Raw genomic sequence first — 283,056 nt, forward strand, 5'->3', positions numbered from 1 at the left:
GAAACCACCCAGAAAAAGCAAGGCTGGAGTTAACCAGCCAGAATAGTGGCCCGGGCTCACAGGAGGGCATCCCCAAACACAAGGCACTGGACAGGCAAGCCTGGCTCCCTGGGCTTAAGGCTGGGATCAGGGAGGTTCTACACCTCCACATGTGAAATCAGTTGGAAAAAGTGAGGCTGGGGTTAACCAGCTGGAAGAGTGGCCCAGGCCCATAGGAAGGCGTCTCCAAACATGAGGCACTGGACAGGTGAGCCTGGCTCACCGGGGCTAGGCATGGATCATTGGAATTTTGAAAATATGGAGAGGGGCTATATATGACTGCTTAAGAGCCCTAAACAGGGAGGAAGAGGGAAAGAGGAATTGAAGTAGGGAAACAGAAAGAGAAGTTTAAAAGGTTTAGAAAGGGGTTCTCAGACTGCCCTGAGCTCTGTGGAGCTGCTGCTGCTGCCCTGGGTCCTTATGCCAAGGCTGGTGTCATAGCAAGGCCTCCTGGGCTCCTGGCCTTGTCACTGTGCACCCCAACCCCACACCTCCAACTGAGAGCTTCTTCCCAGTGGCCCCCATGTTGGTTTTTCTTTTTAATCTAGAAATCACCACTAATGCAAGTAGTCTCAGGTAACTTTAATGAAACTGTCAGCAGTCCTCCCCCCTTGGTGGTACATGGACGGCTGAGCTCAACAGCAGCTAAGAGCCTGGCCACCCACCACTGGAAGGTGGGGCTGCCTCCAAGCAGAGACCACAGCTTGCTGCTTAAACCAGGGCCCCCGGCAGGAAAGCATCACTTCTAGTTGCACAATCCGGCAGCCAAACCTCTTGGGAGCTCACACCGGGTGCTAGGCTCTTGCCTGCTTTGCAGAGGGACAGCAGAGTCCCCCTCATAGAGGACAGTGCGTTCTCCTGCCCTGAGCTGGCTTTGCCAACCCACGGGCCCGTGAGGTGGGAGATGGGGTGACGGCAGCCCCAGATCCAGAGCAGCCACCATCACTGTGGCCTGGTGGCAGAGGGGCACTTTTACAACTACGCAGAGAAGAGCGGTCATTCCATCATTACACAAGACACATCCTACATAAATTAAAAGCGAAAGGGGGAAGGCAGCAAGGGAGGGAAGGAAAATTGGCACAGACATAATATATTGCTTTTCCAGTTTCAAGGCTACCGATGCAAATCGTGAGACACTGGAGGAGGCAGAAACAAGGAGAGGATTGGGCTTTCCTAAGCAAAATGGGTCCCCCTTGCTGGGCAGGAGGACTGCTGAGATGGACAGAGAAGGGAAGCCAGGCCAGAGCAGCCCACTGGGCCCAGACACATGCAGAGCTCTCATCTGCCCGCCCTCACCACCAGGGAGGGTGGCATTACTTTAAAATGGTGCCTCTGCTCTCATACAACCAAACTGATATCACGTACAGTTGTAAAACCTTCATGTGCCTTTGATTTCTGCTCCCCAGCTCAGTAGGTCCACGAGCAGAGGGGAAGAGTGGGGGGCATGTGGCCCTTAGCTGTCAGACTGTCCTGTGTGCCACGGGCTCACTGGAGCTGCCTCCAGACACATGCATGAACCCTCAACACCTCCAACAAGGGATACCGGGTACTGGTGCCATCACCAGAAAACCCGGGCATGTCTTCCTGAGTCTAGCAATGCTTCCCTTCTCTGGTCAGCGGCGTGCTCTCTTCCTGCAAGGCCAGCGTGGAAACTCTATTTCCTTTCTCCCTGCCCTCCCCTCCTTTTTAAAAAGGGATGCAAATGTTCCTAGGCTTGTTTCTTCAAAATACTGTACTTGGCAGCCTCCCTGGTTCTTTGATAGAAGCTGGGTGATCAGGAGGGTGTGCAGAGAGTGAGGGTGGCAGCAGGCCTGTTGGGGATGAGAGCGCCTGAAGCCCTGTGCCTGGCCTGTTCTATACCCACCCCCTCGCATTCCCGATGCTCCAGAGACTTCAGAAACAACAACTGAAGAAAACAGAGCTGGCCCGCACAGGAGGACACAATGCTACCGGACATGGGCTGTCCACTGAGTACATTCTAATATCTTATTAGGTATCTGAATCTGTTAGGAAAAAAATTAGAAACTATGTATATAAAACTTAAAAATATTCAAGTATCAAAAGGCTATTTCAGATCAAATTTCTTTAAAACAAGCCGTCAGCAAGCTGCCGCTGCCAAAAGAGGAAACTTTTTACAAAAGTGACGTTGAGTCTGTTCATAGGAGAGTGAGGGAATGGAGGACTGTGTGGGGCTCGCCTAGGGGCCTGGCAGAGAGAAACCAGAAAAATCAGGGCCTTTTTAAGCCAAAAAGGAGAGTGCGGGCCGGCGGGCAAATGGGTCAGTCGACACCATCACTCTCCCTGGAGAAAATACCATAAAGTGCGCAGCCCAGGCCTCCCTGACCCCTGGTGTCCGGGCTCTGGACAATTCCCGGCTCCCCAGGAGCATACACACAGCAGAAACAAAGCAATAGCAAAGAGCTAGAAGCAGACCCATTTCTGCACAGAAATCCTTCTGGACAGACAAAGGAGAAAGCAGTGAATGGAGTCAAAACGCTACCGTGTTGACTTAGCGTCTCAAGCCCTGTTACAAACAGCTGCTTGGGGTAGCTGTCAGATTTCTGAGTCTGGGGAGTGGCGAGGCTCCCACCCACACAAGGACAGGGCTGTGGCCGCCACGGTATGAAGCAGCAGCAGCGTTTATTCAAGACACAACAGTGCAGGAATCTGGTCGTGTTCCCTTCTCCCCGTAGAGGGTGCATCTTGACAAGTGATCCAGTAGAAATCTTTCAAACTCTGGTAAGTTCATAAAAATCACTCTTACCCCCGCGCCCAGGGGCGGGGCCGGCACGCTGAGACCCGCTGGGGCGCCCTCTGGTGGTAGTGGGGGGGGAACCACAGTCCCAGGCCAGCCCTGGCCCTGCCCAGGCCACCTGGCCTTCTGCTTGGGGTAGCTGTCTCTTGGCAGGCGCCCAGACTCTGGGGGTGGCCCAGTAACACTTCAGGAAGGTGGTTTCCAGGCCGTTGTGCCAGACTCTTGGGGACGGAGTTGGGGCCTTTAGACCTCGGTGGAGAACAAGATGCTCTGTCTCTTGCTGTCTGGGGCAGGGATGGCCTCTAGTTGCAGGAAGTACAGCAGCACCTGGACCTGCCCGGGAGGAGGACAGTGGCTCACAGGGGTGTTCACAGCTGCAGGTGCATGGGTCTTTCTGGTCCAAGTGCCTAAGTCCAGCTCAGGGTGCAGAGGGTCCCTGCTGGTGACCTGACCCCGGCAAGAGAGCCTGGAGAGGTTGCTGGGGTGGGGTCCCGATAAGGCAGGACTCGAGCTGTTTTACGCCTCAGGCTGGGGGCACCAGCAGGACCAGCTGGTGGCTTGGGTCCTCCCTGCCCCCACCAGCCATATGGGTCTAGGAAAGTCCCTGTCTCTGAGCCTTGGCCAATGCTGTGTATAATGTGGGTGGGAAGACTGACAGGGCTCAGGGTGGGTCGGTCTGAGCCCGTCTGGGCTACATCCTATCTCCCCATACCTGGGACATGACCTCCAGGGACCAGCTGTCGGTCATGGCGATGGGCTGGTTGGGGTTGGCAGGGAGCTTGCTCTCCTTCTCCGAGGGCCGCAGCAATGTGGGGCCGAATACTGTGGCCAAATTGTGCAGGGACATCTTGTTCACCACCTCCTTTTCTGCCACCCTGCAGAGGCAGAGACAGAGGATGCTGTTTCAACACCACCTCCAGAATAAAGGCAGAGGGATCAGACCACCCTGGGTCCTCAGGGTATGTGGTAGCAGGTTACACAGCACAGCCTCCCAGGGAAGGAGGACCTTGACCCCGGTTATGTGGAAAGCAGATTGCACCCCAGGTTCTTCTGAGTCTGAGGAGCCTGGGACAAGGTATACTTGAGTTTCTTTTTGAGCCATGACATGGGCTGGGGGCAGGAGGGGAGGCCAGGTGCTCTGCTGGCCATGGTGAAGCACCCTGCTATTTGCTTAAGGCCATGGTATGTGTGTGTGTGTGTAGGTGGCAGGTCGGGGAGGGATGGGTATGGCAACGGTGCTGGTCCCCAGAGGGGGTAATTACAGATAAGGGTATGCAGATAAGGCCCTGGGTGCTGGAGCCAATGAGACCCTCTGCTGCTGGGGGTCCTGGAGCCTCAGGCCCCTGCAGAGGAACCAGGGCTACCTTTTCAGGTGGTCCAGGAGGAAGAGGAAGGTGAGCAGGTTGGCCTCTGGCAGGGACAGCAGCAGGTTGAGCATGCAGCTCTCCTTTGCAACAGGGTCTGAAAGGGCTGCAGAGGGTGGATGTATGTTACTTCCAGAGCCACAACACCAGGCTGAAGACTTCCCACAGGTGTCCAGACAGAGCTCCTGGCACCATGCCACAGGCGTCGGCCAGTCCAGGCTCGTCACTGTCCTTGCTCACACAGCAGTGCTGGCCACCCACAGGGACCCCGTGACGGGGACCGGAGTGGACTGTGAACTTCCTGAACACCTCTGCTCTCGCTCAAAGGGGTCAGTGGCACCGGAGACCAGCAGCGGGAGGGGCTGTAGGAGGGATGCTCATGGGCAGAGCTGCTCTCGGGCTGACTCAGCCACTTCCTCCTACTACCGCCTCCTCCAAAGAGCCCAAGGCAGGAGAAGGCCCATTTGGAACTCAGCAGGTGGGACGAGAAGGGTGGGTGGGCACCAGCCCCACTGCATCCCCAGATGCCCCTCATCGCCCTGTGCAACTTGGGGTACATGCCGGCTGGGGGGACAGGGTCTTCTGCTGGAGCCCTGGGAGGCAGACACGCCTCCTATGCCAGCGTGACTTGGGACATCACCCTCCAGGCCAACTTGGGGTCGGGGTGGGTGTGAACCTGCACTTGATGGGGCCAGGACCTGGAGTAAGAGTCACAGGTGTCACCCTCTTGGTTTATGTGTGGGATGGGGACAGTGGGCATCCTCTGGGGAGGATCAAGGCCTCGCGGACAGCTTTCTGGGGCTGGGTTCAAATGCAGACCATGGTGGAGGGGCATGGCTCGGGCTCCTGCACCCTGCCTTTGACAACAGCCACCAAGGGCAGCAGTGGACAGCAGAGGAGGTGGGGATGCTCACCGATGCCCTCGGCGAAGTTGGGGTAGAACTCATCTGTGAAGAGGGGCTCGGGCAGCTCTCGGAAGTAGAGCTTCAGCGTGCCGGCGATGGCGTTCACGTCCATTTCGCTCATCATCACTGACACGTCCTTGTTATCTGGGGAGAGCATGGAAGTGGATCCAGAGCCCGGGTCTCTGCATTCCCTGCCTTGGCTCTGGGTTCCTCCCCTTTGAGCAGCTCATCTGACTCCTCCCAAGCATCCCTGGGCAGTTCTGTACCTGCACAGAGCTGACAGGGAGGCCTGTACCCCTCTCCTCTGGTGGTTAGGAGCACCCTGGCAGCAAAGCTGGATGCGCTGGCCAGGGGGCGCAGGACACAGCGCTTGGCAGGGAACCAGGTGGCTCTGCCCTGTATACAGCAACTGTTCCGGTGCCAGAGTCTTCTGAGAGCAGGAAGGCACTGGGATTAGCTGATCTGTTTTAGTGATGAAACTGGTACCTTCTTTTGGGCTCAGGTGGCTACCGGACCTCTGTGCCACAGGCTGGGTCCACTCTGGTTGCCCAGAGGGAGTAAAAACTACAGCAGGGCCCATCCGGGGCCCCAAGGCATTCAGGGGTCCTGACCAGGGTGAGTGGTGTGTGCCCTGTAGAAGGGTCTGTGGGCACAAAGTTCTAGTCCTACCACCTGTCACTTTGAGGCTGATGCTGCGCAAGAACCCTCTGTTGTCTTCGAGCCTCCCCTGGCATTTGGGGCAGTTCTACCTCCTTCCTAGCACGAGGGTTACTGAGATGGAGGTAGAGATACCGTGACACTGGCAGGAGCCGGGTCACGTCGGTGCCCTTTACACACCATATTCTCAAGCTGGCCAGTAGTGAGACTGTACTGACACTTAAACCTGGCATCTCCTGTCCATTCCCAAGACAGGCAGGCCAAGGCCCCAGGAAGTCCCTGGTCCACCTGAGCAAGCGGCTCTTGTGGCTGGGATGGTGGAAGGCCTGGCTTCTGCAGAAGCTCCTCCCACAACTCTTGTCTTCTCATTTTCCCAAATAATAAAACAGCAGGGCCGGGCGTGGTGGCTCACACCTGTAGTCCCAGCACTGCAGGAGGCTGAGGCAAGAGAATCGCTTGAGCCCAAGAGTCTGAGATTGCTGTGAGCTGTGATGCCATTGCACCCTACCAAGGGTGACAAAGTGAAACTCTGTCTCAAAAAGAAAAAAAAAAAAAAAAGGCTCGACACCCGTAGCACAGTGGCTGCGGTACTGACCACATACACTGGCTGGCGGGCTTGAACCCAGCCTGAGCCTGCTCAACAACAAAGACAACTGAGACAAACAAACAAAAGAAATAGCCGGGCGTTGTGGCGGGCGCCTGTAGTCCCAGCTACTTAGGGGGCTGAGACAAAAGAATCGCTTTAGCCCACGAGTTTGAAGTTGCTGTGCGCTGTGACGCGACAGCACTCTACCGAGGGTGACGTGGTGCGACTCTGTCTCAAAAAATAAAAATTAAAAAAACAAAAGAGTACGTGTAGCAAAGATGCAGAGCAACACGTGAAAGGCCCGGGCCACGGAGGATGCTCTGAGTCTCGGCACAGACACCACCACCCACACCCCACACAGCCCCCGCTGGCACTCACTGACGTCAAAGGCTGCCTTCAACGCCTGGATGTCCGTGGCCACTCCAGACACGCGGTAGATGCCCACCTCCTCCATGCCGCGGCGCTCAATCTCCTCCACACACTGGCGCACGATGTAGGGCACTTTGGACCTCTCTCTCCTGTGGGAGGAGGGAGCATCCTCAGTGTCCGGGCAGCCCTTCCACCTGCCTGCACCTGTGTCCCGTCCCTCCTAGGAGCTCACTGTTATCACTGCGTGGAGCCCATCAGGCCCATGTGGCCAGACATCCTGTGAGCCACACGTCTTTGGGGGGAGGAGAAGGGCACTGAAAAGATCCCAGGCCTTGGGCTAACCGGCAGCCATACAGGGTCCTGGATGGCAGTCTGGTCTCTGAGTTAGGGGCTCAGTCCTGGCCCTGCACCCACTTGCTGTGCAAGGGGCAAATCCCCTGGGCACCTCTGCCCCGGGCCCCACACACACATTTGCTGAAGGCATGACGCCTCACAGCTACCTGAGCGTCAGCGCTCAGACCCCTGAGATCTAAATGCCTCCTTCTCTGAGGCTTGACAAGGAATAGGCATAGGAAAGCAAAGGGATAGGCAAAGCCCTTGGCATAGGGCCCTGGAGTACGAATACTTCAAAGATAGGAAACAGTGCTGTTTGAGGCCTCAACTGTAGTTTTGTTTTGCAACTGGACTTTCCCAAATGCCGCTAATCCTCCTGTACTCCACTGACAGTCCTCTCTGCTCGGCCGGTAACCCTCCCAGAGCACCGTGGAGGGGGCTGGGGTGCAGCTGGGGGCAGGGAGTGGTATTTAGGCATAAGCAGGTAACCGTGGAACAACTGACGTAGGCTCCACCAGCCCAGATGACCGGCAAGGTCAGGGGCCTGGCCACATTCTGTCCTGGGGAGGCGAATGAATTCTGGGAGGAAGTGGCCTGTGTCCAAGAGAACTGCCCTTAAACCAACACACAGGTTTCTCCTGGCAACTGATCTGTGTGTGACAAAGAGGCAGGGGTTACAATCCTTCAATGGGAACCCGGGACTATAAGTTCCAAGCAAGGGAAGAAAACTGCTTTTGGGCAGCTCCTGGAGTGGTACAGGAGCTGGCCCACTGTGCCCAAGGAAGGCAGCAAGGACGTGCCTGAACGGGTTTTGCAGTAAACACAAGAGTAGCTAGACACACTGATTGTCCCCCAGGCCTTCTCTCCCCATGCAGCGACCTTGCACAGAGGGGAGAACCACACCCGCTCTCCTCCAGAAACACCTGGAGGGCCAGGTGCCCAGGTGCACATGCCCAAGCCCCTCGCCACTCACTCACTTGGTGACCACAGCAATCTTGACCCCAAAGACCCCCGTCTGTTTTCGGGACGGCATTCTCTTCAAGCTGAACTCCCTGCTGGTGAACTTGACAGAGAGTTTCACTTCAATCTGCAGTGGGAAGAAGGGGCACAGCCTTTTTACCCTCTTGGTCCTCATGGCCTGAGGTCCCAGGGGCTCCCGAGGGTCTTGGCTACTTTGTCCACTACCACAGCTTGTGGGTCAAGGTCCCACAAAGAGGGAGGAGGCGCTGCCCCTCAGTAAGAACCAGGAAATGTCACGATGGTTTAAGGATTGGCCTTTGCAGAATGTCCTACAATCCCGGCTGCTTCTCTTTCTTTGTTATTAGCAATTAGAAAATGAAGTAGAGAAAAAGTACAGAGTATAACAAAAAGCTAAGAATGATCAAATGTTATTAACATCTTATCCTGGCTCGGCGCTTGTAGCTCAGTAGTTAGGGCACTGGCCATATACACCAGGGATGGCGGGTTTGAACCCAGCCCAGACCAACTAAACAACAAAGACAACAACAACAACAACAAAAAAATTCCCGGGCGTTGTGGCAGGTGCCTGTAGTCCCAGCTACTTGGGAGGCTGAGGCAAGAGAATCGCTTAAGTCCAAGAGTTTGAGGTTGCTGTGAGCTGTGATGCCATAGCACTCTACCAAGGGCAACAAAGAAAAAAAAAATCTTATCGTCTCAAAACAAACAAAAACAGGGGCGGCGCCCGTGGCTCAGTGAGTAGGGCGCCGGTCCCATATGCGGAGGGTGGCGGGTTCAAACCTGGCCCCCACCAAACTGCAACAAAAAAATAGCCGGGCGTTGTGGCGGGCGCCTGTAGTCCCAGCTGCTCGGAGGCTGAGGCAAGAGAATCACGTAAGCCCAAGAGCTGGAGGTTGCTGTGAGCCGTGTGACGCCACGGCACTCTACCCGAGGGCGGTACAGTGAGACTCTGTCTCTACAAAAAAAAAAAAAACCCTCATCTTATCATATCTGCCCAGGCCTTTTATGGTGTGTGGTGATTTTTTTTAAGAACTGCTGGAGTGTCCAACCTATTTTATTCTCTTCCACATGTTGGAAGAATCAGAGTTGTCTTGGGGTCACCCATTAAATACATAAACAGTAACAAAAGCTGCTGAGCAGAAAGAAAAAAAAAGTCCGTGCATATTTTTCACAATATTCGACACCACAGGAAAAAGAGGCCTCTAATAATCTGTGTGTGGGCCACAGGTCAGAAACCCCTGGCTCTAAACCTTTCTTGGATAGCTGAGGATGAATCAGGGGTTCTCCGTCTCTATGGGCAGTGGCAAGGGCCCTGAGTCCAGGCCCTACCCATCCTGGTGGTGCCAGGAGACCTCTGCTCAAGGAAGAATTCTCAGGGCCTGGCCGGGGACTGCACTCAAGCCACCCAACGGATGGCAAAGCAATTCTGCTGAGCAGGAAGCCCTCCTCCCGCAGCCCGGCTGCCTCTCAGAAACTTGCATAGGCTTAGCTGCCTTCTCCAACTGTTTCAGAAGAACAGGGGCCGCCCTGACCTTCTGGGGGAAGCAGAAGCCAAGAGGGCCCTGTGGGCACATACCCCATTCATAGCGATGACAGTGCGTTGCCAGTCTCTGTCCTGCAGGGCCTGGGGGTCCAGCTGGAAGTAAAGAGTTGTGATTAACAGAGGCCCTCGGCCTGTTCAGATGCCACACTGGGGCAGCAGTCAACACCTGCCACTTCTCCAGGAGAAGTCAAAAGCAAAGCCTGACTGTGGCCAGCAGCACCGTCCAAAGTCTAGGAGAGACCCAGAGTAAAGAGAGGCATGCTGGAAAGCCCTGAACCCTCAGGGCCCTGCACCCTCCTCTCTCTGTCTCTTCCAGATGGGAGCTGGAGTGCAGCTGGCAGCCTTTCTCCATCTGGCCCCTAGTCACCACAGATACTACACAAAACTCAGCAGACGGTGAGTGGTTGATTCAAGGACCCAAGTTCAGCAGCAACCTCTCAGGGGCAGAGCTGCTTTCTGGGGGATTGTGGACACAACTTTCTCTTGCCCTAAGTCATGCAGCTAGTGGGAGGGGGGGGTGTCAAGAGAAAGCCCCTCTGTGACCCTCTAACATCCATCCCACAGAGGACTGTCCTAGCAGCCGGTCTGCAGGAACTTGCTGTTTAGTGTCACCTACATGGCGTGGCCTGCTGTAAAACACCAAACACCCCTGCCATCATGGCCAAGTACGTGCCTCCAGCTGTGAAGGATCTGTCGCCCCCCCCTTTTGACAGGTAACCCCTCTACATCAGCACTGTCTGCACACGGCCACCGAGACTACTGGCTGGGCTGGGTGAATAGGCGGCACCTTGAGGGGGGTGGGGTCTTGTTAAAAATACAAGCTCCCTGGACTCCACCTGCACAGAACTAGACCTGCAGTCTGGGTGGGTTCTGAGATTTGCACAATGTCCCCGAGCGTCTGTGGCATGGAGGCAGGTCGGGGGCCGCCGTGTAACACACACGATATGGCGCTCGTGGCACAGGGCCTTGTGTTCATGTGGTTCATTTCTGCTATTACACAAGGCGCTTCAGAGCCAGAACCACACCTCATGGTTTCCGCACGTGTGTGTGTGTGTGTGTGTGTGTGTGTGTGTGTACGCGATGCTGCCAAGCATCCTGCCAGGTCTACGGAGCAGCTCAGGACAGACACCACACATTTAGCCGCTGCAGGGGGCCCAAGAGGACACAGCCACATGGGCCTTCGTCAGGCAAAGCGGCTAGAAGGAGCTTGGGTGCGAGGCCAAGAAGGTGGCTGCCATTACTGCACAGGTGTGCACCCCTGGGCCCCTCTCCCTCTGCCTGCTTGGGGCAGAGGCTCACCACAGGCACTCCTGCGGGGCCCTCCTCCTATCCCCTTCTAGGTCCTACTGGTTAGCGTCTCCCAAGCATCTGAAATGAGCAGCCAGAATGACACAAAAAAGTAAAGGGTAGCAACCGTCTCCCTCCAGAGGCTCGTGGTCTCAAGTTCTCATTCTGTGTGTGGCCCAGGAGATTCCTAGAAGCCACACTCTGGGCTGCAGGGACCCCACCCTGAGAAGCAGGGTCTGTGAGTAGGCACCAGGCGCCAAACCACTCAGAAAAGCACAATTCAAGCCGGGCATTGTGGCAGGCGCCTGTAGTCCCAGCTGCTCGGGAGGCTGAGACAAGAGAATCGCGTAAGTTCAAGAATTAGAGGTTGCTGTGAGCTGTGTGACGCCACGGCACTCTACCCAAGGGCGGTACAGTGAGACTCTGTCTCTACAAAAAAAAAAAAAAAAAGCACAATTCACCCCCAAGAGGGAGCCCTAGGCAGAGGCAGGAGAGGATGACACGGCCCCTCCTTCCGGCTCTGAGACCAGCAGAGCTCTGGGGCTCTGACCAGACCAGGCATGGAGGGAAAGATGGGAGGAGGGAAGGGCTATGCACCTGCGGCCCACCGTCCCCAACTCTCATGTCCCAGCTGCCCAAGGAACGGGATAGAGCATGCTTTCTCCTTCTCCCAAGGAAAGGGAGTGCAACACCTCTGCTGCGAACCTTAGACAATGGAAACCCAGGAGCAGGTTAAGCAAGACACATGCTTTCTTTTCCCTCCTACGAATGGCAACCACAGGGTGCCTCTACCCTTAAAACCCAGAACCAGCAAAAGCAGCCAACAAGCAGCCCTGCATGGGGTGGGTGGAGGGACAGAAAGAGAAGCCGTCAGAGTTGTCAGGTGACAGGGTCCCCCCCACCCCCGCCAGCCCCCTCTGGAAACCCACATGCTTGCCCACCCTGACCTTGCCCACCAGGGACCCCACCAGCCCCCTCTGGAAACCCATGTGCTGGCCCACCTTGACCTTGCCCACCAGGGGCCCCGCCAGCCCCCTCTGGAAACCCACGTGCTGGCCCACCCTGCCCTTGCCCACCAGGGGCCCCGCCAGCCCCCTCTGGAAACCCACGTGCTGGCCCACCCTGCCCTTGCCCACCAGGGGCCCCGCCAGCCCCCTCTGGAAACCCACGTGCTGGCCCACCCTGCCCTTGCCCACCAGGGACCCCGCCAGCCCCGTCTGGAAACCCACGTGCTGGCCCACCTTGACCTTGCCCACCAGGTTTCGGATGTGAGTCCACAGGGCAGTGCCACGAGCACACAGGTGCTTTTCGGCTGAGGCTACCCGGCTCTGGCACGCCTGGCAGGGATGGAAGTAGCGAAGCAGGCACTGCATGGCAGCCGGGGGTGACTCTCGCATGCTGGGTGAGAGGCCAGGCAGAGGCTGGATGGCAGCGCAGTGGGAGCCCCCAGCCTCGTCCGCCTTTTGACCAGGCTGTGATGGAAGCTCCGCCCCACGGTGTGGCTGGCGAAGGCCAAAGCTTCCTACCACCCCGGGTTCCAATTTCTTGTCTGTGTATGGGAAACCTCCCGCCCCCGAGCCTGTTAGTTACGGGAATTCCAACATGTCTGTTTCCTCTAAAGCCCAAAAAAGCTGAGCTTCCTTCTTGAGTGGCTGGTTTCCTGTAGCCCAAGTTTGGAGACGCTGAGTAACGTGTGACTGGTCAGTCTGCCCCATGCTGGAGCTGTTCTGGAGACTGTCTTACGGCCTGCGCCACCCCCAGCAGGTAACACTGCCTCCGATGGGCCCAGGGCAGAGAACCCCCACGTGGTCCCTGCTCTCCCAGAGCGAGCCACCCTCCTCAGGGATCCAACCGTGCTTGGCCCTGACATGCCCAGGTTGGCCTCTCAGTGACTGCACATGACCAGCGTATCAGCCACTGCACACTCAGCCCTCGTGGTGGTCCCCGCCAGTGGCTCAAGTGGGAAAGGCTGTCCTGAGGCTGGCGCCACTCCAGAGAACAGGGTGTGCTCAGCAGGGCGGAAGCAGCATGAGGAATAGTGCTGTGATGAAGCCTGGGCCTCGGCTCAGGCTGACCCCGAACATCCTTCAAGGCTGGCTGTTCCTTGTGTAGTTATTTAAAGCACCAGAGAAGTAAACAAGCAAGAGGCTGAGGGTGTGGAAAAACAGATGACTGAGGGGGAAATGGCAGTCAAAGGAAAAACTGAAGCACCCGGACACTGTCCTGCGTCCTCGGTGAGAAGCAGAGGCCTGTCTGCCTGGACCCAGCAGACTGGGGTGGGGGGTGGGGCTCTCTCTAGGGAGTGAGGGGCACGGTGGGGGCCTCAGAACAACAACTGTGGTGGACGATGGCCTGGAGGTCTGACGAGAAAACTGCCTCTATCGTCCATACCAGGGAGGTGGTGGGAGTAGGGTCTGGGGCAGGCTAAGCCCAGCTGGCACAGTCAGCCTGGACTGCCTGCGGCGTCAGCAACCGCCTTGCGCACCAGCTTTGCTGAGGACCGAGTGCTGCCCTGTTCATGCTGTAGTCAGGATGGCCAGATGAGTCACCAGCAGACGGCCACGGGAACCTTCTTGCCTACCCTTGGCAGGGTTGGAGGTGAGGTACAACTAACCTGTGCAAAGGACAGTGCTTGTTCCCTCCTCACTCTCCTCATGTCCACCCTGGATGGACCAGCAGGATGTCCCCAGCTCTTCCTGTCTCAGCTCCTTACCTCTGTACTGCAAACTACCCCCTGGGGATGGGTCTTCTCAGATACCATCAGAGGACCTCTGTGCCTCTCAAGCCTCTTTGACTCTGGTCTGGTCTACTGAGCTCAGTATTTTTTTTTCCCCAAAGACGGGGTCTAGCTATGTTGCCCAGGCTGGAGAACAGTGGCGCAACCACAGATCACTGGAGCCTTGAACTCCTGGCCCTAAGCGATCTTCCTGCCTCGGCTTCCCGAGTAGCTGGGACTACAGACACGGGCCAGACTATCGCGTCTTCGACTCATTGCTGCTCTGCTCTGACCCCAATCAGTGTTCAACATCACTTAAAGATCAAGGAACGTGGCCTCTTAGGGCAGACTGTAACCAGCCCTAGTGAGGTTGTGGAGACGCATGAGCTCTCACGCACAGCCCTGGAGATGCAAAACGGGGGCAGCCACTCTGGAAAAATGGCAGTTCCTCAAAACGTCAACTTGCTGGGCTCACGCTAGGTGCCTACCCACACAGAAGGAAAACAAGTCCACACAGACTTGCGCTGAGTTCATGTTCACGGCCGCATCAACCATTAACAACCCCAAACTGGAAACAGCCCAAGCGCCTGGCAACTGGTAAACAGAGAGAGAACAAGAGAATGTTACACGGCCACAAAAAGGAACGAATAGTTCACAATGCTACAGTGTGGGTGACCTTCAAAACCAGTGCACCGAGCCGGGCACCGTGGCTCACACAGCAACCTCTAACTCCTGGGCTTATGTGATTCTCCTGCCTCAGCCTCCCGAGCAGCTGGGACTACAGGCGGTGATACATTTCTTAAAGTGACTGAAGCCATCTATGACAAATCTACAACTAACATCATACTGAATGGAGTAAAACAAAGCTTTTCCACTTAGAACTGGACCCACACCACACAAGGTTGTTCTCTATTGCCACTACTATTCAACACGGTGCTGAAAGTTCTACTCAATATAGTCAGGCAAGAGAAGGATATAAAGGGCATCCAGGTGGTGCCTGTGGCTCAGTGAGTAAGGCGCCGGCCCCATATGCCGAGGGTGGCGGGTTCAAACGCAGCCCCGGCCAAACTGCACCAAAAAAATAGCCGGGCGTTGTGGCGGGCGCCTGTAGTCCTAGCTACTTGGGAGTCTGAGGCAAGAGAATCGTCTAAGTCCAAGAACTGGAGGTTGCTGTGAGCTGTGTCGCCACGGCACTCTACCAAGGGCAACAAAGTGAGACTCTGTCTCTAAAATAAATAAATAAATAAAAAGTAAAGGGCATCCATGGGGGCAGAGGAGGTCAAACTCTTGCTCTTTGCTGATGATATGATCTCTTACTTAGAGAACCCCAAAGACTCAATCATAAGACTCCTGGAAGTTATCAAGAAATACAGTAATGTCTCAGGATATAAAATCAATATCCACAAATCAGTAGCCTTTGTATGTGCCAGTAACAGCCAAGATGAGAGACTCATCAGAGACATGGTACCTTGTACAGTAGCTTCAAAGAAAATGGAATGCCGGGCAGCACCTGTAGCTCAAGGAGTAGGGCGTGGGTCCCATATGCCGGAGGTGGCAGGTTCAAACCCAGCCCTGGCCAAAAACCACAAAAAGAAAAAAAAAAAGAAAATGGAATGCCTAGGAATATACAGAGGTTAAAGATCTCTACAAAGAGAATTACGAAACCCTAAGGAAAGAAATAGCAGGAAAAATTAACAAATGGAAGAACATACCCTCCTCCTGGCTGGAAGAATCAACACTGTTAAAATGTCTATACTTCCCACAGCAATCTACAGATTCAATGCAATCTCTATTAAAATACCAACATCATACTTTGAAGATTTGGATAAAATAGTTCTTCATTTTGAATGGAACCGGAAAAAAACCCATATAGCCATGACAATTCTTAGTAATAAAAGCAAGGCTAGAGGCATTACCCACCCAGACTTTAGGCTATATTACAAGTCCACAGTGATCAAAACAGCATGGTATTACCTCTCAAATAGAGACATAGACATCTGGAATGGAATAGAAAACCAAGAGATGAAACCAGTCTCATATAGCCATCTGATCTTTATTTATTTATTCTTCTTGAGACAGAATCTTTCTTTGTTACCTTCGGTAGAGTGCTCTGATCTCACAGCTCACAGCAACCTCAAACTCTTGGGCTTAGGAGATTCTCTTGCCTGAGCCTTCCAAGTAGCTGGGTCTACACAGGCCCATCACAATCCCTGGCTTTTATTTTTTTTAGAGATGGGGGTCTTGCTCTGGCTCAGGCTGGTCTCGAACCCATGAGGCCAGTTAATCCACCTGCCTTGGCCTCTCAGAGTGCTAGGATTATAGGTGTGAGCCACCGCACCCGGCTCTAGCCATCTGATCTTTGATAAACCAAACAAAAGCATACACTGGGAAAATAATCCCTATTCAAGAAATGGTGCTGGGAGAATCAGATAACCACATATAAAAGATTGAAACTTGACCCACACCTTTCACCGCTTACAAAAATTGATTCAAGATGGATAAAAGATTTAAATCTGGGCGGCGCCTGTGGCTCAAGGAGTAGGGCGCCGGTCCCATATGCCGGAGGTGGTGGGTTCAAACCCAGCCCTGGCCAAAAAAAAAAAAGATCTAAATCTAAGGCAGGAAACGATTAAAATCATAGAAGAAAGTTTGGGAAAGACACTTGAAGATGTAGGCCTGGGGAAAGATTTTATGAAGAAGACTTTGGTGGGAAACGCAACAATCAAAATTAACAAATGAGTGCTCGCTTCGGCAGCGCATACACTAAAATTGGAACGATACAGAGAAGATTAGCTTGGGCCCTGTGCAAGGATGACATGCAAATTCATGAAGCGTTCCATATTTTTTTGGCTTTCATATGAAAGCTATAACCCAGTTATAACCTAAGAATTTGGGGAATGGGGAGAGGGAGGGGAGGGAGAGGGTAGGGTGGGTGGAGGGAAGGTAATTGGTGGGATTACACCTGCGGTGCATCTTACAAGGGTACATGTGAAACTTAGTAAATGTAGAATATAAATGTCTTAACACAATAACTAAGAAAATGCCAGGAAGGCTATGTTAACCAGTGTGATGAAAATGTGTCAAACTGTTTATAAAACCAATGTATGGTGCCCCATGATCGCATTAATGTACACAGCTATGATTTAAAATTAATAAAAAAAATTAACAAATGAGAATTAAACTGAAAAAGTTTCTGCACAACTAAGAAGTCACAGTCAAAACAAATGGATAGGGCGGCGCCTGTGGCTCAGTCGGTAGGGCGCCGGCCCCATATGCCGAGGGTGGCGGGTTCAAACCCAGCCCTGGCCAAACTGCAACAAAAAAAAAAATAAAAATAGCCGGGCGTTGTGGCGGGCGCCTGTAGTCCCAGCTACTCGGGAGGCTGAGGCAAGAGAATCACTTAAGCCCAGGAGTTGGAGGTTGCTCTGAGCTGTGTGAGGCCACGGCACTCTACCGAGGGCCATAAAGTGAGACTCTGTCTCTACAAAAAAAAAAAAAAAAAAAAACAAATGGATAATCTTCTGAATGGGAAAAGATACTTGCACATTATAAATCTGACAAAGGCTTGATAACTAGGATCTAGAGAGAACTCAAATTAATCAAAAAAAGAGCTAACAGTCCCATCTATCACTGGGCAAGAGACATGAACAGAACCTTCTCTGAGAAAGATAGATGAATGGCTAATAAATGTATGAAAAAACGCTCATCATCCCTAATCATCAGAGAAACGTAAATCCAAACCAGCCTGAGATATCACCTGACCCCAGTGAGGATGGCCCACATCACAAAGTCCCAGAGTTGCAGATGCTGGCGTGGATGTGGAGAGAGGGGAACCCTTAGCCAGGCGTCCTCACACTTTTTAAACAGGGGGCCAGTTCACTGTCCCTCAGACGGTTGGAGGGCCGGACTATACTTTAAAAAAAAAAAAACTATGGAGTGGCGCCTTTGGCTCAGTCGGTAGGGCGCAGGCCCCATATACTGAGGGTGGCGGGTTCAAACCCGGCCCGGCTGAGCTGCAACCAAAAAATAGCCAGGCGTTGTGGTGGGCGCCTGTAGTCCCAGCTACTCGGGAGGCTGAGGCAGGAGAATCGCTTAAGCCCAGGAGTTGGAGGTTGCTGTGAGCTGTGTGAGGCCACGGCACTCTACCGAGGGCGATAAAATGAGACTCTGTCTCTACAAAAAAAAAAAAATAAATAAATAAAAAAAATAAAAAAAAAACTATGAACACATTCCTACGCACACTGCACATGTCTTATTTTGAAGTAAAAAAAACAAAATGGGAACAAATACAACCACACCGTCTCATGTGGCCTGCGGGCCACAGTTTGAGGAACCCTGATTAGTCGGCATTGCTGGTGGGACTGCAAATACAGCATCTTTGTGGAAATGTGGAAAATCCTCAAGGAATTCATTTGACCCCACAATCCCCCTTACTAGAAATCTACCCAGAATGGGCGGTGCCTGTGGCTCAAGGAGTAGGGCGCAGGCCCCATATACCGAAGGTGGTGGGTTCAAACCCAGCCCCAGCCAAAAAACTTCAAAAAAAGAAATCTACCCAGAAGAAAAAATATCATTTTTATCATAAGGACATTTGCACTAGACTGTTTTATCGCAGCTCAAAATTTACAATCACCAAGATGTGGAAACAATCTAAGTGCCCATCAACCAGGAATAGATTAACGAACTGTGTTATGGCATAACATGCAATACTATTCAGCCATACACAAGATGAATACATTTTTTTTTTTTGAGACAGAGCCTCAAGCTGTCACCCTGGGTAGAGTGCCGTGGCCTCACAGCTCACAGCAACTTCCAACTCCTGGGCTTAAGCGATTCTCCTGCCTCTGTCTCCCAAGTAGCTGGGACTACAGGCACCTGCCACAACGCCCGGCTACTTTTGGTTGCAGCCGTCATTGTTGGGTGGGCCCAGGCTGGATTTGAACCTGCCAGCTCAGGTGTATGTGGCTGGTGCATTTAGCTGCTTGAGCCACAGGTGCCGAGCCCACAAGATGAATATATCACAGCTTCTGTATTAACCTGGATGGAGCTGAAACACATTCTTCTCAGTAAAGTATCACAAGAATGGATAAGTGATATTCAATGTATTCAATACTAATATGAAGCCGGTAGTCAATCTAATTCTTGAACTCATAGGAGAAAAACTCATTTCGATTCAAGTTGTGGGGAGGGAGGATGGAGGGGGAAGAAGCGAGGGGGGTTTTGGGTGCTCCCAGTGAATGTGTACAATGTAGGGGTGTACGGCACACCATACCCTCACATAAACCTGAAATAAAAAAATAATAATTAAAAGAACGAAATACATATTAAAAAAAAAGAAAAACTAGCTGGGTGTTATGGTCGGCACCTATAGTTCCAGCTACTTGGGAGACTGAGGCAAGAGGTGATACCTGTACAACTCTGGGAATTTACTAAAAACAAATTCATTTTATTTTACACTTAAAACAGGTGCATTTTATGTTGTGCAAGTTAAAGGAGAAAAGATAATGGCCCACAATAGAGAGAGGAGGGCTTATGTCACCATCCTCGTATGGTCCACAGTGGGGGTGGCACGCTTTTCAGGATCTAAATAAGAAGGATCTGCTCATGTTTTTTTTTTTTTTTTTTCAGTTTTTGGCCAGGGCTGGGTTTGAACCCGCCACCTCTGGCACATGGGGCTGGTGCCCTACTCCTTTGAGCCACAGGCGCCGCCGTGCTCATGTGTTTTTATATTCTTGCGGTGTTCGCAGCTTAAAATCTTTCTCAAATGTTGGCTAAAAGCAAACATCACACATTTTATGTTCCTGGTGCAAAAGACCCCCCCGGGGCCTGCCCTCTCTAAGGCTGTGTTTAAGCGACTACGTAAGTTTCTCTCCCAGCTGGGGTACCTGTAGCACAGTGGTTATGGCGCCAGCCACATACAATGTAGCTGGTAGGTTTGAACCTGGCCTGGGCCAGCTCAACAACAATGAAAACTCCAACAACAACAACAACAAAATAGCCGGGTGTTGTGGTGGGCACCTGTGTCCCGGCTACTTGGGAGGCTGAGGCAATAGAATCGCTTAAGCTCAAGAGTTTGAGGTTGCTGTGAGCTGTGACGCCAAAGTACTCTACTGAGGGCAACAACTTAACACTCTGTCTCAAAAAAAAACAAAAAACGGGGTGGCGCCTGTGGCTCAAGGGGTGGGGCGCCGGTCCCATGTGCCGGAGGTGGCGGGTTCAAACCCAGCCCCGGCCAAAAACCAAAAAAAAAAACAACAAAACAAAACAAAAACGTTTCTCTCCCACCGGTACCTCTGCAACATAAGCCACCTCTCATTCATCTCATAATTCCCCCGCAGGGCACAGGTTTGATGAGACTTCTGTGGCCTTGAGATAATCCTCATAACAGGAGTGAGCACTCTCATGCCTTTATAGCAAGCAGCATGCACCCTGCCTGACCACTGCCGACAACCATGCCTCCAACAGTGGCTTGTGCTTGTAATCCTAAAACTCTAGGAGGCCAAGGTGTGACGATCACTTGAGCCCAGAATTCAGAGACCAGCCTAGGCAAGAGCAAGACCCCATCACTACTAAAAATAGAAAAACTAATCAGGCATAGTGGGGGACACCTGTAGTCTAGCTACTCGGAAGGCTGGGGCAGGAGGACTGCTTGAGCCCCAGAGTTTGAGGTTGCTGTGCCTGTGAGTAAGGCTGATGGCAGTAATCTACCCAAGACAATAAAGTCAGACTGTCTTAAAAAAAAAAAAAAAGTAAAACATACCTCCCCCTACTTCCTGCCTGATGGGATCTTCATTTTGACGTTTGCCTTCCCTGCTAGGACATAAGCTTTGTCCATACCTCCAGTATTCAGTATATACATAAGATATATATTGGACTGGGTATGGTGGCTCATGTCTAAAATTCCAGCACTTTGGGAGACTGAAGTGGCCTTCCATTGAGGCCAAGAGTTCTAGAACAGCCTGGGCAAGAGAGTGAGACTCAGTCTCTGCAAAAAAAGAAAAAGTTTTTTTTTTTTTTTTTGAGACAGAGTCTCGCTCTGTTGCCCAAGCTAGAGTGCCACGGAGTCACAGCTCATAGCAATTTCAAACTCTTGGGTTCAAGTCATCCTCTTGTCTCAGCCTCTGGAGTAGCTAGGACTACAGGTGCCCACCAAAACGCCTGGCTACTTTTTCTATTTTTAGTAGAGATGGGCTCACACTCTTGCTTAGGCTGGTCTTGAACTCCTGAGCTCAAGCGATCCACCTGCCTGATCCTCCCAGAGTGCTAGGATTACAGGCATGAGCCACCATGCCCGGCTCTACCAGAAATTTTTAAGAATTAGCCAGGTGTTGTGGCATATACCTGTAATCCCAGCTATTTGGGAGGCGGAGTCAGGAGGATCATTTGAGCCCAGGCGTGGGAGGCTGGTGTGAGCTATGATGGCACCACTGCCCTCTAGCCTGGGCAACAGAGCGAGACCCTGTCTCTTTAAAAAAAAAAAAAAAAAAAAAAGAAGACATGCGTCTGTAAGTTATTTAATACACATAGAAAAATATATTTTGTACAAAGCAAGCATGAATCACATGCATTGGGAACTGCTCCGAGCCAGGCACCTGTCCTCTTATAGAGGAAGGTGGGGGTATTCTAAGAGTGGCTGGGGTGTTGGGGGACCCCAGATGGGACAGAGTGCGCCCTCTGGTGGTTGTGACTTTCACAGGTGTGTGTGCAAGTGCGCAGTTTTATTTTCTTTAGTATTTTAAAAAGTTGCAGAAAAATACACATAAAAATTTTACCATGAGTGCAGTTCAAGGGCATTAAGCACTGTGCAACCATCACCACCGTTCATCTTCAGAATGTTTTCATCATCCTTAAACTGATACCCTAGACCCATTAAACAATGACCCTCCATGACCCCTATGCTCAGCCACTGGTCATTGCTAATCTACTTTCTGTCACTACGAATGGACTCATATAGAATTTGTCTTTTGCGACTGGCGTATTTCACATTGCACTGTTGTATCAGAGTACTCTTCCTTTCTGAGGCTGAGTGATATTTCACGGTAGGGATCTACCACCTTGGTTGGATCCAGTCAGCAGCTGGTGGGCATCTGGGTTCTTCCCAGTCTGAGGCTGGCACTGTCGAGGCACCTGGGTGTGCCCACTCATCTGGGCGTTGCCTCTGGCTTCACAGGGCTCTTGCCAGCACTTTAGCAAGCTTTGGGGGCATAACTGCTACAGCACAGGTGGCCCAAGAGGGACAGTCCCACAAGTGGGTGGAGAGTGGCTGAAGGGCTTCCCCTGGGTGGACCTTACCTTGGGGCACGGGGTGGAGAGCGGCTGCAGGGCTTCTGTGTGGGTGAACAGCGGCTGCAGGGCTCCCCCAGGAGGGGCCCTGTCAGACCCATAGGCTTATATCTGGTCAGATTTCCATGAAAGGGGCCAGCAGAGAGGTCTGGGAAACCCTGCCTTGCCAGCCTGGCCACCAGCGTTATACACAGCTACGTTCACAACAGAGGCCCAGGGCCCAAACCCCCAAGGCTCAGGTAAAACATTAAGGACAAGAACAAAAATCACCCCTGATGCTCCTGTGGGAACTTGGCCGCGAGCCCAGCGAGACCCACAACACACAGGTCAGGAGAAACGGCGCACCCAGGAGGAATGGGAGAGGGCAAGGCTCAGGGACATAGGGTTACCCTGAGGAGAAGAAACAGGGCTAAGGAGACTTAGCCATCTAGAAAATTCACAAATGGAGAAGAGAGAAGGAAATGACTGAAGAAAGAAGTCCCTACCAGCTGCAAGGGCTCTGATTCCCCAGGATGTACTTGGCCAGCTGCACCAGGGACAGGGGGCATTCAGGTCCCTGTCCCTGTCCCAGGTGCAGCTGGCCAGGCTGCAGATGGAACTGCTCTGGCCAGCCCTCCAGCCACACCGTGCCTGCACATTTCCATGACTCCTGTGCTCCTGGCTGGTCTTGAAGCACAGGATGTTAATGTTTTCAGTTAAAAAAGTCCCTCACTGAAGGCAGACTTGGTGTTCCCTCCTCTGCCCCCTGACTTCACCCTCCAAATAAATGTGCCATCAAAGCCACTGGCAGGCCCTGAGGCGTGGCTGGCCGGGTTCTCAGCACCTCTGCAGGGTCCTAACTTTCTCATCTCCCTACTCTGGATCATGAAGCCTAGAAACAGAGATCTTTCTTATTCTTGGGGTCCCCAGGACATGGCACAAAAGAAGTCCTCCATCACTGGGGTGGCACAGGGGATCTTGGTGTCTGAGGATGGACTGCACTGGCCTTACTTGCTCAGATGGCTCACTGAGGCTCAGGGCTGGCTCAGAAAGGCCTCACCTAAGTCCTCCGCATCTGTCCACATGTGAGGGCTCAGATGCGTACCAGTGGTGACTCCTCCCTGGACAGCAGCACCCCCACGGCTGTGTCCCTACTATGTATCCATCCTCTGCCTTTCTGGCTCCTGGCTCTCAACAGATCAACTCACCCATCCCAGGTTCTGGGAGGGGAACCCCTGACCCTTACAGAGCCTCCATCATGCAAAAAAGGAATTAGAGGCCAGATACAGTGGCTCACACCTGTCATTCTAGCACTCTGGGAGGCCAAGGTAGGTGGATCACCTGAGTTCAGGAGTTTGAGGCCAGCCTGAGCAAGAGTGACATCCTGTCTCTACTAAAAATAGAAAACTCAGCCATTCATGGTAGTATGTATCTGTAGTCCCTATGACTTGGGCAGCTGAGGCAGGAGGATCCCTGGAGCTCAGGAGTTAAGAGGTTTCTGTGAGCTATCATGACACAACTATATTCTAGCTAGGGCAACAGAGCAATACTCTGCTTCAAAAAAAGAAAAGAAAAGAAATAAAAGGAAGGTAAGTGGGGAACCAACAACTCATCCAAGATGCTCACTTGAAGAGTCCAAGCTGAAATCTAAGACTCCTGGACCCAGCGTTCATCAGCACCATGCAGGAGACTGAAAACCAGACTGAGCCAAGGCCTCCACCCCAGAAAATCCTCTTGCCTACAGACAGGTGTCTGGGCAGCTTTGTTAAGAGACTCAATTGCCACCCCCGGCCCCTCCCCTGGGAGCAGACCCTCCTGGCTGGGTCTGGATGTTTTCCTGCCCCGTGACACCCCAGGGTGCTGCACCTCCCCTACAGGGACAGCCAAGTTGAGGTACATGAGGTGGGCAGGGCCCCGAGCAGCAGGATACAGAGAGCCAGCATCCCCTCCCCACGTGGTGCAGCACAGAAGACACTGAATGCTACCGGGAAAAGCCTGGGCTCAGAAAGGCTGGGCCGCAGTGAGGCATGCACACCCTTTCCTGGGTAAACTCCAATTTTCAGGAGACACAGGCCAGGCTGGGGTTGCAGGGTGCCCCTCCTCTGACTTCCTCCTGGGATCTCACAAACAAGCCCCCATGCCCCGCCAGGATCCTGGGGCTCCAGGGGCCAGGCCAGCTGCCCCTTCTTGGCACGAGTCACGGACGCTCTCCACCCAGTGCAGATTACTTCCTATTTAGTGCAGACTGGGGCTGGGTTCCCACTCACCTCTCCCACTGGGACAGTGAGCAGGGGTGGGGCAGGATCACACCTTCTCTTCTCTCCTCACTAATAACCATGACAAATAATAATAATAATAATAATAATGATGATAGGAGTGAACACAGCCTAGGTCCCTGACTGCAGCTTCACCCCACCTCACAGGTGAGGGAACAAGTATAGCGGGGCAGTGACTTGCCCAGGTCATGTGGAGTGTGGAGGGGCCGGAGGGGCCAATCAAGGGCCTTCAGCTGGGCCCGAACTGCCCACACCCCTGAGGCTTCCTCTGTCATCTCTCATCCACCACCCCCACCCTGCTCCTTGGCTATGTATATCCCTACCTGTCCACACGGTTCTCGGAATGGGGCCCAGGTCCACACTGAGGTCTCTTTTCCCCTATAGCAGTAATCTCCAATAAAATCTGTTTTTATGGGTGACACCCATAGCTCAGTGGCTAGGGCGCTGGCTACATACACTGAAGCTGGCCAGTTCGAACCTGGCCCAGGCCAGCTAAAACAACAATGACAACTGCAACAAAAAAATAGCCAGGTGTTGTGGCCGGCACCTGTAGTCCTAGCTACTTGGGAGGCAGGAGAATTGCTTGAGCCCGGGAATTTGAGGTTGCTGTGAGCTGTGATGCCATGGCATTCAACTCAGGGTGACAGCTTAAGACTCTTGTCTCAAAAAAAAAAAAAAAAAAATCTGTTTTTACCTTCTGCTCTGGTTTTCCTTTGATACTTGCTGCCCTCCTCCCCCTCAGGATACAGCAGGACACTCAGCCGGCACACCCAGAGTGCCCAAGAGTAAAGCATGGCTTGTGAACATTAAAAATAAAAAAGAAAAAAGGCTTGGTGCCTGTGGCTCAAGCAGCTAAGGCGCCAGCCACATACACCTGAGCTGGCAGGTTCGCATCCAGCCCGGGCCCGCCAAACAACAATGACGGCTGCAACCAAAAAATAGCCAGGCGTTGTGGCAGGCACCTGTGGTCCCAGCTACTTGGGAGGCCGAGGCAGGAGAATCACCTGAGCCCAGGAGTTGGAGGTTGCTGTGACCTGTGACGCCACGGCACTCTACCCAGGGCGACAGCTTGAGGCTCTGTCTCAAAAAAAAAAAAAAGAAATGAAACTTGCTAGGCATGGTTGTTCACATCTATAATCCTAGCACTCTGGGAGGCTGAGGTAGCCCTGAGCTCACAAGTTCAAGATTAGCCTGAGCAAGAGCAAGATCCCATCTCTCCTAAAATAGAAAAATTAGTAGGGTGTTGTGGTGGGCGCCTGTCGTCCCAGCTAGTTGGGAGGCTGAGGCAAGAGGATTGCTTAAGTCCAGGAGTTTGAGGTTGCTGTGAGCTAAGATGCCACAGCACTCTACCCAGGGCAACAGAGTCTGTCTGAAGAAAAAAGAAAGGCCAGGCGTGGTGGCTCACGCCTGTAGTTCTAGCGCTGTGGGAGACCGAGGCGGGTGGACTGCCTGAGCTCAGAGGTTCGAGACCAGTATGAACAGCAGTAAGCCAGAGTAAGACCCCGTCTCTACTAACATCAAAAACAGCGGGACAGAGCATCGCCAGAGGAAGAAGAAAATGAACAACAAAAAAGAGTACTTCAAACGAAGAAGAATGAACGAGCAAGCTGAAATTAAAAATAATAAAAAAAAATTAAAAAAAAAAGAAAAAAGAAAAAAATCCACAAAAAAAAACAAATAAACAACATTTGTTTATCCAGTAGCACTGTGGCAATGGCAAAGGATTTTAGAGTGCTTGAGATGATAAAAGGAGAAGAGGAAAATCATTTCTTTTCTCTTTTCCATTAAGACTTCCACAGTCAGCTGGGGCTAAGAGTCAGAGGCCACAGTTCAAACCCAGCGGCTCCTAGGATTCCAGTGGTTGAAGATTGGTGGAATAGGGTGGCACCTCTGGCTCGGTGAGTAGGGCGCCACCCCATACACGGAGTGTGGCAGGTTCAAACCCGGCCCCAGCCAAACTGCAACAAAAAAATAGCCAGGTGTTGTGGCGGACACCTGTAGTCCCAGCTACTCGGGAGGCTGAGGCAAGAGAATCGCCTAAGCCCAAGAGCTGGAGATTGCTGTGAACTGTGACGCCACGGCACTCTACCGAGGGTGACAAAGTAAGACTCTGTCTCTAAAAAAAAAGGAAACAAAAAGTTGGTGGAATAGGAATATCCTTTCAACTGGTTTGATGAGCTGAGTGAAGGAGCTGGACACCCAGCCTGGGGGGCAGGGAGGTGCACAGGGCAGGAGCTTGGGTAAGGAACGCCCTGTGCTGGGAGCTGGGAAGGGGATCACCTTGTGGTGGGCACCTGTAGTCCCACCACAGGTGCCCACCACCGGCTCTGCACTCTGCTCCCTCCACCTCCCTGGGCACCCGGGCACCTTGAGCAGGTTAGGGAAGGTCTCCTCAATGTCAAATGAGCTCTCAGAGATCTGTGAGAAGGACCCAGTGAGAACGCACATGCACCAAAGGGGCCCAGTTGTGACCGTCACCCAGACTATGGCTGTCACTGGACAGATGCTGAAGTACTTCAGTTTCTAAAAGAGACCAGCACAAGGACCTCCATGAAGAGTGAGCAACCCATCTACCTGGAACATGCTCGGGCCGTGCGGTTCTTCTTTTTTATTTTTTCTGAGACGGAGTCTTATTCTATTGTCCTGGTAGTGCCCCGGCACCATCATAGCTCATGGCAACCTCAGTTTCTTGGGCTCAAGTGATCCTCTTGCTTCAGCCTCCCAAGAAGCTGGGACTACAGGTACCCAACACCCCGCTAGCACTTCTGTTTTTAGTAGAGGGGTATCGCTCGTTCAGGCTGGTCTCCAACTCCTGAGCTCAAGGGATCCTCCTGCCTGAGCTCCCTGAGCAGCTGGGACTTCAGGTGTGCACTGAGGGGCATTTTTGCTTTTAGACCTGGTCTCAAAGGTACAGACAGTGGGACCCCAGGCAGCCCTGAGCCACGGGGTCCCTCACGTGCTCCCCATGGGGAGACCAGGCAGCAGTGTGTCACTGAGAATGTGGCCCTCCTGGCAAAGATGACAGATGACTCAAGGAAATGACCCTCTTCCTCCCCTTCCTCGGTATTTCACCACAGGAGGACTCCTGGCCTTTAGGGATGGAGGTGGGGCTTCTTGGTGAGTCCTGTGCTCTCATGGGCACCTCAAAGTCAAAACCCACCCCTCTCTGGAGACCTCAGGTGACCATGGAAGGCCCTGGGAGGGGTAGGCATTGCTTAGCTGTGTCTAATGAGACTCCCTGTAAGGATGACCCCAGGGCCCTTCCCAGTCACCTGAGGAGCTGTGTGCCCTTCTGCTACCCGCTGCTGAGCTCTCCAGGACTGGACAATCGCCGAGGACTGAGGGCCTCAGCACTTCTACTTGAGAACCAGGGGACACGTGCTGGTCCCTATGGATACGTTCTCCAGCCTACCTGGGGGCCTCTGAACCAACCCTGGGAGAAGAGCATGCCCTGTTCAGGGATACAGCCATACACTCTACAAACTGGGGCTAGACCCCAGGAAGCGGAGGTCAAGTGGGCAGGAAGAGGTGGCCCAGGACTGGCCAATTTCTACCCACACCACCACCTAGCTCATCTGCTTTGGGTTCTGCTGAGGCCCTGAAGGAACCCAGGCCCCAGCTGGAGAAACAAGCTGGGGATAGGATAGGAAGTCGCAGACAGACAGACAGATAGATGGACAGGCAGACAGACAGACAGGCAGTCTGCCTGGACTTGGGAAGGCACCGGCCCAGTCTCCCACAGTGGATGTCTTGAGTCCCAGCTGCCCACCCAGCCAGGCAGCAGGCCAGCTCCGTGTCCCTGAGGGCAGCCTCACCTGGACCTGGCCCTTCCCCATGAGCCTGTCTGTGGTCTCGCCGTCCTCCTTGGTCATCTTCGTCTTGTTGTAGCACTTCTCGTAGCACAGGAGCCTCAGGGTCTGTGAGCCTTCCAGCTCTATCTCGAACTCCTGTGCCCCAGGAAAGAAGGAAGGTTGGGTGTAAGGCAAGAGAGCTGCGGTTCCCCCACAAACAGGGGGAGCAGCCCCAGGCAGACCCTCCTTACTCAGTCCTGGGCCCTAAGGGGCCTTCCCTGTGTGTGCCGCTGTAGCCCTGCTGAGGCCCCGAATGCCTCTCAGAACTGTCCTAGCATCTCAAAGGGTGGTTCCTACCTCCCCTGCATCGTCAGAGGTGATTGTTAAAAATGCAGATATTTGGCTAAGCAAGTTGGCTCAAGCCTGTCATCCCAGCACTTTGGGAGGCTGAGGTGGGAGCACCACTTGAGCTCAGGAATTCATGAGCAGCCTGGGCTATGTAGTGAGACCCCGTTCTCTTAAAAAAAAAAATTAGCCAGGTGTGGTGGCCCTGGGCCATGTAGTGAGACCCCCCTTCTCTTGGAAAAAAAAAAAAAATTAGCCAGGTGTGGTGGCATGTTTCTGTAGTCCCACTGTGGAGGCTGAGGCAGGAGAATCACTTGAGTCCAGGAGTTTGAAGCTGCAGTGAGCTATGATGATGCCACTGCACTCTAGCCTGGGTGACAGAGCAAGACCCATCTTTAAGAAAAAAAAATTTGTTTAAATGCAGATATTCTGGCCCGGTGTGGTGGCTCCCACCTATAATCCTAGGACTCTGGGAGGCCAAGGTGGGTGGACTGCTCTGAGTCACAGGTTTGAGACCAGCCTGAGCAAGAGCGAGACCCCGTCTCTAACTTTTTTGGCCAGGGTTGAGTTTGAACCCACCACCTCCCGCATATGGGGCGGGCGCCCTAATCCTTTGAGCCACAGGCACCCCCCGAGACCCCGTCTCTAAAACAAAATAGCCGGGCATTGTCGGGCACCTGTAGTCCCAGCTACTTGGGAAGCTGAGGTAAGAGAATCCCTTGAGCCCTAGAGTTTGAGGTTGCTGTGAGCTGTGATGCCATGGTACTCTACCAAGGGTGACATAGTGAGACTCTGTCTCGAGAAAAAAACAAAACAAAACAGATACTCTAATGGATTCTAGGCAATCATGATGTATCTATGTGGGTTCATGTTTATGGCTGTGAAACTAACCTATAAGATATTACGATGGTGGATACACACCATTATTCATTTATCAAAACATCAAAACCCATAAGATGTGTATGTAACACTAAGAATGAACCGCAGTGTCAGCTCTGGGAGATAATGACGTGTCAAGGTAACAAATGTCCCAGTGTGGTGTGGGGTGACAACAGAGGGGTCGGGGAGGGGTAAATGTGAACCCTCCGTCCTTTCTGCTCAAGTTTGCTGTGAACACTAAACTGATCTAAAAAATATAAATCCTTTTTTTTAGAGACAGAGTCTCACTATGTCACCCTGGGTAGAGTGCTGTGGCATCACAGTTCACAGCAACCTCTAACTCTTGGGCTTAAGCGATTCTCTTGCCTCAGCCTCCCCAGCACCTGGGACTACAGGCTCCGGCCACAACGCCCGGCTATTTTTTGGTTGCAGTCATCATTGTTTTTTTTTTTTTTTTTTTTTTTGTAGAGACAGAGTCTCACTCTACGGCCCTCGGTAGAGTGCCGTGGCCTCACACAGCTCACAGCAACCTCCAACTCCTGGGCCCAAGCGATTCTCTTGCCTCAGCCTCCCGAGTAGCTGGGACTACAGGCGCCCACCACAACGCCCGGCTATTTTTTGGTTGCAGTTTGGCCGGGGTCGGGTTTGAACCCGCCACCCTCGGCATATGGGGCCGGCGCCTTACCGACTGAGCCACAGGCGCCGCCCTGCAGTCATCATCGTTTAGTAGGCCTGGGCCGGGCTTGAACCCACCAGCCTTGGTGTGTGTGTGGCTGGCGCCCTACTCACTGAGCTACGAGCGCCAAGCCCCAAAAAATAAATTCTATTTAAAAAGGCAAAAAAAAAAAAAAAAAAAAGATGATCTTTAGGGTTGATTCAGGAGGGGGAGAATGCTCCCCTGGACTTGCAAGCTGTCTGCTCAGGGCACGTGGTCTCAACCTGCTCCTTCACTTTGATACTGTGAACTCTCAAAAAAGGTTCTTGGTAGAAAAAGGGAGGACGGGTGAGAGGAGAAAAAGCTGCAGCTATTTCTGAACCTGAATGGGGTGGGGTGTGCGGTTAGTGCTGGAAACACGCCAGTCCCCACCCCATAGCAGTGCCAGGTGACCTGCTGCTACCAAACCCTTCCTACCTCCAGCCTTCCTGTTATGTCCTCCTGCAAACAGCCTAGAACCCCTCCCTTGATGCCTCTGCTGGGTCAGGGCCCTCTTTTTTTTTTTTTTTTTTTTAATTAAATCATAATTTTGTACATTGATGCATTTATGGGGTTCAGTGTACTGCTTTGATATACAATGTGAAATGCTTACATCAGCAGTTCTCAGCCTGTGGGTCACGACCCCTTTTTTCCATTTGTAACAACGAGGCAATTAGGAAGGTTGGGAACCACTGGCTTACAGGTGAACTAAGTAACACATCCATCACAATTGTACTCATTTCTTTTTTTTTTTTTTTTGTGGTTTTTGGCCAGGGCTAGGTTTGAACCCGCCACCTCTGGCATATGGGACCAGCGCCCTACTCCTTGAGCCACAGGTGCCGCCCAATTGTACTCATTTCTTAATAGTTTTGAAATGTACCGTTGCCTCATGCACATTAGGTGAGGTCCCCCAAATACCCTCCCTCCTCCCATGTCCCCCTCCTCCCCTCTCTCTCCTCTTCCCTTCTACTTTCTGGACTATAGTTATGTTTTGCCATTTATATGAATGTGTAGGTAGGTGATTATATATTGATTTCATAGTAGGGCTGAGTACATTGGATACTTTTTTTCCATTCTTGAGATACTTTACTAAGAAGAATATGTTACAGCTCCATCCGGGTAAACATAAAAGATGCGAAGTCGCCTGTGGCTCAAAGGGGTAGGACGCTGGTCCCATATGCCGGAGGTGGCGGGTTCAAGCTCAGCCCCGGCCAAAAAAAAAAAAAAAACCACAAAAAAAAAAAAAAAAAAAAAGATGCGAAGTCTTGGGTGGCGCCTGTGGCTCAAGGGGTGGAGTGCCGGTCCCATATGCCGGAGGTGGCGGGTTCGGACCCAGCCCCGGCCAAAAACCAAAAAAAAAAAAAAGATGCGAAGTCTCCATCTTTTTTATGGCTGTATAGTATTCCATGATGTACATATACCACAATCTGTTAGTCCATTCCTGGGATGATGGGCACTTGGGCTGTTTCCATGTCTTGGCTATTATGAATTGGGCTGCAATAAACATTCTGGTGCAAGTGTCTTTGTTGTAAAATAATTTTTGATCATCTGAGTATATACCTAGTAGAGGAATTGCAGGATCGAACAGTAGGTCTACTTTTAGTTCCTTAAGTGTTCTCCAAACTTCTTTCCAAAAAGGTCATATTAGCTTGTATTCCCACCAGCAGTGCAAAAGTGTTCCCTTCTCTCCACATCCACACCAACATCTGTAGTTTTGGGATTTTGTGATGTAGGCTAATCTTATTGGAGTTAGACGATATCTCAGAGTGGTTTTAATTTGCATTTCTCTGATGATTAAGGATGAAGAGCATTTTTTCATGTGTTTGTAGGCCATGCACCTGTCTTCATCAGAGAAGTTTCTGTTCAAGTCTCTTGCCCACATAGAAATGGGGTTATTTATTCTTTTTTTTTTTTTTGGCCGGGGCTGGGTTTGAACCCGCCACCTCTGGCATATGGGACCGGCGCCCTACCCGCTGAACCACAGGTGCCGCCCAAAATGGGGTTATTTATTCTTTTCTTTTTTTTTTTTGTAGAGACAGAGTCTCACTTTATGCCCCTTGGTAGAGTGCCATGGCATCACACAGCTCACAGCAACCTCCAGCTCCTGGGCTTAAGCGATTCTCTTGCCTCAGCCTCCCAAGTAGCTGGGACTACAGGGGCCCGCCACAGCACCCAGCTATTTTTTTGTTGCAGTTTGGCCGGGGCTGGGTTTGAACCCGCCACCCTCGGCATATGGGGCTGGCGCCCTACTCACTGAGCCACAGGTGCTGCCCAATTGATTAGTTTGAGTTCTCTGTGGATTCTAATTATTAGACCTTTGTCAGAAGCATAACCGGCAAAAATCTCCCATTCTGAAGGTTGTCTGTTTGCTTTACTTACTGTGCTCTTGGCTGTGCAAAAGCTTTTTACTTTGATCAGATCCCAGTAATGTACTTCTGGTGTTGTTTCAATTGCCCGGGGGGTCCCTCTTCATAAAATATTCTCCCAGGTCAATTTCTTCAAGTGTTTTCTCTTCTAGTATTTTTGTAGTTTCATGTCTTAAGTTTAAATCTTTTATCCAGTAAGAATCAATTTTTGTTAATGGTGAAAGGTGGGAGTTCAGTTTCAGTCTTCTACAGGTCGCTAGCCAGTTCACCCAGCACCATTTGTTAAATAGGGTGTCTTTCCCCCACTGAATATTTTTGATAGGCTTGTCAAAGATCAAATGACGATAAGTAGCTGGGTTCATCTCTTGGTTCTCTATTCTGTTCCATAAATCTACCAGTCTGTTTTTGTGCCAGTACCATGCTGTTTTGATTACTATAGATTTATAGTATAGCCTGAAGTCTGATAATGTGGTACTTCCTGATTTGTTCTTATTTCTGAATCATGTATTTGCTATTCGAGGTTTTTTCTGATTCCATATAAAATGTACTGTTTTTTCAAGTTCTTTAAAGTATGACAGTGGTGCTTTAATAGGGAGTGCATTAAATCTGTAGACTGTTTTGGGTAGTATGGACATTTTAACAATGTTGATTCTTCCCAGCCATGAACATGGTATGTTTTTCCATTTGTTAACATCTTCAGCTATTTCTTTTCTCAGAGTTTCATAGTTCTCTTTATAGAGATCTTTCACATCCTTTGTTAGGTAAATTCCCAGATATTTCATCTTCTTTGGCACTACTGTAAAAGGAATAGAGTCCTTGACTATATTTTCAGCTTGACTATTGTTGGCGTATATAAAAGCTACTGATTTGTAAGTACTGATTTTGTATCCTGAGATGCTGCTGTATTCCTTGATCACTTCTAAGAGTTTTGAAGTTGAGTCCCTGGGATTTTCCAAGTATAGGATCATATCATCAGCTAAGAGATCTCCTCTGACCCTATTTGGATACCCTTGATCACCTTCTCTTGCCTGATTGTGATGGCTAAGACTTCCATGGAGACAGTGGGCACCCTTACCTTGTTCCTGATCTGAGTGGAAATGTTTTCAATTTAACTCCATTCAATATGATGTTGGCTGTGGGTTTGCTGTAGTGGCCTCTATCAGTTTAAGAAATGTCCCTTCTATGCCTATTTTCTCAAGTGTCCAGCAAGCCCCATCACTGGCTCCACTGGCCTCATGACCCTGGTGGCTCCTGGTTTCTTGCTCTGCAGAGGGGATGCTAGAGGGCAATTCTCTGCAGCTGGGCTGCTGTCAAGAACAAAGCCCCCAGAGCCGTGGCTGCTACAGAAACTGGGAAATGGCATCTCTCACAGATCTGGGGACATGATCAATACTGGCCTCTCTGCAGTAATCGACCCACTCCTGAAGGCTCAGGGCCAAACAGCTAAGGGACTTACACGACAGCTCTCTAAGGTGGGGGAAGTCAGAGAGACAAATTATAAATCCAGCAGCCTGAGTCAAGAGACAAGTAAACAGGAACCTTCAGACTAGCAAGGCGCTGGGGGAGCCAGAGTGGGGCTGCACACCTCACCCCAGCCCCCACAGGCAGAGCCCCAGGCTTCTGGAAATCCAGAGGGTCACTGCCAGCTAATTCCAACATAGTTGGAAAAACACTCTGGCAACCCACCAAGTAAACACAGGGCACTAACAAAGGCAGAACAAAAAGCCCTTTTAAGTCTCTTTCCAAACACTTCTCCAGTAACAGGCTGCTGCTTTGTGGGGTGGGGTGGGTGGGTGAGCTTCTCAGGAGCACAGAGATAAAAATCTCTTGGATACGTCCCTCCCACAGGAGATTCCTGGAACGCTGGCAGGATTAGGGGGAAGCCCTCAGGAAGGTCCTGGGAAAACCTGTGGCCAGCAGACTTCTCACCTCATTCCAGTTGGGCTCCGTGGTGTCCCTGTAGACTCGGGTCTTTGCTTTGTTCACAAAATACCCAAAGGAGTCCACCTCCAGAGTGCAGTACAGATCTGCGGGAAGGGGACACACAGTGGTCTGAGAGCAGGTGTTGTTAAAAAAAAAAATTCTAAACTTTACTTTTTAAAAATAGAATACCAAACCAGTATCTGACATGACCCCAAAACCTCATGCCATGCTCTCTCCACACCCTATGGAGTTTCTGTACAGGTGGGAATCGGGGCCTCTCAGAACATTTGCTCACCTGGCCACTCGGCAGAGCCCAGCTCACGCCCCTGGGGCGAGAAGGGCCCTGTGCCACGTGGGATCGACAGAGAGATGAACATCCTTCATTACCGCTCAGTGGGGCACCCACACAGCAGGGTCACAGCCGAGGCCAGCTGTCCTGGGGGAATGTGGGCTGCGGGACCCTTCTACAACCTGAGCAGACCCTGTTGCAAATTTGGTCAGGCACAGGGTTTGGGCAAAGGGGACTGCAGGCCAGTATGGGGCACAGGAGGCAGCTCAATGCAGGGGTGGTGACAGGGTTGGGTATTAAGAAATACCACCTGAGGGACTTGGGGGAGGCCTGATAGCGGGATGGCGGTGAGGCCACCACCCAGGGCCTGGAGGAAGGTGGCCAGAGATGCTCAAGGAGCTCCCCTGACAGGCAGATGGGCAGGTGGTAGTTTCTGGCTCGACTTTAGGGATGGATGGTGGTGACCCTTAAGAGGCAGCACATGAGGGGGACAAGTTTCAGGGCTTCAAATAATAGGCTCCTCTTGCATATGCAAAGCTTAGAGTGTGGGGCTTTGAGGAGATAAATGGAAAGGTAAAGGAGACCAGGTGAGAAAAGCTGGAGATTGAGAGGCAGTCCTGGGTGTCACCTGGGTTGCTGACTGATGGGACGGGGAGGAAGGTCTGGGAACAGGACCTGGGGACCAAGACGCAGTCCTGGGTGTCACCTGGGTTGCTGACTGACAGGACGGGGAGGAAGGTCTGGGAACGGGACCTGGGGACTGAGAGGCAGTCCTGGGTGTCACCTGGGTTGCTGACCGACAGGACGGGGAGGAAGGTCTGGGAATGGGACCTGGGGACTGAGAGGCAGTCCTGGGTGTCACCTGGGTTGCTGACTGACAGGACGGAGAGGAAGGTCTGGGAACGGGACCTGGGGACTGAGAGGCAGTCCTGGGTGTCACCTGGGTTGCTGACTGACGGGACGGGGAGGAGGTGCCGTAGGGGAAGAAGGTCTGGATAGAATCCGGGAAACACCAACAACATTCACAGGGCAGCCAGAGAGGGGGCCCGGGGAACAGCGGAGGCATCAGCTGCCTGCCACACAACTCTCCTATATTGCAAGTGGACAGTCTGAGGATTTTTAGTAAATTTAAACACTAGTGCAGCTATCATTTGGCTGCCTCACTTCAAAGGTCCCGTTGGGTTCTTGTGCAAGCACTCCACACTCCTACCTCTAGCCCCCAACAATCACCAGTTGGCTTTCTGTCTCCCTATTGGCCTTTTCTAGAAATATCTCCTGCAGCACAACTGAAGGGTAACCAGGCTGCACTGTTCTGACAGCTTGAACAGCAGGGAGAGACTCCTCTGCCTCGGAAGGGAAGGAGTTTTACCTTTCCGGGTAATACCCATCCAGGTGGACAGAACAGCCAGATCTCCTCTGCTGATGGGGGCAAGGTAAGCCGTCCACAGCCCTCCTGGCCTGGAAGACAGGCTGCTGGGAACCCCATAGCTACCTGGACCCTGTTTTCCATTGAAGTCCAACCCCTGCAGTTACATAACCCGCCTGCAGTGGGCAGCCTGCCTGCTTGTAGGATCCCAGACTGGTGCAGGAAAGGGCAGGAGTCCCCTCTGGAAAAACCATCCACGCCAGGAGGCATCAACTTGCATCCAGCAATCCACAACCGTCAGGACTCAAAGGCACCTCTGTAGTCATCTGAACAACTTCCCTGACTCCCCACACCCAGCCTGATTAGTCCTTCTTAGGTAGGGACTCCAGACTAGCAGCCACCTCCTTCCTTCCTGACCAGCCACTTACTTGAACTCTGCTTAAATCCGGTGGCTGAATGAACGATGACATTCAGGAAGCCGTAGAGCCCAGGAGATTCGTCATCTATAGCAGAGATCAAAGAGGTAAACTTCTGTCCTTCTGGAAGAAGGAGGCAGGTGACAGGCTGGCTGTGCACTGCCATCAGCCATCGCACGGACACCAGGTGGCCACCAACTGCCCAGTGTGGGCAATGTGGTGTCTCGGAATGAAACACGCCCGTGGGGGATCTCAGTATCTATTTAGCAGGGCTCACAACCCAGGCAAACCTCTGACTAAGACCAAGTGTATTAAGGCTCCAAGGGAAGGAGAGGGGGTTGGGATGAGGAGAGATGTGCTCGGGGGGTGTGGGTATGCGGGCATATATACAGTGAATGCAAACCTCAGCCTCATCATAAGCATGGGCTGGCAAGGAGCTGGATGAGGAGGGCCGGAAGGATGGGAGTGGGGCCGGATCCACAGCACACGGGGTCTGAGGAGCATCTGTCCCAGGCTTTGTAACTGGGGACAGAAGCTATGTGCCTCCTCAACCACCCAGCAGCAGCTTCCTGGAGAGGGACAGCTCCTGCCCAACTCTGTCCACTCCTGGGAGCAGACGAGAGGCCCTGACAAGCACACATCCTCCTTCTGAACTAAAGTCTGCCGGCCCCAAGGACCGTGCTGAAGGGAGGACAGAGGCGGCCCTCGGGCCAGCGGTCACCCTCCTTCCCAGTGGCTCTGTGTGCAAAGGGCCATCCCACCTTCTTTGTTGATGGTCAGTGGAATGTTGTGAACGGTCTGAAGCTTGACACACGAGTTGGTCAACATCTGCAGCTCCACGGACGTCAGGGAGAAGCTTTTGAAACCTGTGACAGTGGAAGGGTGCCCTGACTGGCCAGTCTGCACCACTGTCCCTGAATCACCCTGGAGCAGGGGCCTGCTGGGGCCTGGTACTTGCTGGCTCAGGAGGGGGTTAACAGGCTTTCAGGTGCAGTGCTGGGCTAGCAGCAGGGCATGGAGGAATCTTAGCTTGACGCTTACAAACACAAGCCATGTGCTGTCCAAGCACAGCCTGAGGCAGGTCTACGGGTACTTCCCCATGTGGCCTCCCAGCAGCACGGCTCTGCCCCCCACTCTGGGCAGAGAGTGCGGGGCAGAGCCGTGATGCTGGTCCCTACTTCTCCACTAGGTGAGAAAAAGGATTTATTCCTGGAGACAAGGTTTCATTGAGCAGGGAATGGAGGCTGCCCACTCTGGCAGTGCCCACCACCGTGGGTAGATAAGGGTCCAAAGTTATGGGCCCCTGCTATGACAGGAAGCCCTGGGATACAAGCACTGGCAGGGCTGCGGGAGCCCCATCCCTGCAGGCCACAGCACAGATGGGAGCCAAGGTGTGGCTCTGCACAGGTGTGAGCGATGCAACCCCAGGGATGGGAGCCCAGGCCACGTCAGAGGCATGTGGAACCCCTGCTGCTTTGGCAGAAGACAGCCCATGGCTATGGGAGGCCCAGGCCACCTGGGACACAGTGCTCACCAGGCTCCCAAGCAAGAGGGACAGTGACACGCAGAGGCTACTGGGAACCAGTCCCAGCAAGGATGGCTCGTGAATCCCCTTCAATCCCTGCTGCTGGGGTGCTGAGGAGGGAACAGGGTCTGTCCTCCCACCCTGAACACTGCCAGGGCACCAGAGGAGAGAGCGCAGAGGAGGGGCTGCCCAAGGGGGAGTGGGAGACCTGTCTTGAGAGCAGGCAGTACCCACCACCTGGGGGGACGATGAAGGCCCAAAGGGATGGGCAGAAGGTATCAGAAAGGCCTGGGGGGGTTTCCCAGGGGAGATCAGAAGGGGAATGAATGATCAGGGGATTGGGGTGGACAGGTGGAGGAATAGAGGGTGTTAGGGGCCTATCAGGATAGCTCCAGTTTCTTTTCTTTTCTTTCCTTTTTTTGACAGAGTCTCACTATGTCGCCCTCGGTAGAGTGGTCTGGCATCACAGCTCACAGCAACCTCAAACTTTTGGGCTTAAGCGATTCTCTTGCCTCAGCCTCCCAAGTAGTTGGGACTACAGGCGCCCGCCACAACCCCCAGTTATTTTTTGGGTGTAGTAGTCATTGTTGTTTGGCAGGCCTGGGCTGGGTTGAAACCAACCAGTTCTGGTATATGTGGCTGGGCCCTCGCCGTTGAGCTACAGGTGCTGCAGCATTTTTTTTTTTTTTTAAGACAGTCTCACTCTGTCGCGCTGGGTAGAGTGCTGTGGCATCATAGCTCACAGCAACCTCAAACTCCTGGGCTTAGGCGATTTTCTTGCCTCAGCCTCCCGAGTAGCGGGGACTACAGGTGCACGCCACAACGTCCGGCTATTTTTTGTTGCAGTTTGGGTGGGGCCGGGTTCGAACTAGCCACTCTTGGTATATGGGGCCAGCGCCCTACTCACTGAGCCACAGGCACTGCCCAATCTTTTTATTTTTAGCAGAGTGCTCAGGCTGTCTTTTAGTAGAGCAAGGTTCACTCTTGCTCAGGCTGGTCTTGAACTCCTGAGCTCAAGGAATCCACCTGCCTCAGCCTCCCAGAGTGCTAAGATTACCGGTGTGAGCCACAGCACCCAGACCAATTTATTTTCTAAATTAGGGCTCATGTAACATGTCACTTGGATAAAGCCCCTCAAAAATATTAAAAACAGGTTTCAAACCACAGGAGATGCCTGTCCGGCCCTGATGTTCCCAAGCCCGGGTCCCTGGGGGCAGAGACCACTCACACTTCTTTTGCTGCTCCCGGATGTTCTCCCTCCACTCGGCGCGCTCGTAATCGGAGGAGATGAGGAATGTGTAGCTCTGGGGCGGGTGAGGAGAGCACAATCCAGTTATCTCTGTCCAGCTAGGAGAGTGCCTGGAGGGCTCGGGGCACCCTGGGGTACCCCACTGCTTTCAGCGGGCCAGAGCCCTGTGGCGAGGTGTGCTCACAGCTTGGCGTGTTGCGTCCAGCTCTCTGCCCTCCTTACCAGCTGGGCGTTGGGCCATAGCACCTAAGCCCCCATCCTAACTGCCCGGGTCAGGGTGTGGCACAGGCAGACTGGGCACAGAGCTCAGGGACACAGAGGAGGTTGCCAGGTGAAATTCACAGTGGTGAGCTGACGTCAACTTGACCTTCTGCATCCAAACTACAACCCCAACACTGACCCAGAGATGAGGTTATGGCAGGGCCCACCAGCTGCCTCTCTTGGCCGGGGGCCAGGGAACAAACCATTTTGCCTGTTGACAGGTGTGTCTCATGCCCGTGGAGGGAGAGGCCCAGGCTGCAGATGGCACCGGGACTTGGGAGAGAAGCTGAGTCTCTGGCCCGTGGTGCCCCCAGAGGGCACCAGTGCACCGAGGGCTGGGTCTGCACAAACCTCCGAGGCTACCCTCCCTGGAGACTCTGCCTATCCCAGCTGTGGAAGATGAGCTAGCTGCCACTCAAGCTGGGGGCTACGGCCCGAAGTGCACACACCTGGAGGCCTGAGCACCTGCCTGTGCTACAGTGGACAAGGATGGTCTCAAAAGAAAAAAGGCTGTGATCCGTCAGTCAGGCGGCCAGCCCAGGCCAGGAGCGTCTGCCTGGGAGAGCAGGAGGGGTGGTGTGGGGTGCTCACCTGGCTGGGGTGTGCCTGGGAGAGCAGGAGGGGTGTCGTGGGGTGCTCACCTGGCTGGGGTGTGCCTGGGGGAGCAGGAGGGGTGGTATGAGGTGCTCACCTGGCTGGGGTGTGCCTGGGAGAGCAGGAGGGGTGTCGTGGGGTGCTCACCTGGCTGGGGTGTGCCTGGGGGAGCAGGAGGAGTGGTGTGGGGTGCTCACCTGGCTGGGGTGTGCCTGGGGGAGCAGGAGGGGTGTCGTGGGGTGCTCACCTTGCCGTTGCGACTGTGCACCCTGAAGGCCATGCTGGGTGACATGAGCAGTAGCAGTGACTCCTGCTCCGACAGCTTCTTCTTCAGCCTCTCCGTGGCTTTGCCGCCTTTGTTTGCTCTCTGCAGGGAAAGGCCACGTTTCCACCCCAGTGCCCGGGACAACTTGCTCCCACTCCATGTGTCCCTCCGCCCCCACACCCGGCCCTCAGAGGGTGGGAATCTGTTTATCCACTCAGCACAACCCGGGGCCACAGGCAGCTGCTACCGGTGACATTTTCAGGATAGAAACAGCCTTTCCAGGCCTGGCACAAGCTGCCGAACATGCTCAGTTAAACTTTCTTTTTCTATTTTTGAGACATAGTATTATTTTGTCACCCCCGGTAGAGTGCCGTGGCATCACAGCAACCTCAAACTCCTGGGCTCAAGCATTCCTCCTGCCAGAGCCTCCCAAGTAGCTGGGACTATCTGCTCAAGCCCCAGCTACTTTTTCTTTTTGAGACACAATCTCACTTTCTTGTCCCCAGTAGGGTATCATGGAGTCATGACTCACAGCAACCTCAAACTCTTGGGCTCGAGTGATTCTCTTGCCTTAGCCTCCCAAGCAGCTGGGACTACAGGCACCTACCACAATGTTTGGCTATTTTTTTTGCTACAAATTTTTTTATTTTATAATTTTTTTTATTTTTATTTTTTTGTAGAGACAGGGTCTCACTTTATGGCCCTCGGTAGAGTGCCCTGGCCTCACACAGCTCACAGCAACCTCCAACTCCCGGGCTTAAGTGATTCTCTTGCCTCAGCCTCCCGAGTAGCTGGGACTACAGGCGCCCGCCACAACGCCTGGCTATTTTTTTGTTGTTGCAGTTTGGCCGGGGCTGGGTCTGAACCCACCACCCTCGGCATATGGGGCCAGCGCCCTACTCACTGAGCCACAGGCGCCGCCCATGTTTGGCTATTTTTTAGAGAAAGGGTCTTACTCTTGCCCAGGCTGGTCTCGAATGCCTAAGCTCAAGCAATCCACCCGCCTCCACCTCTCTGAGTGCTGGGATTATAGATGTGAGCCACCAAGCCCTGCCCTATCCTAGCTAGTTTTTCTATTTTTAATAGAGACAGGGTCTCACTCTTGCTCAAGCTGATCTCAGTTTGAGCTCAGGTGATCCTCCCAGATGGGTCTCCCAAAGTACTAGGATTATAGGTGTGAGCCACCACGACCGGTCAATAAACCTTTCTTGAAGAAATGAAAATGTTCCTCTCATAAAGGCAGAGAAGAAACCTTTACAAAGGTCCCTTCAATTTTTTTTTTGAGACAGAGTCTCACTATGCCGCCCTCGGTAGAGTGCTATGGCGTCACAATTCATAGCAACCTCAAACTTTTGGGCTTAAGCGATTCTCTTGCTCAGCCTCCCAAGTAGCTGGGACTACAGGCGCCTGCCACAACGCCCAGCTATTTTTTTATTGTACTTGTCATTATTGTATAGCGGGCCTGGTCCAGGTTCAAACCCGCCAGCCCTGGTGTATGTGGCTGGTGCCCTAACTACAGGCACCAAGCCCTTGCCTTCAATTTTGTTTCTTTTGCAGTTTTTGGCCGGGGTTGGGTTTGAACCGCCACCCCCAGTATGTGGGGCTGGCGCCCTACTCCTTGAGCCATAGGCACTGCCCCTTTGTTGGGTCTTGTTTTTTTTTTTTTTTTGCAGTTTTTGTTTGGGGTCAGGTTTGAACCCACCACCTCCAGCATATGGGACCGGTGCCCTACTCCTTTGAGCCACAGGTGCCGCCTGGCACAACCCCTTTGACTTCGATTTTTAACAAACTCACACAATGTCCAGGGGCTGTTGTGATCCCCTCCCTGATCCTACCATCAGCCCCCCTGGGAGACTCTATGGGGATCCCAAGGAAAGACCAAACTTCAGCAGGACCTGGACAGGGAAACCCTCCCCAACCCAAGCTGTGTAGACCTCTTCTGAAGCTACTACCCCAGGGAGGAGAAATCTGAGCTGCCTGTCACCAAGCAGGGCCCCACCCCCAACCCCCAGATGAAGGACGCCACGTGGAAAACACTGGGGTGCCATCAGCAAGCCAGGACTGCCCCTGAGGACGCAGCTCTGGCCCCTCTGCCTGGGAAACTCTACCACGGAGGTCGAGTCCTGCCTGGATGAACAAATAACCACCCTTTACTCTGGCCCCAGGGCTCCCTGGGGGCTCCTAAATGTGCTGGGTTTGGGCACAGATGGGTGATGGCCAAGATGGACCCCTCTCCTGCTGTGTCTATCCCAGCCAGGCATCCCTGGGCTGAAGCCCAACCTTTTAGGGACCTACGTCATCTGTGGCCATCTCATGGCACGTCCTCTGGGCTGGGTAACCCCGGACATGACAGACTCATCCTCACTACCTTCATGGTCTTTGAAATCTTTCTGGAGGGAACCACGGGCCTTAAGTCCGGAACATGTGGAGGGGCAGCACCCCCACCTGGTGCTGGCCCCTATCGGGACGGTTGGGTGCCTTCCTCAGCCCTACATCTGGGGCTGCTCTAAGCCCTCCATGGTCTGGCTGTGACTTTCCTTCCAGTGACTGAGCACTTTACCAATGTGATGGAATGACACAGCAAAGGCTGCTGCCTGCGCATAAATCACTCAAGCTAGTGGCCAGAGACGAGGATTCAGAGGCAGCTCTCCTTGCCAGCAGACGGGGCTTCCATTCAGGCACTCTCCCCAGAACTCAGAGTGACCCCCGCCGCTCCCCACACCCACTGCTGGGAGCGCTCTGCCTGAGTCTCCTCACACCTGCCCATGTGACCCGGGACTGCCCTTCTGAACACGGCACTCTGCCATCCCAGGCTCGGTAAGTGAAAACCTTGTTCCCTACTGTGCACCCTCAGGAGAGCCAGCGGCTGCCCCGGGGCAGATTTTACCCGGGACAGCAAGGAGAACAAGGTCAGGCTTGAGCAACCAGCGTGATGGTCAGTCAGGAGCCACAGGGATAGAGTCTCCCACCTGGCGGATGAACAAGTGTGATGCCAGTGTGAGTAAGTGTCCCATGTGGGGAACCTGTAGTCACGGGTCAGACACCCAGGCATCAGGCCATTGGCCAGGTATGAGACTGTACCCCGTGAAAGGGGCACAGTGAATGCCACGCCCAGCTCCCTTGACGCCAGGCGTGGAGAGTGCCCACGGGCCGTGTGCAGGCTGCCTCCCACCAGGTCACATGGAGCCCAGCCCCCGGCGCCCCCAGCCCTGCACCTTCTCTCTCTGGATATCACTCTTGATGTGGGAGATCTTGATCTTCAGAGCATCCAGCTCCTCATCTGGCACCAGGGGGATGTTGGGGGCTGCCTCTGACTCGTCCACCATCTGGAAGCTCAGATCCGTGAGAGGAATGTACCACTTGCAGTCATACTGTTGGGTTTTGCTGGTGGGGGAGAAGAAGACCACAGGCTGACTGCCTTCCCTGGGTGATGGCACTGCTTCTGAGACCGACCATGCACAGTCCACCTAACCTAAAACCCAGCCTGACACTGGTGGCCCCCAGCCTTGACAGATGGGGAAACTGAGGCTGTCTTCCGAGCTGACTGATTAAACCCACCCAGCAGGGCAACACCAGGATGTGGGAAGAGCCCAGTTCTGGTCCTTCCCAAAGTGACCTTCTTTGCTCTCATCAAACCTGGTGCGACTTGTGTGAGTCTGACCCTTGGGTGGTGGTGGGGTGTCTGCAGCCCTGTGTTGAGAGCCTCAGAAGCCACCACCAGCCTTGGGGGAGAAAGAGCAGTGACCACCCAGTAATGCCAGGCAGGGGCAGGGGACAGCTGGCCTGCATGAACTCTTTCAGCTTCTCGACCTGCTACCCACACTTCCCAGATTGGTCCCAACATAACCCTCCTACAATGGTGTGTGACCCTTCAGGTCACCACGATGCCCCACAATATCTACAGACTTTAATGGCAACTTTTTTTTTTTTTTAGACAGAGTCTTAAGCTGTTGCCCTGGGTAGTTCTGCGGCGTCATAGCTCACAGAAACCTCCAACTCTTGGGCTCAAGCGATCCTCTTGCCACAGTTTTTTTATTTTTAGTAGAGATAGGGTCTTGCTCTCCCCCTCTGACCCCCGCACATGGATGGTGTGCTGTGCGGGCTCAGGCTAGTCTCAAACTCCTGAGCTCAAGCTATCAGCCTCAGCTTCCCAGAATGCTAGGATTATAGGTGTGAGCCACTGTGCCTGGCCGTTAATAGCAACTTTTGATCTTGAACCTGGCATTGTGTCTAGGTGGGAGACACATAAAGTAAAGATAAGGCCCAGCCACATCTTCACTGACCTCTCCTGGGCAACCCCATGACCCCCCCATCCTGGAGCGTTGGGGCAGGACAGGGCCAGGTCACCACTTACCCTCCACTCTGCTTCTTGAGCTTGGTGCAGAGGAGCAAGTCCGTGAAGAGGAAGATGTGGCGCAGCTTGCGGGCGCCCTCCACCAGCTCCACCATGAAGCTGTCCTTCAGCAGCTGCCGGTGCTGCGGGCACAGAGCGGGTTGGATCAGACAGGGTGTGCGGGGGCCCTCCCAGCCCAGCAGGAGCAGGTTGCCCTGGAGACATTCTCCATCCCCTCAAGGAGAGATTTCACTCCCTCCACATCCAACTCTCAGACCACTTTCCAGAATTTCTATCTGTCTCATTGGCCTGATGACAGGAGCCTACAGGCACCCTTTTGTTCAACAGACATTTCTTTGAGTCCCTACTGGGTGCTTGGCCTGGAGGCCAAGAAAGCAGCCTATAGGGAAGACCAGTGACGGGAGAACCCCTTTCAAATGGGTAGCCAGTGCCATCCTGGGGATAGCAACTTGAGACCAGAAGCTGGCAGTGCTGCAGAGGGACGGTGACAAGCACATGCTCTGCGGTGGGAAGAGCTTCATGTTCTGGGTACAGACGGGGCAGCAGTGCGGTCAGTGGGGAGGGATGCTCTGAGAACACGCTGCCCTCAGTGTCATGACAAGGACCAGGAATGGTTCTGAAGGCTGCAGGGAAGCTGGGGACCCATGGCTGGACTACCTAATCCTCCTGACCAGGCAAGACAGGACAGGCAGAGTCACATACTTCTGACACCTGCCTGGATACCTGTAGCCTGAAAGCAGAGGCGGAGAGGAGCAAGGGGAGGGCAGCACGAGCTCCCAGCCAGTTAGGTGCCTTTCTGCATCTCTGCACTTTGACGCTAAATGGGCACATTGAGGTAAATCGCTGATCCACCCAACAAACAGTGCCCGGCAGAGTGTGTGGGCTGGGCGCTACACCAGGGTGTAGGCTGTTGCAGGAGCCCTCCCCGCACACGGATGGTGTGCTGTGTCATCTGATGTGATCCCCACGACACACTGTAGGCAGGTCCTGATGCTCACTTCACAGATGAGAAAACAGAGCCTTGGAGAGGTCCACCGTCTACTCAGGCAGCACAGAGCAAGAGGCAACATGCATCAGGCTCTGCCCTCGGGAACCCTGGCTGCACCTGGCTTCCGGGGAAAGCTTCCTAAGGAGGGCGACCCCTGCCCTGAGCTAGGATGGCTGGGAAGAGTCTGTATGTGGGACGTGTACTACAGAGTGCATGAAAACCCCATGTCTCCCCAGCAGGCGGTGCACCCTTGCTCTGGAGGAGCCAGGCTGGGCCAGGGGACACAGCAGGGGTCTGGCTCCACTGCCTGCCAGAGCCTGAGGTTCTTCTCAGGGAGCCCCTGCCTCCCTGAACTCTCCCACACCCTGCAGGATCTGGAAGCAACAGAGCTCCCAGGAGCAAATGCAGTCTGGGCCAGGTCCCTGACACTCCCTGGGTGGAAGCTACGTGTCATCTTTGTAGGTAGGCTGGCTCACGACGGCCCTGGTGCCCTACATGGAAGGGCAAGAAGGCTGTTGGTGTGCCAAGGGGTGACTCATTGGCACTCACCCACACCCTGCCTGCCAAGGGCAGACGGCTGCCTGGTGACAGCACCCCGAGGCAGCAAGGAATAGCATGTGCACTTGGAGAAATGTCTGTGCAGCATGGGAGGGCTGACCCAGGCACGTCCAACTGCTGGGTCTGCAGCAGGGACCAAGTCTGGGGAGGGTCCTGGGACACTGAGGTCCTCTGGGAATGATCACAAGATGTCCCCTTGGCAGGCACACAGCAGAGGGTCTCCCAGCCCAGGAAGAGAGGTCCAAGCAATGGCATGGCCAGAGGGCAGCTCTCTACTCACAATGGGACTGAGCTTCTCGCCATCACCAGCAGAGGGCACTCTAAGCTCAGCTCAGAAGCAGTGCACACACCTGTGGGCCAGAAATGCCCAGACACCCTTTCGTCCCACACTGACCAGATTCCTGGGGTTTCAAGGCCTTAGAGCCAGCACGGACTTCCCGCTGACCCACCCGGTCAGGTCCTCCAGGGGACATGGCAAGAGCAGGGCTGGGTCCCCACAGCATCCTACAGACAGTGTAAGGTCATGTGGGAGGACCATCCCTGTGGGAGCATCTCAAGAGAAGCAAACACCCCAGGTGGAGTTGCAGGACAGAGAGGACTGAGGCCTTATGGACCCCAGGACAAGGATAGCACCATGCTTCAGAGGTGCTGACGGGCAGTGACTCCGAAAAGCTGGCCCCCTGGAGCTCCCCGTGTTTTTGCTATGTCTGTCTCTGTGTGTCCCTTCTCCGTGTGGGTGTCCATTCTGGTGTGAGCACATGCCCGTGAGTCGTCACATATGTAACCCCACCTGGGTTCGTGTCCCTGCGTAGGTATGTGTGCCCCAGTGTGTGCTGTGGGGCAGGGCGTGGGAGGGAGGCACAGATGTCACATCCCCTTTGGGGAGCTCCCCCACACCCCAGGTGGGGACACCAGCTGGAAGGGACACCATCTGCCTTCTTGAATAACCGATAACATCACCCCAGTGGGAGCCGCCCAGTGAGCCAAGGCAGCCAGGGTCCCCCTGCACCTCCGTTGCCTGGGGCCGTCCTCCTCTCTCTCCATAATGATACTGCCAGCTCAGCAGCTCCATTTCTCTGAGTCTCTGTTCCCTTAAAAATGAGATGGGGGCGGCGCCTGTGGCTCAGCGAGTAGGGCGCCGGCCCCATATGCCGAGGGTGGCAGGTTTGGACCCAGCCCAGGCCAAACTGCAACCAAAAAATAGCCGGGCGTTGTGGCGGGCGCCTGTAGTCCCAGCTGCTCTGGATGCTGAGGCAAGAGAATCGCGTAAGCCCAAGAGTTAGAGGTTGCTGTGAGCCGTGTGACGCCATGGCACTCTACCCGAGGGCAGTACAGTGAGACTCTATGTCTCTACAAAAAAAAAAAAAAAAAATGAGATGGCAATGACAGAGACGCTGCGGTGGCATTTTTTAAGAGCATTAAATGAAACATTGCACCCTAAGGCCATCACACAGGGCTACCAGTGACCGTTCACCAAGACCTTGAGGCTGTGTGCATGTGGGGAGGCATCTTCAGAGCCTCCCATCCACGATTCTACCAGAGAGGCACACTGACCCCCATTTTTACACACAGGAAACCGAAGCCCTGGGAGGTGGCATTTTTGTGCCCACGGTCTTTCGAGGAGGGGGCAGGCTCAGGCCACATGGACCATGAGGAAGAGGCTTCCTTCCTAAGGGGTCTTCCCCAAGCGGGCATCTCCTTCAGCTGTCACTGTGGCAACACCCACCCCCCTGTCTTGGGCACAGCCTTCTCACGCTGGAATGGACCAGGCTGGAAGAAGGGAACTGTTACAGGCTGAATGCCTGTGTCCTCACAGAATCCATGACACCTTCACACCCACTGGGATGGCGTTGGGAGGTGGGGCCTTTGGGAGATGAGTAGGTTTAGACGAGGTTCTGAGGGCAGGGCTGAAATGGTGGGCTCAGGATCCCTATAAGGATACAGAGATCTTATCCTTTTGAAGGCAAAGCCGTGTGAGGACACAGTGAGAAGGTAGCCATCTGTATGATAGGCGGAGGGCTCTCCCCAGAACCTGACCTCGCAGGCACCCCGAGGAGAGAGAGAGATGCTTGTTGTTCACACCTCCCAGCAGGTGGTGTGCGGGCACAGCTGCCCGAAATGCCTAAGACATGCTCTGGGCTCCAAGACCACAGTTCCATGGGGGGGGGCTGAGGAACTTCCTCAGGTGCTGCAGCATGATGAGAAACAAACCAGCAGGGCCTGACGGGTGGGATGAGGAAAAGTCACCACATAGACCCAGGTGGGGCTGAAACAGGAAGCCAAGAAAAGCGGCGGGATGAGGCCCAGGTGGGGCACCAGCGGCTGGCCCAATGGACCCTGCAGGCGGCCAGCAACTCCATCCCTCACTACTGTGCCCTCTTGAGAAAATCTGCACCCCAGGAGAGCTGGACAAGTGCCAGCGACCTGGATGACACCGCACTGCAGGCTCCAGAGGGTCAGCAGGTATGCAGGGAGCAACAAGGGTCCCCAGCGAGGCTGACAGCCTCGTGGCCTAGGACCTGCCACCAAATTTCTGTCCCCTCTCGCCTGACCTCTAGCTCCTGGAACTTGGCTAACTGGCCTCCCTGCAGAGCAAACCTCCACTGCCTGGTTTGAAAGCTTTCCCAGCCAATTCTGGCCGGAGAGATTTCATGCACCCTGGAGAGACACATCACAAGACAATCTCTCTCTGGGGGTGGCCCAGAAGGGACGAGAACCTGTTGGAGGGTGGGGCAGGCCCCGGGGAAGCACACCGCCAGTTTGCAGCAATAAGGGTGGCGGCAGCTAACGTTTGCTGAGCACCTAACAGTGTTACTCTGCAGTTCATCTCTCTGCAGAACCACCCTGTGTAGCAGGCCCCAGCTCCACCACATCACAGAGAAGGAACAGCTGAGGGGGTGAGCAGTGTGCCCACACTCTTGGGAAGGAATTAGAACTTGGCCCAGACAAGCCCAGAACCCCACTGTTTGCAGGTAGATAGGGCCAAGAAAGGCTGGGCGCTGAACACGGGAGCTCCCCCCTCATCTTGTCTTCTGGGAGCACTGCCTGCCGAGGTTCTTTCAGCTTCCTCTCCAGCACCTGGGCAAGCACGCTGTCCCTTGGCAAGCACACTGGGGGTTAGAGATGAGCTTCCTCCCCAGGACCTGGGCAAGCACGCTGGAGGTTAGAGATGAGCAGTGGCTGCTACCTTGTGCCTGGCGGAGCTAAGCATACCACTCCTCCCGCCCCCGGGCTGGTACCTGCCTCTCTGCAGCAGTGCCTGCAAACTTTGCCAATAGGTCTGGCCCCTCCAGTTATCTTCCAACGCTTTCACCATCAACCGAAAGGCCTGAGCTCTCCTGGGCCCACGCCTTGCCGCCTCTCCACCTCAGCCTGCCCCAGTAACCCCCTAGGCCCAACCCCTAGCTCCTGATCAGACCAGTCCCTGAACTCTTCCTGCATAAGCCTCCGGGATCCCAGGTGGAGGACAGGTATTGGAGGCCAATGCTTGGCTGGCTCTCAGGAGACAGAACATCCAAACCGGATCCTCCTATCTACTTCCAGGCAGGGCTGCGGGTATGCTGATTGGCACATGGTGCAGGGATCAGAGCAGCAGATAGGCAGCTAAGGGGGAGACACCAGCAGCAGGATCCAGCCACCTGTGAAGTTAATGCAGCCAAACAAACAAGCACCCATCCACCGGCTCATAGGACTCAGGCCTGCAAGAAAAATGTGCATTGATCCCGACATTTCTGGGGAGGATAAAGGGACATCCTTCTGGGTGACACCTGTTGCTCACAGCCCCTAGGTGTGCTAGGGCTGGATACTGGAAGCCCAAGCACCTGCCAGCCACTGTCCAGTGTCAAGGAGCCACCTGTGATGACTCAAAGTCACTCTTCCTCAAAGAGTATAGCCCTGGAGTTGTGGGACTTGGCTGAAAAGGATGAGATGTCAGGAGACACAGTGAGGCTCACACTGAAGCCTCTCCACAGGGCTCCCCTCAGCCTGGCCCAGCAGTGACTGCGGGAGCACTGCTCAGTGTCCAGACCCATGGAGGGCCCACCGCTCCATGTCCAGACCCACAGAGGCCCCACCGCCCAACGCCCAGACCCACGGAGGCTCCACCGCCCAATGTCCAGACCCACGGAGGCCCCACCACTCCATGTCCAGACCCACGGAGGCCCCACCGCCCAACGCCCAGACCCACGGAGGCTCCACCGCCCAACATCCAGACACACGGAGGCCTCGCTGCCCAACGTCCAGACCCACGGAGGCCCTGCCACTCAAGGTCCTCCGTGGGCCTCCATGGGTCTGAGGCCCTGTCGCTCAAGGTCCAGACCAACAGAGGCCCTGCTCCACTCGATGTCCAGACCCACAGAGGCCCTGCTCCACCCACGACCAAACTGCCTGAGAAGTTCAAAGCAGAGCCTGACCCCCCAACCTGGGGCTTCAGACTTGGATAGCATACTCAGCTGAGAGGGACACATCCTCTTTCTCGAGACTCCACCACAGGCAGAGCAGGGACAAGAGGAGGGTAGACAAGTCCTGTCAGTTCACAAGGAAGAAAGGCAACCAAAGTCTAACACACCTGGGGACACCTGACCTCACATCCTGGCTTAGCTACTTAGCCAAGTCCTGCAGCTCCAGGGCTGTGCTCTTTAAGCCGCATCCTAAGTGGTGCCCTGACACTGAACAGTGGCTGGCAGGTGTTTGGCTGTGTGACTGTGGGCAAGCCGCTCAACCTCTCTGTGCTGCACTTTCTCACCTGTGGAAGGGCACATGCCTCTGACCCCACAGGGTCCACATGAGAACTCAAGGCAAGTTCCTGCTCCGGCGCATACTTTGACATTAACGGCACACACCAAATTCAGAGAGAAGCAGAAAACAGCCACCAATGCTCTACGCAGCTTGTGAAAGCAGCTGGCAGCACCCCACCTCCACCCATGGGGGGCCCTGTGGATTCTTTCCTTGCTGGTGACATGTAGGGTGCTCTCCTACCACCCTTGACACAGATGGTGCCGTGTGGGGAGGTCATTAGCCCTCACTTCCAAATGGTCCGTTGAAGATTATGAAGCCCTTTCAGCCTCACCGCCTAATAGAGGCCGTGGGTTCTGAGTTACTGACCGCAGAGATCACAGATACTTAGGGAAGAAAAAGGGCGTCCTCAAATCAGTCACATCAAACACCAGTACATGGTGTGGCCTGGCATTGCTAGTGCACTGGGGTCTGCAGGCTGGCTGGGCAGCCTGAAGAAACACTGGGGGTGACGCCCGGGGTTGGAAGGCCCCACTGATTACCAGCGTCTGTCCCAGGAATGGCCAGGGGTGGGGGCACAGTGCAGGCATGTGTCTGCCATCCTGGCTGGCCACCGTTGAGCCACTACCCTGAATCTGCCTTGGATGTTCTGAACCATGGGGTGCGGGTCAGATTCACGGTGACTTTTCAGAGGTCCCAAGTCTTTCTCCCCTTTTGCAGCTAAGGCACCCAAGTGACCCCTCCTCAATGAGCAATGCCCCTTGTCTAGGCCAGATGCTGGCAAGGTGCAGATAAAGGACCCTGCCCTGTGGAATGCCTGGCCTTTACCCAGGGGTGTCCAACCGGCAGCCTCTGGGCCGCATGTAGATTCTTTGAGGACCGTTTTGATTATCTGTGGTGTTAAATATGGAGAAAAGTATGCGTGAGCTTTCTCTTTTGCTAATCAGCTTTCCTTAGTGTTTAGACAACTATTCTGACAATGTGCAGAAGAAAAGTAAAGTGGGTGGCCACCCACAACACTTCCTGCTTGGTCACCCCAAGACTCTAGCGGTGGGTCAGCACAGGAGGAGGCCCATGGGGACAGACGGGAGAACGAGGGCCTGGCTGCCAATTTCCAGGCAACATCTCATTTTCTGCAGTTCCCTAAGGCTGCAGACTAATGTTGTGAACAGGCAGAAGGCATTTCTCTCCAGGTAGCCTCCTAAGTGGCAGTTGGACATACAGGGAGCAGACTCTACACCGTATGTTGTTTCCCAGGGGGTCGGAGTGCCCGGAAAAGAACAGCTGACAGAAGGGAAGGTGCAGGCGTCCCAGGAAGGGAAGGGTGAACTGGGCTGGCACGCGGAGGCTCAGCAGAAGCGAACCCAACATTTCTTTGGATCCTCGTGGCCTGCCCACAGGGAGAAGGCCAGCCTGCTTTCCTTTGGTGACCCTGAGCCAGGGAGAGAACCAGGGGCAGAGCCCACTTGTTGCTCAAAAAAACAAGCTCCAATCCCTGCTCCCGTGCCCTGCTTCTGCCTCTAACGAGCTCGGAGTCTAAAGAGAGCCAGGCCTGCCTCCTTTCATACATCAGGCCCTGCAGAGTGCCCAGGCAGCCAGGGTGGTGGGGCCATGTTCTCACCCTGCTCTAAAGACAAGCAACAGGCCCAGGGAGAAGTAGCTCCAAGCCACCGGTGGGTCCCTCCTCCACGCCCTTCCTAGGCCAGGCCCAGCAGGAGGGACCTGACCAAGCCCCTCACTCATAGTCCAGCCTGATAAGACCCTGGGCACTCAGAGTACCGTTCCCCAAGAGGTGTGCAGAGGACCCAGCTGAGCACGGCCTGCCCAGGAAGGAGGCAAAGAAACCCTGGGTGCTAGACAGGTCAGCCCTGGGAGTACCTTGAGGACAGGGCCTGTGACCTTGGTGCAGCATCTGATACAACACTGATCACTTGGAACATGAACCAGGAGAAAGACGAGGTTTTCAGAGCTAAGTACAGTCAGGTTCACATGCTGTGTGTGCCGTTCCTGTAAGGATGGCTGCTGTCCTTGCATAAGATAAAGAGGTTTGAGGTTTTTTTTGGTAGATTTTGGCTGGGGCTGGGTTTGAACCCACCAACTCCGGCATATGGGGCTGGCGCCCTCCTCCTTTGAGCCACAGGCGCCACCTGAGGTTTGTTATTTTTGAGGGGACAGACAGAGTCTCATTCTGTTGCCCAGGCTAGACTGCTGTGGCATCATCACAGCTCGCAGGAATCTCAAACTGCTGGGTTCAAGTGATCCTCCTGCTTTAGCCTCCTGAGTAGCTGGGATTATAGGTACCCACCACACCCGACTAAATTTTTCTATTTTTAGTAGAGATGGGGTTTCCCTATTGCTCAGGTTGGTCTCCAACGCTTGGCCTTGAAGTGATCCTCCCGCCTGACCTAGAGTTAACTTATTTTTAATGAAAGGGCACTCAGCAAGAAGAAGGGTTCCAGGAGAATAAAATGCTGTCTTCCTTTTCACCAGTCCCCTAGGCTGGAGATGCCGAGTGGGCCAGAGTGTGGGGGAAGTAAGGGGAGCCCTGGACATAACCCATTGAGACAGAAAAGCAGAGTCAGCTCAGTAAGGCACAGTGACAGATGCTGCCCGGAGCGTGTGGGGCCTGTGGGGGTCACCCCTGCAGCTTCACCCCAGCATCTAACACAGGGGACTGGCTAGAACCCTGCTAGGGTGACCGATTCCCAAAGAAGCTCACTTCCTGGTCAGGCTGAGCCGTGCTGAGGATGGGGCTCAGCCTGGGGTGTGTTGTGAGGCTCCGGCTACTCACCTCTCCCTTCTTTACTGTCATGGACTGCCGGCGAGGCGTGATCTCCTCGTTGATGCTGGAGAGGAAGTTCTGCGAGATCCGGAGGGCATCCTGCAGCAAGGGGTGGTCGGGGTGGCTGGGGGGAGTGTGCTTCAGTAAGTCCTGCACCGGGGGAGAGTCCAACTGTTAGGAAGAGTGCAGTGCTGGCACCCAGCGGCCACGGCGGGCTGAGCACTGACATGCTGGGGCAGAACCCAGAGTCCATAAGTGCCACCCCACCTCTCCTGCTTGGGCCTGGGTTTTGCAGACAAGGCTTACAGAAGCATCACCTGGAAGCAGGCACCAAGGGGGCACTCCAACAAACCCACGCTGTGTGCCTCTGCCAAGTGGGGCTCCCGCCATCAAGGACGAGGGCAGGGCTTCTCGCCCTTGGAACCACTAGCATTTTAGGGCAGATGACTGTTGGGGGCGGTGAAGCCGTCCTGTGCACCCTGGGGTACTCAGCGTCCTCCGTGGCCTCTACATCAGATGCCAGGAGCACCCCTTTGGGTGCAGCTGTGACAGCCAAACACGTCTGTGGATGTTGCCTTGAGTCTACTACTAAAGGCACAACTGCCCTGGTCTAGAACCACTGGTCTGTACAGAGACAGGAGAAAGTCCTCGGCTTTCCTGGCTCTTGTTCCTTCAGATAAGCATGGAAGCAATTCTGAATCCACGGGCAGGCTGACTCTTCCTCTACCAGGAATGCGAGTCATCTGTGCTCAAAGTCAACAGTTCCCGGGCTCAGAGAAACAAAATCCCCCCAGATCCTAAACCCCATCTGCAGAGAACCTGGAGAGATGAAATAAACTTAGAGGAAGGTACTTGGGCTGGCAGTGACAGGCCGGCCGCCACCCCCACTGCTTGGGGCAACTCCAACCACCCTGGTTGGGATGCTCAGCTGTGCACACCCGACCCCTGGACTAATCATAGCGGGCAGTGCACTGCAGCGCCCCCTGGAGTCCGATGGGCCACGGAGAGGGAGCCTTCCCGACCACAATCTCAGCCGGGCATGGGGGGCCGAGGCAGGTGGATTGCTTGAGCTCAGGAGTACAAGACCAGCCTGGGCAAGAGCGAGACCTCATCTCTGCTAAAAATAGAAAAACTAGCCGGTTGTTGCAGGGGGCGCCTGTAGTCCCAGCTACCAGGGGGGCTGAGGCAAGAAAATCGCTTGAGCCCATGAGTTTGAGCTTGCTGTGAGCTGTGACACCACCGCACTCCATCTAGGGGGACAGAGACTCTGCCTCAAAAACAAAACAAAAAACCCACCACAGCTCTCTTTTCCCACTGGGATGCCACACGGCAATGTGACTCACGTGAAGGACAAGTGTGCTCCTTGTCACCCGGTCCACAGGCTTGTAGAGCAGAGCTGTGGAGAGAGCCCAGTGAGCAACGGCCACAGACAGGGAAAGGAGACCACCCACCTGCTGGCCCTCAGGCCAAGCGTGGGAGGAGACAGGGCCACCCCAACTTTCACAGGCCCCGGCTCCCCACTGTGCAGTGACAGGGCAGACCCAGAGTAGAAAGCTTCGGGCCTGGAGGCGGGACATCGCATGCAGAGTCCAGAGCTGCTGGGCAGCCCTAAGCCCACAGGGCTGACTGGCTCCCCAGGGCAGATGCACGCTGGGGTCAGAAGACCCTGTGGTGCTCAGTGCTGACATGGGGAGGTTGATTCTGAGAGGGCTGTAAATGGATTCATATGTGGACACAGCTCTTGGCTTGACAGGTGCTCTGAGAACCTGCTTGAGGACACCCGGGCTCCAGGGGCACAGGGGTCCTGCTCCCACTGTGCCTGGCCTGCTGTTCTCTCTGAGCATAACTACTGATGCCACCCTGACAACTCACAGAGGAAGTGACTTAAAATTCCTAATACCACTTTCCCAGCAACTCTGGATTCACGCCCTGCCCCGCCGCACAGAACCTGCATTCTACACAGGTCCTTCCCTGCCCCACCTGGCCCCGAGCTGCTCTCTTCTCGCCCCACTCTTGAAACGTGAAGTCTGAAACAGGGAAGGCACCAGGGGTGACCCAGCTGGGCACCGCGTCTGCTTCCCTAGCAGTGCCCCCTCTGCTGGCACGACAGAGCCTGGGCTCGGAGAACTCACTTTCCAAAGAGTTCTTGGTCGTCGTCGGATCCTTGGCGTCCTTGTTGCTTCTGGCTCTCAGGTTCTGCGGAGAGAAAAGCACGTATTTGCACGGATAACAGAGCAGCTTTGATGTAGCAGGAAGTTCCGTGGTCAAGGACTTTCAGCAGAAATCTAAGCCTTCTCTCACTACAAAGAACCCCGGATGTGTTCTGAGTCAAAGGATGAAATCACAGGGTAAGCAGGGCCCACAGGCTGTGGGCCACTCAGGACAGAGCTTCTCAGCGATAGTTCTCTGTTCAGGGCAGCTGTCCTGGTGCACTGTCAGAGGCTGGGCAACACCCGCGGCCTCCACTTATGGGTGCAGGAACACCCCCACCTTCCTGCAGTCGTGACAACCATAAATGTCTCCAGGCAATGGTTAGTGTCCCCTGGTGGACAAAACGGCCCCCAGCTGAGGGTCTCTGCAAGCAGGAAGAACAGGGGTGTACCTTGACGCACAGCACTATTTTCCTGGAGTGGTGAGTCGGTGTGTTGGGGACCGGTGGTTCCAAAGAACACTCATCTTTGGAGAGTTCACCCCTATCCACCCTCTTCCCATTTGCAAACGTACATGCTACAAAAAAAAAAAAATGAGGCTCTAAGATCCCCAGGGCGAGAGCAGGGCTTTTCAGTGGACAGGCCACGTTTCAACACAACTGCAATGTGGAAGGCACCACTGATCTGGTCCACGGTGCAAAAAGAAACGAGAAGATGCCCGTGTGCCTGAAATCCTCCCTGGGAAGGAGCTGCAGTCAACCCCTGTACTAGGCTTCAGAACAAAAGCACACACCACACAGAGATGGAGAGGCTCCGAGATGGCTCTGCCAACCTCTCTGCCATGGGAAACCTCTCACGGCCAAAGACGGTGCTTTCCAGTTGAGTGGGGCCAAACTCTGCCGGTCACTTTGGTACCTTTCCTAGACACGTCCCTGCAGTGACTGTTCCTCCATGCTTCCGACTCAGCGGGTCTCACAGGGTGTGAGTGGATGGGAGAGCCACACAGAACACTGCAAAGCCAGGTGCTCACATGCCTGGGAGGTGCCCCCCACCCCCAGACCCCTGGACGGGCAATGCCAGGCAGCACAAGGTGCACGGCGGCTCCTGGGCGTTCCAGGAGCTCCTGCCTCTAGGAAACTTGTGAGTGTGGGTTAAGCCCACATTTCCCAAACTAGAATGACTCTAGAAGTCCTTTTCATCTAATTCCTATCATCTACTGTCTGGGGAGCTGGTGTTCCACGGAACCCAGCTTGAGCAACTACGATCAAACCTATCTTCGGAGGGTCACTTCTCCAGCCTCCCTGTACTTGAGGGAGAGCTCAAGCCCCCTTGCCCGAGCACTGGCCCCCACAATGCAGCCCCCACACCTCTTCTATGCACCTGCTGTTTCCTCCCCCTTCAGCTTGAATTGTTCTCCTTGGGCAGCTCCAATTTCCCTGGGTCTTTTTTTTGAAACACAGATGAGGAACCAAAGTGGATGTTGCCCTAACAGTGAAAATGCCGCAGAGCTTCAGAGATGGCCAGCTTCTGGCTGAGCTGCCAACCCACATCCTACCATGGGCTCAACTTCTGACCTGTGCATGGCTGGAGGGACCACACAACCCCCCACCCCCACCCCGGCCCAGGTGGCACGCACCACTGTTTCCTCTCTCCTCTGCAAATATCCATCTGGGTGGACTTGAACATGGCCACTTAACTGTAACCTGCTCTTAATGGATTAGGTCATTAATTTGTCAATATCACTTGGGATTCTGTGCCACTATTCCAGCTGCTGGGAGAATGGAGAGTTGCTAATTAAAAAAAAAAAAAGGAAAAGAAGAGAAAGGACTTAGTGTTCCGGGGGTACAGCAGGTGCAGGGGGCGCCTGCAGCCTTAGGCACCTGCAGATCCTGCTACCAGCAGCGCCTGACATGGAGTGGGGCCCCCACAGGCTTTGCAGGTAACATGTGATACCACAAGAGCACCCTGCCCACCCCACTGCGGTAAATGGTAAAACGACACCAAGCCTCGGAACAAAGCCAGGTGTGCCAGCCATGGACTGTGTACCAGACGGAGAGCCCAGACTCACTCCATATTGCTAGCTCCTATTTCTTTTTTGAGACAGGGTCTCACTGTCAACTAGGCCACAGTGCAGTGGCATCGTCACAGCTCGCTGCAACTTCAAACTCCTGGGCTCAAGTGATTCTCCTGCCTCAGCCTCCCGAGTAGCTGGGACTGCATGAGTGTGCCACCACATTCGGCTAGTTTTTGTATTTTTTGTAGAGATGGGGGGGGGGGTGTCTCACTATTTCCTGGGCTGGTCTAGAACACCTGGCCTCCAGTGACCTTCCCACTTGGGTCTCTCAAAGTGTCAGGGTTATAGGTATGAGTGGCCGTGCCTGGCCGTTTTTCACACGGAGGAGTGTCCACCTGGAGTCCTCGCTGGCTGGGGGAAAGGCAAGTCAGAAACAAGCCCCCGAAGAGGAAAATGCCACACAACTGCCGAAACTGCCACAGAAGGGCAAGGGTGGGAGGAACGCTGTCTAGATCCAGACCCCAGGGCCCTGCTGGGTTCCGGTCTCAGCATGGCCACCACCCTGTGAACGGCCCACTCTGTACCTGAGGGGCTCTTTTGGGTCCCCAGGTGCTAACATGCCACAGTTTGAGGTGTCAGCCTCCTAGGGCTAAATGCAGGAAGGGAGACGGTGGCCCCTGAGACCCAGGCCTGGGCTGGTACAGCTCTGATCTGGGGCTCTGCAGAGCACAGGTGACACCAGCCCTTGCTCCCTGGTGCTGGTTCCTCTTCACCCTGGAGCACAGGTGACACCAGCCCTTGCTCCCTGGTGCTGGTTCCTCTGCCAGTTTTCAAGGTTGCTGGCAGGCTAGCCTAGGAGAGAAGCAGGACACGTCCTGCCTGGTCTCCAGTGGCAGGTGTAAAGTCAGCCCCAGGACTCTCATGGTGACATCTGCTAATGGCAGAACTACGGACACTCTTCCCTGCAGACAGTGCAAGGGAGTGTCTGAGGAACACGGCCAACCCCTAGAAGCAGGCCTGGCCCTGGGGAGGCAGGATGGTCTGCGTATGCCCCTCTGTCTGGGCACAACAAAGTGCCTGGCACAGGGCTGATCGGAGCAAACCTAGTGCAACCTGGAAACAGCCTGGGTCACAACCGGCCCTGGGTTTGGTGCCCTTGGTTCTCTGAGGTCAGGTTTCTACTGAACACCAGCCTGCAGCCTGTGGCAGGAGGTGGAGGGTGTGGTGAGAGTTGGAGGTGCACCTGTCCAAACAGCCTCACGGTGTTACCTCGGAGATTTCTGCAAACTGAGCGTTGGCCTGACAGCACTTCTCAGCTGTTTCCATGGCAACTCCGTAGTTGTCCACAAAGGCCCGGTACACACCCAGCTGGCTGGCCTGCAGGGAGGAAGGAAGAAAGCAGGCGTGGGACAGGTGTGGGACAGGTGTGGGACAGGTGCTGCACCCCATCTTTCTGAGGAACAGGCTCAGAGACCTCAGCTCTTGTGCACCACTGCCTCCCACCTGATTGCTTCTCCCAGAATGGCGTGCTGCGCAGTGACTCACGGCCTGGGCAGGTGTGGGCTCCCTGCCACAGCTTCTTATTCCTCCCACCCCACCCACTTAAACGGGGCCACCACCAGCAGGTAAAGTTCAAGGCTGTCAGTGAATCTGGACAAGGGTCTTTACGCAGGTGAGACTGAACAACACCTTCTAATTCTGGCTGTAGGAGACCACCTTGAACTTGGGAGGTCAGGTCCCCCAGCCTACATAGCTACAGTGCTCTGCTCATGCCCGTCCCTCAGGCAAGGAATACACAGTCCGGCTGTCCTAGCAGAAGAGGGCCTCCCACTGCCCAGGCACAAGCCTGTCCTGGACCTGGTGGGGATGTCCACGGGTCATGCTACACACCTGGCAGGTGGAAGACCTGTCAGCTATAAGGTGAGAGGCATTTAGTTTGTCCTCTATACACCAAAGGTATCCATAGAGCATCTTCATATGCTCATCTGAGCAACAGCTTCTGGGCCCTACATCACCTTTAATGGCAGGGAGGGGGAATCCAGTCCTTAACTGGGACCACCAGGGACCACCATACCCAGATCTGGGGAGGGTAGGAACAGGTCTGGAGACCCACTGGCCAGGACAGGAAACCCCCACTGCAGCCAGCAGGGAGCTGGAAGCGTAAGGCGTTCACTGCTCCTGATGTTTGTTCTATGTCAAACCTAAATTTTATTTCCACATGCATTTGCATTTATATTGAATTTTACGTTTCCAGAGACACTGGGTAAACCAGGCATGTGGCATTGTCTGGTCTTTGTGCCCCCGCCCCCCAGAAGCTGCACAAAGGGCCTCGGGGGATACAAGGAAAGGGCCCTGCCTCATTGACCATGCTGGATGAGGCCCTGCACACTTGGTGACACCCAGAGCTCTTCCTTTTTGCCCCGCCTCCTGCCTTCCCTAGTCACTGAGAGGCTCCCTGCAAAACTACGGCCCTGCTTCAGGCCCCGTCACCACAGCTGTGACACCGTGTGCAGCCGGTGTTCTAACAGGAGAGAACCTAATAAATAAATCAGTGAGCACACAACAAGCCCAATGTAACCACAGATGGCTACAAGCAGGGTGGGTCACAGGGTGACGTGCTGCCTTAGAGATCACGGTCAGGACGGCAGAGGCGGGGACCCTGCTCGTGACTCTTCCTCCTCTGCCCTGTCCCAGGAGTGCAATCTTCCAGGCGCGCTGTGAGAAGTTCTGGCTGATCAAAAACCGAGCTGCATGGATTACGGCACAAATGGAAACCACGTGCCTCTGCCCCGTCCAGTGCGGAGAGGGGTGCAGCCGTGTTGCTGCGTTCCCATTTTCCACCAGCAAAACGCAGGGCCAGAGAAAACACATCCTGATAAAATAAGCCTGACCTGGCCTGTGTCTTTCAGTAACGTCCAGGTCACTGAAGGTGACCAAAGTCTAAGGGACTGCTGCAGAGTGCAGGTGACGAAAGAGATGTGATGACCAGGTCTCTAACATGATCCTGGACCAGATCCTGAATCAGAGAATACAAACAGCTATCAAGAGCCCAGCCTTGGCGTGGGGGGCAATTTATACAGACTGAGACTTGGTAGCATCCCATCAACGTGAAAGTTCCTGACTTTGACAAATTTACTGTGCGTTACAGAAGAGAATATGCCCTGTTCTTACCAAACACAGAATGAAGTATTCAAGGGGGAAAAAAGTGTGTGTATGTATGCGCGCACATGTATAAAAAGACAGAGCAAGTGTGACAAAAATATTACAGCCAGTGTATGTGAGTTGTCTATATTATTCTTATAACTCACAAGTCTGAAATGATTAGGGAACAACAACCACCAAACTTGAGCTGATAAAACTTCAGCCAGAAACAAACCCCGGAGCAGGAAGGGGTGGGTGATAAAGGCCGATCTGGGTCAGGCTCTCTGTGTTACTGGACGGAGCTCAGTGGTCCCTGGCTTGGGAAGAGATGTGGAAACCAGGCAGGGCGTTGAGACCTCCTTTGGTCCTAAACTCTCCCAGCTGGGGAGGCTGCAGGAGCCCCGCGGGGCCGGCCCCACCGAGCTCCCCATCTGTCATGGGGAGTCCTCACGCTCAGCCTGGAGTGCACATGCGTGAGCGCTCGGCACGTGGTGACTAGGGCACAACTTCCTTGCCTCTCTCCCCAATCTTCCCACTGCCGCATCAGACGCACAAAGGTAGCTCAAGGACACCAGAGAAACCAGAGGAAGCTTTCCAAACTTAAATTCCGTGTTCATCAGACTATTAAAATGAAAAAAAAAAAAAAAGAAAAGTTTCCGAGAGATTTCACAATGTTATTTGGGGAAGAGCTCTGGATGTGCCCCCCCCATCCCCCACCCCAAACTGGCTTCTCTGCTTCCTAGGAGGGCTGTAGGCTGAGCCAACTCCACTAGGTTTAAACTGCTGATATGTGAGGGGAAGAAATGGGTGGGGCTTCAATGATGGGTGGGGGGTGGGAGGGAGACACCTATATCAAAATACAGCCTCCTGGGCGGTGCCTGTGGCTCAAGGAGTAGGGCGCTGGTCCCATATGCCGGAGGTGGCGGGTTCAAACCCAGCCCAGGCCAAAAAAAAAAAAAAAAATACAGCCTCCTGCTCCCTGGTTATGGGGAAAGGAGCTCCAGTGGGCAAGAATCTGAATAAAACAAGGGCTTTATGCATTTCTCGTGCCTCAGCTCTGCCTGAAGTCCAAGGGGTCTGCGGCCAAGGTGGTGTAGGGAGTGGGGGGTGGGGGGGTGGGCAGCCTACAGGAAAACCATGCCTTGGAGCGTAACACTTAGGCCCAAGCCCAAGCCAAGGACAGGGCCAGAATTAGCACAGCTGGGTGTGACTGTGAAAGTCCCTAGCATTAAACGTGCTGGAGCCACAGCCACACAGATGCCCTGTTTTTACCATTTCTCTCAGCCAGGGCCCTCTCAGTACCTAAGGGCAATTCTCCCACTATTTTAATTTTTATTGCCCAAGTCTCCCCTCCTCATACCATCTTTTTAAAAAAAATTCTCCGGGCGGTGCCCGTAGCTCAGTGATTATGGCACCAGCCACATGCACCGAGGCTGGTGGTTTGAACCTGGCCCGGGCCTGCTAAATGACAACTCCAACAACAACAACAACCACAACAAAAAACAGCAGGGTGCTGTGGCAGGCACCTGTAGTCCCAGCTACTTGGGAGGCAGAGATAAGAGAATCGCTTCAGCCCAAGAGTTGGGGGTTGCTGTGAGAATCGCTTCAGCCCAATAGTTTGAGTTTGCTGTGAACTGTGGCGCCATGACACTCTACCGAGGGCGACATACTGAGGCTGTGTCTCAAAAAAAAAAAAAAAAAACTCCCAAGCAAAACCGCTGTGAGCAAGTGAGAGATTTATCTGTACAAAAATGGAAAAGATAGCTGGGTGTGCTGGTGCACAGCTATCGTCCCAGCTACTCAAGAGACTGAGGAAGGAGCATCGCTTGGGGCCAGGAGTTTGGGGTTGCTCTGAGCTATGGTGACACACTGTACTGTAGCACACACTGTAGTGAGAGATCCAACTTAAAAAAAAAAAAAAATCTAGTGATTCAAGGGCTTTTAATTCAAATAACTGCAAAAATGAAATAAAGGAAAATCAACCCTTCTCTATTCCCACTGGTGCTTCCTCTCTAGCCAGTGCTTGTCCCCTGTCTTCTCTGTCCCTTGTCTAAGTCCTGCTATCCTGGGCAGTGACATCATTTCGATCCCTAGGGTCTTTAAGGGGGCAGGTGCACCTGTCTGTAGCCTGGAATCCTGAGTAAAACTCAGTGGAGTTGGGAGACTCAGGGACATGGCAGATGTCAGGGAGGGAGGAAAGACGAAAAGCTCTACTCACTGATCTTGAAGCTGGGTGGGCAAATTCCCCCCAGTCTCTCCCTCCTCACAACCTGCACTTCAGCAACTTGGGCACCAAAACAGCCGGCTCTGACTCGAGGCCATCATCATCTCGGTGTCTGCTTGGCAGCACAAGCCTGCAGGCAGAGCGGCAGGCCTGATCCCTGCCCGGCCACCAGCCCCCAGCATACTCCAAACCCAGGAGAATGCCCCTCACCTGCTCCCAGCCACTCACCAGCTTCTGGAAGAGGTCGCCCACCCGCTGCTGGTGGCTCCACTGCTGCACTCGGGGGAAGAGCCCATCATAGAACTCCTTGTGGATCTCGTAGAGCTCAGGCACTTTGAAGAAGATGGTCTCGATCTGCTGACTGGTCAGCACCGGCTGAGAGGTGGTGGCAGCGGCCTTCAAAGGCTTCATGGGCTGGAAGAGGATGCAGGTGAGAGGGCCTGCCATTCATCGGTACATGACACAGCCATCGAAAATTTTGGGGTTATGTGACACACATAATCCTGCTTTTTCTTTTTTGGCAGTTTTTGTCCGGGGCTGGGTTTGAACCCACCACCTCTGGCATATGAGGCCGGCACCTACTCCATTGAGCCACAGACGCCGCCCTATTTTCTTTTTTTTAAGTGTCTCTGTCGCCCTGGGTGACAAGGTGACAAGCAATCCTCCTAAGTCTCCTGAGTAGGTGGGACAGGCGCCCACCGCAAGGCTCACCTAGTTTTTCTATTTTTAGTAGAGGTGGGGGTCTCACTTTTGCTCAGGCTGGTCTCAAATTCCTGAGCTCAATGGAGCCTTCCCCCTTAGCCTCTCAGAGTGTAGTATTACAGGCCTGAGTCACCATACCCGGTCATCCTTTTATTTTTCAATCTCATAAAAAAAAAATTGAAAACGAGCTTGGTGTGGTAACTGAGTTTGCCACCAGTATCCACCCCAGAGAGGGTGAGCTGCCCCCAGAGTCCGACGGCTCCCCTCAGACTAGCGAGTGAGACTCCCCCATCCCCTGGAACTTTAACCCCAACCCCTGCTTAGCCCCTCACATCTTCCTCACCAACAGCAGCGCCTCCAGGTGGCTCAGGTAAGTCTCCTCACTAGCCAAGATTCCGGACAGGACCCATTTTCTCATCTCCAAGCCCTTTTCCAAGTCCAGTTCACTCTGCCGGAGAAACAGACAGAAGTCAGCCTGGGGTGGAGGGATGGAGGGATAGAGAGGTGGAGAGGGACGCTCATGTGGGCCCCTCTCAGAGAGGAAGGCCTGCCTGTCCACTTCTGGACAAGTCCCTCCAGAAGGCTCTGTATGGAATTAAAAGGGGGACGGGGCAAGGGGTGGTCTTGGCACACACTCAGCCACTTGCTCGGGGTCCCTTGCAAATTCTTGGGTGGGGCCCATTCAAAAAAGCCAAGGGCCACCCCTGGGCTCAACATACTGGGAGATGAGAAGTCTGGTGCCGAGCCGGCTGGGCAAGCCTCTCCCACACCACCTGCCTCCGACCCAGGAGCGGCTACGCTGGCCCAGTCAAGTAAGGAAAACAAGACTCTGACCTGACCCACAGGGACACTGGAGCCCAGCTCACGGCCACCCTGGCTCCTGTCCCGACTGCTCACCTGGCGTCCTCCTTGCCCACAGTCTCTGCTGTTGCTCCCACCTGACCCTTGGACTGCTGGGGCCCAGGCCTGGGCAGCACCGCCCCTCCACACCCTCTCTCCTAGGGACTACCACCTGTCCAAGGGCAACCCCGGGCTTGGTGCTCACAGCCTTTATCCCCTGACCTGCGCTCTAGACCCCTGACTGTGTTACAGGTGGGCTATGACCAAGTCCCCCTTCCCATCGACATCCTGGCTGAAAGCCTGGTGAGGCTCCATTGCCTCTGCCTCCAGAAGACAAGAGCTGAGACACTGCTGGGTGTGACGAGGGACAGAGTGCCCATCCCTTGGGAGACCTTACTCTAATCCTACTTATAAATATACTGTGGGTAGAGTTATGTCCCCCCCCCCATCTGTAAATTGAAGCCCTAACCCCTAGTACCTCACAAAATTGCCGTATTGGGAGACCCAGGCTTTAAAGAGGTGACTAAGTTAGAACGAAGTCACTAGGGAAACCTCAGGACACAGACTCACAGAAGACAGCCCGAGACAACGCTGCTGAGACCCTGATCTCAGACTTCAGGCGTCCAGGACGGTGAGAAAATAAATTTCCCCATTGTGCAGTGCTTTGCCACAGTAGCCTCAGCAAACCAAGACAGATGACGACAACAAAGGTAGTAAGCACTCCTGCCACTCCCCTCCTTTCGCCCCGGCCACCAGCAGCGTCAGGGATTGGCCCTGCTCCCAGCACGGCCTCTGGGCTCCCTCTGCCTGCCCTGTGCCCATGGGCCCCGCCTATGGTCAGTGGGCAGTGCCAGTGTGGGAAGGAGCTCCACACCCACCAAAGATGACATTATAGTCCCGCCCATGCCCCCACTCCCTGGGGTTGGGCGACAGGTGTGGAGCTGGAGCCGTGGCCCCTCCACCACTTACTTTCCCCAACCTCTTGAGGAAAATCACTGACTGGGACAGGCTCCCTGTCCTGTCCTGCGCCTCCCAGGATGCTGGCCTCTACGGACCATACGTGAGTAATGCTCTCTTCCCCCAGGAGTGACGCCACAGCCTCCAGGGGCCAAATCACACACGTGAAAACTGCTGGGTGGGAGGAAGGATCTGACCCAGGCAGACCTCTTAGGGTCTCTGCAGAGTTTGGAATCAGGACCCCAGCACAGCCCCTCTGTGTCTGTAACCCTCCACTCCCTAGGCCCGTGTCATGGTACAAATGGCAGGTCCCACAGAGGACCCAGGGTCTGCCCTTGGTCTCTGGGAAATGCCCTCTGGCTTTGAGCCTCAGCTGCCTATGTACAAACTGGGGAGGGGAGCCCAATCCCTCTGCCCTCCCTCCTGGGGCTTATATCACCCCCCTCACCTGCCCACTGGGACCATCTAGAAAGCCTTTCTGGGCCACTACTCACTGCACTAGGAATCTTCTAAATGTGTGCACGCACCTGGGTGTGTGTGTGAGCTGTGAGCAGGTGTGTGTGTAAAAGTGCACATGTAGGGACAGCCACCAAGACCTGTGCTGAGAGCCGGGTGCAGTGGTCACGCCTGCAATCCTAGCACTCTGGGAGGCAGAGGCGGGCAGACTGCTTGAGATCACAAGTTCGAAATTACCTTGAGCAAGAGAAACTTTCTCTAAAAAATAGCCGGGCGTGGTGGCAGGTGTCTGTAGTCTCAGCTACTCGGGAGGCTGAGGAGGGAGGATCACCTGAGCCCGGGAGTTTAGAGGTTGCTGTGAGCTGTGACGCCACAGGATGCTCCTCAGGGTGATAAAGTGAGAGTGTGTCTCCAAAAACAAAAAGAGAGAGAGAAATAGAAGACCTGGGCTGAGACAGAGCGGATCCAGGAAAGGATACCCAGGTCCCACACATACTCTTTTCCTCAGGGTGTGGCTGTTACATGGACTGGGAACTTCCTGGGCCCAGCAGAGTGCCTGGAACATCTGAGTACAGAACAAGATTTGTTTAATAAACAAATCAGTGAGCGGATCTGAAAGATCTGGTGCCAGACTTGGCCAAATTGTCACAAAGCTCCAAGGATTTCTGCACCTGTGCCTAAAAACGAGCAGGTCCTGGGAACCCGCAACTGTCAGCTGAGCCTGCCTCGGGCCCTGTAGTGCTGCTAAAGAACTCTGCCCATGGTGCACAGACATGGTGGGGGCCGTGACACCCCTCTGCCTGGTGTGGATGGCAATATCTTGGGAAAGTGGCCCTCGCCTGCCTTTACAGGTGCCTGGACACCGCTCCTCCTTCCACGCCAGGAAAGGTGAAGGGAACAGCAGGTCTCTTTGGCAGCAACAGCCACGAGCACCCTCCTTGTGTTTGGGGAACAATCTTGCTGTTGTGAGCTCCAGAGAGCCAGTGACAGCCCCACCCAGCACAAGAAGCTGGTGCCCGCGGGTGGAAGGCTGGGTCTTGTCTCACCCACATGTTTTGGACAGCCGGGAGGAAAAATTGCACAGGCAGGACAGCGCCCAGCCCCTCTCCTAGTCCTGAAGGGTGGGGCCGCCAGGGGAACATCTGGCCCAGGGAATGGGCTGGGGTGGGGAGAAGGCAGGATGAGGACGTGTCTCTTGTCCCCAGACTAAGAACCTTCTAGGAATCCTCAATGGTGCTGGTGGCATTAGACAGCGATGACCTGGAAACCAGTCAGAGGATAAGGAGGGAAAGAGCAGAGAGCAAGAGAGAGCAAAGGGCCAGCAGGGACCAGGGACTATTTATAACAAGCCGAGCCATGGAGCCACACGTGCTGATTCTGTGAAAGGGAAGGAGATGCGGTCAGGGCGCTCAGGCAGGAGGAAGCCAGAGGCAAAGGGCAACTGGAAAAAGCGGGTGGTGACATGGAAGGAAGAGCCTCCTCCTACTACCTGGGAGGGGCAGACACCGCAGAACTGGAACCTAGAAAAAAGCAACAAAGACCCCACAGAGCAGGCAGGGCTCACGACAACCAGGCAGGAAAAGCTCACAGAGGGACTCAGGCAGACAAACCCGGTCCCCTGATCCGGATCAGCCCACGCACAATCAGGGTGCAGTGCCCCGGGCTGCAAGGTGCTCCTGGCTGGGGGTGTGCAGCCAGCACAGCTGCTGGAGAGAAGACCCTCTCTCCTCAGGTCTGGACAAGGGCAGTGTCTTCACCACACAGGGCCAGTGTTGCGTGACCGGAGACACGAACGAACAGCAGCTTTGCAGTGGGTGTAGGATAATATTTAGAAATAAACATATCCTATAGCCAGGCCCCTTTTGCACACAGAGGGCAAGGGCCAGCCTCTTGGCAGGGTCAATGCTGGGGGCTACTGCAGCAAACCCTAGGTAGACTAGGTCTCCAGAGGGGAAGACCCTCGCGTGAAGGGCAGGCAGCACCATTCCTGTGCCTGCCCTCGTTAGCACACACTGTCCCGATGAGCCACCATGTGTAAATCCTTCCTGCAGCACCCCAGGCAACGGATGCCTCGCCCCTGTCCAAGCTTACCTCCCTACCCTCTCTGTGCCCACAGAGAAGACCCATACCCAGAGTGCACTAAACCCCTGAGAGACCATAGAGTCCCAACCCCCAAAGCCTCAAGCTTGCTGGCAGGGACCAAATGAGAGGTTGAGGTTGAGCCTACCCAGGAGATAGGAGGTCAGGATGAGCAGGCTTGACACCCATTCCTGCCCCCGCTATACCGGAGATAAAAATTGAAAGTAGACGTGTGCTCAGCTCGCTGCAAGGCTGGCAGGCAAACCACAAAACCAAGGCTGTGTGGCCTCCAGGGCAGCGAGGGGCACCTACCCCATGCTCTATGGCCTGGCAAGAAAAGCCTAACCAGAGGGCTCTGGAACAGAACCTCTCAGCCCTCCTCAGTCAGCCCCCACCCTCCATCAGGCCCTGCTCTGGGCCACTGGTGTGCTTAGGGTTAGAGACTCCAGATCTGCCGGGCACAGATCTACAACTCCTGCCCAGTGTGTCCAGTGAGGAACGTCTTACCAGCTGCTATGGTGGCCAAAGGAGGAAGCAGGGGTCAGGGACTAGGACCTGAACGGCTCCATAGGCGAGGAGCTGGGTCCTGAGAGGTGTGGGATGACCTCCAAGTCAGAGCCCGGTGGGGTTGGGAGGCCTCTGCCCCCTGGACAGGGCCTGGGGCACAGCATGGCACATCAGCTTCCCCTCAGGTACATCATGGGCTGGCTGGGTGAAGACAGCCCTGAGGGGCGATGGATGGACAGAGACGACCCATCCTGAGCTCAGGACTCAGCGTTCTGCCTACTCGTTCAAGACCGGGGGGTCCTTCTCTGTACCAAACCATACTCGTAAAGCCGCAGCGGAGAGGATGTGCCAGGATGGCCGGGCAGCTGGGGGGAAGCCTGTCAACCAAGGAACCAGGATGGTTTCAAACCTTGTGGCTGTGTGCCCCCGAGTAAGTCACTATGCCTCTCTGAACATAGGTTTCCTAATCCGTAAGTTGGTGACACTGGTCACAGGGCTGCAGCACACGTGAGCCGCATGGAGCAGCTACGTGTCCCACACTGGTTCCCCCAGCCCCGTGTTTCAGAAAGAGGAGCTGGCCCTGCACAAAAGCAAAGACAGCAGCAGAGGGGAGATGCTCTTCCCAGGGCTTCCTACAGCCCCAGTGAGAGGGCCTCTCTCACTTTTGTTTTTAAACGAGGGATCAAGTCACGCAGAAAGGGGACAGTATCTGTCATCAGGGACCAAAAAGACAGAAGGGAAGAACCACCCTGGACAGGCGATCTTCTCAGCCTAAGAAGGAAGGAACCAGGCGGTCAAAGGGGTGGGGGGGCCTTGCCCTTGTGGCCGGGGTTCATGTCTGAGCCCCAAAGCACTGTTAAGAGGAGTGAGGACTGCGCCAGGCTTGGCTACCTCGTGGGGACAGCATGCTCAGCTTGTAGCCACCCCAGGGCTGTGTTCCCACATGAGGGTGGGGCTAGTCTACAGGCCTTGGAGTGCAGGGCACAGCTCCTACTGAACGTGCCACTACTCCAGCCACATGCCCTCAGGACGCCAGCAAGGATCATACTCCCCCACTGGTACAGTGGAGGTGACAGCAATGCCAATCCCACAGGGGTGCTAATGAGGATCAAGTGGGAACTTCCGGGAAGGGCCCTGCTCACACGGATGGAGCCGTCCTCAGTGCTCTCTTTGGTAAAAGGGAGGAAGCCTCCTTCACAGAGACAGGACCCTACTCCAGTTCAGTGCCCTTGCCGGGGCCACCGTGCAGGCCGGACTGGTTTGGGAGATGGCCCCAGCCTCAAGACCATGCTCAGTTCACACAGCCCTCCATGATCTCCCTGCTCAATGTATCCAGAAGGTCACCCCGGAGCCAGATACGGGGATGGAGTCTTTAGTGACCGCCCGACTTGCCAGTCCTTGGCTGCTCCCTTATGGACCTGCTCTATGAACTCTGAGCAAGTGGCTGGGCTTCAGGGAGCCTCACCTGGCCCACCAGCCCCGGGTGGGGAAGCACCATGGGGACTCACCGCTTTGGTGGACTCAGGGGCTCCCGAGGCCAGCGCATCCCGGCTGCCCCTGCCCTTGCTGCTGAGGTGGGGCGAGGAGGAGGGCGAGTCGTCGATGTAGGGCAGCCCGTCCTGCCGGCGCTGCTCCTCAGCCCGGTCCGTGGCACAGCTGTACCCAGGCGACGTGCCGAACGAGGCATCTGTATGTGCAAAGAAGCAGCCAGGGTTAGAGACAGAGAAGGGAGCCAGGAGACTGTCGTCCCAGGAGCGTCTACGCCCTGCCTGTCCTAGCAAGCACCCAGGCTGACACCTGTGTCTGTCATCCACAGACATCTCTAAGGATCTTGGGTATGATGACATCACCTCCACGACAGACCACCAGAGACCACAAAGTCAGGCAGCCTGAACATCATATCTCACTCTCTTACCTATGCTTTGAAATGCTGTCTGGGGCACATGGCCCTTGGTGGGGGGCAGAGGTGACATGTATTTGAAATATATATTTGGGCTCGGCACCCTTGGCAAAGTGCTTACGGCACCGGCCACAGGCACCGAGGCTGCAGGTTCAAACCCAGCCCGAGCCTGCTAAACAATAATGTAACTGCAACAAAAAAATAGCTGGGCATTGTGGCGGGTGCCTGTAGTCCCAGCTACTTGGGAGGCTGAGGCAAGAGAATCGCTTAAGCCCAAGAGTTGGAGGATGCTGTGAGCTGTGATGCCACAGTACTCTACCCAGGGTGACAGAGTAAGACTCTGTCTCAAAAAAAAAAAAAAAAATGGAATATATATTTGGTCTCTGGACTCTGTCCTTTCACTTTCTTGGCATGAGGCTCCTAAAACTCTTAGAACCTCCAAAATAATAAAAGTATTTCTGTATGCCTATGAGATGACAGGGCTGGGGGCTGCTAAACAGCCTTAGAAAAAAACCTGGTTCTCAGGGGGACCAACCACGTCATTAGATGATTGGAACTTCTGGCCCTATGCCTGACCTCAACCTCAACCTCGTAAGGCTGAGCTGATCACCAGCAGCCAATGATATGGTTAATCATGCCTATATCTTGAGGCCTCTATAAAATTCCCCAGAGGACAGTACTGGGAGAGCGGGTAGAGGCTGCCTGCACAGTGGCCAGCCCGGGGAGCACGGGGCAGCTTTGTGCCCCTGGCCCTAGGCATCTCTTCTCATGGCTCCTGAGTCTCACTTTGATAAGCTGGTTTCCTGAGTTCTAGCAAATGGTCAAACTCAAGCAGGGGCTCATGGGAACCCCAGTTTATAGCTCATAAATACCAGCTGAAGTGAGGGGCAGTCTTGTGGGACTGAGCCCTTAACTTATGGGATCTAATGTAGGCAGAGTCAGAATTGAGTTGAAATTGTAGGACGCTCAGCTGTTGTGTGCAATCAGAAGATTGCTTGGCGTGAGAAAAACCCTCCTCACTGGTTAAGTGTCTAGCACAAATAGAAAAACACAGTCGTTTTCTTCCCCATACAGGTGGCCTAGGCCATTACAGAAAGGTAGACCCCAAATGCTAGCATTTTGCTGTCAGAGACAATCCTTGTATGCCTGCCTGTGGGGTATGACATGTCAAGCACGCCGGCCACTGTGAGCGAGTTCCACCATGGTCTGCCAGTCCCAGCCCAAGGATCTGGGCTACAGCCCTCCCCACACGCAGCCCACTCTCTGGCTGACTCACAGCCCACCTCGAGCTGCTCTGCCAAATCCCCAGGCCACCCTCACCCCAATCTGAGTACACCACAAGGATAGGTGGCTTATCCTACAAGAGGCTCCCTGCCTTTGGGACTGTGCAGTTACAGAGAGTAACACGTTCCTCCCACAGGCACCTAAACAGTCACTCCCTTCCTACAGGCTGAATGACAAAGCCCGGCACATGTTTCCAAGGCCTCAGCCGTCTGGAGCCCCTCCACGGCCCATGCCCAGTTTCAGTTTTCTGAGTGGACTGAGTGGACTCCTTGCTGCAAACATCAACCAACAAAGGCCCAGCCCACGCCATGTCTCTGGGAGGACCCCTTCTCCTCTCCCTCCAAAGAGTGCCTGCCTGGCCCACAGGATTTCCAAGAGGTCACCCTGACTGGGCCACGTCACTCTCACATGACTCACCAGTAAGCAGCCCTGCCCAAAGGTTACCCCAGAGGTTCCTGAGTTTATAACTGCCACCAAACATGCCCAGGCCAGGTGGGCAGAGGGCCCCCTCCGGCCTCCAGAGCAATCTCAGAGGGGCAGTGTCTGTAGTTCTTTCCACATGGGCAGCCAGGAGGAGCCTTGGAGCCAGAGTGAACTGCTGCTAGCTGTGGGTGTCCATGGATGGCAAAGTCCCAGCCTCCTCGCTGGCTCTGCCTCTCCCGGCTTCCCCACCTCCGTCCAGCAGGACCCGTCTTCTAATAGGTACCCCCAGCCTGTGCCCTGGTGGCTGTGGAGGCTTCCTGGGGGACTCTAGCAGGAAGGCACGGCTGAGACCTTCTGATCTACCCCACCCCGGTGTCCAGCACCCTGCCTGTTGCAACACTCACCTGTGGTCTGTCCTAGGTCTGAACACAACCGCTGACCACAAAGCCCAAGCTGGGTTCTGCCTGTGAGCCCAGGAGGGTCAGCGAGAGCTGGTTTGGGGTTGAGAACAGCAGCTGAACTGGAAGTGCAAGAATGGGGGTTCCTCCTGCATTGGGGGTCTGCTGTACAGAGGACCTTGGACTCCTTAATCCCCGGGACATCGAAGGGACTCCAGGGACCAAGATGACTATGTTGGTTTTCAACTCTCAGCCCAGCCAGCTTTCGGGTGGGAGAAGTGGGATGGTTTCGGGAGAGCTGTGGTGGGATTTCTTTTTTCTTTCTTTTCTTTTTTTTTTTTTTTGGTGGTATTTGGCCGGGGCTGGGATTGAACCCGCCACCTCCGGCATATGGGACCAACGCCCTACTCCTTGAGCCACAGGCACCGCCCCTTTTCTTTCTTTTTTTATTTTTGAGACAGAGTCTCACTACGTCACCCTCGATAGAGTGCTGTGACATCACAGCTCACAGCAACCTCCAACTCGTGGGCTTAAGCGATTCTCTTGCCTCAGCCTCCCAAGTAGCTAGGACTACAGGCACCCGCCACAACACCTGGCTATTTTTTGTGGAGTTGTCATTGTTGTTTAGCTGGCCCAGGCCGGTGTTGAACCTGCCAAACTCAATGTATGTGGCTGGCGCCGTAACCACTGTGCTACGGGCGCCGAGCCCCATGGTGGGATTTCTTAGCAGGAAAGCTCTGCTCCTCCCCCATTGCCACCTCTCTGTGTGAAACAGCCCGGGTCACTGAAGCTATCCATGCCTCAGCCTTCCTGACTTTAAAATCAGGAATGCAGACTAGAGGATCAATAAAGACTCACTGTCACCACTTGAGGAAGGCCCCCCATCCCACCTTTACCTCCAACCCCACTTCCTCAGCTGAGGTCCCTCCCCAAGGCTGCCCTGGACCAGGCCTTTACATTAGCTCAGAATGGTCCGTGGTCATGAAAGCCTCTAAGAACCTTTCAGTGGTCTTGCTTCTTTTCTGATGAAGACATTTTATTATTTTTCTTTTTTTTGAGACAGAGTCTCACTTTGCCACCTTCAGTAGAATGAGATAGCATCACAGCTGACAGCAACCTCAAACTCTTGGGCTCAAGTGATTCTCTTGCATCAGCCTCCTGAGCAGCTGGTACTACAGGCGCCCGCCACAACGCCCGGCTATTTTTAGAGACAGGGTCTCACTCTGGATCAGGTTGGTCTCGAATCTGTGAGCTCAGGCAATCCACCCTCCTCAGCCTCCCAAGTTCTGGGATTATAGGCATGAGCCATGGAGCCTGGCCTCCTACTGACAATCTTTTAAGCACAGAGGAGGACCTCTTACCCAATGCCACCACCTGATCTCCACGAGACTACACTGACTCACGCCCAACGTCAAATCCACAATGAGTAGCTAACCAACACAGTAAGAACTTCGGGCTCGGGGCGGCGCCTGTGGCTCAGTCGGTAAGGCGCCGGCCCCATATACCGAGGGTGGCGGGTTCAAACCAGGCCCCGGCCAAACTGCAACCAAAAAATAGCCAGGCGTTGTGGCGGGCGCCTGTAGTCCCAGCTACTTGGGAGGCTGAGGCAAAAGAATCGCTTAAGCCCAGGAGTTGGAGGTTGCTGTGAGCTGTGTGAGGCCACAGCACTCTACCGAGGACCATAAAGTGAGACTCTGTCTCTACAAAAGAAAAAAAAAAAAAAGAACTTCGGGCTCAGACTTGGGGTCCCCCAGCTTACTCCAGAGGAACCCTAAGATTCCATGTTTGAGAAATGATGCAGCTGCTGAGCAATGCCCAGGCTGGGACTGCTGCAAGATTTAAGGGCCCAGCGAGGTTTTCTCTGCCAGGGCCAAGTGGGATCATCAGACTCTGCTGAGTAATTATGAGACTCCTGGACTTTATCAAGCCCCCGGCTATTTCCATACTCTGCACAGAACTCCAACTGAGGTCTGCGTGGCTGCAGGTTGTAAGCCCAGACAGCCTGGACACCCCTGACGTGTTCTACCTGCAGCCTTCAGCACTGTCCCAGCCACCTTGCTGCCCTCCATCTTGCTGGCTCCTCGAGCCTGCTCCTGTCCTAACCAGCACCTAGGGACCTGTCTTCTCACAAAGCAGTTTTTTTTTTGTGTGTGTGTGAGATAGAGTCTTACTCTGTCGCCCTTAGTAGAATGCTATAGTGTCATAGCTCATAGCAACCTCAAATTGTTGGGCTCAAGTGATGCTCCTGCCTCAGCCTCCCAAGTATCTGGACTACAGGCGCCCGCCACAACGCTCTGCTGTTTTTAGAGGGAGGGTCTCACTGTGGCTCAGGCTGGTCTCAAACCTGTGAGCTCAGGCAATCCACCCACCTTAACCTCCTACCGCCTGTCATTCCATACTCTGCCTCCATGGGTATTTGTGATTTAGCTCCCTTTTATAAGTAAGAAGACATGGTACTTGGGAATTCTGAAAGCCACCATCTCCCAAGAACCAGTGCCCACACAGCTCAATCCTTCTTGGAAAGCTCTACCCAAAGCAGAAACTGAACACTAAACAGTAGAAGTCAGGGACCTGAGATTACACAGTTGCTTAGCTGAACTCCTGACCAGACTTGGAGTTGGAGTAAGGCCAACTCTGGCTCCACAGCCACCGCCTTAGTGCAGAAAAGGATGAGCACAGAGAAACAGGAAACCCTTTCCTCTCCTAGCAGTGTGCTTAGCAGCCCAACCCCAGAGCTCTGCAAAGCTACTCTTTAATCAAAGAAAAAAGGGCAGCCAAAAAGAAAAAAAAAAAAGCAAAAAGAATAACTCCCAGGTGGGTGCCGGTTAGCCCCCACGCCACGCAGGTACCCAGGTCACATCCCCTTCCTGAGCAAGGACCACACTGATTTAAAAGAAAAAAAAAACTTGGGCGGCACCTGTGGCTCAAGGAGTAGGGCGCTGGTCCCATATGCCAGAGGTGGTGGGTTCAAACCCAGCCCCGGCCAAAAAAAAAAAACAAAAAAAAAAACAAAAAAAAAACTTTTAAAAAATTAAACATAGAACTATCACGTGACCCAGCCATTCCGCTCCTATATAATTACCTAGAAGAAGTGAAAACAGGGACTAGAAGAGAGATTTGCACATCCATGTTCAAAACAGCACAATTTGCAACAGTTAAGAGGGGGAAAAACAGCCTGAGGGCCCCAGACAGAGGACAGGACAAGCAAAGCCTGGCAGGTCCAGGAGACGGGATCGTTCAGCCTCAAACAGGCAGGAGACCCTGCCACCTGCCACTACACGGGTGAACCTCGAGGACATCGTGCTGAGTGAAATAAGCTGCCACACAGCAAGTGCAAATACTGTCAGGATCAGACTCCTGTGAGGTACCTAGAACAGCCAGATTCACAGAGGTAGAAAGTAGACGGTTGGCTCTCCAGGCTGGCAGCGTCCTTGCTGCCACGAGCGGTGCTGGGCTCCAGGAACCCAGTTCCTGCCTCTGTTGCCAGTGCGCCCCAGGATGAGATGGGAGCAGGCTCTCAGGAGAAAAGAGGGCCTGTGTCCTGCACTCAGCCCTCCCTACCCACAACAGACTATGGGAGAGAGACTCATCAACATGCACTGGGGTCGAAAGGGACGAGAAAGGGGAAAGGCGCACCTGGAGGAACTCCTGGGGAGGCAGCAACTCCAGGACGCAGGAGACACCGGTAGGTCGGTCCCCACTGTGTTCATGCTGGTGGCCAAAGACTGCGCAGTATTTATTTGGTAATACAAAGGTGAAAGCAGATCAAACACCCAGGGGCTCAGCCAGCTGTGCTGGAGGGCTCCGCAGAGACAGCTCCCTGCCCTCCTCTGGGATCTCCTGGGTCTTAGGAAAGCCACACCAGCACAGACGGCACTGGTTACTTCTCATGCCCTGTGGAAGGCCCTCCCAGGCAGGCATAGTCCTCAAGGGAGAGGATCAGAAAAAAGAAAGCAAAAAGAAAAAAAGCTCCTCTACCTGGGGAGCTGAGGTATCAGGCTGGGAGTGGGACAGGCTCAGGTCCTCCTCTGTGGCTGGGACAGAGAAGCCTGGGTTTCAGTAGAGGACCTGTGGAGTTCATGGTCAGCCGACTCTGCACCCCACGGAGCCTCCTTCCCACTCCCCTGTGTGCCCAGAGCAGTCTCTTCCCCGGGATGGGCCAGATTTGGTGGTGGGGGTGGGATTGGGGAAGTTTAGCATGTGACGCTGGCTGCTTTATGCTATAGAACTTCTTGGACAGCCAGGGAATACCTGTGGTGCTTCAGGAAGGTTACGTTCCTCAAACAGCATTAAAGACTCAAATCTTTGGGGCCAGGCGCAATGGCTCACACCTATAATCCTAGCACTCTGGAAGCTGAGGCGAGCAGATCGTCTGAGCTCACAAGTTTGAGAACAGCCTGAGCTAGAGCTAGACCCCTCCAAAAATAGCTGGGCATTGTGGTGGGCGCCTGTAGTCCTTGGGAGGCTGAGGCAAAAGAATGGCTTAAGCCATTCTTTGAGTTTGAGGTTGTTGTGAGTTGTGACACCACAGCACTCTACCGGGGGTGACAAAGTGAGACTCTGTCTCACAGAAAAAAAAAAAAAAAAAAGACTCAAATCTTTGAAGCAACAGAACAAAAAATAACCCTCTACCCTTTACTGGGTACTTGCTCAGTGTCACACATGGTGCTGAAAACACACTCATCTTCTCCTTGAATCCACATCTTATTGGTCAAGAACTTCCAGGGCAATATTTTTGACAGAGGGAATCCAACTTTCAGAGCTAGAACCAGGCAAAGCTCGAATGCCCAGGTCCATCTCTGTAACCTGCTTACTGGGTCACTTTCCAAACATATTCCAAAGAGAAGACATTTTTTTTGTTGTTTGTTTTTTTAGACAGTCTCACTCTGTCGCCGTGGGTAGAGTGTTGTGGCATCACAGCTTACAGCAACCTCAAACTCCTGGGCTCAAGTGATCCTCCTGCCTCAGCATCCCCAGTAGCTGGGACTACAAGTGCCCGCCACAACACCCGGATATTTTTAGGGAATCTCACTCTGGCTCAGGCTGGTCTCAAACTTCTGAGCTCAGGCAATCCACCTGCCTTGGCCTCCCAGAGTGCTGGGATTACAGGCATGAGCCACTGTGCTTGGCCAAGAGAAGAAGGTAGCTCTGATAACCACCAGCGATTCCTCTATAACTAACAAATGTGTTCAAACAAAAACTTATACTAAAGTATTCACAGAGGCATTATTCACAATAGCGGAAGTGTAGAAACTACCCGAGTGGCTGCTGATGAACAAACGGGCAAACAAAATGTGGTCTATTGGTACTGTGGAGTATTAGTCAGGAGTGAAGTTCTCATGATGCTACAAGGGGATGAACCCTGAAAACGTTATGCGGAGTGAAATAAGCCGGTGGCAAACAGCCGGGTATTGTGTGCTTCCGTCTGACACACAATGTCCAGATCAGGTCAGTCCCTAAAGACAGGAAAGTGGCACCTGCTTAATGGGCTTGGGGTTTGTTTCCTCTTGGGGTGACAAAAATGTTTCACAACAAAATAGAGGCAGTGGTTGCACAACGCTGTGAATGTCTTATAAACCACTTTAAAATGGTTCATTTTATGTTATGTGAATTTTACCTCAATTAAAAAAAAAAAAGCTGAGCTAAACAGGGAACCTGGAACATAATCCAACAGGGCCCCTAAGGCTAAGGGTATCCCGGATGGACATCCACACACCTGGTACTGTAACCTCAGGCCACCCACGGGCAGTGAGCAGCTGCTGTCCTTTCTGAGACACGAGGTCGCTTCTGGTGGTTTTTCTACTTTCTCCTCGGCCAGGCTGGCCTTCCTCGCATCTATACCAAGTAGGTCAAAATTCCTTATAAACTTTTCACCGCTTACAAAAATCGACTCAAGATAGATAAAGAAGATTTAAATCTAAGACATGAAACAATAAAAATTCTAGAAGAAAGGGTGGTTAAAAGCTCTCGAAGATGTCGGTTGGCCCGGGGAAAGATCTTATGAAGACTTCAGCGGCAATAGCAACAACAAAAAATAAACAACTTCTGCACAGCTCAGGACACGACAATTAGAGCAAACAGACAACCTTTTGAACGGGAAAAGATATTTGCATGTTGTGAATCTGACAAAGGCTTGATAACTAGGATTTACAGAGAACTCAATCAACAAAAAAAGAGCAAACCCATTTATCACTGGTAAGAGACATGAACAGAACCTTCTCTGAAGAAAACATGAAAAAAATGTTCATCCTCACTAGTCATCAGGGAATTGCAGATCAGAACCATCCTGAGATATTACTCAACCCCAGTGAGAACGGCTCACATCATAAAGTCCCAAGGCTACAGATGCTGGTGCGGACGTGGAGAGAAGGGAACACTTTTACCCTGTTGGTGGGGCTGCAAACTACTAACAGCCTCTTTGGTAAGAAGTATGGAGAATTCTCAAAGAACTCAAAATAGACCTCCCATTTTATCCCACAATCCTGTTAATAGGCATCTACCCAGAAGAAAAAAAAATTTTTTTTTTTTTTTACTTCTAAGAATATATTATTACTTGATGAAGAATAATAACAATTGTGAATATGCACATTTAGGTAACAAAAACATGCTATTTGTTTAAAATCTTGCTATAGCCAATATTTCATTTAATAATAGTTACATAATTTTATTAAAACACTTTATTTTCTGATAGTAATCGAATCAGAACTGATATTCTCATCTTATTACATTAGCAATTCATGATTTTTGTACGTTTTATAAAATACCTAGAAAACAAATCCCATTTTCCTTCTCTGGTTCTTACTTCCTGTCTTTCAAAAAACCTGAGACTCAAGAGGGACGGAGGGAGGGGGGTGGGGCCTTGGTGTGTGTCACACTTTATGGGGGCAAGACATGATTGCAAGAAGGACTTGGCCTAACAATTGCAATCAGTGTAACCTGGCTTATTGTACCCTCAATGAATCCCCAACAATAAAAAAAAAAACCCTGAGATTCAATGAAAAACAACAATTACAATGCTGAGCTAACCAGGACTTTCTGAATCCTGTCTTTTTCTAATGATTTGTATATTTTATTTATTTATTTTTTTTTATTAAATCATAGCTGTGTACAATAATGCAATCATGAGGTACAATGTGCTGGTTCCATATACATTCTGAAATATTTTCACGGAACTGGTTAACATAGCCTTCATGGCATTTTTCTTAATTATTGTGTTCAAATCCTTATACTCTACACTTAGTAAACTTCACCTGCACCCTTCCAAGATGTAGACCCACCAATCACCCTCTGTCCACCCTTCCTCTCCCTCCCTTCCCCCCTTCCCCATATTCTTGTACTGAGATTGGGTTGTAGCCTTCGTATGAAAGCTATAAATTAGTTTCATATTAGGGCTGAGTACATTGGGTACTTTTTCTTCCATTCTTTGGATACCTTGCTAAGAAGAATATTTTCCAGCTCCATCCATGTAAACATGAAGGAGGTATAGTCTCCATCTTTTTTAAGGGCTGCATAATATTCTATGTGTACAAATACCACAATTTATTTTAAAAAAGTTTTTTTTTTATCATCATGACATTTGCACTAGATTGTTCATTGCACCTCAATTTACAATCTAAGTGCCCATCAACCCAGGAATGGATTAACAAACTGTGATATATGTACACCGCAGACTACTATTCAGCCCTAAAAAGACAGAGACTTTACATCTTTGGCGTTAATCTGGATAGAGTTGAAACACATTCTTCTCAGTAAAGTATCACAAGAATGGAAAAGTGAATATGCAATGTGCTCAATACTAATATGAAGCCAGTAGATGATCTAATATGCACCCACGTAAGAGAAAGACTCAATTCAATCAAACTGGGGGGAGGAGGAAAGGGAACGGGGGCTCAACGTAAGGATATATGCCACACGTCCTGGGTGAGGGACACAACTACCACAGGGGCCTTACCTAACAAATGCAAATACTGTAACCTAATTGTCTGTATCCTCATATTAATCTGAAATTAAAAAAAAAATTCTTTATAAACAAGAAGTCCCCCATCCAGTTAGCCACCACGCCATGGTGACAGGCCCGCCACTGCTGCTGGAGCCCTCGGTGCTGGGCTAGAAAGACAGGCATGGAGAGTACCCAGGGTCCTGGGGCCTTCCAGCCTGCAAGCTGCAGCCCAATAGTGACACTGCCAGGCCAGCCCCCGAGAACGGGAAGCCCCAGAGGCCTGGCAGTGTGTGTGTGGCGGTTACAGTCATGAATCAGCATGTGCCACAGATAAAGCCCGGAGGAGGATGCCTGTGTCCTGTCAGGAGGACGTGGGCCTGCCGCCTCAGCTCCTGGGCAGCCTGGGATGCCCCGGGACACCCTGAACACGCTTTCTTGGAGGAGACAAGCCAGTCCAGGCAACCAGCCCTCCTGCCTGTGTGCGCCCCAGGTCTGGGTTCCAGCTGACTAGAGACTGAATCACCAGGCCAATTCTCCTGGTGACATTCACCGGCTGAATGTGCCCCAGAGAGGGCAGACCAGCCCCTCCCCCACCAAATCTGCACCCAGAACACCTTCAAAGGATCTTCAGTCTCCAAGGACCCACCTGTGCCTAAAGCTCCCAGACGTTCTAGAAAGGAAGATAATTGGGGTGCTCTGGGCCTCAGGCTGGGAACGGGCAGGGGCGGGGCAGGGCAGACAGAGGCTGGAACTCCTCCTTGGCCTTGGGACGGTGTAATTACCAACATTATTCCTCAGAGTAATATTCCAGGTGGACCTTTTACGACAAGAGGGTTCAGAAAGGTTTCTTGGCAAGGCCTTGCCAGTTTAGCCCCAGACATATGAACTGAGCACCCAATACTCAGGGGGGTCAGGGGAGCAATGGGCCGCACCTCACACCCAGACCTGCCCTGGGGAGTCGGTGGAATCCCAGGAGTTATGCGACTCATGAGGTAGCAGGTGCCAGAACACAGGAAGGACAGGAGAGGACAGACCCAGGCAGGGCAGCAGGGGCTGTCTCCCCAGGATGGGACCCAATGCAGGAGTGAGAGAGGGGACGCCGGCCCACACCAAGGCGAGGAGTCCCCTGCAGTGGGTGAACAGTGGCCCTCAAAAGCCTGACCCTGGAACTTGCGACTGGGTCTTCACAGATGTGATGAAATTAGAGACCTTGAGATGAGATCACCCCAGACTGATCATGACCCCCACACCTTGTCTTCATTCTCACCGAACACTCCTGATGCCAGAGCTGTGGGGTTTTCCTTACACCAGGCAAGTCTCCCACTCTTTGGACTGGGGATCTTATAATTTACTTCTATTCTGATACTAATTAGCCAGAACGTGCATCAGACCCCATAGGGTTTTGTGAAGGGCTCAGTCCCACAAGACTGCCACCATTTCAGACGCCCATTCAAAGTCTGGGCCACTTGTACTTCTGATCACCTAGCAAAAAAAAACCAGGGGGTTCCCATGACTCCCCTCCTCAGGTTCAGCAAGTTGCTAGAATGGTTCATAGGACTCAGAAAAGCCCTTTATTTACATTTACCAGATGAGTTTATTATAAAGAAAACGGCTTGGTACAGCCAACTGGAACAGGTACACAGGGTGGGGTTTGGGGGGGTGTTTAGGGGGAGACGGAGGTTCCAGGCCCTTTCCAGGTGCCGTCCTCCCAGCACATCCACACGTTCACCAACCTGGGAGCTCCTTGGGCTCTGTTGTTGAGGATTTTTACACAAGTCCCATTAGGTAGCCATGACTGACTCACTGGCTGTTGGTGACTGATCTCATCTCCAGTCCCTCTCCTCCCCAGAGTGGGGGTGGAGGAGCTGAAAACTGCAACCTGCTAATCACAGGGCTTGTTCCTCTGGCAACCAGCCCCACCCAGAGGCCGTCTCTGGCCAGTCAGAAACACCTCAGTAGCATCAACTCAGGTCTAATGGACAGGGGCTTGTGGTGAGTAACAAAAGAGGCCCCTGTTGCACACGAAATTACCAGGATTTTAGGAGCTCTGGGCCGGACACCAGGAGGGAGACCAAATATGTATGGACTTCTCCTTCCATCAGGATATTGCACTGATGGAGCCTAAATCCATAGACAAGTATCTTTAAAGAGACAGAAGACCCAAAGGCAAAGGCCACATGAAGGCAGAGGCAGAAATCAGTGTGACCCTGCCCGAGGCCAGCAGAGCTGGGAGAGGAGAGGAAAGAGCTCCTGCACACCCCGCCAGAGCCTCCGGACAGCGCGGCCCCCTGACACCTTCATTTTTTTTCAGAGATGTTTTATTATATTTCCCATTAATATGAGGGTACATACAATTAGGCCACGGTGCTCGCATTTGTAAGGCAAAGTCTGGGTTGCAGCTACGTCCCTCACACGGGAAGTGTGCTGCTTGGAAGGAACGTGCGGAACCCCTCCCACCCCCTTCTTGGGTCCAGCTGAGTTTTTCCTTCCTGTGAGCACGCTGTTGTTATCTACTGAGCAGGTGTTGGTGCCTGTCTGTCCATTCTTGGGACAGTGTTCTCCAACACTTTGAACTTTGGACTTTCATCTCTGGAAACGTGGCAGGATAAATTTCTGTTGTTGTAAGCCACTGAGTCCACGGTAATTTGTTAGGACAGACACCTGACCTGGGTGCCACAGAGTAGGAGGGCACGGAGGGCCCCCCCCCCCAGGATGGCAGCCAGGGCTCCACAGGTGCGAGGTGTGGGGTCTGCGGTCTGTGTCCACTTACCCAAGTATCGCTTACCTTCCACCTCTACACAGGCCCCCCAATACTCCTAGTGACTCCCTTAAAATAACTGCCTCTGGCCAGATGTCCTTTGTTTTGTCATTTCCTTTCTCTCTTTTTTTTTACGGATACTTCTGGGAGGTAACTGTTAACAGACTTGAAAAGAAGAATGATAGGGCGGAGCCTGTGGCTCAGTGAGTAGGGTGCCGGCCCCATATACCAAGGGTGACGGGATCAAACCCAGCCCTGGCTAAACTGCAACCAAAAAATAGCTGGGCATTGTGGCGGGCGCCTGTAGTCCCAGCTACTTGGGAGGCTGAGGCAAGGGAATTGCCTAAGCCCAAGAGCTAGAGGTTGCTATGAGTCCTGCGACATAATGGCACTCTACCGAGGGCGGTAAAGTGAGACTCTGTCTCTACCAAAAAAAAAAAAAGAAAAGAAGGATAAGTAAAGCATGATTAGAAAGTTTGGTGACAGACCTAATCATGACTGCATGAAAAGTCAACGTGGTCCAGGGGATGGCAAAGGGCAGCAGACCCCCCTACAGATAACCCAAGTCGAGCCCTCCCTCACCTGGTACTGGGAAGACCTGGTTTCATCTGGCACCATGTACAGATCCTTAGCCTGTGACCCAATAGATCGGAAAGATCCCAAAGGCAGTCTAAGCGTGTGATGTGTCTTTTAAAATTCTGTTTTGTCATTTCTTCTCAAATTTATCGTTCTTTGTCTAAAACAACATAAAGTCTTCTTGCTCCGACCACTTCCTCCAACTTCCCTTTCTCGGTAAGATTCCCTCGTACGTGTAAGACAAGTAAAATGTGTATTCTTTTTTCCTCTTCACCTGCCTGGTGTCAGTTGGTTTCCAGAGCTGGCGTGGGTCAGGAGAGGAGATGCAAGTCACTCCTGTGCACAGTGGTGCCATTAGCAATGGCCGAGAGGCGGCAGCAACCTCAGTGTCTGTTGACGGGTTGAATGTGTAACCCAGTGCAACAGAGCATTATTTGGCCTTAAAAAGGATGGGAACTCTCCCGACACATGTGAAAACCTGGATGAACCTTGAGGACGTGACACGAAGTAACATATGATGAATACTGGCTGATCCCACTTATACGAGGCACCTGGTGTATGCAGTCAGGTTCATCGAGACAGGAAGCAGAACGGTGGTTGCCAGGGGCTAGAGGGGGCAACGGGGACTAAGTACTCACCGGGTACAGGGTTTTAATTTGGGGAAGACAAAAAAGTCCTGGAGGTAGATGGTGGTGAATGTATTTAATGCTACTAAACCATATGCTTAATAATGGTTAAAAGAGTGAATTTTTTTTTTTTTTTGAGACAGAGTTTCACTATGTCACCGTCACGGTAGAGTCCTGTGGCATCACAGCTCACAGCAACCTCCAACTCTTGGGCTAAAGCGATGCTCTTGCCTCAGCCTCCCAAGTAGCTGAAACTACAGGCATCTGCCACAATGCCCGGCTATTTTTTTGTTGAGCTGTCATTGTTTAGCTGGCCTGGGTCAGGTTCGAACTTGCCAGCCTCAGTGTACGTGGCTGGTGCTGTAACCACTGTGCTATGGGCGCTGAGCCAAAACAGCAAATTTTGTTATGCACATTTTAGGCTCCCCCCCCACACACACACATACTAACTACTTATCAGCCAGGTTTTGAAATTAAAAAGAAAAGAAATTCAGCGTCATGGGTTGAACTGTGCTCCCTCCCAAATTCATATGCCTTAGTCCTAACTTTTTTTTTTTTTTTTTTTTGAGACAGTCTCAAGCTATCACCCTGGGAGGAGTGCTGTGGTGTCACAGCTCACGGCAACCTCAAACTCTTGGGCTCAAGCGATTCTCTTGCCTCAGCCTCCCAAGTAGCTGGGACTACAGGCGCCCACCACAATGCCCGCCTATTTTTGTTGTTGTTGTTGCAGTTGTCATTGTTGTTTTAGGTGGCCCGGGCAGGGTTCAAACCTGCCAGCTTCAGTGTCTGTGGTAAGTACCCTACCCACTGAGCTATGGGCACCTCCCGTAGTGCTAACTTTTGATACTTATTTGAAAATGGGAGAGTATTTACTCTTCACTTTATCTTGAAGATAAACAGGTCATTGGCTTGTGCCCTAATCCAACACAAACGTGTCCACTAGAAAGGGGTCAAATCTGGAGACTGGCATATAAGCAGAACACAGCACCACGTGGACATGAACACAGCCACCTACAAGCCAAGGAACAGATCCTCCCGCCCACCCTGCCAACATCTCCACCTTGTAATTCTAACCTCCAGAAAGGATAAATTCCTATGGCTTGAACCACAGTGTATAGTTCTTTGCTATGCAGCCCTAGAGGCTCACACATGCAGTCATTGGAGTGTTGGAGGGTACAAGTGAGCTATGATGATGCCACTGTACTCTAGCTTGTGCAGTGCTCAGATACAATTATTCACCTGCTCGTGGGGCCAGGACTCTGGTCAGCTAGCCACAGCTGCTGGGAACTGCCCACACTCAGCGGCTCCCACGTCCCAGACTCATAGCAGCCGAGACGGGGGGAACAGACACCGAGCCCCCCAGGTCAGAACAGCAGGCCAGCCCAGGGCCTCGCACTCTGTGCCCTTGTGGACTCCCTTTATCGGCAACTCACTCAGAAGCGAAATTATTGCAGACTTAACCCAGGCTCTCCTGCTACAGATCAGAACCACCCAGGTATCTTGTGACTGTACAAATCAGAAATTATAGAAACCCAACTATAGTCCCAGCTGCTCAGGAGGCTGAGCCAGGAGGATCACTTGAGCTCAGGAGTTTGAGACCAGCCTGGGCAACAGAGCAAGATGCTCATCTGTCTCAATAATAAAGAGGCTCCATGTACAATCCTAGCACTTTGGGAAGCCGAGGTGGGAGGATCTCTTGCAGCAAGGAGTTCAAGGCCAACCTGGGCAACAGTGAGACCTCACCTTTACAAAAATAAAAATATTACTAGGGTGTGGTGGTAGACACCTGTAGTCCCAGGGAGGCTGAGGCAGGAAGACTGCTTGAGCCCAGGAGTTGGAGGGTACAAGTGAGCTATGATAATGCCACTGTACTCTAGCCTGGGTAATAAAGCAAGGCCCTGTCTGAAAAAAAAGAAAAAGGGAAGGAAAAAAGAAAGAAATTATAGAAACCCAGTTACATTATAAATGCCCTGCATGGTACAGGCAGCCAATCCCTGCCCGTGACCATGGGCAGAGGGCAGAGCAGAAAAGGGGGGACCCCTCCCTGAGTGAAGCCCCTGAGCCTCTGTGCTCTTCTTTCATGAAGAAGGGGCCCCGGAAGGTGTTGGCCTTTACTCCCTTCACCCAATCTCTGGAAGGTGAGTTCACACGCAGATAAGGAAACTGAGGCACTACAGTAACAAGCTGAGCAGACCAGAGCCCAGTGCTGGGCCTTCACCTGGCTCCAAGGTCCAGGTCGCTTCTGTTGGATGAATAAAGGAGATGAGTCAGTGTAGAGTCAGAGACCTGCCTGCTCCCCTGACAGAGACCCTGTGCTCCCACCTGCCCTGGGTGGAGGTAGCTCGGGTCTAGTCCTGGGGGCTAGTTTCAGTTCCCACCACAGACTCATCCTGGGTCACCCAGCCTGCGAAGCTCCTGGGAGGTTCACGGGATTGCAGACACACAGGATGCCAGCCTGAGTCAGGCCCGGGGACTGCCAGGAGAGCATGGCCCAACAGTCACAGCAGGTGTGGGCTAATGCCACCGAAACCCTCATGCCTCTGCATGAGGCCCCCTGACCAGTAGCTCCTTCTACAGATGAAGATTGAAGGTTCCAAAGTATAAGCAACATGCCTGGAGCCCCATAGCTCAGACGTTGCAGAGTTTCCAACTTGAGGCATTCTGGGGCTGGACCAGGGGTGCACCACAGCAGGAGAGGTGACATATGCTACTCTGCACCAGAATTTAAGATATAACAGATGTAACAGATGAGAAAAAGCTCAAGAAAGACTGGGAGGAGAAGGGTTTCCAATTCTAGACCCAAATGGATTTTCCTCTGGAAAATCTGTGCACATAGATTATATAACCAGGAACTCTCCCATTCTTAACTTTAGCAAGTATTTGGAAAAAGAATCATAATCTCCCCAGCCTGAGCAAGATCAAGACCCTGGCTCTACTTTAAAAAAAAGGAGAATAGGGCGGCGCCTGTGGCTCAGTCGGTAAGGCGCCGGCCCCATATACCGAGGGTGGCAGGTTCAAACCCGGCCCCGGCTGAACTGCAACCAAAAAAAAAAAAAAAATAGCTGGGCGTTGTGGCGCGCGCCTGTAGTCCCAGCTACTCGGGAGGCTGAGGCAAGAGAATTGCTTAAGCCCAGGAGTTGGAGGTTGCTGTGAGCTGTGTGACGCCACGGCACTCTACCGAGGGCCATAAGGTGAGACTCTGTCTCTACATAAAAAGGGAGAATAACTAGCCGAGCAAGAAGATCGCTTGAGCCCAGGAGTTTGAGCTTGCTGTGAGCTACGATATCAAAGCACTCTACTCAGGGCTACAGAGTGAGATTCTGTCTGAAATAAATAAATAAATAATAAAATAAAATAAAATTCCCCCTGTTCCCAACCTCCCCCTAAAAAGAAAGACAACAAACCGGGGTGACTGGGATGACCAGAGGGCCTGGGCCCCACAGAGGCTCGTTTCATCTCATGTTCTCACCAGTGAAATGGGGATAATTAGTGATACTCTCCACCCACATGCTGGTGACGAGCCGGCCACAGCTCCCCCCCCAGAGGAGGAAGCACAGCGTCTAGGAACACAGCATCACTTATCATAATTACCAGAAGCCTTGGCTATTCACATGCTCCAACCGAAGACGTTTACTGGCACACGTTTTTGCTCCTGCATGATTTCCTCTCGCCTGACAGCTCTGCTTCAGGGCACATGGCAAGGTCCGTGGCCTCTGTTGGGTCTCAGGCCATTGTGGGTTAGAGGGTGGCCCTGGCATGGCGATACGGTCCATCTGGCCTCCCTCAAAGGACGCTACTCTCTGTCTTCCCAGATGCTGAGTTGATTCCGTATTTCTCTTCTGCCCAAGCACAGCTTTCCTTGATTTCCTGGGGCCTCAGACTCTGCAGGCCACAGGGAACAGCTGAGGAATGAGTCAGAACAGCAGGCAGCAAGGATCTCCCTGTCCAGATGCAAGAGACACCAGACCCAGCTCCCAACTTGAAACTGTCATGTGGGAATTACCACCCACAGAGATAATCCTAGTCCTCACCTCTGGTGTGACAACCTGGTCTGGGCCCCACCTGTTGCTCCCGGGCAGCCACGCTGGGGAACCAAGCCCAGCTCTTCCCCTCCTGTCCAAAGGGGGCTGGAGAGAGGATTTGCAGCCAGGGCTGCCCCGATGGACATGGCTGCCAGATGCCCATTGAGGGCTCCAACTTGGCCATCAGCTGAAAGAGCAGGTCCTGATGAAGGTCATGTTCTGTTCAGAAAGCCCTTTCTGAGAAGAGTGAGCCCTCTAGAGATGCAACTCACAGAGCGGCGTGGTCCCTGCCAGCACACTGCCAACGGCCCTGACCTGTCGGGTCGAGACACACCAGGAAAAGGCCTTCCCTAAGGACGCACGATGCATCTGGAAAGTTCTGAGCCTGGCACATCTCCCAGAAAATTCTCAGTGGTAAAGTAACAGCCTGGCTCAACCAGGTCACTGTGCCCACTGCTCCTGCCGCCACTGCAAGCCCCTGGCAGGGGCAGTGTAGAGCTGGTACCTCACCTGGGTCTTGCTAATGGCAAGGGATTTGCACTCAGGCTTCCTGGACAGGCCTGGAGAGAACAAGGCTGATTCCTGCTCCCGGATTACAAGCCGGACCCCAGGCCATTAGGTTGCTGTGCAGAGCAGGTACCACCAACCTCCTGCAGAGGAGAGATCCCGCCAGCGCCGGGCACACTGCAGGAGTCTAATAGGCCTGGGCTCCTGTTGGCCCTCGAAGGGATCCTGGCCCTGCTTTCACACCCAGGCTCCTGGCTATGCCCACACGGTACCTCCCTGTATTAAGTGTTTTGCGTCTTGGCTGTGCATCTGCTGCTCTGTCTGGCCTGAATCCTGGCTGGAGAGTGAGGACTGTCACTGGAAAAGCCTGGGACATTCAGAAGGTTGGGCTGGCTGGATCCAGAGCACACACACCACCAGCTTTCTCCCACCCAGCAAGCGCTTTCTCACAGGCCACAGGCACCAGCAACAAGGCAGCAGTGCAGACAAACATCCCCTGGCGCCCTGCGCTGCCTGGCACCAGCGTGCCCATGGGGCGGGGGTGGATGAGGGCAGAGAAGACAGCCACGAGATGCTCCCGTCACCTGGGCCCAAGGCCAGGGGCTCAAGAAGCCTGTCTTAAGAGAGAGGCTCTTGGTGGTGCCTGTAGCTCAAGCGGCCAAGGTGCCAGCCACACACACCGGAGCTGGTGGGTTCGAATCCAGCCCAGGCTTGCCAAACAACAATGACAACTATACCCAAAAATTGCCGGCATTGTGGCTGGCACCTGTAGTCCCAGCTACTTGGGAGGCTGAGGCATGAGGATTGCTTAAGCCCAACAGTTGGGAGGTTGCTGTGAACAGTGACGCCGTGGCACTCTACCCAGGGCGACAGCTTGAGACTCTGTCTCAAAAAAAAAAAAAAAAAGAGAGCAGCTCTTCTCCAGGTGACAGATGCCCCTTGCTGGCTGGCTGGCTGGCAGGCAGGAAGGTGGTATCCAGAGGGCCCAGAGCTGGGTGACAAGCCCTCTAGCCACCATCCCCACCTACAAGGCCCCTCAGCTCTAGGGGTGGGGGGCAGGCACTGCAAGATGCCCTTTGCTATCCCAGACAGAATGTTTGTGTCTCCCTCCAATTCACATGTTGAACTCTACCGCCCCCAATGTGACAGCATTTGGGAGGTGGGGCTCTGGGACACAGATAGGTCATGCGAATGGGACCTTCAGGAATGGGATTACTGCCCTTTGGAGACCTCAGAGAGACCCAGCTCCTTCCCATCTGTGCACCAGGAAGTGGGCTCTCAACGGACACCGAATCTGCCAGCACCTTGATCTTAAACTTCCCACCTCTAGCACTGTGAGACATAAACATTTGTTGTTGAAGTCGCCCGGTTTATGATATTTTTGTTACAGCAGCCAAACGACTACAGGACTCATCCCAGAAAAATCTGGCATGCACGGGGACTGTATTCCAAGTTTCCGTGACTCACCCATGACATAAACACAACCCCTCCTCCCTGTGGCCCCACCTCATGCCCTGGAACATAGGTGCTTGGTTATTTAGGTGCCTGCGACCTGGCGGGGAAGCTCCCGTGATCAAGGAGGCACCAACGTGCTGTCTATGCCCAGTCTCCGCCCCGGACGGCGGGGCAGCAGTACAGCTGCTTTTAAGGAGATTCGAAACCTAGAGAAAGAAGACTGAGGAGGTGAACTAGGAACTGGGTCCTCGCCCGAAGCCCACCCTGGTTTTCACCGCCCGTGTGGCTGAGAAATCAGAAGCGTGAGGGGGCACGTGCTGTGCAGAGCAGGGGAGGGGCCGCCAACCTCCACCGACTCACTCCTCCCAGTGTGGTCAGGCTCCTCCACACAAGCTGCCTCCCTCTGCTCTCCCCTCCTGCAGGACTCAGTGGCCCCGAGTGTCTGGGCTCCGCTGTCCACTTTTCTCCTTTCTCCCTTTGCAGACGCAGCCCCCACAACCTGCCTGGTGCACACTGTGGCCTGATGCCCGCTCTGGGACTCACCCACCTCCAGCGGCCCCAGCTCCACTATCACTTAGCCAGACCAAGCCTCCCCTGCCAGGGGGACGTTCTTACAGGTTCTTTCTCCCTCTCACCAGAGCAGGATGGTCCGTGATGCTCCACGTACGCCGCAGCCTGTGTCCAGGTGCCACTCGCCTGGAGACTTCTCCTAAGCCCCAGAGGATGCGTCTGGGTCTGGTCCCTCCTCAGGCCAATGACCACCCAAAACCCAGGGGACTATTTGTAAAACACACAATTCAACACACTGGGTCACCCTAAGGTGCAGATATGAATACATCAATAAACAGGCCAGGTGCAGTGGGTCACACCTATAGTCCCAGCACTTTGAGAGGGTGAGGGGGGAGTTTGAGACCAGCTTGGGCCACACAGTGAGACCTCGTATCTACAGAAAATAAAAAATCTAGCTGGGTGTGGTGGCTGCAGTTCCAGCTACTGGGAGGCTGAGGCAGGAAAATCGCTTCAGCCCAGAGCGAGACCCTGTCATTCACTCATTCATGCATACGTACATAAACAAACAACCTCATACACACGTAGCCAGCAAACCCTCAGACGTGGCCTTGATGGGGGTAAGGGCAGCAGATGGGGGTGCCGAGCAAACAGGAGACTCCGAGCAACTTCTCCTTTATTAGCTGAGAGGACACACAGTAAAGTTCCCACGTGCAGTCTTCAGAGTCCAGCTGCACGTGGGCATCTGTAACAGCACTGGTAAAAAGAAAATACTCGTCCCACCCCCAGCTGACACCTCCAAGGACTCGGCCCTGGGCTCTGTCCATCTGTGGGGCATCCGGGTTGAGACATTTCTGAGTCACACAAACCGAACAGAATGCTTTTGGTCAGTGACCACTGGGACAGCCTCCTGTGCCCCAGTGTCCCTGGCTGCACGCTGACTCTGGGCAGGCTTAGGCTGGCAAACCTCCCGAGGCAGCTGTGCTCTTCAGAAGACCAGGAGGACCCAAGGGCCAGGCGTGTACCGCGTGTGCACATGGAGCTGGGCACTTTACACACACCCCTCTCAACACGGGCCTCGTGTTTTGCAAAGAGGGGGAGCGGAGGGAGCGGAAAAGCAGGGATGGTGTCTTTTCTGTTTCCAAACAAGAACAGCCTGTCACCACTGGGCAGAAAAGCAACTCGGCTGCCTCTGCCAGAAGAAGGGCCGGTGGGAATGGTGTGGAGACGCTGCCAGGCCTGAAGCCTGCATGGGCTGCGCCGGAAGCTGGTTCCAAGAACCAAATATCCGAGCAGGAGACAAGAGCCACGGGCACTCAGGCACGGGGGGCTCTGATCTGGCCTGCTTGGGGCTCTGCTTGGAGATGTCAAGGGTTCCCAGGCAGAGGAGTCCCAGAGAGGTCTCCCCAGGATCCCAGTTGTCTATTCAAGTCCAGGCTGAAACCAGCTTTCTTCTCCTGTGTGTGTGTGTGTGTGCTGTGTTCTGTGGCAGGTGGGCACACACGCTGCATGTCTGCACATGGGCGCAGCACGCGTGTCCACCCAAAGGAGCCTAACCCAGCTTCTCAGACGCATCTTTGCCAAGCTGACACAGAACACAGGCTCGAGGCCTGCCCCACACATCAGGCCTTCTGCCCTGAGCTCATGGCTGTCCGTGAGGCCTCTCCAGTGCCACGTGACACTGCAGGGGTAAGTCTCTGGTTCTGCCTTCTCACCTCAAGGATGAGGCAGGATGGGGCGACTCAGGTTCATAGTGCACCAGGGGGACTCAGTGACCTGGGCTAGCACGTGGACCTGCAATAGGTCTCGTCTGTCCCCAAGCTCCTGCCTTCCACACAGGGAACCCTCCGAAGGCACTGGACAGTAAAGGGGTGTTGCTTTGAGTCCCCAACTCACCCAGATGTGCACACAGCCTCTGGCCAGCCTGAAGCCCACGGTGCCCTCAACCCTGCTGGCAGGGCCTGAGCTACTGGCTCTCGAGCTGGGGGGCACAGACCCTGACCCACACCCTGTCTGTCCACTGTCCAGCTGGGTGACCTTGCCATGCTACTTGCTCTCTCTGGGCCCCAGGCTTTCTGTCAATCAAAAGAGAACTCAGGGGCTGCCCATTTGGGCCTCCCACTCCCTTTTGCCAGAGGTTTTGTTCCCCTCTTTCTCTTATTTGTCTCTTTATCTTTTAATAAACTCTGTCCTTTTGCTTAAAAAAAAAAAAAAAAACAAGAGGACTCTGCTGGCCAGCTGGTGCACCCTAAGTCCCTGTGTGGAGCCAGTGCTGGGCTAGGCCCAGGGCAGCATCTGGGCTGCTGCATGCCCGGAGCACCTGGGGTCCCGAGTCCATCACCCTACCCACGCCAGGACCTTTACACCCAGCAGGCCGTATCCTTGGCCAAGCATTAGGTCTCTAGGTTTCCAACTGCTATAGAGGTAAGAAAGCAACATAAAATTAAGGAGTAATGCTAAGGTGTGGGTTACTACAAAAGGAAGCTCCCAGGCAGGGCAGGGCCTAAAGGATGCGCCACGTTTGTCCAAGGGATTCTACAACCTGCAGATGCAAAAAGAAGCTAGATTCTCCCTCTGAAAACGAGGTGTCAGGGTGGGAGTGGGCTTGGGTGGGGACATAACTCTCAGGTCCATTTGCTCCATGATCCCAGCCAGACGGTGCCCAAGTATCCAGGCAAGGACAACCCACACATTCCTGTTGGACCCCACGCCTGTCCCCTCGGTAGTGGGCAGGGCACAGCCAGCCCAGCCAGGCTTAAGCCCTGCCTTGGCACAAGGCAGAACCCAGCATGTGTGAATGGTACACTTTTTTTTTTTTGAGACAATGTCTCACTTTGTCCCCCTGGGTAGAGTGCCATGGGATCACAGCTCACAGCAACCTCCAGCTCTTGGGCTCAAGTGATCCTTTTGAATCAGCCTCCCAAATAGCTGGGACTACAGGTGCCCACCACAATGCCTAGGTATTTTTTTTTTTTTAGAGATGGGGATCTCGCTCTTACTCAGACTGGTCTCAAACTCCTGAGCTCAAGGCTTTTTTCTTTTTTTAGAGACAAGGTTTTGTCCTGTCACCCAGGTTGGACTGCAGGGGCACAATCACAGCTCACGGTAGCCTCAAACTCCTGGGCTCACGCAATTTTCCTGCCTTGGCCTCTTGCAGGACCCCGCCCCCGCCTGACTAACAGTCCACATTCAGAAGGGCACCAAGGTGTGTCCTAGGCAGCAGCAGAGCAGGGGAACTGTCTCAATAACAAAATTCCTCAGCTCGGCGCCCGTAGCACAGTGGTTACGGTGCTGGCCACATACACCAAGGCTGGTGGGTTCAAACCCAGCCTAGGCCAGCTAAACAACGACAACTGCAACAAAAAATAGTCGGCTGTTGTGGCGGGCGGCTGTGCTCCCACCTACTTGGGAAGCTGAGGCAAGAGAATCGCTTAAGCCCAGGAGTTTGAGATTGCTGTGAGCTGTGACATCACAGCACTCTACTGAGGGTGACATGGTGAGATGCTGTCTCAAACAAAAACAAAATTCCTCCCTTCCCATTCGAAAATAAGGGCAGCTTCCATTTCCTAGGCACCTACCACATGCCGGGCCATTACCAGTCATCAGAACAGTCCTAGAAGTTTCTACAAGTACTTTCATTTGACAAAGGGAGGAAAAAAACCACAGAAGGGAACCTCAGAGGGCTCCAGATGCATGATGCTCTCCACTCCACCTGTCTCCCCCACGGCACATTCCTTGACGGAATGCGATGTGCCCAAAACAACTGCACAGGACGGGCGCTCCAGGAAAGGACAGCTGGGTGCGGGGCTGGTAGTGGCTGGCAGGAAGGCAGGCCTGGCATGTAGGTCAGGCAGGAGGGGAGGCAATTTCTAGGATCCTCCGGATGTTTCCAAAGGTCTCCATCCACTCACGGCCTGAAGCCTTTCTCCCCCTGGAAATGCAGGCAGGTCCTTCAGGGAATGTGCAGACAGCTGTGCATCCCCCTTGCCTCCCAGGCAAAAGATCACTAAATCAGGCAACAAGAAGGCCTAGAGCAGAGTGGAAATGCAGGCAGACCACAGGACAGATTGTGGGAGGCAAAGAGAGGTGCTCTGTCTGGGAAAAAACACCAGCAAGGCCTGGCAGGCGGGCTTGAGTCTGCAGAGCAAGTGTCAGCTTGGCCCAGCCTCAGGGGTCTTGGGAGGAACCTCAGCAAAGTTACTGTGTAAGGCTGAGGTGTCCAGTGTGGGCCACGGCCCTCAGAATATTGTCTAAGGATAGTGGTCCACCCAGGGAGCACCACCATACACAGAAGCTTGGTGGTAGAGGTGGGTAATGGGCACTTCGTTTTTGCTGGTGTTCACATGGATCAAGGTGGGTAAAGGCAAAAAAGATTTCAGTCTACAGGATCCCCCTTCCAAGTTCTTTGGCTACAGACAGCAAACTTTTCTGTTGGCTTGAGTTTTTCTTTCCTCTGTCTAATACCGAGCATAGTGGCTCATGCCTGTAATGCCAGCACTTTGGGAAGCCGAGGTGGGAGGATCACTTGGAGCCAGGAATTTCAGATCAGCCTGGGCAACACAGTGAGACCCCACCTCTACAAAAAGTAAAAAAACTAAACCAGACACAGTGGGATATTTGTACAGTCTCAACTACTCTAAAGGCTGAGGTAGGAGGATCACTTGAGGCCAGGAGTTCCAGGATGCAGTGAGCTATGATCACACCAATGCATTCCAGCCAGTGACAGACAGAGACCCTGCCTCTAGGGCAGTGGTTTTCAACCTTCCTAATGCCACGGCCCTTTAATACAGTTCCTGTGGGTCACAACCCACAGGTTGAGAACCGTTGCTCTAGGGTTTTTTGTTCTTTTTTTGTAGAGACAGAGTTTCACTTTATGGCCCTCGGTAGAGTGCCGTGGCCTCACACAGCTCACAGCATCCTCCAACTCGTGGGCTTAAGGCGATTCTCTTGCCTCGGCCTCCCGAGTAGCTGGGACTACAGGCGCCTGCCACAACGCCCGGCTATTTTTTGGTTGCAGTTTGGCCGGGCCCAGGTTTGAACCCGCCACCCTCGGTATATGGGGCCGGCGCTTTACTGACTGAGCCATAGGCGCCGCCCGTTTTTTTTTTTTTTTTAAATTAAAAAAATAAAGGTAGAAGCCCCAGCGCCCAATTCCAGGCAAGATGGAGAAAGTGTACTCTATTCTTACCGACTAACCACCACTAAAAATTCTAGATAAACTACATGGAACAGCTACCATGGGGCTTAAAAAGGTAGAAAAAGAACAGAAGGACCAAGGAGGGCTCTCAAACCCTGAGAGATACCAGACACCACGGCAGTGACTTCTCTGGTTTTTTCATTTGGGGGGATTTACCTCCTACACTAGACACTAGAACAGCCTGAAAGCACTAACAGGTGCAGAGGGTGGGTGGAGAAACCCCCAAAGCAACAGAAAAGCTTGCTCTCTCTAGCCAAAGACCAGGAAGAGGGATGCTATAGACTGAACTCTTTTTTGGTTTTATCTAGGTGAACACCAGCAAAAGTGAGGAATCTGTTCCCCCCTACAGAGGAAGCTATGGACCCCCATGCCCTCTCTCTACTCTGTACTAGCTGAATGCCACCAAAGAAGCAGAGTCCCTGGTGTCCTCACCAGCACAGTGGAAGTGGATCCTCAGAGCAGAACTCTGGTGACAGCGTGGTAAGGCTGGAGCCTGAGCTTTATAGTCACAACACCTGGCGGGATTAGGAGAGAGAACCTAAAGAAGCAGAGAGTGTGAGGATGATCAAGGAGAGGAGGGTGCTCGAGAAAGTATCCTGCAAGTCTGTGCATGAAACCCTGGGCTCACCCCTAAGTAGCATATGTGTAAATCACTCGGAATCGGCCTAGTACGTCTTAGAACCTGCATTACAGTGGCACAGACCACGGCCTAGGGTTCAAAGTGACCCCCAGTGGGTACACAGCAGGGTGAATGCTGGGACCATAGAGCATAGAAAGTGAACCAGCAAGTGCCATCTAACTGGCTTGACTATATAAACAAATTAATCAACATCTCCAACATTTAAACAGGATCCAGAGTCTAATGCTACTCAAAATGTTCAGGACACAATACAAAATTACAGAAAATCAGGCAACCTTCACAACCGTTAAGGGAAAAGGCAATCAACCAACAACCTAAAGATGATTCAAATGTTCAAACTGGCAGAATAAAGTTTTTCATTAGCCACTTTAAAGTGGCTATTACAACCATGCTCTAAAAAGTAAGAGAAAATACCTAGGAACAAATTGAAGCCCAGGAGTTCTTAACTGTAAAATAGAAGCTATAGAAGAGAACCAAAGAGAAATTTTCGAACCCCAAATTTAAAAATTCCTTGGAGGGGTTTAGTAATAGAATGGAGATGACAATGAAATCAGTGAACTTAAAGATAGATCAAGAGAAACTATCCAATGTAAACAACAGAGAAAAAAAGAGTGGAGAAGAATGGACAAGAAGGCTCTCAAGGATCTGTGGAATAACATCAAAAAGTCTAACTGGGTGTCACAGGAATCCCGGAAAGAAGAGAGACACTGAAACAGAGAAGGTACCTAAAGATAGAATGGCTGAATACTTCCCAAGTTAAAGGAAAACACACATTGACCGATCCAAGAAATGCAGTGAACCCCAAACAGGCTAAACAAAACCACCACCCGCAATATCGCAAAGTGCTAAAAACCGAAGGTTAAAGAAGAAGTCTTGAAACCAGTTGGAGGAAAACAACTTTATTGCTTGTTCTTTTTTTTATACAGGGGAATAAGGATGAAAATGACTGTAGATTTCCCATCTGAAACTAAGGCAGCCAGAAAAGGAGGGAACATTTCAACGTGCTAAAAGAAAAGAGCTGTCAACCCAGAGTATGATACCCAGTGAAAATATCCTTTAGGAATGAAGGCAAGTTAAGGACAACCTCAGATGGAGGGAGATGAAGACTGAGCCCTGTAAGACCCAATTTGAATTCTGACCTTTAGAACGGTGAGGTAGTATGTTTTGTGGTTCCTAAGTCACTAAGTTTGCGGTAATTTATTACAGCAGCAGTTGGAACTAATACACACGTCTTTGACTAAAAATCATTAACAGAATGACACCTTGAAAAAAGTCTCCAAATATTTAGAAGTTAAACAACTAAACACAAGTATTAAATACCACTAAATGACCCATACATCAAATAGAAAGTCTGAAGGAAAATTAGAAAATGGTTTGCAACGACTGAAATAAAAAAATGCAATATATCAAAATTTGTTAAGATGCAGCTAAAGCAGTTTTTATAGTAAGTGTATATAGCATCAAATGCTTAGAACAGAAAAAAAAAGTCGCAAGTCAAATTAAGATTCTATGTTAAAAAATTTAAACCTGACTAAATAATAAAGAGTAGAAAACAATATAAAACTGAATACATAAAAACAGAGACAAATCATTGTAAATAAAAGCCGATTCTTTGGGAAAAAATAAAATCAATAAAATTGATGCTTTTGCCAGATGAACAAAAAAAGATACACAAATCTATGCCCATAAATTTGGCAACTTAGATAAAAAAGCCAACCCCTTGAAATCTGCTGGTGACCACCCACCCTGACCCATATGTCACTAATCGTTTATGGTATTAACCAAGGACTGCAGGAACAGGAGCCCTGGGGCTGACAGAGTTAGGGTTCAACAGGTATGACAGCCTCAGAAGATGGCCCAGCCTTCTAGAAAATTTCACTGTGGGGCAATGTCTGTGGCTCAAAGGAGTAGGCCCATATACCAGAGGTGGTGGGTTCAAACCTAGCCCCGGTCAAAAACTGCAAAAAAAAGATTTCACGCTGGAAGCCAAAACTCAGGGCCTTCAAGGTTCTAAAAGGAAGCCAGGCGCAGAGGATCACATCTGTAATCTTAATACTCTGGGAGGCCAAAGCAGGAGGATTGCTTGTGGTCAGGAGTTTGAGACCAACCTAGCAAGAGCAAGACCCCCCATCTCTACTAAAAATAGAAAAACTAGTCACGTCTTGTGGCAAGTACTTGTAGTTGTAGCTACTTGGGAGGCTGAGGCAAGAGGATGGCTTGAGCCCAAGAGTTTGAGGTTGCTATAAGCTACGACACCATGGCACTCTGCCCAGGTGACAGTCAGACTCTTTTTGAAGTTCTAAAAGAGTTCAGTACTATGGGAATCTGAACCAGCAACGGGTGTTTGGTTAACAGACGCGAGAACTGCTGAACCAGAAAGGCTGAAAGGTTGTCTTCCAGAGGCCACTGAGGCCAGTGCCCTGTAACCATGCAGCTGAAAACAGACTTGAAAATGGTTTCTCGTTTCCAAAGCTCTCCCCAGATGGGGATCTCCAACACTACTCCGACAGCTAATCCCTCTGTTTAACTATGCTTACAGTCAAGATGTTCATCCTTATGTCCCACAGGATGGCTGCAATTCTGGCAAAGTTCCCCATTCTCTGTGCAGAGGGCTGGACACGGGGCAGCATGCTCCCAACTAACACCCCCCTCCTCCAGTTCCGGGCTGAGCAATTTATGCAAGAGCCTCCCTGGTAACTGGGGATACGGGGAGCTACTTGGCAGGCCTGTTTTGACATTGAACCAATACCAAAGTGCCCAGTGCAATGCCTGACACCACCGCAGGTGCAGATAGAAGCGGGACCCATTAGCAAGTGGCACTTGTTAGCTTGCTTCTCCAGGGTATAAAAATCTATCCACCTTGGGCGGCGCCTGTGGCTCAGTGGGTATGGCGCCGGTCCCATATGCCGGAGGTGGCGGGTTCAAACCCAGCCCCGGCCAAATTAAAAAAAAAAAAAAAATCTATCCACCTCTTCAAATACTTTCTGGGAGGCCCTATTTTCTACCCTTTCAATCATTCAACCTTGCTCAGGTAGCATATTATTTGCATGATTTTTGGCATTAAAGGAATTTTTTTGAGAAGTTCAAGGTAAGTTATGTTCACGGCAGGCATCTGGCCTCTTTAAAAGGATCCTGTCCCAGAAGCCTCCAGATCACCAGGCAAACACTCAGTCCTGGGCCTGGCCTCTGAACAAGGTCTGACTTCAGTCTTGCCCCCAAAATCCAAATCACAGGACTTCCGGCTCCTTTCAGGTGCAACTGAGGTGACCTATGGCATTCATAATGAACTGAGCTGCAGAGATAAAACAGTGGAGCAGAGGAGGCTCTCTCTACAAAGGGTCGCTCCACTGCTGTGTTTTTTGTTTTTTTTTTGTAGAGACAGGGTCTCACTTTATGGCCCTCGGTAGAGTGCCGTGGCATCACACAGCTCACAGCAACCTCCAACTCCTGGGCCTAAGCAATTCTCTTGCCTCAGCCTCCCGAGTAGCTGGGACTACAGGCGCCCGCCACAACGCCCGGCTATTTTTCGGTTGCAGTTCAGCCGGGCCAGGTTTGAACCCGCCACCCTCGGTATATGGGGCCGGCGCCCTACCTACTGAGCCACAGGCACCGCCCCACTGCTGTGTTTTATTCTAAATCAGAGGCCAGCAAACTTGTCTTGCAAACAGCCAGATGGTAAACATCTCCAGCTTTGCAAGCCTTGTGGTATCTGTCCCAGCTACTCGACCTCACCATTACAGCAAGAAGAAGCCACACATTCTACGTGAGTCAATAAGGAGGCTGTGTTTCCAACAAACTTTTAATTAGGAAGCAGGCAGCGGGCAGGGCTGAGCTGGACAGTTTGCCAGCTCCTGGCCTAAAGGACAGGGAGAGGCCTCGACCACTCTCCTCGTTTTCTGAACTTGGCTGTTTCCTGCAGTCACCACAGACCTAAAAATTCATCATGCAGCTCAGAGACCTTCCCTTTCTTCTCTGCCCAGGCATTGAAACGCTGCCAAGAGCCCGTCAGCATAGGTGACATGCCTTAAGATGAAGGAATATCCTTAGCTCCCTTGGCGTGTGGGAGCTGATAACCACACACACGCACACTTACTGTCATACTGTCAGGAAGTATAAGAGAATTACTTTGGGCCCCGTGGGAAGGATATTTCTGAAGGGAAAGCTCACATCAGCCATGGCAGAAAGTGTCAGCCAGGATCTTGATTCATACATAACAGAGATTCTGCTGGAAAATAGCACAGGACATTTGAAGGAAATGAATCATTTACGGAGGAGACCCAGGAGAGGGGCTTGCACCGGTTCTCAGGCAACGCCCCACCCTGCCCGGCCCCGCCCGAAGACTGACCCACTCCAGCAGGTTCCCGGGAAGGCGAGCAGGACGTGGGCACAGGAGGACACCAGGCTCCGAGAAGAGTCTGTTTGTGGGTGTGGGTTTTTACCCACTGCTTCCAAAAGGATCTGAGGAAGCCTTAAGAAATCAAACAGTGGGTGGGGCCTTGGTGTGTGTCACACTTTATGGGGGCAAGACATGATTGCAAGAGGGATTTTACCTAACAATTGCAATCAGTGTAACCTGGCTTATTGTACCCTCAATGAATCCCCAATAAAAAAAAAAAAAAAAAAAAAGAAATCAAACAGTGTAAAAATAAGACCATTAGGAAGAAAACCAAAATGAAAGCTTGTTTCTGGCCCTGGGATGCTCAGACCAGGACAAAAGAACAAGGAGTCCAGCTCCCCAGGCTTCCTGACCTGACAGCAAAGGCCAGAAAAGGCAGAAGCCTTGGGTGACTGCCCTCCACGGACGGGAAGACTGGACACAGGATGAGCACGGGGACCTGGGATTCCTCACTGTGGACCCCTCAGCTCTGTGATTCTAGCCGGTCACCTCACCTGCTGAAGCGGATTGCAAATGAACCATGGTGTTGGTGGGATACCAACTAGATACAAAGGGGGCCCACAGGACTTCCCCCAAACCAAGGTCCTGAGCAGCTGGCAGTGTAGGCCGGGGAAGAGGGAGCTCAGGCCACACCCTCTGTGTTCCCAGGCGAGGCTTGGCCAAGCCTGCCTCAGGCAGGGTCTGAGAACCAGGGGGAGGTTCACCCAGTGAGCAAGCCCAGGTGGACAGAGAGGAAGCCCCAAAATAATCTCAACATGTTCTGCTCTGGGCTTGAGGATGTCTTTGGTCCAGGCTCCTTAGGCCTGGGTGTTCTCCTCTGTATTTATTTATTTCATTTTATTTTATTTATTTATTTTGAGACAGAGTTTCACTTTGTCACCCTGGGTGGAGTGCCGTGGCATCACAGCTCACAGCAACCTCCAGTTCTTGGGCTTAGGCTCTTGTCTCAGCCTCCAAAATAGCTGGGACTATAGGCGCCGGCCACAATGTCCGGGTTCGAATCCGCCACCCTTGGTACATGAGGCCAGCTCCCTACTCACTGAGCCACAGGAGCCACCCTCTCCTCTGAATTTAGGTGCAGAGGGAACACAAGGCACTCAGGAGCACCACAGACCAGGCAAGTGAATCCACCTCCTCCTGCCTCAAACACCAGACTGTCTCTTCCCTCAAACGGAATGCACAAGCCTCAGAGGGGAACTCACCTCGGCCCTGCTACGGGCCGCCTCCTGTTTGGGCACACCCACCCCAAAGCAGCCGGGCCACCTGCCCTCAATGTAGGGTCTCCATCAGTGTCCTCAGGCCTGGGTCTGAGAGGACCAAAGACAAAATACTCAGCTCCAATCCACAAGGGCCATGCTGCCCAGGTTTTAGAGGGTGGCTCTTCCTCCTTTGAGGAAGCCAGAGTCCCTGTAAAAGTGGCACCCCAGTAAGCAGCCAGTGGGGAGGGACTGTCCTTTAGGCCGTGTGCTCTCCTCCCAGGAGAACATGGCTCACTCCCTCAGGAAGTGGCTCAGAGACAAGGGGGCATGGTCTGGTCCTCCCAGAGGCACAAGTGAGAGCTGAGCTTGAGAAGAATCGATACCCAGCCCGAGGCACCGCCCAGCAGGGCCAGTGAGAGAGCAGCATCCACCCCCTCGGGGCCTCAGCCCTCAGAGAGAGGGTCCTGCTCTCACCCCCAGCGGCACAGTCCACAAAGAGCTCTAAGAATAGTTAACCAAGCCAAAAGTGTAAATGCCAATCCAAAAACCCACCTGGGCAGCCACCCAGGAGAGGAGAGCCCGGGGAGCAGAGAGATGGCTCAGGGGAGCAGAGAGATGGCCCAGGAGAGCAGAAGTGACCACTCCATGGTGTCACAGGCCATGCCAAGGGCCCTGTGCCCGAGCCTGTCTTCCTGTTGTGGAGTCGCCCCTGCACCTACTGTTTCAGCACCAGCTTCCTTTAGCCATGTGGAAAGGAGAGATAAACTGGCCCTCCAGGCTGGCGGCTGAGATAAGGGCTCTCCTGTCTCTGCCTGTGTGTGCCACATGGGTACCCAGGGCACCAGGGCCTATGCCCGTGGGAAAGGCAGGAAGAGGCAGCTCCATGGGGGAAGACAGGGCCTGGGTCAGGATTTGCTGGGCGGAAAAGGTCAACAGAGCATTCCTGCAATGGGGAAGTCGGAGAGCAGAGCCACTGGCCACCTGTGTCTGAGGGTGGGAACCACATGGCGGCCGGGGCCTAGAAGCAAAGCATTAAACCTCTCTGTGCACTGAGAGGTGGGAGGCCTGCCTGGCCCCTCACTGGCTGGAGTTGAGGGCATCACAGACACCCCTGAGCCAGGCCTTCTCTCCTGAGTCTTCCTCTTGGCAGCCTTGGGGACAGCTAGTGAGGGTGTGAGGGTGGCTGTCGCCGGCAGGGAGGGTAGGCAGCGAGCGCACACAGAGGGCCTTCACATGTTCTAACCTCATCCTCTGAAAGGCCCTCCCACCTAAGACACGCTTAGAAAAGTGCAGACGGCCCAAAGCCCAGCCTTGGAGTGTGGGCCACACATGCAGGCTCATGCACACATACACACAGATCTGCACACACTCAGAGATATGCACACACACACACACAAATGCTCACACATGTGCACACCCACACCCCAACTCCCTTGGTCAAGGCCTGGTCACCCTGATAGAGGGTCACCATTTACCCCCTCCATGGTGTCGCCTCTTGTTCTATGGAGTGAAAGTTGTGTTGTCCCCAAATTCCTACATTCAAACCTAATCCCCGGAGCAACAGTACTGAGAGGTGGGAGCTCCTGGAAGGTGCTGAGGACACGAGGGCTGAGCTCTCCTCTGTGGGATCAGTGCCCTTCTGGGAGCCCCAAGAGCACATCTTCGCCCCTCTACCAAGTGAAGAAACAAGAAGGCTCTGTCCGGGAAGCAGTCACCAGACACTGAATTTGGTGGAACCTTGACCTTAATTAAGCATCCCGGACTCCAGAACTATGAGCAAGAAATCCACACTGTTTATAAACCACCCAGGCCAGGGTGTGTTGTTACAGCAGCTGGAAGAGACTAAGACAGCTTGTTATTCCCCATCCGAGGTCCCTGATGGGGACCGAGCCACCAGGGACTCAGACCAGAGCCAGAGGAAGAAACAGTAACTCCATCCAGGCAACCACTTCATGGTCCCAAAGGCAGGGTGGCGCCCGTAACTCAAGCAGCCACCTATACCAGAGCTGCGGGTTCGAATCCAATGTGAGGCCTGCCAATCAATGACAACTACAACCAAAAATTGGCTGGGTGTTGTGGCGGGGGCCTGTAGTCGCAGCTACTCAGGAGGCTGAGGCTAGAGAATCACTTAAGCCCAGGAGTTGGAGGTTGCTGTGAGCTGTGATGCCACGACACTCTACCCAGGGTGATAGCTTGAGGCTCTGTCTCCAAAAAAAAAAGTCCCAAAGGCGGGGGGAGGCGCTTATGCTCTTGAACCTTGTATCAGAGGCCCAGACTATCTGGACTTGGCCTTTCTGGTCCAATTCTGGGTACGCTGCTGGTCACAGCCCCCAAGTCCTCCTGCTACCCTCCCCCTCCCAGGCCACACCTTCTTAGGCCTCTGCCCTTCACCAAAGCCCACCCTCCCCTTAGCCTTCTCCACAAAACCCACACTCCCCTGCCCTCACCTTGGGACAACTTCCCCGGCCCTGAACGTGCACAGCACCGTAGCATTTGTGCAATTTAGGTGACAATAGTCTCAACCTTTTCTACCAATATATTGTGAACTATCGCTTTTCATTTTAATTTTCACATACCGTGTCCCACCTTCCCACTTAGCTGGAAACTTAATCTACACAGGATGGATTTCCATGCCTTACTATGCCTAGCAGGTGGCTCAAGATGCATCAGGAAGATCTGTCACCTGTTCACACTGCACACCTTAACTCAGCACCTACTGCTCCGTGGCCGGCATCGGCCCGGGCGCTGGGGCTGCAGAAGTGAGTGAAGCACACAGTAGCCAAGGCCTTAGGGAGCGCTTGAGTGGGAGACCAAAAGGTAGTGACAGGTGACAGGTGGAGGACCATCACTTTTTTTTTTTGTAGAGACAGAGTCTCACTTTATCGTCCTCGGTAGAGTGCTGTGGCGTCTCAGCTCACAGCAACTCCAACTCCCAGGCTTAGGCAATTCTCTTGCCTCAGCCTCCCGAGTAGCTGGGACTACAGGCGCCCGCCACAACGCCCGGCTAATTTTTTGTTGCGGTTTGGCCAGGGCGGGGTTTGAACCCACCACCCTCAGCCAGCACCCTACCCACTGAGCCACAGGTGCCACTCAAGGACTGTCACTTTTTATAACCAGGACATCCCCCCCTCCATTCCAGAAAGCTGTACAAACTCCTGTGAACCCAACCAGAAAAACAAAAATTGCTTTTGCTACTGATGGAGGATCTGGCCTGAGTCCAGACAAATTAAAAACTCAGGAAGTCAGATGCCCCTACAGCTCCCCTCCCCTAAGACCCTACAGAATCCCCCAGCCCCTTGCTCCAAATTCATCATGTGGGACCCTTCTTACTCTTGCCTCAGCCTCCCGAGTAGCTGGGACTACAGGCGCCCGCCACAACGCCCAGCTATTTTTTGGTTGCAGTTCAACCGGGGCCGGGTTTGAACCGGCTACTCTCGGTATATGGGGCCAGCGCCTTACCGACTGAGCCACAGGCGCCGCCCGCATGTGGGACCCTTCTTATGAAAATAGTGCACCACCAGGTCCTGGTCCAGGGATGGGGGAGTGCACAGGATGAGAGAGGAGCAACAGAGGACTGGCTGGGCGCAGAAAACCCACAGGGTGCTGGGACGCAGTCGCCTATGGCTCCCCCATGAAGCAAGGGTACCTCCATTATCCCCGGGGAGGCCTGGTCTTGACCAGGAGCCTTAGAAGCCTGAAGCCTCAATCTGGGGTCTGATCGGGTTGTTTTTCCATCAGTATCACCATCTTCCAATTTGTACAAGTGGGAGCAAATCACAGATACGAATTACTTGTACCCTGGGTAGAGTGCGGTGGTGTCATAGCTACAGCAACCTCAAACTCTCTAGCTCAAGTGATCCTCTTGCCTAAGCCTCCTGAGTAGCTGGGACTACAGGCGCTCACCACAACGCCTGGCTATTTTTTTTTTAGAGATGGGGTCTCACTCTTGTTCAGGCTGGTCTCAAACTCCTGAGCTAGAGTTATCCACCCTCCTTGGCCTCCCAGAGTACTAGGATTACAAGTGTGAGCCACCGTGCCCTGCCTAGAATGAAGTGTTTTTAACACCTGAAGCAATTCTAGTGCGCTGTCAGGAAGGTTGGCAGCAGGAGGTAATTTATAACGTACCGTGACCACATGAGAGTGACAGACTTGACCCAAGGAAGCCAGCACCCTGCAGACTCTGCCCTACCACTGACAGGGCAGGTTCTAACAGGCTGCCAAGATGCCAAGAGGCTGGCACAGCAGAAAGACTCCCCTGTGGGTCCTTGGGAACAGTCTGATAAAGAGAAAACAAATCTCAGCCCTACCCAAAGGGTGCAGAATCACAGAATGAAACACAATTCCCTGAAACCCCGCTGTGCAAACCACCTACTCTCTGGTGTTTCAACAATTCCACAAAGCAGTGAGAGTGCAGGTTCTGGACCCATCCTACAGCTGGGAACACCAAGGTCTAAAGAGGATCCCTGCCTAGCTGGGGGGGTCTGAGACGCAACAACAAACCACAGCTGATTTGCATTGTATCTCAGAAACTGGCTGCAGAGAGTGTGAATAAAACACAAAGCATGCAGCAAGTGGGCAGAGCTTCCCAGTGGGTAGAGGGGCAGCCTCAGGGGCAGGACCCCTGCACATTCTGCTGGACCTCGAGGGAGGTCTCGAGGGAGCTTTGCTCCCAGACAGCCTCCAGGAGCAGGTGGCAGAGAGCCCTTCCCCCTCTGAATGTCCACACACACCAGTGTCCTCTGAACGAGAAGCAGAGAGCAGAGATATCAGGATGGCCAGAGCACAAAAGAGGAATGAACAAGGGGCTGAGAGAGGTTGGGGTGGGGGGCAGGTTACATGCAGGTCAGAGAGGAAGAATAACATGGGGTGGATCAATGGTAGGAAATGAACGAAGGAGTCTGGGAGCTAGGCAGGTGGAGACACATGGGGTGAGAGGGATATTCTAGGCCAAAAAAACAAACAAACAAAGTATGGCGGGGTAGGGGACTCTCAGACCAGGCAAGGAGGAAAGCTGTTTTACACAGCCCTGGAAACCTGCCTGCCTGTGCAGGATTGGGAGCCCACAGCTCCAGATTGCAGATTGGAGGACCAGGACCCTGAGGATGGATGTGGTACATACAAGAGCCAACCTGGGCAGGGGCTGGGGCAGAGGCCAAGTGCAGGACAGGGTCATAGTCACAGCCAGACATGCTGCGATAGGGGTCGTTTTAGAGGCAGGCAGGAGAGGCTGGGGTAGGAAGAGATGGGGAGCAGTTTTGTGCTAAAACAGCATCATCTGACATTAGGGACAGACCCTGAAGATGCCCACTGCCCGCCTGGGCATCTTCGGTGAGCACTCTCAGCTTTTCTCCAACTCACTGGACTTGCTGGCTTTGGGAAGCACAGCCTCACTGGACGACATGCCCCATGGGAGCCGTCTGTTGGCTTACAGGCTTTGCTGCTTCACTTTCTCCGCCAACCCCCACCTCCGGGATTATTTTTAAAAGATTAAGTTTCCTGTTTTCACTGCCTGGCCGCCAGGCCCTGTTCCATCCATCCGCTGTCACAGCCATTAGGGCAATGGCATGGTGGGAACGGGCTGGCATGCAGCTGGCCCTCCCGGCTCCTAATGAGGGATCACCCACCTCTTCACCCTGCGCCAGCTGGCTGATCCATAAACACCACTTCCTCCTGCGCAGGGCCAGCCTGTGACCTCTCCCACGGCAAAGGGCCTCTTAATGAAACAAGTCAGCAGGCGATTCATCCTAGCTGCTGACAGCCACTCATCCTCGGAACTGGATCATTCCAGGACAGAAAAAACAGTCCTTTATGGGGCCCTCTCCAGTCCCCCTCCCCCAGCAGTGGGGCGCAGGTGGACCAGGCTACCCTGGGTGAGGAGTGGGGGATCCTCACTAGGAGGACCAAGGTATCCCATGCCTGTCCAGCCACTTGTGGCTTAAGTGACTGGAGATCCACAGGCTGCTCCGAGCCACCATTGCCAGGCTTGAGGCCCGTCCCAGATGTGTCACAGAACCAATGAAGTCACCCCCACTTGCGCACGACACCCCTGAGCAGACCCAACCCCTCCTCACGGTCTGCCTGAGGCCACCAGGGGCTTAAGTGGTGGCCTCAAAGTTCTCTAACCTTCTTCAACCAGCCCCTGTCCCCCACCAATAGCCCTTACACTGAGGCTGAGCTGGGACAATGCAATGGGGAGGCCAGAAGGCTCTACCAGCTTTACCTGCCTTACTAATGCCATTCTGATAAGAACTCTGCAGCTAGGCAGGCTCGGCAGCTCACGCCTGTAATCCTAGCACTCTGGGAGGTTGAGGCAGGTGAATCTCCTGAGCTTAGGTGTTCCAAAGCAGCCTGAGCAAGAGCGACATTCCATCTCTACTAAAAATAGAAAAAAAAAAATAATAAGCTTGACGTGGTGGCAGGCACCTGTAGTCCCAGCTATGGGGGAGGCTAAGGCAAGAGATTACTTGAGCCCAAGAGAGTTTGAGGTTGCTGTGACTATGATGACTCCATGGCACTCCAGCCTGGGTGATGGAGTGAGACTCTGTGTCGAAAAAAAAAAAAAAAAAAAAAAACAGAAACTCTGCACTTATAAAGGAGGAAGCTGAAATCCACAGGGCCAGGGAAGAGAACATAGCTTCTGGGTACAAGACACCGTCTGGGGTTATCTTCAACAACCCTCATGTGCCCCAGCCAGGAGATGGGGTGGGTAAGAAGCTCAGAGACTCCAGCCAGCGGCAGTAGTTAGTCCTGGACCCTCACCCAGACCCAAGGGACCCCACTGCCTCACCGAGGGCATAAACCCCACACTAAGGGGACAATCCCTGGGGGCCTGGAGGCACAGAAGGATGAAGACAGCAGAGAAGGCAGGGACAGGAGTGGGGAGGCTTGTTCTGACAAGAGGAAGGTGGTTGTGGTGGTTTCCCTGGAGCTGGGCCCATGGGCTCAGGCCAGGTTCATACCTTCTCTGCAGAAGCCCAGCTTTCTCCCAAGGTGAGTTAGAAGTCTGGGTTCCCACTCTCTCTCCAGCAGGATCTGGGTGTCAAGGCCTCACATGTCCAAGCAGGTGGCCTTACCTCGAGCTCACTGTCCATCTGCCAGGCACACCAGTGTTGACGTGATGCCCCCTCACCCTATGTAAGGAGGTCAGCTCTCGCTGGCTGGGCACCATGCCTGCCTTAGAGAGGTGGCTTACCAACACCCCCACCGCCTGGGTCCATTCAAGTCGTGCCACAGCTAGAAAGTACCCCACGGTGAGGTCACTGTATTCAGACATCCTCTTCCCAAGGTCCAGGCTGCAGAAAGTCCTGCACTGGCTGAGCCTACAAGTCTCAACAGTAGAAACCCCACCCACAACATTACTGAACTAGGAGCTCAGTGGACAGCATGCTAAGAATTTTTATTTTGGGGCGGCGCCTGTGGCTCAGTCGGTAGGGCGCCGGCCCCATATACCGAGGGTGGCGGGTTCAAACCCGGCCCCAGCCAAACTGCAACCAAAAAATAGCCGGGCGTTGTGGCGGGCGCCTGTAGTCCCAGCTACTCGGGAGGCTGAGGCAAGAGAATCGCTTAAGCCCAGGAGTTGGAGGTTGCTGTGAGCTGTGTGAGGCCACGGCACTCTACCGAGGGCCATAAAGTGAGACTCTGTCTCTACAAAAAAAAAAAGAACTTTTATTTTGAACCCACCACATAACATGGCAATAAGCAAACGCCTAAGAAAATCATCCATAGATATTTGCAGGTCATGTCTCCGACAAAGGTTTAATAACCAGAATCCACAGAGAACTCAAACGTATAAGCAAGAAAAGAACAAGCGATCCCATCGCAGGCTGGGCAAGGGACTTGAAGAGAAACTTGTCTGAAGAAGACAGGTGCACGGCCTAAGACATATGAAAAAATGCTCATCATCTTTAATCTTCAGAGAAATGCAAATCAAAACTACTTTGAGATATCATCTAACTCCAGTAAGATTAGCCCATATCACAAAATCCCAAGACCAGAGATGTTGGCGTGGATGTGGAGAAAAGGGAACACTTCTACACTGCTGGTGGGAATGCAAATTAATACATTCCTTTTGGAAAGATGTTTGGAGAACACTCAGAGATCTAAAAATAGATCTGCCATTCAATCCTATTAATTCCTCTACTAGGCATATACCCAGAAGACCACGAATCACATCATAACAAAGATATTTGTACCAGAATGTTTATTGCAGCCCAATTCATAATTGCTAAGTCATGGAAAAAGCCCAAGTGCCCATCGATCCATGAATGGATTAATAAACTGTGGTATATGTACACCATGGAATATTATGCAGCCTTAAAGAAAGATGGAGACTTTACCTCTTTCATGTTTACATGGATGGAGCTGGAACACATTCTTCTTAGTAAAGTATCTCAAGAATGGAAGAAAAAGTATCCAATGTACTCAGCCCTACTATGAAACTAATTTATGGCTTTCATATGAAAGCTATAACCCAGTTATAACCTAAGAATATGGGGAAGGGGGAAAGGGAGCAGAGGGAGGAGGGAGGATGGGCAGAGGGAGGGTGACTGGTGGGATTACACCTGCGGTGCATCTTACAAGGGTACATATGAAACTTAGTAAATGTAGAATATAAATGTCTTAACACAATAACTAAGAAAATGTCAGGAAGGCTATGTTAACCAGTGTGATGAAAATGTGTCAAACGGTCTATAAAACCAGTGTATGGTGCCCCATGATGGCATCAATGCACACAGCTATGATTTAATAATTAAAAAAAAAGGAAAAAAACAAAGAAAATCATCCATAACCTCAGCTCTTTGACCAATGGTCTGTGTTCATTTTCTCACAATCACTTCTGGTCCTTGTTCTGAGACTGTGTGACTAAAACCCCATGGTGGGGGCATCACTAGGGCCCCAGGGAATCACACCTGCATTGTGTCACGCCCTGGGTCCGTGTGATATTGCTGTCCCTCCCATCATGAGGGAAGTCCAGCTCTCCACCCCCTGGATCTGGGCTGGACTTGAGACCCATTGAGACCAATAAAAATGGCAGCAGTGACAGTTTGCAAAGTCCATAGCCCCGGACTTCAAGAGGCCTGCAGCATCCGCCTTTGCTCTTGGAACCAGCCTGCAAGTGAAGAACCTCAGGCTAGACTCTGGAACAATGACAGATCACGGGGAGAGAGAGGTGGCAACCTCCCCACCACATTTGCAGCCGTGCAGGTTAGGCCACCGCAGGTGCCAGCTGCAGTCAACTCACAAGCTGAATGCAGTCACGTCAGCGAGCCCACGTGTCAGCACCAGAAAACTCACCCGTCAGCCCAGAGTCCTGAGGGATTAAACTGTGTTGAGTCACTAAATCTTGGGATGGTTTGTTATGCAGCAAGAAATGACGGATATGGCTCGGCGCCCGTAGCACAGTGGTTACGGTGCCAGCTGCATATACCAAAGGTGGCGGGTTCGAACCCGGCCCAGGCCATGTAACCAACAATGACAACTGCAACAAAAAAATAGCTGGGTGTTGTGGCGTCGCCTGTAGTCCCAGCTGCTTGGGAGGCTGAGGCAAGAGAATCGCTTGAGCCTAAGAGCTTGAGGTTGCTGTGAGCTGTGACGCCGGACCACTCTACCGAGGGCACCATAATAAGACTCTGTCTCAGAAAAAAAAAAAAAAAAAGAAATGATGGATGTAAAACATAACACTCTAACTCTGTGTATCTTGCTTTTTCCTGTTTGACGATGTTCCATGTGGCCACTTCCATTTCATCTTCACCCTCTGCTGACAGGACAGTCCTCCAAGCCGATGGAGGCTCTTTGGGTTGCAGACATTCAATCCATTTCCAGTTTTCCACTGTCATGAATACAATGAACAGCTTCATATAATGGCACCAAAAAGGAAAGGAGGGGGAAGAGATTTCCTTAGGAAAATACCCCAGGGTGGGGGATTATTGGGTCTGAGGTTACAAACACGGGAATGGTTCTTAAACAATGTCGGCACAGAACTTAGAAAGAAAGACACCCTTCAAGCATGATTTAAAAGGGGGGGTGGGTGGGTGCTGTGAGTAAACTCAGTCTTGCAGAAGCAGAGGCACCTGTGGGTAAGGCCAGGCCCCCCCCAGACCCAGAACGGTACTGTGGCAATTATGGGGCCACTCAGGCCTGACCAAAGAGGAAAGGACTTGGAGCCCCTCCCCAACTCTAGAGGGAAACAGAAGGTTACGTAGAAGACATTTCTCAGTTAGACTTTATCACTACCAGCTCAGCCAGATTTCCTAAACACGGCAAATTAAAGGGATGTGGTAATTCTAGAAAATGCTCCAGGTTTACAGAAAAGGTGAAATTCCTGGAGTTTCAGTCACTGGCTAACTCCTTGACTAACTGGTCCCACATCCCTCCTCCACTGGGCCCATCCCCTCAAGGCACACTCTAGCCTCAATTCCTGAACCACTGGGGGTGGGGTAAGGAGGGTATGCAGAACCATAGTCCCACCCCAAAGCTGGGACCCGACCGGCCCAGGTCGTTCCCCTCAGAAAGCAGCGTCATACCCAACAGGGTCCCTGTCATATAACCACTCATTTCATCACTGACTTGGCCAACTACGGCCAGCCCCCAGGTCTGTACATGGAAACACCTCCCCATCTCCCCAGAGGGACATCTGAGGTTCACCACTTCCGGGGAATGGCTGGCTCAACCTCCCCTGGCACAGACGGTGGAAGAAAACAGAGATGGGGCTTGTAGCCAGAAACTCCCCTTTCCAAGAACTCCTGCCCTCTTTATCAGTGTCCTGCTACATTCCAGAAAGCTCTACTCACTCCAGTTACAGCAAGAGAACAGTTCCCCTCTCCCACCAACAAGCAGAGGGCTGGACGTGCCCGAGGCATTCATGCAAGGACCTGTTTGCAAGAGAGAAAGTGTGTTGACCCAGACCGACCCAGACCTACGTTCACATCAGCCACAGGGCAGAAGCCAAGAGTCCATCGACTGACAGATGGATTAAAAAAAAAAATGTGCTGCACACATACACTGAACATTTACTCAGCCTTAAAAGGAAAGGAAATTCTAACACATGCTACAAGGTGGATGAACCCCAAAGGGATCACACTTAGTGAAGTAAGTTTGACATGAAAGGAGACGTTCTGTATGATTCCGCTCAGGTGAGGTCTGCAGAGTCATGGCAACAGAAACCAGGAAGGTGGTCACCGGGGGCTAGGGAACGGAGGGGGCAGTTATTGTTTGCTGGTATTGAACTTCAGTTTGGGGAAGATGAAAAGATTCTGGAGACGGACAGCAGTGATGGCTCCCAGCACTGGCAATGTCCTTACACCACTGACTGTACACTCAGAAATGGCTAAAGCGGTAAATTTCACATCATGCACAGTTTAGTTTTTGAAAAAAAGCCAAAGCCCCCACCTAATTTAACCCCTTCCAAAAAAGTTTGGACAACACACACTCAGAGACAGATGCAGGATCCAAGCCCTCTCAGGGCGCCCCACGCTTACTGCCAGAAACAACTCTGAGGGGGAGGCTGACAGCTCCCTGCCCGGCCCACTCCACCTGAGACAAAGGGCCCCTGTCCCTGGAAGGAACATCCTCACAGCTGCCCTGTCCCCGCCGTGGGAGGGCATACGGAGCTTGAGGGAATCAGCCTGAGCAGAGAGAGAGCTGGAAGAAAACGTGGATCCTGCTGGACACAGGACAGGCCAAGGGGCTGAAGGAGGCCTGGGTCAGGACCCCAAGAACAGCAGCAGCTCCCACCTGGGGCCTCAGAGCCCAGCAGGTGGAGTAGGGCCCGGCTTTGTGACCTGTGAGTCCTCTTTCTCTATTTCTCATGCTAGGATATCATCTAAAGTATCAATCGAAAAGAAGAGTTCTACCCTTAAAACAAAACCCTATGGAAAAAAATCACTGCCTGGAAATGGACACACTGGGCTTTTCCACCTCGGGTGGAAAAAAGCGGCTTTTCATCTTTCACTTCAGCCTCTTAAAACAAAACAAAACAAAACAAACATCCAGCCAGCTCATGAAGCAGCCAACATCCTCTCCCGCTATCTGTCATAACAGCAACTATGATAACAACAATAAAATGAGGATGAAAAGAGTGATTAAGCACTCAGGGCGTGCCAGGAGCTGTGCTAAGTGCTTTTGCCGCACGTACCGGCTCATTTAATCTCTGTGGCAAGGCCCCGAGTCAAGGACTACTCAGGTTTTTATTTTACAGAGGAGGGAACTTACCGTATCTCATCCATTCTCAGACATGCATTTCCCCCAAATTCAATGTAATTCAAAACGGGATTTCGCATCTCTGCCTCATACAATGATAACTGGGATTGTGAGGGGACCTTGCCTGACAAGCGAGTCTTGGAGTGAGGGAAATGTACAGAGCACAGTCTGGAACCCAGCTTTGTCCCCTAGAAGTAGGACCCCTGAATCCCTGTGCCCAACCATTCTTCAAGGGAAGAGCTCCTCACACCTCTCGGCCCAGCCGCTGGCCTCCTGCACTGTGCTCACTTGGAACCATCAGGCAGGAGCACAGGTCAACATCAGTGTCATTCACGGCCTAGCCAGCGCCCAGGCTGGCAGGCTGAGTCCTGGAGATTCCTGCTGACGATGGCCATACCCAGGGCCGGGAGTGTTCCCCACAGAGGAACTACAGGACGCTTGGCAGTCTGTAGGGGTCAGCTGTCTAGAGGGAGGGCTGCCACAAAACCCAGGTGAGCAAGGACAGCCAGGCAGGTGAGCCCAACGGTCAGAACGAAACCTGACAAAGGAAGTTTCCTTGGGAAGTTTCCCTTTCACCAAGAAGCCTGAAAGCCTCCCAGTTAGAGAGAACACTCACCGTTCTGCCAGTCCTTGTCCCTCCTGAGGTCGGCGCCATCCTAGCAATTCAGATAAATGCCATTCCTCACATGTCCAAGCGCTCTACAAACAAGATCCTGATTTATGACAATATAATTCACACCCCTGGTCCAGTAACCATTCAGAACAGGGCATGCAGTATGCAGCTGTCACATCTCTTGGCCAAAAAGCAGGTGCACATATTTTCCTCTTCAATGAGGAAACACACCAAAGGACAAAGTCACAAATGCCCCTCTCTGCCAGGACGAGAGCAGGTGGCCCAGGGAGGTTACGTGTATCAGGAGACACACAGCCGTGCTCACAGAAGGTCACGATCCACAGAGGCAAGTCTGTGGTGCTCATTCCAAAAGCTCCCTGTGTGTCTAGGACAAGAACTGTGCTTCCACTGGAGAGACTGGCAGCCCTGCTACAGAGAGGCTGGCCCAGATGGCAAAAGGCCCAGAGGGAACTTACTCTAGGCCCTGGCAGGCCTGAGGGTTTTCTGCATCTACACTGCAACAAATGTATGGAGCTTCCCAGACACTCCTGCACTCCCTGCTAAGGCCCTGGAGTCCACAGCAAGGTAGGTGTGTCCCTACAGATGCCAAATATCACAGCAGTTCCCAGGGATACCTGTCAGCAGTTTTCAGCCCAAGGACTAGGAACAGTGAAGGAATCCATCTCTGAACAGAACCTACCCTGTGAGGTCTTGACCCTGTACAAGCCAAAGCACCTGCCAATCCTATCGTAGCTCAGATTCCAGGCTGTAAGTGACCTTTGACCATGTGCCCTGAAGGTTTCTCTTCTTCAGCTCCCTTCCCAGGCCTGGTCATACCAGTAAAGGAGAACCAGGGATGAGAAAAGAGAGCCGTGTTTGGGAAAGTGGCAGGCTCCCTTCAGAGACAGGAGGGTCAGGCCTCCCATCCACGCTTCCTCTCTGGGCTCCAAATCCCTGGGGGAGGCGAAGGGCAGAACCCTGATCACAGGGCAGGGAGGAGAACCAGAAGACAGGGGGGGTTGTTCCCTGGTACTGAGAAGAGGAGCCCAAACCTGGAGGTGAGGACCCTTGAGCCAGTCTAGGGATGCACTGGACAAGAACTGCTCCACGACCCCCATCCCAAGGACCCGGTGTGGCCTGGAAGGTGGGACTGCAGTAAGAAACTCTAAGAAAAGGACAATGTCGGGTGGCACCTGTGTCTCAAGGAGTAGGGCGCTGGCCCCATATACCGGAGGTGGCGGGTTCAAACACAGCCCTGGCCAAAACTGCAAAAAAAAAAAAAAAGGAACAATGTCCACCAAAAGCCACATGCCATGTGATCCCTTTGTAGGAAATGTCTAGAAAAGTCCAATCCAGAGACAGAAAGCAGATCGGGGGTATTGGGACTAGGGTTGGGGATGGTGCACACTGCAGCAGGCAAAGGGTCTTTCTAAGGGGGTGATGGGAATTTCTAGATCAGACAGTGGTGAGGGCTGCACAAGTCGGTGGCTACACTGACCCCCACGGGGTGGTGCATGTTAGATGGTGAGCTATACAGTGTGTGAGTCCAACCTCAACAAAGCTGTTAATATAGGACACGAAAGGACAGGACAGGACTGACCTCTCTGGGGATGAAATGAAACATGCCATCCAGGATTAGTACACACAATGGGGGTAAATGCCACATACACTGTCCAAGTGACAGAGGCCAAAATCATACGATTCCATTCACACAACGTCCAGGGACAGGCAAAAGCAAAAAGAGAGACAGCGCATCCGTGGCTGCCATGGGCTGCAGGTGGGAAGGTGTTCGACAAGGAACACGGGCCAGGGAAGGTTTGGACCTGCTGTCTATTTTTTTTCCTTTTCTGAGACAGAGTCTCACTCTGTTGCATTGGGTACAGTGCTCTCAGTCAGAGCTCACAGCAACGTCAAACTCTTCAGCAATCCTCTTGCCTCAGCCTCCCCAGTACCTGGGACTCCAGGTATGTACCATCATGCCCACCTAATTTTTCTATTTTTAGTAGAGACAGGGTCTCGCTCGTGCTCAGGCTGGCCCCTAAACTCCTGAGCTCAAGCAATCCTCCCACTTTGGCCTCCCAGAGGCCTGGGATTACAGGCGTGAGCCGCTATGCCCGGCCATCTGCTACGTATTTTGACTACAGTTGTACAACTCTGTCATAACTCACTGAGCAGACCCGTATAACAAAAAGAGTGACTTTCACGGTCTGTAAATGACACTTTCACGTATGTGTACATACACACACACACAAACCTAAAATGACATTATGACATCTTTCAAGTCTTTAATATTTTTCAAAAGGAACAAATAATTTACAAGAAATGCATATGTATTTCTCACCTTTGACGCTAAATTTCTTTTTCCTAATGTGGACAGAAATTCCTATAATTGAAAATCTGTGGCGGTGCCTATAGCTCAGTGGGTAGGGCGCTGGCCATATACACCGAGAGTGGCGGGTTCAACCCCGCCCCAGGCCAGCTAAAACACCAATGACAACTGCAACAATAAAATAGCTGGGCGTTGTGGCGGGCACCTGTGGTCCCAGCTACTTGGGAGGCTGAGGCAAGAGGATCGTTTAAGCCCAAGAGTTTGAGGTTGCTGTGAGCTGTGACACCACAGCACTCTACTGAGGGCGACATAGTGAGACTCTGTCTCAAAAAAAAAAAGGGGGTGGTGCCTGTGGCTCAGTGAGTAGGGCACCAGCCCCATATACCGAGGGTGGCGGGTTCAAACCTGGCCTCGGCCAAACTGCAACCAAAAAATAGCCGGGCGTTGTGGCAGGTGCCTGTAGTCCCAGCTGCTCGGGAGGCTGAGGCAAGAGAATTGCATAAGCCCAAAAGCTGGAGGTTGCTGTGAGCCGTGTGACGTCATGGCACTCTACCGAGGGCGGTAAAGTGAGACTCTGTCTCTACAAAAAAAAAAAAAAAAGAAAAGAAAAGAAAATCTGTTAAAAAGAGGAAGGAGAGTTGTTTGGAAAACAAATAGCTAGAGGTGGGAGAGGGGAAATAAATGTAAAACTCTGATGTTAAAAAAAAAAAAAAATCACTGAATTTGTAGACCCATGTTCCTCATACTCACGATGCCAATGATACCAAACAAAGGTGGGGCAATCTCAGTGTCCATCAGCAGATGGACCGATAAACAAAATGTGGTGTTTACATGTATAAAGGAATGTTACTCAGTCGTAAAAAGAAAGGAATTCTGACACATGGTACAACATGAATGAATGATGAATGAATGATGCATCTTGGGGACATTTTGCTATGTAAAGTAAGCCAGATGCTAAAAAGACAAACGCTGTCTATTCCACTCACACGAGGTCCTGAACATAGTCAGGTCCACAGAGACAGAAAGTGGAACCGAGGTTTCCAGGGGCTGGGGGAAGGGAAAAGAGAGGGGGTAGTTAACAGATCCGAGTGTTGATCACACAAGATGAAAAATTCTAGAGATGGGTGTTTGTGATGACTGCACGACAACGTGAAGGGACTTCACACCACTGAACTGTATATTTAAATTGGTCAAGAGAGCAAATTTTATGGTATGTGTATCTTACCACACACACAACAAAACCAAAACAAACAAACAAAGCCCCAGTGACTCTTTCCCAGTCTGCCATGTGCACTCTGGGCTGACGAGCCCAGCCCACAGCCTTCAACCCACAACCTTCAACCCACAGCCTTCAACCCATAGCCTTCGACCCACAGCCTTCCACCCACAACCTTCAGCCCACAGCTTTCGACCCACAGCCTTTGACTCATAGCCTTTAACCCACAGCAGACTGAGTCTCTCTGCCCTGCCAGCCAACAGGTTCCAGCCCCACGTTCTCACGAATTCCAGAGGGCCTGATGGAGGTTTCTGGACAGCCGCCCCCGTGTGCCTTGCAAAGAGCTGGCTGACATATGAAGCTCCACTGACACTGAAGTTCTAGCATGTCTGTTTTGCATGCAGACCCAAAATACCACGCCATCTGGATAGGTGCTTGCCAACAAGAGGCTGGGAGCCAGGGATCCAGGCAAAGGTGAGCAATGGCAGGTTGTCTGCTGCCCAGCTGGGGGAGGAGCTGTCCAGAAAGTGCCCATGAGCCATGAGATGTCACAAACATACAGTGTGGGGTGCACAGAGCAGGGCTTTTGGCAGCTACATAGCCCACGATCCTTCCATTCTCCACGCCAAGCCCTCTCAGTCCCGTGGGGTGGGGCACACTAGACCACTCCACTTCACTGCCAGCAGTCTCACCCTGAGCTATGTGGCAGCTATCCCAGCCTATAGAACCCTGTGGCAGGCCAGGCCATTACACTCCCCCGCTCCTGTGTGCTGCCTCTGCTCAGAAAGCCTCTCCCCCTCCCCTACAATGGTCTAACACACTCCTTTCCATCTGAGTCCATTCAAGACACAACTCATGGGCCACTCCTATCAAGAAACCCTCCTCACACTGACCCAGCAGTCAGTCCCTTCTCAGGGTCTGCTTGGTTCTGACCTTCATTCCCAGCCCCCATTTATCAGTTGCTATGTGTCTATGGATTCCCGTGGGGTTAAAGATGAAGTGAAGGTCTCAGCGTCCCGCTTAGACCCCAGCAGGTGCTACATAAACTTCAAATGAACAGATGGAGAGTTGGAGGATGGATAAGTGGTTGACTGGATGTTATACCGATAGAGAAATGAATGGACAGATGGATGGATGATGAACAGGTTATGGATGGATGGATGGATGGATGGATGGATGGCCGAATGGATGGATGGATAAAGAGTAGATGAATGGGGGCGGCACCTGTGGCTCAGCGGAGTAAGGCACCAGCCCCATATACTGGAGGTGGTGGGTTCAAACCCAGCCCCGGCCAAAAACTGAAAAAAAAAAAAAAAAAGAGTAGATGAATGGATGGCTGGTTGCATGGATGGATGGATAAAGAGTAGATGAATGGATAGATGGTTGGATGGATGGATGAAGAATAGATGAATGGATGTATGGTTGGATGGATGGATAAAGAGTAGATGGATGGATGGATGGATAAAGAGTAGATGAATGGATGGCTGGTAGAATGGATGAGTGGATAAAGAGTAGATGAATGGATGGCTAATTGGATGGATGAATCGATAAAGAATAGATGAATGGATAGCTGGTTGGATGGATGGATAGATAAAGAGTAGATGAATGGATGGCTGGTCAGATGGATAAATGGATAAAGAGTAGATGAATGGATGGCTGGTTGGATGGATAGATGGATAAAGAATAGATGAATGGATAGCTGGTTGGATGGATGGATAAAGAGTAGAATAATGGATGGCTTGTTGGACGGATGGATAGATAAAGAGTAGATGAATGGATGGCTGGTTGGATAGATGAATGGATAAAGAGTAGATGAATGGATAGCTGGTTGGATGGATGGATAAAGAGTAGATGAAAGGATGGTTGGTTGGATGGATGGATGGATAAAGAGTAGGTGAATGATGGCTGGTTGGATGGATGAATGGATAAAGAGTAGATGAATGGATGGCTTGTTGGATGGATGGATAGATAAAAGAGTAGATGAATGGATGGCTGGTTGGTTGGATGGATGGATGGATAAAGAGATGAATGGATGGCTGGTTGGATGGATGGATAAAGAGATGAATGGATGGCTGGTTGGATGGATGGATAAAGAATAGATGACTAGGGCGGCGCCTGTGGCTTAGTGAGTAGGGCGCCGGCCCCATATGCCGAGGGTGGTGGGTTCAAACCCAGCCCCGGCCAAACTGCAACAGAAAAATGGCCGGGCGTTGTGGCGGGCGCCTGTAGTCCCAGCTGCTCGGGAGGCTGAGGCAGGGGAATCGCGTAAGCCCAAGAGTTGGAGGTTGCTGTGAGCCGTGTGCCGCCACGGCACTCTACCCGAGGGCGGTACAGTGAGACTCTGTCTCTAAAAAAAAAAAAAAAAAAAAAAAAAGAATAGATGACTAGATGGCTGGTTGGATGGATGGATAAAGAATAGATGAATGGATGGCTGGTTGGATGGATAGATGAATAAAGAGCAGATGAATGGATGTCTGGTTGGATGGATGGATGGTTAAAGAGTAGATGAATGGATGGCTGGTTGGATGGATGACTGGATGTTAGATGGATGGATGGATTATGGACAGATATTTAGATGAATGATAGATGAATAAAGAATAGACGAATGGATGGATAGTTGACTGTATATTATACAAATAGACAAATGAATGGATAGATGGATGATGGACAAATGAGTGGATGATGACAGATAAAGAATAGATGAATGGCTGGCTGGCTGGCTGGCTGGATGACTGATGTTAGACAGATGGATTGGTGGATGGATGATGGACAGAAGTTTGGATGAACGGTGTATGAATGACAGATGAGTGGACGGCTAGATGGATGATGGAGGGATGAATAAAGAATAGATGAACGTGGCTCGGCGCCCGTAGCTCAGTGGTTATGGCACCAGCCACATACACTGAGGCTGGTAGGTTCTAACCTGGCCTGGGCCAGCTAAGCAACAATGACAACTGCAACAAAAGAACAGCCGGGTGTTGTGGTGGCACCTTGGGAGGCTGAGGCCAGAGAATCACTTAAGCCCAAGAGTTGGAGGTTGCTGTGAGCTGTGACGCCACAGCACTCTACTGAGAGCGACATAGTAAAACTCCGTTTCAAAAAATAGAAAAATAAAAAAAAAGAACAAATGAACGGATGGCTGGCTGGATGAATGAAGAATAGATGAATGGACAGCTGGAATGACGGATGGATGATTAGATGTCAGAGGGATGGATGGATGAATTATGGACAATTTGGATGAATGGCAGACAAATAAAGAATAGAGGAATGGGAGGCTGGACTGCTGGCTGGCTGGATAACGGAACACCTCAGGCATGGCTGCCACTTTCTCAGGAACAGCTCAGGAAACAGAGGAGTGAGAGTTTACTCATCTTGGGGCTTATGAAAGATTCAGGATTCCAACACCCTGTTCTCTCAAATGTGGAGGATTTCTTTCTTTCTTTTTTTTTTTTTAATTCCTTTGACCAATAAATGATTATTTCCTTAACTTTCTATCCTGGAAAATGTCAAACAAATACAAAAGTAGAGAACAGTATCATAAATGCCCACGAAGCCCCATCGTTTAGCTTCAAGGATTGTTAAACTCATGGCCGGCCTGGTTTTAGGGAGTGAATGGCAGACCTGGGAAGCAGCAGGAAACAGGGCAGAGAAGTGGGAGCTGGAAACCAAGCAACCGTCTCCCATCTCTGCTTTTCTACCTTCAGCAATTTCACTGAGGAAAGAGTCCTCATGGGGACCAGGAAGGCCAACCCTACCGGCCTCCCAGGTTCCAGTAGAGAAGCTTGTGCAAGGTCCTGAACACAGGCGTGAAATGCCCACACACAGCTTTGTCATCCATTTCCTAATCCCCAGGCATTAGAAGGCAGCCCTCTGTAGAACACAGTTGGTCAAATGCAGCCCACAGGCTAAATCTGCCCACTGCCCCACCTGTTATCATGTGACCCAGGATCTCAGAATGGTTTTTACAGTTTTAAATGATTATAGTCTAAATGGTTACATAAGTACCTACAAAGTAGCCTCCATTTGGCCTCTCCAGCCTCAAAGACAAGATTAGTTATAACCCGGCCCTTTGAGAAAAGGTCGGCCAACCCCAATACCGCGGAGTAAAGAGCAGAGGCTTAAATAGCCACCCTGGGTTCAGATCCAGGCTCTGCTGCGGTTTCTTCGTATCCTCCCCACAGTGGGGAACACAGGCAAACTCAGGGTGGTGGAGGTCCGCCTCAGGCCAAGGCTGCCAAACAAGACATCTCTACAGGAGAGTGGTGACTTCCATGGAAGCTCCTGCACCCTATGGAGTGCTGTCCCTCCTGCCCTCACACCTCTGGACGGACCAGCTCACCCACAGGGCTGTCCAATTCAATTCTGGGACAGCCCCCATGCCAGCTGGTACTGAGAATGCTCACAAAAGTCTAACAGGGCCCAGACAGAGAGCTTTCCCTGCAGGAAGGGAGCCTTAGGTTCCGATCCCAGGTGGGGTCCACACGATGAAGGGAAACGATGGCCCCAAAGTACCTGCTGTGCCTCCCACACTCTGGGGTCGAGATGGGGACCCCACACACGCGCACTCCGGGGTTGAGTTGGGGGCCCCACATGCGCCCTCTGGGGTCGAGATGGGGGCCCCACACACGCGCACTCTGGGGTTGAGATGGGGGCCCCACATGCGCCCTCTGGGGTCGAGATGGGGGCCCCAGATGCGCCCTCTGGGGTCGAGATGGGGGCCCCACACACACGCCCTCTGGGGTCGAGATGGGGGCCCCACACATGCGCCCTCTGGGGTCGAGATGGGGGCCCCACACACGCGCACTCTGGGGTCGAGATGGGGGCCCCACACACGCGCACTCTGGGGTCGAGATGGGGGCCCCACACACGCGCACTCTGGGGTCGAGATGGGGGCCCACACATGCGCGTCTACCCATCTCAGTGCTGGCCTTTCTCATGAGCATTCCCGACCACACGGAGTCATGCTCCAGCTGGCAAGACACCAGCTGGCACGACCAGGCTTCCCGCTGCCGACCACCTGCCAGACGCCATTGCCTCTGCCCTGCCAAACACCCCCATGCTGCCCTCTCCCCCTCCTATACTGCCGGTGGGGCCTCCCTGCTGCTCACACTCTACATTTCAGCACCCTGGTCCAAGTGACACCTGCAGGCCTCAGAACACCTGTTCCAGTCCTGGCAGTTGAGTCACTGACTATCCAGTGGGCAGTGAGGGAAGATAACACATCGTCCGGCAAAGAAGCCCCTGGATCCTGTTAAACCTGCACAGAGAGCCAAAACTACCCCTAACCCGCCGTGGGCTCTCCTGACCCGCCCTGGGCTCTCCTGACCCACTGTGGGCACTGAAGGAAGCCAGCTGCAACCAGGATCTTACACAGAAGCTGCTTCAGGATAACCACCAATGGGAGTTTCCAAATAATTTGCAGGGAACTCTGAGAAGCACGACTTAATTTTACTTGGACTCACCAAACTAAAGGGATCCTAAAGCTGCTCCCATTCAGCTTCCTCCCTTACAGTTGGCAACTGAGAGGCCCCACAAGTTTCAGGGCCTTCTCAGAATCAGAACAGCAGCCACCGATGCCGCTAAGATGGGCGAGGCGGAGGAGGAGGAAAGCAAGGGCGAGACCCAGCTCTGTAAGCCTCGAGCCAGGACAGCTGAACCTGAGCTGCGAGCTCTCGGCTGCAGCGAGGTCCGAAACAAGACAGAGTGCCCTCCACGGTGCGGGTCCACCAGCCGCTGCTGAGAAGTGGCCGTTCCGTCCCTTTCCTCCCCAAACCCCTGTCACCATGCTGTGCTCCCTCCTAATACGGCCTCACTGTACCTGCCCCTCCCCAGTCCGAGTTCTGCAGGACCCTGTGAACCCCCACGAGTGCTCACACAGGCAGGTGTCTACCCTGCTGCCCAGTTCATGCACAGCCACGCTTGTTTCTCTCCCTTTGTAAAATCCCTTTTCTACCACACTGTTCTGTTTCCTTGGAGCTTTAATTAAAGCCAAGCAGGAACTCCATAAGCCAGAATTAACTGGACAGTAGGTCTCTGGCAGACCTATCCCACTGCCGGGGCTCACAGAAGAGATGCCAAATTGCTTTTCAGAGTCAGTGACACTCAGTCCAGAACAGCAATAAACTAGCAAGTTTTACAACGGACAAGGGGACGGCGAGTTCTTTCCCTGCCATGGACCATGGAGCTGACAATTAAGTGCCAGCGGCCTCAGTGAGGCCCCTGCTCAGGGTCCCTCCCTATCCAGGACTGGCTGTTTCTAAAGGTCATCAAGAAATCAGGAGTTACTGCGAGGCCCAGCCTAGCACAGACTCCCTGTGACCTAAAGCAAACCCTAACCTCAGATTCTGCTTCCACGATGAAAGCCCCACATCACAATTTTGCATTATTAGAGGCCAAGGACCCACCCAGCTGGGCCTCTTACCATCCAATGGAACTGCTTCAGTAAAATCCTGGAAAAAGAATAAGCACAAGAAAGAAGTTAAAGGAGAGTAGACCATTAACCTCAAAGCCAAGGGCAAACTGAACAGCATTTCTAGACGGTAATCTGGCAGCAGATATCAAGAGTCTTAAAACCATCCACATCCTCTGACCTGGCAAACCCAGTAACAGGTGTCTACCCTGTCATGGTGGAATCCCACACACAAAAAGATACTTACCGTATGTGGTAACGTGACAGAACTTTAAAATGGCTAAAGTGGCCGGGCATGGTGGCTCGCACTTGTAACCCTCACACTTTGAGAGGCTAAGGTGGGAGGATTGATTGAGACCATGAGTTCAAGGCCAGCCTGGACAACAAAGCAAGACCCTGTCTCAGAGCATACGAAAAAATTAGCCAGTGTAGCAGTGTACATCTGTAGTCCCAGCTGCTTGGGAGGCTGAGGCAGAAGGATCACTTGTTTTATTTTTTTTTAAGAGACATAGTCTCACTCTGTCGCCCTTGGTAGAGTGCCATGGCATCACAGCTCACAGCAACCTCTAGCTTTTGGGCTTAGGTGATTCTCTTGCCTCAGCCTCCCGAGTAGCTGGGACTACAGGCACCCGCCACAATGCCTGGCTATTGTTGTTGTTGTTGCAGTTTGGCCGGGGCTGGGTTCAAACCTGCCACCGTCGGTATATGGGGCTGCTGCCTTACTCACTGAGCCATAGGTGCCACCCAGGAGGACACTTATGCCTGGGAGTTTGAGGTTGCTGAGAGCTATGTTAATGCCACTGCACTCTAGCCCAGGTGACAAAGTGAAAACCTATCTTTAAAAAAAAATGGTTATGGTGGCGGGCGCCTGTAGTCCCAGCTGCTTGGGAGGCTGAGGCAAGAGAATCACGTAAGCCCAAGAGTTAGAGGTTACTGTGAGCCGTGTGACGCCACGACACTCTACCCGAGGGCAGTACAGTGAGACTCTGTCTCTACAAAAAAAAAAAAATGGTTAAAAGACCCAAGTGCCCATCAACAGGTGGATGGATAAAAAGAATGTGTTATAGGGCGGCGCCTGTGGCTCAGTGAGCAGGGCGCCGGCCCCATATACCAAGGGTGGCGGGTTCAGACCCAGCCCCGGCCAAACTGCAACAACAAAAAAAAAATAGCTGGGCGTTGTGGCGGGCGCCTGTAGTCCCAGCTGCTTGGGAGGCTGAGGCAAGAGAATCACGTAAGCCCAAGAGCTAGAGGTTGCTGTGAGCCGTGTGACGCCACGGCACTCTACCTGAGGGCGGTACAGTGAGACTCTGTCTCTACAAAAAAAATAAAATAAAATAAAAAGAATGTGTTATATACAAACAATGGAATATTATTCAGCCTTAGAAAGGAAATTCTAACACATACTAAAACACGAATGATCCTTGAGGGGATTATATGGAAAAAAAAATCAGTCACTAAAAGACAAAAACTGTGTGATTCTAGTTACTGAGGTACCCAGACTAGTTAAATTCCTAAAGACAGAAAGTAGAAAGGTGAATGCCAGGGGCTAGAGGGCGGGGAATGGATAGTTATTGTTGAATGTGAATATATGAGCACAGAATTTCAGTTCTGCAAGATGAAACAGTTTTGGAAATGGATGGTGATGACAGTTGCCCAATTAAGTGAATATACTCAATACCACTCAACTGTATACTAAAAAATGACTAAAATGATAAATTTTATGTTACGTGTATTTCACTGCAATTCCTTGAAAAAAAAAAAATTTTTTTTTTTTTTGCAGTTTTTGGCTGGGGCTGGGCTTGAACCCGCCACCTCTGGCCTATGGGGCCGGCGCCCTACTCCTTTGAGCCACAGGCGCCACCCTTAAAATGTTTTTCAATGTCAAAATTTTAAACATAATATACCAAAATAATAATGTAACATACCAGAAGTTAACAATGTAATTGTTTACTTGAAATGAGTGAATTATATGGTATAGGAATTATATCTCAATCAAGCTGTTAAAAAAAAAAACAAAAGATGTTCACTGAAACATTCTAACAACTAGCTACATACAGTAACCACTATTAGTCCAAAGTTCATTAAAATTATATAAATTAAATCATAGCCCTATTACAGAGCCCTTAAAAATAAAGGTTACAAAACAGCAATATGAGAGAATATATTCACTAACAAAGGTAGGACACCCAACCGCACACCCAAATCTCAGCTCTATAAAAGAATTTTAAACACAATTATACACATATAAAGTTAGAAAGAAAATTAAATCTTCTTAACACCAAGCAGAGACCTGTCTCCTGAACCTTCCAGACCCTGAAAAACCTAGTGTCCTGACAAGCCAGGACAAACCTTACAGCTTATGCGTGTGGATTCCAAGAGGGCTGCAGAGCCTGAATCTACACAGTAAAATGACCCACGGAGCTTTTCAAAAAACCCAGACCCACTGGGAGGAGCGAGGTAAGCGGTGGAGTGTGAACTGCCCATGAAAAGGGGGGGCTCTGTGAGTAGCCCTCAGCTGATGCTAGAAAGGAGACAGGACCTTGGTCCTACAACCACCAGGAAACAACTTCTGCCAACAACCCGGGTGAGTTGGGAGGATCCGAGCCCCAGATGGGAATCAGCCCTGGCCAGCAGCCTGACTCCAGCTTTAGGAGAACCTGGACGGAGGAGCCAACGCCATGTCCAGAAACCGTGACATCAAAAAAGAGAACAAAGTCAAGAATCAGACTCTGGGGGCGACAAGCTGTGTGTAGGTGAGAGAGCGCGAAGCTTTTTAACTACACAGGCAGCCAGGGTGGGAACCTACTACCCCAGCTCACCACTGGGCTAAATGCCCTCATTTTTTGCAACCACTCTGGGCATTGTGGCATTGTCTTGAGGATGTCCTGGCCAAATGAAAACCCCCAGACCTTTTCCAAATGAACCACAGCCTGCCTTGAAAAGGCACCCTTGGACCTTCAAACCAAAACAGCTCTGGAAAGGGAATAGCCAGGGACAGAACACCTGCTCTGGGCCAGTGTGGGCGCCTGCAGATGCGAGGATGTTCCCCACGGGAAGTCCCCTTTGATGTCCAAGGTCTCGATCACAACCATGCCTGTCATGCCTGGTCTTAAAATTCATTAAGCATGAAGTGACTCTCCTCCCTTAGGAACGAGTGATTAATCCCCATATCTGAGTGAGTTGGGGGTCAGGGAGAAAGGACAGAGGATAGAAACATCCATTTTTCACTGTACTCTCGGATTTATGAGCAAGATGGTTTCCAGCCCTGGATTAGGGAACAGACCCCTGCCTGGCCTTCTGGGGGCCCAGCCCAAAGCAGCAGACGTTTCCTGGAGGAGCCCCGTGCTTCCTGAGTAGTCAGGACAAAGTGCTTCTCCCAGACGGATGGCAGGCCAAGTCCCAGCCCACGTACCTTCCGCGACTTCCTTGCCAGTTTCTGGAACCTGAGAGTGCAGCAGACTGGGAGGGACAAACAAGCAACCACGGGGCTGATGCGGCCAGGGAAGCCCAGTGACGACACAGGCGTGCCATACCCGACTGGGTCTCCAACATTTCCTCCGACTCCCCCGGCCCCTCCAACAGCAGCGTCTGCCACTGAGACTCACACCATCTGGCCGCTGAAGAAATGGCCACAGAGGAGGACCAGATTCAGGTTAATAACCACAACCTGTATTTGTTAAAGCATCTCCTCAGCTGGTCTGGGGCACAAGAGTGGGCTTGTCTAAATGCTTCCCGACTAGATGCCAGTGGGCACAGGCCTGGCGGGCACCACAGTCCCAGACCCCACAGCTGTACCCCAACTGCACGGCACCGTGAGGCCAGACTGCACCCTCAGCGCTGGACACATTCTTCCCCACACGCCCTCAGCCACCAGCCACGGGGATTGGCGGCCACCCTTTCACTCCCTTTCACTCGCCTCTCACCATGCCAACATCTTCAAGCCACTACCACATGCACACCAGGCCCTTAGACCCAAGACCGCTGTTCTGTCGCAGCTTGGCCATTTCTCTGCGGGAGCTACCGACCTCCCCACAGCCCCCACTCAGACCACCGTCTCCCTGGGGCTCTGGCCCAGGCCTCTCCTCAGCATACAGACAGTGTCGTGGCCCCTGGGCATTCAGGGAGCACTCAGACCCCAATCCTCACACACTAATCACACAAACACCCCTCTCCTCCCTGCCGCTGGGTGTCTGGACACAGCTGGCCACACGCAGCACTGGCTACTTCTCACCCACTGCAACCTGGCCTCTGCGCTTACCACCATGACTTCCTAGTGGTCTCTTCCTTTTAGCCTTTCTGGAACACAAGCTCCCCCACCTCTCTCTTGTGTGACCCCCAAATACAGAAAGCCTCTGGGCCTGCTCGGGGCCGCCTGTCTCCACCCCTGCTGTGTTCCTATCCTTCCTCTCCAGTCTTGGCTTCTCTCTCCAAGACCCAGCACAGCCCCTCCCATGCTCAAACCGCCTCACCTCTTTTGTCACCCCTTCTGTCACCCCCACCCCACAGTCAGCTCACTCTCCTGGTCAGCTCCAGCCCTCTCCTCCCATCTCCCTTCAAGACGACGAGCCCAGGTTCCTAACTCCCACTGGACAATCACACACACTATGCCAAATTCCCCTTCCTTGGGTAAAACTCCAAAGGCATCCCCTCCCCTGCTCAATGACCTTCAGTGATGTCCTACACAGTGCCCTCAGCTGTCTTCTGAACGCTACACTGGATGACCCCAAGCCTCCTACCCACCCTCACCTTCTCTGTTGTCTACATCATACACCAATTCTCCAACCACAGTCTGCTATCTTTTATTCTTTTTTTTTTTGGGGGGGGAGGGTCTCACTCTGTCACCCTGGGCAGAGTGCCATGGCGTCATGATAGCTCACAGCAACCTCAAACTCCTGGGCTCAAGCGATCCTCTGGTCTCAGCCTCCCAAGAGGTTAGGACTACAGGTGCCCGCCACAACGCCAGGTTAGTTTTTCTATTTTTAGTAGAGATGGGGTTTTGCTCTTGCTCAAGCTGGTCTCAAACTCCTGAGCTCAAGTATCCACACACCTGGGCCTCCCAGAGTTAGCCACTGTGCCGGGCCTCGGGGTCTATTCTTTTCTGAGCACACATATAGTTCTACACATATAGATTCAACCTTGAATCAAAACTATTGGGAAAAAATAACAATCAGCAATTAAAAAAAAATACCAATAACACAATGTAACAACTATTTATGTAGCATTTACATTGTATTAGATACAGTCAATAACAGGATTATGTTCTGAGAAATTCGTAAATTCGTCATTAGGAACACCACGGCATGTGCTGCTGCCTACTAGGCTGTATGGGGTGGCCTACTGCTCCTGGGCGATAAGCCCGTACATTATTGAATGTACTGTATTGAATACTGTAGGCAACTGTAACACACTGTTAAATATCTGCATATCTAAACAGAGAGAAGAACAGTAAAAATACAATCTTAATGGAATCACTTTTATATATGCGGTCTGTCAACCAACAGAAACATTGTTCTGGGTCACTCAACTACATTAAGTAATCTAGAGTGCTAGATTACTTAAAGTAATCTACTTTAATTATTTAAAGTACAGGGGGAGCTGAGAGGAGAGGGTCACCTGAGGCCAGGAGTTCGAGACCAGCTTGGGCAATACCAAAAGACCCAATCTCTAAAAAAATAAAAATAAAAAATTTAACAATTAGCCAGGCATGGTGGTGTACACCTACAGTCTCAGCAACTTGGGGAGCTGAGGCAGGAGGATCACTTGAGCTCCGGAGTTCCAGGAGCAGTGAGCTTGAGCTGTGATTGTGTGACCGTACTCTGCCCTGGGTAGAGTAAGACCTTGTCTCTAGAAAAAATAAAGTAGAGGGTGGAGCCTGTGGCTCAAAGGGGTAGGGTGCCAGCCCCATATGCCTGAGGTGGTGGGTTCAAACACAGCCCCAGGCAAAAAAAACTGCAAAAAAAAAAAATAAAATAAATAAAATAAAATAAATAAATAAGTAGATAGAAGGGTATACATTATGCAGATACAACACCATTTGATGTAAGGGACTTGAGCAACCAAAGATTTTGGTATCCATGGGGGCTGAGGGAGGGTCCTGGAACCAGTCCCCCACAGACACAGAGCAACGACTGTCAGGGGGCAGCTGGCTGACCCTCCACAGCCCCTTCCCCTAAGAAGCAGGACAGACAGGAGGTTTCCCATGTTCCACGGCACTGACCCCTCCACAGAGCCTCAAAATCTGCCCAGTTAAGATTATTTTAGGTACCTGTATGTCCCTGTTCTCACCCAGGGCTACAGGCTCCTCACGCCCCGGTCAAGGGCTGAGTCTGAACCATCCTCCTATCTCCCTGGACATCTGGTAGGACGTCAGCACTGGACAAACTCCTCCTGAAGAAAAGCAGTGTTTTCTCATCAATTCTGTCTTTTTATTGTTGTCGTTGCTGTTGTTGTTGAGACAGAGTCCCATTATGTCACCCAGGCTAGAGTGCCACGGTGCTACCATAGCTCACAGCAACCTCAGTCTTTCAGGCTCAAGAGATTCTCTTGCCTCAGCCTCCCAAGTAGCTGGGATCATAGGCACCCACTACAATGTCCAGATAGTTTTTCTATTTTTAGTAGAGATGGGGCTTCCCTTTGGATCAGGCTGGTCTTGAACACCTGAGCTCAAGTGATCCACCTGTCTTGGCCTTCCAGAGTGTTAGGATTATAGGCATGAGCCACTGAGCCCAGCCCAATTCTGCCTTTAAAAAAAAACAATAGATGGGGCAGCGCCTGTGGCTCAAAGGAGTAGGGCGCTGGCCTCATATGCCGGAGGTGGGAGGTTCAGAAAAAAAAAACAAACAAACAATAGATGCCGAGCACTGCTGAACTGTACACTTACAAGTGGTTAAGGCGGGGCATGGTGGTGCACATCTGTAATACTAGCACTCTGGGAGGCTGATGTGGGTGGACTGCTTGAGCTCAAAAGTTTGAGATCAGCCTGAGTAAGAGCCAGAACCCATCTCTAAAAATAGCTGGGTGTTGTGGCGGGCACCTATAGTCTCAGCTACTTGGGAGGCTGAGATGAGAGGATCGCTTGAGCCCAAGAATTTGAGGTTGCTGTGAGCTATGATGCCATGGCACTCTACCAAGGGCGACAAAGTAAGACTCTCTCTCCAAAAAATAAAAAATAGGCTTGGCGCCTGTAGCACAGTGGTTACAGTGCTGGCCACGTACACCCAGGCTGGCGGGTCCGAACCCAGCCTGGGTCAGCGAAACAATGACAACTGCAACAGCAACAACAAAAAAATAGCAGGGTGTTATGGCAGGTGCCTGTAGTCCCAGCTACTTGGGAGGCTGAGGCAAGAGAATCCCTTGAGCCCAGGAGTTTGAGGTTGCTGTGAGCTGTGACACCACAGCACTCTCCCGAGGGCGACATAGTGAGACTGTCTCCAAAAAAAAAAAAAACGTGGCTAAGAAAGGAAATTTTATGTTGTGGATTTTCGCACAATTAAAAAAAAAAAGTGAAAACGAGGGAGAGAGAAGAGACCCTGCTGAGTGCAGAACACAGCTGAGCAGCAGGTGGGCTCATTGTCTACATCTTTCCACATCCATGAAGTCTCAAAAAACAAAATAAATAAAATGTAAGCACTCCACGAAAAGTCCAGGACGAGGAGAGGCAAGAGAGAAGGGAGGCGGTGAGAGGCCCACGGCAGCCCCATGGGACTCCCCGGAGCTCCCACTGGGCAGGCACTGGCCGTAGGTGAAATGTCTACACGAAATTAGGCTTCTCCTTAAAATGTCTTGCTAAATGGTGTTATCGACTGACGTTAGACGTGTGAGAAGACTCCGTGAGACCTGGCAAGAGGCGGCTAAGGCCTGACGCTCACTGCTCCCACGAAGCCCCCCAAGGAGGGAGCCGTCCTCTCCAGCTTACAGAGGCCAAGGGAGGGCCAAGCCCCTTTGCAAGCCCATGTGGCAGCAAGAGCCGGGACTCCCAGGCAAGCCCAGATCGGTTGCCTTCAGAGTCTACGTTCCTTCCCCAGACTGGGTCAACCTATGTTGCCTCTAGGCTGAGTCAAGAATGTTCACTGGTGCCTTGCTGAGTGCAGAGAATCTGCCTCTACTCTACAGGCTGACCAACTGTGCAGAGAATCTCCCTCTACTCTACAGGCTGACCAGGTGACCACAGCAGCACTTTCAGAGAGGGAACGTGTCAGGCCTTCAGAGTGAAGTGAATCTTCAAAAGCTCTTCTCTGGCCAACAGCCAGTGAATCCAGAAGGCCCTCGGGCTGCTCTGTTCCTGGCTCCCCTAGCTGCCTCCCACTGTGACTGCTGCCCAGTCTCCCTCTCTTCTTCCCGGGTACCCTCAGCTATCTCCCGGCCTGCCTAGAGATGGCTCCTTCCTGATACTCCCTGGTCACACACCTGGCTCCCAGGGCACACAGCTGACTGTCTCTATGCATCCCCACAGCATCTCCCCAGCCAGACTTCAACCTCCCAGAACCTGTTCACGCCAGACCACAGTCAGCAGCAGGTCGACATTCGCGGCCCTTGATTGTTGGATGGGAAAAGGTGGATAGGCAGGTAGTGCCCTTCCAAGGTCTGTCTTCTTGGGCCCCGGACGCACAGCTTGCTGGAGGAGCTTCAGCAAAATGCCCCAGAAACAGGTATCAGGAGTTAGGAAATCTGTGTCTTGGGAGATTTGCAAAAAAAGGAAAAGGAGTTCCAAGTCCCTAGATGGCTGAAGCTTTCCAAGACCTGCATAAAGTCTGGGATCAGTGGGTGGTGCCTGTGGCTCAGTGGATAGGGCATGGGCCCCATATACCAAAGGTGGCAGGTTCGAACCCGGCCTCGGCCAAACTGCAACAAAAAATAGCCGGGCGTTGTGGCGGGTGCCTGTAGTTCCAGCTACTTGGGAGGCTGAGGCAAGGGAATCGCCTAAGCCTAGGAGTTGGTGGTTGCTGTGAGCTGTGACGCCACCGCACTCTACCGAGGGCAATAAAGTAAGACTCTGTCTCAAAAAAAAAAAAAAAAAAGACTGGGATCAGATGATTCTCGTGGCACTTAGGCTTACGTGGCTGTCTCCTGTCAGACTGAAGATGACAGGCTGGGAGGGCTGTGTCATGGTACTTACTCAGCACCGTCTTGTGCCTGACACAGCAGGTGCCTAAAACGTGTGTGCTGAGCTGCTGACTGAGGTCTTCTTTACCTCTGCATGTCACGCCGTCTGCTCTCGTGAATCGGCTCAGTCTGAAGAGTGAGGCCAGCGCTGCTCCCTCTGCGTCCTGCCCTTGGGTGGGTTATCCTAGGCCTGTGTGTTTGTCTCAGACCCCATCAGTAGAGAGCATGTGATTACAACAATAATCTTGCCCCAGGGACTTTACAAGAATGTTTTGAGGGCCCACAAAGTTACCTCCACGGAAGTCCTATTTACCACACATTTTTTTTTTTTTTTTTCAGATAGAGCCTCAAGCTATCGCCCTGGGTAGAGTGCCATGGTGTCACAGCTCTACCTGTTGGGGTCAAGCGATCTTCCTGCCTCAGTTTTATTTTCTATTTTTAGTACAGACGGGGTCTCGCTTTTCCCCAGGCTGGTCTCGAACTCGTGAGCTCAGCAATCCACCTGCCTTGGCCTCCCAGAGTGGTAGGTTTACAGGCGTGAGCCAGCACGGCTGGCCTGTTTTTTGTTGTTGTTGTTGTTCATTTTTTGAGGCAGAGTCTCACTTTGTCATTCCCTGTCATTCCATGGCATCTCTTGGGCTCAAGTGATTCTCTTGCCTAAGCTTCCCAAGTAGCTGGGACTACAGGCGCTGGCCACACACCCCACTGTTTTTAGAGACAAGGTCTCGCTCTGGCTCAGGCTGATCTCGAACCTGTGAGCTGAGGCAATCCACCCACCTCGGCTTCCCAGAGTGCTGGGATTACAGGTTTGAGCCACCTCACCCGGCTGACCACACATTAGTTATGGGGTGTCCCAGGCTCCCCACCCAGGCCCTGGCAGGCACATCACTCCTAGCTGCCCTTCCCTCAGGCACCAGCCACTATCTGCATCACAGTCATTTTGCAAGGGCACAGCAGCAAGCTCTACAAGCTAAGAGAGCAACTTGCAGGCCCCAGTCTGAGAACGGACAAGCTCTCTGAGGCTGAGATGATCAACCCTTAGCAAAAAAGGAAACATAACCAGGTGTCACTGGGCCCCAGAAGCCACTGCCCCTTAGTAGATGGGATTCAATGGGCCAGAGCAGGGACGCCCGAGTCTAAGCAAATTAAAACCTCAGAGGTGGTTTCACATCCCATCTTCAACCCACCAACACCCACAGGGCCTGAGACACTGACAGACCCACATGGGCTCAGATGCATCATCATCACATCAAATACTGCTGAAGCCACACAGCCCACAGGACGCCACAGCAGGACACACTGTGCTTGCTTTAAGGATCCCATCATCCTGAAGAAGGAAGCCAGACAGACACAGGATTAACAGGAAATAGCTGCAAACACAGCGTTAAAGAAGGCAGCTATACGGTTAGGTTTAAAAGACACCTCGAGTTACTAAGGTTTGTTTTTTTTTTGGTTGTTTTTCAAAAGACAAGGCCTTTGGAGACAAATCCATGAATAAAGACAAGAGAAAAATTTCCATGGAGCCCGTGCCTGGCACATAGGAGATGCTCAACAAATACCCCTGAATGATCAGACAGGGAGGAGAGGTGGTGGCCTGGTAAAAAAAAAAAAAGGGAGGCATAAACCAGGGTAAAGAGAAAAGAGATGGGAAAAGTTGTGTTAATAATAATTTTTAAGGCTCAGTGCCTGTAGCTCAGCGGCTAGGGCGCCAGCCACACACACCGGAGCTGGCAGGTTCGAACCCAGCCTGGGCCTGCCAAACAACAATGGCAAATACAACCAAAAAATAAAAAAATATCCAGGCGTTGTGGCGGGTGCCTGCAGTCCCAGTTACTTGGGAGGCTGAGGCAAGAGAATCGCTTAAGCCCAAGAGTTTGAGGTTGCTGTGAGCCATGACGTCATGGCACTCTACTGAGGGCAACATGGTGAAAATCTGTCTTAAATAATAAATAAAATAATAATTTTTCATAGCCTGGTATTGTGGCTGGCACCTATAGTCCCAGCTACCTGGGAGGCGGAGGCAAGTGAATCGCTTATCCCCAAGAGTTTGCTGTAAGCTGTGACACCACAGCACTCTACTGAGGGTGACATAATAAGACTCTATCTCAAAAAATAATAATAATAATAATAATGGTAACAATAATTTTTAAGTATAAAGAAAAAAATGAAAGAATCAAAACAAAGAGCTTCAGCAGGGACCCAGTCTAACCCCTGACTTTTTGGATGAGGACAGTGACATGTCAGTGAAGCATTTGACACCTGGCTTGGCTTCAGTGTCAGCAAAAGATTGCCCTGGGACATTTCAAAACTGTGGGTGTGTAAGCCAAGGAGATAGAGCCGTCACTAACAGGTGTTTTCCTAAAGAGAAGACACCTGTTAAGGATCAGAGATGGGGCATTCAGAATTAGAGTGCTGCTCCAAGGAATTTCAAAAACCTACTTGAGACTGGGCTTAGTGGCTCACACCTATAATCCCAGCACTCTGGGAGGCCCAGGACGGAAGATTGCTTGAGGTCAGGAGAAAGAGGGCAACTCTGTCTCTACTACAAAATAGAAAAACAAGCTGGGTGTTGTGGCCAGCATCTGTAGTCTCATCGACTTGGGAGGCTGAGGCAGGAGGATCACCTGAATCCAGAAGTTGGAGGCTATAGTGAGCTCTGAAGATACCACTGCACTCCAGCCCAGGTGACAGAGTGAGACTCTGTCTCAGGAAACAAACAGGCAAACAAACAAACCCTACTTGAGTGAAATAAGCCAAAGAAAGACAAATACTATATGATTTCATCTATATGAAATACTATTCACGGAGACAAAAAGTTGAATGGTGGCGGCTCCCAGGGCTGGGAGTGAGGGGCAATGGGGAGTGTAGGATAGGTGCCGAGGTTTGGTTTGGGGAAGAAGAAGGTAAAAGCTGTAGAAATCAACAGTGATATGATGGGTGCACCACCATGTGACGTAGTTAATGCCACACTGAACTGCACACCTAAAAAAGAATAAAATGGCAAAATTTTCTACTCTACAGGGTGGCTGTAAAGTTCGTGTGCAATTTGAAAGGCAGGCAAACAAACTACACCCAAACTTCATGGCCACCTAGTATATATAGTATTTTACCACAATAAAAATGACTGCCTATAACATGTTATGTCGATAACGTATTTTAATTAAAATAACTACATTTTTCAAAGGGAAAAAAACCCTCTTTGAACCACAACAGCTGCATTCCAGTCAGGGTCAAGAACTCCTCGGGGGTTCAGTTCATTTAATCCACCACCACCCCGAGCCTTGATCCAAAAAGCAGCAGTCTCAGCCAAAATCCAGACCTATTGTTTGGCAACCTGAGAAGGCTTCTAAAATGCCCATTCATCCACTCTGGATGGGGAACCCTCTCAACCCCAGGGCAGACCCGCAGGCCGGGACATCTCAAGCTGCTGTTACCTCCTCCCAGAAGGGTGAGAACTTACAACTTAACTGCAGTCCCATACACAGGCCCTCCTGGCCGCAGGACTCCAGACTAAGGAAAGGAAGTGACTATTAAGGCCAGAAGCAGATACCACAATCCCATTATTCGGCACCTACCCAGAAGAAAAAAATCATTTTATTATAAGGACATTTGCACTAGACTGTTTACAGCAGCTCAATTCACAATTGCCAAGATGTGGAAACAACCTAAATGTCCACTGACCCAGGAAGGGACCAACAAACTGTGATGTGTATATATGCCATGGAATACTATTCAGCCATAAAAAGACAGAGACTTTACATCTTTTGTATTAACCTGAATGGAGCTGAAACACATTCTTCTCAGTAAAGTATCACAAGAACAGAAAAGCGGGTGGCGCCTGTGGCTCAGTGGGTAGGGCGCCAGCCCCATATACCGAGGGTGGCAGGTTCAAACCCGGCCACGGCCAAACTGCAGCAAAAAAAAAAAAAAAAAAAAAAAATAGCCAGGCGTTGTGGCAGGTGCCTGTAGTCCCGGCTACTTGGGAGGCTGAGGCAAGAGAGTCGTCTAAGCCTGGGAGTTGGAGGTTGCTGTGAGCTGAGATGCCACAGCACTCTACCGAGGGCGATAAAGTGAGACTCTGTCTCTACAAAAAAAAATTAAATTAAATTAAAAAAAAAAACAGAAAAGCAAGTATCCAATGTACTCAATCCTCAAATGAAGCCAGTAGATGATCTAATGACACACACCCACATAAGGGAAAAACTCAAGTCAATTTCGGGGGAAGAAGAAAGAAGGGGGTGAGAGGGGAGGAGGGAGGGGGAGGGGTGTGCTCCTACCTAATGGGAACAATGTAAGGGTATATGGCACGCCTCCTGAGTGTAGACAGGACACAGAGGACTCTGTGTAACAAATGCAAACCCTGTAACCTAGTTGTTTATACCCTCACATTAATCTGAAAAAAAAAAAAAAAAAGAAGCCAGAAGAAAAAAGGCGGCATAGGGAAGGGATGTCCCTCTACTGGACCCACTCAAATCACTAGCACTCCCACCCAGCTTTCTTTCCTTTTTTTTTTTTTTTTTTTTTTGAGACAGAGTCTCACTATGTCGCCCTGGGTAGAGTGCCCTGGCATTACAGCTCACAACCACCTCAAACTCTTGGGCTTAAGCAATTCTCTTGCCTCAGCCTCCCAAGCAACAGGGACTATAGGCACCCGCCACAACGCCCAGCTGTTTTTAGAGACGAAGTCTTGCTCTGGCTCAGGCTGGTCTCAGACTCATGAGCTCAGGCCATCTACCCACCTCGGCCTCCCAAAGGCTAGGATTACAGGCGGGAGCGATCCCAGCAGGCCTCAGGTCCTTCTTTAGTGAAATGTTTCGGGATGCTTCCTTCTGTTCCCCAAACTAGACAACCTCCCTGAGCTGGGGAAGCCTCGTAGAATGTGATCTAGACTCTGCTGCCATCCCACTGGTGACGTCAGCGGTCTCGGGCCCCACCCAGATCTGCCCACTCTGCCTCTGTTCCCGCAGAGGTGCCTGTGTTCATTATAGAGGCAGCCACAGGGCTCTGGTCTATAGAGATGACTGAGGAGCTGACGCTGGCCCTGGGTGACCTTTCACTGCCCAGTTACTCACTCAAACTGGCTGCCAGTCCAGTCCGTCACCCAAGGGGAAAACAAAGCAATGGTCATTCTGGCGCCAACACACCGCCAGACTCCAAAGGGCAAATTAAGCTGCTTAATAAAATGCGAAAACACAGGGCATGAAGCAACAGAAGATGTGAAGGTCACATCTCACAGCTGATGCTGGAGAAGGACAGAGGGGCACACAGGGCCACACATCTGGACTGAGAATTCCTCAAACCGCCAACACAAAGGCCGGGCACAATGGCTCACGCCTGTGATCCTAGCACTCTAGAAGGCTGAAGCAGGAGGAGCCCGTGAGCTCAGGAGTTCCAGACCAGCCTGAACAAGTGCAAGACCCTGTCTCTTTAAAACACAAAGAAACGACAAATGTTTGAGGTGAGAAATATGCTAAAATATCCCACTTTGATCATTATATGTTATACGTATGTATCTAAATATCATACTGTTACCTCCACAAATACACATGATTATTATGGGTGCCAACTAAAAATAATAATAGAAGGAGGAGAAATGTCTGGTGCATTGCCTGACCCCCAAGCCAAGTACAGGACAAATGTATAGGAGAGCCCCCCACCCCTCACCAAACAGCCTATCATCAGAGAATATGGGAGTGAGGCTTCCCTATGCTACAGTTTCACCCAAGTCAGCTCAGATCAGAACTGCCTAGCCAACCGGAGAACTGTGAGAAATAATAAATAGCTGTTGTCTGAAGCCTCTTGAAAAAAAGAGAGAGAGACAGAGAAAGGATCTTGGGTTGTCTAGCTTTCTCCCCCCCAAAAAGGCTCACGGAGGTCCTATGAAAGGAAAATTAAAATACAGGGATAAAATTGGGAGGAGTTGACAAGTCACTTCCCAGAGACCAGCACAATTTTCCAGTCCTGACCCCATGAGCCTTGAAAAGGAAAAGGAGGAAGGGACCTTCCTGTATATGCTGTGTGTGGGGCTTGGAGCCAGGCTCCGTGGGAGACCTGGAAGTGAACCAGAGATTCCTGCCTTCAAAAAGCACACTGTCCAGGCTACCACTGGCAGGAAGTTTGAAGACATGAGTACGGGGAAATTAACCAACCACAAAGAGACAAATCCTGTAGGATTCCACTTAGGTGAATACCCAGAGGAATCAAAAACTCAGAGACAGAAAGAAGAATGGTGGCTGTCAAGGGCTCGGAAGTTACTGTTTAATGAGTTCAGCTGGGGAAGATGAAAAAGTTTTAGAGAGGGATGAGGATGATGGCTGCACAACTCTGTGAATGTTTAAATATGGTTAAAATGGGGCGCCGGCCCCATATACCGAGGGTGGCAGGTTCAAACCCGGCCCCAGCTGAACTGCAACAAAAAAATAGCCGGGTGTTGTGGCGGGTGCCTATAGCACAGTGGTTACAGTGCTGGCCACGTACACCCAGGCTGGCGGGTCCGAACCCAGCCTGGGTCAGCTAAACAATGACAACTGCAACAGCAACAACAAAAAAAAATAGCTGGGCATTGTGGCAGGTGCCTGTAGTCCCAGCTACTTGGGAGGCTGAGGCAAGAGAATCACCTAAGACCAGGAACTGGAGGTTGCTGTGAGCTGGGGGATGCCATAGCACTCTACGGAGGGCAATAAAGTGAGACTCTGTCTCTAACAAAAAAAAAAAAAAAAAAAAGGTTAAAATGGGAAATCATATGTGTAAAAAAAAAAAAATACAATTCAGAATCACAGGGAAGATGGGGGTGCCCCCAAGCCTTTGCTGATACTGCTCCTCAGGGCGGAAGGCTCACCCCAATTTCTGACTTTGGACTTATGCTGGTTGATCAAGGGTCTTTCTTGTCCAGTCCTGATGCTTCCAGAAGCCCCCCAGGTTTCACTCCCCTCTGAACATGAATACACGCATCCCTCCCATTAACTTATAAGCTCCCAAGAGGCAAGGACCACACTTTCCTTTCAAGGGGCCCACACGATCCAAAGAGAAGGGCTTGCACATACCAGGGCTCATAGCCAAATGTCTTACCCCATAGGCAAGCCCTGGGTGCAAGGAGCTGGAAGGATCCCTGGACGGTGCAGGGAAGAGAGCTTGCACAACCACCACATTCCAAAAAGAATGGCTCTATATTCACACAGGGCCTGGGAATCCCAGCTGTCACATCATAGTTTTGTCTCCACTTTGTCAGCAGGCAGCCCGTGAAAGACCGTGCATCAGGCACCCACACCTAGCACAGAGCAGCATATGATGGTTTTACCTCCTTTCCTTCAATATCAGGGGCCCTCAACTCAGAAACAGGACAGCTCACTCATGACACGGATTAACTATGAAGTGATTGGAGCCAGGCTGCCAGGTCTGCCACTGCAAAGCGTTAGGCTGACTTCCACCCCCTCACTCCAGCGGGATTTTCCTCACTGTTCCTTTTCGGCCTAGCAGGCTCCACAGCCATCTAAAGAACATCAGTAAATAGTTGGACAGAGACAGATGGCTGAGCCGGCGCAGGAACCCTCTTTTCCTGCCAGCCACACATGGTCAAACATCAGAGGAGATGGCTGGGCAGAGTGTAAAGGCTCCCAGGGCTAAAACCACTAGGAGCTTAAAAACCTAACAGGATCCAAACTGGGGAATTGTACAATGGTGAGCCAGAATGTCAACTATGGACTTGAAGTGATAATGATGGGTCAAAGCAGGTTCATGAGCTCTAACAAACGCACCTCTCTGGTGGCTGTGCGGTTGTCAATTTTGCTGTGAACCTGTAAGTGCCCTTGAAACATTATGCCTTTATAAAAAAACTGAGGGGAAAAATGTAATCTCTTTTAAATGATGTTTAAATAACCTTAATCCTCAAGTGTCTTAGGGAAAAGACAAAACCTATTAGGAAAGAGAACATGGAACCTTCGGGATATTCAGTGAAGGATCCAGAAAGTCCTGCAATTGGGTCCAAGGGGTAAAATTAACCCCTCAGTGAGCTCCCGAGAACCTGTGTGACTCCTGAGAACCTGTGTGACTCCAGGCTCCAGGCCACCTTTCCTTCTAATTCAGTGGTTCTCAACCTGTGGGTCGCTACTCCTTTGGGGGTCAAACAACCCTTTCACAGGGGTCGCCTAAAACCATCACAAATACATCACCGGTACAAATACAGGTGTATGAAAATAATTTTGTGGCTGGGAGTCACCACAACATGAGGAACTGTATTAAAGGGTCTCAGCATTAGGAAGGTTGAGAACCACGGTTCCTATTTTCACCTGCTGACTTGCATTGGGGTCTGATGAAGTGGTGGGCAGCATGGCCACATCTATGGGGGAAAGGCCGGGCCCCAACTTTCTGGAAACCCAGAATTCCCACCAGCAAGAGAATACCATTTCAGATCGCAGGTCTCCACAAAAACCTCTCATTTTATTCTTTATTAACAACATTCTCTCACACCATGGGGCTGAGGGGTCAGTTCAAGCTGGCCCACAGTTGGCCGGACAAGGCTGGTGCCCAGAAACCACAAGGCAGTACTCCAGCCCCCCAAATGAGCTGATGTACCAGCAAAGCAGGCTGCTGAACATGACAACCATCCCCGCCCACTAGGGACTTAGGGAATGAGGCTGCAGGTCTGAGCCCAGCCAACCCCAGCTACAAACTGGAAGTACCTAATACAAACAGGACAGAGTGCTGGTCGCTAAAAGGCAGCTCCACACAGCCAAAAACAGCCCCACTTGTTTCAAGAGGATTCTGACAAACAGAGCACATCCAACTTCATCAGCAGAAAAAGAAAAATCAATGGAGCAGAAAACCAGATCAGCCCAACAGGGGCCGGGACTCCAAGGGATTCCCAACGGCCTCACACACCCCAGCCTGCCCACCCTTTTCTTACCCCAAACACAAATGGTGCCTGCACTCCAGACAGACAAATGCTGTCTGTATGCAACCGAGGTTTAATCCTAGGGCCAGGGCCTGATCATGGATTGGGAGCCCCAAATAAGCACCTGTGGGTGATCATTTTGAAGCACACTGGAGACTCAGCAAACAGGGCTGGGTTAACATGTATGGAGGAACCTGTGGGTGAGTAAGTGATGGGGAGAGAGGACTCCCATCAAAGAAAGCCAAGGAGAATCACAATGGGTGTGGCTCTGCTTCAGCTCTGGATAAAATCTTTACCCCCCTGAAGCTCCGGGTACCACTGAGTCAGAACTGCCTGTCACCTCACTTCCTTCTAATTTCTATTTTCACCTGTGATGACTTGCTTTCTGGGCTGGCAGCTAGCAAGAGAGCCTGACCCTTCCATGACCTAGAAGCAGCTAGCGAGGACAGGAATTGTTGGGTGGTGGGGGACTGCCCAGGATACCAATCAGGATCTCCTAAAAGCAACCAATCCCAGCAGCAGAGATGACTCCAGCTTTACACCATCCTCACTGCTTACAGGGCAGGGAGATTACCACCCAGGGCATTCTACCTAACTCACAGGCTGTACCTGCAAGAAGCAGACGCCCTCCTCGGACTAAAGGAACAAGCCATTTCCCATCTTCCCCCTCCAACCCAATGCCATTCCAAGTACTGAGAATCTGCATTCAGGAGGGAAGAGTGCTGAAGTTCCATCAGGCGCAGACCAGCACTTGAACAAAAATCACTCCCCAAAGTACCACCCACTCCTCTCTCCACCACTTCCCCTTTCGCGCCCCCACCCCCATGTGGTTTTCTGCCCTGGTACAGGTGCGCCCGTACATGGCGGCCCGAGTACCCACCTGCCTCTCCATGGAAGGCGACGTCTCCATCGCTGGGCCAGATCTGCCCGGTCTTGCGGACGCCCACGATGGTGGCCTCCGACACGACAATCTGGCAGTGCCGGTGTCGCTTGTGGCACTGCGGCGTCGGGGGGCTGCTGCTGTCAAAGGACTGCTGCGAGTTCTGCGAGGGTGAGCGGCTCTTGTCCCGGAACATGCGGTAGGTGGTGGGGCTGGGAGACACGCGGCTGGACTGGCCGGAGGAGAAGTCCTCCTCGCTGGACGTGAGGTTCTCGTTGGAGCTGCAGTCCGGGGTGTAGCCGCCTCCGCAGTCCTCAAAGCTCCGGGGAGAGTAGGACCTGCGCGGCCAGGTGAGGCGCTTCTCCTGCTCCGAGGTGCTCTGGCTGCGCAGGAGGGGGCCCTTGCCCTCCCCATCCCCCATCAGGCCCCCGACGTAGATGCTCTGGTAGGGCTGGTACTCCAGGGGCGGCCAAGGGGGTCTGCCTCCGCCATTGGCGTTGATCAGGTTGTCCTTCAGGAAGCGAGGGTTCAACTCGGCGTCCTCGTAGTCCCCGTCGACGCCGCAACCGCTCTCCGAGGCGCGCCCCCGGTACGCGGGCCTGGGCGTGTCCCCCGCGCCCTGCCCGGGGCCCTGCTGGGACTTCTTGCGCTCCAGCTGCATGGCCTGGGTGCCCAGGGAGCTGATCCGGTCCGACACCTCTTTGTCGTTGACCTTCACCAGGCCGCGCTCGTGGTGAAACTCCACGTTGACGTAGAAGGGCTTGTCGGCGTCCGTCGCCGCGGGCTGGCCGTGGCCCTTGCGGATCCTCTCGAAGTTGGACCTGAGCGCCGCCACGCTGGTGGGGGGCCCCCTGTCGTCCCGGTCCGCTGACGCGGCGGCCCCGGGCCTGCGGGCTGCGCCGGGCCTGGCCTTGCCCGGGGAGCCCTCTCCGTCGGGCCGGGCCTCCGGCTCTTCGGCGGGCGGCGGGTCCGCTCCGTCCGCGGGCGCGGGCTGCGGGCGCGGCAGGGGCGCGCGGGGCTCGGCGGCGCCGTCGGGGGGCTGCGCCGCGCGCCGGAAGCCCCAGCGCTGCCGGTCGTAGCTCTTCCTCTCCTTGGCCAGCAGCGTCTGCAGGTAGATCATGCGGAAGCGCTCCTGGTTCACCTCCTGCTCCAGGCGCCGGATGGAGGCCTTGCAGCGCTCCAGCTCCTGCTCGATGTCCCCCACCGAGCGCAGCTCCATGCGCGGCGGCTCCGAGTCCGGGAACTGCGCCTTCCACGCCTCCGCGAAGCCCACGGGGTCCACCATGGCGGGGCCGGCCTCACCTGCGCGCTCAGCGGCGGCGCGGCGGCCTCGCCAGGCCCGGCCCCGGGTGCCCGGCGGCCCCCATGGCCCGGCGCAGCGGTGGCGGCAGCGGCGGCGGCGGCAGCGAACAATGCCCGCCCCCTCCCGGGCGGCAGGTGAGGCGGCGCGGGGCGGGGCGGGGCGCGCGCAGGGGGCGGGGCGCGCAGGGGGAAGGGCGCGGGGCTGCGCGCGCCGCTATTGTGTGCGGTCTCCGCGGCGCGGGGCGGCGCTGTCCCAGGCTCGGGGCCGCAGCGCTACCCCGCGGCGGCGGCCCGCGCTCCGTTCCTCTCGCTCCCGCGACGCCCCCCCCAGCCCCGCGGCCGCCGCCTCCCCCGGCGCTACGGTCGGCCCGACCTCTCTCGCAGCGCTGCCGCCCGGCCCGCACTCCGCGCCGCAGGAAGGGGTGGGCCGGGGGGCGGTGGCCGCGGCGCGACTGGCGGAGCCGGCGGGCCTCTTAAAGGGGCCGCGCCGCGGGAACCGCGAGGGCGCCGCGGAGGCCGCTCCCCCACCGACCTGCTGCCTTCTCTCCATCCCTGCGCGCTTGGGGAAACTGAGGCCCCGACGGCGGCGACACCGACTCTCCAACTTGCAGCCCAGGAATCCACCATATAAAATAAAATCGTCTCCTCTGGTACAGAGAGACCTTCCCAGGCCAGAGGTCCTGGCAACAGGAACACCTGGCTCCTTATTTCTGTCAGAGGTGGGCACGCCAGGGGCCGGGACCCGGCAGGTTGGATCACCAACGCCAGCAGCCTCTGTGTCCAACAGACCTTTGGTGATATGGATTGGATCCCTGGTTGGATGATGAAGCAACCACCGCCTCAAGGGATTGTCGTAGAGACACGACATGCTGGATAACAAATAGGAATTTCTCCCCAGGTCACCCTACACCCACCCCTGCCTACCTGCGTCCTGAGCTGTGTGTTTATCCCCTGGCCTCTCGTAAGCTCAGAAACCAGCGTAGCTTTTCCAGGGACTGCCCAAGTCAGAACTTACCGGGTTAGTCTCCCTCTAAGGGAATCACCAGCCTTCACCCTGACCCACAGGACTGAGTGGGAGACTTGGACACCCCCAGTGACAGGGAGTGAAATAATTGGTCATTCTCTAGGGACATCCAGAGATCTGAGACACATGGGAGACAGCACTGTGTAGGGAGCCCCAAAGGGCAAAAATTGAAAATACCCAAACCAGCCTGCTGAGTGAAGGGGAAGAACGGAAACAGGATTTGGCAATAGAACTGGGCTTGAGTCTCCTGACTACCTTTCTTTCTCTGCCTTGGTTTCCTGGGAATTAAAATGAGAATAGGACCATCCACCTCCCAGGCCTGTTGTCCCTGCGTGGATGTAAAAGGTTCATTTCCTGCCCTCAATTCCAGTGCCGCCCAGAGCACAGGCTTTTTTACACAGCCTAAAGGAACAGATCCCAGGGCTAGGCTTGGAATCAGTCTGTGACCTGTGATGGGACTCACTATGTTGTCCAGTCTGGTCTCAAGTGACCCTCCTGTCTCAGCCTCCTGAAGTTCTGGGATTACAGGCATGAGCCACTGCTCCTGGTCGGTTTTTATTTTGTAATATAGCAGCTTTATTGAGATATAATTCAAAAGCCACGCAGTTCACCAATTTCAAGTTTGTGAGCCTCGGTTCTGTCCTCCTCTGTAAAATGTGAGTGCCATGTTTAAAATGGCACACACAGAACACAGTCCAATAAGGTGGCCTGTTAATGTTAGCATCCTAGGAGAAGGTGCGTGCTGCTGAAACGCTGAGGCCTGGCTTCTAGGCAGGGTGGCCTCTGCACAGCTCACTGCTGCCCTCTGCAGGCCTTTCCCACCTGCTGCCACTTTGTCTTGGAGCAAGCAATCCTCTTCCCTGCCAGGGCAGGCTGTAAAATGCCCATTTTGCAGAGGAGGATACTGAGATGAGGATACTGACTTTGGGGCAGTGGGGCAGAAAGCACTGTGATTCTGAGCAGAGCTCTCATCCTCAGTGGCCTGTTCTTTAAAGTGGGTATAATAAATCCTGACTTCACAGGGTCATGGTTAGTATTAGCTGCCTTCTCCCAGTGACCTGCTGAGGTCCCCTAGTGAGTGGTCCAGGCAAAGCAAAAACCCAGGCTTCCAGAACCCCCATTTGCTGGCCATTAGCAGAAAGAATCCTAAAAACACAAACTGTTTTATTCCCTTGCTGACCAGGCCTCTTAGTTTTCAGGGGGATTTGGGGACTCATCGGGGCTCACAGTACCACCAAATGCCTGGGAAAGAAAGGGGCATACTCTGGAGGGGTGGTTCATCTGTCAGTGAGAAGTCACTTTCTCTGGTTCATAGAGTCCAGCTCAGCCACACTTTAAATATTTTATACTATACACAAGCAAAGTCACTTCAGAAACTCTGAAGTTGTTTGGTTTGAGTTTACAGGCTCTGTTCTCTTGTCATAACAAATGGCTGGTTGTTGGGTGCAAGGACATGTCCAGACAATGGCTTTTTCTCCCTTGGGGCATCCTCTTCTGGTCCCAAGGACGTTACTCCATCCTTAGGACTCCTCAGAAAGGGCTCCCACCCTAAGCCTCTGGCCCATTCCTGCAGAGCTGTCTTATCATCTACCCCACTCCCAGAGGAGCAAGAAGAGTCGCAAGGTCCACAGACATACATTGAACTCTGTAATCCTACATTTGGTGTCTGTCTTAGCTAGATCTAAACTCTGCAAGGACACAGACCTATTTGTCTCATTCCTGCATGTCCCCCAAGTGCTACAAGGTGCAAGGGCACCGGAGCAAACCCGTGTGTGGCCTGGAGGGCGTACAGCCCAAGGAGGGAGACACAGGTGGGGGAAGGGAATGATAAGGCAGTCAGAGCCAGGCCACAGCAGAGGTGTGTGTGCCGTGCTGCGGATGAGGGGGGTGCTGCAGTGACACTTAAGCTGGTTCTGAGGATAAGAAACAGACAGGGCGGCGCCTGTGGCTCAGTCGGTAGGGCTCCGGCCCCATATACCGAGGGTGGTGGGTTCAAACCCGGCCCCGGCCAAACTGCAACCAAAAAATAGCCAGGCGTTGTGGCGGGTGCCTGTAGTCCCAGCTACTCGGGAGGCTGAGGCAAGAGAATCGCTTAAGCCCAGGAGTTGGAGGTTGCTGTGAGCCGTGTGAGGCCACGGCACTCTACCGAGGGCCATAAAGTGAGACTCTGTCTCTACAAAAAAAAGAAACAGTGAGACAGGCTCAGCGTCTGTAGCTCAGAAGATAGGGCACCAGCCATATACACCAGAGCTGGCAGGTTCGAACCCAGCCCAGGCCTGCCAAACAACGACGACAACTGAACCAAAAAAAATAGCTGGGCGTTGTGGTGGGCGCCTATATTCCCAACTACTTAGGAGGCTGAGGCAAGACAATCGTTTAAACCCAAGAGTTTGAGGTTGCTGTGAGCTGTGATGACAGCACTCTACCCAGGGGGACAGCTTAAGACTGTCTCAGAAAAAGAAAAGGGGCAGCGCCTGTGGCTCAAAGGAGTAGGGCACTGGCCCCATATGCCAGAGGTGGCTGGTTCAAACCCAGCCCCGGCCAAAAACTGCAAAAAAAAAAGGAACAAAAAAGGAAAGAAACAGGGAGACTAAAGGACAAGGAGACTTCAAGGTTGTAGGAGTGTTTGAAGGACAGTGTGTGTGCTTGGAAGTGAGATCAGAGGTGAGGCAGGGCCCTGTAGCCCTGTAAGAAGCTTGGGTTTTATTCTTAATGCATGGGAAAGCCCAAGCCTACACGATCAGATAGAACTTTCCAGCATGATGGGTGTGTTCTGTAATGTGCACAACCACCCCTGCAGCCATGAGCTGCCCCATGGGATCACCCAGCACCTAAGATGTGGCTAGGGCAACTGAAGAAATGAATTTAAATTTAAATAGCCATGCTGGCTGCTGGGTGGGGCTGTGTGGGAGGCAGTGGGAGCCTGCTGGGCTCTGGGGAGGTGGAGATGAGAGGCAGGAGCAAGGGAAGAGCTGGGGGCTGTGGCAGCTGTCCAGGTAGCAGGTGTTGGTGACCCAGAGTTGAGTAGAAGCTAGGTGCCTGAAAGAAAGGGTTGAGTTCCAGGACCATTCTGGAAGTAGAGCTGTGGGGCTTACAGATGGAGAGGGTGTCGAGAACGAGGGAGGGCCAGCTACAGGGCTGACCATGGGTTGCGGACTGCCCTGGATGAGGAGGTGTGCCCACGCGAGGCTGCAGGTACCTAGGGCTCACCCAGAAGCAATCAGACCACACACAGAAACTGAAGTGTCGCCAGTGAATAGCTGTTCATAGCCACAGGGCAGGAGATTCTTCCCTGCCTGTAAGAGGATGGTAGAGAAAGGGCAGAGGCTGGACTAAGAGGGAAGTAGCAGCAGAGAGACAGAGAAGGGACTGGCCAGGGAGGTGACAGGGATCCAGGAGTCTGAGGGGACTTAGTGAGGAGGGCAGAGCCCTGAGCTGACACTGCTGTGCCCGCAGATGGAAGGACACTGGGTGCTTCTGGCATCAGATGGGTGGCCCCAGAGTTTCACTGTGGAGGCGGGAGGCAGTACGGTCCTGAGGCTGCCCCGGGTTCAGCAGGTGGAGGGGGTTCACCAAGGGCTCCACGGCTATCTCCAAGCAGTGGGTGGCATTTATTTTCTTGATCGTTATGCTTTTCTTAATTCTCTATAATGAAAATGTCTATCTTACAATTTAGAACAACCAATAGCTGTTATTTTTGTTTTTATTTTTTACAGCTTTGTGGAGGTATAATTCAAGTGTACATATTTAAAGGGTGCAATTTGATGAGTTTTAGCATCTGTACACACTTAGTTTTGTTTTCTTTTTTTGTTTTGAGACAGAGTCTTACTTTGTTGCCCCTGGTAGAGTGCAGTGGGGTCATAGCTCACAGCAACCTCAGACTCCTGGGTTCAAGTGATTCTCTTGCCTCAGTCTCCCGAGTAACCGGGACTACAGACACCCACCACAACTCTCGGCTATTTTTAGAGATGGGTCTTGCTGTAGCTCAGGCTGGTCTTGAACTTGTGAGCTCAAGTGATCCGCCTGCCTCAGCCTCCCAGAGTGCTGGGATTACAGGCATGAGCCTGTATACACTTTGAAACCATTACTACAATTAGGTAATAAACATTTCCATCTCCCCCAATAGATGCTAATCTTTTAAAATCTTGAACCTAAAATAGGACAGGCAAGTGGGATTTATCTGGATGATGTTCCCCCTCAATTTTCCTCATTTTCTGAGTATGGTTCTAAGGGTCTATACATTTATTTAAAAACTGAAACAATGGGAGGCGCCTGTGGCTCAAAGGAGTTGAGTGCCGGCCCCATATACCGGAGGTGGCGGGTTCTAACCCAGCCCCGGCCAAAAAAACAAAAAACCGAAACAACACATACACACACCCGTTCAGCAACAGCCCAGGTGACTCCTAAAGGCCAGGCCACGTTCCAGTAAACCTTCCCCAAGGCAGCCCTTTCCCCATATAGGCAGGAGGGGCTGGGATCCAACAGCCCCCTCTGCTGGAGAGAACCTGATGCCTCAAAACCCTGGACATGGGAATGAACACCCCCAACAGGTGACAGGATAAATAGAAAGTTGTATATCCTGTCTTGGCGCCGGTAGCACAATGGTTACAGCACCAGCCACATACACCAAGGCTGGCGGGTTTGAACCTGGCTGGGGCCAACTGCAACAACAAAAAAATAGCCGGGCGTTGTGGCAGGCGCCTGTAGTCCCAGCTACTGGGAGGCTGAGGCAAGAGAATCGCTTAAGCCCAGGAGTTTGAGGTTGCTGTGACCTGTGACGCCACCGTAGTCTACCGAGGGCAACATAGTGAGACTCTGTCTCAAAAAAAGAAAAAAAGAAAGGACGAAAGTTGTACATGTCATCAACATTCATCCAAACCCATGGAATGTAAGCTATGGACTTTGGGTGATGATGAGTCAATGTAGGTTCATCCACTATCACAAATGTCTCCCCCGGTGTCCCCTGACACTGAGCCCCAGTAGCTATTGCTTAAATAGACTTGGGGCTCAGTGCCTGTAGCATAGTGGTTACGGTGCCAGCCACATATACCAAGGCTGGCAGTTTTGAACCAGCCCAGCCCAGCTAAAAACAACAATGACAGCGGCAACAAAAAATAGCCGGGTGTTGTGGTAGCCTCCCAGCTACTTGGGAGGCTGAGGCAAGAGAATCGCTTAAGTCCAAGAGTTTGAGGTTGCTGTGAGCTGTGATGCCACAGCACTCTACTGAGGGTGACATAGGGAGACTCTGTCTCAACAACAACAACAACAAATTAGACTTGGATGGGCACCTATAGCTCACTGATTAGGGTGCCAGCCACATATTCCGGGGCTGCTAAACAAACAAAATAATAATAATAAAAATTAAAAAAAAAAAGAAATTAAAAAATAGACTTTAGGACAATCCATTGAGACAGAAAGGAGATGGTGGTTGCCTGGGGCAGGGAGGAGAGGTTGAGGAGTTCATGCTAATGAGTATGGAATTTCTTGGAGGGTTATGAAATGTTCTTGAACTGGATTGTAGGAATGGGTGTACAACCCTGTGAATATACTAAAATCCATTCAGTTGTACATTTGAAATTGTACACTATTTGAATTATGTCTGAATAAAGCTGTTATATTTAAAAACAAATGCAATAGCTCACACCTATAATCTCAGCATTTTGAGAGGCCAAGGCAGGGGGACTGCTTGAGGCCAGGAGTTCAAGACCAGCCTGGGAAACATAGTGAGACTGTTTCTACAAAAATAATCATAAATTAGCTGAGTGTGGTGGTGCGCGTCTGTGTCCCAGCTACTAGGGAGGTGAGGTGGGAGGATGACTTGAACCTAGAGGTTCTCAAGTTCCAGTGAGTGATGATCACACCAATATACTCCAGCCTGGGTGACAAAATAAGACCTTAAAACATACACATATGCACAAAGCCCCACCTGCACTATGGTACTTTGCTACAGAAGCTAAAACTAATTATAATAAAACACTGTGCTTGTTGAGTCCCTGTTTTCAATTCTTTTGGAACTAGATCTCAGAATGGAATGAATGGAATTTGTGGGTTATAATAAGGCAATTCCACGTTTTCATAAAGAATGGCATTATTATTATTATTATTATTTTTAAGACAGACTCCTTTCTGTCACCCCATCTAGGGTGCAGGGTGCCATCATAGCTCACCACAACCTCAAACTCCTGGGCTCAAGTGATCCCACTGCCTCAGCTGCCCTAAGCTGGAACTATAGGCATGTATCTGGCTAATTTTCCTATTTTTAGTAGAGATGGAGTCTTGCTCTTGTTCAGGCTGGTCTTGAACTCCTGAGCTCAAGTGATTCTTCCTTCTTGGCCTTCCTGAGTGTTAGGACTACAGGTATGAGCCACCATGGTCAGCTTGGGTGCCTTTTTCTATTAATAATTCATCCAAAGGCGCTGTACAGGTGGGCACAGTAGCCCTGCCATGAGGGTGCCCCATCTTCCTACCTTCCATCCACCTAGCCCTTGCCAGGTACCCAGCCATAACCCCAGCAAGAGACGGGGGTTATGCCACACAGCAGGAAGTGGGGGGCCAGACTGGAGCCCAGCCTCCCGGGTTCTCACTCGGTGCTCTCGGATGTTGTGAGGTCTCTCGGATGTTGTGAGGTCAGGCAGGACCATCGGACATGGCTCTATGCAGGCAGCCGGGTTTCTTGCCTCAGACTTCCAGGAGGCCGGCTCAGATTCTGGGGCTGTTTCTTGTTCCTTTTTTGCCCTGCCTGCACCCGCATCCCCACCAGCCTGGGAGGCTGGACGAGGGCTCCCTTCAACCAGGAGGTGGCCATGTGACCTCCATCCATCATCTGTCATCTGTTACCCATCATCTGTCAGCCACAGGGAGCTGGGGGCAAGATCAGAGAACTGGGCCATCAGTACAGCTGTTCTCCAGCCCTGCTCCAGCCCAGAGTGGGGCATGGGGATCTGTGGGTGAGAAACCTTTGAGTGAGAAACCTGCCTTTCACTGTGGCCGTGGGAAGAGGGTTCCAAACAAGTGGGGTGTGGGCCTTTCCTCTCAGGCCTGGGGCCCTCTGCAGCAGTAATTCCGCCCGCCTTCCACTCGATCCATTATTGATGAGGCCACTGCGGTGGGGGCTATCCCAGCGGAGTCTCCTGGCTGCTGTAGCCAGCCTTCCCAGAGAGCAAAGGGCCTAGGACAAAATGTGCTTGTTCCCAAGAGCTGCCCAGTGAGACAGGCCAGGCTATGGCCTCCAGTGCTCAGAGGTCCAGGGCACCCTCAGGCCAGGGGTGCTATCCATCCATGGGGAAGAGAGAGCCCAGGGCCTGCTTTGCTCTGACACACTCCACGTGTCCTAAAAGACTCGGGGGGAGACTGCTGACAGCAGCCCAGGGGCGCAGGCTCAGAAAAGTGGCTGGTGGCCCTGCATGCTGGGGAGGCACTGAATGAAGGGGAAGAGGCCAGGAAGGGTCTGCATTGCCTATAAGGAGGTGTGTGCCCGCACACATCCCAACTGTCCATCAGCTTCCCTCAGGGGAAGGCCTGACATATGGGAGGTGACATTGGGAGACCACAGCAGATGGCAGAGGAGGCTGGGAGCTGCTGGGGAGTGATCTCATCTCACGCGGTGCCCCAAGCCATGGGGTCTGGGGAATGGGGTGACCCAGGACCCACCCAATGTCCAAAAGGCAAAGCAGGTCCAGGAGCCACTTCTCTGGCAGGAGAGGAGGAATCCCTCTCCAAGCTGAATGCTTCTTCTTCTGAAAGCCCCTCCCTGCGTGCCTTCTGTCACCCCTGCCCTGGGCCCCTCCATTACCATGTCCCCTCTGAAGTGCCCTACAGCCCCCAATTCCTTGTCTACCCGCCAGCATCTCCAGGGGCTTGGGGCTACCAGAGCTGGGGAGAACTGCCTCCCAGTCCAGCCTCACCCACATAGCCCCAAGGCTTATGCTGCTTGTCCAACACACTGGCACCTATGTGGACTGTAGAAGGAATACCTGGGGAAAGGCAGAGGGCCAGGCTGGAAAGGGGCCTCTGGTAAAGCAGAGGGCACGAAGGAGTTAGAATTAGTGAATGATGAAAATCTGAAATTTTTTTTTTGAGACAGAGTCTTATTCTGTCACCCGGGATAAAATGCAGTGGCATCATCGTCGCTTGCTGTAGCCTCATACTCCTGGGTTCAAGCCATCCCCCTGCCTCAGCCTCCCAAGTAGTTGGGACTACAGGCACCTGCCACAACACCTGGCTAGTTTTTCTATTGTTTATAGAGACAGGGTCTCACTCTTGCTCAGGCTTGTCTCAAACTCCTGGGTTCAAGTGATCCTCCTGCCTCAGCCTCCCAGAGTTCTGGGATTACAGGTGTGGGCCACCAAGCTGGGTCTGAACTGGGTTCAAGTGATCCTCCTGCCTCGGCCTCCCAGAGTTCTGGGATTACAGGTGTGGGCCACAAAGCAGGGTCTGAACTGGGTTCATGTGATCCTCCTGCCTCGGCCTCCCAGAGTTCTGGGATTACAGGTGTGGGCCACCAAGCTGGGTCTGAACTGGGTTCAAGTGATCCTCCTGCCTCGGCCTCCCAGAGTTCTGGGATTACAGGTATGGGCCACCAAGCTGGGTCTGAACAGGTGCCTTTCACCAGTTGTCTGTCCACTGCTCTGTTCAGTTACCTAGGTCATCGGTGACCTTAGCTCTCCTGGCTTAAGATGCCCCACATCCCTTCAGAGAGATGTTCATCTAGGAGGGGTCCCCGACACACCCCCATGGGCTCAAATGGATCCTGGGGGCCTGCCCTTCCCCGCAGGGGCCAGCAGCAGGGCTGGGAGGAGGGTGAGGTGGGGGCACCTGGAGCACAAAGGTGAAGGAGACTGGGTCATGGGCCCTGCTGTCGTCTCTGTGAAGCTGCAGCAATGGGCTGGGAAGGAGTCAGGAAGTGCAGGGAGCTGGCCACTAGAGAGAGGGCTCAGCCGGGGACCCTGAGGACAGTTGCGAGTGGGGGCCATGGAAATAAACTCCTTTTCAGGGTTACAACCCTGGGCATGGGGCTGGGATCAACTGAGGGACACAAAGCCCCAAGGGTGAGGTGAGCCTGAGCAGGATTCTCAGGGGTCAGACCACAGAGGTGGGAGCAGAAGAGAAGGTGCTCGGGAGTGTCCTGTCTTTCAGCTCTCTGCACCTGGGTCTCCTCACCTGTTAGACAGGGACAGGGCAGTTGTGACACTCAGCCCAGAGCACGGCTGTGATTAAATGAGCTTCCCTTCGAGCACTTTGCTGAACACAGAACCGACCCAGAGTGAGTGCCCCGTAAGTTGGGGGGGTGTCTCGCTACTTCCCTAGGAGGCACCCCACTTTTGGGTGACCTCTGCTTTGGGGAATGGGGGCCATGATTTTCACCACACGTGTGTTTGAACTGATGCTGGTGCTCACTGGGGTCAGAGTCAGGGTGCGCCCAGCTCTGGACTCTCCTTCTCAGGGAACCCAAGTGTAAAATACCAGCTATGAGCAACGTCATGAGAGGCTGCATTGTGTGACGAGCTGCTTGTTCGTTCAGATGCCTCTCGGTGGGCCAGGACGGAAGGGAGAATTATAACTTCAGTGATGCCTCACAGGAGACCGAGATAGGGACAAAGGTGACCTGACCCAGCTGGAGAGCCCAAAGCAGGCTTTCCCGAGGAAGCACCCCCATGTGAGTGCAAATGTCAAAGGTTGGGGCAAGGAGCTGTTTCATGACAAGAAAGCCCTACCCTTGCTTCAGGACAAAAGGGAAGTGGTAGTTCCCTCTGGTGGCCCCCAAAGCATCAGGCTTTGGGGTTGTTCACCCTCGTATGGAGTCCCTTCCCACGCTGACTCTGTGGGATGTTTTTGCCCAGTGGGACGTTTGGCCAAAATGTCCCATTGTAGCAAATATGATGTAAATGGAGGCTTGATAAATGTTTACATATTGGGGCTTATCTTTTGAAATATCCCTTCTTGGAAACCAGCCACCATGCTGTGAGGGAGCCCAAGCTACCACGTGGCAAGGCCCTGCCAAGCACCCAGGCTGAGGCCAGGATCAACTGCCAGTCATGTGAGTTGGGCCATTTTGGACCCTGGGACAGTCATCCCAGTACCCCAGCCACTAACCATGGAGCAGAACAGTCAAATCATAAGCTCAGAAGAGATGATAAATGGTTATTACTTTAAAAAATGGAATTCCTTGGGCGGCACCTGTGGCTCAAGGAGTAGGGCGCCGGTCCCATATGCCGGAGGTGGCGGGTTCAAACCCAACCCCGGCCAAAAAAATAAAAAAAAATAAAATAAAATAAAAAATAAAAATGGAATTCCTGTTATGCAGCATGAAATAACCCAAACCCTCAGTCCTGCCCTCTACATCCCAGCTCTGATTCTTTCCTGTGCCCAGACCTTCTCTGCCTGGCATGAGGGTCTTTCTGCAGACCTGCCCAGCTTTGACCTGGGATTTTTCTGTTGCTGGCTCCTACCAGGTTCCTTCCAAGACGAGAACAAACCCTCGGGCCCCAAACAGCCTTCACTGGCTGATGCCTTGTGAGGGTCTTGGGGTCAGATAGGACTTCCGGAGTGTGTGACAGTGATGAGGTACAACTGTCTCTGGCCACCAGAAGAACTAAGCACAGGATTGTCCCCTAGGTGGGTCTACGGTTCGAGCAGGGGGCCCTTGGATCAGAGTGCTTCCTGTCTGCTGGGAGCATGTCTGGCTGCAGCAACCTTCCTGCGTCCCTGTCTGCTGGGAGCATGTCTGGCTGCAGCAACCTTCCTGCGTCCCTGTCTGCTGGGAGCATTCTGGCTCCAGCAACCTTCCTCCCTTGCCTTCCTCACCTCCCTTCGAGCACTTTGCTGAACACAGGCCTGATCCAGAGTGAGCACCTCATAAGTGGTGGGGGGTCTCGCTACTTCCCCAGGAGGCACCCCACTTCTGGGTGACCTCTGCTTTGGGGACTGGGGGCCATAATTTTCACCACAAGTGAAAATTCCTCACACATCTACTGAGCCCCTACTGCAGGGCCTTCCTCCTGGAGGTGCTGGGGAGATAGCAGAGGTGACAAGGTCGCCACCCTTCCTTGGGGTCCCACAGAAGGGTGGGGCACAAAGCGTGGACATGGCTAATCACACCCAGAGTGACAAGTGCTCTGACAATCTTGGGGGTGTCCCTAAAGGCCTTCTGGAGAAGGGCATCCAGCTTTGGGGCACAGAAGTGGGCTAGAGCACTCCAGGCAGAGAACCTGGCACCTGCAGAGACCCCCTTGTGATCTGGGAAGAAGGCTGGGGCACAGGGGGTTACTGGGGCAGGCCAGGGATTTATGGGAATGTCTCCAGCAGAGGAGAAAGACAAGTGAAGGAAGAGGTAAGGTAAAAGTGAAGGAGGTGTAAACACACAGGTGGTCAGAGAGCAGGGAAGGGGCCAGGGACTCGGGGAAGAGGAAAAGATGTTTCTAAAGCAGTTGGCCGTGGTCACTGTGGTCACTTGCTGTGCCCTGGCTGCAGGGGTCTGCTTGTTTAGGCCCACAGGACCAGACCAATCTGCCCAACTTTCTGCCCAGAAATTTCCTGCCAGGTGTTGACAATGGAGGGAACGTTTCTGTTGACTCCTTGTATCAGAGTGGGGGTGTGGGAACCGTACTGAAGCAATCCTGACAGAAAAGATGCTATGTCAGCTCAGCGCAGGGGACAGTGCAGCCCTTGCGTTTCCCTGGAGAGCTTCCTCTCTTCAATCTTCAAAGATTGAAACCACAGAGGCCATTACTGTGCCCTTCAGGGCCTGCAGGGACCAGCTGGTGTCTCTCATGGGCAACATGGGGGAGAGTTCCAGAAAGGACCAGGTACAGAGGCGTGGAGAGTTCCAGAAAGGACCAGGTACAGAGGCGTGGAGAGTTCCAGAAAGGACCAGGTACAGAGGCGTGGAGAGTTCCAGAAAGGACCAGGTACAGAGGCGTGGAGAGTTCCAGAAAGGACCAGGTACAGAGGCGTGGAGAGTTCCAGAAAGGACCAGGTACAGAGGCGTGGAGAGTTCCAGAAAGGACCAGGTACAGAGGTGTGGAGAGTTCCAGAAAGGACCAGGTACAGAGGTGTGGAGAGTTCCAGAAAGGACCAGGTATGGGCATGCACGTAACAGTGCAGTTCTAGCTCAGGGTGATCACAGCAGGACCACATATCCCCTTCTACCACATCCTCGGGCCTGAAGGGGTAAGGGAGGGAGCCGTGGAGAACACCCGCCCCTCGTGGCCTGGCTCTCCTAACCTGTGAAGCTGTTAGGCCAGTTCCTCCCTAATGCACCCCCAGTGCCCTCTCCACCTCCTTGGGCTGCATCTAGTGGATGAGGCTGGGGCTGCAGTCCAGAGAAGGGCCCAGCAAGGCCTTTTTTCAGAATCCAGTGTGTACGGCTTCAAGGATGGCCACTGCGGCACCCTTGGTAAAAGTGAAAGCTGGACAGAAGCTGGATCACCCACATATAGGGCAGGCCAGATGACGGTGACCTTCCATCCACATGAAGAAAAACAGGCCGCTGCTAAGGGAACGTGCAGGCTGGGCGTGTGCTGAGACAGGGCCTGCTGCAGCTGCCTGTCAGTGTGCCTCACATCGTGTCACCCTGGTGGAACAAGGAACGTGCCAGCAACACTGGGGGTGAGGGGTCCGCTGTATTTTACATGCTTTGTACCACCTTCTTTTGTTTCACACTAAGCACAGAACACCTTTAAAAGTGATTTGCATAAAGAAGTGTTTTATATAGGTAAAAAAACAAAGCTAAAAATACGGTAAGGAGGGAATGAACAGGAAAAGATGCCAGTGTTTTCCCCTAACTGATGATTTGGCAATCTCTGTGAGTCGATGAACACACTTGGGGCACCTGCAGTGTGCCGGGCACCAGGAACCTGTAAATGCTCACCACTACGGGAAACCAACGGGGACGCTGGATGCACCCCTGCTGCCTACGGCACAAGGTGGGTGCAGAGCAGGCACAGCCAAGGTGACAGGACCAGGGGCTGGTTTCCAGGGGTGAGACCCATGGAAGTGCTCTGGGCTGGAGGGTATGTGGGTGTGGGGTGCTCCTGCCTGCCCTGGGTTTGCAAGAGGAAGCAGTTGAGAGAACATGCTGGACTGTGGAGGGCCTCCGAAGCCTTCCAAAGACATGTGGACACCATCGCACAGGGCCTAAGAGACATGCAGGCCAGTGGGACAGACGGATAGAGGCGGCAGTGGGCATGAGGGCCAGAGCAGGGCAGTGTCACGCTCAGGCTGCAGAGCAAGTTACCCCAGGGTGGTTGTGCAGCCCCCCTCCTGTAACTGGTCAGGTAAATTCATCTTCCAGATAAGCCAGAGAGGTGCAAATGGCTTGCTCTGCCTACCCAGTCCTGCTGCCTAGGAGGCCAGCCCATCTCCCGCCAGAGAGGGCCCTCAGTCAGAATTAGCCTGAGAGACCCTCTTGTTCATTGAGCTCCGGGGCAGGTGGGGGCAAGGTCTGCCTGGGGATGCCTAGAGCCTATGGCAGAGTGACAGTGGACAGAGAGACGTAGAGGTCTGAGGCGGAGAACTATAAGCTTTTTGCAGAAAGCAGAAAACAGAAAACTCCTGGGGACATGGAAGGTGGGTACTCCTTCAGGTGCTGAATTTGACAAGTCCAGGTTGCCTGGTACATGGTGCTAAGAAGGCTTCTGAGGTCACATGGCTGGGGAAGAGGGCCAGGGTCAGCTGCTGATGCAGGCCCGGGGTGAGGGGTGTGGCCTGGGGCAGGCTTATCCCGGGTTTGCAGTCCTAAGGCCTCTGAAGGCCAAGGGAGACTGTCTGACGACCCTGGGACCAGCCTTTTAGGGGATCACTGTAATGTTCCCAGCAGCCAGGCAGTGTGGGGTCCCCGGGCAGCCAGTGGGAACCTTTCCTGGCTCCTGACCTGCCAAAGAGAAGTGGCTGAGCCCTGGGGCTCTGCAGAGAAGACAGGCCCTCCACATCCCGAGGGTAGACACGCTGCAGAGCTCAGGTTCCACATCACCTTTCCACAGGTGCAGGGTGTGGAGGCCTCTGACACAGGCCCCAGCTAACAGCAGCCCAGGCTAGAGGGCTGCTTGCTCTCCTGGCTCTCGGGTGGACTTCCCTCCATTCCTGCAAGGAGAATTGCATCAACTGAGCACCCTGCAGCTGACTGGGCAGGGGCCACTCTGACCCTGACAGTCAGAGTGGTTAACTTGGGCTCCTAGGCCTGCCATGGGCCTAAAGGCCCAGGGGACATTTCAGGTGGTGGACCAGAGTAGACAAAGGCACAGACCAGAAGAGCCAGAACGAGGCCACATCTTCAGCTGTCAGGACAGCAAGGAGCAGGGAAGGAGTCTGAGACTACAGGTGGGGTCAGGAAAGCTGCAGGCCTGAGGCCAGGGTGACGGTCAAGACAGGGGTGTCCAAGGACAGCAGAGGGCCACAAATTGAGGAAATGGCAGGGTCTGAGGTGACAGGAGGATGGTGGATGTCCCTACCCCCCTTGGCCAGGCCCATACGCACGGATGAGGCCTCCATCGCCGACCTGCAGCTGGGCGCTGCTCCGCCTTTCCAGGTCCTGCAGCACCGAATGCTCGAACGCCAGGGCGGCCACGCGGCTGAAGAATGCCTTCACATTCTCCCCTGTGGGCCCCGAGGCAGCCGTGACTACCCCTGGTTGCATTTGGCGTAGGAGCCAGGACGGGCCTCTCTGAGTTTGGCCCATGGCCCCTCCTAGAGCACCCTGACAGGAACAGCAGCACAGGACAGTGCAGCCTGCCCACCCGTGTTATAACGGCTGTGCCTGCTAGCCCCCCTCCCACCTGTCGCCCCCTCTCCACCTGCCCACCCCACTCCCTCACACCTCTGAGCCTTCATTCTCCAGTATCTACTCTTCTAATCAGTTGCCATTGACCACTAAGGGCCGGGTGCTGGGACATGTGGAGCTCTGGACAGACACTTTTGATAGCTGTTGGATGGGGCTGTGAGGATTACTGTGCTCCCCTGTGGAGTCTCTGTGTATCTTCCTCCAAGTGGAGTTGCTGCCCATCAGGGGGCTGCTTGCTCCCAGGCCCCAACGGGAACACTATACACACCCCTGGTGCAGTGTGCAACCTGAACATCTGCTCAGGGCAGTCCTGCTTGGCCCATAGCAAGCTCTCTATAAACTGTTAACCTGACAAAGGAGGGCAGGTTCTGACAGCAGAAGGGAGACTGTCTGAAAGGAGCAATAGAGGACACCAGGGACTGCCAGGTGTTTGCACTGGGCTGGAGGTGGCACAGACCTTCAGCGCACACCCAGTCCCTGGCTGGGTGTTCACTGTCTTTCCCTGCCAGGGGCAAGCACTACTGGGTCTGATTTCTTGAGGGCCCAGAGCCCTAGGGGCCCACTATGTGCCAGACACTGCACGCTATTCCCTTTCATCCCCGACAACCTGTGATTTCAGTCTGCTCTTCGTGTCTCTCCATTTTCTAATTTTTCCTCAGTAACTACATACAGATGTGATTTAAAATTTCCTTTTCCTAACAAAACCAAGACGGGCAGCATCGGCCTGATTCCCAGAAGAGACGACTGAGGCTTGGAGAGGTGGGCATCTTGCCAGGGGCTGGGGGCCCAGTGTGGCTTTGGGCAGACTGGGTGGGGAGTGGGATGGGTGAGAGCTGGGGGCTGCAAGCCACGATGATACCCAGGAGGGAGTGGGAGCCCCCCCCCCTTACTGGGCCTACTACATGCTGAGAAGTGTCACACACTTGGCATCTGAGGGGCAGGGGCAGGACAGTGCCGTAGTTACAGGTGTTTCCATCCTGGCTCTGTTGCCTCCTCCCCTGTGGGCCTGGGAGTGACTTCACAGGGATAAGACAGAACCTGCCTCCCAGGTAGTCCTGAGGGCTGCCTTGGAGAACATGCCAACATGGCATGAGGCAGGGCTGCTCCTCCCCCACCCCTGAGGCAGGCCTCCTAAGGCACTGCCAATTGCCAGCATGGGGGGCTGTCACACCAGTACATGCGGGGCCACGGAAGGGAAAGGCAGACACACAGGGAGAGCGGCATGGCCTGAGAGCCGTGCTCTGTCCCCACCACAGTGACAACCCGGGTCCCACTCACCGGTCTTGGCGGACACCGACCAGTACTCAGCCTGCATCTGGTTGGCCATGTGCACAGCCTCTGCTTCGGCCTGCTCACACGCTGCCCCTGACTGGGAGAAGTGGCCTCGCTGACGCGGGGCTTGCACCCGTCTGCAGAGGCCCCTGGGGAGGCAACTGCCTGTTCCCCACGGTGCCACTTCCCTCCCTCAAACATGGGCTGCAGGTGGAGGCACTGTCCTATGGGCCATCCAAGCCTCTAGTGCTGCTCTGCTCACCAGAAGGTCCTTCTTGGTTCCCACCAGGAAGATGAAGCAGGAGCTTGCCTCATTCTCTCGTAGCGCGTCCTGCAGCCACTGCCTGGAATACAGAGGGGAGACGGCTGAGACATGCCACCTACCCACTCACCCAGAGCAGGGCACAGGGTCACACACCTCCCTAAGGCCAGCTACATCGGCCTGGAGGTGCAGGAGGGGCGCCTTGGCCCATGCTCGCTGGCAGGGTGCTGGCACCACCACCAGATGGGCTCAGCTGGATAGGAAGGGGTGGAAATACAGGAGCACTGTTAAGGGGCAGTGAAGACCCCACTCTGGCCCTGGCTTGGCCCTCGACTCATGAGACCTTGGGTGAGTCCTGCACTTTTATTAACTAGAACGATCACCCCCGCTTCCCTCACAGGGCTTGGAAGATGCTGGATGTGAATGTCCCAGGGCTTTGGTCCACCAGCTGGATGACTCCCAGGAGAAGCAAGATGGCCTCCCAGCCTCGGTCACATTACCAGTTTGCTCTGCCCTAGATAGCAAGGGCCAAATTCATGTCCCTTCAGACTAGACTGGCTCTAAAATTTTAAGGCCCAGGGCAAGGTGAACGAACATATGAGACCCCTCCTTCAAACTGATTAACTTTTGAGATGGTGACAGCAGAGTATTAAAGCAAGTGCAGGCTCTTTGGAGCACGTGCCCTGCTGAGACTGTGCTGGCCTCACACTCAGGTGCTACCGCCCACTGGCTTCGGAGTGGGGATCCCTTTCAGGCAGCTTCCTAAACCCAGGGGAAGCACAGGGGCTGCAGAACCCGGACTTGCCTGGTGTGCTCCAGAGTCTGCACGTCAGTAAGGTCAAAGGCTGTGATGATCACTGGACCCGGAAAAAGGCAACAGCCAGTCAACCACAGTGAGGCAAACAGTGTGACAAAGAGAGGCTCTGTGTCAAAAAGGAGGGGCCCAGGAGGAGCCCAGCTCCTGAGGAACTGCCAGGGCGCCCCCATCCTGGCACTCAGTACCAGACCCCACGACGGAAGGTGGGGAGGAAACACTGCACGGCTCCCAGGACCCTCCTCCCCACTGCCCTCCCCTGCTGCACCCAGCAGCCCAACCTCAGGGTAGAACCCAGGGAGGGTGGAGAAGGCAGGCAGGACACTCAAGGCTTTGACAGCAGAGACTCTCGGCCACTTTTGGCTAAGGGGGCTCGGATGAGGGTCTTAACTGCTGAGCCTCAGTTTCCCCACCTATAAAATGGTGGCAATGACACCTCTAGCTCTCAGGTGCAGCTGTTTTAAAAAGCTATTTGTCCAGGGCCTGTCACAGGACAGACTGTCAACAATGCAGCTATGGCTATGACGATGACTGCAACAGCCAGCTTTAGGGAAACAACTTCTGTGGAGCTGGGTGGGCAGAAAAGGATGCAGTCTGTTCCCTGAGCTCCTCTGGTCACTGCCCCACCCTGTCCAGTGGTGTTGGGGAATGGGGAGTGCTGGACCCCCTTAGGGAGGACATTCCAGGACAATGGCTGTGCTCTACTGGCCACCAGGTGTGTGAGCAGGGCTGGACAGGGGCTTCCTCTACACTTGGCTGAAGGCTGCAGGAGTGCCTAGGTCCCCTCCGGAAGCAGCGGGGAAGGGAAAAGAAACTGAGGACAGGGATGACGGCAGCCAGGCTGCTGTTTGCAGACTGCTGCGACGAGGCACCTCACACCTCATCCCCATTGGAGAAGCATCCCCTCTCAGAAGAGAGGGGCTGGAGAGGCCATGTGGCGCTCATGGTTTGTTTCCTGATTTTGCTTCTTCCAAATACTAAAGAAGGTGTTTTTTTTTTTTTTTTACCACATTAAGTAGACATAATGGCACCCTATAATAATTTGAGTCTGGTTCTAGAAGCTTCTGACGGTCCTCTCACATCTCCTACTGAACTCCATCTCTGTCTTCCCCCAGGAAGGTGGGGTGGGTGCAGGCAGCTAACGTGTGCCTCCTGCTGACTGTCAGTGCTGCCCAGTGCACGGGCTGTCCTCGGCTCTGGAGGTCCCACTGGGGACCTGGCTGTCCTCCCATGGCCCCTTGTCACTCATCCTCTTTGGCCTAGCCCCTCCTGTTGAGGAGGGACAGCCTCTTCCCTGGAGTCCAATGCTGCTCTTTCTTGCTGGGGCCTCTCTCAGGATCTTTCTGAGCTGAAGACTGGGGCTGAGATTTAAAGCCAGCACCCACCACCACAGAGTCCCTAAAGGGCCAGCCAGGCCCCAGCATGAAGGCAGCTTCCCTGTCCCCAGGCAGCAGCCCAGGTGTTTTCTCAGTGGTCAGAGGCCAGAAACTGGAGCATCTGGGTTTCCTGTGGTGCAGCTGAGCCAGGAGTCCTACTGCACATGGCTGAGGGCCCCAGAATTGCAGGCTGCTCACCCTGGGCACCCCGGTAGTAGGCAGATGCGATGCACTTGAACTTCTCCTGCCCAGCTGTGTCCCAGCTGTAAGGTGGGTGAGAGAGAAAAGAAAAGCAGTGGGAGGTTAAGCAATTGTAGGGTTTTGAGTCAACAAGCTAGTGGGAGGGAGGGTAGGAGACCTGAGCGTCCATGCCAATGGGTAGGCTTTAAGAAGTGCCTATTGTGACCCCTCTGTCCCTGTCGCCAGGTTCTCATGATCCCTTCCTGGGTGCTTGGAAGTGCCTGGGGTGTGGGGGGGACCTCTCTCACTGCAGTCACTGTGGCTGGGGAGAGGGGCTGTGGCATTAGTCGGTCCACTGCCCTGATGAATGGAAGTACAGCTTGGTCTCTGCTGGCTGGGACATTAAAAAGGAGTCCAGGGGCCAGGCACGGTGGTGGCTCATGCCTGTAATCCCAGAGCTTTGGGAGGCTGAGGCCAGAGGATCATTTGAGCCCAGGAGTTCAAGGCCAGTCTGAACAACACAGTGAGACCCCGTCTCTACATTAAAAAAAAAATTAAAATAAAATTACCTAGTTGTGGTGGCATGCACCTGTAGTCCTAGCTACTTGGGAGGCTAAAGGTGGAGGATGGCTTGAATCTAGGAGTTTGCAAGGTTACCATGAGCTATGATTGCACCACTGTACTCTAGCCTTAGTGACAGGGCAAGACCCCATCTCTTAAAAAAAATAAAAGTAGCATATGGCCCACAATGGGGCTTCCCTTAAAGATGTGGACTTCTACCTACAGAAGAGGGTCTGTGAATGGTGCTGGGGCTCTAGGCTGGGCCTCCAGCTGTGGCTCTTGTCACCTGCTCACTGGGGCATTGCTTCACCTTCTGCGCTGCAGGTCCCAGGTCCCTAACAGGTGACTTTGAGCAGTTAGCTCCAGCTCTCTGGATGTCAAGAAGGACTTAGGAGCCCTAGGTCCATGGAAAAGAATGCAAAGTCGATCAATGTCTGCCATGGGCACAGCCTAGTAGAGGAGAAGGCCCACATGCTGAGATCTACTCACGCTGGTTTAGAACAAGGCAGGAGGTCAATATGTAGGGACGGGTCTGAAAATCTATCCCATTTTAAAGTCAGTAGATCGAAATTTAACTTTTCTCAGTAAACCAAAAAGTAGACAGACCACAAGTAGCACACTGTTTGGTCTGAAAAATTTTTAAGGGATCCAGAGAGATGCAGTGACAGGTTTTTTTTTCATTAATTCATTCATATTTCCTTTCATTTCTGAAGAAGACTCTGGAGGGAGGAGCTGGGAGTGGTGGCCTGAGAGTGGGGCCTGTTGGGAGACTGCCAGTTGTCTCAATGTAAGACAAGAGCTGGGACAGTATTCCTGTTTTGTCCTGGGCCCTCTGATGAGATACAGCCTGTGGTCACAACAGTGAGTCTAGCCACCAGCTACTCTCTCATTCTCTACCCAGGCTGCCCTCACAGGCTCTTTGCAGTCCCAGTTTTGCAGCTCCCACAGTACCTCAGCCCTGTGTTCTTACAGCCTCTTTTGCTCTGGACTAATCCTATACTCTCCCTCAGGCCCAGTTTGGTATCATCTGTCTGCAGCACCCCAGGGCTGAGGAGGTCCTGAGAGGGGAGGGAACAGTCTTGACAGAGTCAGGAGCTCATGCAGGCTCAGCTCAAACCGGGTCAGGGGACTGAGGAAGGAAGCTGGGAGAGACAAAGGGGAAGGGGGCCAAGACAGAGTCCTGGTGATTTCCAGCAGGCAAGCCCGGGGCAGGGACGGCCATGTAGGAGAGCACGGAAAGGGGAGGGTCCAGGCAAGATGCTAGCCAGGGTGGGTAAGGCTCAGGCGAGAGAAAACCAGAGGAGGGACGAAGCCCCTGGGCCACTGAGAGGGGCTGGCAGGGGAGAAGACAGACAGAACAACAGACAGAGGCACTCACATCTGCAGGCTGTAGGGAATCCCCGCAATCTCAAAGCGCTCAATTTCAAAGTCCACCCCAATGGTGGCCTTATAATCTCGGTCAAAAACATTCTTGCAAAACCTGTGGGAGGAAGAGAAGTCATCAGAGAAGTGTCCTCACAGAAGTGTGCACGGAAGCTTCCCTGTGATAGTGCGAGTGTGGATGGACAGAGTAGCCACCCAGAACGCGTGCGGGAAGGGAGGGGGCAGGAGCCCTGGAAATCTGCAAGTTAGAAGCTAAGTGAAACTGGGTGTACAACCACGGGGCAGGCAGCGGACGGGTGAGTCTGTGGTCCCAGGGGTACAGAGGGATGGACACCAGTCTCCCGGATGCCCGACCCTACCATCTCCCTGATTTCTGGTACCCCTTTCCCTCCAGCTGCCACCAGGCTGAGGCACAGTGGTTCCTGGGAGCCACACTGTTCCTACTGTGACACTGTCATTTGGGCCACCCAGGTAGAGGTGTGACAAGCTGGTGCTAGAGGGTGTGGCCGATGGGGCTTAGGAGCTGTGTACCTGTGGATGAGGCTGGTCTTCCCCACGTAGAGATCGCCAACGACAACCACCTTGGAGAGTCTGAGCCTGTGGAAGATACATCCATGTAGCCTCAGGCAGAGTCTGTGGACACTCACAGGCCCTTCCTTCCCTGAGCTCTCTGCTAGGGAGCCACCCCTCACTCCTGAACGTAGGACAGGCCACCCTGTCCCCCCTCTCCAGACATCAGAGGGGAGGGTGGGAGCGCCTGCATTGCTCTGGGGATGCTGATGCCCCTAGAGCTGCACCTCAGACCCCTCTTGGCCAAAGCCCCTGTCCTGAGGTAGACATGATAAGAGGCTGAGTCACAGGCTGAGGGGGCAGAGACAAAAGCCCAAGGTGGGGTGTGGTAACCAAGAGCCACGGGCACATCCCTGTGGGGAGGAGCTATGCTGAGGGTCAGACATGCGGCCTCTGTGCATGGAGGCACCAGAAGAGGCAGGGTGCAGGCAGCCCCTGCACCCTCCTGCCCACCCCAGGGCTGTGTGCCTGCCTGGGCTCCAGCTCCTCGCAAGCAGCTACTCTCTGGCCAGGATGCCACTGTCACCTGCTGACTTGGAAAGGCCCAGGGTCATGGCGTGTACAGGACTCTGGGTCAACACATCTGGCTGTGGGTTAAGCCAAGCCAGCTCTGAGGTTCTTAGGCTCTCTGGGGACACTGCTCACTGACAGCAGCCACCAGCCTCACACTGGGTGTGTCCTGCACCCTTTGCAGCAGCATTTCTGGGAAGATGGGGTCTTGCTATGTTGCCCAGGTTGGTCTTGAACTCCTGGGCTCATGTTCTCCCTCCTGTTTCAGCCACCGGAGTAGCTGGGACTGCGGGTACATGCCACCCAGCTTCCTGGGATTTGTATTTGAAAAGTTTCATCCCAGAGGAATTCAATAGCTGCAACTATAAACCTGGGTAAACACCTGACAGGCAACGGCTAGTAGACAGCCAGAGGGGGCCTCTGTGTCACTTTGTGACTCGGCCTGCAGTTCACCTTTGCCCTGTCCATGAGGGCAGGGGCTGTGTGTCTACCCTGCTCCCAGGTGTTCTTTCCTTCTGGAACAGGCTGACTCTGACCCCATTTCTCGGATGAAGGATGAAGGTACTTGTAAAGACCTTGAGGCAGGGACCCTCTGTGCCTTCGTTTCCCTGCTTCCAGTAGGGTCAGGGAAGTAATTGCACACAGCACTGGCTGTGGCACTAGCATTCCCCAGCTGATGGCATTACGTTATACCATGACCACAGTTTCTTCAGCCATTCTGACCTGAGCTCTGCCTCACTCTGTGCAGCCTTGGGGACCTCTGAGCTGGGCTCTCTTGCAGCCTCACCACACTGTGTGACACCTGTGAGCTCAGCCAACTCCTTGAGCGGACTGTGAGCTCCTCAGGATGAAGGGCTAAAGCAGGCCCTTGACCTGTTTGTTAAAAGAAGGAATGAATATTGCCAAACCCCTGTGCTGGTGGTGGCAGGTGCTTCAGAGGCAGGAACCCCCTCTGGCTAGGTCTAGTGAGGAATGTAGACAAGTAAACCCGCAATTCTAGGAGGTTAGTTCTTGGGGCACCCCGTCTACCCCAGGCTGGAGGAGGTGGTCATGGGGGATCAGAGAAGGGTCCCAGAGGACCTGACACTTACACTGAGACCTGGAGGGGATGGGGACAAGGGAATGAACCTGTGCTGAGCCCCCAGGCTGAAAATCACCCTAGTGGGAAAAGGGTCGTTGCACATGGCAGAGGTGTGTCAAGTGGAGCCAGATAAAAACCTTTCTAGGTGGGCGGCACCTGTGGCTCAAAGGGGTAGGGCGCTGGCCCCATATGCCAGGGTGGTGGGTTCAAACCCAGCCCCAGCCAGAAACTGCAAAAAAAAAAAAAAACAAACCCTTCTAGGTCTATACCGGGTTGCACTGGCCTGGTCTGTGTAAGCGTTTCATTTACTCATTCTTTCATCCACACATTCATTCATGCGCTCCCTCCTTCCCCCAGTTCTTGTCCCCCACCCCACGCCCCACAGGCTCACCCAACAGTCCCCATGTTCCTGCGCTGGCAGGCTGCACTGACGTGTCCATGGAAATGCTCCTTGAGCTGCAGGCAGGCTTCGGGTGTGTACCACTGCAAAGAGACAGACAGATCAACAGACAGACCGAAACACCATCCTGCCAAGCTGCAGCTCCAATCTCAGGGCTGGGCAGCGACGGGGGGGGACTTACTTCCCAGCCCTTTCTCCTGAGCCTGGCGGCTGGCGGCCTCCTTAGCTTTCCCTGACCCTCTGTCATGTTTGTCCTCTATGTCATCAGCCTCAAGGCTCTGGGGTCTTGTGAGTCCAGAGGAGCCAGGCTAGATCAAAGTGCCTAGGCAGGTAGACAGAGACTCAGAGAGATGGGTCTCACCTGGGGGGCTGTCCCCTTGCTGCATGCATGTGACCAGACTTCTTGGAGTGAAAGGAGGGGTGGAAAATGAGGGCCCTTTTGGCTCCAAGGTCCTCTCACACAGTCTGCGGATCTCTGATGCCATTTTAGTTTTAAAAGTACGCATACCTGCACCAGGACAATGCCTTAGAAGGGACTTTGAGTCTTCCGCATTTCGTGGAAGGTAGAACTGAGTGGTTTAGGAGCGTGGGCCCTCAAGGTCAGGAAGAACTGCCCATGCTCTCCCCACCCTTACCTGCTTTGCCCAAATCTCTGAACTTTAACTTCCCCATCACAGACAAATGAGATAATTGTAAAGCCATCAGCACAGAGCCAGCCTGGCATACACTAAGGCTCAATAAATGTCCACAGACTGTTAAGAAATGATGGCACATACTGAATAGTTTTTAGTTTAGTTTTTTTTTTTTTTGAAACAAGGTCTCATCCTGTCACATAGGCTGGAGTGATCATTACTCATGGCAGCCTTGACTCCTGGGCTCAAGCGTTCCTCCCACCTCATCCTCCCAAGTAGCTGGGATTATGGGTGTGCACTTTCATGGTGGCTGATTTGTACATTTTTTGTAGAGATGAGGTCTTGCTATGTTGTCCAGGCTGGTCTCACACTTTTGGCCTCAAGTGATCCCTCATCCTCCAGCCTTGGCCTCCCAAAGTGCTGAGATTACAGGCATGAACCACCACACCCAGATCACTTTTGTTTATAATTAGAAAAAAATGAAATTACACAAAGTGACCACTATTTCCTGCCATCAGATTGGCTGAACGTGGTAAGGATGTGGGGAGAAGGGCATTGTTGAGGCTGCTGGTGCGATCTTCCGTGCATGGGTACGGTTTCCTGCCCCACCTGCTCTGCCCCTCTGGGGGCTCCTTGCATCTACAGCTCCCCTACCCAGCCCTAGTGTCTCTTCCAGGTTTGAGGGCATCAGTCAGGCTCTGCAAGGGCCTAGCTGCCCTCTCAGTTTCAGCTGTGATGGAGGCAGCAGGGACGGTAGAAGGAGCTTTGCAAAGGGCAAGCTACGAAACCTCACTGGGCCTCGGTTTCCTTATCTGTACAATGAGGCGCTCATACAGCACCTTTTTGTGTGGTTTTGGAGGAGTAACTAAACAATCATACAGGTGAACAGCTTAGCCCAACAGTCTGCTCTTGTGCAGGCGAGTGCCAGCTACCACAGGAAAAAGCTGACTGTTTTTTCCTGCCAATTTCTGTGACAGCTTTGAGTTATGGGTAAACCTGGACACAGTGGTCAATAGAGGAATCTTACTGTTCTGGACTGACTAGAGAAGTGTGGTAAGGAAGGCCCCAGGATAGGAAGGGTGAGCCAGTTTTAGAGACCGGAAAAATAGAGGGAAGGACTTTCCCAGGCAGTGGTCAATGGACCCAGGCCGACCTGACCACAAATTCCTCAGGTCTGAAGGGATGTGATGATGGGATGCGGGATGAACATGGCCAGCAGTGGTCTGTGACCCCTGACTCCTGCAGGCAGAAGGAGGAGAATCCCACCTTCTGTGAAAACAGGATGGATGCTCTGGGATGCCTTCCTGGAGCAAGGAGCTCTGCAGCCAGACTCAGCCAGGTCAAATCCTAGCTCCACCATGCCCAGTTGTGTGATGTCGGGCACCCTTTCTATCTTTCTAATCCTCACTGTCCCATACTGTCAATGGGGTCCTTTGTCCCTTGAGATCTGGACTGTTTTATGCTAATAACATTTCCTTTTTTATTTTTTGAGACAGAGTCTCACTCTGCCGCCCTGGGGTTGAGGTCGTGGAGCCATCAGAGCTCACAGCAACCTCAAATTCTTAGACTCAAGTGATCCTCTTGCCTCAGCGTCAAGAGGTGCTGTGCTGGGGCTACAGGAGCCTGCCACAACACCAGGCTATTTTTTTTTTTTTTGAGACAGAGCCTCAAGCTGTCACCCTGGGTAGAGTGCCGTGGCATCACAGCTCACAGTAACCTCCAACTCCCGGGCTCAAGCGATTCTCCTGCCTCCACCTCCCAAGTAGCTGGGATTACAGGCACCCGCCACAACGCCCAGCTATTTTTTGGTTGCAGCCATCATTGTTGTTTGGCAGGCCTGGGCTGGATTCAAACCTGCCAGCTCAGGTGTATGTAGCTGGCGTCTTAGACAGGCGCTAAGCCAACACCAGGCTATTTTTAGAGACAGGGTCTTGCTCTTGCTCAGGCTGGTCTTGAACTCCTGAGCTCAGGCAACCCACCTGCCTCGGCCTCCCAGAGTACTGGGACTACAGGCACGAGCCACTCACTGCACCCGGCCACACTTCTGTTTCTTTTGGTTCATGAAACACCAGCCTCCGTCTTCTCTGGTTACCATTGTCATTGCCAAAGAAGGAATGGCTGCAGAGCCCAAACACCCAGAGTTTATGGTCACCTCCTCTTTACAAACCTGGGTGCAGAATCCAGAAGATACAAAAGACCATTCATTCCACAGAGAGGATCTCTCTCTCTGTGCCTGTCCCAAGCCACACAGGCAACCACTGAGAGTAGAGGCTTATGTGCCCTTCAGGAAATATTTTCTGCATGTATAATATAAACAAACACAAGACATTCCCCCCTCTTTGTTTTTACACAACAGGGGTGTGCTCCACACGCTCTGCTGCACACTGCTCTCTTCTTTGCATTGCTATGTAATGATTTACTTGGGCTCTCATGGCATGGCAGCCTCTGAGGAGGCGGCTCTTTCTTCCTCACATCTGTGCCAGGAAGTAGCACTGCTTGTTTAGCCACCCTCCTCTCAGAGGACATTTATGTTGTGCCTGACCTTCTGCTGTTACAGCTGCCACAACATCCGTCCTTGTGCACATTGTACACCACACCAGGGTATCCACAGAGCAAATTCTTAGAAGTGGAATGGCTGGATCAGAGGCCAGGGGCATCTGCAACTTGGCTAAATACTGTCCTCCTGTCCTCTGTGGAGGTTTTACTGATTTGCACTGACTGCTGCAATTAATATTGGATTTTAATAAAGAAGAGAGTTGTGAGTTTTTAGCAGAAATTGAATACAGAACGGCAAGGGCAGAGAGCCCTGGATTTGGGGTCAGGAAACTGGAATGCTATCTTTTTTTTTTTTTGAGATAGAGCCTCGAGCTGTCACCCTGGGTAGAGTGCGGTGGCATCACAGCTCACAGCAACTCCTGCCTCGGCCTCCCAAGTAGCTGGCGCCCACCACAACGCCTGGCTATTTTTTTGGTTGCAGCCATCATTGTTTGGTGGGCCCAGGCTAGATTTGAACCCGCCAGCTCTGGTGTATGTGGCGGGTGCCCTAGCCTCTTGAGCCACAGGCTCCGAGCCTGGAATGCTATCTTGACGACAGTAATGATAATGAGAACAGCAGCCATGACTGCAAGGGAGCTCCTGTGTACCTCAAGACAGGATTTATCCTCGTGTAGCAGGTCTGAGAGGCTGAGGACCTTACTCATGCACACATGTAGTTTACTGACGAAATCACGATTCACAGCCAGGACTGTCTGATTTTTCAGTCCATGCCCATATAACCTCCATGCCACAGTGGTACCTGGTTGTTGACATTAACTTGCTGCCTTGAGCAAGCCAATGGCCAGTGTCCTAGCTTCTTAAAGAGAAGCCTGGTAAATTGGATGCTTTATTACTGGGAGTGAGTGAAGACCGCGGGGAGCTGGTGTGGCCACAGTGTCAGAAAAGCAGGGCAGACATAATAACTCTCTACCTTAGGGAAGCTGGCGATGATGCGATCTCGGCTCACCGGGGGCCCCAAAGATGTGAGGGAGGACCTCATCCTTCCAGAAACCTGCGGACACAACCAGCGAAAAGGGAGTGAGGGAGCCATGCAAATCCTTGAACACTCACCCTTGAGTTTCTCCCTAACTTCTCTTCAGCTTTACAGACAGACCTACGCCTTCCTCTCCTAGTTCCTACAGGATGAAATCTCGGGGTGAATTGGGGGCCTTTTAGTTTCAGCCTTCCCTCCCCCCCCCGGAAGCCCTCGGCCCACCCAAACCTACTCAGCAGCTCACTCTCCCGTCCTTTGCAATGCAACCAGCCCTTCTCCCCGCTAGGGCGGCCTTGTCCAAGGTCTACTGTTATCCTTCCGCACCTGACCCTGCCCAGGGTGGTGAGTCAGGAAATGAGGCGGCTCTGGGAGTCGCAGGCTGCGTTCAGGTTATTGGGGTAGGCAGTGGGCGGGGGGCTGCGGCGCCCTCGCGACCCCGGCCTCCGGGACGGCCCTGCGCCGGGGTGGGCTGAGGATTGCACAGAGGGGCGGGCGAACTCACCCGCAGCAGCTGCAGGGGCTGGGGGTTCCGCGCGGCCTGGTCTGCACCGGACCCGCTGCGGCGATCACCATGGCAACCAGGGTCACGCCGGCCTTGCAGGCGTCTGACGAATCCCCGACGTCGGGGGCGGGGTCTGGGCGGAACTAAGGCAGAAGAAGTCCCCCAAGCCCCTGCACCGGCGATCGCCATAGCAACGAGAATTTCCTTGGAGTCGGAGAGGCGCGGCCTGAAAGCCGGAGATCACCATGACTACCAGCGCCCTGCTGGGTGGAAGACAGTGGGCGGGGCCAAGAGGCCAGGTGGGTGGAGTCTCACTGTCCGCACAGAGATTCGTGCCACCTCTGACGCTCCTAGGTTAGGAGAGCGGTCAAGGTCTAAGAGCTCTTGGTGTAGTATTGGTGTTTGATTGGAGTCAAGCACTCTCCAGCGGCAAGGGATGGATGTCTTCCACCTGCTGACATTAATCTGCATAGTTCTGAATCCAAGGTTGTCTGAATATCATATGCCTGGCTTCCAGAGCTCAAGCTTCAAAATTGATTTCCTTGATTAATGACTACTATAAAGCTAACCCAAGTCACGAGCTCCTCTGATCTAATTTCTGTTTGACAAGTGAGGTATGGGAGACTTAGACGGCCTCTAGAGACCCTTATAAAACCGTGGAACCAGATTTGGAGGGGTCTGCTGGGGTTCCCAGCTTTGAGATCCTATTTGATTCAGCTTCCTTATATCTCTGTATCACAATATGAGATCCTTGGTACACAGATCTCAGTCAGTCATCTTCACTTCAAAGCTGAGTGTGCTGCAGGCCGATGTTTGATGCCTTTTAACAAGTTTCACTGCAAAGGTCACAGACTTAGGGGTATGAATTTAGGTGGGTTGCAATATCTCTGGTAACTCAGTCTACTCAGCTATAATGTGGACCTAATTATCTACTTCAAAGGCTTGTTATGAGATTCACTTGAGATGGTGAAAATGCTTCTAGATTGTAAAGCTGGATTCAAGTCCATTAATCATACATTTGTTCTACATTCCCTGAAAGCCTCCTGGTATTTGCCTGGCAATTAGGAAGCAAGGAAACAGAACTGACCTGGTGTCTACCCTCCAGGAAGCTGGAGTCCAGCAGTCCAGCATGGCTTGAGGATACCACTGCCCAGGGCCTTGAGCGGTAGGCTAGGAGTTGGATCCAGGTCTGAGATAGTGGGGAATAGCGGGAGAGTTTGATGCAGGTGGTGGCTGGGTCTGGCTTGCTTTTGAGAAGCATCACTCTGGTCAGCTATGTGTTAGGACCACTGCAGAAGGCCAACCTTTGTCATTACCTGGCAGTCAGCTTGCAGAGCAAGGAGGATGGGCCAGGGCTAGGCAGTCCTGGGATCAGGACTGTGTGATTTGGGGGAAGCTACTGAACCTTTATGGATGAGGATCTGCACGCAGAATGGGGACTGAAGACTCCATTCTTGGCAGGGGAGGGCACCCCCAGAAAAATGGAAAATTAAAAAGTAAGCTGAAGGAGTTGGAACAAAGAAAAGTCAGCTAATTTACCTTTAAATTAGCTATTGATAATTTTTTTCTTTTTGCATTTTTTGGCTGGGGCTGGGGCATAAGGGGCCGGCGGCCTACTCCTTTGAGCCACAGGCGCCGCGCTATTGATACATTTCTTATCTGAACAAATTTCCAGCCTTTCCTGAAACTCTGGCCTATTGAGAATACAGGTTCCACCAATACCCTGCTGAGTCCGTGAACACTGAGGAAAATAATGGGCATAGAAAAGACTGTGGCAAGTCCTAGAAAAGATACATCTTCTAGGTGGTTTTTTTTCCATTAAACAAAGCAGATATCTGTGGTGGAGATTTGCATTTGGGGGCAGAAACCAAGGGAACAGCTAATGACACGCTCACTCAGAGAACTGCTGGCATCTTTGTTCCCTCCGTCAGCTTAGCACCTGGGCAGATAGATTTCAATAAAAGCTGAGCGGCACAGAGACTCGGAACCACTCTCAGGAGGTCCCCGGTGGTCCCCTGGGGTTCCACCTTTGAAAATTCTATCGTGTCCCCTATCTCTTTCTTTATGGTTGTTCCTAACTTTATATTTCTTCCGTCGTCGGTGGCGCCAGTTCCACAGGTCTCAGCGGACCCTGCCCCCGACAGGATCAAAGGCATGCGCAAAGTACTCAGTACAGAGAAAGCGAACATAAGTCGCTTCCCTTCCTTTTTGCACTTTGAACAAAGCAAGACGTCTTTGTTCCCCACCGTAACTGGGTAAAGCGTTATTGTTGCCACTTTGCAGTCGGCCCCTGCCTGGAGCTGTTCGCGCCTGCGCTGTGGGCGCCGAGTGTTCAGAGCGCCGCGCAGCCAACGCTACCGTGGTCGCTTGGCAACCGGGTCGCCTGGCAATGGCGCGCGCTTCCGAGCGTGAGCGCTGAGGCAGGTGAGGCGGCGGCGGTGGGACGCGGCCCGGGAACAGGGGGACCCCGGTGACCCGCCCAACCCCGCTCACACGGGGCCCACGTCCCCACACCCCAGATCACTCCCGGTCGGACTCACGCCCCTTAGAGGAGGGCAGGCTGGGTCCGCAGCGCCCGCGCTTGGCTGTGAGCCGAGTTCAAATCAGACATGGCTGCGCCCCTCCCCGCCAGGCCTCGGGTGTCCAGCGGTGCCCGGCGTCCGAGTTTGGCTCGTCTTTTTCTGGAGTGAGATTTCTGCAGGTCGGGAGCCTGTACATAGGACCAAACGCGACAAAAAAACATAATAATAACCACAGCCACCGTATTTGGAGCCCTGGTGTGCCACGCTCCTGTGCAGTAGTTAATGTGACGACTCGGGGAGGGACAGTAGGGGTTCTAGCATCACCTCCCCTTTGCAGAGGACGTAACTTCTCCAGGGCCACCCAGGGCCTGAGTCCGGAGCCAGTTCTTTTAACTGGTAACCCACACTGCTCTAGCTGCTCAAAGTGCGTGTGGGTAAAAAAAAAAATCATCCTTTAAACGCAGTTCCTTTTCATGGATGTATCAGAAGCATCTGAATATGGTTCCCTGGTGGGAAATGAGCTAAATACAGATTTGGACGTTCGCCCCTTGCCTTACCAGTTCTGTGATCTCCATCCAGCAAGCTCTTTGGCCAAATCTTACATTTTTCATTTGTAGAATGTGAATAATACAAGCCCCCTCTTTATGGGATAGTTGAGTTGGACACTAGTTATTGTTGGCACAAGATAAGCACTTAATGGAGTGATCATCTTGGGATTTGTTTGTTTTGTCCTTTGACTGAAGACCCAGTCTGTACAGTATCAGTGGTTTCTTTTCTTTTTTTTTTTTTGTAGAGACAGAGTCTCACTTTATGGCCCTCGGTAGAGTCCCATGGCATCACACAGCTCACAGCAACCTCCAACTCCTGGGCTTAAGCAATTCTCTTGCCTCAGCCTCTCGAGTAGCTGGGACTACAGGCACCCGCCACAACGCCCAGCTATTTTTTGGTTGCAGTTCAGCGGAGGCCGGGTTTGAACCCGCCATCCTCGGTATATGGGGCCGGCGCCCTACCGACTGAGCCACAGGCGCCGCCCCTTTTTTTTTTTGAGACAAGAGTCTCACTGTATCACCCCCGGTGCAGTGCCGTGGCGTCAAAGCTCACAGCAACCTCAAACTCCTGGGCTTAAGTCATTCTCTTGCCTTAGCCTCCTAAGTAGCTGGGACTACAGGTGCTCACCACAGCGCCCAGCTATTTTTATGTTGTAGTTATCATTGTTTTGGCAGGCTGAGGCTGGGTTGGAACCCACCACCCCTGGTGTATGTGGCTGGCGCACTAGCCGCTGAGCCACAGGTGCTGAGCCACATCAGCAGTTTCTTTAACGCTATGGCGTGGCAGAACTCTAGAACTCTAGCAGTTGGGCTGCTATTCACCTTCACCGTGACCTTGAGCAAGTGTCTCCATTGCTCTCAGATTCAGTTTGCTCATCTGCAAAACAGAAGTAAAAATCCCCACCCACTTGCCCTCACAGTTTTGAAGATCGGATGAGAAGTAGCTTCTAACTTACAATATTGGTGACAACAATTTTTTTTTGGTTCTTTTAGTCAGTGATTTCTGCAAAGCTTCATCTTGAAAGCCCTTTGTAGGCGTGGAAAGATGGCTGATGCCCGGATCTCCATGTACTTGCCCCCGGATATCAACCCCGCCCAGGCTCCCATTGCCTATGGCTGTCGGGCCCTGCCAAAGCTGAACGAGGAGCTGCAGTCAGAGGACCTGCTAACGAGGCAGAAAGCCCTCATGTCCCTGTGTGACCTCATGCACGACCCTGAGTATGTCTACGAGGCCATCAACATAGGTGAGAGTGCACAGCTCGAGTGACCCTGACTAGGGTCCTAGCATCCGTGACGCTGGATGGCACTGCACTTATGAGTGTTGATATTGGTTGAGCCTGACCTGGGCCAGCTCTACCTGATGTGTAGTGCCTAGGTTATCTTAGTCCTCAGGGTGGTCACCTGTAAGGAGGGGAGCATCCCTTCCAACAAATAAGAAAAACAAAGTTCTGGGAAGGGGTGTGAGTCTAGGCTTTCCTGATAAATGAATACAGCACAATTCTTACTTGCTATTCCTGGCCTAGGATGGGTTTGTTCAAGGTCATGTGATTAGCTTGGGACAGGGTTATGCATTGACCCCACATTTCCCCTGGGGTCAAAGAAATGGCAAAGGCCATTTTCTTAACCTCGTTGTGATAGCCTTTGAGAGAAGACACTGGAAACCTTTCAGGCTCTCCTAGCAGTGATTTTCCCACCGGGAGGGTTAGATGAGATTGTTCCTCCGGGTGTGAGCCCCTTCAGTGACTCTGAAAGGCTGTTTAATTAACATGATTCCATTATGCCCCAAAGCAGCAGAAGCTGTGGTACTTTCTTGGGTTAGTTGGTTTCTGGGCCTGGCAGACCATCTAAGTTTTATTTGTTTGTTTGTTTTGCCGTGCAGGCTGCCTGGAGAGCCTGAAAGGTTTGCTGAAGGACATTGACGATGTTGTTCGGATAAAAGCCACAGAGGTGCTCAACATCATGGCGACTCATAACGTGGGCAGGTGGGCATCTGTACGGGCAGCTCTGCATTTTGAAGCCACCTTTCTCCTGGGTAGATGCCCTTCAATGACTTTGAATACTCTGAATTTTTGTCTGTGGTATGGTCTTTGGCTGGACTTCTGTTTGGCCAGAGCACAGGCCTCTTTGTGGGATGCTTTTGGTTGTCTCTGTGTGTGCCTATTGGGGCTCTCTGTTCCAGACTAAGTTTTTTTTTTTTTTGAGACAGGGTCTTGCTCTGTTGCCCAGGCCGGCATGCAGTGGCCTGATCATAGCTCACTGCAGGCTGGAAATCCTGGGCTCAAGTGATCTTCTTGCCTCAGCCTCCTAAGTAGCTAGGACTACAGGTGTGAGCCACCTCACCCAGCCCACACCAATTTTTATGTTAGTTTCTAGCTTTGAGCTGCCCACTTTGAAGGTGGAAAGGAAAGTTCGGATCTCACATCTGCAACAATTTTGCTATTTCTTAGCTTTTTAATGTGAGCCCAGTTCTCTGCCCTGGACCTGTGGCTTTGGCTTCTGCCCTGATTCTGATGTTAAAATACCAGCCTCCAAGTACACATGTGGTCTGGGCTGGCGGCTTCACCTTCTGACCATGATGCTGAAGTCCTTCCCTGAAGTTCGGGAAGGCCCCTGCAACTCGTCTGTCCCACTGTCATTTTCTTCTTCCAGAATGATTCAAAACATACCATCAGGTGAGGTTGTGACCAATGAATGCTACAGTCACAACCATCTAGCCACTTTCTGAGGCTGCCACCCGGCTAAAGGCTTCACACATAACTTCTTATTTATTCCCAAACCTGGCTCTGAGAGGTGTGACCTCAGAAGCTCTCTTTCCAGATGCATTTGGGCCCAGCAGTCAGTTCATTAACCAAAAGAAATGGAATTAAAGAAATGATATATTTCCTTTAAACAGCTCATTTTAACCCAAAACACAAATGATAAGGCAGTTGCACAATCCCTCTGTGGGACCCAGGCCTTTTCTTGGATCCACTGGTTGGCATTTCCTGTCATCTTTTTTGCTTAAACCACCCTTATAACATCATCTGATTTACATCTTTGGTTGCTTTAAAGTAGACTGAGAACTCTAACACATTAACGAAATAGCCTGCATGCAAAAACCTTCTAGAATCATTCATAACAAAATAAGAAGGAACTATGACAATTATAGTCCTTGTTTGTCTAACTGGCTACATAGTTGTAACTTATATATATTTTTAATTTCAGTTTAATGTGAGGGTACAAATGATTAGCTTACAATGTCTGCGTTTGTTAGGTAGTGTGGTAGTTCCACACTCAGGAGGTGGATGCCATATACCCATAAACCTTTACATTGTGTCCACTGGGTGGGAGTACACTAACCCTCTTTCCTCTTTCCCTTTCCTCCTCCCTCCTCCCCCCAACTTGAATTGAATTGAGTTTTTCTTTTTCTTTTTCTTGTGTGTATACTTGCTCATCTACTGGCTTCATGTTAATATTGAGTACATTGGATACTTGCTTTTCCATTCTTGTGAGAGTTTACTAAGAAGCACGTGTTTGAACTCCATCCAGATTAATATAAAAGATGTCAAGTCTCCATCTTTTTATGGATGAATAGTATTCCATGGTGTGCATATAGCACAGTTTGTTAATCCATTCATGGGTTAGTGGGCATTTGGGTTGCTTCCTCAGATTGGTGACTGTAAATTGAACTGCAATAAAAAATCCAGTGCAAATGTCTTTATGATAAAAAAAAAAAAACCTTCTAGAATCCTTTGTAATCATCTTTTTTTAAAATAAGGGATTCACTTTTGAGTCTTCCAAAAGCATTCAACTTTTTTTTTTTTTTTCTTGAGACAGAGTCTCATTCTGTTGCCCTGCCTAGAGTGCTATGGCATCACAGCTCACAGCAACCTCAGATTACTGGGCTCTGATGATCCTCTTGCCTCAGCTTCCCGAGTAGGTGGGACTACAGGTGCCTGCCACAACGCCTGGCTAGTTTTTCTGTTTTTAGTAGGGATGAGGTCTGGATCTTGCTCAGGCAGGTCTCAAACTCCTGAGCTCAAGTTATCCACCTGCCTTGGCCTCCTACGGTGCTAGGATTATAGGCATGAGCCACAGTGCTGGCCTAAGTTTTTCTCATAAGAAAATAAAAATTAAGATAAAATTTCTCATCTAATTGGGTTACTTAATATATATATATTTTTAATTATTATTTATTTATTTTGCAGTTTTGGGCCGGGGCTGGGTTTGAACCCACCACCTCGGGCATATGGGGCCGGCGCCCTACCCCTTTGAGCCACAGGCACTGCCCTGTGTTACCTAATATTTAATTTACACATGAGGATAGCAGCGAGTGTAACAGGAGTACATAGGTGTGGAGGCAGAGGAGGTGATAAGAGTGAGAGCCTGAGAAGGGCCAGGCCTGCTGAGCTTCCTCCCCTGCCCCTGGAGGTTCACCTGAAGTAGGTTCTGAGCTTCTGCTTATTATTCCCACTTCCCAGATGACAGGACTGAGGGTCAGAAGAATGAAAATAAGGATGCAGGGGGCACAAATGGCCTGAGTCTGAATCCCAGCTAGGAAGGGGCAGAGCTGTATGATTCTTGCCGCCACGCAAGCCCCACCATTGGGCTCCCTGGCCTCTCAGGAGCCGTAAGGTGTTGTCCACTTCTGGCCTTTGTCTGTTCCCTCGAAGCCAGAGCAATGTGGTCTGCCCTGGCTAGCAGGGACCAGACTCCCGCAGGGGCACCGAGTCCTTTCACCTCCCTGTTTCTGCCTTTTCCTCCAGAGATGGCTTTTTGGAGTATGACATCATCTATTCCCTGTCCTTCCTGCTGAATGATCCCCACCCCATCTGCCGGAAGAACCTGCACATGGCGTACAAGCAGCTGGCCCAGCTGCCCTCAGGTAGGCGTGCGTCCTGCACGAGGATACGGCTGCCCGGCGGTCTGCACTCCATGCCACACACACATGCCAGGCTGCAGATCATTAGAAATATATTTAAACAGAACAGATCATTAACAAACATTTGATTAAGTCGCATTATGTGAACATGCTGTCTAACCACTACCCAGACCAAGAAGTAGAGTATTACCAGCCCTCCAGAAACTTCCCATGTGCTCCATACCAGGTACTACCCCTCACCCAATAATAAACAGTATCCTCAAATTATAAAACCGTGGGTTATGCCTCTTTTAAAAATTTACATAAATGGGCTTGGTGCCCGTAGCTCAGCGGTTAGGGTGCCAGCCACATGTGTCAGGGCTGGCAGGTTCAAACCCGGCCCAGGCCTGCTAAACAACAACAAAAAAAAATAGCCAGGCATTGTGGCGGGCATCTGTAGTCCCAGCTACTTGGGAGGCTGAAGCAAGAGAATCGCTCAAGCCCAAGAGTTGGAGGTTGCTGTGAGCTGTGATGCCACAGCACTCTACCGAGGGTGACATAATAAGACCCTGTCTCCAAAAAAAAAAAAAAAAAAAAAAATTACATAAATGTAAACATATAGCCATATAGCTGGTAATATTTTGCTTCTAGCTACTTTTGCCATTTTGTTTCTGAGATGCACATTATTTACTGATTCTGAGACTCACATTTATTGCCGATTTTGTTGATTTGTGCTAGAGTATGGTATTTATGTGAGTACACAGTTTATTTATCGATTGCATTGCTAATGAATGTTTGAATTGTTTCTGGCTTATGGCTACCAAGAATAGAGTGGCCATAAACGCTCTTATAGATGTCTTTCTGTGGGTACACACGTGCATTATTTTGAGATATACCCAGCAGTAGAATGGCTGGCATTGGGCAAGCTCGTGTTCAGCATTTAGAAGGTACTACCGAAGGGCTTTCTAAAATAGTTGTGCTGATTTAGACTCCCACTAGCAGGGGGGTCCGGGTGGGGGTTCCAGGCTTGACTCCTCACCAGCAGTTGATCTTTTCTGTATTTTCCTCTTAGCTATTTTGGTCAGTGTGTAATACTGTCTTATTTAGGGTTTTTTTTTTGGTTTTTGGCCAGGGCTGGGTTTGAACCCGCCACCTCCAGCATATGGGACCGGCGCCCTACTGCTTGAGCCACAGGTGCCACCCCTTATTTAGGTTTTAATTTCTATTTCCCTGATGATTGAAAGAGGAGGCGCCTTCACAAATGCCCTCCTTTGTGAAGTGGCATAGATTCCATTTTGAGGAATAAAAAAGGCCCAAGGACAACGTCACGTACAGTCACTGAGGGCCACTCCACCCCCAGCCTGAGGTGTCCCTCGGTTGACCGCTCCTGCTAATTAGATGTGGAGTCCAGCGTAGCGGCCATTTGCCAAGCACAGCTCGAGGGTTGGGATTTGTGTCATATTGACATCCACCTTGTCTCATGATGCAATGAATATTTTTAAACAAGAGGCTCATTCCAAGAGGCCTACAGTGAGGATGAAGTGAGCAAGTGTTCCCAAGTGTAGAGCACAGCACTGTGCATGAAGGGCAGATCATAAAAGTTCAAGGCACGTGTGAGCACTGGGGTGAGGCTTACGGCCCGGCAGAAATGGCTATGGGATTAGGCCTGGAGCAGAGCCCCTGAGGGCCTGTCATGGTGGCCTGGCCTCTGAGGTACGTCTCCCTCCAGCTGGGCAGGGCTGGGTGTTGGGATCGCTCTAGGCCTGTGGGCCATAGTCCTATCCCAGGTCTGGGGGAATCTGTACACGTTTCTGAGATGCACCGTGGATGATTCTCACATGTGCCCGGGGTTGAGAGCCCCTGGGGTATCAGTGCTGGGCCTGAGCTAACCCAGGCAGTGAGCAGGAGTCTCGGGCCCTCGTTCTTAGGGTGTGAAGAGAGAGGGGGGGACCCACAGCTCTCAAAGTTATAGGGCTCTCAGTGTTATCCATATTGCGACCTATTCAAAGCATGCAGAGAAGTACAGAGCCTGTGACTAAACACTGGGCATGCTCGCCCAGCTTTGCCAAATCTTAACATTCTACATTTATATTTCATGTTTGCTTGAAATTTTTACAGATCCAGTCCAAGCACCCTGTGAACCTCCCCCACCTAGCACCCTTCCTCCTGCCCTCCCTTGAAACACCAATAACTGGGTGATTTATCCCCCCAGTGCATGTCTTTATATTTTACCATAGATGTAGTTATGGATAGACTATATATAAATCTTGCTTCGCATGTTTTAAAACTATATAAATGGATCTTGCCGTATGTATCCCTCTGCTACTTAAAAAACCTGAAAAAAAGTAGTGTTATAATTTTGAGATTTATCCACGTCGTGTCACAAGCTCTATTTAATTTCTTTCCACCACTGCATACTGTTCCTGTGTTTGAGTGTAAGATATACTCACCTTCCCAGGCTGGTGGGCACATTGGTTGTTTCTGCTCCTGTGATGTGGGAGGAATTTGCAGTGATCATTTCTGATCAAGGCTTCCTGGTACTCTGGAGGGGAAGTCCCTCTAGGGCAGCGGTTCTCAACCTTCTCAACCTGTCGCGACCCCTTTGTAACAATGAAAATACATCCTGCATATCAGATATTTACATTACGATTTATAACAGTAGCAAAATTACGGTTATGAAGTAGCAACGGAAATAATTTTATGGTTGGGGTCATCACAATATGAGGAGCTGTATTAAAGGGTCGCAGCATTAGGAAGAACCACTGCTTTAGCGTCTCTGCTGGGACGGGCATTGCTGGGCTGGGCAGTGAGAATGCACCCTCACCTTCAGCTTTGGCAGATACTGCGATTGCTTCCCAGCCCAGCCTTCCCCAGCTGGCCGCATCCCTGCCAGCAGGGATGCTGTGGCATTCCACTGTTGTGGGGCTTTGCTGTCTCTAGTAACTGGTGAGAAGGAGCAACTTCCCTCCGCCCGGTGCCTCTGGGGAGCCTAGGCCCACTCTGCCAAAGAATCACCTTCCTGTTTCTTAGTGATTTCAGGGAGTGTGGCATTTATCCTGAACTCCAACCATGTGTTGGTTACCTACATCACAAATGTTGTTTCCCAGGCTGTTCGCTTGGCTTTTCTCTGTGTACTTGGTGACTCATTGGCAGGAGTGTTTCATTTGAATGTGTCATTTTCATCAGTCTTTTCCTCAGTGCTTTCACTGGGGATGCTGTGTAAGAGAATCCTTCTTTACTCTGAGCTCATGAAGATATTCTGCCATATTTTCTTCTAAAATGTAAGAGTTTTGCTTTTCACATTTAGCTCATGAAGCTACCTAAAAGAGATTTTTGTTTGTTTCTAGTCTTTGCCAATGGATGCTGCCTCAATTCCAAAAGCTCCGTGGACATCTGGGTTCTGGGGGACACCCCCCCTCACTCCCTGTGGACTCTTCTGTGGGCCATGGACACTGTGTGCTGTGGCACTGATATGCCCCCAGAGCGAAAATCCAGGGGGTCTGGGTGGGGATCCCCGGCCCTTTATCATAGGACTTGCCATGCATTGTCCTTGTCTGTGATGTGCCCAGATGGGAGGCCTGTGACACCTGTGAGGGCTGGATGACAGTCAGACACAGGGCGGGAGGCTGTGCGGTGGACCCGAGGGGGTCAGTCCTGGCCTACTCTGAACACTGTGGCCTCTTGTTGGCCAGTGTGGCTGTGCCCCAGGTGGTGTCCTGGATGGGTATCTGGGTGTGCTGAGGACATCTACTTCTGTTCTGCCCTTACCAGCACGAGGCCTCTGGCAGCAGTTTGCCCCAGGGAGCTGTGTTTTGTCACCTGTGTGGCCTGCCTTGAACGGTCTGTGTGCAGGAATCAGCCGGCTGTCACCATGTGCTGGTGGTCATTAGAAGGATTTCCTGTCCATGGCCACACCAGAAGGGCTTTTTCACCTTGGCATCCTTTGCACCTGGCATATAGCACTTGGCACGGGGCTGGCACTTGATAAGTAGTGGTTGATTAGATTATACGTCCTATTTTATTTATTTATTTTTTTGAGACAGAGCCTCAAGTCATCGCCCTGGGTAGAGGGCTCTGGCATCACAGCTCACAGCAACCTCCAACTCCTGGGCTCAAGTGATTCTCCTGCCTCTGCTTCCTGAGTAGCTGGGACCACAGGCACCCACCACCAACGCCTGGCTATTGTTTTGGTTGTAGCTGTCATTGTTGTTTGGCTGGCCCAGGCTGGATTCAAACCTGCCAGCTCAGGTGTATGTGGCTGGTGCCTTAACCACTTGAGCCACAGGCCCTGAGCCATTCTATTTTATTATTTATTTACTTTTTTTTTTTGGCTGAGGCTGGGTTCCAACCCCTGGTATATGGGGCCGGTGTCCTACTCCTTGAGCCTCAGGTGCTGCCCCTGTATGTCCTATTTTAAAGAATCATTTGTTAGTTGGTTTCCTGCCACAGTTCACTTGCTTGTTTATTCATTCATTTGATAAATATGTGTTGGGCCCTTGCTCTCTTCCAGCCACTATGCCTCAGTTTTTTTCCCCTGTAACATGGGAGAAGTGTTTCCAAGGTCTTCCTCTGAGTCCTCTGAATCCTGACTGGGTCTCACTTGCTGCGTGATTTCCCAGAGTGACCAGTAGAGGATGCTCCCTGACTGAGGAGTGCACCATAGGTGCTGCAGCCTGCAGGGGCTGGGTGGTGGTGCCACACAGGGGAGGAGAAACCAGGAGTAGTCAGAGGCCATGCAGAGGCTGCCAGCCCCGGCTCTCTGTCAGCTGGCAGAGAGACCGTGGAGCATTCTAATCCCGTGTGGAAACAAGTCTCATTTTGTGGCAAGGCATTCTAGGGGAGACAGTTATAATTGAGGGTTCGTCTCTAACTAGATTTGGGGGTGCATCTGAACACCCCAGGGCCACCTGGAAGCGTCACTCTGGCAGCCCCAAGTGCCCTGACTCAGCACTGCTGTGTGTCCACCAGGACCTTCATTCTGTACCCCCTGCCTGTGCCAGGATGTGAGAGGCCATGCCGGCTTCCGCAGTAGCATGGTGGGGCCTGCTCTGTCCCTGAACCCACAGGTGTGTAGCTGGGTAGGAGAAGGGGGCCTGCCCGTGGAAACTTGCTCCTTGGCTTTAGAAAGGCACAAAGCTGGGCTGGGAAGAGGCCTTGGTACAGTTTGATCCCAGTCATTATAAGGTACGGGGGCCATCCTTGGGGCATAGTCTTGCTGAGACTCACTCTCACTCTCCAGGCTAGCGAGAAATCTGGGGCATTTGTGGCTACACCAGTGTGAATGTGCCCCATCTTTTCGATTCCCAGGCAGAGGGGCTGCTGGGGAAGCAAAGCAAGGCCCCCTGCATTGAGTGGTGCGTCTCTGTCCCAGGCTGGTGGCCTGAGCCAGGCCCACTGTTGCACCCTTGTCCTACCCTCTAGGTGGCCCAGAGCAGACCCCTGCTCTTCCTGGTCCTGACAGCATGGGACTACAGAAGGACGGGGCTTTCCTTTCCTGCCTGCCCTCAGGGAAGGGTGCACAGGACCCCAGGCACATCTTTGGTGGGCAGTTGCTTTCCTCCCCGGACTTAGCAGAAGTGATGTCCACCAATGGGACACTGCCCACTTGGTTCCCAGCCTGCCTCACCTCCTTCATGCCTTCCCTCCTCGCCCCTGCTCATCCACCTTCCCCTGCAGTAGGAGAGAACCTCTCCCTGCTTGGCCCAGGCAAGCCTGGCCACAGGCCCAGCAGCTGTCCTTGGGCTCCCTGTCTGGGAAGGCAGCTGTTCTTAGCCTTCCCCACAAGTTTTCATAATATTCCCAAGTACTCTGGGACAGGCCATTACAAAGGGAATTACTGAAGGGGTCCTGTCTTCCTAGGAGCATGCGCTGAGCTGACCCAGTTGGCACTTGGCCTATGACCCACCCCAGCATTGAAGCCCTGTCAGGCTTACCTCTGCTGGTGTCGGGCCTCGGTGTGGTGCCCTCCTCCGCATGGCGCAGTGCAGCCCTTCCTGGCACTTGTCCCATTTGTCCTGGATGGCTAACATTGGAAACAGGGGCCTGGGTGCCATGGGTGTCTGGAAGTGTCTCAGCCTGGTTGGGTCACTTGTCCCACATTGTGCGCTGCGAGGAAATCACCCCCTCTCAGGGGTTCTGCTTCCTCTTCTGTAAAATAGAATCACTAATTTTGGCTTCTCAGGAGTGTGGCTGGCAGTGAACAGCCACTGAGGGGAACTAGGATTGTGGCGACCACTGTTAATTGCCCCACTGCACCGCCGCAGGGACCACATAAGTTGTACAGGGTGGCAGTAGCCCATGGGAGCCACATTAGCAGTGCGTCCTGGGAGAGGGGTCTGGGCCGCCAGGGACCAGGCTGGGGTTAGTCAACTGCAGAGGTAGGGCACAGCCCAGCCCCTGGGTTTGGGAGCAAGCTCCTCCCTGCCTGCTGTAGCCTCCTCTTGAGCTCCCTCTGAGAGTTCTGTCACTCATCTTCCCCTGGCCAGGCTGTCTGTGGACGTCTACACTCAGCAGGCCTCTGCTGGACCTGCAGCTCAGCAGGTGCCTTCCCAGACGGGTGCCACAGCACATGTGCAGGCAGGGCAGAGGTGCTGGCCTTCCCGCCCCAGCCTGGAGTGGCTGCCCAGCCTGTGGTCTGTGGGGGAGGAAGGGATTTACAATGAGGCCACCCCGGTGGCTTTGGGCTGACACTGGGGAAGGTCATGTTGGACAAAGGGACCAGCACAGGTGAGATGGCCAGGGGAGACACATTTGCTGATGTGGCTCTGGGCTCCGGGATGAACCCTTTTCCAGGGACAGCCCCTCTGACCCTCACACACATTAGGAGGGGAGGCAGAAGCCTTCTATTATATTTTTCCCTCCCCTGGAAGTGAGAACAATGTAACATAAAAATTGTACCCACATATTAATTTGAAAAAAATACTCTGAAAAATTTTTTCTCTGTAGCTGCGTATTTTTCATAGTGAAATCACTGCTCTTTTCACAGTTGGTATTAAAAGCACAAAATTAAGTCTCAATGATTTTAAGTCACACATTATTTCTCCTGAAACAAAATCCCCTGTAGGTTCTTGCTGTTTGGTGACGTGGGAGGTGTGCGGGGAATCCCTGAGCAGGCTCAGCAGGGGGTGGGGACTAGAGGGTCAGGTCCACGGGTGTCTAAGTGTGTGCCTCTGCGCATGTGTGCGTGTGCGTGTGCTGCCGCCGCCCGCTCAGGGCTTGGCGTGAGGTCCTGCTTTGAGGAGGATATTGCCGGATGGCTCCACGCTCCCCATGGGCTCCTGCCCCAGTTGGGTGCAGAGTGACTTAGGGGGAGAGATGGACAAGAATGTCTTTGGGAAGTTACTGGGCTTGTGCCTCTGCTCTTCCTGGAAACATGGCAGTTTTTTGGCCATTCACCTCCCTGACCTTGACTTGGGCCCCTTTTTCATCTGTAAAATTGGGTAGGTCACCGGTAACCCTCCCATCTGTGCTTCCTCACTACGTCAGGATGCCTCTGACCACAGGTGCTAGTCAGTGAGCAGAAGGCCCTGAACGTCCCTGCCTCCCTAGCACCCATCAGGGTTTGCTCTACACTAGTGGGGGTGGTCAACTCCTTCTGGACACAGCCACCCTTCAGACTATTGGGGCACTCCTTCCATTCTAGGATGACCCTGACCTTGGCAGAGGTGTTTGCAGGGTATGAGGGGAGAGGTCCAGGTGATGGCACAGCCTGAGCCAATGCTGGGTGGGGCCTTGGGGATAGTGAGTTAGAGAGGAACTGTCATCTGCCCCAAACTTTGCCTCTTGGCTTCATGGGCCTGGCAGGTCTCCCCACTTTTGCAGTTTCTTTCTTGTCTTTTTTTTGAGACAGTCTCACTATGTTGCCCTCAGTAGAGTGCTGTGATGTCACAGCTCACAGCAACCTCAAACTCTTGGGCTTAAGCGAGTCTCTTGCCTCAGCCTCGCAAGTAGCTGGGACTACAGGCGGCCGCCACAGCACCTGGCTAGTTTTGTTGTTGTTGTAGTGGTCATTGTTGTTTAGCAGGCCCAGGCCGGGTTCGAACTCATCAGTCTCAGTGCATGTGGCTGGTGCCGTAACCACTGAGCTATGGGCACCGGGCCTTCTTTCCTGTCTTGAGGTGGTTTATTTTTTTGAGACAGTCTCAGTCTGTTATCCAGGTTAGAATGCCATGGTGTCAGACTAGCTCACAGCAACCTCAAACTTCTGGGTTCAAATGATCCTCCTGCCTCAGCCTCCCGAATAGCTGGGACGCAAAAGTGCCCAGCTAATTTTTCTATTTTTAGTAGAAATGGGTTCTTGCTCTTACTCAGGATGGTATGGAGCTCCTGAGCTCAAGTGATCCACCCACCTTGGCCTCCTAGAGTGCTAAGATCACAGGTGTGAGCCACTGCACCTGGCCTGAGCTGGTTTATTCTTGATGTTACTTTCAAAATGATTTCACCTAAATGTGGGGAGGTTCAGGGGTAGGAGGGAGAAAAGGAATTTCAGTGCAGAAGTCCCTGGCTGCCCTCCCAGATGGCACCAAGTCAGCTCCATGTCAGCCACACACAGCACACAGAGACGAGGCTCAGTGCCATTCAGGTTATTTTATTTTCTTAAAGTAGACAATCTTTGACTTTCATACGATCACCAGCTCCTCTTTTTCCCTCTGTACATCTCTTAAAGTCCTGTGATTCTCCACTCTGACCTTGGACACACAGGAACCACGCAAAGGGTGAGAGAGATTTGGCAAGGGCCCTGGCGGTGCCTCCCGTCAAGGGGTTCCTACGTACACGCAGCCTCGGTGAAGGTCCCACAGGCTCTGGGGGAGGAAGGCCCGAGTGTGGTCCCAGCAGGGCCTCCCTCGGGCCACAGTGCTGGCTGTGCCTTCACAGGAATTGGAGCTGCTCCCAGTCTTTCTCAGGTGCGGGGCCTGGGGGGCCCGGGGGCGCCATCTCTTGCTCCCCTTTCTTCACTCAGCAAAGCCGCAGATAATTTACTCTTTGAAATATCAAGACATTTAGCTATTGTTCATTTGCTCTCAGGTGAAGGACCTTCTTTAAATACATCACATTAATTTTCTTAAATAAAAACAAAGCAGAAAACTGCACCAATAACAAGAGGACGCTGGAGAGGTTTATGTACAACACGTGTCCCGCGAGGTTGGCGCAGGACTGCCGCCTACCCCAGAATTTCTTTGGAGCAGAGGGACAGAATCATCCAGATAACACCTTTTACACTCAGCAAGCCAGACACGAAAAGGACCACCTAAAAAAAAATATGTTTTGAAAATCTGCATTTAAAAAAGAAGACTCAACTGCGGTTGGAAATTTTCTGTATTTTTTGTTTTTCTGCGAAACACCACGAGATTTGGCCAAAAAAAAAAAAAAAAAAAAGGATGTCAGAGAAGAAAAACCAGGTGTTGATTTATAAAACATCAGACTAGTAGAAGAAAAGCTGGAATCCCAGCTGGCCTAGTTTGAAATAAATCGTGCCACTCGTTTTATTGTGTTGATTTTTGCTGCATATTTTGAAGCTGTTTAAAAAGAGCCGTGAGTGGCTAGAGGTCGGGTTAGTGCTGCCACCTGGCTCCCAAGGTCCCAGGCTGGGAACAGGTGTGGTGCAGAGCAGCCATGTGTAGGCCAGCGGTGGGCACAGCCAGCGGGGAAGTGCACAGAGCCCACGCTGGTTCTCCCTCCCGGACAGCGGCATCATCCCCGGCTGGGGCTCGGGTGGTGAGTGGACTCTCCTCTAGGCATGACCCAGTCTCAGCCCCACTGCCTCTCCCTGACAGTCCAGTGCAGACCCCCATGCAGAGTAGGGCCACCTCAGAAAGGCAAAGTGGAGGGGCAGGATGGGCTCGTAGTGACCTCGTGACAGCTTCTCACATCTCCCAGAGACCGTGGCGCGTCAGAGGACCGTGTCATCTCCAGACAAGTGCGCGTGTGCGTGTGTGTCTACCTACCTAGCAATCTATCTGTATATGTTAATGTTTGCAGAAACATGGGGCCAAGGAGGTGGAGGCTGAGGGGCAGGGGGCATTCCTCAGGCCCCCGTTTCCTGCCCCGGGTTTCGGCCTCTCTAGCACGCGTCGGGGCGTGACACCGCATGGGTTTCACCTCAGGTGAGCGGGCTGGGCTCCTCAGCAAAGGCCAATGTACTTGAGATTGTTCTGTATGATGACATCTGTCACCGCGTCAAAGACAAACTGGATGTTGCTGGTGTCCGTGGCGCAGGTGAAGTGGGAGTAGATCTCCTTGGTCTCCTTGTTGCGGTTGAGGTCCTCGAACTGCCGCTGGATGTAGACGGCGGCCTCCTCGTATGTGTTCTGGCCCTTGTACTCAGGGAAGCAGATGGTGAGCGGGATGCGCCGGATCTTCTCTGCCAGCAGGTCCTTCTTGTTCAGGAAGAGGATGAGCGAGGTGTTGATGAACCAGTTGTTGTTGCAGATGGAGTCGAAAAGCCGCAGGCTCTCTGCCATTCGACTCTGGGGGAGGAAAGTGGCCAGGTTAGGTAGGCAGTGGGCAGAGACCCCAGCCCTGTGGCCCTGCTGGGTCCAAGTCCTTGTGCCAGGGTCTCCAGGCTGAGGCCAGTCCCCCAACAGCACCCTCCCTGGCCCCCGCCACAGAGGCCTCCTATCTGGTCCAGTTCATCTGCTCACTTCCCATGGTATAGCTGACGCCACCCTCCTTGCGCGTTAGAGGCTCTCTAACCCTTCTGGGTCCCTCTGGGGATTGTGGTCAGTGACCTCAACACGTGGCTTTAGGGCTGCAGCTGTGCTGAGCACCGCCTCCTCCCTGAGGGCCTGTGTACCTCCAACTTCACCCTGAGGACCCTACAGGCTCCCCTGTGCCCATCCCAGCCAGCCCCACACCCACAAGGGAGCCACTGGCAGAACGCGTCTCCTCCATGTGTGTGGGCAGCTTTCTGCCACCTGAGTTTTGGTCTAGTCCTTAGGGAAGGTCAATCTAGAGTCTGTAAGGGGGTAGCCTTCCCTTCGGTAAACAAAGCTGCCAGTGGCGAGAGCTGGGGAGGAAACGCCAGCCTGGGGCCAGGCTCCTCCCACCAGCTGCTGTGAGGCTTCTGCCTCCCCCCAATCCCCTGTCTGCTGAGGGCTGGATGCTGGCTCTGCTGTCAGGTAGCCTGGGCTGAGTGGGTGCTCGGAATGTGCACAGGAGGGCAGCAGCCACCCTAATGGAGCGTGCACCCGGACATCGTTAATTCTCCTGTTTCTGAGGATCTTAAATGTGTTATGGTAACTCTGGGTTTTTAAGGTGCCTTTGTCCCCAATCTACCTTTCCCCCACAAAACTGACAATCTTAACTTCGAAAGGAAGTAAATATCTGGAACCACCACTGGGAATTCCTGGTGAAAGCTCACCTCCTATTAAGATAAACTGATTCAATCAAGTGTCTGGATAAAGTCTGGAACCAGGTTTCAGATTTCAGGACCTCTCTGACCAGATTTCATCACCAATGACCACGGTAATGACAGTGGTAACCCAGGTTGGTTGATAATGGTTCCCTCAGGTGTAAGGCAGCAGTATCACCAGGGACTGCAGTGGTAGTGACAGCAGTAACTGCAACTGGACACATGGTGCCGACCCATCCCATCCTCACAACTTCCTTTTCCTATTTTACAGATGAAGAAACTGAGGCTTGGCAGGGCAGGAAATGTGCTCCAAATCCCAGAGCCTGGGAGGACCCTCAGTATCTGTCAGTACTGAGACGCTGTGCTCCTGGGAGACTTGTATTTCAAAACCAATCTTGTTCCTTCTTTACAATCAGTTTAGAAACTCAGAAAAGTGGGTAGTCCCAGGTCTCGGGGGTGGGGGGGCATTCATCTTTGTGCAGAGACAAACAGCTGCCTGGTCCCAGCCCAGCAGTGCCTGGAGGAGCCAGTGCTTCCACAGCAGAACCTGGTCGTACGTTCCCAAATGTGTGAAAAGTAGTGGTCTAGGAATGTCACATTCCCCGGAGGGACAAATTAGCTCTAATGTATTCCTGGAACCCACCATGTAAAGCTGTGGTAATGGAGCTGTCATTTCTTGTGGATTGGGGGCTGTGCTTCTGACCCCGGATTTTGCAACAGATAAATAACAGATATGGCTATTAGCTCATATTCATTAATTCACTGAGCAAACACTTGCTGACACACCCTAAGTCCACAGGCCACTGCTGGGTCCCCAGCTTGCATGCCAGGTGATGGAGTTCAAGGGACAGGAGCCCTGGGGCTGCAGGAACAGAGGCCAGGCAGGATTCTTCTGGGGGTGAGGCAGGGAGCTCCCCACAGGGCTGGGAAGGGATGGACTGGGGTTCAAGGGTGAGTGAGCAAGCAGCCTGGGCTGCCTCCCTGAGCCCTGCTAAGGGACAGCCAGGGTGTTCTTCCACCTGGCTCAGCCCAGCAGCTCTCGGGCAGGCAGTGGGGTCTGGGGCAGAGAAAGGGCAGGAGGGCTGCCTTGAAGAGCTTCTGAAGCAGTATACCTGTACCGGTCATCGGCCACAGAGAGGGCTCTGCAGGGCACACGTGTGTGAGAGGGGCTGGCTCCACATGGAGCAAGCTCTGCATGGCAGTGAGAGGGGCTGGCAGACCACACGGACCCTGCCCCCAGCCCCAAGGCCTCTCCGCCACTCCTCTTCACCACCTCTCAGGAATCCTGGCGTCCATCAACCTGGCCTAATGTACCAGGAGTCTTTCCCCCCCTCTGAACCACTTCCCTGCGGACACCTTTGGACTTTGGGGGCCCTGAACAACCCTCTGAGCCTCAGGTTCTTGACTTAGAGATCTTCAACATCAGAGGCTTATCTCATAAGGCATCTGCGGGCAGAGGAGCTGGGTGGGGCATGTCACTGGGCAGCATGGTGCCTGGCATGCACTCTCAACAGGGCCCAGCTGCCGTGGCAGCCTCCCCAGGACAAGTGTCTCCTGAGTTCCAGCCCCTCCCACATCTCAGGCTCATGTTCACATCCAGGGCTCCTCTTGCTGTGCTGGCATTTTGAGGCTCAGGTTGCCTGGTTTCCTCTCTATTCCTTGGGGGACAACTTTAGCTCTCATTTAGTGCGGGTACCTGGGAGATGACAGAGATGACGGGCCTCGAAGAATAACACCATAGTCTCCACTTGTGCAGATGCCCTGTTCCTCAGTCCCATCTCTGAGCTGGGCCCAGAAGGAGTCAGGAGCACCTGCAGGAGGCACCGACCAGGCCTGGCTTGTGGATCTAGAGCCACGTGGCACTTCAGAGCATGGGACCTACCCCAGTTAGGTGCCACACTCTGTCCTGGCACCTTGATGCTGGTTGAGTCCTCACTGCGTATGGGCTCTGCACCACCAGGAGGTGCATGTGTGTGCTTCCCCAGGGCTGGGATCTTTACAGACTGGTGGGCTGTCAGAGGCCCAGCCTCCAGGACCTGCCTTCGTCCTATTTACTCTCCAGGGCCTGGCTCGAGGACCCTTCCTCCTGGAAACCCTGTCCATCCTCTTGCTGCACACATCTGGCTGTGGCTTCTGCTAATCTGGCCTTGGGGGACTCCCTAGCACCACCTGCCCTTGGTGGGTATGCACAGCCTACGGCACACGCCAGCTGTGGCTCCATCCTCCATCCCAGCCCCTCCTAGCCTGGGGGAGGTTTTATCCTCCCACCTGAAGGCTGCATGACGGAGTGGTCTGACTGGGGCAAAGCTGGGGACAGCTCTGGCATCATCTGGTCCTGCCCATGGCTAGTACATCACCCGTCCTGTAGTGACTCTCCCTAGCCTGACAGGAACACCTCTCCTTAGGCCCTGGAGCCAGAGGAGCCATCTCTGCAAACCATGACCCATTCCACACACAGGTCAGGGCCTCAAGATGGGGGAGCTGCCTCTGCAAACCATGACCCACTCCACACATGGGCTGGGGCCTCGAGACTGGCCGACTCACCAGGGCACACCTGGGAACCACCCACCATGATGTCCTGTCAGGAAGCACCCCTCTTCTGCACCTCTCCAGCTGCCAGTACAGCTGCAGTCACGGTGAAACACATCTGTCATTAGCTGTCTGTGGTGTGATGCCACTCAGCTCTCTCCAAGGCCTGTTACCAGCGAGTCAGTACCTTCTAGGAGGCTGGGGTTTGTCTGCACATTCATTTACATGAACAGCACAGAACAGGTGCCTCCCGTCAGAAGCCTCTGCAACTGGTGGAAGTGTCTCTGCTTGGTGTGGGGAACCAGCGATTTATAACAGGAGTGGCAGCTGCCGGGCAGCCGGATGCAGTCCCCAGGGTGGAAGTTATTTCTTGAGCATTTGCAAAAAGAAAAGCTCCTGCTCAGGTCCAAATATGCTCAGCACCTCAGAACCGACTTCACCCTCGGCCTTGGCTTCCTTACCACAGTGGGGGACCCAACCCTAAGGGGCTTCCTGCTTGCTGGCCTGCAAGTCTGGATATCCACCCTGAATATGGTGGCCGGCGCCTACGGTGACCAGACCGGGATTGGCTCCTGGAACAACATTCTGAGGCCACTGACTAGGGCAAGTGGGGCCCGAGGGAGCCTGCCCTGTTAGTCAGGGGCCGAAGCTGACCTGGGCACATGAAGGGGTCTGGGATTTACTCTCACTGCTATGCTTGCCACGCCTCTCTGGGCTTCCGTGTCCTTGTGTCTAAATGTCAGGGCTATTGTGAGGTATGATGGTGCTGACCTGAGAACCCAGAGCTGCTGGGCTGCACCCCATGGTTGTTGCCACCCCGATAGATGCTCTCCCTCACCGGCATCTCCCACCAATGTTCTTGCCTTGGCAGTGAGAGATCTCTGGCAGCAAGGGCCCCTCAGAAGACCTCCTTCCCTGTACCCCCAGCACAGAGGCAGCTGCTGCAGGAAGGCTGCCTGAACACAGGGGAAAGGCCTGACTCTGCAGCCTGGGGTTCAGCCAGGCTCCTTGGGAGGCTCCTACGACCCCACAGCCCAGAGATTCGATGGCTGCCAGAGGGCCACCCCATGCACCACCAGACTTTATAGCATACCAAGGAGCATCTTCTGGCTTGGCCTCTCCCTTGCTCCCTATGAAGCTGGGCTCCTTGTAGGAGGCTCCCCAAGCTGTTTGTGGGGTGCAGAACAGCCCTGAGTCCTGGCCGCACTCCGTTTACCATTCTTCCTGATGAATAGGTTGGGCCCTGTTCTGGTCCCAGGTGGGACTTCATGTGAGACCTAAGTCTGATCCCACACTTCTGAGATGTGGCATCTGGGCCCCCTGGAAGGCACAGATTCCAGCAGCAGCCTCCTGTTGGTCTGAGAGCCACCCATCCAGGCCAGGGCCAGTCCCCTCTCCCAGGGGCAGCATATTTGGTTTGCAGTTTAACAGGCCGCTGGGCAGACTGGGGTAGGGACCTGGAGACATCACTATGCCTTCATCACAACTCAAGTCCTCCATCATCAGGCACATGTGGCCTTCCTGTGTGGGACAGGCAGCTGGGTGGGGACCAGAGGCCAGCGAGGCAAGCTCCTCCAGAGCCCCAAGAGCCCCACCCCTTATCCGCTGCCCAGTGCACCCTTCCTTGACAGGCACCCACAGTGCTAGGTACCAAAGCCATTTCTCTGCAGAGGTGCTTGGAGGGCGGTATCCTTCCTTTTTCCCTTCTCACAGGCCACCACAGTTGTCCAACTAAGACCCAGATCCTGTATGTGGTGACTCACTGACCTCCCTGGGCCCAGGTGGGAGGGCCTTCTGTGAAGCCCTCTCCTCCCCATTCCTAATGTCCTCAGGTGTGCCCTGCCCATGTCCTCCCTGTCTCCCGAGTCTCTGGACCTTGGCAAGCCAGTTCTTTGTGACAACATTCCCTGACACCCTGTACCTTCAGCCCTCATGTCCAAGTTACTCCCTGTTGCTGCAACTCATCTGCACCTAAGGCCTCACACAGTCCAACCCTGCTCCCAGGAGGCCTCTCACCTGTTGCTGTGAGCAAGACGCTTGCTTCTCAGGGCCTGGAGCCCATCATCTGTGTCTGGGGCTCCTAACCCAGTGCACGGCATGCACACAGCACCTGGTATGTGGGGAGCATGCGATAGAGGCTGGCACCTGCTCTGTTTCCACCTTTCACGGTGAGACCCTGAAGGCCACATGTGGCACCTGTCCAGGTGTGCCTGGCCTGGCCCAGGCCCTCAGCCAACCACACTGCCTGTCACACCAGGGCCCAGCACTGGGAGGGCGATGACTGCCACCTTCCTTTCACTGCCAGAATGGAGGGATTGATACTTTGCTGTACTGTGTGGAGCCCCCACGGTCCTTGCCTTTCCTGGGTAGAGGCTTTCCAGGTCCCCTCTGCCTGAAGGGACAGCCCTGCTCTCAACAAGGTGGCCAGCACAGGGGGATCCTGATGTGCCAGGCAGGATGAAAACACCAGAGCTAGTGTTTGTGCAGTCCTCTGCCAGCCACCAGCTCCTAACTGTGCTGAGCCTCCGTATATGTAAGAGTGCTTCCCTCATGAGGTGACTGAGGGCCAAAGTGGGACATACACGGACAGCTCCATCCCCACACCGAGTTGACTGAGCCGCTGGCATTGCTGCAGACAGCACCGACTGGCTATGACTCTGATAAGTGACATGCTGCAGGAATGCAGGGGGACGAGGGCTGATGTTGGCACAGGTGCAGGGTGCCCCGCTGGGTCTTTCGGGGACAGAATGGAAGGGGAAAGTGTCAGAGTGAAGGGCCAGCAAAGGACCAGAGGTGTGGGTATGCAGCCTGGGCCTACTGGGAGGGGTGGGGATGGGGCAGCTGCATTCTTCCCTGGGCCTCAGTTTCCTCAGCACAGGACAAGTTCTCAGTTCTGCTATAGTCTAGAAATGAAAGCTCAAATCTGCCTGTTGTAGAAATGCCCGGAGTGTTTGTTTGTGGCAACTGTGAATTGGCTCTTCACACTGGAAGCCGAGCTGTGGGGCTGGGCTGTGGACATGAATGAGCTCCATTGACCACACCCGAGCCACCTTGTGGCTGCCCAGACCACAGCTGGGCCACCAGGCCTGGCCTGGGCAACAGTGTGCCAGGCTCCAAGGGCGCCAAGGGCAGCGCCCTGACTGACTAGCCAAGGTGGAAGTTTCAGAGAAGGATGGGCTTCATGCTGATACCTTCCTGAAGTGACAGCCAAGGCCCTGGCCCCTCTAGGCCTTTGTGGTAGAAGGCTTAGGGACACCAAGGTGGGGGCTGCCTATCTATTGGATATGGTGTGGCGGGAGGGGTGTTGGGTGGTGCTGACAGGGGTGACCAACATGCCTAGTGCGTCCCCTCAGTGTGGTGCTGACTGCCCTTCCCTGTGGCAGAGGCAGTTGTGGCCTAGAGCCCTATGTGGCCAGGAGCCTGTGTAGCCTCCCTGGACCATCTTCTGTACTGCCAAGGGGGTCTGAGGTACAAGTACCACCAAGACTTCTCTAGCGGGGAGCAGGTGGGCCTGCAGCATCCACACCCTTGTACCTAGCACCTGCACCAGATGTCTCTGCAGCTGGAACAGTGTGATGACATCAGAGGAAAAGCACTCCAAGGACTACGTCCCGTGGGAAACAGCTTATTCTTTGTCTCCAAAGAAATAGGGGGCAGGTCCTTGGCATGAGAGAGTGGGGTTATGTTTCTCCTCACCACAGAGTAGCAAGGTCTGGGTGCAGGGGGATGCAGATGGCCCTGATGGCAGGCGGTGGGAACAGGAGGAGGCTGCTCTCAGGTGCCCTGGCCCGGGGCTTCGTGGGGAAAGAGGCCAGGCTGGGTCCAGAGGCCCGCAGCCCTGTGCTTCCTGGCCAGTCCTCCAGGTGCTCGTCAGGAATTCCTGAGCCTATTTCTCTTTTGGGCTCCTAGCTCATCCCAAGGGAGCTGGAGGTGCAAGATCCTGCCTGCACCTACCCTCAGGCCAAAGGGGTGCGGGGCAGGAGTGCCAGCGGGCAGCTTGGGGTGGTGTAGCAGCTGGGCACCTGGCCGTGGTGGGGGCAGGACTGGGACACGGAGGCAGTGCTGACTGGAAGGGGTGCTGTGATAAGACTGAAGCTGCAGGACGCAGGGCACTGAGGACGGGAACCTTGGCACCAGACCCTGGGCTGAGTGCCGGGATTCCAACACCATGTCTATGACTGGAGGCTTCTTGTCCAGGAGCATGTGGATTTCAGGAATGCCCACTGCCACTGCAGTCAGGGGGCTGTTGGGGACCAGTGCAGTCACAAATGGGATTAAGTTCAAAGGGGCTTCTGTGGGCCCATCTGCCCCAGGGGGCCTGGCTGGTCTCCCACAGCCCTGCCGGTTCCCAGGGAAAGGGGCCTGCGAGGCACTGGCTGACCCAGGCTGTGGACCTTATCTCACCACCAAAATGCAGTGAGACCCTGGGCATGTCACTTCCTCCTCAGTAAAATAAGCTGCTCACACCTGATGGTCACTTCGTTCTACTGTAGTTAGCTAGTGTCTGGTGTCTGTGTGGTTGGCACTGGCCTAAGCCTCGCCAACTGGCTTCTTTGCTCATCACCTCCAGGAGGGGCCTTTCTCAACACTCTCCTGCCTCAGGATCTCCTACACCCACACGTAGCCCTGCCCCAAGTGCTCACAACTTCTGGGCCTCCCTTTGCTGCCAGATGGGGCTGAACCTAGTGCGCCTGCCTCCCTTGCCTGAGGTTTGTAGCCACAGCCCGGCCCAGTGGAGAGTTGGCTGTCAGAGGGCAGCCTCTCTGGCTGTCCACTGTCCACCCTCCTGTCCTCAAGGAACTTACCATGCATGGGGGTGGTGGAGAGGGGAGGCAGAGGGGCAGGACAAGAAGCAGCAGCAGTGAGGCCACTCCATCCCAGCAGAGGCCTGGCGCAGGAGCAGGGTGGATTGCCCCTGCTCACATTCACGGATTGCACTCAGGTCTCCCCAGCTACTGACGATCTGAAACTCTGTTATCCTGTCCCCTCACTGCAAGTGGCTCCCCGCAGGCAGGGCCTGGTGCCTGGATGAAATCACAGCTGACCCTGTGTGGAAAGGACATGGTTGTGGTCCAGCTGCCCACAGGAAGATGGTAGGCAAGGAGGCCTCTGTGCTGCCTGCTTGTTCTCAGGTCCTTCCCAACACTGAGCTGCCGGGAATTTGTGACAGCAGCTGCTGCCCAGGGTCAGCTGTTTCCTCCCTCTGCTGAGCTTAGTACCTAGACTCTCTCCAGACTCACAGCCATTACCATGACAATCAGGGCGACATCTCCACCCTTAGGCCTCGCACAACGTGAGCAGGAAGCTGCTGGTCCTCACCCTGGGCAGGGGACCTTTGACGTATGCTGTCTACCACCCATCTACTTGTGGTGGTGGGGGAAGGCTTCTGGGAGTTGGGTACCTCACTCTCCCTGAGTCCCTTTAAGGCTGTGGTTCACTCTGCCCTGAGGACAGGGCAGTGGGCAGAGAAGAGGGGAAGGGAGATGTCCTAGTTACTGATGGAGCACCAAAAGGACAGCCTAGAGCATATCTTGTCCTAGTCACCCATGGCTGTGTTGACCTCCAGAGTCATCCCTGATGGCTCTGGGCCTGAGCTTCCTCTTGCGTGTGGGCTCCTCTGGTGCCCTCCATCTCTGCTCATTTCAGAGAAGTGGCTGTGAAGGGTTCCTGGACTCACCAGGGATAGGAAGCCATGGTGGGGCTTCTTATAACCTTCCCATTTTACAGATGTGGAAACTGGGGCTCAGAAGAGTTACCTGGTGCACTGCCCCTGTCTGAGGAGAGCCCCAGGTGGTCCGAGCCACCTCCCAGGAAATGGGAGGTATCTGGGGACACAGCTGGATGCCCAGGGTCACTTCCAGTCCAATCTAGTTAGCACCCCCCCCTTCTTCCTCCTGCAAACCTAAATGCTACCACGATAGACTGGAGAATTAGATTAATGAGGCTAATGACTCAGTGAGCCCGAATGCCCCTGGAGCAGGTCTGTAGGGACAGCACGGGGGGCAGTTCTGGCAGCAGGAGCAACCAGGGTACCCAGGAGGTGTGGGCTGCTGCCTGTCTGTGCTCTGGTCATCCTCTCCAAGGCTGTTGCCATTCTCCCAGCTGCTGGCTGTGGCAGTGGCATCTACTCTCCAAGCCTGGCCCCTGTGCCCACCGGGCCCTGCTGCCCTGTGGCTCTGCAGTGCTTGGGAGGCTAAGGCTGACACCTCAGGGCTGCTTGCTACCCCAATCCCAGCCCCTGAGGGCTCATGGCTCACATCCTGCCTCATCCTGTGTCTCCTGGCCCCGGGCACCCCTACTTTCATGTCCTTTTGGTCCTGAGCCCCCCACTTAGATTTGGCACCCAGCCCTTTTCCACCTGACCCCTTTATCCCTGGGTCACTCCAGGTTCAAGACTCCTGACAGCCTGAGAATGGCAGCAGCGGATGCCTTAACAAGGCAGGACACAGCCATAAAGGGCGGTTTGGCGGGGAGCGGGGGGAGCAGGCCCCGCCCAGCCCAGGTTCGTCCCCCACGGACAGCCTTGCTTTTCCTTGACCTCTCCCCTGCCCTAGAGACTCCAGCCCTAGTAGCCATGAGACAGCAGTTATTTTGGGTGATTGAACTGAGTCACAACTGAAATGTGGTCAACAGGCAGTAATGAGGCTGGGCCCAGTGCTTCCTACCCACCGGGTGCTGGCCAGGCCTCACAAAGGCACTGCTCTTCCTAGGAGGACAGGGTAGACTTGTGCGGAGCTTCCCAGCTGCCACCCAGCACCTTTCCTGTGGACCCCAGGTGGTCACTTGGAAACACTTTCTAAGCTCCTGCAGCACACAGGGCACTCACCTGCCTGCAGGGACGGACAGGAGCCAGGCACGGTCCTGGCTTCAGAGCACTGAGCCCCCAGAGGAGGAACACATGTGCCACCATCTGTCCAGCCGGCGGAGGACGCAAACATGCAGGGTGGACAGCACCACGCCATACCATTAGGGGTAGGCAGAGCCGACTTCTGCCCGGGGAGAAGGCACAGCCCATCGGGCCAATGTGGGAGGCTAGCATGCCTGGGTTGCTGGTCCTGGGACCCTGCCGGGGTTCTGTTCTGCAACACACCTCTGGAACAGTTTCCTTCCTGCTGCTGCACAGACCTGTCTCATCAGGGCCTGTCTCCCTGCTTCTGCTCTGTGACTGCTCCCCAGTGCAAACCCTCCAGTGGCTTCTGTGGTAGGGTCCCCATCCTCTCCTGTCCTCCCTATCCCACAGTGTCCTTGCCATACTCACATGGCTGCTCTGCTTGCAAACCCCGCATTGTAAGTACCCCCAGTATCAATATCCACCTGTCGTTTAACTCATTAACACAACTTTTAGCACCATCTGATGCTGTTCTCCCTGTCACTCATCTGCCCAGAGGTGCAGCTTTGTCTCTCCGGGTACCACTCTCTCCAGCTCTGCCTGACAAGGGGCAAATGGCAGGCAGGGCCAGAAAGTGCATGCTGTGGGGCAGCAGCTAGAACGGGGCTGGGGTTGTGTGGCTTCGCTTTCTCATCCCACATGTTCCCCTCGACTGGGGCATCCACCCGTGGGTCTGGCCCACAGGTGGTGTGAGGGGACTGAGTAGGCAGGACCCTTTGCAAAGAGCCTGAGGTGTGGCTGGGGCAGGTGACAAGCACCCAACAGAGGCTAAGGGGGTGGGGCTGGCCTCCCCGCCCTCTAGCAGGCCCTGGCCTGGCCTTGGTCACTATAAGTTCAGTGGTCAGTTTGGCAGAATAGACTGGAAAGGCATTGATAAGTAAGCGCTCTCTGGCTTAAGGATGAGGAACTCTCTGAGCCTGCATTTTGGTGGAGGAAACCTTGGGTTTTATTTTCATAACTGAGCTACTTCCCTGGGGTTTTGTGTCCTGAGCCTCAGGCCTGACTGCACTGCTGTGCTCCCCCGTGGGTTCATGTGCTTCCTGGAGGGAAGGCTGTGTGGGGGCACAACTCCAGTTCTGCCACACCTGCAGACAGAGACCCCAGATGCACAGGACTCATCCAGCTGCAGTGGAGATTATCAAGTCGCGCAGAAAGATTTGCAACTTGGGTGGCTACACCTTGAGCCCTTAGACACTCCTGGGCCTCCCCCGTTTTCATGGGGCCCTTGACCTCTCCCCAGGGATGAGAGGACTAGGCCTTTTCCAGTCCATTTTATAGAGTACTTAGCTGTGCAGGCCTCTGGCCAGCGACAGATGGGGCTTCACTGGGGTGGGGGCTGTGTTCCGCTGAGTGTAAGTCAGAGCCTCTGCTTGCCTGAGCTCCCTCCTGCCACGACTATGCCTGGTGACAATTGCAGGGCTCATAGTAACAGCACTGGCCAGACCTGCTACTGCAAACAACAAGGGCTGTTTAAACAAGATAACAGGCTGCTGCTAAAGCTCAGGTCCTAATAGCCTGAAAAGCCCCTGTTCTGAACTTACCAGAAATAGCAGAGTGCTATACTTCCTGCCTCCTGCAGCAGTTCAACCTCAGGCCACCTCACTTCTGGTGGCCCAGGCCTATGTGCACAGCACGGAGGGGGTTAGGGTAAGCCTCTGCAACAGCAGGAGTGGCCCTGGAGCAGGTCTGCAGGGACAGTACAGGCCCACCAAGGTTCTCCTCAGGAGGCAAAGGGGCACCTCCAGGTAGGAGGACCCCAGATTTGCCACTGGGTAATTTTCCTTAGAAGAAGAGTTTTCTGTGTGGTAGGGGAGCCTCTGCCGGGCTGGGAGGCTTCATGTCACACATGCAGTGCCCCGGGCCAGGCTCTGCCTGCTGCTTACATCTCTGGCCCTTCCAGTTCCATCTGTTGAGTCATCGGCCAGCACACCCACACAGGTCTGTAGCCCTGAGCCCGCCATATACTTTGAGAACCACCCTAACTCCTATGGCGCTGGGGGAGGAACGGGGGCCCACAGCTGTGCTGTTGGGATGACATGGACCTGGGCAGTCTAGATGGGCACAGGTAGCCACATAAATACCCTGGACCACTTGCCGGGCCTGAGCCCACCCAGCCAGGACCCCAGTGTGAGCTGGAGACAATAGCGTCCCCAGTGCACTTTCTCACACCCCAGACAGGGCTTCAGCGCCCTAGCAGCACACCCGCCAGAGTACAGTCTATGGGACACTGGTGCCCCACTGAGCCCTGCATGTGGGTGGCTGCTGTTCCCCAGCACAGGCCCAGCACTTGGAAGCAGTGACAGAATGCTCCTGGACAGAAAATTCCCGCAGGACCCTGGCAGCATTTGCTCTTAAAGGGCCTGGAGGTTCCGTGTCCCGTTCCCTTGTGTCATGCTGAGGTCTGGAAAGGGAGGGCACTGGGCTACCCCCAGCACCACCTCAACTCTGAAGGCTCTCCCACTGCTGGGCAGTGGCTGCCAGTTACAGTTCACTTTTGCTAAAGCTGAAACGAGAACTGTTTCCTACTTGTGTTGAATCCTGCCACTCCCCTCATTGTAAGTTGCCAGTGGAAGTTAACAAGCAGCAAGACACAGGGGAGAGCTGTTAACACAGACCCCGGCCTGGCCGGGGTGAAGAAACCAGTGTGAGAGGCCCCCTAGTGTCAGAAGGGCATGTGCACTGCGCTCCCGGCTGCTGGGACTGCAGCCCCGGCCCAGGCCTGCAGGCTCAAGAGCTTATGGGCCCACCTGCAGTGAACATGGGTTGGATCCTGGAAGGGACATGAGAACTTAGGGGTACTAGGAAGAGATTCCCTCAAGGAACCTCTGCCTGTGGCCAAAAAAAATGGATGTAAATGCTCATCCTTAAAAAGAAATGTAATTGGGTCATTATTGCTCTGAGCCTGGAGTCTCCAAGTGCAGGAGGGGAAGGCGGGAGCAAGCCCAGCCTGTCTGAGTCTCAGGCTCCATCTGGTATCCAGTTGAAGTGAGAAGGACGTGAGTGTGTGTGCCGTGTAGCCACATGTTCCAGATGCGATTGAGAGACTCTTGCAGACCCCCTGGGGCCCCTTCATGGCTCCTGCCATAGCATGTGTGTGCTGCAGGGGTCAGAGGTCATCCTGTCCAGAGTGCAACCGCTGGCTCAGGCCAAGATGTTTCCTTGGAGGCGCTATCAGAACGCATGGAGGGATCAGGGTGCCAAGGACAAGGGCTTCCTGCCTTTCCTGAGCAGCTGCTCTAGCAGAGAAAAGAGCCCTGCAGCCCTGGCCAGTGATCCGGTCACAAGATAAACAGTAGTGAAGAGGTCGCTTAGGGATGCCAGTGCACAGAGTGACCACTCCCAAGCCCTCACCAGCAGCAGGAACTTCACGGTGGCCCCCAAACGAGGACTCCTGGACCATCTTGTTCCCCGTCTGAGCTTCAGTGGCAACAGCTGCCTGAGGTGGCTTTGTGGGTAGCAATAGCTCTGGTGGCTTTAGGGGATGAAGCCTTCTAGAGAGTGATCAAGGATCAAACTCAAAACCATCCAGTGCTGCTGGTTTTACACTGCAGGCTGCGAACTATCAGTGTGTTTTGTAAAAACCACAAAGTGGATCCTGCAATCCCATTACTGGGCATCTACCCAGAAGGAAAAAAATCCTTTTATCATAAGGACACTTGTACTAGACTGTTTATTGCAGCTCAATTTACCATTGCCAAAATGTGGAAACAGCCTAAATGCCCACCAACCCAGGAATGGATTAACAAGCTGTGGTATATGTATACCATGGAATACTATTCAGCTATTAAAAAAAATGGAGACTTTACATCCTTCGTATTAACCTGGATGGAAGTGGAAGACATTATTCTTAGTAAAGCATCACAAAAATGGAGAAGCATGAATCCTATGTACTCAATCTTGATATGAGGACAATTAATGACAATTAAGTTTATGGGGGGGGGAAGCAGAAAGAGGGATGGAGGGAGGAGGGTGGGGCCTTAGTGTGTGTCACACTTTATGGGGGCAAGACATGATTGCAAGAGGGACTTTACCTAACAATTGCAATCAGTGTAACTGGCTTATTGTACCCTCAATGAATCCCCAACAATAAAAAAAAAAAAAAAAAAGAAAAAAAAAAAACCACAAAGTGGGTAGTGAGTAGCAATTTAAAAAACAGGCAAGAAAACAGCAGCCTCCCGCAGTGCTGTCACTGTCATGAGTGTGCCTAGCATGTCTAGCAGCTGATGGAGCTTGCCTGACCGTCACCGCCTCAGCCCACTCAGCCCCACTCAGAGACGCTCCAAAGCCTATGCTCTTTACAAGGAGGATAATCTTGGCCTTCAGATCATGCAGCTCAGGTGCTACTGCCTCCTGGCTGGGCCCCCAAACGCCTCACCCACCTGCATCGCCATCCTTACCCACATCGCTCCGTGGCTGCACACGTGTGTTCTCTCAGGGCAGGTGGTGTAGGGGGAGAACACGGGACTGCTCAGGGTGACACTCAAGTCAGGCCACAGGTGGGCAGGACAGTTCAGCACTATGATGAGCCAAGGACAGGGCTGGCACTGGGTGTTCTGGGAGGTCGGGGCACACAGGTTGTAAGAGGCGTTACAGTTCCTGGGGCTCGACATAGGGCTGCCCCAGAAACCTGTGCCTGTAGACAGCATACTGGGTGGGAGCAGTACAGGGACAGGGCAAGCCTAAAGGCCAGGCTGGTCAGTATCTGATGGCCACAGCCTGCTGAGCTCAGGTAGCGGTCACACAGTGTCTCCTGCAGCTCTAGAGAGCAGGCCCTCAAGAAGTGTGTGGGGTGGTCAATCAGCCCTCAGCCCCCGTGGGCTCCTTGTTGGGTAGAGGCCTCCTGCCCTTGGTGGGTGGGGGGTGGGGGCAGCTGGGATGTCTCTGGATGCTGCCTGGCCAGTGTTGCCCCATTCCTAATTCAGTAGGGGTCTCTCGCCCTCTGAGATGCTGTGTCCTGTGGGGCACTTGCAGGTGGGCACAGGGCAGCCCATGGTAGGAGTGGGGCAGAGGACCTGTCCCAGGGCCTTGGCCTGCTCTGTGGTGGACTGGCCTTGGCAGGCCTCACACTGCACTTGGGCACAGACCACTCATCTGTCCCTTGGGGCTTGTGGCAGTGTCTGAAGGAGGAACACTAAATGGTTGGTAGGCTCGATGGCAGGTGGGCCTTTGATTCCCAGTCTTCCCAGCCCTGGGTGAGGCTGTCTGGGCTGTGAGAAGTTTGCTGACATGCTGAGCCCCTCTGGGTCTCCTCTGCAAGCCTGCAGTCTGCTCCATCACAGCACCACACCTAGAGCTGTGGGCCCCCTAGGGGCCTAGTGCATCTACAGGTAACAGCAGATACCATCATGACCCTGTCCTGTCCTGAGTCAAGCTTGGTCATGAACACATAAGGACAGGATAAAATGCCCACACCAGGCTTTCTTACTGTTTCTCTCTAATCACTTTTTCCACCTTGAGCCATGGCTGGTCCCGCTTTATAGCCAAGGAAGCAAAGGCTGGATGAGCTTGTCCACACCAAGGCTCAGGTGTGTAGCTGACCCAGGACTGTGCCCTCTCACCTCCTGGGCTCCTCCCTCACTAGACAAGGCTAAAAGAGAAGAAGGGCCCGGGAGGCTGGCAGGCCCTGACCTGGTCATGCAGCACAGATGGCTCCTTTCTAAATTCTTTCCTGCTGGGCTGTGGGTGGGGAGCCACCTAAGAACTGGTCACCTTGGTCAGCTGTTTCCACAGTGGTGTTTTCCAAGCTGGCTTTCTGAGCTCTGGGACACAAGAGGCAGAGCCTGTGGTTTCTGGGGAACTATGAGCAGGTCACGGGTTCTCTAGATCCCATCTGTCACTGCTTGAGGCCAGGTGGTCCTGCTGGGTGGGGACTTGCCCATAGTCACTTGTCTGGCTGGGCTATGCTGGGTCTCCTCAGGGCACAGCTGGACATCTCCTGAGGTCACCACAGGCTAGGAAAAGGTGTGTGGGGCTGTGGCCCTGGGCTGGCCTGAAGCTCACAGCTGACCGGTTTCATTACTAATGAAATTAGAGAAAGCATGTGAGCCATGGGGCACCACCGGGGATTAGGGCAAGCTGGGCTGGCTTGAACTTGTCCTCTGAGCAGCTGGGAGCCACAAGAGGGGAGAAGAGGTGTATTTCACCCCATCCTGGCCAACCCCGCTGCTCCCCTAGCTGATCATCCATCCAGTCTCTGTACACAGCCTATACTGTGGGAGCCTGTGAGCCTCGGGAACCCTGCTGACGGGAGACCCTGGTGCTGCCCTGGCCTTACCATGTCCTCAGGTTGTGCAGGGCCAGGTGTGGGGCTCCTCAGGGTGGCAAAGCCCCCCTATCTACACCAGTGCTCTCAGCTTCTACTCTGGAGTCTATTCTAGATAAGTGGAAAATTGTTTTTCAGTTCTTGGATTATACAAATCCCATAAAACAGTAATAATCTGTGTCTTAAAACCCAGCACTGTTCTCATGTGTGTGTAACAAGCAGAGCTAATGCGCTCAGGAAATTAATTACCCAGTGGCCTGGGCAGGCTGAGTGGATGTGAGGTGGGAAGCAGCTCTGCCCTGAAGCTCTCGGTACAACTTAGAGGGGGGCATCACCACAAGCATCAGTGTGAACCCATGGCCCCATAAGGGGTGACAGGCTGGGGAATGAGAGGCCCAGGGCTGAACCCTAGCTCTGCCCCCACAGGGGGTTCAGACAGCACCACCTAACTTGGGCCATTACTGGGGAGGGGATGTGGCACTTGGGGCTTTGCCCTGCCTGGGGGACCTGGCCCTGGCTGGTCCTCCCCGGTCCCTACGACAGGGCACCCAGTGCCCCAGCTCTGCATGCAGGGTACTGAGCACGGTACTGTGCTCTCCATGGTCCTGCCTCGGCTGGGTGCCCCCGTGCCTCCCACAGCCCTGACTAGACTCTGCAAGGTCCACACCAGATGCTATCCACCCAAGCCAGATCCTGAAGTCTAGGCCCCCATTCTCCCTGCAAATTGGTCTTTGAAACAGGGATCTCCTCCTGGCTTCTCTGGATGTAACCAGCTACTCCACAGGGTAGCTCAAGGCCAGCCCCAGCAAGGAAACATGCGGCCAGTATTAGCAGTACTGGGGGAGCCAGCTTGAGGGGGTCTCCTTGGACACTTAGATGCTCCAGGGGCTGCTTGATGTCATGCCCAGCTGTCCAGTCCTCATCGACTGGGACCACCTCTGTTCCTAGACTATGAGCGCGTTGGGCCCAGGGCCTGCATGTATTAGATGTGGAAGGATAGCTTCCTGAAAGGAAGTGGCAGGGCCAGTGCTGGGAACCACAGAAGAGGGCTGAAGACACAAGGACACCGTCTGGCTCTTCAAAGTGAGGACTGCGGCAAATCCTCTAACACACCAGTAACCGCCCTGCCTTGAGACCGGCTCTTCCAGCCAGGCCGGGCAGCCACTGGCTGTGGACACCAGTAAATGTTTGACAACTGGCTTGCAGGTGGGAGTCTGGGAGAACTGACTTATAGCATCTGCCGATTTCTGGGGTGTAATTACTCCCACCTGGCTGATTTGAAGACACAGATATGATCCCAAAGGCACTAAAAATTGAAAAATTGGCTCTTGTGAAAACACAGGCCAGCTCTAGCTCCTCGCTCTGAAGAGGGGGAGGCTCTGCCACTGCTAACCCTGGTCTCAGGTCCCGGCTCTGTAGGGGCCAGTGCTGCCAGTCCAGCGCCCACACAACTCGCTTGCTCTCCCCACTCCCGGCTCATCAGCCCTGGGCAGGAGACTGACCCTAACTGGCCTATAAGGGAGTCCTCTGCCCCCTGAGCCCAAGCTGGCTGACCTCCTGTCACCGTGGGGCCGCTAGTCCAAGGGATCTGAGGAACATCCAGCACATCCCATGCAGATTCTGTCAGGGGATCTGGTAATACGTCATGGTGGAAAAGATGGGGCAGTGGGGCTGGTATCCTAGCTACTGCCCAGCTGTGCTCAGTGACAACCTGTGCTCAGGGGGTGGTCTCTAGTGACATGGACGGATGGCTAGTGCACTGAATGACAGAGGTCATGAGGATGGGGAGATGGGGCTACATGCAAAGGCCACAGAGGCAGAGCTGGTATAAAGGCCCAGGACACCTTGAACCCAGGCCTTGCCTCCTGTTGCCTTGTGGCTGACCTCTGACCAATGACCTCCCTAGAGCAAGGCACTACTGCATGGAGGGGGCTAAGAAATGGCCCTGCGGGATGCAAGAGGCTGCTATTGACAGGGCTGTGGCTGTGTCCCCTGGGAAGCAGAGGGAGGGCGGTCTCAAACCCAAGGAATTGAAGTGCTTGCAAAGCCTTCAAGTAGGTGCTGGGATGCTGCCGCCTCCACCCTCTCTGCCCTTCTCTCTGCCAGTCCTGGGCTATAGCCAGCACTCCATGGGACTCATGGGAAGCCCTGAGCCAACAGACACCATCGTTTGCTGAGTGGGGACCAGATGGCCCCAGCCCCAGTGAAGGCTAAGTGTAGGGTAATGGAGCCAGGGAGTGCGGATGGGAAGCTTGCACTAAGAGGCAGAGAGGGGCTGTTCCCAAGTGCCAGTGGCAACTCTCCGCCAATGGTTGTCCAGCAGTCGGTGCGTGTTGGGAAGAGTAACAAGCTTGCCAGCTGTGCAGATCACGTTGTGCAGACTACTGCGCCCTGCTCCCAGCCACGAGAGGTGCTGTGAGGGGCCCACTGTGGGCCTGCCCTCTGCCCCCTGCCCTGTGGAGTCTCTCACAGCTGTGCTGCTGTGGGGGCCGTACAGTCCTAGGGACCAGCCCCCTCTGCCGGTTTGGCCCTGCCTCTGGTCAGGAGGTCTCTGCTGCTCTAGGGTTGTGGTGGCTTGCAGATGTCACAGACAAATTGCATGTGTCCCTGGCACACTGTGACATCAGGAGGGACTGCTTGGGAGACCAGCATGTGTTGGGGGAAGGGCAGTGGGCTTCTGGCAGGATTTTCATCATGGGACACTTTTCCTGCAGCTATGCCTTCATCTGCGTCAGGAGCCGGAGGCAGCGGGCACGTGCTCTGTGGTCCTGCCACTGTCTGGGCCAGGGAGGTGAGGGAGGGGGAAGTGCCTCACACCTGAAGGGAGGGTGGCCGCAGCAGCCCCAGAGCGGAACGCTATCTATCCCCACAGCCCTCTCTAGAGCAGCCCTGCACCCACAGGATATGGGGCTGGTAGGGTGGGGAGGAGACCACTAGAATCCCCCAGGGCCATCCCTTTCTGACGGCCAGTGACTCAGCCCTGAGACACGGGAGGAACCTCTCTAAACCTTCTTCCTCATTTGCAAAGCTGGCTGGTTAAGGGCACTAAGGGATTTGCAAGGTACCTTCTGTGAGCCCCAGGACCCCAGGGAGAGGGTGTCATTCTCGTCTGCTCATGTCCCACTCATAGTTCCTGCCGGACAAATATAACCAGCTCTGTTATCAACAGGTGAAAGTCTACCTTAACTGCGCACAATCTGTGTCACCCTTAACATGCCATTTTATGACATAACTGTTTAAACTCCATTTTTGTTTTAAGAGGCAGGATCTCTGTCACCTGGGCTGGAGTGCAGTGTCATCATCATAGCTCCCTGCAACCTCAAACTCCTGGGCTCACATGGTCCTCCTGCCTCAGCCTCTTGAACAGATGGGACTACAGGCTTGTGCCACTACACCGGCTTTTAAATTCTTTTGTAGAGACAGGGTCTCACTATGTTGCTCAGCTTGGTCTTGAACTCCTGGGCTCAAGTGCTTTTCCTGCTTCAGCCTCCCAAAGTGCTCACATCACAGGCGTGAGCCACTGTGCTTGGCCTAAATGCCATTTTTAAAGTTTGGGGGCTAAATGACAAAAGCACAGTGCAAAGCTGGCAGGTACATGCTCACCTCCTCAGGGCACACTGCACATACCCCTATTTGGGACTGGCACTGATGGGGAATCCCCCGGCATGGTTGAGTATCCTAGCAACGCCAGTCTGTGAGCACCTGCTGTGCACCAAGCCCTTTGCCCACAGCACAGGCTACGCAGGGTAGGTACGGGGCCTGCCCTTGTCACGTGCTGGGGCTACTGACTTGCCTGGGAGTGGGGAGGTGCTCTCTGGGGAGCCCAGGGTACCACAACAAGGGGCCATTGGCCAGGGCTGGGCAGAAGCCACCTGCCTGAAGTCTGCTGCTGAAACACCAACACCTGCAGAACACGGCCCCTGCCAAGACGTGTCCTTGTGTCCCACCAATCCCCCTGGGGACCCTCCTGACACATGTTAACTAATGTCTCTTGGATAAGTGGCGGGGCTGCCAGGCTTCCTATGGTGAGCCTAGTGGCAGCCCAGGTTGCCTGTGGGGCCCAAGTGAAAGCAAAATGGGGACACCCCTGGTACCCACTCTAGAAAGAGGGGGAGGTATCACTGAAAAGAGGGGGAGGTATCACTGGCAGCTCAAGGGTTTGTGGAAATGCTGGTGTGACTGTCTCCCTGCCCCTGAGTCCTTATGCCATTGGGAGCCAGGCTCACCCTTAGGCCTGGTCTCTAGCCTGTGCCTTGCACGTGCACATCAGGTACAAAGCAGGCAAACAAGGGTCCACCACAGGGCTGGGAATGCTGACAGCTCCACTCGACCAGGCTTCTACATGAGAACATTCGAGACTTTACAACCATTTCAACCTGAGCCTCCTGAAGAGTCCCTTGCAGCTGGCAGAGAGCACTGGCTGATCTCCATGGCGGGGCGGGGCGGGTGCCTGCCTCCTCACACTTCCCTAAGACCCCCCACAATGGTGCTTGGAGTCCCCTGATGCCTGAGTCACCGCTGGTGGAGGTGTGAGGACCTGGGCCCTGCTGGTCACAGATAACCTGAGTTTGTCTCTTCGTGTGGGCCAGTGGGTGCTGGCTACTCCACTCCTTTTCCACAGTCCTCCTGAGGCCACAGAGTAACCATGTCTTTCAACTGTACAAATAGGAGGCACAGAGCCCCTGCTGGGTGAGGGCACGTGGCCTCTTAGGTTGTCCTTGTGCTGGGACTCAGTGGAGGTGGGTCGCCAACCACTGCTGCTCCTATACCTCAGCCCCAGTGTCCCCACTTGTGACAGAGATGACAGGTGGTGCTGCTGCCCACAGGATCAGCCAGGAGAAGGGGTGCCTGAGAAAATCCCACTGGGCCATGTTTAGGCCTCCTGGGCTGTCTGAGGAGCCCCACAAGGGCAGTGGGCTTTAGAGAACTGGGGTGACTGCAGGGTGAGGCTCTGGTGAGGCTGAGGGTCCACTGGGTCCTTCTGGACTATAGTGGGAAATGCGGCCAAAGGCTTGCAGGGCTCCCCACCTGCTTAGTGCCTGGCCTGGGGTGCGGAGGAGCTGCCTTGTCTTCCCTTCCCCTGCTGCCCTGTGCTCACTGCAGCCCTCACACCTGGGAGCCCAGAAACGCTGATGTTCTCCTTGGCAACGTGCTGACGCAAAAGCCAGCGGGTGGGCCAGGGGGCTGTGACTCCATCGTTAATGGGCCTGGGGGCGGGGAGGTACCACCAGCCTCCATCAGGGAGGACGAGGCCTTGGAAGCAGAGCAAGGAAGAAGAGCTCTAGAGGAGCTGCATCGACAGCCCTGGCGCCGGCCCCTGGCTTATTTGGCTTTTGAGAAAACCAGCATGGCCTGTTCTTGGCTGACTTGCCTTTGATGGGGCCCAGGGAAGACAGTTCAGGATATACCAAAAGGAGAAGGCAGAGAGTGGCAGCTCTGTGCTAGCCCTGGCCTGGCTGGAGGCAGGCCGGGCACGGAAGAGGTGGTCTGTCCTCACCGCTGGCACCACCCCGGGGGCCAGCCAGCAGCAGGAGGGCTCAGAATCACAGGAGGATATTGTCTTTCCTTGCAGCCTATTTGTTTTCCATCCTCACATATTACTGGTAGAGCATGAAAGGTCAAAACCATTTGGAATCCAGTGAATTTCCAGCCTCGCTTGGGTTTCTCATCAAGAATTTCCTTCTCTGGTGAACAATTGCTTGCTCAGGTCTGCAGAGGCTGGGGTGATGGTGGTGGGGTGCACCTGACTGCCAGTCCTTCCCTTTGGAAAATGGCCCGAATGTCCAGAGCCACATCCCCATGCCCAGGCCAGCAGCTGCTGTCCTTGCCCAGGGCTGCACACTGTGGTTCCCCACAAGGACAGGCCAGGAGAGGGGGGCCTGGGATGTGAAGCCCACCCAGCCTATCGGGGCCTGTGCAGGGCTGGGGACAGGGAAGTCCTTCTCAGGAGGTGGCATTCGGAATGAGACCTGAGGACAGTGGCAGGGGACAGTATGGTTATGAGCTGGAAACAGGACAGAACAGCATTGAGGGAGTGAAGCAAGTTGGCCACGGCTGGAAGACGTAAAGGACAGAGGCAACAAGGTGGTAGGCACTGGACAGGCAGAGCCCTGAGGGCCACCAGCAGGAAACCTGGACTCCCTCCTCAGTGACAGCTTCAGAGCGCAGAGGTGACAGCCAAAGCCCTCCATGGAACATGGGACCTGTGGGCACAACCCCCCCCAGTGGATGGGTTGGGAGCCATATCTGGTGCTGAAGAAATTCGCCATGTGTGCTCTTGAGGTGACAGATGAGACAGCCACTAGTTCTTGGGAAGGCCTCTGGGCACGGCAGCATAAATGGGCAGTAGCCCAGACTGTGGCATCAAGTCACACTGCCCAAGCTCGTGTGACTGGCAGCTGTGGGGTGGCCTGTAGATGCTCCATGGGCCATTCCCAGGGCCCAGCCCGGGCACCTCCTTTGTCTCAAAGCCTGGTCAGCTCCAAGCCCTCTGCCCATAGTGATGCCTCCTCAGGAAGCCTGACCTCACTGGTCTGCTAGGACGTCTCTTCCACCAGAACCACATGTGGTGCTAGAGTGGGACAGATAGAGAGCAGGAGGGGCCAGAAGCCTGGAGACGGCTTGCAGACACAAGAGTTGGGAACAGGTGGACCACAGTGGGCTACAGGCTGGTCCCACCTCCAGTGGAGGCAGAGTCTGCATGTAGCCAGCCATCGTCCCTCTTGGGCACAGATTTGAGGAGGGCCCCAAGCATGGAGGGGAGGGGTGAGCCCTGCCTCCAAGATCCTCTCTTCACAGAACATGCAGGCTCCTAGCACCAGGGCCACAGCCAGGAGCTGTCTAGGCCCCAAGTTAGAACCCTTGGCTGAACCCAAGGAATGAAGCTGGCCTTAGGACAGCACGTAGAAGGAGTGGCCCTGGATGTCGGTGCTCCACAGGGGGGATTGGGACATCATCTTCCATGGTGGAGGATCCCTATTCTCAGGGTCACCCCATGAGCATCCTTGCTCTCCCCTGAGAACCTATAGCCTCATTTCGTGCTCCTCAGGCGTCTCTTTTTCTTCTCACTCCCTCAACACCCTGGGTCAAAGGCCTCTCTCTTAAGGCCAGATTCAGGGTTCCTGCCTGGCACAATACCTCTAGTGCATGGGACAGCCTGCCCCTTGTCTACCACAGCCTCTGTTGCTGCTGTTTGTGGCTCCTGCCACCCACTGTGTGCTTGGCTTTTGGCTTGGCAGGGCCTAACCTTGCTGCCTGCCCTTTCTAGCAACTCCGATCTCAAAGCCCCGCCAGCTCGGAGCTCGGAGCTCGGAGCTAGGCTAGGTCTCCCTTGGCCTGTGCCTACCTCCTGCCCAAGCCCTCATCTCCACACAAGGGTCCTCAGAAGAATCCTAATACTCACCCAAGGCCATCTCCTTTACTGAGTTCCAGCACTGGGACCTCAAGCCCATGCCCTGGGGTCACGCCCTCCAAACAGTTCTTAATCCCATCACTGCCAGACTCGTGAAATTGAGATGGGGCTCTAGTACGGCAGCTATCCCCAGGATCTACACACGGACAGGAGACCAGTGCTGGCAGCAGCTTTTCAAATCTGCCAGACTGCTGTATGGACCAACAATGGATGCCTGGCCAGGCCTGGTCCTCTCTTGCCTTGTGGCCTCCATGCCCTGCATGGAGGCAGCCTTGGCCACGTGCCCTGAGCATGCGCCCTGGGAACCATGGGCCCATAAGCATTCATAAGGGCAGTGCCACCTACAGCCAGGGGAAGGTGGCTATAACTGATAGGTGTCCTTGCCAGGTGAGCCAGGACTTCCTCTGTGGAGCCCAGGGGTGTGGTGGTCACTTGGGGGTGTTGAAACAAGAGTCTATCAGAGAATGGTCACCTAGGTGGGGGGAGGGTCCCAGGCCAGGGTGTCCTTGAAGTCTAACATAGGGAACCTGTGAGAGCCCAGAATAGCTCTGCCCCCCAGGAGCCCCGATGTTCAAGGCTGACCTCCTAGCAGCAGGCATGGCCCTGAGGTCTCATGGTGTCCACGCCCATCAACAGACTCCATACTCTGCTCCCTGCGCACAGTGTGAGGACGCACTCCCGTCCTGCTGGAGCTGCCATGGGACATCTCTGCCAGAAGCATACATGGTGCTAAAGTGGGGCAGACAGGTTCCGAGAGCCAAAGCCGTCCGTGAGACATGGGGCCAACCCTCCTGGGTCCTGGCACACCTGTGAGCACAGCCTGCCAACGGATGGGTTGGGAGCCAGGCCTGGTGCAGAGGGAATTCATCATGTGTGCTCTGGAGGTGACAGATGAGACAGCCACTAGATCCAGGCTAGAAAGGCCTCTGGGCACAGCATCAGAAATGGGCGGCAGCCCAGAGTGTTCACTGACTGAGCTCGTGTGACTGGCAGCTGCGGGGTGGCCTGTAGACATGCCATGGGCCCATCCCTAGGCCCCAGCCTGGGCACTCACTTTGCCTTGAAGCCGGATCAGCCCCAAGGCCTCTGCCCACAGTGATGCCTCCTCAAGGGAGCTGACCTCCTGCTCACCACATAGTAAGGCCAGCAAGGGGCCTGGTTCCCCTCCCAGCCATAGCCTCTTCTCACCCCCAGGAGCTCCCCGGCTTCCAGGAGCCCATGACAGCGGCAGCACGCAGAGGAAAACCCAGGCTCACTCACCGTCTGGTTATCCTCGTAGAGCTTCAGATCGTAGCCACTGAGCTCCACGCAGAAGATGATGGCTGTGACGCCCTCGAAGCAGTGGATCCACTTTTTGCGCTCCGACCTCTGCCCACCCACGTCCACCATCTTGAAGGTGAGCTCCTTGAAGGTGAACTTGTTCTCCACGATGCCCGTGGTCATGTCCCGGGAGCGCAGGATATCCTCCACGGTGGGGATGTAGTCGGGCGCCGCGATGCGCTCCAGGTCGTTCAGGTAGTAGGCTGCGTTGTCCTCCAGGTGGTACTCGCTGGAGCGGCTGAAGCAGGCCTGGGCCCCCGCGTCGGCCCACAGCCGCCGCATGACGCCCAGGAGCTCCGGCGTGATCTCGCCCTTGCTCTCTGCAGGGCCCGTCAGCGCGAAGAGCTGCACGGCGTCGTAGGCGCGGTCGGGGTTGTGGAAGTCGATCCTCAGGGCGGCCAGGGCCCGGATGATGCGCGTCAGCGAGTCGATGGCGTTGTAGATGATGAGGGGCTTGTACTCCTTGCAGGCCTCCAGGTTGAAGCCGCCGCTGTGGATGATCTTCATCTGCTTGACGATGGTGCTCTTGCCCGAGTTGCTGGTGCCCAGCAGGAGCAGCTTGATCTCGCGGCGCTGCCGCTGGCTCTCTGAGCGCAGGTGGCGGTCGATTCTCCGGGACCGCCGAGCCGCCTCTTTCTCCTCTGAGCTTTGCCGACATCCCATGGTCCAGCAGCGGCAGGCCCAGATGTGGAGCACGGGACGGGGCGCCTTTCTCTCTTGCCTGCTCGCCTGGCCACCAGGAAAGTCAGCTGCAGTGGGGGACGCTGAAGCCTGGGCTGGTGCGCCCAGCAGATGGGAGCCCAGCTGCCCTGGAAGTGCTCAGTGCTGGCCGGGGCGTGAGGCTGAGCACCACAACAGCCCCTGCCCCAGGGCCTCTTTTCTGGCCGGCATGGCTCTCTGCAGTGGGTGGTGGCCGCCCCTCCCCTCTAGTGACACTCCACCTCCCTTGCTGGCGGTGTGGCCTGATTTGCCGTAGTCATTCCCTGTCCTCGGCCGACGGTTGGGAAGCCGTCCCCGTGTGTCTGGAGGCTGGTTGCTGTGGCGATGCTGCTGAGCACGGCTGGAGAGCTGGTCGCCAGCCGTGTGTGCTCCCTCCGGCCCCCCTGCCTCAGGCTGCTCCTGCTCCCACCAGGCATCCAGCCCTGCACCTGCCAGACAGAGAACAGCATGAGCTTCCTCCGTGGCCCCACCTCGGGCTGGACCGGAAAGCAGAGCGGCCACCGCCCGCCCCAGAGAGCAGTCTGGGAACTGTCCATCAGACCCCCTCTTTTCCACGGAGCGCTGCAGGGGCTGTGTCCAAGATGCAGCATGACAAACACACCTGCAGCCACCTGGCCATCAGCCTGTAGCCAGATGCACAGGGATAAGGGCGTGAGTGAGGCCTCCACCTGCCCAGCCCCGGCGCTGGCTGCACCTCCACCCCCCTAACTGCCCAGCAGCCCCATGGCCTCACCCTCCCTGAGCCTTGGTCTCTGTGTCTGTTTAGGACTCAGTGAAGTAACCACACTGCAGTGCCGCCTGGGACCCTTGTCTCGGAGGGTGCTAATGGAGCTCATCCTGCTTTACAGAACGGTCCTGGCCTTGGCTCTGCTTGAAGGGAGGCACCTCCCTGACTGACTACACCCATGGGAGGCTGGGTCCCTACTGCTCTCATGGGGCAGGACGTGCACCTTGCCAGGGAGAAGCCTGGCTCTGTTTTCCCTTGAGGCCCTGGTATCCAGTAGATGGGTAGGGAGCAGAGTTAGGTGGTGGGTAAGGTGGGGTGGGGGGAAGTTTAGGCCTGAGGTTAGGAACATGGGCCAGCAGGGCCTGGCCTGTACAGCGTGTTGGGGTGATGTCCACTTGGGAAGGCAGGAGAGGGAGAGGCCAGAGCAGCTCCCGAGGGCAGCAGTCATCTGAGTCCAGGAAAGGTAGGGCGGGCCAGAGCTCCAGGTTGAGTCTGTCACCCACCAGCCTGCCTGTTCATCATGAGGAGCAGCTGTGCTTAGCCCCAGGGCAAGTCCTCAGTGTCTGTGCTCCCCACCGGCCACCTCTGGCCACACTCCACAACAGCCCTGTGACCTTCTGGGTGTCTGGGCAGGCTGCCCATATTAGGGCAGCCCCCAAAGCTTAGGATTCTAACCCCCGACTGAGCCCAGGGTGGCACCTGCCCCCACTACACTCCTGGGCACACCTCCTCTGTTCCTTCTCTCACCTCTGTCCCTTACCAGCAGCCCCTACAGCCTCCCTGTCATACCATGGCCAGCACTGACCCCTGACGTCCCTATCACCTCTATCACAGGTCCTGGGGTGGGAAGCCCCGAGGTAGACAGAGACAAGAACGCAAGCCTCTCCACTCCTGGCGTGACCAGCACCTGGAACTCAGCCTGCCAACCAGCCTCTGCTCTGTCGTCTCCATCCTCCCTGTCATCCCACTCCCTCCCCAACCCTCCCCCTGCCCAGACCTTGACCACCAGCTCAACAATCCTGTCCTCTGTCAGCAACTGTGGCCTCCTGCACTCTCCCTGCTCCCCACACCTACCAGCCTCTGAAGTGAGGGCTCAGTAAGCATCTCTGATGCTGCCTCTCTCCCTTGGTCAAACCCTGATGCCCTCCATGGCTCTTCAGGTGGTCAGTCTCATCCCTTACTGGCCCTGGCCAGCACCGTTTCCTCCTCATGGGCTGTGTGGCCTCAGGCATGTCACTGGCTGTCTCAGACCAGTCACAGGTCTCTGTGAGGAGCTGATACTCAGCAAGTGCCAGCTCGTGGTAGTCACTGCCCCACTGTCCTTGTCACTGTGTCACCAGCCCACTAGCCTCCTCTATAGCAGCCTTCAGCTAATGTGTGACCTATATGACCTTGTATGCTGATGCCACCTCTACTCGGACCAGAGGGCCAGTGGAGATGGCCGTCCTTTCTCAGTCCCATGTCGGGAGCAGAGCAGTGCCCAGCACACAGTAGGTGCCTAGTAAGTGCCGGTGGTGAAAGGAGGGAAGGAGGGAAGGAACCAGACTCAGAGAGGCTGAAGAATGTCTCACTTCACTGTAATCTCACCTGCTAGGCAGGCACAGGGGTGAGATGCACCAGGGAACGCCCAGAAATATATCTGCTGAGAGCAGTGATGAAAGGGTCGTTCAGCCCAGTCCCAACAAAGCTGGAAAATTACAGAAACCTTGTGGAGACCCCAGCCCTGGCACAGAGTGGGGGCTGGCAGGGCACCTGCTGGTGTACTGTGCAGTGTAATGTGCACACACACACGCACCATGTAGGCAGAGGCCTGGAGTAGCATTCTCCAAGCAGCAGTAAGTTCTGGGTTGTGGAATCATAAGAGATGGCTTGCGCCTTTGAATTTTACCATGTTTCCTTTATTTCCTTTAATGAAATTTTGACGGAATAAGGGCTTGTAAACCAATAGCGTGGTGTTCAAGAGGTCCTGCCTCTCATCACACCTGGGAACCGCCTCTCTCCGCCATGGGCTGTCAGTGCGTGGAAGACTGGTCCTGTGGCTGCTTCTGCATCTCTGTTGATGACCTCACAGTCCCCTGGGTGTGGAAAGGCATCCAAAGCCCTCATCCCACCACTTGGGGCAGCTTCCTGCAGCCCAGCAGCTGCTGGGCCACCTGGGCCAGACTATCCGCTGGTGCTGTCACTCCACAGCAGGCCAGCAGCCTCCCGTCAGACGCAGCATCCAGCTGGGCTGAGGGATGTCCCCCATATCATCACTGTTTTTCTCAAGTTAATGTTTAAAATATGAGAAACAAGCTACTTGGGAGGCTGAGGCAAGAGAATCGCTTAAGCCCAGGAGTTGGAGGTTGCTGTGAGCCGTGTGACGCCACGGCACTCTACCCAAGGGCGGTACAGTAAGACTCCGTCTCTACAAAAAAAAAAAAAAAAAAAAAAATATGAGAAACAGCCAGGCCCCAATGGACCGGCTGATTCCCTTTAAGCCAGTCGGTGTCAAGGACAAAGACCACCTAGAACAGGTTCCTCCCAGATAAGCCCCCCAAGCTATTTGCTGCCACCTAAGAAAAGCAGGCTCCCAGCTGCCTCTGGGACACCTGCAGTGACCCCTCTCTGGGGATAAAGTCTGGTCCAGACAGGAGACAAGGGAATCCCAGATGTAAGAGCCTATGATGGCACAGGGATCATGGGCAACCCTGCCGCAGGGCACAGCTGCACCTGAACAGGCTGAGACGCTGTCACTTCCTCACGTGGCACAAGATGGCCCTGCGATCCCTCTAGGTGGCACCCCTCCACCGGGGCCTTGGGGAGCTCCAGGCTTGACACCACCAGTGGGGCTGCGGAGCTTCTCCTGGGCCACTCCCTGTGTGTGGTGCCTCTCGCCTGGCTTCTGCACGGAGCTTGGCCTATTCCTTATGGGTCAGCTCATACATGGCTGTCTCCTTTGCTGGCTGGGTGCCCTCCCTTTCTGTGGTCTCGCCTATCAGGCTGGGATTCCCTTAAAAGCAGGGTGGCCTTGTGATGCGGGAGGAAGAGGCAAGCCTGTATCATATCCTGGCCTCTCCACCCCCCCCCCCACGAGAGCGCACTCTAGGCTGGCCTCTAGCTGTGAGCAGGGCGGCTCCCTGCAGGCGGCGTACCTGGGCAGGGCCCAGTACCAGGTGCTATGCTGCCTCCTTCTACCCCTTAGCTTCTGCCCTGGGGTCGAGCCCTGCCATGGTGGCCCTGAGCCTGGTGCTGCATCTTGAGGAGGGTGAAATGCACCCACTCAGCTTTGGTCCTGAGCTGCCTGTGTGTGGGGGGAGACGTGACCACACTTGCACACAGGCAACCGCATGGAGACCCATGTGCACCTGTATATTCTCACAGATGTGCACAGGGACCTGTGTGCACACACACATCTGAACAGACCTGCACTGTCACAGACATGCACCTGCACACATGGCTTAAAACCTCTCAGTGGCTTCTGCTTGTCTTCACTGAAGACCAAGGTCCCAGGTGGGCCTCTGCTCTGCCCTGCCCCTTCCTCTCATCTCGGGCCTCCCCTTTCTCTGTGTTCAGTCACTTGGACTTTCCTCCACTTCCCCAGTGATACGGCAGTGTGTCTCTCCCATCCCTAACACCTCCCACAAACACACCATAGGGTCTTTGTACACGTTCCTCCTCTCCCTGTACACTCTTTCCCTCTGATCCCGCTGAGATTTCCAGCCATGCCCAGCAGCACTCTGATGAGGGGTCCTGGGTCTGGCACTGGGGACCCACGAGCAGTTTCTGGGCTGGGGAACTGTGTGGTCATGCCTGCTCACATGCACACGTGGGTCCATGCACATGTGTGCAGGCAGCACCATGCTTGTGTGTGCATGCAGACCCAACGGATGTGTTTGTGTGTAGCTACACGAGTGTGTGCTGGTGCATGTGGTGTCCCAGGAGCAGAGCAGCCCATGGAGAGGAAGGATTGGCTGTGGTGTGCAACCCGGCTGAGGTGCCTGAGGCTGAGGGGAGCTGAGTCTCTAGTACCCGTGGATTTGAGCCTGGCACTTGGGAGGGGGCCTGCTGAATGAGGCAAAGATCCAGTCCTTACATTTGCTCAGGCATGGAGGGCAGGAGTCAGGCCATGGACAGTAAATAAAACGTGAGTGACAGAAGGTGTTTGTTCTATGATGGAAACAGAGCTCCTGCCAGGCTGCAAGTCTGTGCAGGTGGATGGGACTGACCTCTTGATCAGTGGGGGATGAATGTGAGCAGGTGGTGATAGAGGCAGGTGGGAGGAAGACACTGACGGTGCAAAGGCCCTGAGGCAGGAACATACCTGTCTGTCTGAGGGACAGTAAGGAGATGATGTGGCTGGTGCTGAGAGTGGGGGTAGGAGGTCACTGAAAGGGCAAGTTGGGAGCCAGCCAGGGTTTGGGTGAGCAGTGTCCAGGCCAGGGGATGCTCCTGGATGCAGACATTTGGGCGAGAGGGGGGAGGAGGATGTAGTGAGCGGCTCTGCAAGACGTGTGGGCTGTACGATGGATAGTGCTTGGTACTGGGGAGGTGGCTGGTGGGAGCAGGGAGATGTTGCGGGTACCCAGGCCTGGCCAGCAGGCTGGGAGCAGGGAAGTGGCAGGCATGGCTGTCCCTGTAGAGCAGGACCCTGCTGTGCACATGGCGGGGGCTCAGTACAGGTGTATGGACTGTATCAGGGAGACCCTGACAGGCCCCTGCCCCCAGCCCACCCACGTGTAGTGCTTGAGCCATGTAGTGTTTGAGGCATGTGCCACCCAGGGCTGGGGGCCCCTGGGCTGGGCTTGTGCCACCTCTTCCCAGTGGTTCGGGGAAACAGCTCCTCTTGGAGGCAGGCTCTTGACGAGCTCCATCCCAGCCCTTAATAGACCTCCTGACTCACTTTCCTGCCTGATGCCAGCCCCTGTGTCACACTGCCCCTTCCCCAGAAGGTGACAGCCCAAGGCAGGGGGACACGGTCATGGAGGGACTGTGTGGCCACCATCTCAGGGCCTTGGCATCCTGGACACCCTCTGCTCTGGGAGCCACTGCTCTCTACAGGTGCAATCCCTGGAGGCTCAGCCCATGCAGGCACAGAGCTCGGGCGATTCAGCCTGCCATGGGCTGGGGGGTGTCACCTCCGCACCTGCTCTCGTGCCTCCCATCCTCTTGCCAAAAAGCCTCGCTCAGGGCTTCCTGCTAAATAGCCAGCACACACAGAGTCACCACCCCATGCCCCGCCCTGGCAGGCGAAGATGGCTCACAGCCAAGGTCACCAAAGGTGTCAATGCCCAAGCTGGACTAAGCCAGGGGAACTCTAGGATGGGAAGACTTATCAGCTTACTGGCCAAGCTCCCTCATCGCTGCGCCCCACTTCCCCAGGGACAGCAGCCCAGCCCCTCGCTGCCTGCCTCTTCTCTTCATCTCATAGGAAGGCCTGCCGCTGCTGACCTTAGACCCCCAGAAAGGATAAGCCAGGATGGGGTGAGGGTTTAACATGCTGACTCTTGCCAGGGAGGCCATCTGGGCTCATGAGGACACACACTGTCCGCAGACAGAGGATGGATGGACAGGCACGATCATGTCTCAGGCCTGAGCAGAGGCCACACAGATGGCCAACCCTGCTAGGGATGGGGGTAGGACCCCAAGAGGTGGCAGGCAAAGCAACGCTGGTCCCCAGCGCACCTTCGGCCTCCCAGGTCTCTCCAGATACATACTCTGAATCTTTAAGGTTCCTGGCCAGCCCTCGCCCCAGCCTGAGGCCCTGGACCTGCACTGGGGTGGTCAGTGGGGCTGACCTGGGAATGGCAGCAGGAGTCATGGCCCATCTCAGAGCAACAGGCCTGCTCCATCCCATCAGCCACCCCAAGCTGCCTGTGCCCACCTGCCCCTCACCCTGCCCCAGAGTCCCCTGTGGAGGCTGAGCGGCCCAGCACATCCCGAGCAGGACTATGACTCAGCACTGCCCTCCCCCGACTCCCAGCTTGCTCAGATGCCTTCCACCCTGGCAGTAGTGGCCCTTGCACCTGCCAGCTCCACTCTGACCCAGTGACTGCTCTGCCGTGACCAGGAGGGAAAGGGAGAGTGGGCTGGCAGCAGACCACAAGGGCAGGACAGGGAAGCCTCAGCCCCTCAGCCAGCCATCTCGGGAAATGTGTTTGGGGTGCCCTGGGCCTACGCCTGGGGCATGAGGGCAGCTCACACTTGACTCTGCTCCTGGCTGTGCCCCGTGCCTCCAGGCCCGTGTGGGAGCTCTTGGGCTGACGCTCAGCCAGAGCATTTCTATTTGCTTCTTTTAAAGAGTGGGTCCTGTCCCCACCCATTGGAACTGCTGTTCCCGTGTCAACTCCCACTGTGCCTCTATTTTAGAAACCGAAGGTCCAGAAAAGCCTGTGCCCACGGTCACTGCTGATTATTAGCCTTTCTCCCCCTCTTAATAAGGAAATATTCTGCACTGCCTTTTGCGCCTGGCTTGCTGAAACCGGGCTTACTTTCAGTCGACATACTGCCTGTTCCTTTCCTGTCCAAGGTCGCATCCCCTCATTAGGTTTCCCAGAGCCTGGCTCCGGGCCCGCAGGGGCCTCCTCGGCAGCGGCCTCTGGTCTCCCAGGAGCCAGGTGTCCTTCACGCTGCCCAGTTCCTCTGTCTGTTCTGAACAAATGGACGTGGCAGCTCCATGGCTGTGTGTCTCTCCCTCTCTATGGCGGTCCTGCACACGTTGCCCAATGGGCTGGTTGCTGTCCAGGGTCCCCCAGATTCTCCATGGAGCTGTTTCCATGTGTGTCCATGAAAGATCAGAGGCAGCTGTGGGCTGGGCCCCCGGGAGGAGCTGTCCCAGGGAGCCAGAGACGGTGGGTTGGGCAGAGGGTGTTGGATCGGCTGTGACTGGGCGGGTCTCCTTATCTACAGCACATGGGAGGAGGGAAGGCACACGGGGACCTGGGCCCAGAGGCCCATGGCTGGAGGCACTTGGGGATACTGCACCTCCATCCAGCACCTGTCTGCTCCACCGCTGGGGTGAATGCCTGGCTCACACACTTGTCATCTCGTAAGAGAAGGGCCGGGAGGGGGCTATGGCTCTATGGATGTGGAAATTGAGGTGTAAAGACAGGAGGTGACTTCCTCAGGGTCGTCTGCTGGGAGTCTGCAGGGCTCAGCTCTCACGACATCCTCCGACCCCCACCCACTCCAACCACCTGTCAACTGTAGCCTAATCTGGCCAAGTCTGGGTATTACCTGCTGTTACTGCTTTTCTTGAGTTGCCTATAAACTTAAATAAATGTACTTTAAAAAAAACTTCACATTTCCATTTGAAATGGAAAGCCAGAGTCACTCTCCCTAGACAGAAGCAATGTAAAATCTGAAGCAGTGTAAAGGAACTGCTTTTGCTGCTAGCCAGTGACTGGCATCTGCGGAGGGCCAGGCGAGGCCGCTTGCTTTTGGTTAAATGCAGGGAATAGCGCCTGCTAGACAGTGTGAGACCATGCTGGCATCAAACCGGGATTTTCTCCTTGAAGGAAAGGGATTGAGAGAGAAATAAAAAAGGATTACCTTCCTCATGAAGGGTTAGTGCAGCTCATGGCTAAAGCTTCAGGCCACCTCCTATGGTCTGATGGCTGCACAGGCCAATGCTTGGTTGCCACTGTCCTCTGGGGATGCAGGAGGGGTGCACAGTTAGGCTGATAGGACAGCCTGGGCAGACCCAGTGGTGCTGGGTGGGGCTGGGATAGGGGGTCTTGGGCTGTGGTGTCAACACTGCACCTTCATCCTCAGGCCGGAGGCCATCTCATCTCAGAAAAGTGGGTCACCCCCAGCAGCCCAGTTTCGTTCGCTTGTTGGGAAGAGCGCCCTCCATTGCTTCTCCTGTTGCTCCTGAACCACCCAGCACCCGTGCCCAAGCCTGAGGCTCCACCCTCAGATCTGAATAGGCAGCCAGTTGATCACTCAACCCGCCCCGATCAATACTGTGCCCTCCCAGAAGGCAGCCTCAGTGTGTGTGGGCCTGAGGCTCAGGGCCAGGGGACCGAGGTGGGGAACAAGCTGAATATGTGTGTCAAGGAGCTCAGATTCTTGGTGGGGAGCAGATAATGCTGTCTGGTAGAAAGGCGCCAGTGAGGAGCCACTGGACACTAAGGGGCTGGGTTATTCCTAAACTGGCCCGCAGACAGGGCGGGAGGGCATTCTGTATGCTTCCCATGAGCTGGGTGCAGCCTGGGGGTCGCTGCCTGAAAACCAAGTCTGTCTCTTTAAATAGGGGTTTCCAGCCAGAAAGGTGCCCCCTTAAACTCAAGGGCTCTGGAAGAAGCTCCCCACCTGGGGGGAGGTGGCCATCAGGGGATGCAGGACAGGCCTCCAGAGCAGTGGTCTCGCTGGACGAGGGAGAACCAGTTCTGCAGTGCACTCAGCAGCATGTGGCTCGCCTGGATGTGCAGCGGGAGGGTGGACCGTGAAACCACAGACAGTGTGTGCTGGGCCGAGCAAGCCAGGTCGGTGTCCACACGCAGGCTCATCTGGGAGGGCAGGGACCTGTACTCCCTGCAACATTGTCCTAATGGTTCCCTGTCCAGCTTCCCACTGGGGTGGTAAAGGGCAGGGCTGTGGCTCTCAAGGCTTCCAGGGCAGGTATTCAGCATGAGGACATATCCCATATCCACGCATTGTGCTGGGGCACCCCAGTGCCTCTTCCACCTGCCCAGGAAGGACCTGATGGTTTCAGGTTTTTGATGCACCACCACACACAGATGCCTCGATTGACAATGTGTCATACCCCCCAAAAATGCACTGTACATTGACAACAATGTTAAGTTGAAATGAATTTAATACACCTACCCTAATGAACATCATAGCTGAGCCCAGCCCACCTTATGCATGCTTAGATCCCTTACATCAGCCTACACCTGGGCAAAAGCACCTATCACGGACCTCACGGGGCTTACGGAACACCGTCCTGACAGAGAGAAGCCGTGGCCTGCACAGCTACTCTGGGGATGGTTTTTGCTACATGCTAACCACTTTCATACCATCGCAGAGTCTATGAACCAGGAGTCAAACCATCATAAGCTGGGGCCCATCTGTACCTATGGGCTAAAAAGCCACATCTCGGGCATAAAACCATGTTTGCCTTAATGCCAGGGCCAACCTGGGACCAGGACAGACCACCCTTCTAGGAAACACATCTCTCACAATGTGTGGCCCCACCCTGACTGGCTGAAAATGTCCCCCTTGAAACCCAGGGAGAGACTCCTTGGTTTTCACCACCGCAGTACCAGGACCCCCACCACCACCGCAGTACCAGGCCCGTGTGACCTTGAACCAAGCCTGGTGAGTGCTGGCTTGGCAGTGGGAGTACACCTGTCCCAGGAAGAGATGGCCAAGATGAGCACAGACAGGCCCTGCCTCAGCCTTGGGACTGCCAGGGCCTCCTACCTGTGCCCCCATTCCCCACCTCGGTGGGGCTGGACTCCTGCTCTGCCCTCCTCCCCCAGTCGCCGGCTCTGCTTCCCTTGAAGCAGGTGCTCTGGGAAAGATTTGCAGAACAGATGGATGGGAAGATGGATGAACACCAAAAAATATTTGTACAGGGCTCAGAAGCTTCTCTAGCACTCCCTTTTGCGTGTGTTACCTAAGGTGACCTTTCTAGGTACCCACAGAGGGGTCGTGCTGCCAACCACATGGGGACCCAGGGATTGAGATCTCAGTCCTGCAGCCTGCCCAGAGACTCTGGGGCCCGGCTCTGCTGGGTCCCCTGGGACCCCTGTGCAGGGCTTCCCCCCATGCTCCAGGCCGCCTACGCCTTCCTGCTCCTGTTTTCCATAGACCCCCAAGTGCACAGCTCATCCACCCTCCCCAGCTGCAGGTAGACCCAGCCCTTCTCTCGAAGCTTCTGTTGCCCATCCCTCCTCTCTCTCACTCTCCCGCCCCTCTGGAGCCTCCTGCCTCATGTGCCCCACTGCCACTCACATTCCAGCCAGCCCTGGTCCCGTGGGAAACAGGATCCCAGGCCTAGCCTTTCACTTTGCAGAAACCATCCTCACACCCTCCCGCCGTGTCCTCTCATGCCAGAAAACCCTGCGCTTCCCTGAAAGTTGCCCCTGGACTTCCCCTCGGGTGGGGTGGTGATCCAAGGACCCTCTGTCTCTCTGGTCCTGGGGAGAGGGGTTTCCAGGGTAGCTTGCCCTGGGCGATCTACAACTTCATCCAGCAGCTCCCTCCCATCCTCGGCCTCCATGGCCTAAGCTTTGTTGTAGACTCAGGGTTTACAGCGTTTTCAAGTAGAATGACCTTCCCTATGTAAAAAAAAAAAAAAAAAAATTCCCAACAAGAAAGATCAAGCCATGGATTCCAACCTAACTATAGATGTATTTCTAATATCCATTAACGAGCAAAACTCGGAATCAAACTTGGCCGGTTGCTCTACTGAGAAGTGAGTTAAAGCAGGGAGTCCTGTTTTTACCTACACAGATAAACTTACACACACACACCAATCTTTGGAGAGAGCTCCGACCTTCTCCTGGAGCCCAGGTTCTCATCCTGGACTTGCTGGCACTGTTCCTGCTCAAGCCACGGCCCAGCTGTGTGACATCTGGTTTACTTTCTCCAACTCAAAAGTAACAGGGATCCAAACCCTAGGTGGTTACAACTCCCTGCCCCCAAACTTATGGTTGTCTTGTTCACCAATCTGACCTCGACTTCTACTGAGGCTTTCCAAAGCATCCACTGTAATGTCCATAGAAACTGTCCCTACAGGAATGCTCTGTCATTTATACAGTATTTAGGGACGTAGTTAGAATGAGTATTACTAGTTAAAGAGCCAAACATGACTAAGTCAGACAGTGCGGCGGAAGTGCATGGGGGGGGGGCTCGAGATGTCCTGCAGGGCTCAGCCAGCCATGGACTTAGGCTGGATGCTTTACGAGGAGGAGGATGAGCAGCCACTGATCTGTGCATGTATGCTGAGGATGGCAATAGGAAGGGTTTCTGTGCACCAAGGTTTCTGTAAGGCTTGTAAAATGACTTTGCATTTCATTTATTCCAACAGCTTTTGCAAATATTTGAGAAATGACAGTGTGTGCATATGAAAAGCATTAATGATCCTCGGCTCGGGGGCCATGTGATTCCCTGTCTGTCGCTTCTGTGCAGCCACTCCAGTGACCAGGGTCCAGGCCACAACCCCCAGCCTCCACCTGATGGGCCTGGCCCCTGCTGACCTGCAGCAGGTCTCCCCTTAAAAGTAGGCCCCTTCTTTGCCTCCTCCAAGCTCCCTGCTTATGTTAAAGCCACGGTCCAAGTGCATGGGAGGAAGACCAGGGTTAACATATACTGTATCCCCCATGAGCACACAAGCCCAACTCCGCCAGCAGCTCTGCCCTGGCTGGGCCTCTCAGTGGCATGAGATGACCAGGGAGGCCCTTCCCTATGGCCCTGAGCTGTGCTGGCTCTGGGCACCCACAACCACATGTCCGGTCTTTTGGCTCACAGTCACCACAGCTGAGCAGACCAGGGGTGATAGCATCACCTGAGGAATACTGACTCAGGAGGAAATCTGGCCAGATGTTTCTCTAGGCCAGGAGTAAATAAATAAATAAATAAAAACGGAAAGGTTCACCTACAGAGGGGTAGGCAGTCACAACAGCAGACAAGAGGCAGGGCCTTTGGCAGGAGCCATATCCAAGGGGGTGCGGCCCAGGGCCGGTTGTGGCCCCAGGCTCCTGTTTTCCTGAGGGAAAAGAACTACTATCTTTCATTGATCAGGACCCTTGCTTGGGTGGGGAATCTGATTCCACCATTCTGGGTCTCTGCGGCCCTGCAATCTCCTTCTCCTGAGTGTGGCATCCCATAATCCTCTCTCTCAAACCTGGAGACCCTTGGCCAAACCCCCTCTGGGGAGGGCTCCTTCCAGGGACCCCCGGGCCCCTTCAGCTCCTTGCCTTGTCTCTCCCCCCAGGCAGGTGGGCAGCACCTCCTGTCCGTTCCCTTTTCCTTTCTTGCCCTACCCCACGGCCTGTGTGCCAAGCCCCCACGTTCACCCCTATGTGCTCAGAATACCTTGTGTAGGTCAGGGTGGGTCTGGGAAGTGCAGATTCCCAGGTCTGAGGAATATGTGCATTGCTCTGTCAGGAGCTGTGGGTCCTCCTGAGGCGAGTGTCTGGGGCTGCTAGCACTGTACTTCCCTCTGTGATAGGCTACCCACTGTGGCCCCTGCACCCCACCTTGACTGGGTCCTTCCTCCAGCCCAAACTGGGGATTCTTATGAGGAGGAAGGGAACATTTAAAGAGAAATCTTGTAGAAGAGTGAGGGATACGGGATGGGGCCAGGGAAGGAGCTGTCCCACAGGGAACTCAGGAAGGAGGAACATAATCACGGCTGTCCCACTTGAAGAAGGAAAAGAACTTCCCAGGCTCTTCCAGGAAAAAGGATGCTGAGGGCCCAGGGCAGATCTTGGATAAGAGGTGTGACTGTTGAACGGCAGCTGGGCTTAGTGCGCCAACAGGGAAGGTGATGGGGGGGACACCCGTGACATCCACTTAGTGCCCAGCACACTGTCCCTCGGGAGCACCTCAGGTCAGGGTTTGGCGTGGCCGGACTTGGGGAAGCCCTCAGTTGACACTGTCTCTTCAAACTCTGACCACTTACCCCTGCCCTGCCAGCTCCAGCCTCTCATCTGCATAGCGGCAGGGACCTCGCTGGTCTTGGCGGTGCCCAGCCCCCTGTACTGTCACCAGCAGCCAGTGTAAAAACAAGGCAGAGTGCATCTCTGCGCTTGAAGCCTTCTCCTGCTTGCCACCCAGGGCGGGGCCACCATCAAAGTCTCCCAGGACCCTCCCTCTGCCCCGCTGCTGCTGTGCTGGCACTCTTGCTGACCCTCTAGCACCATCACCTGCTCTCCACTTTGTACCAGCCGTTCCTTCTGCCTGGAAAGCTCTTTATCTACAGAGCAAGTGGCTTCCTCCACCTCTCCAATGGCTCAGATGTCTCCTCCACAGGAGGCCTCCCTGCCCATCCTATCTACAATTGAAAATGAACCCCAAACTCCCAGACAGCCACATCACGCAGTCCCTCTCCAGCACACTGCCTAATTCACTTAGGGGGTTCACCGTACCCCCATCGCACTCATAACAAGGGGGGCACCACAGGGTGGGGCTGCTGGTCCGTTCATTCACTCACGTATCCCATGTGCCAACAAGGATCTCACCAAGCAGGTGCTCATAATCCATGCCAGCCCCTCATGGTAACTGAGCGAGGGATGTAGGGAGCGGACAGTGGGAACTCTGGGACGTCTCCTGAGAAGGGCCTTGGCCTTTTCCTGGATAGACATGGGTGGATGTGTGGCTATTTCCTACCTGGACTTGGCTAACCCTGGCAGTGTGCCACCACTGAGCCCCAGGTTTAGGCTGCCCTTCATCTATCTCCTAAACCCTGTGGCCTGGACTTTTGTTGCTGCCACTGAAAGCCTACTCCCCCCCCTTCCCCCCATACTGCATGGCTCCAGCCATAGCTCCTTACAAGTCTGGGCTTCACCCTCACCTCCCTGCCCAGCCCTTTTCCTATGTCAGTGGCCCCTAAAGCTCTGGCCCACCCTGAGCCCGGGGTGCATCTTAACCTTCTGCTCCAGCCCCTTGGGGCCCCAGAACAGCCAACGAGACCAGACCAACACACAGGAGACTGAGGCCAGGTTGGGGGACCAAGCCCAGTCAAGGACTCCAGGAGCCAGGGCAGGGCTGCGGGGGCAAGGCCAGGAGGCTCCCTGGAGCAGGTGGCAGTGTGGGGGGACAAGGCGCCGCTGTCTGCACTCTGTGCTGTCCCGGCTGCTGGGCAAGGGCAGGGTGGGGCATGTCCGTGCACGCGCGTGGTGTTATCGCAGAGGGAACGATGCCTGGCACTGGCCCAGTGTTTAAGGGAAATGAATAGATTTTGGCCGAGGACAAAGAGAGTTTGATTAATCAGAAATTGGATAATGGAGGCAACACTCTAATTATTTTTCTTCCCAGCATTTTATCAAGAAATATGTTTGCACAGCATATCAGAGGTAACAGAGTGGGTGAGGGGGTGATGGAGCTGGAGGAAAGCCCAGCTGGGGAATGAACCACCCGTACCCACCCCTACCAGCAGGGGCTGGGTGGCTGGCTGGAGTCTGGCAGCCGCTCCCAGGGCCACAGGAAGCAAGAGGGGCTGGTGGGGCTGGCCTGAGGCCATACACAGCTGGGCAGCTTAGGCCCAAGAGGACAAGCCCGACAGAGCTGCGTGGGGCAAACATCGGGGACCAGGAGGAGTTGCACTGACCCCCGGGTCATGGGAGGCCAGGGCTTCCTGGAGGCAGGGTAGAGACTGTAGGTATTAAGTTCTCCAACCATTAGTTAAGGATGGTCTTCAGAGGGCCCCTCTCAGCATCTTGGAAAGTTTTCATGCCTTCATCCCTGGTGAAACCTGGTGACCTGTCCCTGGCCAAGGCCAGACAGGACCACTGGGCTCCTGCAAGCCACAGAGCCTGGGACTCACACACCTCAGCCTCCCTGGTCACTCCGTTCTCTCCCTCCCTGTGACTCCACTCCTGCTGCACTGGTGCTGAGAGCACACAGCTTAGCCAGCACCCCATCTTCATGCTCATCTGGTCTCCTGGCTCCAGGCAGGCTTCTTGGGACTCCCCAGAGCAGAGTTCAGCATGAGGTTTACACCCAGGAAGAGGTTCCCAGCCTTGCTGAATGGCCGAGTCTCTACCTCATTCACTCACTTGCTCCGTCGTTCAGTCAGTGTCCAGCTGGACCCTGGGGCCACTGCAAGGAGCAAAGCTCCAGTGAGAGGGGAAGAGATTCAGTAATGACCTGAGCTGTTCCAGAGGCTTAGGATGCTGGCTGCAGAGGTGAGTTCTCACCTGATGGGCTGAAGCTGCCAGGCAGGGGTGCATGGTTGGGTTGGCCATTCACTGGTGAGCACGTCTATATACTGCGTCCCATACCCACTGCAGACATCACCGATCAACCCTGAGTGCTCTCTGGGCTGAGACACAGTGTTAGAAACTTGGGTGGCCGTTCCAGAGTTTGGGTAAGAAATGAAAACTATGCACACCCTCTGCCCAGCTCAGAGCTTCTGATTTAAAGGTAAAGAAACTGAGGCCCAGAGAGTGACAGGGATTTGCCAGGGTCACCACTACAGGCATGGATGGGGCTCTCACCGAGGACTCATGCCTCCAAGTTGGCCTGGCTGAGAGGTCACTCCCTGATCTTGAGGCACAGGGCCATGTGGAAGGGCCACTCCATCACAACCATGTTCCTTCACTACTATCAGGGTCTTGGCTCACTCTCTTAGGATACTTTCCCAAGGACATGCCTCTCTGTGCCACGGCTATGTGAATCCCTATGTCTGACCAAGGGCCCACTAGTCCTGCCATGTCACTGAGGAGCTAGCTGGGTGTCAGCCTGAGGCATCTGATTCAGTGTGAGAAGCCAGGCAGTCCACCTGCCTTGGGCTCAAGAGGGAACCACCACCAGGCCTCGTTGGGGCCCAGTCAGTGGTGTCCACTTGTGAGTGGTTTATGTCTGGTGGCCAAACCTAAGGCCCAGAGGCACAGCCTGTTAGAAGCAGAAGGCTGAGCTGGAGCAGCAGTTCTGTAACACGAGAGCACACGCCCAGCTCTCCTGGGAAAGGGGTTCGATGGGACCACGTGGGCGCACCTGCTTGCTAACAACTGCCCACGTCCCGGGCGCCAATTCACCATGGTGAACACAGCAACCCCTCTGCCCTCATGGAGCCTATAGTCAGGCCAGAGAGAGGGAGTCAGAAACACAATAAATAAATAAGGAGCAGGTCATACTGTGGCATGTGGCAAGTGCTACGGGGGAAAAAGCAGTGGGAAGGGGCATGGGAGGTGCGGCAGGAACACAGGTGCTGTTCTCAACAGAAGCCTGGAGAGCCTCCTGTGAACTCGCAGTGAGAGGCTCTGGAGACCCTTCCTGTGTATAGCCCTGTCCAAAAACGGTTTGTGGGGAAAAAACAGCAACGAAAAGGACCAGTTGGTCCCTCCAGAGAAACCAGCCTTCCACACTGACACAGGGAGGCCGTGGCTGAGAAGCCAAAGGGAAGCAATTTTAGGCAGGAACCAAGAAGGTGCAAAGATGGTGGCGATGAGCCAGGCTCCTGTGCCGGCCTCCACTGTGAGAGAGCCTACAGCAGGGAGGGGCCCGGCATCACCCTGGGACTAAGTCAATGCACCCCTCTAGGGCTTCAGGGCCTAAACCCCAGTGTCTGCGAGACGGGCCTCACAGCCCACCCACTTCAGCCCCTTGCTTTAGAGCAGTGGTTCTCAACCTTCCTAATGCCGTGACCCTTTAATACAGTTCCTCATGTTGTGGTGACCCCCAACCATAAAATTATTTTCGTTGCTACTTCATAACTGTAATTTTGCCCCTGTTATGAATCGTAATGTAAATATCTGATATGCAGGATGTATTTTCATTGTTACAAAGGGGTCACAACCCACAGGTTGAGAACCGCTGCCTTAAGAGAAAAGGACCCTGGGGCCCAAAGAGGGAAGGTACCCTGTCAAGGGGCACACGGCTATGGGGACAGATCTAGCCCCCCTGTGCTGCCTCTCCCAGGGATATGAGTGAGAAAAGATGAGGCTGGATAGAAAAGGTGAGGGTTGGCCGTAGCCCACCAACACTGGTCTGAGCAGGGGCAGAACCCAAGAGTTGGCCTCCAGCACAGCAGGCCCAGCCCACCCTCTGCGACCACACTTCAGTGACTAGCCAGGGCCAGCGGGCCAGGCTGCCCAGGCAGAAACTGGGCTGCTACATGCTGGTGAGACAAGCCCTCTGGTTTCTGGACACCCTTCCTGGCGCCTGGTGAGCCAGACCCACTGAGGCACTGGGGAACCAACCGTTTACGGCATAAGTGACCTCAACCATAGACCTTAGGTAAACATGTTCCTTCTCAAGTGGCACTGGTTGTAGGAGGACAAAGTGAGCTTCAGCCCCTGGAAAGCACTCGATACATGACCCGGAGCAGACTCTGTGTGCCCTTCTTACAAACACCTGCATCTGGGTGCTGCGGGAGCTGCACACATCAGGCCCAGTCTGCATGCCTTAGGACCCTGTCCTGGCAGCTCTCTGTCCCCAGGGCCAGGGCAGGGCTGTTCAAGGAGACAGGGGTCTCCCGAAAGGTTTGCTTTGACCACAGTCCACATGGCCATGAGAGGCCTGGATGAGCCCTTGGGGACTCGCGTGTTTCTGGCTGAAGGCTGCTGGAAGTAGCACCCCCGGGCTTGACACTGTGAAGGCCCCTCCCTATGCTGTGGCTTTTAGCAGTCTTGCTTCTTAGCACTTTTTGATGGATTCTCCAGGGACGTCTCTAAAAGAGAGTTATACCTTAATTTAGAAGCAAGTAACTCAAAACTCTGTGATGTAGCAGGTTCCCTTGGAAAAAAGATGAACTCAAGGAAGCCATTGCAGTGTGGAGCTGTGACCGTGCTCGTCCAGGGCCTGCTGAGCGACCGTCCAGACCTCAACTTGAGATGTGCCTCCCACTGCCCCCTGCCCAAGGGGCCACAGACAGGAAGAGGAAGCGCCAAGGTGCAGCAGGCAATTCTTCACGTTACTTGTGGCTTTGGGTTCCCGGGACCACGAAGCCACAGGAGGCTCCCAGGCTGTGTCTGACTGACCCCAAAAGCAGCCCCAATGGTTGAACACAAGGCGCCCAACCCCTCAGAAAAGGAAGGAGAAACGCACCGGACAGCAGGAGGCAGGCAAGCCATGGGCCCACCCTCCAGGCCTGCCTTCTGCTCGGGACCCAGCACGGTCCAGAACCGTCTCTGAGGTTACTGCATTCTGGGAAGTCACACAGGTTTAATGCTCTACTGTTGCTGTTCTGAAATGCTTAATAGTTTTTATCAAGGGGCCCCACAAATCAAGTAGGCAGCCGAGCCCGCGTTGCTCAGTCCCTGGGCTCCAGCCCTCATGGCGCCATCACACTTACTGGCTCCCAATCCTCAATCTCCTTTTCTGCATGCTCCATTTCAATGTATGCTCTGAGCAGTGGCGCCGCTGAGGCCCAGCCTAGCCTCTTCTGGTCCCACCTGTCCTCAATGCCCAGGTGACATACCTCAGTCCTGAGGATCCCCAAGTTGCTACCTCCAGCCTCCCTCTCCCGTGTGACCCCCATGAGCATGGATCAGTGGCTTCCAGGGCCTCAACCTCAACTCCCCATTCCCTGCCTCTCAGGAATGCGTCTTTTGTCTTGGCCTATGGCTGCTCCATCTTTCCACTGGCTGTCCTCGCCTCTACTCCATTGCAGATCTGACCTGCTACTCTTTAAAATAAATCTGCCATCTACCCACTTCTTATGGCCTCCAAGGCATCTATCACCACAGCCTCCCCTCTAGAATGTTACGCTGGCCCTTGATGGCCCCTGGATTTTGCGCCACCCCAACCTATTCTCTGACATTAGCAAAGACATCTCTTGAAAAGTGTAAATTAGCTCAAGTCTCCCCTTTGCTCCAAATCTGCCAAGGTCTTCTCACCTCATTGGGGCCCATAGAGCCCTATTGGAACTAGCACCCAGACCCCAACCAAGCCTCTACACTGGGCTCCAGCCACTGGCCTTCTGGGGGTCCTGTGGCAGCTGGGTGGTATCTGCTCAGGGCCTCTGCACCTCCCTTCACCCCACTGGCCAGCCAGGCCACTCGCCCAGCACTTCTCCATGGCACTGGGCCAACACCCTCTCCCAGGTGTCCCACCTTCTACTTTAGTTTCCTCCGTGGTACAGCACTTGGTAACGCACGTTACTGTCAGCCCTTGCCTGTCTGATGTGAGCACCATGAGCAGACGCCACATTACTGTTGTACCCCAGCACCGCGTACAGTGCCTGGTACTTGGCAGGCATTAGTCAATGTTAGCTGAACAAATGAATGGACGGATTGTGGAAGGTTCGGCTCCTTAGGCTCCGTGACATGGTTATTAGCCCCTGTTGGTTCACTCCCATGATGCTTCTCCCCTACCAAGATGGACTCATGAAAAGGGCCAAACTCGTGGGGATGCAGGGACCTGAAGGGCACTCTTGGCGCTGTGTGCAAATGAGGACAAAGAGGCTCAGAGAGCATGGGGCTGGACCAGGGACCGCAGGGCCAGGGCCTGACCTCAGATCTTCTGCTGCCTCCATCAGAGTTCTCCCCTTACCACTCATGTGCATGAGAGCCTGTAAGCTCCCACACCCCTTCCCAGTCTGCACAAGCTGCCGGGGGCTGAAGCTTGGTATCTGCACTATGTGCCTCTTCACACTTCTGTGCTCGTAGGTGCCCCTGGCTCCGCTACCCCAAATTTCCTTCTTAGGGGTTTCAGGAGAGGGACATCTTAATCTGCCTCCTCCAGAGTTGCCAGGAGCTGGCCATGGTCAGCAGCAGCAAGATGCCTTCACCGCCATACAGCATCTCTGACTAGCTTGGGACAACACAGGGCTGCCTCCTCCTTACCTCTAGGGAAGGAAACGGCATGCACCCATTCACACACGCAACTCAATTCAGCATGCCTTCTAAGTGAAGGCTGTTGTCCCTGCTGGTCTCTCTGCAGGGGCCCTGGGCAGCCTTGCCAAGTTGTTGAGTGACCTAGAAGTTCCCGGAATCACCCTAGAAGCTCCTGAAGTCCAGATCAAAGTGCTTCTCCTCCTTGGGACTCCGGGACAGGACTAGTGGGTGGGGAAAGCCACTGTGTCCCAAACCTAGAGCCCCATGGCAGGACCCTGGAACAGGCCAGGGGAGAGGTACAGAGCGAAGCAGCTTGGCCTGTTCAGCAGAGACTGCATACCCCCCGAGGGCAGGCAGGCCCCGATCTCCCTGCAGCAGCCTGGCCATCAGCCGTGACCCAGCATGTGTGTCTGAAGGTGGGCATGAAGTATGAGTAACAACCACCTCTTCAGGGGAGAGCAAAAACATCCCCCAGAACGAGCAAGTAGATTTAGGGCAGAAGGGGACACTGGCCTTCTGACGGAGAGGAACTATGTCTTATTCACCTTCTGTCTCAGAAAACCAACGTCTGTTAGAGGAACACACAGAAGAGTTTTAAGCCAAATGTCAGCATCTCATCCTCTCTGGAAACAAGGCACACTCAAGGCACAGCACTTTACCCAAGCCTGGCCGGGCCCTCGGAGGGGTGCTCCCAGACCGCCACAAGCCAGAGGCAGTCACCTAAGCATCATCCAGAAACAGGCCAAGAAGGAGGCATTGGGGAGGTGGGGTGGGTGGGCAGGGTAGTTACCCATAGCTCTGGCTCAAGACCAGGGGCCTTCCCTGGTCCTCAGTGCTCTTCCTCAGACTCGCCACAGCTCTTGGGGTCACAGAGGTCTCCCTTTTTACAGATGAGGAGGCTGCAGGGGGCTGTTCCACTTCCCAGCTCCCTCGGCCCTCTGCAGCCCCACCTGCCTCCCTGCTATGCTTCCTACTTCCAAGCACACCCAGTGCCCACACCAGACCTGACTGCCCAAGCTCCTCTCTGTGCCTCTGTCCACTCTCTCCCCTCTGCAGCAGTGCCCACCCCATCTGTGCTGTGTCCTTCAAATGTCATGTTGCCCACAGGCCCATCGGACCCCAGGCTCCTGCACCCACACTTGGACTGGGTTGTCTGGGTGGTGGTGAGTCAGTCCTCAGAGGGCAGGCCCATTCCACTCCCATCACGTCCACCCAACTGCCAGGCCCTGGGGGAACAAGTGCTCAGTAAATATTTGCTTAATTGAATTTGGCCAAGGAGCCTCCTCCAGACAGCTCCATCCCAAGGGCAGGGAAATCACTTGGGCAAAAAGGAGCTAGTCAGGGACTGGGCTGCCTCGCTAAGCCAGACAGACCTTTTCTACTAGGCGGGTCCCTCCACCCTGAGAGGCGGACTCCAGGGAGCCCTGTCTCGCTTGGCACCGCCTTTCCATGCTCTTCTGTCAGAAACAGGAGCCCCAGTTCTCGGCCTAGGCCGATTCTTGCCATCATCATCACCCAGAAAGGCTCAGCACCGCCCTAAATGCAGAGCCCCCTTGGACCGGCCACACCAAGCCCAGCCTTACGGCCCTCACACCCCTCCCCCAAACACCCCCACCGCCTTTTAAGGGAAAAAATATTGAGCCGGGAACATATTACAATCGCAGCGGGTCGATACTCATCTCTTGCTCTGAATGCCTCCAAGGAACCTGCTCGCTGCAAGAGCCATGAGAACTGCAAGCTGTGGGTCCCTGGGCCCAGGCCTCCTCGGCCCTCTTTTCGGTCTCGGCCGAGGCAACGCGTTGGCGCTTGGGCCGTCCGGGATCAACCCCTCCCGGCTTCCCCACAGGAGACCCCGACTCAGCGCCGCTCCGCAGGTCTCCTGGCCCGGCCCCAGCTCCGCACCAGCCACTGCCTGGGCGCGCCCGGCGGCCCCGCTGGACATCCCCAGCGCCCCCTGCACACCCTCCAGGGCTCGCGGCTGCCCCTCCCGCGAGCTCCTCGGCACCGCGGCGGCGCCTCTCTCCCGCAGCACCTGCCTGCGTGAGGCTGCCCCCTGCCCACTTTCGCCGCCCCCAACACCGGCCGGGCATCCCCTGACGCTGCGCCCCCAGCCCAGGAGGCTCCCCAGTAATGGCCCGGAGGGGTCTCGGGTGAGGGTGGGGTGGATGCCCCGGCGGCGCCCCTGATCCCCGAGGATCAGCCGCGCGCACCTGGGCCGCGGGTCCACTCACTCACCTCCGGGCCGCGGCACCGGGCATCTGCCGAGCTGCTCCGGGCGGGGCGGGGCGGCGGGGCGAGCGCGGGGCCGCGGCGCCCTCGTTCCACACGAGGCGGGCGGTGGCGCCCGCGCGGGGACGTGACCGGACCGCGGGCGGCGCACACGCTCCGGCCGGCCTGGCTCCCTCCGCGCGTTCTCCCGCGCCGCCCGCCCGCGGGTCCGCCCGCCGCGCGCCGAGCCGCCGCCGGCAAGGGGCGGAGCCGCGAGCGCAGCGCGTTGCCAGGCCAACCGCGGGCGGGGGTGCTGCGCGCCCGCCGGGCACCGCGAACCCCGAGCCACCGCCCCGCCACGAGCGCCGGCTCGCTGGCCATTGGGCATAGACGGCTGACGGACGCGCCACTGGTCTAACAGGGAAGGACGGGGGCGGGGCCGCGGCCGCGGCCGCGAGAGCGCCGCAGTCCAGCACGCGCTGCCCCCGCTGGCGTCCCGGGTACGGTGCTGCGCTGAGGCCAGGACGCCAACCCGGGGGGCCGGCGTCTGACAGCCGGGCAGTCTGGGCCGGAGCGCAGCGATGGCCCTGCCTCCCTCCACCCTAGTGTCCCCGCTCACCGCCCCACTCGGGTTCAAACCCAGCTGGGCCCCTTCTGAGCTCTGCGTCCTTGGGCCACCGACCTCTCTCGGTCTTTACGTTTGCAAAGTGGGGTTAGCGGCACCTCCCTTCTGGATTGTCTGAACAAAACTCTAGAACCAGTGAAAGGCCTGTACAAAGCCTGCAGATTGCAGCGGTGAGGTTTGTGCAGCCATGGGAGGGGCATTAGTCATCTCTGCTGCTCTCATCCCCCAGCGTGTGGAGTTGGAGAGTCCCCTGGTAGTCCTGGCCCAGAGGAAAGGTTGCCTGGGAAGGGAAGGGAGGCACAAGGGCCCAGGAGCTGGTCTCCGGCCCGGAGAAGTAGGAGGGAGCCTGTTCACTTAAGGCCAGGCCACTTATCGTGCCTTTGGGAATCTCATAGCAGGCATCAGACCCTCAGCAAAATGTATCAGGTCAAGCTACAAATTCTGCTTTCCATCTCAAAGCCTATGTGTGGACCTCAGGGATAGGAACCCCTTATTCCCTGTTTAAAAGACTCCGGCCAGAGGACCAAGACTTTAATGTTGTTCTCTGTCGTTCCCATCACTGTAACCTGAGGCGTTGTGCATTTCAGAGCATCCCCAGAAAAATGCAGATGCCTCCCAGCTAACACCTCCCTTCCTACTTTACACCTTTATGGTCAAATCATGTGGGTCACCCTGTTCATTAAGCAGAAGCATCTGACCATTGGCAGAGGTTGAAGATACAGCAGCTATAGCCCAGCTCTGTGACCTGCAGACCCTCCTGGCTACAGGGCAGGGGCAGAAAGAGACTAATCATTGGCCATCATGGTCATGCGACACTGCTGGAGGAGAACCCACACGCTGTGGGGGCATGTGGCAGGGGGGCACCTGCCACTGAGCTAGCTTCCTGGAGCGAGAGATGAGGCCACAGCAGGAGTAGAGGTGGCCTGTGATGTGGGGTGTGAAGGAGAGGGCTGGCCCAGGTCAGCAAGCATGCAAGGGTGCCCGAAACAGTGTGTGTGTGGGGGGTTGTTGGCCTAAGATGAGCCTTTTAAAAAATGCAAGAAGGCTGGGCACTGTAGCTCATGTCTGTCATCCTAGCACCCTGGTAGGCTGAGGCAGCTGGATTGCTTGAGGTCAGGAGTTCAACAACAGCCTGAGCAAGAGTGAGGCATTGTCTCTACTAAAAATAGAAAAACTAGCTGGGTGTTGTGGCAGGTGCCTGTAGCCCCAGCTACTTGGGAGGCTGAGGCAAGAGAATCTCTTGAGCCCAAGAGTTTGAGGTTGCTGTGAGCTATGATGCCATAGCACTCTACAGAGGGTGACAGAGAGAGACTCTGTCTCAAAAAAAAAAAAAAATCCAAGGAAGATGACAAGTTTTTTTTCTATATTTATTTACAGTAGGCATGATCCCACAATGTGAGTTGTCCTACTAGATATAATCAAATAAGAAAAGTATCAACTAGTGCAGAGAAAATGAGAAAGCAGAGAAGTCCTCCATGGGGTGAATCCAGGACGGAGCCAGTTGTGGCCATTGGACCACAGGCATGTCAGGAGATGGCAACAGGACAGGATTAGGCTGCTGGACCAAGGAGGGAGGTGGCATGAAAGGAGCGGCTGGAGAAAGGGACGGTACTTGCCCAAAAGAAGGAAGAGCAGCTGGAGAGGTGGTTGGGAACCAACCAGAGGGTGGAGGGTCCCAGATCCGTGGGAGGAGAGTATCTCAAGAAGGAAGAAGCAATTAGCTGTGTCACAGGCTGCTTCCAGGATGAGTAAGCCGAGGACAGAGGTGAAGGCAGGCACGGTGGACATCAGTGTGCCAGGAGTTCAGAGCCCGGGGCTGTACCAGGCCAAACCTGGACAGGTGAGTCACCCGAGGCATGGTGGGCCCAGGGAGCCAAATGCAGATGTGTAGTCCTCGAGGAAGGAAGGGGAGTGATTGGGAGCAGAACCTGGGGGCCAGTGCTCTGTCCTGAGTCTTCTCTGACAGGGAGATGACAGCTGGGGCTCTGCAGTAGCATGAGAAAGGGAGCCCTGGTGACTGAACCCGCCTAGCACCTCAGGGACAGCTGGCCAAGGTCCCTGGAGGTGGCGTCATCTCCTCTCTCAGGAGATGACCAACTGCAGGTGGTTCCAGCCATGGGGGTCGTGACCCTCAGTCCTAGGGGCTGTTCCTAGCTCATCAACCGCTGGCCCATCCTGGTACCTCATACGCGCCCGGCCAGATCAGGGATCCCCCGAAACACATGCTATTGGCCCTTCGGGTGGTCTGTACTTTCCTCTACCTTCATGAGTGCCCACTTTCCCTGGCCTCCCATCCTGTACTTTCAGAGCCCTAGGACCCTGGAACTCCATGTCTGAGCATACATGTCAACCTGTTCTGAAGCGACCTCTCCCCAACCTACTCTTCCACTGGTCTCCTAACTTCCTGATGGTGTGGATGGGAGTGAACCTTGTCTCTGAACCTCCCATGGCCCAGGGCCTGACCTGCTCAGATGCCACCCTGGCTGACTTCTCTCTGTGCCCCACCTGCTGTCCTCCCACCTCGACCCTCATTGCCTCCCAGCTGGGTGGATTTCCTCCAGCTCATCCCACTGGGGTCTTCATGCCCCACCCCCACTTGAACAAGCCATCCATGATCTGGGTTAGTTATAAATAGCCAGGCCTGAGACTCTTCTTTTAGCTGAAAAGAAGCAAAGTGAACGAGCAGAAAGGCACACCCGGCACACATTTTATTTTTAATCTCCCTCTGTCTCGAAATGAACCTGGGTCCCAATGCTGAGCATTTCCAGAAGGAGAGTCCCAAGACGAATGCCTGAGAAATAAAACTGGAAGAGCCGAGAGCTCTACTTGACTTTGCCCCTCTCTGCTGTGTGACCTCGGGCATTTGAATGGCCTCTCTGGGCCTTAGTTTCCTCCACCAAGGGAGAGGGGAACAGTGGCGGTGACTACCTCTAATATTCCAACTTTTCTGACCTTAGCTTCCTCTATCTGTCCCCCTGTCTGTGCCTGTTCTAACTCGGGAGGCAGCTCCTGGTAGCCCCAGCAGAGACACTTGTCCCTGGGATTTCCTGGAAAACTTAAAGCCAGGTGCAAAGGAGGCCACAATCAGGCCCCAATTTGATGATACACAACTTCTGCATGCCCAGGGCTTTGCTCGGGTGTTCCCCAGCCCAGAACCTTGTCCCCCTTTCTGCCGGCAGAAAGGTCAAATTGTCACCTTCCTGCTGTAAGTTGGGGGAAGGCCATCTATGTCATGGCTGATTTGGACCCACGGCCTGGAGTGGGTAGGAGCCTGTGGCAGTACCTGAGGGGAAGCAGGGTGGGTGCAGGAGGCCGGGAGTCAGGCCTGGCATGGCCCAGTTTGTGGGGTGAGGGAGGCGGGGAGAAGATCAGGTCACCAAGGGGGGCGTCCGGGGGACCACTGACAGGTTCTGTGGGGCTTGGATGGGAGAGGTGGAGAGAAGATCAGGTCAGCGAGGGGGGCTGTCCAAGGACCACTGACAGGCTCCACGGGGCTCCGATTGTGCAGCTTCTGTCTTTGCATCCTGTTCCTGGTCTCCCGCCCCCACAAGCCCTTGCTGGTAGCTGGTGGAGTGCAGGCAACGCTTGCAACCCTGAGCCCAGGTGTTCTGGACACACAGTGACCATGCCTCACATGGCTGTGGAAATCTGAGGCATGTGAAGTGCACTCCCACCCACAGCCCGCCTGGTGGTGCTCGGCCCCTCTGCCAGGTAGGCTTGTCTCAGTGATGAGGGAACCAGGCCCAGAGGGGCTGAGTAACTCATCCCAGGTCACACAGCTGGGAAAGGATGCATTTAGGAGTCCAACCCAGGCTTTTGTGGAAATCTGTGTGTATTACAACTTCAAAAAAAGCCCAGTATATCCGAAGCAACAGGAAACTGCTTTTCCTCAGTCATGAGTGCCCTGAGAACAAACGGGACAGAGACAGCTGCTGTACCCTGACACCCCAGTGAGAAGCTGGCCAGGGCACTGAGAACTGCTGGACCTTAGGGGACATGGTTGGGGGTTGGTGGGAGCCACTGAATACCCTGGCCTGCCTCTCACCCCTCACCCTGGGCACCTGCCATTTGATGTCCTCAGGGAGTGAGGGAGGAAGGCCAGGGTGATGTCTTCAAAGAGGCAATCCCTGGTGCTAATTGGCACTCAGAGACCTTTAGGCTAATTAACCTGTTTATTTGTCTCTCTAGAGTAAATTAGAGGGTTTTGCTGGGGCAGGCGGAAGAGAGGGGTGTTTGCTGGTGGCTACCTTCCTGGGGCCATGGATGGCTTCTCAGTGGGCCGCTGGGCAGGCAGGGAGGGGCCCGGCTGCAGGGCGGGAGCTAGGGGCTAAGCTTGTGTGGGGAAGGGCTGCCCTCTCTGGAGCTCTGGCATGTTCCCTGTGCACATCTTGGTGACTTGGGAGGGCTACCTGCCAGCTGCCAGGGGCCTCTTGGGATGCTGCCCGTGCCGGGGCTCTGGGTCCTCCTCTGGGCAGCCAAGTGTGGACATTCCGGGTGTGGGCAGCTATAGGGGCTCATGGACCTGTGTTGGGGGGGCACATCTCAGTGTGTCTCTGGTTATATCTGCACCCCAGACCCCTTAGCCAGACCGTGGAGCTCCTGTCACCTTTAGTTGGGGTGCAGCTCTTTTTGGTATGTAAGACATTGGCTGCTTTCCAGTGTTCTGTCTCAGACAAGTCCAAGCTCTTCTCAAGGGCCCGCCAGACCAATCTAGGGGCTCCGGCAACTTTGAGATGTTTCAGGTGGGAAGGGCTTGACTGGCTACCCGCCACTATGGGACAGTGGAGGGAAGAGAGGAGGGTACCCTGGTGTGCCCCGTCCCCATGTGGGTGAGCTGTTCTCCTAGGCCTCGCCCTGTAGCCCAGCCAGCACAGGTGGGGGGTGGTCGGCCCAACCCCAGTGCCCTTTCCTTTCCTGCAGGGGCCCAAGGCATCGTCAGCAGTGGCCTGATCCCCTCGCTGGTCTGGAAGCTGCAGAAGGAGGAGGAGGTGATCCAGGAGCTCATTTTGGGCACACTGGCCCACTGCCTGCAGGAGGATGCCACCGAGGCCCTGGGCAGCCAAGTGGTGCTCTTTCTAAAGCAGAAGCTCCTCAGCAGCAATGAAATCATCCGTAGCAAGGCCGCCTACACACTCATGGCTGTCAGGTGAGGCCTGGCCTGGGCCGGACGGAGCGGCTGCCCCCTTGGATTTCTCCCAAGATGCAAAGATGGCAGCTGAGCTGCCGCTGGCCCGGAGCTCAAGGGCATCCACCTTGGCCTGCTTCCTCTTGTTTGCCTGTGCCCTGGGGAAGGAGGGAGCAGGGACAGAAGATGCCCTTCTCCACAATCCTCTGTCCCATTGGCCTGGGAGCGCCCTGGATCCCAGGAAACTCCCTAGCCTGGACAAAACCAGGCTGTTGGCCACTCCCCTGTCCACGAGGAAGGCAAGCACAGTAGAACTACAGGTGATGACAGTGTACCCAGTGATCACCAAGGGCCTACATTGCCAGGTGCCTACAAACATCCCACTAAGACACCCTCCAAGAACGGCTATGTCTCCCTTTACAGGTGAGGAAACTCCCCTTGTGGGGTGTCTTGTCCCTCCCCCAGGGTGACATTGGATCACTGTTTACATGCTGGCCTGAAAACAGCCTGAGGCAGCACAAGCCACAGAGCTGGTGGTGGGTCTGTGTGTTCCCATGTTGGGCACCAGCTGGTCACCAGCCTCCAGAGTCCCTGCCTTAACCGTGGCCATGTGCCTTTAGTGAGTGCCCCTCTTGCCTTCCCTAGGTCCTAGCTCAGCGGTTCTCTACCCGTGGGTTGCGACCCCTTTTTAACAATGAAAGTAGCGGTATTAGGAAGTTTGAGAACCACTGAGTAACGAGGACCTAGCTGCTCTGTCCCATAAGGAATCTTACTAGATGCCTGGGCCAGGATTTCTGCAAGTGTGGCCCCTGACTCAGGCCCCTGGAAGGTCTGTTAAAGGCAGATTTCTGCCAGCCCCATCACCCTTCAGGTTTGCTCAGAGGTCCCTTTGCAGTGGGAGTAGGACAGAGGCTTTCTAGGAGATAAAACTGTGGCCTTTCTCACACCCCAACCCTGGAGGGTCCTGATCAGCATCCCTACTGTTAGATTTTGTGTATCATTTACAGGGTGAGCTCCTGAGAACAGGGCTTTGCTCTGTTTGCTATTCTAGACCAAAGGTTCTCCGCCGGGGGGCTTTGGCTTCCCAGCTGAGAATCATTTGGTCCAAAATGTCAATAGTGTTGAGCTGGAGAAACCTAGCTGTCGCCTCAGTGTCTGGGCCAGGACCCGTGGCAGGCCCCTGTGAACACTCGCTGAGTGAGTAATGCGGGAGTCCCAGCAGGTGGGCCCACGGCCCTGACAGCTCAACAGCCTCACAATGTCACAGTTGGTGGCTGGCCAACTCCATTTCCCAAATTGTGCTCCTATGGGACACCTGTGTCTTTGAGGTGTTATTAAGAGTTCTGGAAAAATGAGGGTCCTCTGGGCGGCTGTGTTTGGGAAACGTTGATAAGGAGAGCTGGGCATGGTGGTGCAGTTATGTAGTCCCGGTGACTCGGGGCTGAGGGAGGCTGAGCTGCTGTAGCCCTGCACCCCAGCCTGGGCAGCAGAGCAAAACTCTGTCTCTAAAAAGTAAGCCAGTGACACAGAGTCCTTGCTGCCCTGTGACTTCCCCATGGAGGGGGGCACAGACAGTTATCCAGGGAGCCCTTCTCTTTGGGGGGCAGTATTGGCCTTTCTAAGTTGGGAGACTCATGGGGAGTCTACCGCCCACATTCTCACAGCTTCATGCAGAACCTGAAGGAGAATGACTCTAAAGGTCACCTGTGTGAGATGCCACCTGCAGTTGCCTGCTGAGGTTTGGGGCGGCCTGGCCCTCTTCCTCTGAGGTAGAGTCACACAGGTCTCTGTGGCTGCACCCGTGGGTCCCGCCCTCTCTCGTTTTGGTGCCAGGGAGAACATGTCTCGTGCCTTCTCCTCCTGATGGCTAAGGGTGAGGCGCAGGCATCCCCGGCTTGGGTCTAGCCTCCACTGGCACCAGCTCCTCTGCACCCTGGCACCCAGGGTGACCATTCCAGATCACCAAGGGTGGTCTCAGCACAAGTCCTTCTCTTTGTGTCTCCCAGGGACAGTCCTGGGCCTTGCCCTTTCCTCCTCCTAAGCAGAGGCCCCCTGCTGTCCCTTTCTGCTCTAGCATCCCCCTGGAGGGCAAGAAACAGGTGTGGTGCAATGGGGTCATCCCCATCCTGGTGCATCTGCTGAAGGACAAGGCAGAGGAGGTGCAGGCCAGCGCCGCCGGGGCCCTGATGTATGCCACCGTGACCACAGAAGGTGAGACATGTAGCCCCATGCTGGCAGCCCCAAGCTGGTCCTTCTGGTGCTCGAGGCCAGGTGTTGCCCTCGACTCACCATACTGCTGAAATCTTCCTCCTGGCCTGTTGCTGAAATCTTTTCAGGGCTTAGTCTGAGGCTCAGCTGTCCTTTTTCCTGGATACTGTGGGCCTCCTGTGGCCCCTCACTGGTCACTTGTATTAGGAGCTTGGGACCTCTGCACCAGGCTTCTCTGGGCCTGGAATTTCTGTCTCCCCTAGGCCTGTTGTGAGCCACGATCCTGGGGTTGATTAGTTTGCCATCTGTGAATCTGTTATCCTGAGCTTGGAGCAAACATTGGAGCTCTTGGCTTTATGGTGTTTCTTGATCATAGTGACTCTCCCAAACTGGGGAAGGGGGCAGATCTCCCTGGAGTCCCCACCTCAAGACTCCTAGCCAGTCAGACTTCCCCATGAAGTTACCCAGCTCTGGTTTTCACCCACGGCAGACTGGGCCCTGGCATCCTGGGGCCTCTGAAACCTGTCTGACCTCCCCACTGGCCTACGCACACCTGCCCCCAGTCCATGCCCTGTGCTTCCTTTGCAGTCCTCTGTGCTGCAAAACAGGTACTCCTACCCACCCCCACCAGCCCCTAGCAGTGGAGTGTGGGGCACATGGGAAGAAACAGGTTGGAGCCTTCTCAGAAGCTGCAGTCTGCCTGTCGATGGTACAATTGAGGGAGCTCACTGTGTGGGGCAGGGGCCCCCTGCATGTTTGCCTTGGGGCAGCTGTGGCCCAGTGTCCTCCTCAGTCCAGGCTTCCTGCGAGAGCACCCAGAGGGCTGGAGGCTCACTGGGCCTTGCCGGGCAATAGCCAGTGACATGGGGAGCTGGCACCCAGGGAGGTGAGGTCATTTCCTCTTGAGCTGGCTCTCCAGCCACATGCCAGGCCTCACACTGGACCTTGGGAGAGGCGGAAGGGCATGACGTGGCGGGACGTAGGACAGGGACCTACGGGAGAAGTGTGGGGATTGGCTTTCAGGGTAGCAGGGTCAAGAGAGCCAGGGCCGAGGCTGAGAGTTCAGTGAGCACTGCAGGAGGGGAGGTCAGTGAGGACTGGGGGAAGGGGTGGGCGTGTGTGCACGCGCACATGCCTGGTGCAGAGTAGGTGCTCAAGAAATATTCACCATGTCAATGAGTGGTCAGATTTACACTTTGAAAAGCCCATTTGTGTTGCCTCGTGAGGGTGGGGTTTTGTAACAGGACCAAGGGTGGATGGGCGGAAGCCAGTTGGGGGCTGGAAGGGCAGGAAAAGAGGGGCCTGGCTAAGGCTGGACTCAGCAAAGGGTGTAAGTAAAGGAAGTGGGCATGGGGGAGGGCAGGGGGACAGGGTGGTGCCTCACCTGGATACAGCTAAGGCAGAGGTGGGAGGGTCAGGGGAGGGTGGGATGAGAGGGCTGTTAGGAACGCCCTGTGCTGGTGGCACACAGGGAAGTATGCGGCCCTGGACGTAGATGCCATCAGCCCGCTCCTGGACCTGCTGTGCTCGCCCATGCTAAAGGTGCGTCTGAACGCCACCAAGGCCCTCACCATGCTGGCCGAGGCCCCGGAGGGCCGCAAATTTCTGCAGACCCAGGTGCACGTCTTCCATTTCCTCCGGGGGGAGCCCGATGAGGCCCTACAGAAGGCGGTCCAGATCGCCCTCAAAGTCATCGAGTGGAAACCCTGACCCCTTCACTGGGGCAGTCCTGATAAGCCACCTCCATCCGGAATAAAAGGCTGAATCTCTTTATCTTGGGCCCGCGTGGCACTTTGTGTTCCTGGAATGTGGTTATGTCCCCTCTCTCACCAAATGGGAGATGCTAGGCACCGAAGGACTGGGTACCAGGCACCACAGGGAGCTTTCTGAGGCTTCCTGGCTCAAACAAGGTTTCCCTTACTCACAACACACCCCAGGGCGGGAGATGGGTGGGAGGTGGCCTCCAAGCCATGCCCTCTCCTGGGGTCAGGAGCTCCCCTTTGATGGTAGAGAGCAGGGATGAGCCCTCAGGGACAAGGCTGGGGGCAGTGACTTGGGTTGGGAGACGTAGGGACACAGCTGGATCAGGTGTCACTCAAGCACTGGGCACTTGAGTGATCAGCCCCTTGGGGTGTGGCAGGAAAGAAGGTGAGAGGCTCCCTCAGGGATGAGTGCTCTTATAAGATCTTCCCCAAACAAAGCAAGGAAGCTACCCAAGCACGCTCAGAGGCTGGCCAGACGCCTCTCCTGCGCCTCTACTCGCCACTGTCCAGCTGGAGATCTTGGGCAACTGGAAAGGAGCGAGAGCTGGGTGGGGGTGGGGGGAGAAGCGGGATACAGAGGGCCTTGGCCATGGGGATGAGGTTGGGGAGTAACCTGGAGAGCCCCTTCCTTTCCTGGCAAGGCCAGTTCTCCTAGCTCTGGGGGAGAGGAGCCAGGTCTGACCTCTGTTAGAGGAGCTATTGGAGCAGAGCTCAGCTCTAGGGCTGGGTCCTTTCGTCTGCAGCTGAGCTTGAGCCTTGATCTTTCCCCAGAAGCTTTCTGAGGCTCCCTGTCTCTGATGAGGTTTCCCTCACACACATCACCACCCAGCAGCCATGCTTCCTGTGGGATGTCTGCTCCTCCCAGAATAAACATTATCAGCAAAACCACAATCCCAAAGTAAGCCTCTTCTCATAGTCCTTTCAATAAACCCCAGAGGCCATGGCTTTCCCAGAAGAAACAGAGAACTTTGTGTCCCTGGAAATAAGGGACAAAGGCCCAAACAGGTCCTCATATTCTGAAAGGGATGGGCTGCTGGGCCCAGTTGGGGTTTCAGGTTGAATTCCATCCTCAAAAAAGGCCCCAAAGGGGAAACCTTTTCTCCTTCAGAAAAACAGGTAGCCAAGAGACTCCACTTCCCCACGTTCTCACGTCCCGGTTCTGCTTCACCACATAGCAGGCTGGCCCCACCCTAGCACAGGCTCCAGCTAAGGTCGCCCTCCTTGCTGTAAGACTCTGTGCTCTTGGGCTCCTCCCTAGAGGCCCCAGTGGTGGTGGTGGTGTTTCTCACAGTTGTGTTGTAGGCCCCCTCTCCTCCAGTTTCCCCCACCTCCTCTCCCAGGTTCCCTTCTTAGCTGGGTGGGCTCTCTGTCCTCTCTCCCTCAAATGTGGGTCTCCAGCCCCAGCCTCTCTCTTGAGGTCCATACCTTAACATCTACCCTTAAATATTTCTAGGCAAGAATTAACACCAAACATTCACAAACTGTTCCAAAAAATAGAAGAGAGAAAGTATTTCCTAACCCATTCTAGGAGGGTAATACTACCCTAATATCAAAACCAGACAAAGATATCACAAGAAAAGAAAACTATAGACTAATATTCCTTATGATTATAGAGACAAAAACTCAAAATATTAGCAAACCAAATCCAGCAACATATACAAACATAATATACCATGATCAATTGGGATTTATCCTGGGAATGCAAAGTTGGTTTAGTATATGAAAATCAATCAAAATAATAGAACATATCAGTAGAATAAAAGTCACATGATCATCTTAATAGACACAGAAAAAGCAGTCTGCAAAATCCAGCACTGTATTCATGACTGAAAACAGAAACAGGTCAGGCATGATGGCTCACACCTGTGATCCCAGCACTCTGGGAGGCCAAGGCAGGAGGGCTGCTTAAGGCTAGGAGTTTCAGACCGGCCTGAGCAAGAGACCAACCCCATTTCTACAAAAAGTAGAAAAATGAGCCAGGTATGGTGGTGGGCACCTGTAGTCCCAGCTATTTGGGAGGCTGAGGCAGGAGGATGACCTGAGCCCAGGAGTTTGAGGTTACAGTGAGCTGTGATGATGCCACAGCACTCCAGCCCGTGAGACAGAAGCAGACACTGCTTCAAAACAAAAATGAAAACACAACGAAATAGAAAAACCCAAATAGAAACAAAGTCTCAGCAAACTGGGAATAGAGGATATATCCTCAGTGTGACAAAGAGCATCCGTGGCCTCTCGGCCTGCTGCCCTGGCAATGGCGGCCTGTTTGCTCTCCATGGTGGATGTATCCTGCTTTGTGAGTGTTCTTACTCGGTAAGCCTATCTTTCTCTTCCTCAATAAACTTTGTTTCATACCTGCCTAAAAAAAAAAAAAAAAAAGAACATCTGTGAAAACTCAGCTGACATCATATTCAGTGGTGAAAAACTGTCTGCTTTTCCCTGTATTGGCAACAGGACAAGCCATCTGCTCTTGGCACTTCTGTTCAGCATCGTACTGAAGGTTCTAGTGAGGGCAATTAGTCAAGAAAAAGAAATAAAGGGCATCCGGATTGTAAAGAAAGAAGTAAACTCTCTATGCTCACAAATTACATGAGCTTGTATAAGAAAAATCCTAAGGAAATCCATTTAAAAACCACTAGAACAAATAATCAAGGTTAGCAAAGTTTCTAGATACAAGATCAATATACAAAAAATTGTATTTCCATATACTAGCAATGACCCGGTCAAAAAATCAAATTCAGAAAACAGTTTCATGTACAATCACATAAGAAATACTTAGGAATGAATTTAATAAAAGGAGTGCAAGGTTTGTACACTGGAAACAAAAGTGTTGAAAGACATCAAAGGAGCTAAACACACAGGAAAGACATCCCATGTTCATGGATTATAAGACTTCATATCCTCAAGATGGTAATAAACATCTCCATGCAGCTCGAACTCCACGTGCCGGCAACAAGCCCATACTTCCCCATACCTGCTCTTTCTCCAGGGTGGCCTGTCTTTAAAGTTGGTGCCTCTTTGGACCATATGCTCAAGCCCAAGAGTCACCTGGGCCCTCCCTCCAGAGATCCTTGTATTTGCCACTGACTTGCCCACATTGCTCTAGCAGGCCCCTGGTGGATGTTCCTGCTTTCCATTCATCTTTCAGCAGCAGCCTCTTTCCTGACTAAGCCCCCAAGGGCATAGGCCTCCAAAGCATATAAGGGGTGCTGGGGAGGCCTCTGGCTGTCTGTGGCCACCTGTTCTGCACACACATGCTATGTGCACGCTTTCCTCATGTCTTCCTCCTGTGTCCCTTCTGATATCCAGCCGGCTCATCTTCTTCCCCGACTCTGATGGGGCTCCCTGCTGGGCACTGCTGCAGCGCGCACACCAGGTGGTGGGCCAGCACATGGCCTGGCTGTCAGGCAGGGCTGCCATAAGCTTCCTGCCCACCCTGTTGCTAGGTTCCCTTGCTGAGCCTTGGTTTCCTCCCTGTGAAATGTGGTTAACTCTTGTCCTTACACAAGGGTGATTTGGTGGCTTGAATGTAGTAATGCATTTACCCCAGGCCGCCAAACAGCAAGCCAGACAAAGTACTGGCTAAAGCTGCAACTCTTGGTTTGTTTTCCCTGCAGACCTGCCCTCCAGAGACCAGTTTCCATGTGCTCTGTTCATAGCTATTTCCTTGGAGCTCAACACAGAGGCTGCCACATAGTAGGAACTCAAAAATGCCCACTGAAGGATTAAAGGAGAAATGAAGGCTAGTCATATGAATATACCTTCAGGCTGTGATTCCTGTGATGAAATCACTTGAAGCACCCGAAACTTTCCCTAAAGACACAAATCATTTATTAGGGGCTTGTACAGAAACACAGCGCAGGAGTGGCCTATGTCTGAAAGCTACAGGGGCCCAACTCAATCACGTCCCTGTACCAGGCAGACTGGAGTGTGACTGGGAAGGCTGGCAGGGTGGGAGTTTCCTGTCCATCTGCCCTCCAGGGAAGCAGCACCAGAGGCCAAACAGTGCCTACTTGCAAGGCCTGTTCCGTTAGACCAGAGACTGTCTTGACCCCATGCTTGGTCTAGGCAGCGGGGGAAGCTCCTGTCCACGACCAGCTAGTGCCCCATGGCCCGTGGCATCAGTGCTGGGCACCGTACCTGTGGGCGAGAACCCCTGGGGGGTGGGTGGAACTCACACAACACCTCTGCCAGTAGGGCCTGCCTTCGAGCACACAGAACAAAGCAACTGAGCTTGGCTATAGGAAAGAAATGGTGACAGTAAACACAAGCAAAAATCCCAAATATATCGAGAGTTGAAAAGCCAAAATTAAATTTAAAGTGAAAGTCAGTGTTTATGCAGCAGAGCCATTTGGAGAAAATGACTCATTTCATAAAGGAACAGATGTTCCCATTTGCCTGGTCTCTGTCATCCTGAATGGACTTTGCTCTGTCCTGCTCCACAGCATGCGCGTCCTACAGCTGGTGGCACTTGATGCAGGACACCAAGGGAGCATTTTCACTAGTGTAACCCTTGGCCCCAGACCCGTGGGTCTCTAGTTGGGAAGCACCTCACGCCCTTCCTGAGGAGGGAGACTGGGGAGGCGGCATCTACCCGTCCTGGACACCCGTAGGCTGTGTTACTTTAGGCATAGTAGATGTGGCTGAGGGTCACGAACATGAGCAGGACGATCGCACAGATGTTGACAAAGCACTTCCCAAAGGGCCTCTCTGAGGTGTCTCGCCACTGTCTCCTTTCCGTCTTCTCGGCGGCCTTTCCAGAGGCCAGCCTCTCTGCGTCTTCCAAAGTGTCACCCTGCTCCACTGTCTTGGTTGTCTTTGCTGGGGCCAGTTTGGGGCTCGGCTGTGGCTCCAGGCCACAGAAGAGGTCCCAGGTCTTCCAGGGGCAGCTCTGGGCCTCCTTGACTACATCTGGAACAGAGGGAACAGGCCAAGTCAGGAGGCACATGGAGAGGGAGGCCTTGTGGGAGTCCCACCATGGCAGGGAGTTTGGTCCTCAGTCCCTGCCTATGGAATGCCTCCAATCACCCTCAAAGACATGACAGGGTCAGAGCGGGATGAGGGGAGTGTTTTGGGTGTGGTGTGGGGCTGCAGAGCACTCAGCTGTGCCCAGATCTGCTTGACTGGGTGACAGAGGTGTTATCACAGGAGCACGGCCAACCCTGGGGTACTTCTGGTATGCTGTGGGATGCTCCCACCCCCCATCTCTATAGGTCTGGGGCCGGAGGTCACTGTTCCTTTAAGCATGCTCCCCATCGCTACTCTCTGGAGAATGGAAGAAGCCCCTTGAGTCCTAGAAATAGACACCATTTTCTTTAGAAATAGACACGCTTGGGGAGTGTCTTTTCCAGCCAGTTACCAGTCTCACTGCTTGGCCCAAAACAAAGCTCTCCCTGGGCCCAAGAAGGCACATCCTTGGTGTGGTCCAGGAAGGGAGTCTAGGAATTATAGAAGGTGCCATCCATGTCTCTAGGCCAAACTAATGAAGACACTCAACTTTGGGGCTTGAACATTATTACTCTGGTGTTCTTGCCCCTCAGGGCCCTCTCAGGCTTGGATCAGCACCACGGTCAGCTCCAGCACACAGCCACTGCCGGAATGTGACCCTAGAGCTGCTCCTGGGAGTGGTTCCCTCCTAGATGACAAGACGGCTAAGCTCCCAGCAGTGTGTGCCATCGGCCTCTCCTAGGCGCCCCAGCCGAGGCTGAGGAGGCATCAGGATGGACAGAACTCATCAGCCAGGGACAGAAGAGCCGGGGCGGTGGTGGTAGGCGGCAGGGACACAGATAGCTAGAGCTGGGACTGAGAAGCCCTGAGTACCACACCCTCGCTTCCTCTCTCAAACATCCATGTCATCACACTGCTACGCAGCTTTGGGGACCTAAGAGGCTGCTGCTTGGAGAGGCGTTGGAGCCAGTATGGAAAAGGCAAGTGGTCATTCAATCTCAGCACAAAGGCACAGCTGTCACTGCAAACAGCCAAGGCTTGAGAAGGGCAGGGGACAGCCCAGTGGCTCTGCACCCACGCTCCAGAATCAGACCACCCGTGCCGAAATCCTGGCTGTACCCCTGACTGGCCGTGGCACCCAGGGCAAGTTGCTTCCTTGCTCAGTGCCTCAGCCTCCCTGGTTCTAACAGGGAACAGTTGTGCCTCTCACACCCGGGTGGGTGCCCAGCAGCCAGTTGATACCTGCTTAGAGAAGAAGGGCCATGGCAGGCGTGGGGGTGCTGCAGACCGGCAGTCTCCAGGAGCAGTGGCTCCTGTGCTCAGGAGAGGCCACTGCCCCGCCCCACAGAAGCCCACGAGCCCACCAGCTGGGGGTGCACCTCCTGCAGCTGTCAGGGGCAGACCTGGGCCTCTCTGGAGTCTGCCTCTCCCAGCAGGAGGGCAGAGGGGCCCAGAACCCTGCCTGCTCCGCAGCCAGGCCCTCCCCACCCAGACTCAGCCTCCTTCCGCTCTCCCCTCAGCCTCAGGATTAATCTCATTATGCTCTTTATCCCTGTTTGCGTCAGGGCTGAAAGCAGCTCAGGTCGCCTCCCCCCATGGCCTGGCACACTCCTAACTCTGCTGACATTTTTTCTCCTGGCCCTCTGGAAGCCCCAGGCTCCAGCCTTTCCCTGGGACATTCTCTCCTTTGCTAGGATTGAAACCTGGTTCTTCCACAGACCTGTGTCCCCACAGCCCCATTGGAGAGGAGCAGGCCCTCACAGACTATCTCCAGTCCCCTAACGAGGAGCCCTCGGTGACCAGCCCCCTCCCCAGCACCCCACCATGTGGCCTATGTGGCCAAATCCAGCCAGTCCGTAGGCCTTGCCTTTCTTTGCCTTGCTGGGCTGCCCCCTCCCCTCCCCTGAGACATTTCTGATTCTCCGCCCCTCCTCAGAGGCTCCTCCTCATCACCTGGGTGCCCCTTGCCTCGTCCCCACACCTCCTCTGCTCACTCCACACATCTGCTGCCTTCTCCCACACCCAGGTCACTCCACATGGAGGTGACATGGGTGTCGCTCCTCCACATGCCCTAAACACATCTCAGGAAAAGTGAAGGATGGGGCCTCTGCCTGGAAGAACATTTCTGAAGGTACAGATGGAGGGGACGCAGCGCAGGCTACATCAACCCCGAGCAGGCTGCACGCGACCCCTTCCCAGGGCCTTGGAGCTTTCTCTCACCTGGCTCGGACGGGCCTCTGGGGAGTCTGTTCACTTGCTTCTCTGCGTCCAGATCTATCCTTTCCTCTTGGCTGTTGCGTAAACTCCAGCAGAGCCGGTACAGCTGGGGAGGGAGAGTGGAGGGGTGTGTCATCTCCCAGGACCCTGCCACGAGGACCACATGGTACTGTGGCCTGCAGCCAGGCACCAAGATCTCCAAGGACTGAAATGAGATCTAGCTGTTAGACTCCTGCGAAAGACAGAAGGAAGACACAATGGGAAAGTGCAGGAATTTGGACCTGGACTTGAGTTCTGGCTCTGGGACTATGTAGTTGTGTGACCTTGGCAAAGGGTGACACAACGTGTCTGGGCCTCAGTGTCTGTCACCCATAAGGTGAGGGTCTGGAGGGTCTGGGAGCGTGCACCCTTCAGCGTGGGAGGGGCTCCCCATCATGCAGTTCTACTTCTGCCTGCAGTGTGGGGGAGGCCCTGTCATCTGGATGAGCAGGCCGGGGCTCCATCCCAGAAGCCTCTACTGGCCCCAGAGCCGAGCACTGACTTGCTAGGCCTGCACCTGGCTCTGGGCAGGGCTCAGTTGGACCTCTGCACTCCTTCTCCCTTCTGGTCTATAATTTTGACCCTCTTCCTAAAAGCACATATGGAAACTTTGGGAAATAACAAAACACAATCAATAGCTGTTACTTTTTACAAAATTTTCACTATTACTCTAATTTGTGAGACAAGGTCTCTCTGTTATGGGAGTACAGGGGCATGATCATAGCTCACTGTAACCTCTAACTCCTGGGCTCAAGAGATGCTCCTGCCTTAGCCTTCGAGTGGCGGGGACTACACGAGTGTGGTCCCCACAGCTGGCTTGCTGTTTTTAAGGGTTTGGGTCAGCTGAAGCACACCTAAGTGATCATCACCACAAGTCAATCCTGGAATAGACTCATTTGAACCTGTTACCCCAGGCTTGGTGGAGGACACTTGAACCTCTGCCCACCTAGTTTCCTAATGACACCCCAGCAGGGGTGTTTAGGAGTCCTGTGGGGTTGGGCTGCCACCCTAGCCCGGGTCCCAACTCTTAGACTAAAATGTTGGAACCAAACTTCCGTCATGTTGATGGCAGAGTCTGGCCTTAGCCTTCCCTTGCTTCCTGACATGCCTCATGTACACAAACACACCCGAGCAGCCTCCGGGATGAGGCTGGGTGTGTGGGAAGAGCATAGGTCCCAGGCTGTGCAGCCTCTGTGGGCAGATGGCTCCATCGCCCCTGGCAGTGGTGAGCAGAGACGCTGTGCGGGAGGGCCCAGGCGGGGACATGGCACATTGTCCCTGCTCTGTAAACACTACTTTTTATCTTTCTCTCTCCTTCCCCTTCTGGCAGCTACTCCATCTTCTCCAAAGCACGAGAACCTGCTAGTCAGGTGGGAAACACTGAAAAATAGGAGGCTGACCAAACAAGAAGTGGGCAAAAGCACAAGGCTGAGAGTAAGAGAAAGCAGAAAAGAAGGCAGATAATACCCACTGTGAAGTAAAATAAAGTCTTAACTCCCCCCAAGATGACTGAATGGACCCCGGCTTGGCCAAGGAGACCCCAGAAGTACCTTAATGCCGAGTTTCTGGCCATGAGAAAGGAGGTCAGACAAGCTTCATCATACTTACTTCTCTTCTTGGAGATGTCCTTTGTAACGCAGTAACAGGTCTAAGGCTATGCAAGATCAAGTTTAAACCATGCCTGCGGGTCCTAATTTACCCAAGAGATCTCACGAGTCTGATATGTGAGGGCTGTCTGGAAGTATACAGCCATTGTTAACACTATTCTTCAAATTACATGGCTTGATACTTTCTGGACAGCCTTTGTATGTCCGATGGTTTGTCTCTGAAGAGCAGACTTCTTTGTCTTAAAACATTCCAAGCTTTTAGACAAACCTTCATTTCTTTAACCAGGTACAAATCAAAGAATCTTTAAACTTATCTATAACCTGTAAGCCCCCCACCCTCACTCCTGGCTTTGGAATGTCCTACCTTTCCCAACCAAACCAATATATGCTTCCCATGTATTGAATTATAGCTTTATATAACATTCCCGTCTCCCGGAAATGTATAAGACCAAACTGTAGTCCAACCACAGGAGACAACTTGTTGGGCACGGCTCCAGGACATAGTTGGTTGGGTGAGAATAAACTTGGCTGAGAATAAACGTCTTTATGAAAGGATGGTCTTGCTAGTGAAATAACCCGTAGTTTCTAAGTAAGGTCTAAGTTCAATAATATGAACTCACTCATTGACAGGTATACCATGCAGAGTTCTGTTTTTATAACATCTGAAAATTGCTGAACAGAAAGGAAATGTAAAGTCTTCTCTTTTACATTTGCTAGACTTACAGAATAAACTGCTTTTGAGGGTTTTGGTTTTATAGCCTCAGAAGAGTTCCCTGAGGAGGGGTGGGTGTGAGCTTCAGGCTCCGTTCCTGCCCCGTGGTGAAAGCACGGCATCTCTAGGATAAGCCTGTCTCCAAGGGAAAGAGAGACACTTCTGTGATCAGCCTGCCACTAAGAAAAAAGAAGCAGATACCTGGCTGCACCCTACCAGTTACTCCACAGCCACTTCTGCTATCAACTGACATCAATTACTGTTTTTGTTCTTTCTCTTTGTCCCTATAAAAATGACAAGCCACAGGCCCTCAGCAGGGGCAGCTCCCTTCTCTCTCTTTGGGGTGCTAGCCACCTCACTTCTCTCTTTGGGGTGCTAGCCATCTCCCTTCTCTCTCTTTGGGGTGCTAGCCATCTCCCTTCTCTCTTTGGGGTGCTAGCCATCTCCCTTTACTCTTTGGGGTGCTAGCCACCTCACTTCTCTCTTTGGGATGCTAGCCATATCCCTTCTCTCTTTGGGGTGCTAGCCATCTCCTTTCTCTCTTTGGGGTGCTAGCCATATCCCTTCTCTCTTTGGGGTGCTAGCCATCTCCCTTCTCTCTTTGGGGTGCTAGCCACCTCACTTCTCTCTCCTTGGGCTGCTAGCCACCTCACTTCTCTCTCCTTGGGCTGCTAGCCACCTCACTTCTCTCTCCTTGGGCTGCTAGCCACCTCACTTCTCTCTCCTTGGGCTGCTAGCCACCTCACTTCTCTCTCCTGGGGGTGCTAGCCACCTCACTTCTCTCTCCTTGGGCTGCTAGCCACCTCACTTCTCTCTCCTGGGGGTGCTAGCCACCTCACTTCTCTCTCTTTCGGGTGCTAGCCACCTCACTTCTCTCTCCTGGGGGTGCTAGCCACCTCACTTCTCTCTCCTGGGGGTGCTAGCCACCTCAGTTCTCTCTCCTTGGGCTGCTAGCCACCTCACTTCTCTCTCCTGGGGGTGCTAGCCACCTCACTTCTCTCTCTTTCGGGTGCTAGCCACCTCACTTCTCTCTCCTTGGGCTGCTAGCCACCTCACTTCTCTCTCCTGGGGGTGCTAGCCACCTCACTTCTCTCTCCTTGGGCTGCTAGCCACCTCACTTCTCTCTCCTTGGGCTGCTAGCCACCTCACTTCTCTCTCTTTCGGGTGCTAGCCACCTCACTTCTCTCTCCTTGGGCTGCTAGCCACCTCACTTCTCTCTCTTTCGGGTGCTAGCCACCTCACTTCTCTCTCCTGGGGGTGCTAGCCACCTCACTTCTCTCTCCTGGGGCTGCTAGCCACCTCACTTCTCTCTCCTGGGGGTGCTAGCCACCTCACTTCTCTCTCCTTGGGCTGCTAGCCACCTCACTTCTCTCTCTTTCGGGTGCTAGCCACCTCACTTCTCTCTCCTTGGGCTGCTAGCCACCTCACTTCTCTCTCCTGGGGGTGCTAGCCACCTCACTTCTCTCTCTTTCGGGTGCTAGCCACCTCACTTCTCTCTCCTGGGGCTGCTAGCCACCTCACTTCTCTCTCCTTGGGCTGCTAGCCACCTCACTTCTCTCTCCTGGGGCTGCTAGCCACCTCACTTCTCTCTCTTTCGGGTGCTAGCCACCTCACTTCTCTCTCCTGGGGCTGCTAGCCACCTCACTTCTCTCTCTTTGGGCTGCTAGCCACCTCACTTCTCTCTCTTTCGGGTGCTAGCCACCTCACTTCTCTCTCCTTGGGCTGCTAGCCACCTCACTTCTCTCTCCTGGGGGTGCTAGCCACCTCACTTCTCTCTCCTTGGGCTGCTAGCCACCTCACTTCTCTCTCCTTGGGCTGCTAGCCACCTCACTTTTCTCTCTTTCGGGTGCTAGCCACCTCACTTCTCTCTCCTGGGGGTGCTAGCCACCTCACTTCTCTCTCCTTGGGCTGCTAGCCACCTCACTTCTCTCTCCTGGGGGTGCTAGCCACCTCACTTCTCTCTCCTTGGGCTGCTAGCCACCTCACTTCTCTCTCCTTGGGCTGCTAGCCACCTCACTTCTCTCTCCTTGGGCTGCTAGCCACCTCACTTCTCTCTCCTGGGGGTGCTAGCCACCTCACTTCTCTCTCTTTCGGCTGCTAGCCACCTCACTTCTCTTTCCTGGGGGTGCTAGCCATCTCCCTTCTCTCTCCTTGGGCTGCTAGCCACCTCACTTCTCTCTCTTTCGGGTGCTAGCCACCTCACTTCTCTCTCCTGGGGCTGCTAGCCACCTCACTTCTCTCTCTTTCGGGTGCTAGCCACCTCACTTCTCTCTCCTGGGGCTGCTAGCCACCTCACTTCTCTCTCTTTGGGCTGCTAGCCACCTCACTTCTCTCTCTTTCGGGTGCTAGCCACCTCACTTCTCTTTCCTGGGGGTGCTAGCCATCTCCCTTCTCTCTCCTTGGGCTGCTAGCCACCTCACTTTTCTCTTCTCTCCTCTCTTTTGCTTCTCTTCCCTCTCCTTTTAAGAAGATAAAAAACCTTTTTACTTTTATATCCTAAACTCTGTGTAAGAAATCTTTCGCCACTTGCATGAGCACCTAGCGAGGTTTCCACTGTTAACACTTGAAATTATTTTACAGAGCTGGGGCTCTTTCCTGTTGCCACAACTACTAAGACCTTAAGCAACAGGAAACTGCAAGTCAGCCACCCCAGCCTCTCCAGGTGCTGGGTTGCTGACGCAGGTGGCAATGTGAGCTTGGGCATCTCAGCTCTTCCCTGCATGTGCTCCATCCCTCTACCAACTGGGCTGTGTGTGTAAGAGGAATGGGCAGATGGAGGATGCTGAGCAGAAGGAGTGGCCAGAGGGGAGCTCCAGGGTGGAGCTGGGGGACCCTGAGGCTTGCAGGCTGCCGAGAGCCAGCTCTTATCCAGACTCCAGGCAACGCTGTAAGAGAGGCGTAAATCTCAGGTACCCGAAGGAGGTCAGGGAATTTCACCCCCAAACATGACTCCTTCGTATAAAAGGTGTTTGAAATTAAAGGCCCCTGGTGATCAACAGGCATTAAGAAGGGGGCTTTCCTTGTATTTACATAAAATAATGAAGGACCCATCTAAAAGAGAGATTGCCTTTTCTTCCTCTCCCTGTTCTGTCAGCATATTGTAGGAAAGAAGATCAAGAGTGCAGCCAGATCCGGCCCACATCAGTTTAAACATGACGCCTTTCTGTCAGGATAGTTTAATGTCCCACGAGAATCATTTACAGCTCAGTCCGTTTCCTTTATCCATCCATTCTCCCAAGTGTCTAGTCATCCTCTCTAGAAACAATTTGTTGCCACTCAGCAGAAATACCTATATTATTCACTCCCCACCCCCCCTCTAAAATAAAGGCTTATAAACTTCTGGACCTCATCAGGACACTGGGTGATCAAGTGATTACCTCGGTGAATCTCCCTGTGCATGCCGTGAACAAATCTCTTACTAATCACACGCTTCTCCTCACCCCCACATACCCGTTCCCTTCTGAGACCTTTCCTAAACTTCGGACCCTCTCCATTGTCAGATGAATGACCACGATCCTCCCTCCAGCTGCTTTCTGGCAGGGCCAACGCCCCGTCCTGACAAGTTGCCAAGGCAGGTGACATGGGGGAGCCAGAGCAAGCTCCGGAGACAGGTTGGGGCCCAGGCCTGCCAATTACTAGTTTTGTTACCTCAGACAGGTTACTTGGCTTCTCTGAGCCTGGGATTTCCAGTAAATATTCAAAACAAGGGTTACCACCCCTGCCTCGTGGAAGTAGGAAAGGGCTTGTGAGGAAAGGCCTGTGCAGGGCTGGGCCCAGCCGGGAGCCCCAGCCACCAGCTGCTAAACAGTCCTGTCCCCTTCCCTTCCTGTGGGCTTCATTTCCTCTGGGTGGGTAGCAGCTGGGACCGTCTGATCATATGAATTCATCTGAGGTTACTGAACTTAATGTTTCCAAGGAAAATTTACATTTTAAAAGCCAAACTTTTTGATCTGAATGAATACCTAGTTAGATCATCAAAGAGCTTTCAGTTTAGTTTCGCTTTGTTTGGTAAGGCAGGGGCCTTTCCGGGACACTTCCCTATCTTGACCTGCCCCAGCCCTCACCTTTCCCGAGAGAATGCAGGAATCCACCCATTTTCGCCCTCTGATTACTTCCTGGGACTTTGGAGCTGACCCCTGGGCATCTAAAGGCAGCACGTACATGTTTTTCCGGAATCGGGGCTGTGAGCAGGGAGATGCCCAGCATGCTGGCCAGACTGATGAGGAAGAGGACCATGGCAAAGTGCAGGTAGTGCAGGCCGCAGATGACTGCTGGGCACCTGTTCTTCTCCATGCAGCTCCAGGGGGTGTAGACCAACTCGGTCACCAATCGAAGCAAGCCAATCACGATCCCGAAAATCAGTCCCCAGAAGGCACCCTGCCAAAGGAGTGCAATAGAGTCACCTGGGAGGAAAACGGGTGGTGAGACGAGCCATCTGCATCCTCGATCCCCTGACTAGCTGAGTTCCAAACATGTCCAAAAGAACCCTGCCTCCCCTCTTTCTCCAAGCAGTACCTCTCTCTCCCTGGTTGCTCAGGTTGGGACCCTGGAGCCATCCCTAGCTCCCTCCTATCTCGCCTCACCACTAGTCCATCAGTGAACCCTGTTGGCTCTGCTCCCAAGGTGGATCTGGAATCCGACCCCTTACCATCGCCTGTCTGGCTGCCACCCTGCCCCAAACTGCCATCTTCTCTCACAAAGTGGGGCTCCCTCCCTGAACTCCTGCTTGCCTGCTGTCCCCACAGAAGCCAGAACACCGCGCCTCCACCCAAACCTTCCAAGGGCTGCTCACGCCTCCACTCTGCACCGCAGCTGCCCTCACCTGGTCCGGGACTCTCCCCTTGGTCCTTCCGTGCTGCTCTCACCGTGGCTTTCTCCCTGCCCTCTTTGCTCCTGCCTGGGGCCTTTGTACTGGCCCTGCTGTCTTCTTGGGTCTCTCTCTAGATCTTGGTATTTCTGGCTCATCCTTAGGTTTTGAATTCAAAGTTACTTCCTTGGGAGAAGTCTCCCAACCTCCTTAGCTAACATCTCCGTCCACCTCCTGGCCCAGCACCTGCCCTGCCAACCTCCATGATGTATTTAAAAAGTTGTTGTTGTTGTTTGTTTTAGAGATGGGGGGTGTGTGTCTCTCTATTCTTAGGCTGGACTTGAACTCCTGGGCTCAAGCGATCCTCTCACCTCAGCCTCCTGAGTAGCTGGAACTATAGGCACACAGCACCTGGATACTTAAAAAATATATATATTTTAGGCAGCATCACAACCCTGTCAGAAATCTTATCTGCTTGCTGCATGTCATCTGTCTCCTTCAACCAGGCCGTTTACTCCATAGGAATAAGGATTTGCTCTCGGCTTGGGAGCTGTATCTGAAGCCTCACCTACATGGGGACGGATGCTGGAGGAGACAGAGGATACGGTGTGTGGGCGCGCATCTTGGGGGGAGAGCTGAAACCAAAAGCTAGACAACCGTTTACCAGAGGAGATGGGGAGAAGGCAGGTGAGCATGCTGTGGGAGAGAGGGCGTGGAGAGCTCTCCAGGTGTGCCTATGACCTGGGCCCGGGCGTCGCAGGACAGCCACTGACCAGATCCTCATCTTCTCTGGCGATAGGCCCTATTCCCTGAGGCAGAGTCCCACAGATGCATGCCAGAGAGTGGACAGCACACTTAATGCTGAGTCCTGGTGAATAGGGAGCAAGGCTGGAAGAAGGATCAGCCAGGTGGAGGAGTAAAAAGACATTCCTGGCAAAGTGAACTGTCTCTGCAAATGAAGGAAGGCAAGAGAAGGCAGAGGACAGTCGGGCACTTAGCACTGCAAGCTGTTTGGAGTGGCTGAGACCTGGGGCTTTGCACCGAGAGGACAAGGGCCAGAGGCAGGCAAGGCAGGACACAGAATGCCTCAGGCATGTGTGCAGGAGCTGGTGTGAGGCCCAGCAACTCAGTGCTGCCCGTGAAACAAGGTTTACGATAGGATTATAACATTTTTTGGCCAACTACTCTTTCAAAGTTTTATTGGTAAAATGATTGGGGCATTAATTGGGATCTTTATTTGGTTTTAAGTGTGGCTGAAAGAGGTGGTCGGCAACAGAAGAATATGTTCCTGCAGCCAAACCCATGGAGGGGGAGTCACTCACGACCCTGCAGCATCTGTGCACAGCTGAGAGTGGATTACGTTATACAGGGAGGGAAACAAGCGAGAGCTCTCCCTTTCTCTCAGTGCACAAAGGGTTGCTTGGATGAAATCTGCCCAGAGGAAACCATCTCTGAAAAAGCAAGTGGGGTGGAGGAGGAGGCCAAGGTAGGAGGATCGCTTGAGGCCAGGAGTTTAAGACTAGCCTGGGCCACATTATCATCCAGTCTTTACCCCCAAATTAAAAATTTAGCCAGGCCCTGTGGCTTAGTTACTAAGGAAGCTGACGTGGGAGAATCATTTGAGTTCAGAAGTTCAAGGCTATAGTGAACTATGATTGCACCACCGCATCACAGCCTGTGCGACAGAGAGAGACCCTGTCTCTTAAATTAAAAGAAAAAAAAGAAAGCAAATGAAGCCATGGTGTGAACGTTACAAAGACAGTTACAATATGAAGGCTGCACTTCACCTCGTTCTGTCCGGTGGCTGTACCAGCACCCACCTGCTCATTGACTCGCTTGCAAAACACAGCGAGCAGGAAGGCGGCGGCAATGGGAGGCTCCATGCAGCTCCTAACCACCAGCGTGCATTTAAAGAACTTTTCACTGTGAGTCATTTGCATAATAGGGACACAGGCAAAGGTGACCACAAGTAAGACTATCACAAAAAACCTGTAAATTAAAGCAATAGCCAATGACAATTTGTTGAGTTTTTTCCTTATCAATAAAATATCTACAAACCATAAACTATAATTACTCCTAGTGTAAATTCAGGCGCCCATTCATAAGAGTAGGGGCAGAGGAGACAGTCCTGCCTGTAAAGACAAGTGGGTGTCATGGGGCTGCCCTTACTGTTTGCCTCTCCCTGGATAATGAATAAATACTGCTTTTCTCCTGAGGGCTATCCTAGTCTTCATGGTATGGGGTGGTCAGATGTTGAGTGTAAAGCCCCACTCTTACTGAGTTGAGGTAATGGAGGAAGAGGTTGGGGGTTCAGGGTGGTTGGAAATTTGAGAGAAAAATTCCAGAAAGGAGGGAGTACAGAGCCAGGGGGTCCAAACCTGTGTATAAACTCTCCTCTGGCCCTTGGCTAATCCATGAACTGTGCATGTGTGGGAGAATCTCCAAAGAGTCCACCAATAAACACCTGTTAGAGGCAGAAAAAGCTGAGCAAAGCTTGGAATTGGAATGCTGTCAAGTTGGAGGGTTATGTGGCCATCTCAGGCTTTTCACTGAGCCCACAAGTTCATGCCTGTTAGGAGTAATGACTCTATCCCAGGACTAAGAATTTAACAGCAAAACTGAAACAACTTACCCTAACAAAGTATGAAACTAGACCTTCACAAGTTGAAGATGATCAGCTAGTAATTTCCCTGAATGTTGGAACAAAACCCAGAGGAACTTGATCCAGAGACTGTACGGTGTATTATCTACAACCTCTAGTATACATATAGTTTACTAGACATGTGAATCAATAAGAAAATGTGACCCATAGTCAAGAAAAAAGGGCAATCAATAGAAACTAACCCCAACTTGGCAAATAAAGCCGTGAGTGGTGGCTTACACCTGTAATCCTAGAACTTTGGGAGGCTGAGGCAGGAGGATTCCTTGAAGTCAGGAGTTTGTGACCAGCCAGAGAAAGAACAAGACCCAATCTCTACTAAAAATAGCAAAATTAGCCAGGAGTGATGGTAGGTTCCTGTAGTCCCAGCTACTCAGGAGGCTGAGGCAGGAGGATTGCATGAGCCCAGAAGTTTGAGGTTGCTGTGAGCTATGATGATGCCACCGTACTCTAGCCCAGGTGACAGAGAGAGACCTTGTCTAAAAAAATAAATAAATAATAAAGAGGAAGAAGAGCCAAATAGAAATTCCAGTTCCGTATCTAAAATAAAAACTTCACTGGTTGGCCTCACCAGTATTTTGGAAATGGCAGAATAAAAGGCCAAAAAGAAGCAAAAGGCACACTAATAGAACTAACCTGAAGAATACAGAGAAAAAAAATTTATAAATGGAGCCTTAATGATCTGTGGGATAATATCAAAAGGGCTGATATAAGTAAAGTCACCAAAACAGGAGAGAGAATGGAGGAAAAAAATACACAAAGACATGATGACCAAAAGTCCCCAAATTTGATGAAAACCATTAATTTATAGATTTGAGGAGCTCGGCAAGACCCAAGCAGGATAACCACAGCATGGCACACACATCATAATGAAACTGGTAAAAACAAAAAATAAAGAGAAAAATCTTTAAAGCCATAGGAAAAGTATGCATCGCATATAAAGAACAACAGTGGGAGTTCTGGCTGAGTTCTCATCAGAAATATGAGAACAGAAGAGATTAGAATAGCATTTTTAAAATGGTGAAGATAAATACTATCAACTTAGAATTCTATATCCAGTGAAACTATCCTTCAAAAATGTAGGTAAAGGCTGGGCACAGTGGCTCAAACCTGTAACCTAGCTAGCACATTGGGAGGCCAAGGCAGGAGGATCATTTGAGCAATCCTCAAATTGAGGATGGGCAGCATAGCAAGACCCTATCTATCTATCTATTTATAGCAAAAAATATCACTATCACTGTAGTGTGGGATTTTTAATGTACGTAGATTTAAAATATATGACAGCAATACCACAAAAGATGGAAGGTGAAGTAATGTGTAGTGTTACAAGATGCTTACACCTCACATAACGTGATGTAATATCAACTCCAAGTAGACTTACAGTGCAAGGTTGACAATGTATATTGTGATCCCTGGAGCAAACACAAGAAATTAAAAATGGAACATTAAGACTGTTTCTAGCCATGTTACTGATTACTGGAAATACAAACGAGCTAAACACTCAAATTAAAAGGCAGAAATTATCAGAATAGATAAAAAAAAATCAAGATCCAACTATCAGTGCTCTACAAGGGTTTCACCTGAAATAAATTTACAGGTTAAAAGTAAAAGCCGGTTATGAGCACTAAGCATATGAAATCTGGTCTGAGTTGTCTTAACGATGAAGGAAACCCTGGGAAAGGGGAGTATTATCAGAGATAAAAAGGGACGTTTCATAATGACAAAAGGGATAATTCCTCAGAAAGCTGTATGTAACAAGCATACATGTGTAAGTGCCTAATACCAGAATGTCAAAATATAATAATATAAGCAAAAAACCCCAAAAAACCCAACAACCAAAAAACAAAACAAAACAAAACAACAACAACAAAAAAAACCCAAAAAACAAAAGAGAGAGAGAGAGAGGAAGAAATAGAAGTACACAATTATAACTGAAGATTTAAAACCCTTCTTTCAGGACAGAAGACACTGGACATTTCTACATATTATAATGTCCTAATATAACACAATACTTTTACTGAATTTTTGTGTTGTTCGTCTAGTGTTCCAAAGTGCAGTAAATTTCAATCACAGGGTATGTTGGATCACAGTGGAAGTAAATCAGAAATCCTTAACAGTAAGATAGGAAGCTTAGAAATCAAAGGGCATCGAGCCAGGCGCCTGTAAGTCCCAGCTACTCAGGAGGCTGAGGCAAGAGGATCACCTGAGCTCAAGAGTATGAGGCAGATGTGAGCTACGATGCCACAGCACTCTACCCAGGGTGACAGAGTGAGACTCTGTCTCAAAAAAGAAAAAAAAAAAACAAAAAAAAGGGCCGAGCATGGTGGCTCACGCCTGTAATACCAACACTCTGGGAGGGCGAGGCAGGTGGATTGCTTGAGCTCAGGAGTTTGAGAGCAGCTTGAGCAAAAGCAAAACCCAGTCTTTAAAAATAGCTGGGCGTTGTGGACGGCGCCTGAAGTCCCAGCTACTTGGGAGGCTGAGGCAAGTGGATAGCTTGAGCCCAAGAGTTTGAGGTTGCTGTGAGCTGTGACAACACGACACTCTACCGAGGGTGACAACGTGAGACTCTGTCTCAAAAAACAAACAAACAAATCCAAACAACAACAAAAGAAATCAAATGAGACATATATATATATATATATATATATATATATACACACATTTTAGAGATAGAGTCTCACTTTATTGCCCTTGGTAGAGTGCCATGGCATCACAGCTCACAGCAACCTCTAGCTCTTGGGCTTAGGTGATTCTCTTGCCTCAGCCTCCTGAGTAGCTGGGACTACAGGCACCTGCCACAACGCCTGGCTATTTTTTTGCAGTTTGGCCAGGGCTGGGTTCGAACCCACCACCCCTCGGTATATGGGGCTGGTGCCCTACTCACTGAGCCACAGGCACTGCCCTCAAATGGTATATTTTAAAAGAATCCATGGGTCAAAGAAAAAATCATAAAGAAATTAAAAAAAATTTGGCTGAATGAAAATACATTTCAAAATCTGTAGGATGCAGCTAAAGCAGGGCTTAGAGGAAGATTTATAACTTTTTTTTTTTTTATTAAATCATACCTGTGTACATTGATATAATCATGGGGCATCATTCACTAGCTTCACAGACTGTTTACCAAGTTTCACATATACCCTTGTAAGATGCACCGCTGGTGTGAAGATTTATAACTTTAAGTGGTTATAAAAAGAGAATGGTTTTAAAGCAATAATCATTTTCTTTTTCAAGAGATAGGGTCTTGCTCTATTGTTTAGGCTAGAGTACAGTGGCACAGTCACAGCTCACTGTAACCTTGAACTCTTGGGCTCGAGTGACCCTTCTGCCTCATACCCTTGAGTAGCTGGGACCGTAGGTGTGTCCCACCATGCCTGGCTAATTTTTAATTTTTGGAGAAATGAGGTCTTACTATGTTGCTCAGGCTGTTCTCTAACTCCTGGGCTCAAGTGATCCTCTGGCCTTGGACTCCTAAAATATGCAGGAGTCAGAGGTGTGAGCTACTGTGCCCAGTCTTTAGCAATAGTCTTAATTTCTACTTTAAGAAGAAATTAGAATAGTAAATCCAAAGTCTATAGAAAAAAGGAAGCCATAAGAATAGAAATCAGTAGAAAGAAGACAAAAATGGTTATTTTAAAGTCCTGTGTGCTAACATCTGTGGGCCTACTTTTCCCCTCTCCCTTCTCCCCTCCCTCTTTCTCCACTGGTATAAATATAGTGGTGGTGGTGGGGACATTTGCTTTGCTCCTCTCTAGTTCCTTCATTAAGCGTAATGTGGGCTTTTAGGGTGATACAGATGTTTCATGTTGAAGAGTGCATATTTTAACACAGGACTTTTCATCAACTGTGAATAGATGCTTATGATTTTTCTCTTTTAACCTGCTAATATGGTGGGTTATATCACTACATTTCCTAATAGTGAACTGTCCTTGTGTTTCCAGAAAAAAGAATCAGTTGGTAATGAAATATCATTCTTTTGATGTTCATTTATAATTTTGCACTGAGATGTGAAGTCAGTTTTGATTGGGTATTTTTCTGAGGCCTGTGTGTCAGGTTTGGGCTTTGGTATCTCAAACTGCATACGATGCATGTAAGTTTTCCTTTTTTCTATATTCTCTAACAATTTAAATACAACTGAAATCTGTTTCTTAAAATTTCTCAGAAAAATGCTGTTTAAACCATGGAATGCTAATAGAAATACAAAGGCAAACCTGCAGGGGTTAGACAGATAAAAGAGTTAGTAGCAGGCGCCTTGATGGGAGGTAAAGGAAGTGTTGTAGTCACACCACAGGCCAAGTGAAAGGTGTGTGGACGAGATGTGGCCCACAGTAGGCCATGTAAAGCCCTACTAAAAAAGCCCTTTAAAGACGGGAACCTCACCGGTGCCACGCGACCTCACGGTTATTGGCAGGGCCTTGAGACAGGCAGGTTCACCTGCTTACTCCAACACTTACAATGTGCTCTCACGGGAGCAATTCACCTCTCTGAGCCACTGTTTCCCCACTTGGGCCATGAGAATAAGAACAGTACAACTTAACTGTACTGGCTCTCACCAGGACTAAATGAGGTAACAAGATAATGTATGTATATTTCTATAAAAGGACTGTTTGGGGGGTAACTAAAGTATCCTCTTTTTTTTTTTTTTAACCATTGTGATTATCACTTTATTTTCTCCCAAATGGAAACAGTTTTCTTTGTGATTATCAAAGCAGAACATCTTCATTATAAAATTGCAGCAAAAATAAAACCAGCCGACTGTATAAAATAATTCTATCTAGAGTATCATGGCCCATATGTCCTACATATGGCGCCGTTGCCCTGGCAGCAGTCACTGCCGTGACTAGAGGGTACTTCACCTTCCCGTCACCATGAGCTCCTTCTCAGTGGCCATCGGCCGCACAGTGGTGTAGATGTTCAGTGTGAACAGGGCACTGGCACCGTTGAAAATAGAAGTCAGGGAGGACATGAAAGAGGCACAGAAGGAGGACAGCATCAAGCCGCGTAAGCCTGGAAGAGAAGGGACAGTGCCTGGATGGCTGGCGCTCTGACCACACCGGGGCAGGACTTAGGCCCTCTGAGGAACTCGCCATGCACCAGATTTTCTCCTACAAATAACTCAAATGTTATGTGGAGTAGAATTTTATCTGAGATAGATGCCTACTTTACATTTGTCCTCACTCTGTGATAAGACTTGACAGTGTCCTGCTGTGTCTGTACAATAATGGGAACTAACATCTCTGGGTGACTGCTCTGTGCCAGGACCTCTCTTCAGGCTGAAACCCTCCTCCCCACGGTCCTCCATCCGCCACGGGGATGCCGGTTGCAATTAGACAGGTCAAGCAGATGGGGTAGCACAGCGCCCCGTGCAGAGCAAGTGCTCTGCAAATGCTAGTTATCCACAAAACAACCCAGGGTTAGTGCTTGGGAGGCCACCGTGTGGCAGGGATGTTAACTGCTGGGTTGGAAGTTTTTTTCCATGAATACTCAATTTTTTTTTTTTTTTTTTTGTAGAGACAGAGTCTCACCTTATCGCCCTCAGTAGAGTGCCGTGGCGTCATATAGCTCACAGCAACCTCCAAATCCTTGGGCTTAGGTGATTCTCTTGCCTCAGCCTCCCGAGTAGCTGGGATTACAGGCGCCCGCCACAACGCCCGGCTATTTTTTTTTTTTTGTTGTTGCAGTTTGGCCGGGGCTGGGTTTGAACCCGCCACCCTCGGCATATGGGGCCGGCGCCCCATCCGCTGAGCCACAGGCGCCGCCGAATACTCAATTTTTTTAAATTTATTTTATTTTTTGAGACGGAGTCTCACTATGTTGCCCTCAGTAGAGTACCATGGTGACACGGCTCACAGCAACCTCAAACTCTTGGGCTTAAGCAATTCTTTTGCCTCAACCTCCCAAGTAGCTGGGACTGCAGGTGCCCACCACGACGCCCAGCTATTTTTTGGTTGTAGCTGTTGTTGTTTAGCAGGCCCGGGCTGGGCTCGAACCCACCAGCTCCGGTGTATGTGGCTGGTGTTCTACTCACTGAGCTATGGGCACCAAGCCATGAATAGTCAAATTTTATGCATAATTTTTCTGACGTTGATACACTTTGTTTATTTTTATTTTTTTTCTTAACAGTTTTTTTAAAATTAAGTCATAGCTGCGTATATTAATGCATTTATGGGGTACAATGTGCTGATTTTACATACAATTTGGAATGCTTACATCTAACTAGTTAACATAGCCTTCACCTCACTTACTTAATTGTTGTGTTAAGACATTTACACTCTACTCTTAATAGATTTGACATGTACCCTTGCAATATGCACCCTAGGTGAGATCCCACCGATTATCCTCCCTCCGTTTCTTTTCTGGGCCACGGTTCTGAGTGTTGCGGTGAGATTATCCTCCCTCCGTTTCTTTTCTGGGCCACGGTTCTGAGTGTTGCGGTGAGATTATCCTCCCTCCGTTTCTTTTCTGGGCCACGGTTCTGAGTGTTGCGGTGAGACCAGAAGCTGGAACCCTGCTGCAGCAACAGTGCCCCCAGCTGGACTCAGGGGGCTCCTTGGGGCAGGTGTAGACTGTGCGCCTGTGACGTGCCTTCCTGCAGTTGCCCATTGTCACTCGCAGGCCAGGCCAGGCTGTTCTAAGACAGGGTATTTCCTGAGGCTCAGCTGGGTAGTCCAGACAACTTACTTTCTGAGCTGTGGGATGGTCAGTATTGCCCTCTGTTTAATTTCATCGATAATGTACTTTACGGAAATATTTCAACTTGCCCACCCTGTGGTTCTCTAGAGCTAACACAGAATTGTTTTCTTAAATTGTAGTATTTGTCCATTTCAATGGGATTTGGGGAAGGAGGTGAGATAAATGCACAGGCTCCCTGTCATCTCACAATGAAAGCCATCTGACTGTGAGGTGCCGGCCCCTCTCTGCGCCGTCCCACTGGACGGTGAGCACTTTGAGGGCAGGACTGGGCCTTGCCCTTCTTTGTATTCTCATGGCCCATTTTCTGAATGAGTGACACAGGGATGACCCAAGCAGGTCAAGTGAGCAGTGCAAATGGCGTGCACAGGGTGTGCCTCCAAGAAGACGTCCAGAGGGCAGAAGACCTGCTCCTTCTATTAGGGCGAGCTGGACAAACTCTGAGCACAGACAGCCCTCCCACCCTGCGGCCTGCATTTCCACCTGGAGGGATGGGCTGAACGGGAGATAAGCCACCCCAGGCCCCTCACTCCTAACTGTCTACTTACAGTCCAATGGGGACACAGACCGTGGGGCCCTCAGTGGCAGGGCCCATTTCTTACCACTGGGTAGCAGTTCTATCACCAGCATGGGGTAGGCAATGGGGGTGCAACCAATTTTGGAGCCACAATACTTTTGACATTCTGAGGGTACAATACACGCCACTTTATCTGCAAAGAGAGATGACAGCCGCATCAACACATTGGCCTTAGGGCTCTACAATCTGAGCCTGAGGAAAGGGAAGCAAATTAGGAATGTACATTTATTATAGATGTTAGACTCTTGCCCCACTGGTGACTGCTGTGTGATGGAGTCAGGCGCCTTGGAGTCAAGTGAATAAGTGCTTCTATAATCCACTGTGACTGGAGCAAGTCCTGTGACCTCTGTGAATCTTTCAGAGATGCCAGCTAGGTCTGAGGAAAACAAACAGGTTCTCTCCCCCTGTACTCATGGCTCAGCTCCTCATGACCTTACTTCCTTAGCCCTGACGGGGCACTATTTCAGAGTACTGGGGACTTGGAGGTCTGGGAGAACACAGGAGCCTATTTTCTAACCCACACGGAAGCACTACCCAGAGACTTAACGAGTGCCGCTTAACAGCGGAAGACCGGACGTGGGAATGCTGAGAAAGAACATTTCTCTCTGCTACAACTGGAAAGGAATTATAGTAAAAAAACAAGAGGCAAGGGTGGCACCTGTGGCTCCAAGGAGTAGGGCGCCGGCCCCATATGCCGGAGGTGGTGGGTTCAAAGCCAGCCCTGGCCAAAAACTGCAAAAAACAAAACAAAACAAAACAAAAAACAAACAAGAGGCATGTCTTGGGGCAGACTGAACAATGTATGAGGGTTGAGGTGTCTACGGTACTTGAACTTAGCAGTAGCAGTGTCTTCTGTTGTGTGTGGCCTGCAGAAGCCTCCTGGCCTGATCTTGCAGCCCCACCCACCAGAGTGTGTGCTCCATAGAGTTTAAAGGACAGCAGGTCTTTTCCATGGGGAGATGGGCACTCTAGGAAAACGAGGTCAAAATGAGGATGATATACGTCCATGAATTATAATAGCTTAAGGGAAACAGGCATGTTTCAATGACATTTAATGAAAGAGGCCCCTTTTGGGTTTACACCGAGCGCCCTCCAACAGGCCTCACGTAAGCCCCGCCTGGGGCTGTGAGAGGCAGTGCAGCGTCTGTGAGATCTGTGCCCAGGACACAGGGCACGCCCAGGGTGATGGTGTTAGTGATGTGAGGGGAATGTCAGTTTAATTTGACCTTCCTGCAGACTGTGTTTCAAAGTCACGGCAGAGACTGGGCCCCTGCTGGAGCAAATGGAGCTCTGGCCCAGGAGAAAATGCACTGACCTACGCTTCCCTGTGTGATTCTGTCTCCCTGAGTTTCTCTCCTGCTGCCTGTCTCCACAGTCTCTGCCAGACTTCTGCTGGGCTGCACCCCAAGCCTAACCCAACCAGTACACTGTGGGAGACCTGACAACCCAGGTGCTCTGCAGACATGGAAGAAAGGAGCTGACTGGTGTGAAAACCTCAGAGCTGAGAATTTACCTGGATACAAAACGCGGCTGATCATTCCCGGCATGACTATGGTGAACAAGGGCAGCAGCTTCAGGTATCCACACAGGAGGCAGCCACCTTTCACGTTAGACAGGTTTTTCCCAGCCAGGCACCGCTGGACAAAAATCTGCCAAAGAAACACAGGTGGCTTTGTTGGCACAGAATGGACAACTGCGGCTGCTGCAGCAGCAGCACGTGCACTCTGCTGGGTTTTGCTAAGCTGCTGACCCCTCATTGAGACATCTCTGGGGGCGTCCAGGGCCAGGGAGATGCACATGACCCCTGAGTGCACAACTGCCAGAGGGGCAAGGGACGGTGCTTGTGACACTGGTCACACAACTGCCAGAGGGGAAAGGGATGGCACTTGTGACACTGGCCTCACTGCTAGTGATGTGTGCTGGTCGCCCGGCAAGGACGAGACTTTTCCCAGAGGCCACAGACCATTTTGCTGGGTAGAAAGAGGCCCTTGTGATATCTATCAACGTTAAAGTGGGTCCCTGGTAAGAAATCAATGTTCAGCTAGGCCAGTGCTTTTCAGCCGCTTTTATCTCACAGCACACTTGAACCTATAGTTAAACTTGCGTGGCACACTTAAATTACGTTGATCAACAAAAAGAGTAAAAAACGAATATACTTACTTACTTTGGGCTTTGAATGGCTTTTGGAAATAATTTAATTAATGATCTTTAAAAATTTTTGCGGCACACCTAAGATCCTCTCACGGCAAACTGCCGCGGCACACCAGTTGAAAATCACTCATCTAAGCCCAGTTACTATAGATGTGCAAAGTGTAAAACTTTCCTGATAGATGCTGTGGGACACATTTCATGGTGCTGGTGCTGTGAAAGTCAGTGTGCTTTCAGGCCCAGTGGAACGGGACTGGCCGGTAGAGATGCACTTCAGAAAGAAAATAAAGACATAGTCCAGTGTATCCAAATTTCTGCTCCTGAAGAGCATTTAAATAGTTTGCATAAATGCCCACAGTGTGATTCTGACTAAAAGGCACAGGGAACAAGAAAGCAGCGACGTCGTGGTTGTAGAGCTATCAAAAAGTGCACAGGAATCAACTAACATGATATATGGTTCATCCTAGACTGGGAGGATTAACAAGCAGGGTGTTAACCTTCTTCTTTGTGTTTTCTTTACATGGTTTTAATAATAGGGAGGAAGAACCCAAATGTGATCCTACCCCTGCAGCAGGTACTGACCCCCAGGAGGTCACCCTAGTCAGGGCAGGGGCCCTGGGCAGCAGGTGGAACAGGCATGCTGCATTTTTCGGTCTTTGCTTAGCCCTGGGCACAGAAGACAGAGTTTCCACACAGGGGATGACGCAGCAGGACAAGGCCAGAAATGCTACTCGCGCTGAGGAAAGGCTGACGTTAGGGCATTAAATCCTTCCATGTAGAAAGTTCTAAGCACTTTAGCATACTGTCAGAGATTACAAAGGGAAGGGAAGGATTAGTGCTTAAAAATGGTAGTGTGCCAAAGGTTAACTTTTTTGTAATTTTTTTCTTTCCATTTACTTGCTTCTTTTTAAGTTAAAATCTTTTCTTAAACCATTTTGTGTACTAGTAGGGAAGTTCTACATTCTATTTGTATGCTTTTAGTGATTACTCTTAAAGTTTTCATGTGTATACAACTTAAGGCCCCAAGTAAGTTAATATTCCCACGCTTCTAAGGTCCGTAGACAGATTTAACTCCTAACCGTGGCCCAACATTTTTTGTTGTTTTTTGACTTCCTGTATTAGCAATTGGTACTGCCCTTAGTGAATGTGTTGGATTTACTCACGTGCCTACCAGTTTCTTTGCTAACTATTCCTTCTCTCTCTTCAGTATTTCCTTCTTTTATATGGACACCCTTCAGTGTTTCTTTAGGGAAGGTTATGTCTTAATTTTGCCCTTGATTTTATATTTCCTTTTATGTTTTTCTTTAAGTTATTTTACATTTAATTTAATTGAACATTTTTAGACAGGCTCTAACTCCTTTGCCCAAACTAGAGTACAGTGGCCTTGTTACAGTTCACTGCAACCCTGCGCTTTTGGGCTCAAGTGATCCTCTTGCATCTGGGACTACATGTCCACGGACCATGTCAGCTACTTTTTCTTTTTGTATAGAGATGGGGTATTGCTCTTGCTCAGGCTGGTCTTGAATTCCTGGCCTCAAGTGATCCTCCTGCCTTGGCCTCCCAGAGTGCTGGGATTACAGATGTGAGCCACAGCGTCCAGTCTGCCCTTGGTTTTGAGTAACACCTTAGCGGGGCATATACTTTGAAACTGACATTTCCCCCAGTATTTTGAAAAAATTCTGACTCTTTGGTTTACGTTGTTGCTGCTGAGAGGTCTGTTGTCAGTACAATTGTCTTCCTTTGTAAGTAATCTTTTCTCTCAGGTGGCTTTTCAAGTCTTATCTCTGATGTTCTGAACTGTCATCATGATGTGTCTCTGTGCACATTTTAACATGATTTATGCTTGGGATTCACTGTGATTTTTGAATCTGACGATTCTTGCTTTTTCAACTTACTTCTCTTGCCTCTTTTTCTGGAACTCCAGCAAGATGTATTTTAATACTCATTCTGTCTTCCATGTCGCTTTGTTTCTTTTTCATGGTTAAAATTTGTACTTTCTGGGCAGTTTCTTTAAATTTCTCTTTCAGATTACTCTCTCCCCTTCATCTGTGTTTAATCTGCTATTCAAGTAGTTACTGAATTTTACATTTCAATAAGCCTATTTTCCATTTCTAGAAGTTTAAGTTTTCAAATCTGACTGATCTTTTTTGATAGAATTTTGTTAATGTTTTCGATTCCACTTTTATTTCTTTAAACACTTTTTTTGTATTTAGTATCTAACATTTCCATTTTCTGACCCTTGAGCCCACTATTTGTGCAGTTTCTTGCTCATAGTAATTTTATTATTCCATTTTAAAACAATAGAAATTTATTTCTCACAGTTCTGGAGGCTAGAAGGTCCAAGATGAAGGTGCCAGCAAGGTTCAGTTTCCAACGAGGACCCAGTGTCCGCCTCCAAGATCGCACCTTGAAGACTGTGTCCTCAGATGGCAGAAGTGAAAGGGCAAACAAAGGCCTAGCCGGGTCCCTCCAGTTTTTTTATAAGGCACTAATCCCATCCCTGAGGGTAGAGCCCCCAAGATGTAAACAAAGACCCTGCCTTTTAATACTGGAGCATTGGGGATTAAGTTTGAATGTGAATCTTGGAGGAAACACAAACATTCAAATCACAGCAAAGGTGTGTTCCTGCAGAGAGAATTGGCCATCACTCTTGTCATATCAGCATATAATGCATTTTGGATGGTTTTATGCTCATTTGTACACATGGTATTTACCATACAGGTAAATTAAAAATATACAGGAAGGCAGGCCTGCCATTCTGAAGCCAGAGGAGACTGTTTTCTGCCTCCTGGAACCTGGGTTGAGGCACTTTTTCTTCACTCTTTGCTGGTGCCAGAGTTTTTCCTATTCCACCTTTTCAGTGATGTTATAGCCTTTTGAGAATCCAAGTTCTACATGCAGACTTTGTTCTTCACTCCTGGCTAACTTACAGGCTTTCTCCTTTCACATTTGGACACTCAGACCTAAGTCTTTGAAAACCAAGCATGGCAGATGTCATGTCATGGGTGATGTTAGGGTGAGGACTTCATGGCTTGGGAAATAATTTTTTTTTTTAAGACAAACTCTCACTCTGTCACCCAGGGTACAGTGCCATGGCCTCTGCCGAACTCACAGCAACCTCCAACTCCTGGGCTAAAGTGATCCTCCTGCCTCAGCCTCCCGAGTAGCTGGGACTATTAGGTACCTGGGTACCTGGTCTTGAACTTCTAAGCTCAAGCGATCCTCCCACCTCAGCCTCCCAGAGTGCTAGGAATACATGCACGAGCCACTGTGCCTTGCTTAGAGAAAGAATTTTTAACACAAACATTAGGATAGAAATAAGTTTATTTCATTTTTTCAGGAGAGTAGGATGGAGAGAGGGAGGGAGGGAGGGAAAGAGGGTGAGAGAGAGAGGTTGATTCTCTTCTTGTCCTTATGAGCTCTTCTATAACTATAAAAAGATGTTTGCTTTACTTTACCCAGCATTTATAGGTATCTTTTATTGGGAAGTAACCCAGGAAATCTAGTTTACCTATTGTCAGAAGTGGTTGTCTCAGGAGCAACTTTTTAAAGTTATAGCCAGGCTCTGTGGCTCCTGCAACTTGGGAAGCTGAGGCAGGAGGATCACTTGAGCTTAGGAGTTCATTACCAGCCTGACGACCCAGTGAGACCCTGTCTCTTGAAAAGACTGAAAACAATTAGGTGGGCTTGGTGACATGAACCTGTAGTCCCAGCTACTCGGGAGCCTGAGGCAGTGCTTGGGCCCAGGAGTCTGACTCTATCGTAAACTGTGAATACACTACTACACTTCAGCCTGGGTGACAGAGTGGAGATACCATCTCCCTAAGAAATTAAATAATAAATTTTAAAAAGTGATGGTTATAGAAGAAATTGGAAAAAGAATTTTTTAAATCTTCTGAGTAATGTTTCAATAGCACAATTAAAAACACAATAAATAGGGGTGCAAGAGTACAAATCAAAATGGTAGCTACACTGTAGAGAATTCCCGTTTACTGTGTTCTACTTTCATCTTGTTTCTTGTTCTCCCACGCAGTACAAATCATTTTATTTTATTTATTTTTGAGACATAGTCTCACTCTGTGCCCTGGGTAGAGTGCTGTGGTATCGTAGCTCACAGCAACCTCAGACTCCTGGGCTCAAGCGATCCTCCTGCCTCAGCCTCCGAGTAGCTGGGACTACAGGCAAATGCCACGATGCTGGACTGGTTTTTCTACTTTTAGCAGAGATGGGATCTTGCTCTTGCTCAGGCTGGTCTCCTACTCCTGAGCTCAGGCGATCCACCCACCTAAGCCTCCCAGAGAGCTGGGATTACAGGTGTGAGCCACTGCCCTTGACCTACTGGGTACATTTTAAAGATCTGTCCTTGTGCTGTGTGCATAACTGGTCTGTTGTTCTCACTGCTACACAGCACTCTACAGTATCCCTCCCTGTTTCAAGCCTTTGTTTCACAGTAACTGATGGTTAGTCCTGTGATGACTGTCTCATGAACAGTTCCTCATGAACTTGCGTTAAGTCAGAGGAACATCGCTGCTAGGCCACAGAGTATAAAATACTTAATTTTATTAAATTCTGCCAGATTACCCTCCAGAATAGACAGCGCCACTCTAGGCTTCCACCAAAAGTGCATGAGGGTTAACCTAACTATACATATCCTCAACTCAGGGTGCTACAGCGCCCTCTAATTTTCGCTGGTCTCATTGTGTTTCCAACTGCACTTCCCTGGGTGGCGCCTGTGGCTCAGTGAGTAGGGTGCTGGCCCCATATACCAAGGGTGGTGGGTTTGAACCCAGCCCCGGCCAAACCACCACCACCACAACAAACTGCACTTCCCTGATAACGCTGAGTTACACGCTTGTTGGCATTTATGCTCATTGCAGTTTCCTTTTCTGTAAATTGCTAGTCATCCTTTATTGCCCACTATTCTGCTAGAGCTCCTTTTGCTGACTGATTTTGCTATTAGTCTCTTATCCATTATAAACATTTCTTTTCTTTATTATTAAATCATAGCTGTGTACATTAATGTGATCATGGGGCACCATACCCTGGTTTTATAGACTGTTTGACACATTTTCATCACACTGGTTAACATAGCCTTCCTTGCATTTTCTTAGTTATTGTGTTAAGACATTTATATTCTACATTTACTAAGTTTCACATGTACCCTTGAAAGATGCACTGCAGGTGTAATCCCACCAATCACCCTCCCTCTGCCCATCCTCCCCCCTCCCACCCCTCCCTCTCTCCCTTTTCCATATTCTTGGGTTATAACTGGGTTATAGCTTTCATATGCAAGCCATAAATTAGTTTCATAGTAGGGCTGAGTACATTGGGTACTTTTTCTTCCATTCTTGAGATAATTTACTAAGAAGAATATGTTCCAGCTCCATCCATGTAAACATGAAAGAGGTAAAGTCTCCATCTTTCTTTAAGGCTGCATAATATTCCATGGTGTACATATACCACAATTTATTAATCCATTCGTGGATCGATGGGCACTTGGGCTTTTTCCATGACTTAGAATTATGAATTGGGCTGCAATAAACATTCTGGTACAAATATCTTTGTTATAATGTGATTTTTGGTCTTCTGGGTACATACCTAGTAGAGGAATTATAGGATTGAATGGCAGATCTATTTTTAGATCTCTGAGTGTTCTCCAAACATCTTTCCAAAAGGAATGTATTAATTTGTATTTCTACCAGCAGTGTAGAAGTGTTCCCTTTTCTCCACATCCACGCCAACATCTCTGGTTTTGGGATTTTGTGATATGGGCTAATCTTACTGGAGTTAGATGATATTTCAAGGTAGTTTTGATTTGTATTTCTCTGAAGATTAAAGATGATGAGCATTTTTTCATATGTCTGTAGGCCGTGTGCCTGACTTCTTTAGAGAAGTTTCTCTTCAAGTCCCTTGCCCAGCCTGCGATGGGATCACTTGTTCTTTTCTTGCTTATACATTTGAGTTCTCTGTGGATTCTGGTTATTAAACCTTTGTTGGAGACATAACCTGAAAATATCTTCTC

General features: G+C 53.2%; 4 protein-coding genes and 1 non-coding gene across 12 annotated transcripts; 2 read left to right on the forward strand and 3 right to left on the reverse strand.

Moving 5' to 3' along the window:
- Positions 1-2,658: 2,658 nt before the first annotated feature.
- Positions 2,659-145,694, reverse strand: BCR (BCR activator of RhoGEF and GTPase). 2 transcript variants are annotated; one of them, XM_053589816.1, is made up of 23 exons: positions 143,984-145,694; positions 70,028-70,206; positions 64,024-64,128; positions 63,207-63,392; positions 58,883-58,990; positions 55,582-55,645; positions 54,793-54,845; positions 53,459-53,599; positions 44,388-44,509; positions 43,249-43,417; positions 40,016-40,135; positions 38,893-38,968; positions 36,901-37,005; positions 36,152-36,226; positions 34,075-34,172; positions 27,886-28,017; positions 9,563-9,622; positions 7,986-8,095; positions 6,685-6,824; positions 5,073-5,207; positions 4,159-4,264; positions 3,507-3,669; positions 2,659-3,127 (listed from the first exon to the last, which is right to left on the reverse strand). In XM_053589816.1, exons 1-23 carry the CDS (start codon positions 145,266-145,268, stop codon positions 3,038-3,040), a joined length of 3,822 nt encoding a protein of 1,273 aa, XP_053445791.1. In that variant the 5' UTR covers positions 145,269-145,694; the 3' UTR covers positions 2,659-3,037. The 2 variants fall into 2 exon arrangements, with proteins under 2 accessions (XP_053445791.1, XP_053445792.1); XM_053589817.1 differs by lacking the exons at positions 70,028-70,206; positions 143,984-145,694 and adding an exon at positions 64,400-64,534.
- LOC128585115 (U6 spliceosomal RNA) lies at positions 16,272-16,378 on the forward strand. Its single transcript, XR_008379861.1, has one exon. It is a non-coding gene; the product is annotated as a U6 spliceosomal RNA (small nuclear RNA).
- Positions 145,695-158,998: 13,304 nt separating the features above from the next.
- Positions 158,999-175,144, reverse strand: RAB36 (RAB36, member RAS oncogene family). Of its 4 annotated transcripts, none has more exons than XM_053589439.1 (12): positions 174,158-175,144; positions 173,593-173,673; positions 169,486-169,577; positions 167,465-167,530; positions 166,929-167,030; positions 165,008-165,072; positions 163,421-163,476; positions 162,620-162,697; positions 162,364-162,454; positions 160,782-160,901; positions 160,279-160,388; positions 158,999-159,957 (listed from the first exon to the last, which is right to left on the reverse strand). In XM_053589439.1, the coding sequence occupies exons 1-11, from the start codon at positions 174,344-174,346 to the stop codon at positions 160,324-160,326; spliced, it is 1,005 nt and encodes a 334-aa protein (XP_053445414.1). In that variant the 5' UTR covers positions 174,347-175,144; the 3' UTR covers positions 158,999-159,957; positions 160,279-160,323. The 4 variants fall into 4 exon arrangements, with proteins under 4 accessions (XP_053445414.1, XP_053445413.1, XP_053445412.1 ...); XM_053589438.1 differs by having other exon boundaries at positions 158,999-160,179; XM_053589437.1 differs by having other exon boundaries at positions 158,999-160,388; positions 174,158-175,142.
- Positions 174,331-250,644, forward strand: RSPH14 (radial spoke head 14 homolog). Of its 4 annotated transcripts, none has more exons than XM_053589434.1 (7): positions 174,331-174,456; positions 178,221-178,471; positions 179,107-179,209; positions 181,973-182,091; positions 246,459-246,684; positions 248,738-248,874; positions 250,343-250,644. In XM_053589434.1, exons 2-7 carry the CDS (start codon positions 178,273-178,275, stop codon positions 250,579-250,581), a joined length of 1,023 nt encoding a protein of 340 aa, XP_053445409.1. In that variant the 5' UTR covers positions 174,331-174,456; positions 178,221-178,272; the 3' UTR covers positions 250,582-250,644. The 4 variants fall into 4 exon arrangements, with proteins under 4 accessions (XP_053445409.1, XP_053445410.1, XP_053445408.1 ...); XM_053589435.1 differs by lacking the exon at positions 174,331-174,456 and adding an exon at positions 175,291-176,581; XM_053589433.1 differs by lacking the exon at positions 174,331-174,456 and adding an exon at positions 176,597-176,858.
- GNAZ (G protein subunit alpha z) lies at positions 191,102-241,141 on the reverse strand. Its single transcript, XM_053589432.1, has 3 exons — positions 240,941-241,141; positions 217,769-218,976; positions 191,102-192,533 (listed from the first exon to the last, which is right to left on the reverse strand). Exons 2-3 carry the CDS (start codon positions 218,489-218,491, stop codon positions 192,189-192,191), a joined length of 1,068 nt encoding a protein of 355 aa, XP_053445407.1. The 5' UTR covers positions 218,492-218,976; positions 240,941-241,141; the 3' UTR covers positions 191,102-192,188.
- Positions 250,645-283,056: the final 32,412 nt, after the last annotated feature.

This window comes from Nycticebus coucang, chromosome 4 (genome assembly GCF_027406575.1).
Source record: "Nycticebus coucang isolate mNycCou1 chromosome 4, mNycCou1.pri, whole genome shotgun sequence".
NCBI classification, from domain to species: Eukaryota; Metazoa; Chordata; class Mammalia; order Primates; family Lorisidae; genus Nycticebus; species Nycticebus coucang.

Coding starts and splice junctions, on each gene's coding strand:
- BCR (XM_053589816.1), bottom strand. CDS start 145,268: ATGGTGGACCCCGTGGGCTTCGCGGAGGCGTGGAAGGCGCAGTTCCCG. Junction 53,600..54,792: donor GGAGCACACTTGTCCTTCAC/GTGAGTCACATT, acceptor CCCCCGGTGCAG/GACTTACTGAAGCACACTCC. Junction 28,018..34,074: donor CGGAGCCCAACTGGAATGAG/GTGAGAAGTCTG, acceptor CCTGGGGCACAG/GAGTTCGAGATAGAGCTGGA.
- RAB36 (XM_053589439.1), bottom strand. CDS start 174,346: ATGGCGATCGCCGGTGCAGGGGCTTGGGGGACTTCTTCTGCCTTAGTT. Junction 167,531..169,485: donor AGGAACATGGGGACTGTTGG/GTGAGCCTGTGG, acceptor TATCTTCCACAG/GCTCAGACTCTCCAAGGTGG. Junction 162,455..162,619: donor GAACCAAGAAGGACCTTCTG/GTGAGCAGAGCA, acceptor CACTTCTCCCAG/TCAGGGGCAGCGTGTGAGCA.
- RSPH14 (XM_053589434.1), top strand. CDS start 178,273: ATGGCTGATGCCCGGATCTCCATGTACTTGCCCCCGGATATCAACCCC. Junction 178,472..179,106: donor CTACGAGGCCATCAACATAG/GTGAGAGTGCAC, acceptor TTTGCCGTGCAG/GCTGCCTGGAGAGCCTGAAA. Junction 179,210..181,972: donor GCGACTCATAACGTGGGCAG/GTGGGCATCTGT, acceptor CTTTTCCTCCAG/AGATGGCTTTTTGGAGTATG.
- GNAZ (XM_053589432.1), bottom strand. CDS start 218,491: ATGGGATGTCGGCAAAGCTCAGAGGAGAAAGAGGCGGCTCGGCGGTCC. Junction 192,534..217,768: donor TCTACGAGGATAACCAGACG/GTGAGTGAGCCT, acceptor TTCCTCCCCCAG/AGTCGAATGGCAGAGAGCCT.